The 251,765-nt window shown below is 41.6% G+C and overlaps 2 protein-coding genes and 1 long non-coding RNA gene across 6 annotated transcripts; 2 read left to right on the forward strand and 1 right to left on the reverse strand.

The window, feature by feature from the left end:
- Positions 1-41,678: 41,678 nt before the first annotated feature.
- LOC119652877 lies at positions 41,679-42,557 on the forward strand. The gene is made up of 3 exons (XR_005249608.1): positions 41,679-41,802; positions 41,905-42,007; positions 42,067-42,557. It is a non-coding gene; the product is annotated as an uncharacterized LOC119652877 (long non-coding RNA).
- Positions 42,558-90,174: 47,617 nt separating this feature from the next.
- Positions 90,175-236,505, forward strand: LOC119652876 (lethal(2) giant larvae protein). 4 transcript variants are annotated; one of them, XM_038057237.1, is made up of 12 exons: positions 90,175-90,322; positions 159,662-159,790; positions 178,165-178,260; positions 178,320-179,002; positions 179,054-179,581; positions 179,649-180,154; positions 180,211-180,335; positions 213,025-213,130; positions 213,182-213,734; positions 213,782-214,173; positions 235,853-235,961; positions 236,221-236,505. In XM_038057237.1, the coding sequence occupies exons 2-12, from the start codon at positions 159,707-159,709 to the stop codon at positions 236,336-236,338; spliced, it is 3,300 nt and encodes a 1,099-aa protein (XP_037913165.1). In that variant the 5' UTR covers positions 90,175-90,322; positions 159,662-159,706; the 3' UTR covers positions 236,339-236,505. The 4 variants fall into 4 exon arrangements, with proteins under 4 accessions (XP_037913165.1, XP_037913168.1, XP_037913164.1 ...); XM_038057236.1 differs by lacking the exon at positions 90,175-90,322 and adding an exon at positions 110,656-110,872; XM_038057240.1 differs by lacking the exon at positions 159,662-159,790 and having other exon boundaries at positions 90,290-90,322.
- Positions 155,705-156,286, reverse strand: LOC119652099. The gene is made up of 2 exons (XM_038056037.1): positions 156,035-156,286; positions 155,705-155,948 (listed from the first exon to the last, which is right to left on the reverse strand). The coding sequence occupies exons 1-2, from the start codon at positions 156,284-156,286 to the stop codon at positions 155,730-155,732; spliced, it is 471 nt and encodes a 156-aa protein (XP_037911965.1). The 3' UTR covers positions 155,705-155,729.
- Positions 236,506-251,765: the final 15,260 nt, after the last annotated feature.

The following is a 251,765-nucleotide window of genomic DNA, read 5'->3' on the forward strand; positions in this document are numbered from 1 at the left end:
TTTGTTGCTATCCTTATCTGCCGTAAGGCTGGTGTAGCAATCTTTAATGCGTATCTGGTTTTACATATTACTACCAGATGTTGATCGAACGCCGCCACCTCTCAGCCTTGATGAATGTCAGAACATATAGGGGGGCCAATATAGACTCGGATCACTATCTCGTTGGCATGGTGCTCCGAGCTCGAATAACAATACCACCTAGAATCCCCTCTGACAATCAGGTGAGAGTGAACACTGAAGCCATCCACAACACAACCCTCCGCGACACCTATAAGAGGGATCTTGCAGATGAAGCATCAACAAATGATCTTCATAATCGCCTGAAGAACGTTATCATAAATACGGCCACAAACATACTTGGCCCTAGCTGCAAAAAGAGTCGGGACGGCTGGTTTGACGATGAATGTAAGCTAGCAACGGGACAGAAGAATGCCGCATACCGAGTAATGTTGCATTCTCAAAGAACGCGGGCACGCGCAGAGACTTATCACGAACTCCGTCGAGCGGAGAAGCCACTTCACAGACGGAAAAAGGAAGCCTGGGAGAACCAACAAGTCTGTGAACTAGAAAAGTACAGGGAGCAACCGCACCAGGCGCGGAAGTTTTACCAACAAGTTAGCAGGATGAAACCTTATACACCTCGATGCTCATCCCGCCGAGACAAAGAGGGAAGTCTGATTTCCGACAGAATGGGCATATTAGAGCGATGGGTTGAGTACTTTGATGAGCTACTGAACAACCAGAACATCGTCGAGTTGGAGGTCCCGCCAACTGAAGACGACGGACAAATACTGCCACCACCAAGTTTAGGAGAAACAGTCCGTGCAATTCATCGGCTAAAAAATCATAAGCCGCCAGGAGCCGATGGAATTACAGCCGAATTGGTTTAATATGGAGGCGACCAGTTACACCAAGTGGTTCATTAACTTGTATGGGACAGCGAATCAATGCCTGACGATTGGCAACGAGGCATTATCTGTCTCATACATAAAAAGGGAGATATCACACAGTGCAGCAATTAGAGAGGTATCACGTTGCTGAGTACCATCTATAAGATATTCTCCACTATCTTGCTAGGCCGGATAGCCCCATACGCCCAGAACATCATTGGCCCATACCAAAAAAGCTTCACTCCAGGCAAATCAGCAACAGATCAGATTTTCTCTCTGCGGCAAGCGATGGAAAAACTGTTGGAATATGGACAACAGTTACACCATTTGTTCATCGACTTTAAAGCCGCCTATGATAGCATAGCCAGGGTAAAACTGTACACGGCCATGGGAGAATTCGGTATCCCGACGAAATTAATAAGACTGACTAGGCTGACCCTGACCAATGTGCGAGGCCAGATAACCATTCGACATCAACAACGGTCTACGACAAGGGGATGCCCTATCATGCGTCCTCTTTAACCTGGCCCTCGAGAAAGTGATCCGTGATGCTGAGATAAATGCAAGAGGTACGATCCTCTTCAAGTCCACCCAACTACTGGCCTATACTGACGATATCGATATCATGGGAAGAACCACCCGTGTGAAGGCCATTTTATTCGCCTTCTTTTGAAATTTTTTATGAAGAACTGGATAAAGGTACAAAGACGAATTTTTCACCGTATATTTATTAATATCTTGAGCATGCGTAATAATTTTTCCAGCACGATAGCATAGTTTATTATTGAAATACAGAACAACTTGTACACCCTTTTCCAAAGAAGGTGTTTTTCTGCTGACACGCTAGAGGGCGCTGTGATCATCCTAAAGAAAAAATGTAAACGGCATTTTAACGTGTAGACTTAAGTACAGTCCGCAAACTAGGATTATTAAAAACTATTGAAAGAAAAATTTTTGGTGCCGTGTTAAACTTTCTTTTGAGAATTTTGGTGTTTTTTCAAGGCTTCTTTAATGAATAAAAAAAATCATCATCAATCCCAATTATCCTAGTTTGCGGACCGTAGGAATACATTCTGAATAAGTCTTAACTGACCATTAATCTGCTATAACTAGTCCATAAACCTTAGGTTTCTTGAAGAAACACATGTAAAGCCTTGGCTTCAATTCTTATGATTTTAGGGAAGTCATTCGAACGTCATTTGGGCCGATAAATACGGGCTTTATTATGGCGATCGATAAAAGCTTAGCATGTGACATTTTATCTGTTTAACACTGTAATTTCCGAACGATTCCGAATATGAAAAAAATCACTTTGCCCACATATTCTACACTATATCTAGATACAATTGATGCCAAAAAATTGAGAACTCGGATCCGACACTTAAATTTCAAGTGCATTAACCTCGGCAATAACACTTACATTCAATTCACATTGTATGTAGAATTGCTTTATATACAATTTCAAACAAACATTTATTTGTGTAAAATAATGAACTGGTCAAAATAAAATCACTCTCTCCAGTTTTGCTACGAAACTGAGAAGTCATGTGGCAATTTTTCGCGGAACAGATAACGGTTCTAGGGACGTCTACCTCTATCATTTATCACACTAAGTCGAAGTATCCCGGTTCCAAATGGCGTTGATACTTATATCAGTTCTTAACATCTTCAAAGTGTGCCGGTTACAAGTGTGTCGATGCACCGCATACCGCAAATTTGTCAAAAGAGCCTAACTTTAATCAGGTAATGCACGCAAACTTTCTGGTGTCATTTTATCTAAGCAGCTACTTCAGACATAATTGGAAATATAGCTTCGTTTATGACATCTGCATCACTACAGAGCACCTCATACAGTGCGATTATTTGAGATTTAATATAATCACCATATAATTAATCAACATTTTCATTATTGATATCAATTGTTGTCCCGGCAATTGATTGAAGTGGAGCTACTGAGCTTCAAAATACATTGGCGTTAGAATCCATCTATCTTATGCTAACTCCCAAAGCCGCGTCTATACACTTGCCAAGCCTTAACTAAAAGGACAAGGTGTGTGAGGTAGTTGGTAGCGATCCGGCGCGACCAGACACTTGCCAATCCTCAACAAACAGTCGAAGATTTGCAGGTAACATCTCTATCTATGAATAGAATCCATAGCTATAAAAATCGGTAGAAAAGTCTGAGAGATATTCCATATTGAAATTCCAATTTTGTATGATGATTACAGATTTGTTAATGCTACGACTAAAAATGAAGTCAAAACTAAAATGTTGCAATCAATTACGAACAGCAGAACACCTCAATTTCAGAAATTCAAAGAAAAATTTTGCAAAATTCATTAATAATAAAATCAATTAATCACGTTTATATTCAATAAAGAGCGAAAACGTAATATGAATAGATAAAGTTAATAAATAGTCTTAATAATGTTTCCTTTTTTAGTGGCGCGTTGTGGAACCAAATAATTTAGGTTTCAGTCGTTGGTCTTATCATACTCAGAAGTACTTCTGATCTTCATCTCGTCAAAAGATAAAACACCTAATCGTTCTTTAATGTCGTACTTTGATTTTGATAGTAGTTCCAGTACAGAATGCACATTTTCAGGATTTAGTTTTATCTTTGCAATCCATTTTTTAGTGTGCCTGTATGTTCGTGATCCAGCAGAATAACGAGAAATGGCAGAAGAAATTCTCACTACACCAATGCATCTTTTTATTCGAATTTCCCATTTTGGGAATTTGCCTTGACTAAGTGTCCGGATACCTGAGTGGTTAGAGTACGAGACTATCGTGCGGAAGGTCGTGGTTCAAATCCCACTGGTAGCAGTGGAATTTGTGCCGTGATTTAACGTCGGATACCAGTCGACTCAGCCGCGAATGAGTACCTGAGTCAAATCAAGGTAACAATCTCGTGCGAGCACAATGCTGACCACATTGCCTCCTGTAGAGTACTGTAATCCTGTAGTATACCGTTACGATCTCGAATGAAGTGCTCTAATACACTTCAAGGCCCTGATCCAATTAGATTGTTACGCCAACGATTATCATTATTTGAGTTGCCTGTTTTCCCCTTGTAGCTCCAGTATTTCCAATTCTTTGCTACAATCGTGATAAACCCTGTTTTAAACATTTTCTTTTCCTTTTAATGTTATTTTACTCTGTTTGAGTTTCAGCGCCTTTTTGAGTCGAGTCGGCGAAATACTTCACATTGACAACTTGCATCTCTTCTTGCCTTTAATACAATCATCGGAAATTTAATTTGGATTTATTTACTGATTTATTTGAGTAGCCCACCATCAACTTAATGGTGGACTGCAATAAATGCAGAGCAATTTGCTGTACCACTTTTTATGCGTGGACCCCCCGTTCCCCCCGTTCCGAATAAATAAAAGCAGAAAACAATACCTAGCTACTGCTTTTCACTCATGCTGCTCACAAGATGAAGACGAGGTAGTGTCTGATAAATTATGTCTCCATCTTGCATAACATCGAATAACATCTTACGTCCCAAAAATTATACAGCATCTTGTATCACCTTTTTAAGGTTTTGTGTAAACACAAAACCTTATTAAAATCGGTTTACTGTCTGTCTGTCTGTCCGTCTGTCTTTTTTTTTTTTTTTTTTTTTTTGAGGTGGTGGAAATCTTCAAAAGACACTGGCCTGAACACGCCAGCGTGTGGGATGCTTACCCACTAAAACCACCTTCGACTCCCTCCAAGTCCCGTGGAACCACCGTACGGTATTACATCACACGGCGGAGTCAGCTCATTTAAGCCGCGTCCCCTTTCGACTCTACGCGGCGTACGTAACCGCGCTTTTCTGATCTCCTCTGCCTTTCGCAGTTTGCTCTGGATAGATACAATCATGGAGTTGATCGCATCCCAGTCTTCCTGACATGTTAGCATTCTTCGCACCAGATTCTCTGGTACAAGCACCTCTCCTAGAGTCTTCTCTAGGTTCTTCCTTTCCTCCACAAACCTTGGACAGTGGAAGAATACATGCTTTGGGTACTCTGGGACTCCATCGCAGTTTGGACAGTCGGGTGAGGTTTCCAGTTTAAACCTGAACAGGTACTGGCGATATCCTCCATGCCCCGTTAGAAACTGAGTAAGATTATAATTAATCTCACCGTGCCGTCTCTCCAACCACTCATTGATGGCAGGGATGAGCCTGTGTGTCCACCGACCCTTTCCCGAGCGTTCCCAACACTCTTGCCATCTATTTAGCGATCTCCCCCTTTCGGCGTTCTTCGTCTGCGATAAAGGAGAGATAGACTTCGCATTACATATATTCGTCATCTCATCTGCCAAGATGTCAATGGACATCATTCCAGAAATGACGAATGCTGCATCATCTGAGACAGTCCTGAATGCCAAGCGCACTCTTAGGGCTGTTCTTCTGTAGACTGAACTCAGTTTGTTACTGTTAAATGTAACCCGCAATGCCTTTCCCCAAACTGGAGCTGCATAGAGCAGGATCGAACCCACTACCCTAGCTATAAGCAACCAGGAAGCATGACGTGGCCCTCCCACATTCGGCATCATTCTTGCCAGGGCCACACTCGGAGTGGATACTTTGTCATAGACATACTGCACGTGTGCCTTATAGCTAAGCTTCCCATCTATCATCACTCCCAAGTATTTGATCGCAGGCTTAGAAGTGATGATATGATTCCCAATTTGAATACGGGCAAAATTTCTTTTTCGACGCTTGGTGATAAGGACCGCTTCCGTTTTTTCTTCCGCAAATGTCAGACCAGAACTCTCAAGCCAACCCGTAACAGCACTGATCGCTTCGCATGAGTATAACTCAGCATCTTCGAGATGCTTTGCGACAACAACCAGCGCTATATTATCGGCGTAGCCCACCAGCGTGGCTTCCTCCGGAAGGGGAAGATTAAGAACAGATGTACATGATGTTCCACAGCAGTGGCCCCAGTACGGAGCCCTGTGGGACACCCGCGGAGACAACGTACTCTTGGGGTTCGTCATCGGTGTCATACCAAAGCCTCCGCTCTTATGAATAGCTGTTAATAATAGCTGCAAGATAAGCGGGAACACCAATCTTCGCCCGTATTAGGTTCCAATTGGCCGAATTGAATGCATTTCTCACATCCAGGGTCACCACTATGCAATATTTGCTAGTACTGCCCCTTCCGTGGATTGCATCTTCGGCCAAGCCAGTAACCATTTTGATGGCATCAATGGTTGATCTGGCTTTACGGAACCCATACTGCCGATCTGAGAGACCTCCCTGGCTCTCAACAACCGGGAGTAATCTGTTATAGATTACTCGCTCTAGCATTTTGCCCACAGTGTCCAAAAGACAAATAGGTCTGTAGGAGGTTGGCTCACCTGGAGGTTTGCCAGCCTTAGGCAGTAGCACCAACTTCAGTCGTTTTCATGATGCAGGAAATATCCCCTCGGACATGCACGCTTCGAACAACTCAGCGAACATGTCCGGTCTGGATTTCACGGCAAGCTTAAGGGCCTTATTCGGCACGCCATCCAGACCCGGAGCTTTATTATCTCCTATCCTAGTGCACATCTCCAGCAGCTCGTCACTGGTGACTGGCGGTATTGCCCTGTCGTTCAGAGGTCGCTGGAAGCTGTCTATGCCCTCCTTTTGCTGAGGGAATAACCCCTGGATAATTTTTAACAAGAGTGTGGGACACGTGATCTGCGGAGATGATCGGCCTCTGAATCGCCCCATCACGATTCTATACGCGCTCCCCCACGGGATTACGTCCGCTTCTAAACAGAGCTCCTTAAAGCATTCCTTCTTGCTCCGTTGGATGGCGAGCTTGAGGGTTTTGCGGGCTTCCTTATAGGCGCGCTCTTTTTGCCCTTGGTCGATTCTGCCTACCACTCTTTGAGCCGCTCTTCTGGTTCGGTGACAAGTTGATCGAAGGCTGGCCAGTTCAGCATTCCACCAGTAGTTAGGTCTTCTACTAGGGAATGGGCACCTCCTCGGCATGGACGCGTCACACGCTTCGGCGATGCATTGGACCACATGGGCATCTCTTTCCATAGAGGCGCCTGCTTTATTAGGTTGGTCTAACCACACCTCCATGAAGGTCTGCTCATCCAGAGCTTTAGCGGACCAGCCTGACATCTTTCTCGGTTTCGAGCATGATGATCTTATGCCTGTTGACTCCACCCATAGCCCAAAGAAGTTTGCCCGGTGATCGCTGTGGGTGTAGTGGTTGCTGACGCACCAAGACATACTACGTGCTAGTGCAGGGCTGACAAAAGTTAGGTCTACGATTAAGGTAGACCCCCTTTCTGAAAGGTGTTTACACATCCTTCGTTGGCCAGAACGACATCCAACTGTGCGAAAGTGTCTAATAGACTGCGGCCCCTTGCATTTGTCTCTCTGGTACCCCACTCACGGGCCCAAGCATTGAAGTCACCAGCAATCACCCTTGGACTACGACCCCTTGCGTCGAGAATAAGGCTGTCAAGCATTTCTTCGAATTCGGGGAGTGTCAGGCATGGTGGGGCGTAACAGCTGTACACATATACCCCGTTTATTTTCGCCCACACAAAGTCGCTGTATGTCTGATTCCCAGTGATTGGGTGGATGGCACACGCTACCGTGACGGTTTCTATAGGGTTCGCTAATGATGGCAATTTCCACCTCGGATTCGTAGATGGTCTGCTCTAGTAAATCTTGAGCGACCCTAAAATGATTGAGGTTTATTTGAATAAACCTCATTTTTTCATTGAAGTCAGCGCCTTCCTAAATTCCGGGCATTTAGCACTTCTGGCAATATGCCGGTAATCCCGTCCCTCCGGCACCCTCTTGGGGGTTCTTGCCCAAGGCCGAGGGGACGGCTTTGTCTGGATTCGGTGTTCAGGGATAACGTTTTTTAGTGTCTATCTTACGCCGAATGAGACGATGGCGGACTTTCATCGGAAGCTTGAGGCTTTGGAGGACGCTATCTTAAGCACCGATGGGCGGATCTTGGTCGGGGGTGACTTCAATGCTAGGGCACTTGAATGGGGCATGCCTCACACAGATTCCAGAGGGAAACGAATTCTGGAAATGGCGGCGAGAACAGAACTGGTAGTTCTTAACACCGGATCCATCCCAACGTTCCGGCGCCCAGGCTGCGAAGGAAGCATTCCAGACGTAACCTTCGCATCGAAATCACTGGTGTCGCTGGTGGACGGGTGGCGAGTTCTGGAAGACTTTTCGGCAAGTGACCACCAATACATTGCTTTCGAAGTGGTGGACACAAACTCTCGGTGTGCGCCACCCCAGCGATCTTTCTGTGTATCGAACGTCGTGAAAGTGAACGCCGGGAAGTTTGTCGAAACTCTGGGAACAGGTGGGGCCACGCTGAAGGGTACTCCTGGGGGCGGTGGCGCCGCTGCTGACACTGTCGTAAATTCAGTTATGAATCTGATAACGACGGTCCGCGGAGCCTCCATGCCCAGGAAGACATCGAGGCGCGGCAAACCTTCCATGTATTGGTGGACAGTGAAAATCGCAGAGCTCCGGAAGGCGTGTCACAGGCTCCGCCGCTTAACACAACGTCTAGGCGACCGGGAGGAGGCATGCATCATAATGATGGAGTACAAATCAGCCAAAAGGAGACTCCGCAGTGCAATAAACAAGAGCAAAGCTCGCTGCTGTCAAGATCTGATCGACGAGGTGAATGGGGATCCGTGGGGACTCGGTTACAAACTTGTAACCCGAAAAATCGCGGCTCTGCGGAAACCCTGTTCACTTAAGGCCGAACAGATGGACCGCATTGTGAGGGCACTCTTCCCTGCACACCCCGTATGGGATGGTGACGTCGGCGCGAAGAGCGCAGAGGACTGCCCACTTTTCTCTGTAAAAGAGTTGGAACAGGCAGTCCTCTCTATGAAAAATAAGAAGGCGCCAGGACCCGATGGTATTCCAGCAGAGGTGTACAAACTGGTATTCCAACACTGGCCAGACCTACTGCTCGGCGCATTCAACGCTTGCCTGAAAGAGGGCATTTTCCCTGCGCGTTGGAAAGTTGCGAGGCTTGCGCTGATCCCTAAAGAGAAAGGCAATCCCGAACTGCCGTCTTCATACCGCCCACTATGTATGCTTGATACTGGTGGAAAAGTGCTCGAAAAGATTTATCTCCCCGGCAGTTTGGTTTTAGGGCAGGGAGATCGACAATTGATACTGTCATGCAGGTCGTGGATGCCGTTCGACGAGCAGAGGCACATAGCCGCCGAACTCGACGGGTGGTGCTCCTCGTAACGCTTGACGTCAGAAACGCCTTCAATTCCGTAAGATGGAAAGACATTCTAGGCATACTAGACAATACTTTCAACGTGCCGAACTATCTCTTACGGATTTTGAGGGACTATCTGAGGAACCGCTCCCTGCTCTATGAAACACTAGAGGGTCAAAGGTGGATGGAGGTCACGTCGGGGGTAGCACAGGGATCCATCCTAGGGCCGGACCTCTGGAACGCTACCTATGACAGTCTACTTAAACTCGACATGCCAGAAGAGTCGCGCCTGGTCGGCTACGCAGATGATGTCGCAGCGCTTGTTGCTGGACGCACTGTCGAACAGGCGCAAAGCAGACTCGGCATATTGATGCGACGGGTAAGCGGATGGATGACTACTCATGGTTTCAACCTTGCACTGGAAAAAACCGAAGTAGTCATCCTGACTAAAAAGAGAATTCCGGCCCTGCGTCCCATATCGTTCGGCGAGTCGACAATCGAGTCAAAATCAGCGGTAAAGTACCTCGGGTTGACTCTTGACTCAAAGATGAGCTTTTCTGAGCAAATCCAAGCAGCAGCGAACAAGGCTGCGGCTGGAGTTTCGGCGTTAAGTAGGCTAATGCAAACATTGAGGGTCCTACGTCTAGTAGGCGACGTCTCCTGATGAGCTCAGCGCAGTATGCCCTGCTCTACGGCGCAGAGGTATGGGCTGGCGCTCTTAACAAGGAGGTATATCGTAGACGCCTCGCGCAAGTACAGAGACGGGGAGCTTTACGGGTGGCGTCTGCATACCGCACAGTCTCTGAACCGGCCGTGATGGTGATCGCGGGAGTTATCCCCGTTACCCTTCTTGCTAGGGAGCGTCAGGCCATATACAAGCGCAAGGGAGATGAGCCAAGGGAGGTGGTTGCTCGCGAAGAACGGCAACACACTCTAGACGAGTGGCAGCTCTCTTGGCAAAATGAAACTAGAGGCAGATGGACTGCGCGGCTCATCGGCAACTTAGGTGCGTGGCTGAATAGGAAGCATGGTGAGACTGACTATTTCCTTACCCAATTTTTAAGTGGGCATGGAAGTTTTCAGTCTTACCTGCACAAGATTGGAAAGGCGCGTTCTCCGGATTGTGTGTTTTGCAATGGGGTTGTGGACGATGCCCACCACACTTTTTTTTCTTGTGGAAGGTGGGATGGGGTTCGTCAGCAGCTCTATTTAAACACAGGGGATCTCTCTTCAGACAACATTGTGGAAGAGATGCTGAGGACTGCTGACAGCTGGAACCGTGTTGCCGCGTTGCCGTGTTCGGGCCCTTCTCGTTGCTAAGAAGATAGAACTCGACCGGTGGAGGAGCCGGATGGCAGGGGGCTCCTTGAACTGACAGTTCCCTTCCTCCTCTCCCCTCCCGTTGGTGAAAGGAATTTCCTGATTTGAAGGCTCCGCAAGGCGGGAGAGTTCGGAGGCTGGCCCGAAGTAATGTGACAAACGGTTCCAGGCTAGCTCTCTGACGATGGGGAGGTATTTAGTTGGTAGTCCGACGATGTACCGAATCGGGAGTCCAACACTGTGTGCGTAAATGCATTTATCTACCCTACCCCAAAAAAAAAAGAAAAATCTCGTCCCTCACTTCTTGAACTTTTCCATCAAGGCAGTGCAAATTTCTCCTTTGGATGTCACTTCATCGAGATCCTTGCACTGTATATAGACCTCATGTTTTTGGGTCTGTACTGTGACATTCTCCCCAAGTGAGCTCTTAACCATCAGCCATCAGTTTTCCCCAAGCTGGTTTTTTTCAGCTCAAACATGGTTCCTTCGAATCTTGCTGACATTTCCACCTAGATCTTTTAGATCGGGGTCAGCTTTGACCTTTTTCAGTATCTCCGCGTAAGACAAACTTCCATTGCTGGAGATTACAATCGCTTTTGGGCGAATTCGCACTTTTGCCTTTTTCTTCGCCTTTTTCCTAACTACCTTGGTCCAATCACCTTTTTCATTCCCCTTGGATTTTGTCGAGTCGATTGCCGGAGCTCGCACTTGGAGGACCTGCCTTTTCTCTTCGGTGCCTTTAGTTCCGTTTTTCGGAACTAGGTCCCGTTTAGTACTTTTCGAAGCCGGTCTTAATTTTGACATTTATTGAAAATGTAGGGAGTGTGGCGGGTCGAAAGTGATCATTTCCTTCACGGACCTATTATCGGAAACTACTCAACCGAAACATCTGAAAAAAAAATCAAGAGGCTGCCCCTATGGTATGCCTAGGCTCCGAAATAGCTTTCGTACTGATATCTGTTCAAATAAAGTTAATAATAGTATTTTACTATAATTTTTGGTAATTGACTCCAAAACCCCCATTAAATTCATCCTAGAATCCCGAAATTTTGCAGCAAGATAGGTTACAACATACAGCATGATTTTATCAAGTGAAAATTGCACTATTACTAGCAAAGTTATAGTAGGTCAAATCTCCCGCGTTCAAATTCAAGCCTGAATGTCAGTTTCGCGTGAAAATGGATATTCTCACATAACACATGCATATATTAGGCGTTAGAGTAATAATGGGACAAATGTCCACTCGAATGTTTTTATAAAAGAAATATACAAAACCTTTCATATCTGAAGCGTCCAACTTCCGATTTCCTGACTTGTTTTCTACTTGTAAAGTATAATATATCCACTTACCCAATGAAGTCTATATTTATAACACTGCACTTTGGCGCTTAAAACTTTTATTCGTTTCACTGCCCTTGAATAAGTGGATTAGATCAACTAAAAATTTTCCAAAAAGTTCATGTTCGAAAACGGAAACAAAAGAGTAAAAATGCGCGTGTACTTCCACCAAGCTTCCTAGAGATAAATTTAAAAGCATCCTTCGCAAAGATCGAATGCCTTTAAGGAAGCTCTGTCTTTGGTTCCTCCTGGGTTGCGGTAAGAAGCAAACGTATTGAATCGGCTTAATACTAGCCACATACGTGCAAGCAAGTTGTTCAGTAGGTTGTTGGTTGCAGCGAAATTGTGCGTTTATCGGGAAGTTGCGGTTGCTGCGAGATTGCATGTCTGTGGAAAAGATGCAGTTGGCCGACCAGGTTGCAGCAGCCACAACTTCTCTATACAAGTGCAATCTCGCGCCAATCAACATCTTGCTTAAAAACTGGTTGCTCGTATATGGCAACGCACTTGCACATAATGACGAGGTTCATACGGAAAATCAATGTTGAAGTTTTGGATTTGGCGGTAAATAGCAAGTATCTGGACGTGGCACAACATAGCATGTTGGTTCCAAGCCCAAATGTACTTTCCTCAGTAAAAGAAAAATCCACCAAGAAAATCCATTCAACGTCATTAAAAACAAGTCAGGAAACGAAAGCTTAACGTTTCGGATATGAAGTACGTTGTGTTTCTCTATGTGAGGAACTTTGAGTGAATTTAAAATTCAACCGCTTCAGCAGCTATTTAAACAAATAATTGGTTCCGCAAAGAGCTCTTCGATTATAGCTAATTTCATACTCTTCACACTAGGAGTTCAACATTATTAACAAACCTGAATAGTATTCCGTACTGGAAAACGGGAAAAAAGGAGTTTTTAGGCACCGGTGGACAGGATTGATCGACGGAATTGGAGTGAAGCGCAGTCCTTTCCCAATGGTGGTAGCATTCTGAGAAAGGGCTACCTTTTACTCGATTTGGACCTGTGCAAGGAAACTGACTCAAGGCGTGATAGATGAAGAGGACTGTGGGATTGCGGGGCATGTATTGTGGAGCCTAATTGGTATAAGGAGGGACCTTAATTTAGTGAAGACGTTAATGCTTGGAGGTATTACATATTGTACAGGCTAATTAGGGTCTATTGTCTTAATCTGGACTAAGTAAAGAAAAATAATAAAAGGTGATCTATACCTGCGCGGGGATTGACTGCCAGAACATTGGACTTACGCGTTTTGCCTCTGTGAAAATCCGGGGAGGAGCTTTGATAAAAGGAGGGGATGAAGGAAGGAGGGGAGACGTGATGGTTGAGAGGAGAGTTACTGTCCGAGAGGAGAGCCACCCCTGACACGTAGTACCTCTGCTCGCGTAACAATGCATTGCGTTTAGCGAGATTTTTTATCAGCGGCTTAGGGTGAGACAGCCACTTTTTCAGTCTGACGAGCGACAACTTGATCATGTGCGGAATTATCGGGCAAACCCCGGAAAGGTCGTACAGGGGAGAGTTTTTTTGAAATTTTAGGTTTGGCCTTCTGTATTTGGCCGTGCATTTCCTGAATATCGTCCTTTCAAAGCGTTGGAGGGGTTTTGCTACGTTCGGTGACATGGTAGCCCATGCTGGGAAACCGTAGGTCAGGATTGGGCGAATAAGAGTTTTGTATAAAAGGATTTCGGTGGCAGGGAACAGGGCCCGGGATGAGAGGAGGTCTCTTAAGGCAGCTGAGGCCTTAAAAGCATTGGCAATAACGGGTCTGCTTTCTGGCACTGTACACCAGTGGCACTTCCCACTGGGGTTTCTGAGGCAAATAACCTCAGACTTAAAGGAATTAACGGTAAGAGCCCACCGGTTGAAATACGCGAAGACCCTAATGGTTAGGATATTGAGAGAGAGGGAAGCTATTGAGGCCCTGAGACCACTCGCTTACAGGATGGTGTCATCGGCGAAGAGGATCCCTCCTGACGCGGGAGGACCATTGTCGTTGGGGGAAGAGGGCGGGAGAAGGGCTGCCTGAGTTGCCGTTGTCGTGGGGGAAAAGTTTACGGGAGGGAGGAGAATATCGTGGAGGAAGATGTTAAAAAGTTTGGGGCCTAGAATAGATCCCTGAGGGATTCCTGAGTTTACTGGCAAGTCGATGGAGCGTAGTTCATCGAAGCGCACGTGGCAAGTTCTGTTGGAGATGAAGTCTGCGGGGATTCTGAATAAGGGGAGGGGGCAATTGAACTGAATTAATTTGCAGAGCAATCCAAGCTGAATCAAAAGCCTTTTCGAGGTCTAAGGTGCAGGCTACGCTGCAATGCCTGTTTTCCAGTTGGTTGAGGATATGATCTCGCAGGTATAGGATTGCCTGCTCGGTGGATCTGAGGTTTTCGAAGCCGAATTGATTAAGTGGAATGATGGTGGAGTAGTGTCTATTGAGGTGACTTAGAAGGATACGTTCGAATATTTTTCCAATTTTGGAAAGAAGGGAGATAGGAGAGCCCGAGTACCCCTGTTTAAGCGTCAACAACGTCAGCAATCACCGACATTAATTGCTGCAAGGTCAATTTCAAAACAAACATTAGCAACCTTGTCCATGTGCTAATGTCCCACTTTGCAAGCGATTCCATGTTCCGGCTTGCTTTTCAAGCTATGTCCTCACCAGCACCATAGTACCGGTGATGGACACACATGAGCATATTCTGACGACATCGCCCGTCGGCTGACTGTTGCAGTATTAAGAAGCAACATACCTTAACCTGAAAAATTATTTAAGTTTCGGATTGCTGCAAGTGGTCTTCGCGACTGAGACTACTTAAATTGCAGCGAGGCGGAAATTAGCGGAGTCTATTATTGTTCGGCTGGGTACTGTAGGGTAAACCTTTTTGGAGGGAGTTTTGTGATCAGAAGAGTGACCAGTAGTGGAGTTTTGGAGTGCCTAGTGTAAGACCGAGTAGAAAGGAAAATTCTTATCTTGTGAGTGAGTAGTAGAAGAGTAGACTAAGGTAATTATATATAAGTGGAAGAAATTAATAAAAAATTGTTAAATGTGTACAAGAGTGTTGTTTGCTACTTTCAGAACGAAGCACTCCCCGGTGCTAGAATTAAGGATTTTTTTCACAGAAGGATAGTCAGCAGCGAGGGACAGGAGATCGTCACTCCCAAATAAATAAGCGCGCCTAGTAGAATACTAGGTTAGACTTGGGATGACCTGTGCCATAGTTTTTAATACTTCCAAACATTTGGTCCGTCGAACCGGATAGGATCCCAGACATTTGGTCCGTCGAGCCGGATAGGATGCCAAACTAGGATTCTTTACGTAAGTGTCTACAGATAACTTGTAATTTATTATTGAAATAAAGTGAATTTCATTAAATTTTGTGTGCTCGTGTTGTTGGGGAAATTAAAGTGCATCGTGAAAAGAAAACTTGTTAGTGTTCCGCCGCGACAATACTGAACGGCAAAATTATCGATGCTTTGTTTGTGCTGGAGCAACATAGGAACGTTCAGACCAAAGGGAAGATCTTTGAGTTGTTGCGTCTCCTACGTTTCCAGTGCACCAGTTTGTTGTTACGTGGGCGCGCTCAGACCAAAGGATAGGTCCTTACAGTGTTGCACTTCCCACGTATTCAGTGCCCCGTTCAGCGGCGCTCGAATTAAGGACGCAAAATTATTATTGTTGAGGCGCTCAAATTAAGGGCGCAAAGTTATTATTGTTGCGGCGCTCGAATTTAGGGCGCAAAGTATAATAATTGTTGTTGCGACGCTTGAATTAAGGGCGCAAAATTATTATTGTTGCGGCGCTCAAATTAAGAGCGCAAAGTTATTGTTGTTGCGTCGCTTGAATTTAGCGCGCAAAGTAATTGTTGTTGCGGCGCTCGAATTAAGGGCGCAAAATTATTATTGCTGCGGCGCTCAAATTAAGAGCGCAAAGTTGTTATTGTTGCGGCGCTCAAATTAAGGACGCAAAGTAATTGTTGTTGAAGCGCTCAAATTAAGAACGCAAAATTATTTTTGTTGAGGCGCTCAAATTAAGAGCGCAAAGTTATTATTGTTGCGGTGTTCAAATCAAATTAAGGGTGCAAAGCTATTATTGTTACGGCGCTCAAATTAGGAGCGCAAAATTGTTATTGTTACGGCGCTCAAATTAAGAGCGCAAAGTTATAATCGTTACGGCGCTCAAATTAAGGTCGCAAAGTTATATTATCGTCGCAGAGCTCGGCATTATCGCGACCTTCAAATTTAGCCAGAATGGAGATTCAGGCAATTATTGATGCCCAGCAGGAAAGGGTCACAAAACTTGAAAGTGTGAGGGAGTCCCTAGTCAAATTCCGGCAAGAAAAAAGGACGCGGGAGCGTTTTGCTGCAGCATGGGCGAGCAGAAAGGCTAATGATGCTGCAGAGCAAATTAAAAGGTGATGCGAGGAGAGTCGTAGAGCACTTAGGAGTGCATGGGGAAAACTACGAGAAAGCCTGGGAACTTCTGGAACGACGCTACAGTAATCCTCGGGCGCTGGTAGAAAAGGAGATCCAGGCCCTAATAGATCTTCCCTAGATAGTGTTACAAGACCCCACTACCATTGGGAAGGCACTTGACACAATGCGCTCAGTGGTTCAAAACATGAGGAAAGCTGGGTTCAATTGTGATAAACGTGGACCTTTCATACCTTTTATCCTTACCCGTAAAATGGATATCTCCACCCGAAGGGAATTTGACTCATTGCTTAAGCAGCCAAAACTTCCCGTAACAATTGATACATAGTTATGTCTCCCAGTTGGGAGGGGTTGGGCGGACTCGCGAAGGTTCAAGCCGAAGAACATCCCGTTGCTAAGAAGGCAGAGACCTTAGGTGGTCGGAAAAAACCGCATAAGGAAATTTACCCTGCCACAAAGGCACAAGGGGGAAAAATAAAGCGTTTTCCATGCTACATTTGTATGGTAGATCATCTGGTGTTAAAATGTCCACGATTAGTAAACAGCAAGGACAGAGGGGATCTGCTCCGGCATTATGGTATATGTGTCTTCTGTGCCTCCCACAAGTGCAAAAAAGGTACGGAATGACAAAGGCGTAAGTTTTTGAAATGCGAGCTTTGTCATGGGCAGCATGAAACAGTATTGCATCCCGGCAAAGACCAATCTCATGTGGGTCATGCATGCAAGGGAGTATTTCTCATCACGCGGAAAACTCTACAAAACTTGCCCATTCCGAAACTATCTTGCCCATAGCTGTAATAAAGATAAAGGCAAGGGATGGAAGTATAATTTCAGTTCGGTGCTTGGTGGACCAAGGTAGCCAGAGCGGCTATATCACTGAGGAGTTAATTCAAAGGCTGCGACTAACTAAGCAGAAAATCAATGTGGAAGTATCCGGGATGGGAGGAGTATCCGCAGGAAGAGTGTCCTCAATTGTCGGGTTGACTCTTAGTTTAGAGGATGGTTCAAACGTGGAAACGAAGGCGCTGGTAGTCAGGCGAGTTACCAAAGGGCGTCTTCCTCGTCCACCTAAGGAAATTAGTTCATTGTTCCCAGGGAAGAGGCTGGCAGATCCGGTTACAGACCACGCTTCACATGTTCCGGTTCTTCTAGGTTCTAATGTCCTTCCTCAATTGTTTTTGGAAGGAGTGGAAGTTGTAGAAGGATTTTTAGCTCAAAATACTCGACTTGGATTGGTAGTGTCTGGTTCTGCTGCACTGCCTGCTTCTAAAGTTACGGCCTCATATGTCTCCTTAGAGGAACTTGAATAAAACCTAAGGTCTTTTTGGGACATGCCCATTGACAAAAATGAGCGGGTTGAATTGGATGAGGAGCGATGTGAACATCTATTCCAATCACAGCATTATCGAGCTGAGGACGATCGGTATGTTGTACCAACCCCGTGGTGTCAGGAGGATATTCAGTTGGGAAACTCATTTAGCAAGGCAGTTCAGTATTTTCTCGGCCAGGAGAAACGGTGGTTAAAGAACGCTGAACACAAAACGAAATTGGACGAATTCATGTCAGAATATCGGGACTTGGCCATATGGAAGAGGTCCCTACTGAACTCCGAGGTGATACTAGTGGGGACGTTTATTACATACCATACCTGAGTGTGATTCGCAAGGATGCCACCACATCGAAGCTCAGGAATGTGTTAACGCCTCCAGTCCGACGTCTAAGGGGCGTTAGTCTCAATCAAACAATTCTTCCTGGGCCAAAGTTGCAAACCCACATCTTTGACATTGTTACCCGTAGTCGGAAATTTGAGTTTGTTTTCTCCAGTGATATTACTAAAATGTGTGGCCAGATTTTGCTAAGACCAGAGGACCAGTTAAAACTGAGAATCCTATGGAGATCTAACCCGAAGGAACCTATTCAGGAGTATTTTCTGAAAACAGTGACCTATGGGATTGATTGCGCTCCGTGGCAGGCGATTTGGACACTTCATCAGGTTGCCGAGGACAACGCGCCCGATGAGGAGACGAAATGGGTAGTAAAAAACGCCTTCTATATGGATGTCTTGTTGTATGGGGCAACAAGAATTGGTGCTGCCAAAGATATGATTAAAAAAATTGGAGAAAGGGAAGATGTCCCTAACGAAGTGGGCCAGTAACCATAGGGAAGTGTTGGAAAACATAGATAGATCGCGGCAAATTGATTCCTTTGAAGAGTTGCAAAAGGCCGAGAGTGATTTAAAGATCCTGGGGTTGCACTACAATCCTCAAAAGGATTGCTTTTAGTATAGTATCAAGGCGAGAAAAATTACTATGTTCACTAAAAGAAAAATCCTGAGTGTGAGTGCATCTCTGTTTGATCCCATTGGCTGGCTATTGCCCGTTATTATGAAGCCACGAATCGAAATTCAGAAGTTGTGGCAAGAAGGGTATGCTGCTGTTATTTATAGCAGAGTCAAGATACATCGTGGGTATATTGCATCAAGGGGGCAATTTACCCCTCTGAAGGCCCGGGTTGGCCACGCCGAAGGACTTTGTACCATTCCCAAGCTCGAACTGGAAAGCATGGTAATTATTAAGGGATGTCAAAAAAAGCTTAGGGGCAATTCCACTAAAGTGCTCAGCCTACACTGATTCTGAGGTAGCCCTGGCTTGGATCCGGAGTCAGAAGGAAATTGAAAATAAGGCTGTGAAGCATAGAGTCGCATCAATTCTAAAGGTTCTCGCTCCTTCCGAAATTCATCATATACAGTCAAAGTTGAACCCGGTTTTGTTTGTTTCTTGTGTGAGTATATTTGAGTGTAGAACTATCCCATTTGTACGTAGCCCGTTAAGAACATGCATTTAGCATATCAGATTTAGTACTTCGGGTCGTAAATTTACACGGTAAGGCAACTTTGAGCTACTGTAACTTTGTTACTAATAGTATGATAATGATATTGATCAAACTTGGCGATAATATGTTTCATATTATATTTTATACTACTACCAACTTTTATAACTCTGACATAAACTTAAGGGGGATTTTACTCAATTTTCCCAAAAATACGGTAATATACTATTATTAACTTAATTTGAACAGATATCCATATGGAGAGTATTTTGAGGCCTGGGTACCGTACAGAGGCAGCTTCACGATTTTTTTCAGATTTTTCGGTTGGGTGGTTTCTGAGAATAGCTCCGTTAAAGAAATCATCACTTTGAACCTCTCCCACTCCCCGCCTTTTTAACAAATCTCAAAACTCAGACCGGCTAAGTACTAATCGAGACACTTCATTTGATACCCCACATGACTATATTTGGTGAAAAAAAATTTTACGCTCCCTTTTACATGTATGGGGACTCAACATAGGAGGATCTTACTCACTGCATGTCTGGAGGTCCACAGTTCCCACCTTCTCACCAAATTTCGTGTCAATCGGTGTAGCCGTTTCTGAGAAAAGTGCCTGTGACAGACAGACAGACAGACAGACGGACGGACGGAGTTTTGTTCTACAAACAAAACCTTAAAAAGATCATTCATAACCGTAATTGATAAGCATCATGAAAAGATTTTTGTAAGCTTGTTAAAACTATTGTGTAAAATTCCATAAGAAATAATTTTGTAATATTAGGAAATAAGTGCAAAGTCCACACGTCCTGTAATCCGTCATGTAATCCATGAGAAAAAATTTTTGTAATGTTAGGAAATAAGTTCGAAGAGAACACGACTTACTCATCTGGCACAAGCAGATTCTTGCCAAGGGGTAGCTGTTCAACAGTAGTTTCTATAACCAGCATCGAAATCCTACGACTCAGCACGAAGTCTTCTCGGATGGGAGAATGTTTGAGTGATTTCCCACAAGCCATCGACCGGCTAAGTCCGCGTCAAGAACGTCAGCAATCACCGACAGTAATTGCTGCAAGGTCAATTTCAAAACAAACATTAGCAACCTTGTCCATGTGCTTATGTCCCACTTTGCAAGCGATTCCATGTTCCGGCTTGCTTTTCAAGCTATGTCCTCACCAGCTCCATAGTACCGGTGATGGACACACATGAGCATATTCTGACGACATCGCCCGTCGGCTGGCTGTTGCAGTATTAAGAAGCAACATACCTTGACCTGGAAAATCATTTAAGTTCCGGATTGCTGCAAGTGGTCTTCGCGACTGAGACTACTTAAGTTGCAGCGAATTAGCGGAGTCTATTATTGTTCGGCTGGGTCACAGTTAGATACTAGACAGCTACCTCACTCCCCCTTGCCCCTCAAGGGGGGAAATCAGTGCGAGTACACCCGATTTCAAATTGTTTTGCCCTTGAGCATGAGCGAGATGTACCAAAAACCCGATCAGGTGTGTTTGACATACCGCCCGGACTTGCCAATGTATTGGTGAGATTGGCAAGTTTTTGCTTATGTATAAGTGAATACGTGAAACAACTTTTTACTATATGGGTGAGCACGCCGTAGTACCAGAATAGCAAAAGCTCACCGATCTCTCTCTTACCAATACGATTTGACGAAGATTATGCTTTTTCCTTGTTTACCGTCTCTGATGTGTACAGATAAGCTTCTGCAAGCACATTTGCAAGTGGGGTCAGTTTTGTAAGGGTACTGCCTATAGTATATCTACTGTGGGCTGGGTACTGTAGGGTAAACCTTTTTGGAGGGAGTTTTGTGATCAGAAGAGTGACCAGTAGTGGAGTTTTGGAGTGTCTAGCGTAAAGCCGAGTAGAAGTGAAAATTCTTATCTTGTGAGTGAGTAGTAGAAGAGTAGACTAAGGTAATTATACATAAGTAGAAGAAATTAATAAAAAATTGTTAAATGTGTAAAAGAGTGTTTTTTGTTACTTTGAGAACGAAGCACTCCCCGGTGCTAGGATTAAGAATTTTTTTCCACAGAAGATACTCAGCAGCGAGGGACAGGAGATCGTCACTCCCAAATGAATAAGCGCGCCTAGTAGAATACTAGGCTGGACTTGGGATGACCTGTGCCATAGTTTTTAATACTCCCAAACAACCCCTCCTTAGGGATAGGTATGAGGAGGGCTGATTTCCAAGATACCGGGAAGTGGCCGTTGTTTTGGCAATTGTTGAAGAGGATGGCGAGACGTTCACATTTCCGCAGAACAAAGTTAGGGATGTGATCGGGGCCCGAAGATTTTTTATGGTTGCACCGGGACATTGCAAGTTCGACTTCTTCTAGGGAGGTAAAGAAGGAGGCGAAACGGCCTGTTCTGACTGTATCAGCTGGGCATCTGGGAGAAAAGGGGCAAAGGTAAGACCCTTCCAAGCTCAACCTCAGCATTGACGACCACCGAGTTCCAGATGGGGTCCGCTAGCGATTTGACTCTGAATAAGTGGCTGAAATAATCTACGCAGGCGGATATTTTTTCCTCAGGGGAGTGACACTGGAGGTTACCTATTTTTATTGGGATTTGGTTGAAGGTAGTATATTTTTTCCTGCCAGCCAATCGATTAATTATTGAGAAAACTTGTGGGCCAGGTTTGAGGGATTTGAGGAATTTCTTGTAAGATGCATTCAGTTCGAACCGAATAGCTCCGTTGATTTTGCTGGACAGGTCTTTGATGATCTCGGAAAGGAGACGGTAGTCAAAGTTGCATCTGTTCCGTGATCGGTGAGATACACGTTTCCTGCGTTGCAGTAGTCTGTTTCTATCGCGGACTAAGAGGACGGTTGAGGGGGAAAGGCACCCGTATTTGTAGTAACCAGTTTCTTTAACTGGAGCGTGCTTGTCAACTGTAGTTTCGAAGGCAGAGTTCACTTTCCGGATGTATGTATCTAGCTCAACATTAGAGTGGATGCGCGATTTTTCCAGGGGAGGGCCCAGCACACTGTCTAAGTCGCGTTGGAAATTGTCCCAGTTTGTCAGATTGAAAGATCTGCATTTGTGCGGATGGTGGAGTTAGGGAAGAATTTGCTATAGTTGTAGAGAGAGGCTGAGGGCATGATGGTCCGAGTGGACTGCTAAAGAGAAGCAGCTAGTGACACATGTTGAATCCTCTAAGAACTTGTGGAAGGCGAAACGTTTGTCGTTAGAAATGAACGAATTAGTGTTGAGTGTGAGCAAGAAAAAATATATGGTGGCAACGTCAGCACCGAAGACGAACCAACCAACAACATCAAACCGCACTGGTGAAACACGAAGAAGAATAAGAATACAACTTTGAGACCGTTGATAATTTCTCCTATCTAGGGTCGAAAATCACAACCGATAACAGCTACGATGATGAAATCCGCGCACGGTTGTTGTCAGCCAACAGAGCCTATTTCAGCTTACAAAGACTGTTCCGCTCGAAACGTCTCACCATAGGGTCAAAGGTCTTACTGTACAAGACTATGATCTTGCCAGTCCTCATGTATTCCTCGGAAACTTGGGTTCTTGGCAAGAAAAATTGCGAACTCTTGGCCGCGTTCGAGAGAAGAATCCTCCGAAGAATTTTTGACCCCCTACATGAGAATGGACGATTCCGTAGCCTACATAATGACGAAATCTATGAGCGATACCATGACCGATGAGGATGATCCCACCCGGTAGTATGGTAGAAAAAGAAGACGAGGCAGACCCTGCCTAAGATGGAGCGATGGCGTAGGTCAGGACGCCAGACAACTTTTAGGGATATCGAATTGGTGGATTTCGGCGCAAAACCGGGATGTCTGGAGTTCCTTATTAAGACAGGCCTAGACCGGATACCGGTTGTTGCACCGTTGATGATGATGATGATGTGAGCACCTTCATTTTGGTTGTCTAGCAATTTGAAGAGGAATTGTAGGTACGCTTCGGGTTTGTCTTCAAGGGGGAGACGGAGATAGTTGTGATAGAAGTCGGAAATTGTGCTCCACAGCGAGGAGAAAGACATATTGAATAGAGACCTAGCTTCCATGAAGAAGCCTCTTGGAATGGAAGAATGTGCAGGCGATAAAGGGCTAAGGGTTTCGGGTCTTGCTCGACCTCTGACCACTGCCGCAAAAGACGGGGTCAATGAGGGAGGGGCGGTCTAGTTGGCATGAGGCAGAGTGTTAGGCTGCGAGACGCGAACAGGCGAGGGTCTGTCAAGCTGGGGGAAGAACGAAGCAGATCGAGAGTGCGGGATGCTTTTTGCTCTTTCTTTGCGCTGGATAGATTCCAGCCTACAGGGGCACTTAGAGAAATTGGCAGGATAACCCAGTTGGCCACAGTTCACACATTTGAGGGGTTCCGCCGACTTCTTTTCAGCGTTGTCTCCTACATTTGAACGGGGGCATTCCCGGGAGGCGTGTGGGCCCGCGCGCTTCACACATCTGCGGACACGTGGCTAAATTGTTGGCAATTGAAACATTGAGTGACTTCCCCTTTTCGGGGCTTCTCCCAGCTAATCCGTTGATACAGTAGGGTATTTTTTTTTGTGGCTATATTGGCGTCTGCGTTAGAGTTGAAAGTCACACTGAAGAGGCTCAGATTGGTGTCATGGGCTCATGACCACGGGGTGGAAAACCTTGTTACTCGGACAGGTGTGATCTGCATTAACTCCTTGATTTCCGAAGCCACAGCTCAGAGATTCCTCTGAGGATGAGGGTTGGCTTCCTCTCCTCTTTCAGCGTGAAGGAATGCCCTTCCAATTTGGTGATCTTAATTAAATGTATTAGTTTCCTATGTGTATTGGGACAAGTGAGCCGGACGTTGAACCTGTTGGCCGGTAGGTTGGTAATTTCAAATGTGTTCTTGGTTACAAGGCCCAGTGCCCTGGCAGTCAATCCATACAGGAAAATCGGGGGGAGAAAGCTAATTCTATTCTTATCTTTAACTAACGGTGGAATGGCCGTGTCAGCGGATTTCGAGGTTCCGGGACTTGCGTGCGTCGCTTCGGGGCGATGCTCGTTGTCAGAGAGGAGATAAAATCGGTTTTTTTTCGCTGGGGCCTCCTTGTTCGAGATGCCCGAGTCTGTTTGTTTTCATTTGAAGACAGACTTACCTGAAGCAAGTTTGAATTCATCTTGCAAGCCTTGGATGTAGTTAACGCAGTAATTTGATTCACCACTCCGAGCGTCGGGCTGGTCCCCAGGAGGGAACCTCTAGTCGTCGTCGACAGTTATGACGGGACAGTCGTCACTTATCATTTCTTCGGCCGTAATGGTCTTGTCGGCCGAATGAAGGAGTTGTGTGGAGATATTAGAATCGCCCAATCCATGGGCGGCGGCAGTGTAAGCTGGTTCCGCGTCTTTTACATGCTGTAGTTTCGTGTCCCTCGAGTAAGGATGAGTTCCGCACTCGCGGCGCGAGGCTTGTACCGGCTTCACTTTGTTAACGCCAAGTCACGGTTATTACAACTCTAATTGTCACTGTTTTACCGTTAATTAAACCGTTAATCAAACACGGCTAAACAATTGAGTAACGATGATCGTAAACTTGGCAACAGCGCACAAGCCCTATCTGAACACAGTCGAGAGCAATCGTCAGAACGAACCATTCGCTTCGGCGGACACAAGCGAACTTCAAATTTAACATTTTGGCTGCGAGTTTACACTTTAAATGACGGCTTTTATATTAATCCAGGGGTTGTTGTCGGATGTAAAACCAAGCCACTTGACAAGAACTCGATCCCCTACTTTTTAAGATCTTTTCTACGAGATATACATCTGGTTGCTTAGTTTGTAGTAATTCCAGTTCGTAGAACACTCCTTTTAATAAATTTCCTTGATAATCTTTAAGAATATTAGTATACGGTTCTGTATTGTTTATCTGATCTACCCTGAATATTTCTGTTGACCAATTTGGGGAGAGTTCAAAGACATATTTGTGCTTGCTAATTCTTACATAATCGACTTGTTAAGGTTTTGTGTAAAACAAAACCTAGTAGTAATTCATCGATTCGATGTCTGTCTATCTGTCACACCCGATTTATTCGAAAACAGCTAGACCGATTGTCACGAAAATTGGTGAGAGCATCTGGTCTGGTCTTCCCTTTACATACAGCAAGTGGCTTTTGTAGTGAATTTAAGAGGGCGCTCCCCATACATGCAAAAGTGGGGGGGCAAAATTTTTTCGCAGAATATGGTGGTGTGGGGTATAAAATAAAAGGGCTCAGTTAGTACTTCCAATTATATGATCTTTAGTAAAACGTAGGGTGGAGTGAGGGCTCAAAATATGACCCGCAAAAAGTGTAACAGGTCTCGTTCACAGAACTTATTCAACCGAAAAATCTGAAAAAAATCGCATTGGTGTATCTAAGCGAAATCTAGGCCCCAAAATAAATTCCGTTCCGATACCTACACAAATAAATTAAATAAGCATATTTTGGAAATTTAGCCGGAAACCCATCTTAAGTTCATGCTAGAACTTCAAAATTTGGCACTCGCATAAGGGATAATATCAGGAATGGGAAGTCTGAAGCAAATCCAACTTTTGTTCGCAAAGTTAGAGAAGGTGAAACTTTTACATTTTGTATGAATTTCGTGCATTCTAAAATGTGGATGACGTCATCATAACATAATAATTCGTCAATACTACAACAAAGTGAGCTCACGTGAATCCTTCTACTTTGTTAATCATTTATTTATCAATATCAATTACTCGAGAATGCATAGGTATGGGTTTACATGTTTATGTAAATTAAGCTTTGGGGTAGTGCCTAATTCAAATAAACATATTTGTACATTGGACACACGGTATTCAATATACGTACTTTGTTTGTACATATGTATACTACAGAAATATGTATACGATCAATTTATATACGTGCATGTATTAGTATAGTATAAATTTTGTGTCGAAAATCTCTCACATAAGATGAACACAAAGCCGAAGTGCCAGCATCCGGTATTCCGACTTGTTTTAATTTCGGTTTTGAGGTTACGTTAATCTTTTTATTCACAGGTGATAATAACTTGATTTCATTTGATGGGCGTTGGCGTTGGCCTTCTTCATTTTATGGTACGATATTCGGTCATATTGTATTTCTTTATTAATCTGTCGAGCAAATTGACCAAACGGCCCAGCAAAATCGAAAATGTGTCGATGATTTTAATGGGAAATCTGAATCCTTGGTTATCAGTGAAAAATGAATTCATATCAGTCAAATCTGTCTTCCATAAGCCATCTATACCTTCAATAACGACACCCAAGCATCTAAAATTTCTGCGAGCCGGTTTATGTAACTCGTTGATAACCTGTCTCCTACTCATTTCTATAATAATATGTACAAAATATCGGCTTGGATTTTTATATTGACTGTACCAGTGTTTTTGTACGTGTAATAAGAACTATGTTAAAGTTTATTCATCCGTTTACAATGATGCCTGCCGGTCCTTCATGATGCGTGAAGACACAGGGGTCAAGCAGTGCACTGCAGGATAGACTGACGCGGAACATAGCTCCCTGAGGCCAACCTGTCAATCTCTGAGGACGAGCTGTCTCTCCTCTGAGGCGGCGCGTGGTTTTTCAAAGGTCTCGTCTACCGTTACTGAGTGGTGATAGCCACGCCCTGTACGAAGTGACCCTACTATTAACAAAACGCCACGGATCTAGACTGGAGAGTCGAAAACCACCTCCCCCAATCCAGGGTGTTATGCGAACCGTGCCCATTGGATAGTTTGCAGTCGGGGGTAACTGACTGTATCCGAATGGAGCCTCACTTATACCTGGTCGCCTTAGTGAGTAAGTTAGAACTTACCGTGCTACTGGGGGCTATGGCACAGTGGTCCTCTTAACCCCCATACTCGTGGGAATCAAATGAGTACAAACAACAAAGAAAAGAAAACAAAAACTAACAAAGCGGGGCCCCGTATCGCACAAAAACTGGTTAAGCACATCTCCGAAATACTAAGAGCCAGGTGATTGCACCCAAGAAGAGAGAAGTTGGGACGCCAAGCAGTGGATCCAAGTTTAAGATTTGTATACTGCATGGACAACAACCAACAAACGCCACGGCTCAAAGAGCAGGGACCAGCAAAAGCACGTCTGAGATAAATATAACCGTGCCGGTGTTAAATGATGCATACGCTATCTGAAGGAAGGCTTGAAACCAGAAGAGGTCCCTAACAAGGCTCAGGACAGACCCAAGCCATCTCTACCGCAGCCGAGAAAGCGGGCAGCAGCAGAGATCAACCCACATGAAGCTAATGCTCCCAAAAATCCAAACCTGAACCCAAAGGGGAGAAAAACCGGGCAGATCAGGAGTGAAGGCAGGACTCACGAAGCCCGCCATTAACTGTGCTAGTGCGGTCAAGGGCATTCCACTGAACATACTGCCAAAAATGTTTCCCGAGCAAATACTCATTCGTGAGGAGCAGGAAACCATTGAGGACCTTGTCGTCAGGCAGATGTGCAAGGGATGGACTTCGCAGCTTGTATTCACCGGGATACGCTTTCGACCAGGCCTTATACTGGTAAACTGCGCGACGGAGGACACTGCAGAATGGATTAGAACCATAGTTCCTAAATTGCCAGTCTAGGAAGTGGTGGAACTGTCAACATGTGCTAGGGATGATATACCAGGGATAGTGACAGTTTTTCAGCAAAAGGCCGCGGCAATAGAAACGGAAGACCTTATGGGCCTCCTAATCGCCCTGAATGAAGATCTCCATACTCGACTATAGAGAGTCTTCAGAAGCAAGGTGGAGGGCAAGGGTAAACTCCTCACGATCGGGGTAGACCAATCAAACGTCGGAGTTGCCATATCAACTACCGATTTGGCAACATACCCGTGCATGTGCACAGGGAAAAGCCGAGGAAAGATACCTCGGAGGAGACACCGGGTGAAAAACATACCGAGGTCCCCGAAGAAGTCTCGAAAGCCATAGAGGTGGAAAGGAGTGGATCAACCAGAGAAGCAGACCTACTACCCAGTAAAGAGCACAAGCTGGACGACCTAAACCTAGGACTCCTAGGGCTTACGGTGGACAGCGATGCGTAGGAAAGCGCCATATCGGAAGAGGAGGGCGATACTCCGACAGTGGAGAAGAGCACAGCAATAACGGAGCCAATGGCCAACACTAAGGTAGCCCAGATAAACCTCCACCATGGGAGAGCTGCATTTGCGGTAATTGCAAGGGCAAGTTCCAAGGAGAGCATTGGGATATTGTTGGCTCAGGAGCCCTGGGTGTACCAGGGCCAGATTCGCGGTCTGCAATGAGGAAGCATGCAGGTAATTTAGGACTCCTCTCGTGAAAAACCAAGAGCTTGCATAATTCTTAAACGTAATTTCAAATACATATGTCTTTCAGAGTTCTTAGCCGGGGACTTTGTGGCTATCCAATTTTCATTCGAAGCCGGAAGGACCACTCGAGAGGCAGTCGTGACAACGAGATACTTCCCAGGGGATGAAATCCGGGCTCCACCGGAAAAAGTCGTAAAACTGATGAATTATTGTGAGAAGAGGGCGTTACCACTTCTCCTCGACTGCGATGCCAACGCCCACACGAAGTCTGGGGAAGCAGGGACACCAATCGAAGGGTACTTTCTTGAATTTATTCTAAGCAATAAGTTAGACGGCTGGTTTGATGATGAATGTAAACTAGCAACGGAACGGAAGAATGCCGCATACCGAGTAATGTTGCATTCTCAAAGAATGCAGGCACGCCCAGAGACTTATCACGAGCTGCGTCAAGCGGAGAAGCCACTTCACAGGCGGAAAAAGGAAGCCTGAGGGAACCAACAAGTCTGTGAACTTGAAAAGTACAGGGGGCAACCGCACCAGGCGCGGAAGTTTTACCACCAAGTCAGCGGGATGAAGCCTTATACACCTCTATGCTCATCCCGCCGAGACAAAGAAGGAAATTTGATTTCGGACAGAATGGGCATATTGGAGCGATAGGTTGAGTACTTTGATGAGCTACTGAACAACCACAACATCGGCGAGTTGGAGCTCCCGCCAACTGAAGACGACGGACAAATACTGCCACCACCAAGTTTAGGAGAAACAGTCCGTGCAATTCATCGGCTAAAAAATCATAAGTCGCCGGGAGCCGATGGAATCACAGCCGAATTGGTTAAATATGGAAGCGACCAATTACACCAAGTGGTTAATCAACTTATGCTCAAGGTATGGGACAGCGAATCAATACCTGACGATTGGCAACGAAGCATTATCTGTCTCATACATAAAAAGGGAGATATCACACAGTGCAGCAATTAGAGAGGTATCACGTTGCTGAGTACCATCTATAAGATATTCTCCGCTATCTTGCTAGGCCGGATAGCCCCATACGCCCACAACATCATTGACCCATACCAAAGAGGCTTCACTCCAAGCAAATCAGCAACAGATCAGATTTTCTCTCTGCGGCAAGCGATGGAAAAACTGTTGGAATATGGACACCAGTTGTACCATCTACTCATCGTCTTTAAAGCCGCCTATGATAGCATAGCCAGGGCAAAACTGTACACGGTCATGAGAGAATTCGGTATCCCGAAGAAATTAATAAGACTGACTAGGCTGACCTTGACCAATGTGCGAGGCCAGATAAAAGCAGCAGAATCATTCTCAAGACCATTCGACATCAACAACGCTCTACGACAAGGGGATGCCCTATCATGCGTCCTCTTTAACCTGGCCCTCGAGAAAGTGATCTGTGATGCTGATGTAAATGCAAGAGGCACCATCCCCTTTAAGTCCACCCAACTACTAGCCTACGCTGACCATATCGACATCATAGAAAGAACGGCCCGAGACGTACAAACTGCTTTCATCCAGATCCAACAGGCAGCGCAAGATCTTGGGCTGCACATCAACGAAGGCAAGACAAAATATAAGGTGGCAACATCAGCACCAAAAATCAACCAACCAACATCAAACCGCACTGGTCAAACGGGAAGAATGAAGATAGGAGAATACAACTTTGAGACCGTTGATAATTTCTCCTATCTAGGATCGAAAATCACAACCGATAACAGTTACGATGATGAAATCCACGCACGGTTGTTGTCAGCCAACAGAGCCTATTTCAGTTTACAAAAACTGTTCCGCTCGAAACGTTTCACCATAGGGTCAAAGCTCTTACTGTACAAGACAAGCAGGAAAAATTGCGAACTCTTGGCCGCGTTCGAGAGAAGAATCCTCCGAAGAATTTTAGGCCCGCTGCATGGGGATGGACGATTCCGTAGTCTACATAACGACGAAATATATGAGCGATACCATGACCGTCAAGTTGTGGATAAAATCCGGCTCAACAGGTTACGGTGGACGGGTCACTTAATCCCTATGGATGAGGATGATCTAGCCCGGAAAGTCTATAAGGGCAATATCTATGGTAGAAAAAGAAGACGAGGCAGACCCCGCCTAAAATGGAGCGATGGTGTAGGCCAGGACGCCAGACACCTTTTAGGGATATCGAATTGGTGGAACTCGGCACAAAACCGGGATGTCTGGAGTTCCTTATTAAGGCAGGCCTAGACCGAATACCGGTTGTTGCGAACTCATTCCCCGGGGTCCTATCCCTCGGTTACAGGCGACAGCATTCTGCCTGATACCCTAACAACAAATAAAAGGGGAAGAAAGGAGACCTGGAAACTAGCAAAAGAGGTATGCTCAGCAGCTAAGCAAAGGTGGGCAGTGGGAACTTTTAAACCACTGAAATCTCCCGGAGTAGATGGCATTTTCCCAGCACTAATCCAGAGAGGCCTAGGAATTATCTTAGAGTCTCTTCTGAGGGTGGTAAAGGCTAGCATAGCACTGGGATACATACCAAGGGCATGGAGACGGTCAAAAGTGGTCTTTATTCCGAAAGCGGATAAAAAGGATCCTTTTCACCCTACATCTTTCAGACCAACTTGCCTAACATGCCTAGTACAGGAAGGTGGGACTGCGGATCAACCCAACCATAACATTACATAATATGGAGGTGAAACGAGAAACAGAGGTCAAATATTTGGGAATTACGCTAGACCAAAAATTGCTCTGCAAGACACATGTCGGAAACGCTTGGCGGAAAGCCAGGAGGGCTCTGATGACTTGTAGATCCATAGCAAGAAAAAATGGGGTTGCAGCCCGAAGATACTACTTTGGATATATATTGCAATAGTAAGGCCAATGATTACCTATGGAGCGGTAGTCTGGGCAGAAAGAACCGAACTCAGCACACAAGCCAGGAAATTACATAAGCTCCAAAGGCTGGCTTGCGTGTGTATCAGTGGGGCAATGAGTATATGACCAACGGCATCCCTGGAGGTCTTTCTGGGATCAACCCCTCTCCATCTGCACATACAGATGCAGGCAATGAAGGCAATATTCAGGATGGCCGGTAGTATCAGTGAGGCGGGGAGGAGATAAGAAGTTTGAAACACGTTGGAGTAACAAGGCAAACTCGGAGAGCGTGGCTGCGGCATACGGCTTAAACCAGCAACTGATTGCCTAGTACACTGACAGATCCCTTCCAGCAGAAGGAGCGGGTGTCGGTGTCATTGGTCCAAGGAAAACGTAATTTGAGTCAATGGGCAGGTACACTAGCATATTCCAGGCGGAAACATACGCCATTGACAAATGTGCCTCCTTTAATCTGGAAAGGAACTTCAGGGGGCAGAACACAGCTATTCTTACCGATAGCCAAGCAGCGATCAAGGCACTTCGGTTCAACCAGGTGAACTCTAAACTGGTGTGGGAGTGCCTTGAGAGATTGAATACACTCGGCTCGTCCAACAAGGTCTGGATACTTTGGGTTCCAGGCCATGCTGGATTGGAAGGCATCGAGGCAGCGGACGAACTATCCAAGAAGGGAACGGGGACGCCTTTACACGAGCCAGAACCCTTCTGTTGAATCGGAAACGGTTTCATGGCTATGAATCTAAGAAATGAAGAGGAACGGTTGAGGGAATTGAAATAACGTGACAACTGCAATTATGCCCCTATCGTTGCAGCCTCGGAACTGTCATGGGCTAAAATCAGTGATGGAAGTGATTTTGCAGTGAAAAAACAAAGTCTCGCCTCACAAAATCATCGAAAATTTTACTGTGAAGATTGACGCGTAAAAGGTGTCTTCCGTATCTATGGTAGATATTTTTCGTGGCCGAGGAACACGTAGCCTTGCTGCGAAGTTGTGCAGAGCTATAAAATTAGTTGCGTCTCGGAATCGTGTTTGTTTCAGTTTACTGTGAGTGTTATCTGCGAGCCGTTAGTCCGTCAATTTTCATGAATCCCATTGAAGTTAAAAGATGAGTCTCGTCTGGAACTTGATCGCGACCTTCCTTTATGTCGAAATCGGCGTAGTTTTGTTGTTGACCACTTCGTCGACTATACACTTCCTGAAATAATTTGGTTTTCCGAGTTTTCCAAATTGGCATCGTCCGTCCTCCCACGGTATTTCGGGATCCCGTTTCCTTGTTATTTCGTTATCTCCTGGCAGCAGCGTAGTATTTAAACGCACAAATATTAAAACACAAAAAAGTAGTATAAGTGATGTTCAACAAAGTAAATGTTTAATGTTGTTCAAGTAATCGAGACTTTGCTATTTTAAAGCTCATGGAGAGTCTGCCCAAGCGCTTCACAATATTCGTTGACCACAAAGAGCCAGTTTGATTTGGAGAAGAGTCACCAACTCAACAGCTAAGATTAGAACAAAGATTGCCGGCAAATAATGAATTGAATATACGTTATTTAGAATGAATAATGAAATATTTAAATTTAAAACGGATGCGATTAGCATCGCATCAAAATTATATTACTGAATATCTTTTGCCACATCATGGAGTATCGCGCCCTTCAGCAGCAATTAAACCGAAGAGTGGTTTTAATGCATCCTGCATTTAAACTAGTAGTCATTGAATAATTATTTGCCATTAGGCCCAAAATTTTTGAATTAATGACAGTTACCTTTGATAGCGTGGGCGATGCCATGTTTACAATCGCTTGCTATTCAAATAAAAAGAAATGCCCCCAAGAACGGAAAATTATAATTTCTGGTCTTTATATAGACGATTTAGCAGCAGAAGCATATTCTTGGAGCAATTAACGAAAACAAAAAATAAAATAAAAAGTATTCCAAAGAAACTTGAACTACGCAAGTGATTTTTGAACTCTTATAAAATAGTAAAGAACATTTCACTTATGGGATTTGAAATCAAAAAGTCATCCAAAAGTACTAGGCGCCATCATGGAATGTCTTGCATGAGTATTTTGGCTTTCCTAATTATTATTACCATGATCAACAGAAAGGTGTTAAGTAAGATCTCGATGATATCTGATCCAATGGGATTATTGGCACCAACATCTTTAATGATAAATATTCAATGCACCAAATATGGAAATATGAAACAAATAGGGATAATAGAGTCCCAGCTGAATTACTAAAAACTTGAAACATTCTTAAGTGTTAATTTATAATTTTGTAAAATGTAAAGATTAATAGATCATTTGGGTTGAATGAGTTCGAAATTGTTGATTTAATTTGCATTGATTTGATTTTCGGATGCATCAACAATGTACTATGGTGTTTGTGTGCATATAAACAGATATCAGGATTAATAGAGAGGAAAATTATGAGTTGAAGTTGGTATCTATGATCATTCTCTCTACTTAAATAAGAGTTAAATAAAACTGGGTTGATATCTAAATAAGTAGAATCCTATTGTTATTTAATTCCGTATTTGTATGGCTGGTTACCATCCAGTCGAAAACGATATTTTGAAGCAATTACTCCTGTTAACCTATCCGCTTCTAAAAATTCACAAAATCATACGACGTCGAACAAAAAAAATTACCGGGAGTCAACATACATCAACAATACATACATAAAGGAGAGAACGACCTGAACCCAGAACTCTTGAATATTTTAACTCGTTGCCGCTGCAAGGATGCAACATAGCGGAAGGAACATCACTACAAATATAATCTGCGAGAAAATTGTCACCAAAAAAATCTCCCACGATTCAGTCTAGTTTATGAGACAGCACGATTCAACGATTCTTGACAATTTCACAAACAATATATAGCTCGGTTGTAGCTCCTCCTCTTCTGCTAAAGTGAGTTGACGCACACACGCAAGCAAATAATAGTTGCCTATCTGGAAATATAATGTAATCATTGAAACATTCCAACTCAAAAGTAAGTTAAACTTAAATTGTTGTTGACCACTTCGTCGACTATACACTTCCTGAAATAATTTTGTTTTCCGAGTTTTCCAAATTGGCATCGTCCGTCCTCCTACGGTACTTCGGTATCCCGTTTCCTTGTTATTCGTTATTCCGCTGAGGTTCCGGACGAATTCCAAAGAGCGTGTATAGAATTCTCGGATATGGATCCTTCGCATAGACCAGGTATTCCCAGGCTCTATGCATCTCCAGCAACTCCGGGAATTCTATCTCAAACCAATGATGAGATTGCATCTCGACTGTGTGCTGATATGTCGCTGCCGCAACTACAATCACTTGTGTATTGTGGTGCAGTTGCGGTTGTCAGATTGCACGGTCAGAAGATTCGATTTCGTGTTATTAGTTTGAGTGACCAAAGAGATCCACCATGGAAAATTCGTCTGGAACGTCGGCGGGACTCACTAAGGCAGGACATTGCTAGACTGATTCAGATCAGCACTGGCAATGCCAGCAGACATTAAAACAGAAACTTTCTGTCATATCCAGTCGGTTACGACTGTATGCCGAAAGCCATTCCAGGCGTGTCCAGAATGCAACATACGCCAGGAACCAGCCTAGCTTTTTCAGATCTCTCAACGAATCCCAACAGAGCGCTCACACAGCACAGTTTTTGGTGACGGAAGCGAAAGAGTATTGGGGTGGACTTCGGGGGTTACCCGCCCAGCATGCTGAGTGGATCACCACCGAAGGCCCCCGCCATGCCAATACGCCTGGCATGAATTTTGCGAATGTTACCGAAGAGGAAGTTCGACGGGCCATAAACACCTCGATCGGGTACAGAATTACTGGTATAAGAAATTTACCTGCATACACAGTCGGTTGGCACGCAGTATAAATTAGGTCATGAGTCGGCCGGAGGAATTTCCACCCTTTCTCACTGCGGGGATTATCCCTAAGAAGGACACGGTGCAGGACCCCGCAGACACAGGACCGATTACTTGCTTACCAAACCTCTACAAATTCATCACGTCCATTATCAGTGGAAGGGTCAATGCGCACCTCGAGACCAACAACATTCTGTCCGAGGAGCAGAAGGGCTGCCGAGTTGAGTCAAGGGGTTGCAAAGAGCAACTCATTATCGACTCGGTAATTGTAGGGCAAGCAACTAGAGGCCAATGAAACCTCTTTAGTTGCTATATCGATTATGCCAAGGCTTTTGATAGCGTTCCGTATACCTGGCTAATCGATATCCTACATCTGTATCGCATTGATCCGAAACTAATAAAGTTTTTGGCGACAGTAATTAAAGGGTGGCATACCACCTTATCATTGCGTATATCTGAGGGTGCTAATACCTCAGAGCCCATCTGTATACGTAGGAGCATTTTCCAAGGGGATTCGTTAAGTCCCCTTTGGTTTTGTATGGCGCTGAACCCCCTTTCATGGCTACTGAACGATGCTAGAGAGCATGGTTTTGCAATAAAGTATGGCCAACGTGCTAAGTGCGAACCGACACAGTTGATGTATTTAGATGACATCAAGCTGTATGCTGGTACTGACGACCATCTTAAAAGTCTGTTGCGAATAATAGACATGTTCAGCTGTGATATTCCGATGGAGTTTGGATTACGAGCCGCATGTCGGACATAACATTGGTAACCTCCACATCGAAGCTATGACCGAGACAGACTTCTACAAGTACCTAGGAATTCTGCAAGGAACCCATGCTCGAGTTAGTGATCTGAAGGATGCTCTGCTGTCCGAATTCCTGCGACGTATAAAGCTGATGCTGAAATCGCACCTCTCGGGGAAGAACAAAATAAGCGCGTTGAATGTATTCGCTATCCCTTCACTGACTTATGCATTCGAAATATTGCCGTGGACGAAGAGCGATCTGGAAAACGTCTAGCAGCGGATACGGACTACCATGTCCAAATTCCGAATGCATCATCCAAAGTCTATCGTGGAGCGGATGAACCTGCCTCGTGACATCGGAGGTAGAGGCATGGTTGACGTGGCGGCACAACATCATCGCCAAGTCGACTCTCTGCGCGCTTATTTTTACAGCACATTCGGCGGTCTATAAGGCAGACTGTAGGCTCCACTTAATTTGAAGGATCGGTCTTTCAACCCTCTGAGTGGGGTGAAGTCGGACCAAGAGCGGATCGATGAATGGAAGTCGAAGACAATGCACGGTAAACACGGGAATTGTCTTTGGCAGCCATTTGTCGATTTGCATTAGTCGAACAGATGGCTGTGTGCTGGGAGCTCTTTACTGGAACGGAGGACTTCAGGCCATTCAAAATGGCATGGTCGCCACCAAAGCTCATGAAAAGCTCATCATGAAAGAACGGGTGGAGAACGGCCAGTGCAGAATGTGTGGTTCGGCGTTAGAGACGTTGGACCATCTCATTTCTGGCTGTACTGTTATGCACCGATGCAATACATCACCAGGCATAATGTTGTATGTAAGGTTATCCATCAAAACCTTGCATACAAGCATGGGCTGATCACTTGAACATGTCCGGTTAGCAAATATGAGCCGCAAGCGGTACTTGACAGTTCTGCTTGCAGCATGTATTGGGACCAGCAAGTTCTCACTGATCCCGATACTCTACACAACAAGCCTGGCCTACTATTAGTTGACAAGACAGGTCGCTCCGCGTATATAATTGATGTTGCTATCCCCCATAATAGCAACATCGAACGGAAATACGTGGAGAAGAAGGTGAACTCGACGGATTCTCCCATTGACTTACCACCCCTTTAGTTTTTAGGTAGGTAAAATCGTCCGAGCCTAAATGCTTGGCACTTAGTGCTAGTATTAGGTAAAATCCGGCATCTGCCGAGATTATGATAGCTGGGAAATAATATCAGTAAAAAATGCACTCATATCAGCCAAATCTGCCTGCCATAAGCCATCTATACCTTTAATAACGATACCCAGGCATCTAAAATTTCTGCGAGCCGATTTATGTAACTCGTTGATAACCTGTCTCCTACTCATTTCTATAATAATATGTACAAAATATCGGCTTGGATTTTTATATTGACTGTACCAGTGTTTTTGTACGTGTAATAAGAACTAAGTTAAAGTTTATTCATTCGTTTACAATGATACCTGCCGGCCCTTCAGGAAGCGAAGAGAACATTTCTAGAAAATTTCCTAAACAACATATCTCTAATACAAACTTAAATTAAGAAAATTATTTCTTGTAATGCGGAAAAACTTGGTCTACCTTCAAACTTATTGCTTACAAACATTGAATATTTGGATTTTATTCCAGATGAGTTTACCAACATACAAAATGAGCCGACATTAATAGTATTAGACGACATGATGTTGAATGCTTTTCCAAGGACAGGTGTGCGAGCTTTTCTCATCATCGTAACTCTTTAGTTGTTGTAGTCACATATAGTGACATATCGCTTAGCAGTTTTTAAAAACCCCCCGTCAATTTCTCCATCTTGCTAAACAGACTTATCCAGAGAATAGTAGAGAGCTAGTGGAAATATATAAAGATATCACACATAGGCCGTATAGTTTTTTGCTAAAGGACCCAAGTTTCCTTACGTGCTATTGTTCGCCAGACAATATAAGAAATAATCATGGTGTCGAAAGTGAGACGATAAAAGCACAACAAGCATATATTGTGCGTTCTCAAGAATGCTAAATCCTGTTTAAGAAATGCAACAATCAAAACTGCTGATCCAGAGGTGATAAAAACGATATGTGAGATAACACTAAACAGTCTCAATGGTAACCACCTTCCATGGAGAAAGTATTTACCTAATTCTGCAAGTATAAAAAGAATATGCGAAAGTTGGCCTAATCAAAACGCTCTGTTCGAAAACAATGGACAGTTCTTATACAGCGGGGTGGCTTTATTCCCATATTATTAGAAAGTCTATTTTCAAATCCTATAGGAGCAGTAATTTAAAAATAAATATGTAGAAAAACAATGTGCTTAACGAACTTCTTCTATTATCACCCAAGGTATAGAAAAACCTCAAAGACGTTATTGAAGAATCAAACAATCAGACTTTGTTTGATAAGACGATGAGTAAAATACTGAAGAGTAAAAACCTTTCTGATATAAATAAGTGGTATAGCTATAGACATGAGCTAATCAAAATCACCAAGCGACGAGGTACACATTTTCCAGAACTAAAAGTCGATTTTCGAGCAGCTAGTAGAGGTTTGAGCAAAAAGGAAGGTCTTCGAGGCAATCAGACCCAGACAAGATTGATTTTTAAAGAAGATTTATCGACCCAGACATCGCCAGATAGGGAACTGTTCTTGGCGGAAGAGAAATATTTTGAGACATAGGCTGAAGAAATAACGCCACCCAGAAAATCTCTTTCATCTGCACCTATACGACGTTTATCAGCAAGTAGTATTGCAAAAGAAACCTTCAGCAACCGAAAATGCAGAAAACTATTATAGTATAAATAGATCGGGCACGGATGATTATAGGATAATAACAGCTGATGATGATATAACTCAATGCACAGTCTCTATGGACATGAGTCCCGGCGAAGTTGCGACAGCTATGGAGAAATTAGAGGGGAGAGAAGAGGAAGAATATAAAAGGAAGCAAAAAGGAGCTGTCAAAAAGACTACATTAAAACCTTCACGTCTAGATCCTGGTCAATATGAAATATCATTTCCAGTGAAAAAAACTGCAAGACAAAGTGAACGTTTGAAAGATATTATAGAAGGGAGCGAGCCGTTAGTATAAAGGATATAATAAAGATGCCCGTCGATGTAGAAAGCAATGACTTTTATATTTCCCTTCTAAGCAATAGTTCATTATTCTTTCACCCTGATAGCACACACGCACATTTTCAAAATATATTATCAAGATTGTGTAAACTAAACGATACTTGGTGTGTCGGAATTACAGAAGTAGCATTATCAGTGCAAAAAATGAGCACGAAAAGATTTGCCGGCGAGTCAATTGTGGAAAGTGGTAAGAAGAGAACAAAATGTGACTTACCAGACATAACTGAAGCTGATCCCATAGTTTTGAGAATTGTACTGGACTTTGATGACTTTCATGGTTCACTTAAATGGACGCAAAAGCAGCTCAAAGAGATCAAAGAGATAAGTATCTTTATGATGGTTCAATTGATTTCACGGCATTGCTTTATTCTTTTCTAACCAGAATAGATCCTTCTGATCCAAGTAATCGGGAGGTCACCAAAGCAAAAGAGAAGGTATGGAAACGTGAAGAGGCTGGTGATAAAGTCATAGCTACAGTTTCTTACGAGGCTTGTCCGACTGAATTTACAATAAATATCAAACAATTCGACATAGGTGTAGACAAAGTTATTTTGAAAAATTATACATATCCTCCTATTGAACACTTCATTGATGTGATTACAGGTCAAATCGCAAGGAAACGAAGAATGTATGACAGTTTAGAATCCATTATTTTTTCTAGATGCAACTTTGCGGCCACCATCCACTGAATCTCTAAGCAAGATTCCAACTACTTATAGTGCAATATTATTAGAGAAGGTTAAAATAATGGAAAGGGATATTCATCGTATAATGAAAAGGCTCTCGGATGAAAAAACCGCATCATCTGAAAAGATTCATGAAGAATACACCTCAATAATGAATGAATTAATTGGTGAAGTTAGTGGAAAACTTGGTAAGAGAACCTCTGATTCTGGTAGAGGCTTTACTTATACTAGATGAAACTCGATATTTGGATAAGAAATTAACGGATATTCGAAGAGTACTTCAGTGTATCTAGCAACTAAGGCAATGGAGGAATGACTTTCATCTCCAGGGACATTGAACGACCGACTATGTTAGGTGATATATTCGTACGATGCCTACGTGTAACACCACGGAAAGACTGTGGGAAGCTGTTAAGATTTGAGCGTATAGAAGATCATCCCCCATCCAAAGTATTTCTGTGGTAGTAACCAAACAGCAAGGGGAATTGATTGAATTCAGTGCAAACGAGGCTTCATCCTACCTCATGCTGCATTTCAAATGCCAATAAAATATAAATATACTGTCTGGATGTAAACCAGCTATATTCTGATTGGAAGCCTTAAGGAGTTTGAATTGTCACAGACATGGATTCCTATTTCACACGTTATTACCTAATCCAAAGCGGCGCATTCAGAATTTTCATCGACTACCGCGAGATATAAGTCAGCATGGTGGAGATGTCGGAAGTTTCGTTAGAGGTTTAGTGCGACATGCAAGCCCCCTGGGCTCGGCAGGAGCTACAACCTTAAAACAACAAGCAGTAAAAAGGCAATACTATTAGAAGTAAGAAGTAAGCCGATTAAGACCATTCTAAAAAGGCAGGCTAAAACTATTGCCCGGCAGCTAACCCCGAATAATTAAACTCTTCAAAAGTTTAGACAATATTGTTGTGAATAATCTTTCATCTTGAAGTAGACCCTATTCCTTTGAGGCGAAAAAAATCAAGATTGATTTCGGAGTTTAAATGAAGGAGGCATTGTATATATCTTCAACTAAAAGTACAACTTATTAGAGCAAAATATGGGAAAAAGAAATTGTACATTAAACCAAACGGACTACAATTATCAATACGAAAAATTTGCTAAATTATGGCAAGGATACCGCAGAAACCCATTTGGAGTCTGCCGGGTGGTATAATTGAAAATAGAAATAATTGAAAATAGACATAATTGAAAATAGAAAGCCATCTGATTCAAACCAAGGATATGGTAAAAGATACAAATTTCTTGCCCACAAAAATGCGGGGGAGTTTATGGGAAAAGTTCATGGAGACATCTTAAATCAAGATAAGTTGCTAATCAACGGGGTAGATTTGCGCTAAAAAACCCGAATTTTACTTGTATTCCAAAGACAACGTTAGCAATCACTAATCAAAATTATAGAGGCGAAAATGCACGTGAACCATGTAACTGCCAATCCGAACATCTTACTTGCACATGAAAGTGTTCTCCAAAGATCTAATGCAATATATCCATCCAAACGTGTAGAAGTGAAGACATATACTCCACCCACAAACACACGGTGATTGGACAATTACCTAACTTGCTGGTGTTCGGTATGGTTGACAATGAGGCCTATACAGGAAAACAGTTAAACACAATAATCTGACAAGGTTCAATTTATCAGTTAATGGAGTACAAGTACCAAACCAACCTCTAGAGTTTTACTTTTCGAATGAAACTCCAATTAGTACGGGAAATATCTAAGAGATCTAAGATCTAAGCTACCGAAATACATTATTCCGACAATGGTTATCAAATATCAAAAAAATTCTTCGATAATAAAGCGTTCTTGTTGGCGTTTGATCTCACTCCGGACAATACCTAGAATTCAACATATGGACGTCTGCTGAACCAAGGCACGATTAAGATCGCGAGATTCACGAGCTATTAAAATCTATTTATAGTGCTGGCTCTCCGACATTCTTTCACATTTAATCAAAAGTCGAAATGAGCTGTTTGGTGAATGTTGACTATCTCCCTGAAGGTGATTTAGCCTTCTTTTAAAAGGTGTCGTTCGCTAGTATCACTGCGGATGATAAGTTGTTCACCAGAGACATCACCTTTAGATATCCTACTGTAACAAGTAATTTAGCAAATATGGAGCATTTTCAAAAGTTTCTCCTAATTCGACCATATTTATAAATAATAAGAAACGATTACAAAGTATGTTTTCATTCACCTATAGGTATTACCGTTGTACGTATCTTTACTGGCGTTGTGAGGGACGAACTTTTAGACACTTTCTAAACCAATTTGCATCATATGATTTCATTTGGAATGGCTCTAAGGTTGTTATTACTTTATGCAGAAAAATGTATGCAAAGAATGTATGTGTATCAATCAACAGGAGGAAATTTAAGTACTCGTTGAGATGAAAACTAAGTATAAAAACCCGAAACGGAATGTTTTACATCCAGTTTCGCAACTACATTTGTCCATGATGGGGCCTGACAGCAAGAAGTTACAAAGTGAGAAAAACAACGACCAAATTGGCGAAAGGAAGAAAATCTGCAATTCCGGGAAAACAAGTGCTGTTAAATTGCGTCTATAACTTGGACGGATGCCAGAACCGAAAAGTTGTGCTCAGTTTTGATCCTTCATCATTTTTCATCTTCATGGCCGGTTTCCAGTATCGACAAATTATTTAGGATGGTGTGAAATTTTCAGCTATGTAAACAAGCTTAAAGAGGAAACTGAAGCCTTTTTACCGAAAAATCAGCTTGAGCTTTCGAAAAACACAAAATTTTAGTGGGTGAGGGCATCTTACGTTCATATTAATTATTCCAGACTCTTTTATGAAATTCTAATATTTTTTTTAGCGCTAAGGTACTGTTTAGAACTTGATGTTAATAAAGAAATAAAACAGCCAATTAAATAAAAGATTTTTTCTGTTTTATTCAATGATTTTATTTTTCAGCAAATACATATATATATTCACAGTATTTTCCAAAGCACATCTAACATTTGCCGATTCCCCATGTATCATACAATTTGTTTTATACAGGGTGCAGCAGCATAACTTCCTTTTTTAAAATGCGCGCCACTCAGTTAGTTGATGTCATAGCGGAACACTAGTGGTCTCGTTCAAGAGGGGATACTGTAAAGTTTTGTCCCGACACGGTTCAGTCGCCATCATGCGTTGGAATAGTGAGGAACGTGCCTTTGCCGTTGAGGTTTCCTTTTCAAGCGGATGTTCGGTTATTGCAACACAGCGTGCATTTCGGAATCGCTTTAATTTAGCCCCGTTGGCTCCCGTCCCAGACCACAAATCAATTGTTACATGGGTCACTACATTCAGACAAACTGCAAGTGCGACAAAAGGAAGAACTGGAGTCCCTCGGCCCGTTAGATCACCTGAGAACATTGAAGCAGTGAGAGCGTCAATGTTGCGATCGCCACGGCGTTCTGCGCGCAAACACGCATTTGCCCTTGGACTCTCCGATCGTTCTCTGAGAAGAATTCTTCGTGGTGATCTTCATTTTCATCCCTATAAGATGGCGATAGTGCAGGAACTTTCAGAACGTGACTTCATTTCTCGGATGAACGCGTGTGAGCTTCTTCTTGATGTCGTTCCCGAGGGTGCTATTGTTGGGTCGGTTAACAAACAAAACATGCGCTACTGGGCTGACACAAACCCTCGAGAATTGCATCAAAAGCCTTTGCATTTACCCAAAGTAACAGTGTGGTCCCTGGTTTTTTTAGGAAAATGAGGTTACAGTGACAGTGAATTCGGACCGGTATGTAAACATGCTACAGAATTTTTTTTTCCCCACGGCTAGAAAATTTAGATTTGGGGGACACTTGGTTCCAACAAGACGGTGCAACAGCACACACTTCAAGAGCATCGATGGCTGTTTTGAGGGAACACTTTCCAGAGCACCTTATCTCAATTAGAGGCGATTTGGAATGGCCGGCACACTCTCCCGATCTGTCTCCTTGTGATTTTTTTCTATGGGGTTTTTTTAACTCCCGTGTTTATGTGAACCGTCCAAGAAGCCTACAAGATTTGAAGACCAACATCCAAGAAGAAATTGCCAACATAACACCTGCTATGCTAACAAGAGTCATGACAAACGTCAGAAATCGGTTTACGCAATGTATGGAGAATGGGGCAATGTAAATAAAAACTTTAGACATGTACCTACATTATAAAAAATAAATAAATATTTTCCGATGCATACAATAGTTTTTATTGAGTTTTGAAAAAAGGAAGTTATGCTGCCGCACCCTGTACTTTTTTAAAATACCAAGTTTGGAGATGTCTGTCTGAATAATTTCAACGTCCTTAAGGTATTTTTTCAAAACTTTCGCTTTCTCTTCTGCTGTTACATAGATTACTGAACCTTCTAGGGTTGATAAAATTTCAGGTAAATGATTATAGTCAATGACGCCATCCGACCACGTTAATCCATTTATCAAGTTATAATTATAATCCGTTTGCCAGGCACTTTTGGAGTTAAGTTCTTCTTCCGAGAACGGAGGTTTGAAATGATATAAAACTGGGTTAATGTAACTAGCTCTTTTACAAACATTTGCTTGTTGATACCAGCTATAAACTGGACATCAACAACAACCGACTTTTTGTTAAATTCCATAACGTATCGTACTATATTTTCCGAATCTGCGATCAGAATTCTGGAAAATAAAAGAAGCATCCCAATTTATATGGTATTTATTTCCGAGTTATCACAATCTCGGCAGATGCCGGATTTTACCTAATACTAGCACTAGGTGCCAAGCATTTAGGCTCGGATGATCCTACCTATACTTAAAAACTAAAGGGGCACTGGTGGTGGTGGCCGGTGGTAGGTCAGTGGGAGAATCCGACGAGTATTCCCCGCAACATCAAGCACGTATGCAAAATGGTGTACTTCTGCATGGTTTGAATCATACTGTGCGAAAGTCTCAAGACATCAAGAGAAGCCGTGAGGGATTTAGGAACAATACCTGTAGCTGACAATATTATGGGAATTACGACCACCCGCTCGAGACGCCAAATTTCGTTGATTTCCCGAGTCAATGGCTCATAGTTCACCTTCTTCTCCACATATTTCCATGCAATGTTCCTATTATGGGGGTAGCAACATCAATAATATACGCGGAGCGACCTGTCTTGTCAACTAACAGTACGTCCGGCTTATTGTGTGCAGTATGGCGATCAGTCAGAACTTGCGGTTCCCAATGCTTGCTGTAAGTAGAACTATCAAGTACTGCTTGCGGCTCATATCGGTAAACCGAACATGTTCCCGTGATCAGTCCATGCTTGTATGCAAGGTTTTGATGGAAAACTTTACATACAGCATTATGCCTGGTGATGTATTGCACCGGTGCCATAACAGTAAAGCCAGAAATGAGATGGTCCAATGTCTCTAACGCCGAACCACACATTCTGCACTGGCCGTTCTCCACCCGTTCTTTCATGATGGGCCGTGCATTGTCTTCGACTTCCATTCATCGATCCGCTCTTGGTCCGACTTCACCCCACTCAGAGGGTTGAAAGACCGATCCTTCAAGTTAAGTGGAGTCAGACCACAGACTGCCTTACAGACAGCCGCATCCAAGGGACTTGCCTGCTCTTTGCTGTAAAAATAAGCGCGCAGCGAGTGGACTTGGCGATGATGTTGTGCCGCCACGTCAACCACGCCTCTACCTCCGATGTCACGAGGCAGGTTCATCCGCTCCACGACAGACTTTGGATGATACATTAGGAATTTTGATATGGTAGTCTGTATCTGCCGCTGGACGTTTTCCAGATCGATCTTCGTTCATCGATCCGCTCTTGGTCCGACTTCACCCCACTCAGAGGGTTGAAAGACCGATCCTTCAAGTTAAGTGGAGTCAGACCACAGACTGCCTTACAGACAGCCGCATCCAAGGGACTTGCCTGCTCTTTGCTGTAAAAATAAGCGCACAGCGAGTGGACTTGGCGATGATGTTGTGCCGCCACGTCAACCACGCCTCTACCTCCGATGTCACGAGGCAGGTTCATCCGCTCCACGACAGACTTTGGATGATACATTAGGAATTTTGATATGGTAGTCTGTATCTGCCGCTGGACGTTTTCCAGATCGATCTTCGTCCACGGCAATATTCCAAATGCATAAGCCAGAGAAGGGATAGCGAATACATTCAAAGCGCTTATTTTGTCTAATGTAAACTCCATCCGAATATCATGGCTGAAGATGTCTATTATTCGCAACAGACTTTTAAGACGGTTGTCAGTACCAGTATACAACTTGATGTCATCTAAGTACATCAAGTGTGTCCCCTGGAAAATGCCCCTACGTATACAGATGGGCTCTGAGGTATTAGCACCCTCAGGTATACGCAATGATAAGGTAGTATGCCACCCTTTCATGACTGTCGCCAAAAACTTTATTAGTATCGGATCAATGCGATACAGATGTAGGATATCGATTAGCCAGGTATGCGGAACGCTATCAAAAGCCTTGGCATATCGATATAGCAACTAAAGAGGTTTCTTTGGCCTCTAGTGGCTTGTCCTACAACTACCGAGTCGATAATGAGTTGCTCTTTGCAACCCCTTGACCCAACTCGGCAGCCCTTCTGCTCCTCGGACAGAATGTTGTTGGTCTCGAGGTGCGCACTGATCCTTTCACTAATAATGGACATGATGAATTTGTAGAGGTTTGGTAAGCAAGTGATCGGTCTTGTGTCTGCGGGGTCCTGCACCGTGTCCTTCTTAGGGATAAGGTAGGTAATCCCCGCAGTGAGGAAAGGTGGAAATTCCTCCGGCCGACTCATGACCTCATTTATACTGCATGTCAACCGACTGTGTATGCAGGTAAGTTTCTTATACCAGTAATTCTGCACCCGATCCAAACCTGGGCCCCCCCTGTTCTTCGAGCTGTTTATGACTCGTCAATTCATGCCAGGCGTATTGGCATGGCGGGTGCCTTCGGCGGTGATCCACTCAGCATGCTGGGCGGGTAACCTCCAAAGCCCACCCAAATACTCTTTCGCTTCCGTCACCGAGAACTGTATTGTCTGGACGCTCTGTTGAGATTCGTTGAGAAATCTGAAAAAACTCACCGACACGTCTGGAATGACTTTCGGCATACTGTCGTAACCGACTGCATATGACAGAAAGTTTCTGTTCGTTTTGAGAATGAGGGAGTCCTAAGTCCGCATCAACTTAATGCTGGACCGGACCAAATGGGAAGCAACTTACTCCCTCTTTCCTGGTCCACGGACCCCTCGCTTAGGGCTTTTCAAAAAAAGTGAAGCGATGGCGGCTTTACGGTTTCTTACCAGGGCAGAGGCAAATCGTCAGACGCTGCCTCACCTCTGCCCTATTTCAGCTCTGGCCAAGCTCTGGTCAATAAGGCGGATTTGCGCTCAATATAATTCGTAGAAAGTTTCTGTTTTACTGTGTCCAGAATTTCAACTATGGGTGTCTCACTGGTGATGGCATAGTTCCGGTAAACCCTCCGCACTTTATTTCTCACCCGTCGGCTGGCATTGCCAGTGCTGATCTGAATCAGTCTAGCAATGTCCTGCCTTAGTGAGTCCCGTCGTCGTTCCAGACGAATTTTCCATGGTGGATCTCTTTTGTCACTCAAACCAATACCACGAAAGCGAATCTTCTGACCGTGCAATCTGATAGCCGCAACTGCACCACAATACACAAGTGATTGTAGTTGCAGCAGCGACATATCAGCACACAGTCAAGATGCAATCTCATCATTGATTTGAGATAGAATTCCCGGAGTTGCTGGAGATGCATAGAGCCTGGGAATACCTGGTCTATGCAGGGGATCCATATCCGAGAATTCTATACATGCTCTTTGGAATTCGTCCCAAACCTCAGCGGAAAGTTCAGCTGGACGGTGGAGAAGAGTGCTTCGACGAGTACTGAAACTGTTGCCTGCAGTGCGGTGTGGTGTTGTTGATGCTGCCACCTCTGCCCCCATCGACTCTCGGTCACCAGTTTCCCCGATGACCTCAAGTTGAACACTTTCCCTGATGGTGGCCGGGATTGAGTCGCTGCGAGTAATAAAGCGGTACTGGTCTGCGACTCGCAACACAGTCACGTGCGCGAATTGCGGGAAACGCTCGACGAATCTCTGTTGCAACAGGGAGCGGTAAGATGTTGTACCCGCCCCCGCCATTATTTCGTAGTAGGAGCGGATGATGAAGAGGTTCATTTCTTCAGTCCATTTCATCCGCTGTCTACACGGACCTGCTGAAGTAGTCGCCACAGATTGCGGCGAAACAGCTGCAGCAGGCGGAGCTATGCTCCTAGTCGTCGTGGCGGTTATCCGTACCGGACATCAAATTTCTTCTTTTTCTCATTTTTAGTGGTGCATTTTATCCCTAGCTGCCAGGTGTTGGGATTATTTTTCTCTTTTAATTTTTGTAATTTAAATCTCATATGGATAGGATAAATGATTCTTTTATTCTTCTTCTTTTATTAAAAGTAAATGGCAGAGTTCTGGGCATCATCAGAAATTTGAACATTAATACTATATGTTTTAGGACCAGTGAATACAAATTCCGAAATAAATGCATTAGGACCGGAAGATATCACTTAATCTGTTAAATCGCCTAAATAATCTGATATTTTAATAAGTCGAGAAACCGGAAGCTAGACGCTTCAGGTATAAAAGGTTTTGTGTTTCCCTATGTGAAAAACAATGAGTGCATGACAGTTCACCGTGTAATAGTTAAATATTCAACTGTACGTTATCTTCTAAAGATACATTTACACAAAACAAATTATCTAAAAAGCATTGTATTGATAATATCCAACCTTATAGGCTTCACATTAGGAGTTCAATATTGTTCACAAATGTGATGAAGTTAACCTACAACAGATACAAACAAGTCGGGAATCCCGGCGCTTCAGGTATGAAAGGTTTTGTTTGTTTCTTCTGTATGCAGAACTATCCCATTTGTACGTAGCCCGTTATGTATATGCATTTAGCATGTCAGAATACTCACTTTAGTGTGATATTGATATTTAGTTGCAGTAAATTTACACGGTAAAGTCAAATTTCAGCTAATATAACTTTATTAGTAATAGTATGATTTTGATCAAACTTGGGGATAACATGCTTCATATTATATTCTATACTATTACAAACTCTAGGATAAACTTAAGGGGGGTTTTTACTCAATTTCCTATGGGAACTCCCCCTCCCACCACTTAATCTCAACGTAAAATGACATTACTCACTGCATGTCTGGGCATTCACAGTTCCCACCTTCTCAACAAATTTCGTGTCAATCGGCCGTTTTTGAGAAAAGTGCATGTGACTGACACACAGACAGACATTGAACCGATTTTAATAAGGTGCAAAGAAAACCTTAAAAACAATTGAAACTAATGGTCCAAAAACGAGTTTTTGCTGTTCGGGCGTAAAGTGTATCCTCAAGTTTTCTAAGAAAAGATCGCAACTTAATAATCTGAACGACCGAAGTCCATGAAACGAACTAATTTGAAATTAACACATATTTCACAAAGAATTCGATATGCAAAATAAAATGGGAAATGGTCCATCTAAAATGGCTAAATATTTTATAAATGGACGAAAGTAAAATCGTTTTTTTTTTGTCTCAAAAGTTGTCCGTGGAATTGTGAATACGGTTCTCGCTTGACAACGAAAACTATTAAGCTCGGATATAGGCTAGCTTAGAGTGCTGGACTGTCGTAACGGAAGATCGCGGCTCAAATCTCTCAGGGGTGCCAGGAATTTCATATCACAACTGGATGTTGGATACCAGTCGACTCAGCTGTGAATGAGTACCTGAGTCAAAACAGGGTAATAATCTCGTGCGTGCGCAATGCTGACCCCATTGCTTCCTACAGTCTACTGTAGTATCCCGTTACGGTCTTCAATGAAGTGCAATACATACATACTTTAAGGCCCTGATCCAATATGGATAGTTGCGCCAACGATTATTAATATTATTCTCCTACTATGGTGTTGGTCCAATATCAAGAGTACTATGGATAAAAATGTCTATGTAGATATTTTTTTAGGGTGTTTTTCTCTCATATGCTAAGTACGGAATGCCTCTTAAATGGGTCGTCCAGTAGGACAGTGCCCCAAAAATACACCGGATGAAAATCTAATGAATTGCTTTTGGACAAGAAAAAAGCAGTTTAAAATGAAAAACTAAAAAATAACAGTAAGCTATAAGTTGTAAGAAAACATTTCTGAAAGGCGATCCCTATTGAATCGTGATAAAAGCTTTGGGACTGCATGGAACATCCTTGCGAGGTACTTATTAAGATCAAAGGAACGACAAATATTGAACCTTTCTTTGATAATATATAATACCTATTATATTCTATACTGCTGCAAACTTGTATAACTCTGTGACAAACATAAGGGGGTTTTTACCCAATTTCCCCAAAAATATGGAAATATACTATTATTAACTTAATTTGAGCAGATATCGATATGGAGGGTATTTTGGAGCCTGGACACCATATAGAGGCAACTTTTTTTTTCAGATTTTTCGGTTGGGTAGTTTTTGAGAAAAGGTCCGTTAAAGAAATTATCACTTTCCACCCCTCCTACTCCCCGCCTTTCTAGCAAATCTCAAAAACTGAGACCGGCTTTGAAAAGTACCAATCGAGACTTTTCATATGATACCCCACATGGATATACCTGATACCCACAAGGGTATACCCCTTTTACATGTATGAGCCCCCCCCCCCCCCCCCCCATAAATATCAACGTGCATGTCTGAGACAGTTCCCACCTTCTCACCAAATTTCGTATCTATCGGTATAGCCATTTCTGAGAAAAGTGCGTGTGGCAGGCAGACAGACGGGCAGAGAGACGGACAACGCCAAAAGTGAAGGAGCGTATAAAAGGAGTAACCCTGCCGGGGCTTATAGGGAGCAGGGTCCCGATCCGGACGAATTACACTTCACCCAGCTTGGAGCAAAAATAGTTAAACTCTCCGAGTTTATTAAAGACAAGCACAACGTCCACCACACCATAAAGAATATGGTTAGGGCTTTTCGAGTCCTCTAAAATAGATCGCAGATGGAGAAAACGAATAATAAGGATACGCCGAACCCCGCTCTGCCAACAATCTTACAAGCGACCCAAGTGCGAAATAGGCGAAATAAAAGAGTACGTGAAAAACAGGGGGATCCTCTAAATAATCAGCCGGCGCCTAAGAGAAAACAAGTCGGAATACCGGAAGTTCGCGCTTTGGGTATAAAGGTTTTGTGTTCATCTTATCTAAGAAATTTCAACGCACATTTTTCTATCCGTATATAGCTACAAATCCAACATACTTCTTCATATTTTTCCAAACTACGAGACATACGTCCATATTACAGCCGTAGATATTACGCTCACCCTAAACAAACAAACTGCCTATTTCCGAATACTGTACACATATAAGCACGTATATAAATTGATCGTACCCATATTTCCGATTTACTTCTTATATCTATTTGAATTAGGCACTACCCGCAAAGTTCATTAGCACGCATATATTATATACCTTCATACACACGTCTAGTTGACAGATAACTAGAAAACTAAAACAAAATAATTCTCTGCGACGCAATTCATAAGAACTCATTTCGTTGTGGTATTGACGAATTGATATTTGATGATGACGTGATGAAATGGTAAAATTTTAACCGCTATAACATTGTTAATAATAGTTGGATTTTCTTCAAACTTGACCAAATTGTGCATTATTTTCTTCGTTACACGCATGCTAAATTTTGTACTTCTGGGATGAATATAAGGGGGGTGCCGGGTAAATTTCTAAAATGTGGAAATTTACTATTATTAACTTTATTTGTGCAGAACGGAACGGGATATATTTTGAGGCCTAGATTTCGTAGAGATGCACCACTGTGATTTTTTTCAGATTTTTCGGTTGGATAGGTTCGGAGAACGAGACCTGTTACACTTTTTGATGGTCATATTTTGAGCTCTCACTCCCTTATGTTTCACCCAATTTCAAATATTGAACCAGTTTCGAAAAGTACTAATTAAGACCTTGCATTTAATACTCCACATGGCTACATTCCAACGATTTTGAGCTCTCACTCCCTTATGTTTCACCCAATTTCAAATATTGAACCAGTTTCGAAAAGTACTAATTAAGACCTTGCATTTAATACTCGACATGGCTACATTCTGTAAAAAAAATTTTGCAGCCTCCTTTCACATGTATGGGGAGCCCCCCCTTAAACTTAACACCAAATGGCGCCAGTCGCTGCATGTAAAGGGAACGGCAGATCACATACTCCTACCAATTTTCGTGACAATCGGTCCAGCCATTTCCGAATAAATCGACTGTGACAGACAGACAGACCGACAGACAGACAGACAGACAGACAGACAGACGGACAGACAGACATCGAATCGATTCTAATAAGGTTTTGTTTCACACAAAACCTTAAAAAGGCGGACAGGACATTCGGAAAACCAGCATCAATAGCTCAGAAGGAGGAAAACGTACAGCGAATGTAGGAAACTTGACCAGCGTTGCGAAACCCAAGACAAACGAAAACGATGGATGGACTAGAATTACCAACAAACAACTTCCTCACTCCAGACAGTATCAATAAGACGCTGAACGAAGTTTCAACAAAACTGGGTTTTCATTTCTCGATTTTATGTAAACCTCGATAAGTCGGGAAACTGGAAGCTGGACCCTTCAGGTACGAAAGGTTTTGTGTATTTCTTAGTATGTAACACGTAATATGTGCATATATTATGTGAGAATATGCACTTTCGGATGATATTGACATTCATAGTCTTGAATTTGCAAAGAAGTGACAACTTTGACATATTATAACTTTGTTATTAATGGTGCGATTTACACCAAACTTGGTGAGATCATGCTCTATATTATACCCTATTGTTAAGTTGTTGGGTGGTGGTGCTAGCATGAACATAAGGGGGGTTTTGCCAATTACTATAAATTATAGTGGTATACTATTATTAACGATATTTGTATAGATATCAGTATGGAAGGTATTTCGGAGCCCGGGCACCATATAGTGGCAGCCCTCTGATTTTTCTCAGATTTTCCGGTTGGGTAGTTTTTGAGAATGGCCCCCTTAAAGGAATGATCAATTTCAACCCCTCGCACTCCCTACCTTTCTAACAAATGTCAAAACTAAGAGCGTCTCCGAAAAGTACTAACCGAGACCTTTAATTTGATACCCCACATTACTATATTTGATGAAAAACAAATTTACACCCCCCTTTTGCATGTATGGGGACTCCCCTTTAAATTCGTCGTAAAAGGATATAACTCACCGCGTGAGCGTTCACAGTTCCCAGCTTTCTACCAAATTTGGTGTCAATCGCTGTAACCGTCTCCGCGAAAAAATGCGTGCGACGGACAGACAGACAGACGAACAGCCAGATAGACAGACACTAAACCCATTTTAATAAGGTTTCATGTTTTTATGTTTTCGTCCAGATGCGATTATTATCTCCAGTAAGGGCAATTTGTCCTACGCAGAGATACTCAAAATAGTCAAAGCTGATCCCTACCTAAAAGATATGAGCGAAAATGTGAACAGAATCCGAAGAACCCAGAAAGGGGATCTCATGTTAGAGCTGAAAAGATCCAGCGTACGCAAAGCTGATGGCTTTCGCAGTCAAGTGAAAAACTCACTTGGGGAGAATGCCTCAATCCGTGCCCAAAAACATGAGATCTATATACAATGTAAGGATCTCGATGAAGTGACATCGAAAGGAGGAATTTGTACTACTCTGAAGGAGCAATTCAAGTTGAAAGAACTTACCGCACCAGCAGCATTGATCCATCCGATCGATGCAGAAGGTGTGGGGAGAAAGGCCATATTGCCAGAGAGTGCAATAGGGACCCCAAATGCCTATTGTGCGAAGTAAAAGAGGGACAGGATAACCGGCATATTGCCGGAAGTGGTAAATGCCCGGAATTTAGGAAGGCGCTCACTGCAATGAGAAAATGAGGTTTATTCAAATAAACCTGAACCATTGCAGGGTCGCTCAGGATTTACTTGAGCAGACCACGTTCGAATCTGAGATGGAAATTGCCGTATAGACACCGTCACGGTGGCGTACGAGTTACAGATTCGACTGGTGAAGTGGCGATATGGGCTTGTGGTCGACAGGCCATACTGCAAGTCAGGCAGCCAGTGGCTTTGTGTGGGCGAAAATAAGTGGTGTATATATATACAACTGCTACACCTCACCCAGTTTGACACTGTCTGAATTTGAGCAAATGCTCGATAATCTTGTTCTCGACGCGAGGGTACGAAGTCCAAAGGTGATTGCTGGGTGATGTTTGGGCCCTAGAGTGGGGTAGTAGAAAATCAAATACTATGGGGCGCATTTTATTATTATAGAAGCTTTTGTGCAGATGAACATAGTTTTGGCTAACGAAGGTGCTGTAAACACCTTTCAGAAAAGGGGGGTCAGGCTCGGTTGTAGACCTGACCTCTGTCAGTCCTGCGCTGGCGCGTGGTATGTCCTGGTGCGTCAGCGAACGCTACACCCACAGCGATCACCATGCAATCTTCTTTGAGACATGTGTCGAGCCACAGAGGAAAGACTCTATCATGCCCGAAACCGAAAAAGTTTTCAGGCTGATCAGCAAAATCTTTGGATGAGCAGACCTTTATAGAGGTGTGGTTAGATCAACCTGATAAAGCAGGCGCCTCTGCGGAAAGAGCCGTCCATCTGGCTCAATGCATCGCCAAAGCATGTAACGCGTCCATGCCTAGGAGGCGCTCATTCCCTAGTAGAAGACCAGACTAATGGTGGAATGATGAACTGACCAGCCTTCGATCAGTCTGCCACCGAGCCAGACGAGCGGCTCAAAGGGCGGTAGGTAGAGTCGATCAGGGACAGAAAGAGTGCACCTATAAGACAGCCCGGAAGACCCGCAAGCTCGCCATCCAGCGAAGCATGAGGAAATGCTTTGCTCTGCTCAGAAGCGGACATAAACCCGTGGGGGAGTGCTTATAGAATAGTGATGGGACGATTCAGAGGCCGTTCCTCTCCGCAGATCACGTGTCCCACCCTCTTGCTGAAAATCATCCAGGGGTTATTCCCCCAGCAAGAGGAGGGCACCAACACATTCCACCAGAGACGAGCTGCTGGAGATCTGCGGTAGAATCTGAGACAATAAAACGCCGAGCCTGGACGGAGTACCGAATAAGGCCCTTGAGTTTGTCGTGAAATCCAGGCCGGACATGTTTGTTGAGTTATTCGAAGTGTGCATGTCCGAGGGAATCCTGGTAAACCCCCAGGTGAATCATCCTCATACCGACCCATATGTCTTTTGGACACTGTAGGGAAAATGTTAGAACGGGTAATCTATAATAGGTTACTCCCGGTTGTTGAAAGCCAAGGCGGCCTTTTAGATCGGCAGTATGAGTTCCGTAAAGTCAGATCAACCATTGATGCCATCAAATTGGTTGCTGGCTTGGCCGAAGATGCAATCCACGGAAAGGGTAGTACCAGCAAATGCTGCGTGGTAGTAACATTGGACGTGAAAAATGCATTCAATTCGCCCAATTGGAATCTAATACGGAAATCCCTAGCGAAGGTTGGAGGAAGCTACAGTGGTGGGTTACTAGCTAACTAGCTTGATTTGATTAGTAGTAGATTATTTGAATAAAAAACAAGTCGCGAAACCGGATGCTAGACGCTTCAGGTATGAATGGTTTTGTGCATTTCCTTTATAAAAAGACTTAGGTGTGCATTTGCCCCATTAGCATGTAGTACATAAAATATGCATATATTATGTGAAAATAGCCACTTTCTAGTGATATTGGCGTTCATAGTCTTGAATTTGCAGAGAAGCGATAGTTTTGACCTAGTAAAACTTTGTTAGTAATAGTGCGATTTTCACCAAATTTGGCGGGATCATGCTCTATGCTATAGCCTACATTGCTGCGAAATTTTGTGATTCTAGGATGAACTTAAGGGGGGTTTTCCTGTCAATTACTAAACATTATAGTAATATACTATTATTAACTTTGTTCGAACAGGTATCGGTATGGAGGGTATTTCGGAGCCTAGGCACCATATAGTGGCAGCCCCCTGATTTTTTTCAGATTTTTCGAGTTGGTAGTTCCTCAGAATGGGTTCGTTAAAGAAATGACCAATTTCAACTCCCTGCACTCCCCACCTTTTCAACAAAAGTCAAAATTAAGACCGGCTTCGAAAAGTACTAACCGAGACCTTTAATTTGATATCCCACATGACTATATTTGATGAAAAAAAATGTATACCCCACTTTTGCATGTATGGAGACCCCCCTTAAAATCGTCGTAAAAGGATGTAACTCACTATATGCGCGAGCGTTCACAGTTCCCACCTTTCTACCAAATTTGGTGTCAATCACGATAACCCTCTCCGAGAAAAATGCGTGTGACGGACAGACAGACAGACAGACAGACGGACAGACAGGCAGACAGTAAATCGATTTTAATAAGGTTTTGTGTTTACACAAAACCTTAAAAATGGAAGGTGAATATAATCAACCCGGAGAAGAGACATCCGCCCGCACGTTGGATGGTAGCACAACATCCAGCCTGATTCCCACTAGCAAGAGTGTCGGCGAGAAGACGCCACTGGTAAATATTGGAAGCGACCCATTTAAGAGGAGCAGTAGAGTAATGCGATCCCCGACAGCAAAGCCTGATAATGCTCACAAAATTGACCAACGTGCCTGGATGAAAGATGCGATGCGAGTGAGCCTGAGGGAATAACTAAGCTAGGGGTGCTGATAAAAAAACATTATGGAGTATGTCAACGCTTGACATAATGCCCAACACGCGATTAAAGACCAAGTGCGTGCTATTAGAGCTACGTATCTTGAAGTACGAAAGGGACTAAAAGAAAGTAGTGAAGATAAGAAACAGGGAGAAACTACAGCACTGCAGTCAACGCCTAGAGTGCTCCCATCTAGGGCTAGCCCCTTCACTATTAAGGATCCACAACGTATACTGGACACAAAGGAAACTCCGGAGCCCCGTAAAACACTGAGAGAGTCTAATGGGGGAGCGGAATCTCCTAAACGCAGCCTAAAACGCAAAATGGAGAAAACGTCTCCATGGCAAATTCGCAAAAGACTACCAGACCCTATGGCGAAAGAGGGTAACTGCAATCACGGTTCCACTTGGACTAAGCTGGAAAACAAGAAAATGCTGCAGAATAGAAGCCGGCCCGATGTGCTAATAATAACAAAAAAGTGAACTAACGTACGCTGATATTCTGCGCAAGGTCAAAATAGACACCTCGCTAATAGAGCTAGGTAAAAGTGTGAACCGAATAAGGCGAACACAGAAGGGCGACATATTGCAGGAGTTTAAACCAGGTGAAAACAAGTCAGAAGACTTGCAGAAAAGAATCGGGTATTGTGTGCTTATTGATTGTAAAGAGTTGGACGAGATTACAACGAAGGAAGAAATTTGCCAAGCCCTACGATCCCAGCTGGGAATACACTCGATCCAGGAGCGAAATATTCTACGGCTAAGGAAGGCATATGACGGCACACAAACTGCGTCCATAAGTCTAATACTTAAAGCGGCCAAAAGGGCTATCACGGCCAGTAAAGTTCAGATCGGCTGGGTCGTATGCCAACTGCGAGAGCAGATAACTCTGAAAAGATGTTTCAGGTGTTTAGAATTTGGGCACGTGGCGAAAAAAGGTACTAGCATTCACGATAGGTCTGACCTGTGTCGTAAATGCGGAAAAAAAGGCCACATTGCAAGTCTGCGAAGAAAATCCCAATTGTCTGTTCTGCAGGCAAATAAATGACATTGACAGCGCCCATGAGCGCAAATGAGGTTCCTGCAGCTAAACCTGAACCATTGCCAAGCGGCCCAGGACCTGCTCTTGCAGATGCTATTTGAAAACAAAATCGACGTTGCTATTATCTGCGAGCAGTACAAAAATCTAGACAAACGGTCGCGGATAAGAGCGGAAAAGCAGCGATATGGACATGCGGAAATCAGGTCATAGAAGGTACCACGAAGATTCTCGAGAGCGGCTTCACTAGAGCAAAAATAGGCGGAATATCTATTTATAGCTGTTATGCGGCTCCAAGCCTAACGAGAGAGGAGTTCCATTCTTTGATGGAGAAGCTAGCAATAGATGTAAACAACCATAGCCCTAAGATACATAGTGGCTGGCGGTTTCAACGCATGGGCTGAAGAATGGGGCAGAAGAGAAACGAACGCAAGAGGACGTATATTACTCGCCTGAATCTTGTAGTTGCTAACACTGGATGCGTGAACACTTTCCGTAAGAGAGAAATGGGGTCCGTGATAGATGTCATTTTTGTTAGCGATGTTTTAGCTAAGGATCTGCAGTGGTATGTCAGTGAAGAATATACACATAGCAGCCACTAGGCCATCATTTTTCAAAATCAGGCATGCTAAACGAATGGAATGGAATGGAATTTGACGAGGAGATTTTCGAAGAAGTTCTGCAGCAAAATACAGCAGCAGCGCAGAAAAGAAAGCTTTATGGATTGGCGAAAAGTTGCGACGAGCATGTGACGCATCCATACCAAGGTATGTTGTATCCCAGAAGCCAGTTTCAAACTTTTGGTGGAATTCTGAAATCTGAAAACGCCGCAAGGCCTGCCTCAAGGCCAGAACGCGCAGCGAGCGAAATAGAAACCGATCTGGATACGAGCAATTACATGAAGAATATAAAAACGCTCGGAAGAAATTACATGTGGCCATAATTAACAGCAAATGTGAACACTTTAAGCGACTGTATAATGAAGCTGACATAAACCCCTGGGGTGCCTATAAAACAATAATATCAAAAGTTAAAGGCAAACGCTCCCCGCCGATTTCTTGCCCTACTGTGCTTAATGAAATAGTAACGACAACGCCGCAGTTTCCATGGTAAGTGAAAAAAAAGGCCTCGAAGCTGCGGATAAAATTATTGGAAATAAAGCACCTGGCTTGGATAGGATCCCCAGGATCCCCAGTAAAGCTCTCAAAGCAGCAGTCAAAATAGCTCGAAATATATTTGCCGAGGCGTTCACCACATGCCCTAAAGAAGGAGCATTTCCTACACAATAGAAGAAGCAGAAATGAATACTAGTCCCCAACCCAAACAAACCTTTGGGTGAAGCTTAGTCCTACAGGCCGATATGCCTTCTAAATAATACTGGCAAACTATTCGAACGAGTAATCTATAACAGATTAATTCGAATTGCCGAAAAGGATGGCGGTCTCTCCGAAAATCAGTTCGGTTTTCGAAAGAGGAGGTCTACAACGGATGCACTTGCCCTAGTAGCTAGCACAGCTAAGACCGCACTTGACGAGGGCAAATGTTGTGCAGTGATTACACTTGATGTGAAGAATGCCTTCAACTCCGTTAGATGGAGCAAGATACTTGAGTCCCTAATCATTTTAAGCGTAGCGAAGTACCTGGTGCGCATCGTTGCCGACTTCCTAATCGATAGGATTCTGTGCTGCGAATCAGATGAGGGAATGAAATCATTCCAAACGATATGCAAAGTTCCACAAGGGTCTGTCCCAGGGCCACTCTTGTGGATTATTATGTATAACGGAGTACTGACCCTAGATCTTCCTACTGGTGTGGCCTCTATTGGTTTCGCGGACGATATTGGTGTGACGGTTGTTGCACGCCTTCTCACAGAAGTGGAGCTTTATGTAAATGAAGCGGTCTATGAGATTAAATCCTGGTTAGAGAACGCTGGTCTGCAGCTCGCAGAGCATAAGACGGACGTAATACTTATTACCAAGTGGAGAAAGTGCACTTCCAAGAAGATCAAAGTTGGAACGCAAACAATTCATTCCAAGCCTGCACTTAAGTACTTAGGAGTAATGATGGACCAGAGGTTAAATTTCAGATTGCATGTGAAGGGTGCAGCAACCAAGGCATATAACATCGGAGCACTGGTTGCGAGAATGCTACCAAATATAGGTGGCCCAAGTCCGAGCCGTCGACTCCTTGTTTCGAAGATGGTCAGTTCGATCCTACTGTATGGGCAGATGCACTGAAAAATATAGCAAACAAGAGAAAGATTGGAGCTGCGTATCGCATAAGTGTACTCCAAACATGTTGCGCTTACTTTCTTGTGGAAGGTGGGATGGGGTTCGTCAGCAGCTCTATTTAAACACAGGGGATCTCTCTCCAGACAACATTGTGGAAGAGATGTTGAGGACTGCTGACAGGTGGAACCGTGTTGGCCATTATGTTCGTGCCCTTCTCGTTGCTAAGAAGATAGAACTCGACCAGTGGAGGAGCCGGATGGCAGGGGGCTCCTTGAACTGACAGTTCCCTTCCTCCTTTCCCCTCCCGTTGGTGAAAGGAATTCCCTGATTTGAAGGCTACGCAAGGCGGGAGAGTTCGGGGACTAGCCCGAAGTAATGTGACAAACGGTTCCAGGCTACCTCTCTGACGATGGGGAGGCGTTTAGTTGGTAGTTCGACGACGTACCGAATCGGGAGTCCAACACTGTGTGCGTAAATGCATTCACCTACCCTACCCAAAAAAACAAAAAGTTGCGCTTACAGAACAATATCCAATGAAGCAGCTTGCGTGATAGCAGGAATGGTCTCGATTGAGATTCTGGTGAAAGAAATACAACGACTTTACGATCGAACGTCTCTCACCGGAGAATCTCCTGCCCGTCGCGACAGTTCGCACGAACTGAAACTGTCGCGGAATGACAAGAGAAGTGGGACGAGTACGAAAAAGGCCGCTGGACTTACAAAATCATATGGGATATCCGTAAATGGATCGAGCGACCCCACGGCGAAGTAGTTTTCGACCTAACTCAATTCTTGAGCGGACACGGAGGCTATCGAGCATATCTGTATCGATTTGGGGGTGATGATTCGTCATATTGCCCAAAGTGCCCAGATATTGAAGAGGACGCAGAACACGTCTTTTTTTATTGCCCCAGATTCCAAGCCCAAAGGGCTAGATTAGAAGCTACAACCGGGGAGCACTTTACACCCGAAAATATAACGGAACTTATGGTGAAAGCAAAGGGGATATGGACCAAAATCGAAAAAGTGGTTGCAGCCATCGGAAAGAAGCTTAGGCAGGAAGAAGTCATTCGAAAGAATGGACGCGAGAGAAACACGAATATTATCATGAGCGCAGAATAAATTCTGATCCAGCCCAGCGACGTAACACCAAATGGGAGTCCCGTGGGGAGAGTGGAAGGAGAAGGAGGTGGTTTTAGTAGGTAAGAGTCCCACATAACCGTGTGACAGGAGCCTGCGGTAGCTTTGGAAGTTTTCTACCTTCAAATGGCAAGAAAAAACGAATCGGGAAACCGGAAGCTTGACGCCTCAGGTATAAAAGGTTTTGTGTTCCATAATGTGTGAAGTATAATGTAGTTCTCCATTGGCTCATAGCATTAACCAGAGATATTTAAATCGCTCAGTTCTGGACAGGTTACTGCCATTGCCAGAAATGAGCGATTTAAATTTCTGGAAGGGCAGGTTACTGCCATTGCCAGAACTCAGCGCTTTAAATATCTCGAGTCAATGCTATCAGCCAATGGAGAACTGCGTAATGAAATTTCTCCACGCATTAACGCAACCTGGATGAAGTGGCATTCCACAACTGGTGTTCTTTGTGGTCGACGTATCAGCGCAAGTCCCAAATCTAAAATTTACTGCAATGTCGTCCGTCTGCCGCTCTGTATAGTTCTGAGTGTTGGCCGACTATAAAAGACAATGAACGACATCTCGCAGTATTGAAAACAAAGATGTTGCATTGTACTTGTTATGTAACACGCTTTGATCACGTCTGAAATGAGAATATCCCCGATCGATATGGGGTTGCACCGATCATGGAAAAACTAGAAGAGAGGCGTTTTCGATGGCCGGGTCACGTAATTCACGCTAACGAGGATCCACTTACCAATATTGGTCTGAATATCGAAGTCAATGGTAAGCAACCAAAAAGCCGGCCGAAACAAAGCTGGATGGGGATTTAAAGGCCTCGCGATTACGTCCTGATTAAGCATTTGATAAAATGAACCGATCACGACGAGCCCACCCCGCTTGTGAACGGGACAAAGGCTGAAGGAAAGCAACAGCTCCGTGTCACACAGCTAAAAATTCTATTGCCCTCTATTTTTTAGAAAGCGATTTAAATAAATCATTTGATGGCAACCCCTGTATTGATGATAGTCAACCTCACACGCTTCACACTCTGAGTTTAATATTATTAGCAAATGCCAAGAATGTAACCTACATCAAATAATAATCAAATAATAATAATAAGTTCTTACGTAAGAAACTTCAACGCACATTTTTCTTCCCGTATATAGCTATTATACAAATTCAACCAATTCCTTCATATTTTTCCAAACTACAAGCAATACGTACATATTACAGACATAGATATTATCCTCACCCTAAACAAAAAAATGGCCTATTTCTGAACACTCTACATATATATGCACGTAGATAAATTGATAAACTCCGCCGAAGCCGGTCCCAAGCCCGGTTGTGAAAGGAGGAGGGATAGATAGTTTCAGTCTGAATGGCTGTACACCACCGCAGCGTCTCAGGGGGTAGGTGAGGAAAGTGCAGGAACTTTGCCGTCTTGCAGATTACTCACTAAGGAAGCTATCTCAACACCTGGCAGCTAGGGATAAAATGCACCACCAACAATGAGAAGAAGGAGAAGTTTGAGGTCCGGTACGGATAACCGGCGGGAGTCGTCTGACTTGGTGACTGGGTCGGGCTCTCGTAATGGACAGCACGGCGTCGAAACCGCTAGTCGTGGGGCGGTTCGACGTCTAGGCGCCACGACGACCAGGAGCACAGCTCCGCCTGCTGCAGCTGTTTCGCCACAATCTGTGGCGACCACTTCAGCAGGTTCGCGTAGGAAGCGGATGAAATGGACTGAAGAAATGAACCTCTTCATCATCCGCTCCTACTACGAAATAACGGCGGGGGCGAGTATAACATCTTACCGCCCCTTGTTGCACCAGAGATTCGTCGAGCGTTTCCCGCAATTCGCGCACGTGACTGTGCAGCGAATCGCAGACCAGTACCGCTTTATTACTCGCAGCGACACAATCCCAGCCACCATCAGGGAGCGTGTTCGACTTGAAGTCATCGGGGAAACTGGTGACCGAGAGTCGATGGGGGCAGAGGCGGCGGCATCAACAACACCACGCCGCACTGCAGGCAACAGGTTCAGTACTCGCCGAAGCACTCTTCTCCACCGTCCAGCTGAGGTTTCCGCTGAGGTTCGGGACGAATTCCAAAGAGCGTGTATGGAATTCTCGGATATGGATCCTTTGCATAGACCAGGTATTCCCAGGCTCTATGCATCTCCAGCAACTCCGGGAATTCTATCTCAAATCAATGATGAGATTGCATCTCGACTGTGTGCTGATATGTCGCTGCTGCAACTACAATCACTTGTGTATTGTGGTGCAGTTGCGGCTATTAGATTGCACGGTCAGAAGATTCGCTTTCGCGTTATTGGTTTGAGTGACAAAAGAGATCCACCATGGAAAATTCGTCTGGAACGTCGGCGGGACTCTCTAAGGCAGGACATTGCTAGACTGATTCAGATCAGCACTGGCAGTGCCAGCCGACGGGTGAGAAATAAAGTGCAGAGGGTTTACCGGAACTATGCCATCCCCTGTGAGACACCCGTTGTTGAAATTCTGGACACACTAAAACAGAAACTTTCTGTCATATGCAGTCGGTTACGACGGTATGGCGAAAGTTATTCCAGACGTGTCCAGAATGCAACATACGCGAGGAACCAGCGGAGCTTTTTCAGATCTCTCAACGAATCCCAACAGAGCGCCCAGACAATACAGTTCTCGGTGACGGAAGCGAAAGAGTATTGGGGTGGACTTTGGGGGTTACCTGCCCAGCATGCTGAGCATGCTGAGTGGATCACCGCCGAAGGCACCCGCCATGCCAATACACCTGGCATGAATTTCGCGGATGTTACCGAAGAGGAAGTTCGACGAGCCATAAACAGCTCGAAGAACTGGAGGGGCCCAGGTCTGGATCGGGTGCAGAATTTCTGGTATAAGAAATTTACCAGCGTACACAGTTGGTTGGCACGCAGTATAAATGAGGTCATGAGTCGGCCGGAGGAATTTCCACCTTTCCTCACTGCGGGGATTACCTACCTTATCCCTAAGAAGGACACGGTGCAGGACCCCGCAGACACAAGACCGATCACTTGCTTACCAACCCTCTACAAATTCATCACGTCCATTATTAGTGGAAGGATCAATGCGCACCTCGAGACCAACAACATTCTGTCCGAGGAGCAGAAGGGCTGCCGAGTTGGGTCAAGGGGTTGCAAAGAGCAACTCATTATCGACTCGGTAGCTGTAGGACAAGCAACTAGAGGCCAGAGAAACCTCTTCAGTTGCTATATCGATTATGCCAAGGCTTTTGATAGCGTTCCGCACACCTGGCTAATCGACATCCTACATCTGTATCGCATTGATCCGAAACTAATAAAGTTTTTGGCGACAGTCATGGAAGGGTGGCATACCACCTTATCAGTCCGTACATCTGAGGGTGCTAATACCTCAGAGCCCATCCGTATACGGCGGGGCATCTTCCAGGGGGATTCATTGAGTCCCCTTTGGTTTTGTATGGCACTGAACCCCCTTTCATGGCTACTGAATGATGCTAGAGGGCATGGTTTTGCAATAAAGTATGGCCTACGTGCTAAGTGCGAACTGACACACTTGATGTACCTAGATGACATCAAGCTGAATGCTGGTACTGACGACCATCTTAGAAGTCTGTTGCGAATAATAGACATGTTCAGCCTTGATATTCGGATAGAGTTTGGATTAGACAAATGTCGAATCCAAGCCATCCGCAAAGGTCATCACGAGCCACATGCCGGACATAGCATTGGTGACCTCCACATCGAAGCTATGACCGAGACAGACTTCTACAAGTACCTAGGAATTCTGCAAGGAACCCATGCTCGAGTTGGTGATCTGAAAGAAGCTCTGCTGTCCGAATTCCTGCGACGTGTAAAGCTGGTGCTGAAATCGCATCTCTCGGGGAAGAATAAAATAAGCGCGTTGAATGTATTCGCCATCCCTTCACTGGCTTATGCATTCGGAATATTGCCGTGGACGAAGACCGATCTGGAAAACGTCCAGCGGCGGATACGGACAACTATGTCCAAATTCCGAATGCATCACCCAAAGTCTGCCGTGGAGCGGATGAACCTGCCTCGTGACATCGGAGGTAGAGGCGTGGTTGACGTGGCGGCACAACATCATCGCCAAGTCGACTCTCTGCGCGCTTATTTTTACAGCAAAGAGCAGGCGAGTCCCTTGCATGCGGCTGTCTGTAAGGCAGACTGTGGACTGACTCCACTTAACTTGAAGGATCGATCTTTCAATCCTCTGAGTGGGGTGAAGTCGGACCAAGAGCGGATCGATGAATGGAAGTCGAAGGCAATGCACGGTAAACATGTGAATTGTCTTTGGCAGCCATTTGTCGATTTGCATCTGTCGAACAGATGGCTGTGTGCTGGGGAGCTCTTTGCTGAGACGGAGGGGTTTATGTGTGCCATTCAGGATGGCGTGGTTGCCACCCGAGCTTATAAAAAGCTCATCATGAAAGAACGGGTGGAGAACGACCAGTGCAGAATGTGTGGTTCGACGTTAGAGACGTTGGACCATCTCATTTCTGGCTGTACTGTTATGGCACCGGTGCAATACATCACCAGGCATAATGCTGTATGTAAGGTTATCCATCAAAACCTTGCATATAAGCATGGGCTGATCACGGGAACATGTCCGGTTTACCGATATGAGCCGCAAGCAGTACTTGATAGTTCTGCTTGCAGCATGTATTGGGACCGGCAAGTTCTGACTGATCGCCATACCGCACACAACAAGCCTGACGTACTGCTAGTTGACAAGACGGGTCGCTCCGCGTATATTATTGATGTTGCTATCCCCCATAATAGCAACATTGAACGGAAATACGTGGAGAAGAAGGTGAACTATGAGCCATTGGCTCGTGAAATCAAAGAAATTTGGCGTCTCGAGCGGGTGGTCGTAGTTCCCATAATATTGTCAGCTACAGGTATTGTACCTAAATCCCTGACGGCTTCCCTTGATGTCCTGGGACTTTCGCACAGTCTGGTTCAAACCATGCAGAAGTACACCATTCTGCATACGTGCTCGATGTTGCGGGGAGTACTCGACGGATTCTCCCACTGACCTACCACCGGCCACCACCACCAGTGCCCCTTTAGTTTTTAAGTAGGTAGGATCGTCCGAGCCTAAATGCTTGGCACTTAGTGCTAGTATTAGGTAAAATCCGGCATCTGCCGAGATTGTGATAACTCGGAAATAATAAGTTCTTACGTAAGAAACTTCAACGCACATTTTTCTTCCCGTATATAGCTATTATACAAATTCAACCAATTCCTTCATATTTTTCCAAACTACAAGCAATACGTACATATTACAGACATAGATATTATCCTCACCCTAAACAAAAAAATGGCCTATTTCTGAACACTCTACATATATATGCACGTAGATAAATTGATCGTATCCATTTTTCCGATGTACTTCGTGAACAAAAGCATACATATGTACACATATAGTACGTATATTAGATACGGCCGGTTTAATGTCCAGATATATCTATCTGAATTGCCACTACCCGTAAATTTCATTAGCACGCATATACTATATACCTACATATACATACGCCAGTTTGAAGTAATTGATATTCATTTACAAATGACTAAAAAACTGCAACAAAATAATTCTTTCCGATTCTATTCATAAGAACTCATTTCGTTATAGTATTGATGAATTGAAATGGAATGATGACGTCGTACAGGTTGTAAAATGTTCGAAATTCACAAAAAATGGCAAAGTTTTACCCCCTATAACTTTGTTAATCATAGTTGGATGTTCTTCAAACTTGACCAACTTGTGCAGTATGTTTTCATTACAGCTATGCCAAATTTTATACTTCTGTGATAAACACAAGGGGGTTGTCGTGTAAATTTCTAAAATGTGGAAATATACTATTGTTAACTTTATTTGTGCAGATATCGGAACCGGACGTATTTTGAGGCCTAGATTTAGTAGAGATAAACCACTGTGATTTTTTTCTGATTTGTCGGTGGGATAGGTTCTGAGAACGAGACCTGTTACACTTTTTGGGGGTCATATTTCGAGCCAATATCAAATTTGGAAGCAGATTCGAAAAGTACTAATTGAGCCCTTTAATTTGATACCCCACATGGCCACATTTTATGAAAAAAAAATGTGTACCCTCCATTCACATCTTTGGAGAGCCCTACACATATAGTACTGTGGCGCGGCAGGATTCGCAGCAGTCGAAATTTATTTCGAATGTTGCGAATGCGAACAAATATGGCGCCGAACTAGGACTAGCGGAGATGATGTGCCATGAGTTGGGGGCAGAAAGAAACGCACGAAGGCAACTCGTTCTCTTCTGTCTCCAGCCTGGAACAACGACGGATCTCTCGCGCTGTTAAAAGTGTCTCTATTATTCCTGTCGTAAATTAAGTTTGATTGTTTAAATAAAGGTTCAATTCATAACGACGTCATTTGAAATTTATGATCAAACCGTGTTTTGGTCTCATCGTGTTTTTCTTTTCAAATAGATTGGAATTACACTTGGAAATCGTTAAGCAGTCTAGTGCAAATAGCACAAAGTGTCCCCCGAAGAGCACCGCAGCGCCAGACATCAGCACCGCAACGCCAGACACCAGCACCGTAGCGCCAGACGTCAACACCGCAGCGCCAGACACCAGCACCGCAGCGCCAGTCATCAGCACCGCAGCGCCAGACACCAGCACCGCAGCGCCAGACGTCAGCACCGCTGCATCAACCAACATCGTTGCCGCAGCCACTATCGCTGCCGCCGCAACCGCAACCACCATCGTTGCCGCAACCACCATCGTTGCCGCAGCCACTATCGCTGCCGCCGCAGCCGCCACGCCAGCCCGAGCCGGAACTCAACCGAGCGCAGCAACAGCGAATTTAAGGATATTTTTTTTTCTTTTTATATGTAAATTAGTAAAAAAAATAGCTAAAGTAGCAATAAATATTATACCCGCTGCAGGAGACGGCGCGGAGGTGTTTAAAGTGCTCGACATCGTTGGTTGTCCGCTCTCTGGGCGAAGTTCTGGAAAGTGGTTTCGGTCTGCGCTTAAAAGCGTCCGCTTCGGTGGTGATTTCTTTGTGCGTGCGTGCATTTGTGGGTTCGGCCTGCCGTGATGTAGTGAAGTCGACATCATACACGCAGCTCAAGAGCGAGTTGATCTGGCGCCTGTCGGCAAGCGAGTCGGCAAAATTAGACCACTTGCTGACGGGTTTAACGTTGAGTAATCGAACTCCCAGCCAATTGCTTCGCGAAATGAGGCAATTGGGTGGGAGCAAGATCGGCGAAGACCTGATCAAGTCGCTCTGGCTGCGACGACTCCCGAAGGGCACCCAGGCAATTCTCGCTTGCGCCTCCTGTTCCTCGGAGGAACTGGCAGCGACGGCCGACCAGGTGCAGGAGGTGTACGTACGCCCAACCATGGCGGCCGTTCAACCACTTGAGGCGCGAGATAGCCGCTTTAATAGCCAGTGTGGCCGACATGCGGGCGACGTTGGACGCTCAGCGTTCGGGCGCCAGATCGCGAACTCGCTCGCGGTCTGCCACTCAAAAAGGGCGTTCGGGTAGCAGGTCGTCGGGACAGTCCGCGGACCGAGGGATTTGCTAGTACCACCGCACATGCGGCGATAAAGCCATCAAGTGTACAATACCGTGTAAATTCGCGCCTACCGCAAGAAAAATAGGTCCGCGGGGGGTCTTGGCAACGGCCACCCAGAGCGCAGCGCCACGTCGCCTAACAATTTTCAACCCTCTTAGCAGGCGCAACTACCTCATACTGGTGCGGAGGTTTCGGTTCTTCCCGTACCTCGGCAACGTTTTCGTGGCGTTTCATCCTGGCGGATGTCAGCTTCCTCATATTAGGCGCAGACTTCTTGAGTCACTATGGATTGCTGGTAGACTTGCAGAACAAGTCCCTTATAGATCCCACGGCCACTCTTAATTAGTCGGGTCAATTCGCATCTCACCCAAATAACAATCTTTCCGTACTTTTGGAGGACATTACCGACTCTCGTGTTCGGGCACTTCTCCAAAAGTTCAGCCAGATTACTACCGAGTGTAGTCTCTCCAAACCAGTCAAGCACAATGTGCAGCACCACATTAACACTACTGGTTCCCCGATGATCTCGAAGGTGCGTCCTCTACCATCCCGGAAACTGGCTATTGCAAGGAAAGAGTTTGAACAACTCGTTCAACAGGGTATCTGCAGGCTCTCAAACAGCTGTTGGTCTTCCCTACTGCATATGGTCCCGAAGCCAAATGGCGAATGGCGCCCATGTGGGGATCACAGAAGGCTAAATGCACAGACTGTTCCTGACCGATATTCAATTCCACTCATCCGCGACTTTGCGCATCACCTCGCGAATTGCCGCATCTTTTCGACCTTGGACTTAACCAAGTATCACCAAATCCCAGTAGCTCCTGAAGACATTCCAAAGACGGCAATATGTACACCCTTTGGACTCTTCGAGTTCACCCGAATGACTTTCGGATTGTGCAATGCGACGCAAAGGTTCATCCACTCGGTCCTGCGAAATCTCGACTTCTGTTTCGTATACTTGGATGATGTTTTGGTCGCTTCTTCCACTGAGTCTGAGCACTTAGCCCATCTTGAGTGCATTTTTCAACGTCTCCTTGAGGCCGAACGTTGAGAAATGCAAATTTCTTCAAAAACAGGTGAGATTCCTCGGCCACTTCATTTCCCCTGAAGGAATATAGCCCGACCCAGACAAGGTGAAAGCGATAACAAGCTTCCCACGTCCAAAGACAGTGAGGGAGTTGAGGAGGTTCTTGGGCATGCTAAACTTCTACCGTCGTTTCCTGCCCAATGCCGCCCATCACGTCCGTTTTGAACGCGTACTTGTCTGGACCCAAAACTAAGGACACACGAGAGATCGTGTGGTCTGAAGACGCTATCCGCGCTTTTGACATATCCCGTCAACAACTGGCCGACGCTACACTCTTGGCATTCCCTCTGCAAGATGCACCCCTAGCCGTTTTTGTTGATGCATCTGACATCGCAGTAGGTGCTGCCCTTCACCAAAAGGTGGATCAAGTTTAGCAGCCGTTGAGCTTCTTCTCGAAGCACAACGCACAACGGAACTACAGTACCTACGATCGCGAACTGCTCGCCGCGTACTTGAGCATCCAATACATCCGTTTCTCCCTAGAAGGCAGGCCGTTCACAGTGTTCACGGACCATAAACCTCTCACGTATGCTTTGAAACAGAAGCCCGACAAAGCGTCCCCTCGTCTGCTTCGACACCTGAGCTTTATAAGCCACTTTACGTCAGACATCCAGCACGTGTCCGGGAAGGACAACATTGTTGCTGACGCTTTGTCTCGTATCTCCGAGGTTAACATCCCCGCCTCAATCGATTTCTCGGCTATTGCCAAGGCGCAGGAGGATGACGCAGCACTTCAGAGCCTCAAATCCAACCCCAAATACAAATTTCGGGAGTTGCCCATCTTCGGCTCAAACCTCTCTCTCTTTTGCGAAGACTCGGAAAAGGGACCTCGGCCATACATTCCGGCCACCTTTCGCAAGGAAGTGTTCCACGCAGTTCACGACTTAGCGCATCCAGGCATGAGGACAACAAATCGGTTAGTCACCGATAAATACTTCTGGCCCTCCATGAACAAGGATGTCAATTCCTGGGCCAGAGAGTGCATCGCATGCCAAAAGTGTAAAGTCACCAGGCATGTAATGAAAGAAGTGGGCTCATTCCCCCGCACTACCAAGCGGTTCCACACAATACACCTCGACATAGTAGGGCCTTTGCGAGACTCGCACGGTTATAGGTATTGTCTCACAATCATCGACAGGTTCACGCGGTGGCCTGAGGCAATACCTCTGAAAGACATTACGGCGCAATCTTGTGCCGAAGCCCTCTGCCGAGAGTGGATACCTCGCTTTGGCGTCCCTGCAGTGGTCATCACTGACCAGGGAATGCAATTTGAGTCCACTCTTTTCTCGGAGTTAGGCAAATTCCTGGGTTTTGAACGCCAGCGGACTACTGCATACCACCCGCAATCCAATGGGATGCTGGAACGTTGGCACCGGACGCTGAAAGCCGCCATTATGGCACGCGACGACCCGTCCTGGACTCAAGTCTTGCCTCTCGTCCTACTCGGCCTTCGTACAACCCGCCGAGAGGAATTTGCTGCCAGCCCCGCGGAGCTGGTATACGGGGAGAACCCAAGACTGCCAAGCGATCCGGTCTTCGACAAGAGATCGGGTCTCGCAGAGTCGGGGTTGGTGCGTCTGCTGAGGGACAATCTCCGACGCATCAAAGCGCCACCACTCACTCGACACTCGCCCATACCTGCCTGTTCGCCCAAGGAACTGGACACATGCACGCACGTTCTGGTCAGGACGGATGCCGTCCGGAAGCCGCTGCAGCCTCCATATGAGGGCCCGTACCGCGTTCTCGAGCGGTGAGAACATTTCTTCCAGCTCGAGATCGGTAGACACAAAAAGGCGGTCTCTCTGTCCAGGCTGAAACCCGTGTGCGCCCCAGGCAGCGTCGTGTCGCTTTGTGGATTGGCGGTGAACGAAGTTCCGGGATCAGTCGCCGAAACTCCTAGGTTTCATCTGGGGGCGGAATGATGTGGCGCGGCAGGATTCGCAGCAATGTTGCGAATGCGGACAAATAGATGGCGCCGAACTTTCCACTTTGTAGAGCTCGCCACGGGAGTGGAGGGCTAGCGGAAATAGTGTGCCATGAGTTGGGGGCAGAAAGAAACACACGAAGGCAACTCGTTCTCTTCTGCCTCCAGCCTGGAACAACGACGGATCTCTCGCGCTGTTAAAAGTGTCTCTATCATTCCTTTCGTAAATTAAGTTTGATTGTTTAAATAAAAAATGTCATTATTCTTTCTTTCCTGTCGTAAATTAAGTTTGATTGTTTAAATAAAAGTTCAATTCATAACGACGTCATTTAAAATTTATGATTAATCCGTGTTCTAGTCTCATCGTGTTTTTCCTTTCAAATAGATTGGAATTACACTTGGAAATCGTTAAGCAGTCTAGTGCGAATAGCACAGTACGTATAATAGATACATACATACATACACACACGTCTGTTTGGAGTAATTGATATTCATATAAAAATAACTAAAAAACTGCAACAAAATAATTCTTTGCGACTCCATTCATAAGAACTCATTTCGTTATGCTTTTGATGAATTGAAATGTGATGATGACGTCATCCAGGTTTTAGAATGTACGAAATTCACAAAAAATGGTAAAGTTTTACCCCCTATAACTTTCTTAATTATAGTCGGATGTTCTTCAAACCAACTTGTGCATTATATTCTTCGTTACACCTGTGCCAAATTTTATACTTCTGGGATGGGTTGCCGGGTAAATTTCTAAAATGTGAAAATATGCTATTATTAACTTTATTTGTGCAGATAAAGGAACGGGATGTATTTTGAGGCCTAGATTTAGTAGAGATGGACCACTGTGATTTTTTTCTGATTTGTTGGTGGGATAGGTTCTGAGAACGAGACCTGTTACACTTTTTGGGGGTCATATTTCGAGACCTCACTCCCCTACGTTTTATCCAATATCAAATTTGGAAGCAGATTCGAAAAGTACTAATTGAGCCCTTTAATTTGATACCCCACATGGCCACATTTTATGAAAAAAAAATGTGCACCCTCCTTTCACGTGTAACACAAAATGGCGCCAGTTGCAGCATGTAAAGGGAACAACAGATCACATACTCTTACCAATTTTCGTGATAATGGGTCTAGCCGTTTCCGAATAAATCGGCTGTGACAGAATGACAGACGGACGGACAGACAGACAGACAGACATCGACTCGATTCTAATAAGGTTTAGTTTCACACAAAACCTTAAAAAGGCTGGTGAGAACAAGATTCTTTTTGAATCGAATTTTAATATTTCATTCGAATGTCAATTATTCTCGTTAATTATGACGTCAGCATCTTTTTTATATGGCTCAATTCGCACGAAATTGATAAGTTTGAACTGCTATAACTTTGACACTAATAGTTGGATTTTCATGAAACTTGGCACGTCTACACACGAGATTTGTGTGGAAGTGCTTTACATAAAACTTTAAAAAGAGCTGCAGGTAAGTAGAAGCTTCATAAATGCGACTTTAATATTTCACGCGAATGTCAATTATTCCCTTTAACTATGACGTCAACATCTTATTTGACTGGCTTTGAAAGGAGTTAATTCGCGCGGAATTGCTAAGTTTGAACTGCTATACCTTTGGTGTTAAAAGCTAGACTTCCATGAAATTTAGCACGGATATACGAAATATTATCCTCTATGCGGGTACAAAATTCAGAAGTCCTAGGATGCATTTAAGGGGGGTTTTCCAGTAAATTTCTAAAAGTTAGTAATATACTATTAGGAAGTTTATTTGAGCAGATATCAGAATGGGACATATTTTGAGGACTAGATTTCGTCTAACCGCACCACCCTGATTTTTTTCGAATTTTTAGGTTGGGTATTTTCCGAAAATGAGTCCTGTCTCACTTTGCGTACATGTTGACTCCTTACTCACGCCAAAACTAATGCCAGTTTCGGAAAGTACAAATCGAGACCTTTCATTTGATACCATACGCGACTATATTTTGAAATTGTTTGAATCCCCTCTTTGCATGTATGGGGAGCCCCCCTTTAAACTTCATTTAAATTTATGCCACTTGCTGTATGCGTGGGATTTCATAGTTCCCATCTGTCCACTAAATCTCCCTCAATAATGTCATCCCAGTTGTAACCTTCCTGCCATAGTCGTTGAATTTCTATTCTTAGCTTCATTACAACCGGAAGCAGCCAACCAATAGGATCGAAAATAGAAGCGGCTATACTAAGCACTTTTCGTTTCGCATACCCCACATTTAAATTTGGCTTGATACTGTACAGGAAACAGTCATTCCTGGGACTATAGTGCAGGCCAAGGATCTTAAGATCCCTATCTGCCTCATCAACCTCCACACAGGAACTAATTCGGTGACTTTCGTCAATATATTTTAGAACCTCTGGCCAATTCGTCGCCAACTTCGTTAGCGGGGGGTTCCCCTTTCCTAGAGTTTCTGAGATTTTGCGGATGACCTCCATCATCCATATAAAACGCGTTCTTGATGATCCAGTTGACCTCCTCATCAGGAGCATTGTCGTCTGCCACCTGGTGAAGCGTTCGAATTGCTTGCCAGGGTGCACAGTCTAACCCGCAACGCAAACCTGCTTATTCTAGTGAGAATGTCGAAAATATGGTTTTGCAACTTTGGACCAGGATGGATCATCTCGTTAAGGCTCACGCCATTTGATGTCGGACTGGAAGCATTGAAGAGATTTTGCAATTTCATCGAAGTGGCCTCTTGGCGAACCACGCTTAAATACGGGATATAATATACCTCGCCGCTAGTGTCAGCCTGACGACCCTTTGGAACTTCAGCCACGTGGTCCAAATTAAAATATTCTCTCATAAACTCATCCGATTTGAGCTTGTGGTCTTTGTTTTTTAACCACCTTTTCTCCTGACCGAGATAGTGCTGCACAGCCTTGCGGTAGGAGTTTCCTAGCTTAATATTATCTTGTCGCCATGAGGTCGGTACCATATACCGACCATCATTCCTTCGGTAATGACCGTTTACAAATAGGTCCTCACAAATCCTGTTCCCAATCCTTGACAGTGCCATGCTTTGAGGTGAACTTCGATACCGAAGATTCCGCCGGGCCAGACACTATCCATCCCAACTTCATGTTCTGCAGCAGAAAACTATCTACGGTTTCTACTGCATTCACGAAAAGTTGTGGAAGGACACTGGACCCCAATAAAACTAGAACATGAGATACATGTTCCGTTACGGGGTCCGCCAACTTCTTCCCTTGCAACTTTACTTGCTGGGTTACCTGTGAAAGGAAACCTTTAGTTACCCGTCTGACTACCAGCGCTTTAGTGCTGACCTCCGAACCATCGTCCAATTTAAGGGTGAGACACACAACCACTGATACTTTCCCTGCTGACACACCACCTACCCCTGAAATTTCGATGTTGACCTTTTTCTTTTTTAACCGAAGTTTCTGTACTAGATCTTCGGTTATATAACTGCTCTGACTGCCTTGATAGACCAAACACCGAACTGGAACGGCATGTCCTTCTCTTGCCTCTAGCTTAACGACAGCTGTTGAAAGAACGGTTCCGGACCATGACAGTGCTGTCAAATTTTCGGCATGATGAACAGCAGAAGACGGATTATCCCCTTTGCACGGATGTATGGCAGTAAGATGTTGCCCTTTGCATATTTCGCATTGGAGATTCTTGCGTTTATTACACCCTTCCCCCCTGATATATTTGTAGGAGACACAGTAAATGCAAACATGATAGCGGCGAAGTAGTTTCTCCTTGTCGGTACTATCAATGAATTGAGGACATTGGGCTGTGAAGTGCTTCCCCATACATAAGAATCATTTAGTCTAATTCGTCTTTTCACCATCCGACTTCGAGAGCAAGGTTATCTCCCTCCTGTTTTTCTCTTATTCCTAAGATCCTCCGCCGTGGATATTCCACTTAGACCATCCCAACCGGAGGACATGACCACATATCTGTTTTCTAGAAACTAGTCGTTGTCATTAATCGTAAAGGGCATTCTTGCATCTCGCAACGTAAAGTCGAACTCCTTCCGAGTTGTCATATCTTCCTCATCAGGACGAATGGAATGAATGGAATACCTTCATCTACATTGAATGCTGCTTTCCGTAGGTTCTGAACTGCGGAACGCATGGTATCCAATGCTCTTTCCAGCGATCTAGCCTCCCTTTGGTTTATTTGAAGTAAGTCAACTAACGCCTGAACTTCCTTTTCTATTAAGGCCCGTCGATTACTGTATATTCGGTCGAGAAGAATCCATGATTGATCGATTACACGTTTTGCATCGCCTCTCAACTTGTTCTGAAGCATCATTAAGCGCTCCGCAAAACCGGCTCGTATTCACTGATATTCCCCTTGAATATTGGAATATCTGGGATTGGTGGGGTGGGTCTAAAACGATATCCTGAGTTCCAGGGGGAAAAATGGTTTGGCCGGGTCTGGTTGAGATCCAAGAAGGATTCTGAGCGGTTTGGTCCAAAAGTCCACAAATATTCTGGGCGGAGCTGACTAGAATCTAGTAAATAGTCCGGTCGTATTTGGGTGCTGAAGGGCCCAAGATAAGATGTACGCGATTCGTCTCTCCACGTTGGGTAATTTCGTCTATCTGTATCACAGGCCCCCATGCCCCTCCGAACGCAACTTCACACTTGCTTGAACTCCTAGGAAGGTCCCTATCTGCCGCTTCCCCTTGGAGTCTGCCGTTGACGTCTAGGCCCAAGTCTCATTCTAATGACTCTGTTTCAACCTGTCTTGGGACGACCCCCCTATTCGAACTTCCCTCATCATCGTCATCAACGGCGCACCAACCGGTATCCGGTCTAGGTCTGCCTTAATAAGGAACTCCAGACATTCCGGTTGTCTGGCGACCTGACCTACGCCATCGCTCCATCTTAGGCAGGGTCTGCCTCGTCTTCTTTTTCTACCATAGATATTGTCCTTATAGACTTTCCGGGCTGAAGCCGGATTTTATCCACACCCGGACTGTCATGGTATCGCTTATAGATTTCGTCGTTATGTAGACTATGGAATCGGCCATCCTTATGTAAGGGGCCAAAAATTCTTCGGAAGATTCTTCTCTCGGACGCGACCAAGAGTTCGCAATTCTTCTTGCTAAGAACCCAAGTCTCAAAGGAATACATGAGGGCTGGCAGGATCATTGTGTTGTACAGTAAGAGCTTTGACCCTATGGTGAGACGTTTGGAGCGGAATAGTTTTTGTAAGCTGGAATAGGCTCTGTTGGCTGACAACAACCGTGCGCGGATTCCCTCATCGCAGTTTTTATCATATCCCTCACCGGGATCTAGATAATTTTGAGTTGTTTGCGTGAGTTCAGGGACTTGTTCCCTAGCTGGCCCCAAAGGTAACAGGTCCGCCTCTGTTTGCCTCTCCACAGGAATAGGAGAGGGATGAACTCTCTCAACGAGCTCCTTTGTTTTCAAATAAACTGATTGCATGAGTCCCAGTTTATTCTCTCGGAAGTATATTAAGTCTGTCGATGGATTCAGTAATAGGGGCCGTTTATGTTCTGCAATAAACTATGAATAGATCTGCCGGACCTCACTCCACGCGGTTTCAAAGCGTTCCTTAGTTCGCTTCTCCTGCCGCAGTTTGCACAGTGTCTCCCGAACCTCTTCAACTTTTAATACCCGTCTCTGCGGGTATCTCTTTCAACTGGCGATCAATTAATGAATTTCAATATTTCCGTTTCGCACAGACAGTGTATATGAACGACACACAGAGAACGTGGGAGGCGCAACACTAAGAGGACCTTTCCTTTGGTCTGAACGCGCGCACGTAACAACAATAATTTTTAAAATTTCAATATATACGAACGACACACAGAAAACGTGGGAGGCGCAACACTGTAAGGATCTTACCTGGGGTCTGAACGTGCCCACGTATCAACAACACCACAGAAATTCACACCAACGATATTAGAATCTCGTTAGAGAAAACGTGGGAGTCGCAACACTATAAGCACTTTGTCTTGGGTCTCAACGCCCCCATGTATCAACAACACCACAAAAGTGAACACCAACGATGTAGAGTGTCGTTACAGAAACGTGGGAGGCGCAACACTATAAGGACTTTGTCTTGGGTCTGAAGGCGCCCGCGTATCAACAACACCACAAAAAATTCACACCAACGATGTTAGAGTGTCATTAGAGAAACGTGGGAGACGCAACACTAGAAGGACTTTGCCTTGGGTCTGAACGCGCCCACGAATCAACAACACAGAATTACACCACCGATATTAGAGGATTTTTATACGTGCCGTTCAAGCGTCGTTTATTATTGTGTAGGCAGAACACAATCAATACTTTTAATTTGATCACTATATGTTTCCGCACTTTATTTTTCTTTTAAACAAGAGAAATAATTTTATAGGATTAATTTGTGTAAAAACTTACCTGATGGATCGTAGGATCCGGCTCGAAGGACCAGGTGTTTCGGCGATATCCTAGACAGCCTCGGCCTGGGGCTATTCTGCTTGGGCGTTGGCCAAGCTCGCGCACTAGCTCCTGGATTTAACTTTGATGGCCGTGGTTGCTCTCGTTCCGGGCTGCTGAAACTTGGATGGGGAACGATAGGGATATATACTCTTGAGCCCTTGAATTTTTATGAACACTCGCGTTTCCACTTTCAAAAACTTACTTTATTTCCAAAAAACAATATTTTACTTTGACTGTTCTATTTTTAAATTTATTATATATTCTAAAGGCGAATTAAAGAACAACCGCGCGTGTAACGTGCTCTCAATTGGCACTTTAGCTCTTCCCGGAGACTTCTCGAAAACCAAAAATCAAAGGTAATGTCATTCTTTAATTCACCTATCTTTGACCCTTCCGTGTTTACACATTAGTTCGAAAGTGTTCTTGAACACAACACAAGAACACTTGTTTATTATTATTTATTTTCTTGTTTGTGGCAAATCGACACCTGTTGCTGTTTACACAAATACGAAGTGATGACACGAAAGAGAGCCATGACGACGCCAAATACACCATTTGGTAGATAATATGCTGATGCAACAACGGAAAAGAATCTCGCTATGTCAAAATAGGCCATTTGCATAGCATGTGATGTAACGACGGAAGAGGTTAAATGCGCAAACAGATTTGTTTTCATTGAGCTGGCTCTAAAGATGCGGCTGCTGGAGAAAACTTGGCCAAATCGCTTAAACATAGTTGATAATGTAATGGAATGATTTGTGGTGTAGGGTGCTAGTATGTGTGTCTCCAATTGGCAATGAGTGAATAGTGAAAAGTACTAATTTGATGTACAATAATTTTGTTGATTCCAATGCGATTTCCGTGAAATATGCCAGTATCATATGAAATATAATTAGCTGTTACCACTAATTGTGTATAACTACAATAAGCTAAGAAAGGTTCTCAAGTTAAGGGGGTCATCCCGTATGAAGACCGTTTTTTGCCTTTTTTTGAAAAAATATTTTGGAGGACTGGATGAAGATAGAAACGTGATTGTTTGTGTTTGTGAATGTTTACTGATATCTCTAGTATATGTGATAGATTTTTCAGCTTGATATCGTAGCTAGTTTTCAGAATATGTGTCAATTTATGCACCCACCTTCAAAAAAAGGTGTGTTTCTGCTGCCACGCTTGAGGACTCTGTGTTCATCTGAGGAAAAAAAACTAAACGGCATTTTAATGTGGACAATATTCCACGGTCCGCAAACTAGGATAATTAGAAAATATTGAAAGGTAAATTTTTGGTGGGCTTACTTAACTTAATTTTTTGGATTTTGGTGTTTTTTACGGCTTTTTTTATGAATAAAAAAAGCAACCAGTCCGATTGCAATTATCCTAGTTTGCGGACCGTAGAAATATGTATTAAAGAAGTTGTGAAAATTTTAAAGAATTTGGTTGGATAGATGCAGTTTCGAGAAAAACGCATTTGAAAATTTAAATGTGATTATCAACAGTAACATTTTAACTCGCCATTAATCTGCTATACCTGGTCCCTCCGTTTCTTCAAAAAAGATTGTTGCTGTCTGGTTTCAATTGTGGCTCTTTTAGCGAGGTCAGTGGATCGTCGTTCGGACCGCCAAATTCGCGCTTCGTTACGACGGTCGGCATAAACCTGTCATATGTGACCAACTGGACATCCCATTGTCACTAGGATTTTGAGAATGCCATTGAATCCTGCATTGAAAATAATTATAGCCAGAAAAGTGGCTATTTCTACGACCTTGGCCCCAGAATGCAGGTGTTTAGGAGCGAAAGTCCAGACCAATGCATTTAACGACTCATTGTTATTCTGGGTCTCTGCTCCTAAACATCTATTCAAGAGATCATCTCGTGACAAATCTTCGTAGATTGGTTTGATGACTGTTTGAGCTTCTTCAATCAAAGGTGCCTTCTCGTGGTGGAAACTATCCAGTTCTCCTTTAGCTTCCGCTTTGCGCCATTTGCACCAACTGGCCTCAATTTTGATGCTGAGGATTTTCGTCTGTAGAACATTTATGGAAGAAAGTTGCCCAAATTTCTTGCTTCATTCCTTCTATAGAATTTGCGTGTCGACGAATAGTTAACCCAAAATATGTAGTGAGGTCGTTAAAAACCTTATCAGTAAGTTTTCCAGCCCCTTTTCCAATAATGCCTTTGTGATTCTTCTTTGCATTTCTAAGCCGCGTTCCCGTTCTTTTCTCGACATGTCCTACACATTCCTTTTTTACTACTACGTATATTTTCTTATTTGCAGAAATTTCCAGAAATACCGGAGAAAACTCCAGCAAAATCTAATATACAAAACTTGTCGTAATTGGAACATCCATGTTCATGCTTGCTAAACGTTTCTTTGCTGATGTTGATGCGAAGTCCTTTTTCTTCTCTGATAAGTATCGATTCTCATAAAATACTCGTTTTTTAGTGTGAGCATGACGTTTAACGTTAAAGCGATCTCCCTTCGTACAATCCATTTAAAAAATCACTGAACACACAAACAGCACAATACTTACAACAAAATATAAATGAGTATAGCTTGAAAGCCTTTCAGTGCTCACTCTAGACTGGATTATCCTTTTTGTTCCGAACAGCAAATAAGTTTAGACAGTTGATTGGTTTTCCATCTTTTTATATTTATACCTGGGTTGGAATTTATAAGGCTCAGGTAAAAAACTAACAGGTAAAAAAATATTCGATGCTTTTTCTCATCAAGTACTCTAGCCGCGGCTGCTCCTTACCTGTTTAACACTGTAATTTCTGAACGACTCGGAATATCGGAAAATCCCTTTGCCCACATATGCTCCACTATATATAGATAGATACAAATCATACAAAAAAATCGATTTTTCCAACCCGACACACGGGATGACCCCCTTAATTTCTAATATACTACTATTATCTTTATTTGAACAGATATCGGAATGGAAGGTATTTTGGGGCCTAAATTTTTTATAGGTTCATCACTCTGACATTTTTTTCGGTTGAATAGGATCTACGAACGAGACCTGTTTCCCTTTTTTTACACAAAACCTTAAAAAAATTGAGACTCGCTTAAACCAACTCAAGCGAAATAGTTTAATCACCACTACGGTAGTACCTTCAAATACTCCGCGTCTTAGAAACGAGCGGGATCTAGAGAAAATACGCAAACTTCCAGACTTTGTGAGGGATTTGTAAACTTTTTATCAAAATGCGGTACAATACGTATCTTGGATACACAATGTAGAAACAACCCTTTATAATTACGTAATTGTGCGCGATGAACCAATATTGACCGCAATTTGAGATATATTCGTCAAAAAGTGAAATGAGCAGCGGATGCCGTTCCCGTATCGCACAATATTTTTGATAGTGATTGAGCGAGTATAAGAAAATGTCTGCGGACAAACGCGATGTTCGAACAATTATGGACACCTCTCTAGGGTTCCATACATAGAATAAGTTCCTGATTGACACAGGAGCTAATAAAACCTTTATTTTGGACCAAAATTTGAACCCAATCAAATCCCTTATATCCAAATCACGAAGAAGATCAATTCTTCGTTTTTCAAAAGTTTTGAATTGACTACATTTTAAATTTGTTTGTCTTGCCCGGATTATAATCGTTCGACGGTATCATCAGAGAGATGATACACTGCGTACCTAGAGGCAATTATCGATAGAAAGGATAACTTTCTCATAATCAAAACCCAAATAAAAATCCCTCTAAAACCCAAACTATCGAAACAGGTAAACAACCTAGGGACTAAATGGGACGACTTGGATAACAAACTTCAAAACAAAGTACAGAGAATTTCAAATAAATATGATATATTCAGAGCTGAGATTTGAACATCTACGTCTGATCCGGTTTATACCAAGACGTACCCTTATCCAATTAATTTGAGGTCAAAAGTTGAAAAATAAATAGCAGAAATGCTAAGGGATGGAATTATAAGGGTCCCAAAAAGCCCGTATAATTCGACCCTATGTCTTGTTCACAAAAATAGCAGTCCCATGGGTGAAAAACAATTCAGAGTCGACTATAAAACATTGAACGGTTTTAAGAACGCCCCTGCCATTTTCCAAAGGATGATTGATGACATTCTAAAAGCGTTTATCGGAAAGATATGTTAATCATTTTATGGGCAACTGAGGGAGCACATCTGAAGTGTATCAAGACTATATTCAACCTGAAGGTAAATGCCGCAAAGTGAACCTTATTAGCAACTCAAGTCGTGTTTCCCCTACCCCAGGAAAATTGATGCAATCAACAGAATCAAAGATTTAAAATCCTTTCCTGGATTAGCATCCTATAATCGGAAGTTTGCTAAAGATTTGTTAAGATCGCAGAACCTTTAACGCAACTAACGAAAGATAATAATGCGCAAATAAGTCAAAGAGAAAAGAAATCAAACCAAGGAAAACAGAACTTAAAGCTTTTAATTCACTAAAAGAACTACCTGTTTCTTCCTAAATCCTTACATTTCCAGACCTTTTATTTTGACAACGGACGCGTCCAATCACCTAATTACAGCTGTCCTGTCAGAGGGAGATATCGGCAAGGATCGACCTATCCTATATATATCAAGGTTCTTAAATAAAACAGAAGAAAACAACGCTACCGGTGAAAAGGAAATGCTTGCTGTGGTTTGAGCTCTTGATAAACTCCGAATCTATTTGTACGGGGCCAAAAAAATCAAGATCCTCACCGATCATCAACCCTTAACCTTTGCACTAAATAATCATAAGCATAAGAGATGGAAAGCACAAATAGAGGAATGCAACTATGAACTAGTTTATAAACCAGGAAAAGCAAACATTGTGGCTAACGCTTTATCTAGAATCCCACTGGAAATTAACATCTTAGCTGATAGCTCCTGGGATGCATTAAAAAGTTTAGTAAGTTTGCTAAACTATTCCACGTAAAGAACAAATGTCCGGATAGCTAAGTGGTTAGAGCACAAGGCTGTCGTATAGAAAGTCGCGGTTCAAATCCCACTGGTGACAGTGGAATTTGTATCGTGATTTGACATCGGATACCAGTCGACTTAGCTGTGAATTAGTACCTGTGTCAAATCTGGGTAATAATCTCGGGCGAGCGCAATGTTGTCCAGATTGCCTCCTACAGGGTTCTGTAATCCTGTAGTGCACCGTTACGGTCTTGAATGAAGTGCTCTAACGCACTTCAAGGCCCTGATCCAAAATGGATTGTTGCGCCAACGATTATTGTTATTGAAGAAAAAATCTGTTCTACATCTTCGTGAAAAAAAATTATCAAGGTTGTTCATTATTTCAACTTCCCAAAAATATTGATCTCGGGCGAGGGGGAAGCATTATCAGCCCAATTATCCTTAATTTTCTAGAAGGCTTGGGAATAAGCGTATATCTAACATCGCCACAGAAAGGCGAAGTGAATGGTGGCCCTGAAAGGTTTCACTCAATCATCCTGGAAACTGTCTCCAGCATGAATGTCCGGAACTGTCTCCCGCTGTTGTTATACCTACTTTCATTCGGTGACCACCAAAAAACAGTGGATCTATTTTTTAATGATTTCATAACAAAACTCAATGTGCAAATGAAATATGGAGTTTTTCGTAAACAGAAGAATCAAAAATAAAATTATAACCTTAAGAAATCGAAACCCAGAGTTTACAAATCAGACGACGTAGTTTTTAAGAGAAATAAGCAAATTAAGTCAAAGAGTAAACCCTTGTATTAAAAGGAGGTCGTTGCCAGGTATAATCGTATAACAATCATAACAACCAAGGGCAAAAAAATCATAAATCGCACTTCAAAAATATCCCGTTTCAGAGTAACACTGTGGAAGGCATAGGCGGCACATGAAATTTATTACCATACCAGCCCTCTCATGAAGGCCTCGGAGGAATTATCACCGGGAATTTTAAAATTATTCATACTATCGATCTCGACAACTATGGAAAAGTTTTTAGCATCGATTCAATCCTAATACCTCAACTCCACGACGTAGCAGACGAAGTGAGAGATCTGTTAGTGCAGCTTCAGCCAAGCAGGAAAAGGCGGTCCATAAATTGAATTGGCTCCGCTTAGAAATGAATAGCGGGAAATACGGATGAAACTAGTTGGAGTGCTATCCTGAAGAGTCAAAACAAGTTGGTTGATACTAATAACCAACAATTCAAGATTAACCCGCAGCTGACAGGCATGACAACACACCTCGTTGACAACTATAATTAGATCGTTTTTGACATAAATGTCCATAGCAATGCCAAATATGAGGAGATGATCTTCAACAAACTGGGAATCTTAAAAAATGAAATCAGGGAAAATGTTAGATATCGCCTTCTGTTTGTAGTTAAGTCTAAAATTGATAGACCAGTAGCTTACTCCAAACTACAATTTTGTTTTATTATGTATATATATATTTCGGGAGCAACTTACTCCCTTCATCAGTACAAAGCTAATCAGCTAACTAACTTACTCCCTTCATCAGTACAAAGCTAATTAGCTAATTAGCTTTCTACTGATGAAGGGAGTAAGTTGCTCCCGAAATATATATATACATAATAATAATAATAATCGTTGGCGCAACAATCCATGTTGGATCAGGGCCTTGAAGTGTGTTAGAGCACTTCATTCAAGACCGTAACGGTACACTAGGAGGCAATGTGGTCAGCATTGCGCTCGCCCGAGATTATTACCCTGATTTGACTCAGGTACTCATTCACAGCTGAGTCCGACGTCAAATTCCACTGCCACCAGTGAGATTTGAACCGCGACCTTCCGTACGACAGCCTTGCGCTCTAACCACTCAGCTATCCGGACATACATAATAAAACAAAATTGTAGTTTGGAGTAAGCTACTGGTCTATCGAAATCAGGGAAATTATTCGTGCCGCTCAACTTCCAATACGCGGAATTGTCAATACCAATTTATTCGACAGTGTGGAGATAATTGAAATCCTTTCGAAAATCAGGAACTTACCGTATAAGAACGACTTCCAGGCAATTGAGTATGCCGAACCAATGATGCTGATTAAGAATTCATTAGTTCTTTACGTGATTAGTCTACCCAAAGCTGAGGACAACTTCGACCATGTCCTGATCTGACCCGCAATAAACAACAACAAAATGATACTCGTACAATATTCCAGCTTTCTTATCAACCAACTGTGTCCAAGGAGCATGTACAATGATGCGGAGCGTAACAATTTGCAGTAGAAACCAACTTCAGAAATTAATTCCGGATGACTATATCTTTCGAATCCTCAATGAATCCAGCGCAATCACGAATATCACAGCAAACCGATAGTAGAAATTATCAATGGATTAAAAACACTAATTTTTTAAAACACTGTATTTTTAACTAATTTTTTTGACAAAATTTTCCATCTGAATAAAACGCAAACCCTTAACGGAACATATATTACTCATATTAAAAACGATACAATAAAAATTAACAATATTGATTGTCAGGGAAATTAAAACCTTTCAGCTCACTAACAGCTTGAAACTACTTCCATGCATCGCAAAAATTCAATTTTCGGACTTTTTTGGGAGCCGCATTGCACATAGGAGTTGCTGTATATTGCCTAATACAAGTCCGTGCAATGAAGCAGGCCAAAGACGCTTCGAACACGAGTTCTCAATGTGATCGTAGTGTGTTTCTATTACCCTTTAGAACCATAGAGGGCGACTCACAGGCCAACATTCTGGTAATTTTTGCATTTGACACGTTTCTGGACGCACACAGGTCTCTCACTCCGCACGCACGCAGTCACTCCGCTGTTGTGTTTGGGCTTTTAGGTTGACAGCCTACACAACAGATTCAGATTTATTTATTGAGCAAAGAAAAGAAATACATGTGGGGTACAATAAGAATAATAGCTTAAAAGGTCAAGCGTGACTAATCAAATATGTAACCCTAACCTACGGAAATATCCAGCCTAGTCGGTTACATGTTATAAAGTGAAAAGGTGGTGCATGTCAATGCTCATTTGACATAACATGTGCTTAAACCTACGAATAATTTATAACTTGCAACTAAACAAACATAACACAAAATAGTATTCCGTACTAGAAGACGGGAAAAAGGAAGTTTTTAGGCACCGGTGGACAGGATTGATCGACGGATTTGAAGCGCAGGCGTTTCTCTATGATGGTAGCAAACTGAGAAAGAAAGAGTTGCCTTTTATTCAATTTGGACCTGTGCAAGGACAGTGACCCAAGGCGGGATGAAGGGATGATGAAGAGGACTGTGGGATTGCGGGATATATATTATGAATCCTAATTGGTAGAAGGAGTAACCTTAATTTACGCAAGAAGTTAATGCTTGCAGATATCGCATATTGTGCAGACTAATTAATGTCTATTGTCTTAATCTAAACTAAGTGAAGAAAATAATGAAAGGTGATCTACCTAGACGGGGATTGACTGCGGAACATTGGACTTATGCGGTTAGCCTCTGTGAAAGTCCGAGGAGGAGCTTTGATAAAAGGAGGGGATGAAGGAGGGAGGCGTGATGGTTGAGAGGAGAATTACTGTCTGAGAGGAGAGCCAACCCTGACACGTAGTACTCCTGCTCGCGTAACAATGCATTGTGTTTAGCGACATTTTTTAACAGCGAGTTAGGGTGGACAGGACTTTTTCAATCTGATGCGCGACAACTTGATCATGTGCAGAATTATGGGGCACCCCGGAAAGGTCGTACAGAAAAGAGTTTTGGTGAAATTTTAGGTTTGGCCTTTTGTATTTAGCCGTGCATTCCATGAGTATTGTCCTTTCAAAACTTTGGAGGGCTTCTGCTACGTTCGGTAACATGGTAGCCCATGCTGGGAAACTGTAGGTCAGAATTAAACGAATAAGAGTTTTATATAAAAGTGGTTTGGTGGCAGGGAACAGGGCCCGGGATGAAAGGAGGTTTTTTAAGGCAGCTGCGGCCTTAGAGGCACTGACAATAGCAGATCTGACGTAAGGGTTGTATTTAAGGTTATTGAGGGAGATTCCTAGGTATTTAATGTTTCGTTTTGGATTGAGTGTGTACTTGACAATGCGTAAATGTAGGTTTTTGCTTTCTGGCACTGTGCGCCAGTGGCACTTCCCACTAGGGTTTCTGAAACAAACAACCGCAGACTTAAGGGAATTAACGGTAAGGGCCAACCGGTTGAAATAAGCGATGACCCTATTGGTTAGGAGATTGAGGGAGAGGGAGGCTAGTGAGGGCCTGAGACCACTCGCATATGGGATGGTGTCATCAGCGAAGAGGATCCCTACTGACGCGGGAGGACCATTGTCGTTGGGCGAAAAGGGCTGTCTGAGTTATCGTTAGCGTGGGGAATAAGTTTATGGGAGGGAGGGGAATATCGTGGAGGAAGATATTAAAAAGTTTGAGCCTAGAATCCCTGAGGGACTCCTGAGCTTACCTATTCCATCGAAGCGCACGTTTCAAGTTCTGTTGGCGATGAATTCTGCGAGGATTTTGAATAAGTGGAGGGGGCAATTGGACTGAATTAGCTTGTAGAGCAATCCCTCTTCCCAAACTGAATCAAATGCCTTTTCGAGATCTAAGGCGCAGGTTACGGTGCAATACCTGTTTTCCAATTGATTGAGGTAATGGTCTTGTAGGTACAGGATTGCCTGCTCGGTGGATCTGAGGTTTTCGAAGCCGAATTAATTAAGTGGAATGATGGTGGAGTAGTGTCTATTGAGGTGACTTAGTAGGATACGTTCGAAAATTTCTCCAATATTAGAAAGAAGAGAGATAGGCCTCATATCTTTTAGATCGCGCAAGCACCCCTTCTTAGGGATAAGTATGAGGAGGGCTGATTTCCAAGATACCGGGAAGTGGACAGCACATATAACACAGGCAAGGTACTCCATGTCCGCTATATTTGAATTTAGTGGCGTTAGTTAGGCCGTGATTATCAAGTAGTCCGTTTCGGTTTAAAATTCGTGGCGAATATTTTATTGAGAAGTGTTAAAATTGCAGATGAGCAAGGGGTAAATAAATACATTTTTTCCCGATAATTGTATTAAAGGCAACAAGAGATTGTAAGTTGTCAAAGCGAAGTAGAAAATAGAAAAAAATAGAAAATAAAAATAAAATTATTAAGACTATTTATTAATTTTATGTGACCATATTGCGTTTATGTTCTTTATGTTCAACATAAACGTGAGGTGTTCTCTTATTCGTAATTGAATCCAACACTCGATTTACCAATAATACAGTTTAGTGACAACTTCATTTTTGGTCGCATTATTAACAAATCTTTGATCATCTTATCAAATTGGAATTTAGAAATCGAATATCTCTCAGACTTTTCTACCGATTTTCATAGATATGGACTTTATTCATAGATAGAAATGTCACCTAAAAATCTTAGTTCTTAACTTTCCTCCTTTAGCTGTAATAGTTTTAGAGATATGAGATGTTCATTAAATTTCACTACACATTATAACTGCCCAGTTGACGTCATCAGTAATTTGACGTTTCGTATTGATATTACTTTAGCTGCGTGTAGATATCACCGCCGAGCTTCGTGGTGTGCATGCAAGGCCTACCGTTGGAGATTTGCGTCTAACCGCGAACCAGTGTACACAGACTAGACAAGGTAATATCACCCAAACATCACGTCTGCCATATATGAATTTGGTGACGCCACTTGGGTCGTGATTATCGAGTAGTCCGTTGTGGTTTTAATTTTTCTGTCAAAGATAAATTTTTGTGGAAAATTGAAAATGATAAGGTGCGCGATAAATGGTTGTGATAGTTATCAATGCAAAAAAGATATATGACACTTCGAGATTCTCTCGTTTTTGAAAAATGGGTCAATTTGCGGAAAGTAAAGAAAACTCTGTGAAAAGTGTTGGAAGATCGATTTCAAAACAGGAGTTAGTTAAATTAAAGGCCGTTTCGAGTCAGTACTTACGGCAACAGGGTAATGAAAATGGCAGATCCAAAAGAGTAAAGTTCAGGAAACAAAAAAAGAGGTACAATAAGTTGTATCATCTTTTGTTATTCAATTTGAAGATGAAGTTTAAAAAATATAAAAAAGGTAGACGACATCCAAAATGGAGACATTCGGAAAATGGGAAATTCATATAAAAAAAACAACGAAATGAAGATCAGAAGTAATTTGAGAATGATAGCACCACTGAAAAAAGAAAAATTATTAATTTTATCTGCTCATGTAACGTTTATGTTATTTATTGAATATGAACGTGATTGATTGGTTTTATTATCAATGAACTTTGCTAACTTTCCTTTAAATTTCTAAACGTGAGGTGTTCCATTATTTGAATGCAGCATTCGATTTACTAACAATAAATTTTAGACATGACTTGATTTTTATCGCAGTATTAACACATCTGTGATCATTTCACCTAAATCAAATTTTGAAATCGAATATCTCTGAGGCTTTTCTACCGATTTTCATAGATATTGACTTTATTCATAAATAGAGGTATAAGATGTTTATTAAATTTCACTCCACATTGTATCAGTCCAAGTGACGTCATCGGGAATTTGACGACGTTCATTTTGATATTACCTCATCTAGTCTGTATACAATGATCGCGAGCGTTATGTCAGTTTTTGATCACCTTCGCATTGTGATTTAAAAACATGGCGCCAAAATGTCAAATCAGCTGTGGAACAAACAGAATATTCCATTAAATCACATTGCATACAATACACACACTTCCTCAAAATTCCCTTTTGACAGGTAACGCTTTCAAATCAAAGGGCACGTCCACAGTAGATCTACTATAAGCAGTATCAACACTAAATGACCCGACTTGCGAATGAGCTGCAGAAACTTATCCGTACGCATCAGAGACGCTTAACAAGGAAAAGGCATAATATTCGTTAAATCGCATTGGTAAGAGAGAGATCGGTGAGCTTTTGCTATTCTGGTATTACTGCCGTGCTCATCCATATAGCAAACAGTTGTTTCTCGTATTCACTTTATACATAACGAAAAACTTGCCGATCTCACTAATACATTGGCAAGTCCGGGCGTTATATCAAACACAGCTGATCGGATTTTCGTTACATCTCTCTCATGCTCAAAGGTAAAACAACTTGAAATCAGCGTACTCACGCTGATTTTTTCCGCCCTTGAGGGGCATGGAGGAGTGTGGTAGCTGTCTAGTATCTAACTGTGGGCACGACTTTCAACGCGCTCGTCGCGACCCCTCGAGGCTCGCGAGTGAACGCAGCTCTTGTTTAGACTGTGTATACAAGGTTGACGGTAGACACACCTAATATTGGTGAATTGTAGTTCCTCATGTTTTTGCCTCTACGCTGCTGTCACTCAAAACAAATATTTTGTTTGGGATTTGGTTCGGTAGGATTGTGTCGGCGGCCGTTTTCTTGGAATATTATCAGTTACAGTTTATAGAGTAAGTATGGAGCAAATTTTGATTTCATATGTTTATGTACAATAACAAGATAATAATTATTGAATGTTAAAAATGTGGCCCATCGCGTAAAAGTTGAAAGATTCGACTCTGCACCTGTTGAGTGCGTTAAATTCTTGATGGGAAATACCTGCACAATAGATGATTAAAAAGTGTACATTTATGTGGCCAGAGGAGTATTTCATTTGCTAATTGGCGCTCTCTTGGTACTTCAAGAGTGGACGAAATTACAAAAGGGTGTCTGTTAAAACATTTGCTAATAAAACGCTAGTCAAGTTACTTTAATTCAGTAGCAAGGGTCCGAACTTTTTCCCGTCACATCAAGTAGGGTTAAAGGGGGCAAATACTCCCGAATTCTAAAGATTTGATATCGTCAGAAAACAATGATTCAGTGAACTCACGGCTTGTCATTGCCTGCCCAAGTGTGGGGCGTACTGTGTAAAACGGACACCAGTACGTGACGAAGATAGGTGATAGGGTAGGGAAACATGGTGAATGTAAGCATCTAAGTGCAGATCTACTGAAGTGTGGTGTTGAACGCTTGCATACTTCTGTGGGCAATACGGTCCTTTTGAGCATTTTAGTTCATCTCATCTTATGTACAAAATCGGATGTCTTGTACATGGTGCTTTAGAATCGCACCAAGATCGATACACTATGCCCCTTTAAAAAAAATGGTCACGATTACGGTTTCTGTCGCCCCCCAATTTGATGATGGATTCTGGTACAATGGCCCAAAATAAGACGAAAGTAAAAAGGAAACAATTTCGAAATCCCTTTTCGTTTTCGGAATATCAAAGGTTGAAACTCTCGAATTGACCCATATTCGAAACTTGTAATTCGTTACGCTTTTGATGTGCCCGCGATTTGATGACGAATTCGGGCAAAATGGAATATTGAAAACTTTGAAATATATTAGTTTCTCGTCATATTGAATGTCAGTTCGTTCACTGCCATTGTATGTAACAACTTAATAAATTCTTTTGTTAAAAATATAGCCTAAAAGACTGGAAGGTAGCTATGATTTTGTTGAAAATCCAACTCATTCCTATTTATTTTCATGGAAATTTACTGTACTCTCACGACATCATGCTATGTAAGTATCACTTTGTAATAACTAGCTTCACAACACAAGAAAATCACAAAACTTTTTATACCGCTAGCACCCAGCTTCTGGATTCCTCATAAATTTTAGACAAATTTGGCTATAAAAGAACATTTATACTCGAAATGCACCAGGGGAAGGTATTTTCTAACGCATTTCATCCCCACCGTAGGGGGGACCCCTTGGTTCGTTACTCTCGAAATATTTAATGACTCCAAATCCCTCCCCGGTAGAATCCGACTCGGAAATATCTTCAGCAATTGCATTCATTGAGGTGAGGACGCTTCGCGTCCGCGTACCGTTTTTCCGAATCTATCTCAGTCAATTTGAGGCAATCCTGCAACTTTTCGTCTACCATCACCAAGGATATCAAGCAGGAACTGCATGATCTAAGAACCAAAATCATCTCTATACTTATCTAGGTACAACTTTCTGTGAAAGAACAGAGCCATATATTGGTGTAATAAGCGAGATGACCAGCGACATTTGAATGATTTTTTCAAAATTTCGGTTTTGGTTCTCTAAATCATTGATAGTATTGATTGGACTGGATTCTTCACCTTTGCTGTGATTTGTTCGCAAATGAAGAGTACGGTGCATATCCTCGATGTTGAAGAATCCACATACTTTTGAATGTATGGCCACAGTTCCCACTTGCTTTTCGAGTTTACTCTCAAAAATAAACCAAAATAAGTTTATCTTCTTTACAATATAAAACCAGTACGGTTATGCTCTTTTGCTCGGTAATACAGCCCCTATTATCTGGATCGTTTTACCTTCGCCACCTAGTACCATGCTACTGTGCGAAGCGATTATTTCAGCTATTTCTCGACAATAGTTGTAGTAATCAACTATTGAAATTTAAACGGGTATGGAGATGTTCATCGAAAGGATCGAAGAAAAAGGGTTTTGTTTGCTGCCGCAAGATACTAAACCCAACAGCCGGCACGTTTTTCGAAGGTATTTCTTGCCGCATTGAAGTACGTGACGTGGTGGCAATAAATTGTTTCGTCACCAAAATGCAGGTTACTGATGCCTATAGACATCTGCTATCTTTGCGTCATCATCGGAGCTTAGCCGAAATACAATAGTTGATTAATACAGCGGTTGTTGCTTGATATAAAGTAGTTTATCGAGCGGTGGTAGACGGAAATTTGCAGGATGACCTCAAATTGAATGAGATAGATCCGACCTCATTCTCTCTGGAAGAAGAAAAACAGTATTTGCCCTCGCGAAGTGACCTCGCCTCAATGAATGTGGGGATGACAGAGAAGACGACATTGACAGGGCAATTGCTGAAGATACTTCCGAGTCGGATTTTACCGGCGAGGAAGTATTTTAAAACTCTTCTGGGACACTACACACCAGGAGGGGTTTGGGGTCATTAAATACTTCGGGAGTGACGAACCACGTCTTTGGTGGGGATGAAATGCGTTAGATAATACCTTCCCCTGGTGCATTTCGAGTATAAAAGAGCAATAAATGTTCTTTTATAGTCAAATTTGCCTAAAAGTTCTGAGGAAACCAGAAGCTGGGTGCCGCCGGTATAAAAAGTTTTCTGATTTTCTTGTGTTGTGAAGCTAGTTATTACAAAGTGATACTTATGTACTATGTTGTCGTGGGAGTATAGTAAATTTCCACGAAAATGAATAGGAATGAGTAGGATTTTCAACAAAATCATAGCTACCTTCGTTTTTTAAGCTATATTTTTAACAAAAGAATTTATTAAATTTTCTGTTTAATTAAAATTGAATAACAAAATACAATGCAATGGTAGCGAACGAACTGGAATTTAATTTTACGAGAAATTAAACGAAATATTTAAAAGTTTTCAATATTCCGAAAGCTAACCGAGATGCCGAAACATTTTATCTTTGTTTCATTTTGTTTTATTTTACGAAAATCCATCATCAAAACTCGTGACTATCGGAACCGTGGCAAAGTGCATGTTTTAGCTAGAGGCCAATTCGAAAATTTGAAAATTTTTACTTTTTATTTTAGTCCTATTTTAGACCATTGTGCCCGAATCTACCACCAAATCGAGAGCACACGGAAAACATAACGAAATAGCTGTTTCGAATATGGGCCAGTTCTCAAACTTGAACATTCAATATTTCGAAAAGGGTGGGGGATATCAAAAATTTTTACCTTTTATTTTAGTCTTATTTTGGGCCATTGTGCCCGAATTCGTCATCAAATCGCGGGCACATAACAAACGTAACGAATTACAAATTTCGAATATGTCGAAAACTTCAAACTTCGATATTTCGAAAACGAAAATAGATTTCGAATTTTTTCCTTCTTATTTTCATCTTATTTTGAGCCATTGTACCAGAATTCATCATCAAATCGGGGGACACGGAAACCGTAATCCCCCAAAAAATGAATCGTACAGGAAGTTAGAAGCAAGGGGGAGCGTCCTCTAATTAAAGAAAATAATTATTATATCAATCTTTATTTAGAAAATTTTTAGGGATTTACAAAGAACCAGTTCCATCTACTTAAGTTTTATCACGAACATAAGTTATAATTTAATATAATCAAAAAATCATACTCAGTATTGAATTAAAGCTATTTAGTATGTTATGTGCCTCCCCTTTGTCTTGTGTCATTGTAGTATTTTTCGTAATAGGTTCGATTTTTCAGTTTTCATTTTGGCGATTTTATCCAAGCCTTAACTAAAAAAAATTCATTCTAGTTGCTTTTTCTACGTAATATGATTTTTTAATGGTATTTTCACCTGGGACACACTTGTGCCCTTCTTCAGGACACTATAAATTTAACTCGACTGAACAAACGATTAAAGAATTATATCCCGAATAATTCCAATTCAAAAAGCGATGAGATACTTGTAATACAAGCTATCTGTTACGGCATATGAATCAGTCGGCGCAATTGAAGCTCTAAAGGAATGCGGACTATGCTGTAACTTCCACTTCCATTTATGTCTAGCCAAAAAAGCAGCATAGGATCATTTGACATCATTGCATACTTATACATCAATTCTGATACTCATCAGTTTCAACGCATTCACTCGGGCTCCTTTCAGTTTACAACTCCAGTATCACTAGGGATACAGCACTACACTTTTTCAAATATTCCTCCATCGTAACTGTCCACTTAGTATCGTCAATACCTTTCATAGAATTACATCTGCAAACAGCAGTTCCACCTCGAGGGACCAGTACCCTTTCTCAAAAGTGTCTCCATCTTGACTGCTCACTTGACTAAGTCGATTCCAAAGTCAACAATTTTGTACAGCCAAGAAAAAAACGACTTTATTTTTGCAATCATCCGACCGATGAAAGCTCAAGTTCAAAAACCACTGTTTTTTTTTATACAATTTACAGTGTCTGCTAAATCCCAAGCAGTACTACATACATACCTATATATTGTTCAATGCTGGACTGGTGAGGAAAAACAACGGATTTTTCCATTCCAATTAAAAAAAAATTGTATCACAAATTTTCGCTGAATTGCGTTATCGCGGAAAATTAAGTGAAAACGAAAAATTAAATTAACAAATGCAAAATCGATAAAAACCGTACTTCTTATCAGTCAAATCAAAATTCACTATATTTTAGACTACTATTTATCAGACTTAGTGATGGCTCCAAAGTCTATGCACTATTTGCTGTAAATCCGATGTAGCTTAATGCAAAAGTAAAGTTTGGTTAACAAATTTTATTCACTTCTCTGCATCGCGATAAGGCTTCATTAAAAAGTCTAATCTCGGATGTTTATCTCCCTGAAATATATCAATCTGAAACCAGATATCAATCTATACAAAATGTAGACCTCAAAATGCATCACAATATTATATCTGCTTATATAAAGTTAATAATAGCATACTTCTATATTTTATAAATTTACCCAGAAATACCCTAGGTTCATTCTAGAAGTACGAAATTCGATATGTGATAATGTTAGATTTACTCTAAATTCAAAAACGTACAAAGAAAGTTTTCCACACGAGATGAACACAAAATATAGGCTTCAATATTCATCCCATTATCATATCTCCTTAAATAAAATCACCCCGAAACTTAAGGGGGTTTCATTCTAGAAGTACGAAATTTGGTATCAGTAGGTTTGCTCTAAATTCAAAAACGTGCATAGAAAATCTATCACACAAGATGAACGCCAAACCCGAAGCGTTCTTCAAACTTAAATTGAACTCCTAGTGTGAGGCGTATGAAGCTGACTATTATCAATATAGTACTTTCCAGATCAATTTATTTGCGAAAATGGCTCTTTAAAAAACAGTAGGCACGCGGAACAGTCATGCATTCACAAAAGGGAAACACAAAACCTTTCATACCTCGGTTTCCCGACTTGTTTGCATAATGTATTATATAACATTGTTGAGGAATACCTCTGAACCTGAGCTCTAAGATTTGAAAACTTATTGTTATTTTCCATTCTATAAACATCTAATAACACAAATATGGCGAAACAATTTTTTTTTCGAAATACATATTACATTGACTTTATTTTCAAATTTCTTCCAAAAATATTTAATCCTATAATTATCAACCCTAAATATCGTACATATAATACAAGTATGTTCAATAAGATTACTACCCTGATTTGATTCAAGTACTCATTGACAACTTCGTCGGCTGGTATCCGACATCAAGTCACGGTAACAAATCCCTCTGCCACCAGTGAGATTTGAATCGCGACTTTTCGCTACGACAGCTCAGTGCTAACCACTTGAGCCATCCGGACAATTTACTTTACGCTTCACACTATTTATCTTATTAGCATCGGTTTACTGTCTGTCCGTCACAGGCACTTTTCTCAGAAATGGTCACGGTTATTGACTCGAAATTTGGTAGAAAGGTTAAAATTCTGAACCCCCACATATGCGGTGAATTCCATTACTGCACATTGAACTAAAGTCACACTTAAAATACCAAATGGGGTATCAGTTAGATTTGACATGATTGCATATAAGAGGTTCGAAGGTCCAAAAGGGGCCAACAACCTGTTCTCAGAAATTACCCATCCGAAAAATCCAAATTGACAACCGTTGCTACTTACGTAAATACGAAGTTTTGTGATTGATGCAAAAACGGAAGACAAGCGCGGCGAGGACAAATGATCCATTTCGCACCAGGCTTGATGCAATGATGAATACAAGCCTGGTGAGTCGAAATAAGCTATTTCGCAATAGACTTGATGCAACGACAAAAAAGGCTAAATGCGCAAATCGAGTAGAAAAGATTGTGTTTATCCGAGATTCGTAATCAAATTATCGATTCTCGGGCTTTTGCCCAATTTATAAAAAATTAAAAAGCATCTCAAATGTTGAGATGTTTTTCTCGTTCCTTTCAACAGTTTTATTTAAATTGCTGAATCTTCCTGCTCGCCACACATGACCCACAAAAAAAATTGTTTTTATCGTCGTAGTCGAAATGACAAATGCAAGACTTCTTTCTGTTTTAATATTTAATATCGGCATTAATCATCAATTTCTTCCTTACTAGCAAACGAACGCGATCCCAAAGATATCGATAACAGATCATCAATCGTACAAGAATGAATACCTTCAGCTTCCATTGATTCTATAAAGACATCACCGCCAACACTACTTTTAACTTTAAATCACATACGCCTGCAAACCTAAAACGTGTAAAAAATTCTACTATTCAATATTACTCTACTATTCGCATTTAGCCCCAGGCAAATACAACGGCAAATCAGTTTGGAAACTTAAGCATTCATTTATTGTTCACTTCAATCGGAATGAAATTGGAAACTTAGCATTCATATTTCGTTTAAAGATTGGTCCTAACTCCGGTCGAACCATACCAAATGGGGAGCAATTTACTCCCTCCTTTTTTGGTCCACTGACCCCTTGTTTAGGGCTGAGCATCCATATGTTAATTGCTCCTTTATATAGTTCACAGATCACGAATTGGCTACAAATTATATTGAGCGTAAATTCGTACTTTAGGTCAAAGCTTTGCCAGAGCTGAAAATATTTTTTTTAAGGATTAAGGTGAGGGGTCAGGACCCTCAGGCGGCGTCTGACGATTTGCCTCTGCCCTGTTAAGAAACCGTAAAGTCATCTTCGTCTAATATTTTTTTAATTTTGGATGCTGGGGTGTTGCGCTTTAATGAAATCTAGGCCTCAAAATATATCCCATTCTGATATCTGCCCAAATAGACTTACTAATAGTATATTACCAACTTTTAGAAATTGCCTGAAAAACCTGCCTCAGATTCATCCTAGCACTACTAAATTGCACGGGCATAGAGTACCAATGTCGCGCATACTCATGCCCTTTCATGGAAATTCAGCTATTACAGTTCAAACTTATCAATTTCGTGCGAATTTACTGCATCCTAACCTATGCAAATAAGATGCTGATGTTCATAATTAACGGGAAAAATTGACATTCGAAATATTATAATTCTATTCACGAAGAATCCACTTCTCCCCAGCCCTTTCTAAAGTTTTGTATTATTAAAATCGATTTACTTTGTCTTTTTTTTTGTTAAGGAGGTGAAAATCTTCAAAATACGGTCTTGGGGGATTTTGTCGGATTTTTAGCTACTAAAGCCACCCCCAACTCTCTCTCTCTGCCCCGCGGAACCACCATAAAGTAGTACATTACGGGGCGGAGTCAGCTCACTCCAGCTCCGCATAGGTGACCGAGCTTTTCTCCTCTCCTTTGCATTTCGCAGTTTGTTTTGGATAGATGCGATCAAGGAGCTGACCGCATCCCAATTCTTTTGATGTGCTACCATTTTCAGCACCAGATTTTCTGCTACCAGCACCTCTCCTAGAGTCTCCTCTAGATTCTTCCACAAATCTCGGACAGTTTAAAAATACATGCTCTGGGTTTCCATCGCAATTTGGACAGTCGGGCGAGGACTCCAATTTAAACTTGTGCAGGTATTGGGAAACCGGGTGAGTTTATAATTAGTACCCTCAGGGCTGTCCTCCTGTAGACTGCACTCAGTTTGTTGACGGCGGTCATCCGCAACGCCTCCATCCAAACTGGGGTCGCATACATGGTATATCGTGGCCCTCCCACGTTCAGCATCATCCTTGCCAGGACCATACTTGCAGTGGATTTGTCTCAAACATACGTGTTGTCTACAACTGAGCTTCTTGTCTATCACCACCCTCAAGTATTTCATGGTGAGGTCCGTTATCAGTGCCATACCAGAGCCTCCTTTCAACTAGATAACTCGATGATAGAGGCGAGATAGGCGCGAATGCCAAGCTTGGCTAGGGATTTGCGTATTAGATTCCAATTGGCTTAATTAAATGCATTTTTCACGTCCAGGTTTGCTGGTACTACCCTTACCGTGAATGGCATCTTCGGCTCGTTTCGTAGAGGCGCCTCCTCTATCAGGTGGATCTAACCACTGGCTGCCTGACTTGCAATACATTGTATGGCCTGTCGACCGCAAGCCTATATCACCGTATGTCTGTCTGTCTATCCGTCACACGCATTTTTCCCGGAGACGATTATAGCGATTGACACCAAATTGGGTGAAAATTTGGGAATTGTGAACGCTCACGCATACAGTGAGACATATCGATCTACGGGATCCCCATACATGCAAAAAGGGGATACAAATTTTTTTTTCACGAAATGTAGTCATGTGGGGTATCAAATGAATTGTCTCGATTAGTACTTTCCGAAGCCGACCTTAGTTTTACATGTGATGACAAGGTGGGGAGTGCGGGGGTTCGAAAGTGATCATTTTTTAATGCACCCATTCTCAGAAACTACGCAACCAAAAATGAAAAAAATCAAGAGGCTGCCACTATATGGTACCTAGGCTCAAAAATACCCTCCATACCGATATTTATTCAAATAAAGTGTATTACTATAATGTTTAGTAATTGGCTGCAAAACCCCTTTTAAATTCATCCGAGAGCCACGAAATATACAGTAGAGGCTATAACATAAAGGATGATCCTACCAAGTTTTATGGAAATCACACTATCAATAACAAAGCTATAATAGGTCAAAGTTGCCGCTTCTTTGTAAATTCAAGATTTTAAATGTCAATACCACGCGAAAGTAGATATTTTCACATAATATATACGAGTACATATATTAGGTGCTAGGTACTAATGGGACAAATGCACACTCACATGTCTTTATTAAAAAAATACACAAAGGTTTTCATACCTGAAGCGCCCAGCTTCCGGTTTTTCGACTTGTTTGTATCTGTTGTAAGTTCAGTTCTTCACATTTGCTAATAATATTAAACTCTGAGTGTGAAGCGTATGAAGTTGACAATTACTATATATAAATAATATAAAAATAAATAAAATAATATAAATAATATAATTATATAAATTGAGATTCATACATATGAAAGGGGGGTGTAAATTATGTTTCATAGAATGTGGTCATGTGGGGTATTTTTGATGCTGGGAGTGAGGGGTCAAAATGTGTACCCCGGTAGTGTAACAGGTCTCGTTCTCAGAACCTATCCAACCGAAAAATCTGACGAAAAAAACACAATGGTGCATCCATAGGAAATCTAGGCTTCAAGATAGATACCACTTCGAATTTGCAAAAACAATTATTAACAAAATTATAGAAAGTCAAAGTTGTGTATTTCACGTGAATTTATCGCATTTTAGACGTGTATGACGTCATCATATAAAGTGAATTATGCTGTGTAAAACAAAACCTTATTAAAATCGATTCACTGTCTGGCTGTCTGTCACATGCACTTTTCTCAAAAACGAACGAACGAAATTTGGTAGATAGATGGGAACTATGAAATCCCACGCATAAAACGAGTGGCATAAATTTAGGTGGAGTTTAAACGGGGGCTGGCCCCATACATGGAAAGGGGGGATTTAAAAAAAAATTAACCGGATGTGGTCGTGTAGGGTATCAAATGAAAAGTCTCGATTAGTACCTTCCGAAACTGACATTAGTTTTGGCGTGAATTGCAAAGCGCGCGAGTAAGGATTTAAAATGTACGCACTTAAAGTGAGACAGAATCAAGCCGGATTTGTCAAGAACTGCGGAACTACTGACGCAATACACGCTGCGCGTTTACTCATGGAGAAACGCCGTGAGAAGAATCGCCCTCTTTACATTGCCTTTCTGGATCTAGAGAAAGCGTTTGACCGTGTACCACACGAACTCATCTGGTATGCTTTACGATAACACTTCGTGCCAGAAGAACTCGTGCGCTAGGTTCAATTGCTCTACCACGATCCGAAAAGTAAAGTTCGAAGTATGGCGGGTGTATCAAAATCGCTTCGTGTCTCTGGTGGAGTTCATCAAGGAAGTGCCCTCTCACCACTCCTCTTTGTCCTTGTTATGGACACCGTCACACGGGATATCCAACGTCCAGCGCCCTACACACTGCTTTATGCAGATGATGTTTTCCTAGCATCTGATAGCAAAAATGATCTCGAGCAACTTGTTCAAAAATGGAATGATCGCCTCATGCAACACGGTCTCAGATTGAATTTAAACAAAACTGAATTTTTGACGAACGATCCCCATGAAACAGGCACAATCACTGTCAGCGGCAGTGATCTGCCCAGAACTGAGCGATTTAAATACCTCGGGTCAACGCTATCAGCCAATGGAGAGCTGCGTTATGAAATTGCTTCACGCATTAACGCAACCTGGATGAAGTGGCGTTCCACAACTGGTGTCCTTTGTGATCGACGTATCAACGAACGTCTCAAATCTAAAATTTACCGCAATGTCGTCCGTCCAGTCGCTCTCTATGGTTCTGAGTGTTGGCCGACCATAAAAGCCAATGAACGGCGTCTTGCGGTAATGGAGACGAAGATGCTACGTTTGACTAGTGGCGTCACACGTTTAGATCACATCCGAAATGAGGATATCCGCGATCTTCATGGGGTTGCACCGATCGTGGAAAAGTTGCGAGAGAGGCGTCTTCGATGGTATGGTCACGCAATTCGTGCAAACGAGAATTCACTTGCAAAGATTGGTCTGAACATCCAAGTCGATGGTAAACGAGCAAAAGGCAGACCTAAGCAACGGTGGCTTGATACGCTGAATGGGGATTTGAAAGCCTCGAGATTGCACCCAGATCAGGCATTCGTAGAGCCAAATGGCGAAGCGGGTCACGACGAGCCGACCCCGCTTGTGAACGAGATAAAGGCTGAAGAAAAAGAAGAAGACTTAAAGTGAGACAGAACCCATTTTCGGAAACTATCCAACCTAAAAATCCGAAAAACATCAGGATGGGGCGCTTAGATGAAATCCAGGCCTCAAAATATGTCCCAATCCGATATCTGCTCAAATAAACTTACTAATACTAGCTACCAACTTTTAGAAATTGACTAAAAAACCCTTAAATTCATCCTTGGACTACCAGTAGAGGACCATATTTCGCATACACATACACCAAATTTCATGAAAATCTGGCCATTAATGCCTAAGTTATAGCAGTTCAAACTTAGCAATTTCGTGCGAATTTACTGGCGTCCAGCTTTCGGTTTCCTGACTTGTATAATGCATATAAGCAAATATATACATTTCTATGCATAGTGCCTGTGTGTTCACTTATATTATTGAGCATGTATATAGGTACTACATGGGGAAAAAAATCTGCGGGCTAGAAATGAACATTTTATTCACTGTCCAGCGTAGTTCCCTTGAATACACTTGCTGAGCTCCTTCAACATTTCTACGTAAGGCGAGGGGATAACAGCTTCTTCATATGTGCGTATTTAGTATTTAACTTTTATGTCAAATAATCTCGTTAATTACAATATCAAATTGAGGAAAAAAAATGTTTTGGCTAATTCTAATTTCCAAATGTCATAAAAATAAAGGTCCGTGATTACATTTCAGCAGAATTTCATATAGAATTAATTATGCGTATGTATTTAATCAAAGAATTTAGAATGTATTAAATTCATTGGGGAAGTAAATCACAAAGATTAGGAGTCAAGAAATCATTTATTTGCCAGCTTTTGCAGATAACCTTACGGCTTTGTCTCTAGCACTTTGTACGGCAATATGCAATGCGTAGTCGAGCTAAGCAAACCATTAACAATTGCCTCTGCGTAGGGGATGCGTATTTTCAATTCCGCGTCCTTGGAATCGCTGCTACTCAATGAGTTTAACTTTTGGTCATTCCGTTTTTCGACCTGATGCTGAAGTTGGAACAGTTCTATGCTTCCAGCACAGAGACCAAAAAGTTTCTTCGAACTCCATTACAGTACAGTTAGGGAAATTGGATCCCAAGCGGACTTTAAAAATCGAATAGCTTTACCCTTTGCAACTTTCTTCAATACACTGGCCACGCAAGGTTTAATGTATTTCACAGCTTGTAATTGTTTTCATTAAATTTACCGACCTACTTTCCAGATACCGCTGAAATTGGAGTTCGGGACGATCAAGGCCGGGGGATGGCTTTATCTAGATTTAGTGTTTAGAAATAAAGTTTTTCAGCGTCTATGTAATACCAAATAAGGCGATGCCGCATTTTCGCGGTAGGCTTGATGCTCTTGCTGCCTTGGACACGCAGGGGTGGATTTTCGTTGGGACGCCTTTAATGTCAGGCTACTTAAATGGGCGAAGAAGGCAAAAAGATCCTGGTAATGGCTGAGAATTAGTTTCAAACAGTGGATCTATGCCAACGTTCCGCCACGGAATTCGGAAGACTTCCCAATGAGCGACCATCGACACATGCCATTCCAAATGGTGGTAGCGCTTTCGTTAACGAACCTAGTAACGACCTAGAGAGCACCCGGCCGTGACAAGTCTTCTATGTGTTGGTGGACGGTGCAAATTGCCAACCTGCGGAGAGAGTGCCATAAGCTCCGCAGTTTGATACCATGTTTAAACGACCGCGAAGAGACAGTACAGATCAGGTAAAAGGAAACTCCGCAGCGCAATAAGCAAAAGCAAGGCTCTCTGTTGTCAGAAGTGGATGGCACCAGCCACATACATGCGAAAGGAGAGTGTAAATTTTCTTTCACTGAATGTGGTCATGTAGGGTATCAAATGAAATAGTAGTTTGGGGGGGGGGGGGGATATTGGGATGAAACATAGGGGAGTGAGGGCTAAAAATATGTGAAATTGGATGGGATTCGTTATTCTTTCGTTCTTTCATTCATCAATTGGGTTATTGAGGAAGGTAGAACACCGACTCTCAAGAAAGTTCCACCGTTCCAATATGCAAAAAGAAAGCAGAATGTTAAAATTACCGTCCGATCTGGTTACTTTCCAATACTATAGATATTTTTGAATCCTTTCTTCACAACCGTATTCGCAATACACGCATGGTTACTCTTGGAGAAACATCGTGAGTAGTATCGCAATTTTTACATTGCATTTCTGGATCTAGGGGAAGCATTTAGCCAGTTCTTAGCGTAAAGTTCGAAGTGTGGCGGATATATTAAAACTGCTTCGTGTTTCTGTTGGTCTCTCTATGGTCCTGAGAGTTGGCCGACTATAAAAGACAATGAACGGCGTCTTGGGGTAATGGAGACAAAGATGTTGCGTTGGACTAATGGCGTGACACGTTCTGATCACATCCGAAATGAAGATCTCCACGATCGTTATGGGATTGCACCGATCGTGGAAAAACTGCGAGAGAGGCATCTTCGATGGTATGGTCATGTAATTCGCGCTAACGAATAAAGAGGTTTTATTACTCATATACCGGTATTTCGAGGACCAGCTATCCTCTTCATTCGGCATTTAAAAAACGAAATTTAGTCTTTTTTCCCACTATAAAATAAGCCGAGAAAACGACATATAATACATACGATGACAGAAAAAAATCGGCTTATTACTACAAATGTGAAAAAATTAATTATAAGAAAAACGCGATAATAGCTTGGTTCTACACTTATAAAATCTAAAGGAACACATATTACGTTTTGAAAATTTTCAACGTTTTCTACATATTATTACATATTACAGACGTAGATGTTATACTCACCCTAAACAAACATTGTCTTTTTAATGTTTGGTGTCCAACAAACTCTTATTAAATTCGATTCATTATCTGTCTGTTTATCTATGGTTCATCAACCGATCGTCACGAAATGTGGTGAGAATATGTGGTCTCTGTGCTCTGTGCACTTCCCATACATGCGAAAGAGGGTGTAATTTTTTTCACAGAATGTGCTCATGTGTGATATCGAATGAAAGGACTCGGATAGTACTCTCTCATACTGCTCTTATTTCTGATATTACATATACATATAGGGGAGATAGGACTCAAAATATTTGCCCCACAACGTAAAATAGGTCCCGTTTTCAGAACCTATGCAACCGAAAAATCTGAAAGAAATCATAATGATGGAACTATACGAAATCAAGGCCTCAAAATACATCCCAGAAGTACAGTCAATGGCATCAGCATAGGCGATAATATAAAACATAATTCTGAAAAGTTTGAAGGCAATCCAACTATTATTAACAAAGTTATCGAAGGTCAAAATTTCGCATTTCAGGTAAATTTATTGCACTCTAATACGTGTATGACGTCATCATCATATAAAGTTGACTTAGTTTAGTTTTCCTTTTTAAGGTTTTGTTTGCAAAACAAAACCTTATTAAAACCGGTTGTCGGTTGTCTGTCTGTCTGTCTGCCACAGGCACTTTTCTCAGAAACGGCTATACCGATTGGCACGAAATTTGGTGAGCATAATATGTACGCATAATATCTACGCATGTAATATGTACGTATTTCTAGCAGTTTAAAAAAAGTATGAAATATTAATATTTTGGCCATATACGAATGGAAACATGTGCGTCCAAAGCTTCTGACATAAGATGAACACAAAACCTTTATACTCGAAGTGCCAGCATCCCCTATGCGAGTTCCGGTGTAGTTTTAGCATAAACTTAAAGGGGTTTTCGGCGAAATTTCTAAAATATGCTAATATACTATTATTAACTTTATTTGTGCAGCCTTTGGGAACGGGATATATTTTGAAGCTTGTTTCACTTTTGAAAGGTCATATTTTTCACCCTCACTCCCCTACGTTTCACCCGAGATCAAATATGGGACCAGTTTGAAAAGGACTAATTGAGTCCTTTCATTTGATACCCTACATGGCCACATTCTGCAAAAAAGTTTGCGCCCTCTTTTCACATGTATGGAACACCCCCCTTAAAAACAAAATGGTGCCATTTGCGGTGTGTAAAGGGATCCACAGCCCACATACTCCAACCAATTTTCGTGACAGTCGGTCTAGCCGTTTCCGGATAAAGCGGATGTGACAGACAGACATCGACTCGATTCTAATAATTTTGTGTGAAACAAATTGGAAAAACAGAAACTTAATGTTTCAGGTGTGAAAGGTTTGTGCTTTGCTTATGTAACCATATTTTAATGGGCATTTGTGCTTGTAGAATAGCGATTTGCGCATTTTCTCATGGAAGGTGCGCTCCCTCTACAGACCGAAGGCTGCTGAGCAGCTAGCCGATACTCTGCCCCAATATAAGGCTCATGTAACGGCGTTACAAGAGATGCGCTGGACAGAGACTGGTTTCCTGGAGAAGAGCCGCAACACCATATATTATAGCGGCCATCCAGTAAACCATGTGCTCAGAGTAGGTTTCTTAGTCAGGCAAAAAATAAAACCTGCTTTTATCAGCTTTGAAAATATAAGCGAACGGCTGCACTCTGCGTTCGAAATGCAAATTTAGAAATATAAGCCTCATAAACGTTCACGCCCCTACAGAGGAGACTGCAGACTCGGAGAAGGATACCTTCTACGAGGCAGTAGAACGAACCGTCGAAGCCTGTCCCTAGTATGGTATCAAAATTATACTTGGAGATTTCAATAGTCAAGTAGGAACAGAGCCCGACTTATCACGAAATCCGTCAAGCGAAGAAGCGACTTCACAGACGGAAGAAGGAAGCCTGGGAGAACCAACCAGTCTGTGAACTAGAAAAGTACAGGGAGCAACCGCACCAGGCGCGGAAGTTTTACCAACAAGTCAGAAGGATGTATGCCGAGACAAAGAGGGAAATCTGATTTCCGACAGAATGGGAATATTGGAGCGATGGGTTGAATTCAGTTCGTGCAATTTCATCTGTTAAAAATCATAAGTCGCCAAGAGTCGATGGAATTACAGCCGAATTAGTTAAATATGGTGGCGACCAATTACACCAAACAGTTCAATAACTTATGCTCAATGAAGACTGGCAACGGAGCATTATCTATCTCATACATAAAAGGGGGATATGACGGAGTGCAGCAATTATAGAGGTATCACGTGTTTGAGTGCCATCTATAAGATATTCTCCTCTAGCTAGTCCGAATAGCCCTATACGCCCAGAGCATCATTGGCTCATACCGAAGAGGCTTCACTCCAGGCAAATCAGCAACAGATCAGATTTTCTTTGTGCGGGAAGCTATGGAAAAACTGTTGGAATATGGATATCAGTTGTACCATCTTTTCATCGACTTTAAAACCGCCTATGACAGCATAGCCAGGTTAAAACTGTACACGGCCATGAGAGAAATCGGTATCCCAACGAAATTGATAAGACTGACTAGGCTAACCCTGACCAATGTGCGAGGCTAGATAAAAGCAGCAGGATCACTCTCGAGACCATATGACATCAATAACAGTCTAAGACAAGGGAATGCCTTATCTTGCGTTCTCTTAAACCTGGCCCTGGAGAGAGTGTAGCGGTTCACAGACCATAATTTCTTGCCAAAGACTGTGATGATAGCTCCATCCATTTCGGAGCAAATTGAGTGTGCAGGCAGATAGAAGGACAAACAGACATTGAACCGATTTTAACAAAGTTTGTTTCGCACAAAAGCTTAAAAAATTTCTCGAAAAGAGCAGAATCTATCAACTTACTGGGGGCAACATACAGTGCCGGAACGTTAGAAACCAAATGTATTTGTGATCTTTATGTCATATGCTACATATGATTTTGCGGCATATCTTATGTAGAATTAGATGTGTAATCTCAATTTTTGAAAAAAATTGTCACTTTTATTATTGCCATTTTCGTCAATTTTCTGAGCTGAAAAAAAAATGTTCAAAGTAGGTTTGGTTGGTTTATTGAAAATAAAACGACTTCAAAGTAATTTTCTTAGATTATTGTTTGCTATTTGCTGTGTTGTTAGAAAACAATTGCCCAAGAAGCTGAAACATTTTATCTTCAAAGTGGTACAAAAATGCCCTAGTAAGAGAGTAGCATCTTACAATCCGATTCCGTAACACGAACCCTGTTGCAAGAAATAAAGGTAGCGGACGTCCGAGGAAACCAACTGTGGCCCAGGATCGTATGCTTGTCCGTATTGTGTGAAAAGATCCTTTTAAAATGGTGCCCCAACTCGTGAAAGTTTCAGAAAGTAGTAATCGAGTTCTTTCATTTGATACCCCACATGATTATATCTGGTGAACAAAATTTACATACATTGGCAGCCCCCCTTTCAACCCCACTTAAATTTATGACACTCACTGTTTGCCTGGGATTTCATAGTTCCCATATGTCCACAAAATTTTATTCAGACCGGTTTAGCCATTTTGGAGAAAAGTAGAGGTGACAGACTGACAGACAGTGAATCGGTTGGTTTTGTTTTAGACGAAACTTTAAAAAGGGCTCATCTAGTAGCAGCAAAGGGCTGGGGAGAAGAAACTTCTTCATATATGGGACTTTAATATTTCACTCGAATGACAATTATTCTCGTTAACATTACGTCAGCATCTTATTTCCATGGCTTCAGATGCAGTAAATTCATGTGAAAGTGTTAAGTTTGAACTGTGGCACTAATGGCCAGATTTCCATGAAACTTCCCGCGTATGCGAAACATGGTCCTCTATACTGGTGCAATTTAGTACTCTTAGGATGAACTTAAGGGGGGAAGGGTTTCAGTCAATTTCTAAAAGCTGGTAATTTTCTATTGTGTCCGGATGGCTGAGTGGTTAGAGCACAAAGCTGTGGTACGGAAGGTTGTGGTTTAAATCTCATTGGTGGCAGTGGGATTTGCACCGTGATTTGACGTTATATACCAGTCGACTCAGCAGTCAATGAGTACCTGGGTCAAATCAAGGTAATAATCTCGGGCGAGCGTAATGCTGACCACATTGCCTCCTACAGGGTACTGTGATCCTGTAGTGTGCCATTACGGTCTTGAATGAAGTGCTCTAACACACTTGAAAGTCCTGATCCAATTGAAGTGTTGTGCCATCGATTAATTTATAATATAATATACTATTAGTAGGTATATTTAAGCAGGAATGGGACATATTTTGAGGCCTCGATTTCATACAAGCGCACCACCCTGATTTTTTTTCAGATTTTTGGGTTGGGTTGTTTCCGCAAATAAGTCTTGTCTCAATTCATTTGATATCCCACACGATGAGAAAGTATTTAAATACCCCCCTTTGCATATATGGGGGGCCCCATTTAAACTCCACATAAATTAACCATTCACTGTATGCGTGGGTTTTTAAGGTTTTGTTTGCTGCTAAAACCGAACGAAACGGTCACGGGCAAACTCTACCGACGTCAAATGATGCGTTTGAGCCGCGAACTCAAGAAAAAACGGCCGCAATACCAGCAAAGGCATGACAAAGTTATTTTGCAACATGACAATGCTCGTCCACATGTTGCACAGCCCGTTAAAACATATCTAGAAACGTTGAAATGGGAAGTCCTACCTCACCCGCTGTACTCTCCAGACATTGCTCCTTCTGATTACCATTTGTTCCGGTCGATGCAGCATGGCTTGGCTGACCAGCACTTCTCCAATTACGACGAACTCAAAAAATGGCTCGATGAGTGGATAGCGGCCAAGCAGGCCAATTTTTGGCGCGATGGTATCTATGAATTGTCTGAAAGATGGAAGAAAGTTGTGGCTAGCGATGGGCAATACTTTGAACAATGAATGTATAACCGATTTTTCACAATAAAGCTTCAAATTTAAAGAAAAAACCGACAGAGCTTATTTGTAGGCCCTATATATTACAAAATTTTTGGGAAAATTGAGTAAAACCCCCCTTTGGTTTATCCCAGAGTTATGGAACTTGGTAGTAGTATGAAATATAATATGAAACATATTATCCCCAAGTTTGATCAAAATAATACTATTAGTAACAAACTTACAGTTGCTCAAAGTTGTCTTTACCGTGTAAATTTACAACCCGGAGTACTAATTCTGACATGTTAAATGCATATACATAACGGGCTACGTACAAATGGGATAGCTCTACACTCAATTATACTTACAGAAGAAGCAAACAAAACCTTTCCCGATTTGTTATAGTTGCCATATGTCCACAAAATTTCTTTCGGATCGGTTCACCCGTTTTGAAGAAAAGCACGTGTGACAGACAGACAGCGAATCGTTTTTAATAACGCTTTGTTTTACATAGAACCTTGGAAATTTTTATATGTAAAAACCTAAGAACTCTCGCTAGAGATTTAGTAGCTAAGCATTGATGAAGGAAGTAAGTAATTCCCGAAATAAGTACTTATATGCTAAATATTTTTCTAACTTCAATGAGAGAAGTCAGTATTGGAATATGTTTCAGTTAATTTTTTTATCGACACGTTTCATCTCAGTTTTTGTTTATTTGAAAATACTTCAGGTTTTGCATTTCATTGAACTATGCTAAAAAAATTTTTGTAACTATTGCACTATATATACATCCATGCACTTTATTTTACTCATGAATGTCATCAAATCGTGTGTAGATATCGAAAACAATATTCACATGATAAAAATCTAAGGCGAGGCTCAACAAACACTAATTTTTGCAATATTTGTGTTTAAAAAATATCGTCAGGAAAAAAGTGTTTTATCCAAGAATTGTGGTTCATGAGATTTATAATTCTTTTTTACAATCAATTCAGTCGTTGGTTGCACTGCTTTCGCATAACTTGGAGAAAGCATATGTTCAAATATAACCATGAAATCATATATCAGTTTTCAATTCAATTCTATTTTTCTAAATTGTAATGTGTTAGTCATACATTTCAGGTTTGCTCTTTAGCCGCTTAAGGTATAAACGGTATTTATATATACAGAAAACTTTATATTTCAAAGTTATTTTCTATACATTTTTTCAAATGGGAAAATTCAAACTGATTAGAAGCAATCAGTCTTAGTTTGGAAACATTCCGTATTTTCATTATGACTAATATGAATTGAGTAAGACTCCATACTATCCGCATATCAGTTTGATAAGATATGGAACTGCACTGTGTTAATTCATGTTTTTGTCAGCATTGGGCAGTCGTGTTTTTTTGATAAATACTATCACCTGTGAACTGCGTACTAGTTCGTAGTTTGAACAGAGCCGAATAAGTGTTATACATATGTGCTACAAGTGAGCGTTGATGATTGTGAAATTTGTATAAATATTCATAAAAAGGTGTGGCAAAAAAATACTATACAAGCCACAAAAAGTTTTGTTTCTTTTTACTTCGGTTTTCACGAACGATTTTCAAAGGTAAGTGAAAGTTAAGGGAGAATCTACTTTATGGGTGTGGCGTCAGCATAAATCAATATTTGATTTCATAGCTTCACTATAAAAGCATTAGAGTCGCTACGAACCAAAACAAGTCACAGTCCATTTTCCACTTTTTAAAAATTGTTTGTTAAATAATACAATTGATTAAAAAATTGGCATCGTAATCTTCTGATAGGACGTAGAGCTATAAAACTGAACTCATATATTTAACGCGAAGGCGATTATTAAATTTCCTGTGTAGCATCTAATATTAATTATTGATTGTCCGTAATAAATATATTTAAAATTCACATTAAATATATATTAAGAATTTTGATCCCTCTTGGTGTTCAATTTTCGGGAAGAGTCAGTTAAAATGTATTGACTTTACAATTCGATACAGCGCGTCAAATTATGGATGTGGAAAAGGTGTGGATATGGACACCCTGAACTTCAATGCACCAATTATGTTAATAACTTAGTAATTCTGTGCTGAGTAGGGTGATTAAGAACACAGCGTTTTATGCTTACCGGCAATTTGTACGCTAGCAGCCTGTAAATAAGATAGTTTACGTTGATGAAACACCATACACGTACATTCGACAACTAAACATCTGTTTGAAAACTTTTTCTTTCTTCATTTTTTTTTTATTCGCTTAAAATCCGTTGAAACATCTTTAGATTCATAATTAATAAATATAAAAACAACTTAGACATATTCTTATAATTAATTCTCCTGGAACAATTCCTGAGAGGAAAACCCCAAGCAAGTCACTAAGAAATTCCAGAGAGCTGGAAGAGCAACATACGGCTGCGGAAGGGTAATTTATTGTCAGCCGAAACAGTAGTCTGAGGTAATCGACTAGAGAATATTCCTTGATAGAAAACATTATGCACAGAATGCACTTGATTGCAGTTTGGTTTTCAAATGATGCATCCCCTTTCCCTAGTAACGTTGAATATTACTCCTTTTCGTACTTAGTACTTTCGTACTAACTTTTCGGCAGACAACAACTTGTTGCACTGATGAAGGAGGGAGCAAGTGGTTCCCGAAATATCCGTATTTGCAAGACCATAAAAAATAACACTAGCGAATAGAAAAAGCAAGTTTTTATTATTTCAAAAAACAACAACTACTTTTAATTGTCTGTTAACAAACTCTAAATCCATATCACACTGAAACTGTATAGAAGGACAACGATGGCGAAGATATTGATTGACTTATTTTTCTAAAACAGCTCAGTTTTCAGAATAATATCCAGGCGGGGCACAATTTCCGCCAGCAATTTAATTTTTTTTACAGGACAAAGATGGCGAAGATATTGATTGACTTATTTTTCCAAAACGGCTTCGTTTTCAGAATAATATCCAGACGGTACTCAAATTCCTCCAGCAATTTAATTTTTTTTACATTCTCATTTAGATTTCCTTTTGACTGCTTATCAGAGGGAAAAACGGGGTAGAGGAAATAAAACAAGGGGAGGCATTCTGCTATTTATTTTCCGGATTAACTTGTCATATTAGTGGCTGATTCGATCGTCATGTCCTTATCCGGAACTCAAGAGCTGCGTCTGACACGCTTGATGATGAATTTTCTAGGTGTGTTTGTGTGCAATTAATCAATTTACCCAAATTTTCGAGTCGTTTAGTGAATCGACACACTTTTTGCGGGTATCAAGGCAAGCCTTTCCAAGATGTTGATTATAAAAAGAATAACCATGACAGTCGTAATGCAAATGAGGCTATGAACTTCCTATGCAATATTCAGGCCGACCTGATACCGAGAAAGATGCCTTCTGGCAACTTCTCGATGAAAAGACTTGTCACGTGCCTGCTGACGATTACATAATCATTGCCGGTGACCTTAATGGTCATGTGGGTGAAAAGGCAGACGGTAACAGGTGCCATGGAGGAAAGGGGTTCGGAGCGCGCAATGAATGTGGCGAGCGTATAATCGATTTTGCGGACACCCATGACCTTGTACTTATGAATACATGGTTCATCAAACGATTGTCTCATCTTCCCACATTTTATAGTGGGAACAATAACACGCAAATCGACTATATTCTCATAAGACGCCAACATTTTACCACTGTCACTGATTGCAAAGTCTTTCCCTATGAGACCATCGCACCTCAACATCGGCCGTTAATTGCTGTCCTGCGAATTAAGCCACCGATAAAACAGCGTGACGACCGCACTGGCCCGCCGCGCATTAAATGGTGGCGATTTGGTGAGGAGAAAGAAGAAACGATCTCACTCATACGATTGCCAACCATTACGAATGTGGAAGAATCATGGAACCAAATGAAAGACACGATCCACAAACCGGCCTCTGCAACCCTCAGGGTCACCAAGCCGGGTAAGCGGTACATCAACCGAGATACTTCGCTTTGGAATGACGATGTTGAAATGAAGGTCCGTGAAAAGAAACGCCTCTACCACAAATTTCTCGACGATAAAACGCCTGCTAATTGGCAAATTTATAAGAATGCCAACCGGGAAGCAAAGAAAGCGGTCGCCGTCACCCGAGCGAACCATTTCAAAAATCTTTACGATAAACTGGACACTCGGGATGGCGAGAGAGATCTGTATCGACTTGCCAAACGCCGTGATGAACGCACACAGGATATCGAACACTTCTGTTGTGTTAATGACAAGAACGGTACTTTGCTTACCAACCGTCGAGCCGCAACGGATAGATGGCGAGAATACTTCGAGCAGATTTCAACTGAAGAATTTGCTCATCCTCCACTTCCAAAATGACATCGGGGAAAGCAACAGGACCTGACGACATCGCATCTGAGCTCTGGAAAGCGAAGAGCTGGGACCCAACACTGTGGCTCAGTGAATTCTTTAACCGGGTTATTCAGGAAGGAAGAACTCCATCTGACTGGCAAGAAAGTACCACTGTACCAATATGGAAAAAGAAAGGTAGTCCAGCAGAATGTTCAAATTACCGTCCGATCCGGTTACTTTCCCATACCATGAAGATTTTTGAACGCATTCTTGACAACCGTATTCGCGAAATCGTTGAAATAACCGTGAATCAAGCCGGATTTATCAAGAACTGCGGAACTACTGACGCAATACACGCTGCGCGGTTACTCATGGAGAAACACCGTGAGAAGCATCGCCCTCTTTACATTGCCTTTCTGGATCTAGAGAAAGCGTTTGACCGTGTACCACACGAACTCATCTGGTATGCTTTACGACAACACTTCGTGCCAGAAGAACTCGTGCGCTGGGTTCAATTGCTCTACCACGATCCGAAAAGTAAAGTTCGACGTATGGCGGGTGTATCAAAACCGCTTCGTGTCTCTGTTGGAGTTCATCAAGGAAGTGCCCTCTCACCACTCCTCTTTGTCCTTGTTATGGACACCGTCACACGGGATATCCAACGTCCAGCGCCCTACACACTGCTTTATGCAGATGATGTTTTCCTAGCATCTGATAGCAAAAATGATCTCGAGCAACTTGTTCAAAAATGGAATGATCGCCTCATGCAACACGGTCTCAGATTGAATTTAAACAAAACTGAATTTTTGACGAACGATCCCCATGAAACAGGCAAAATCACTGTCAGCGGCAGTGATCTGCCCAGAACTGAGCGATTTATATACCTCGGGTCAACGCTATCAGCCAATGGAGAGCTGCGTTATGAAATTGCTTCACGCATTAACGCAACCTGGATGAAGTGGCGTTCCACAACTGGTGTCCTTTGTGATCGACGTATCAACGAACGTCTCAAATCTAAAATTTACCGCAATGTCGTTCGTCCAGTCGCTCTCTATTGTTTGTTGGGCGACTATAAAAGACAATGAACGGCGTCTTGCGGTAATGGAGACGAAGATGCTACGTTTGACTAGTGGCGTCACACGTTTAGATCACATCCGAAATGAGGATATCCGCGATCGTTATGGGGTTGCACCGATCGTGGAAAAGTTGCAAGAGAGGCGTTTTCGATGGTATGGTCACGCAATTCGTGCAAACGAGAATTCACTTGCAAAGATTGGTCTGAGCATCGAAGTCAATGGTAAACGACCAAAAGGCAGACCTAAGCAACGGTGGCTTGATACGCTGGATGGGTATTTGAAAGCCTCGAGATTGCACCCAGATCAGGCATTCGAAAGAGCCAAATGGCGAAGCCGATTACGACGAGCCGACCCCGCTTGGGAACGGGACAAACGCTGAAGAAAAAGAAAAAGAAGATTCTTGCAAGCTAAACGACTACCAAGAATAATAAAGAGTAGTAATAGTGTTTTTGATAACAAACTATAATTTTGTCCTAGCGTCTGTAAAGGTGACGTGAAATGCGATCAAAGCCCCACTACAAATTGGGACAGCAGGTGTTTTCTGTGAATCATTTTACATATATCGACATTTTCTGTTGAGTTGCGAAAGAGGAGTGAAACATTTTCGGAATCCCGTTCAATCGCAATTTTTATCTCTGACACGTCTGTATATGCCTCGTAGTTTTGCTTCAGTAACGTAAGGGATCGAGACTGCACTGAACTGAACCGGTGGTTGAGTTCCGCTCTTATCTTGCGAGAAAAGGATTGTATTTTTAATAAAAGCCGGACATACGTCACTTAGGTTGATTTTTGCCCATGTATCTTGCTCATTATATCCCTGCAGCAGTGTCACACTTGTTTGTATTAGCATGGAGACAACTACTTGTAACAATCCCGCTTATTTTCTGCGCGGCCTACGGTTGCTTCGGAAATCACGGCATCTCCTCTAGCTCATGGTGTGGCGGCTTCCCTTTTGTTCTTTGGCAAAGTCCCCTCGCGCGGAGACACAGTAATCCCTTTCGTCGAAATTTCATGGTTCCACCAATTTCGATGATGATTTGGCCCCTGGTCACTTAGAAATAATTATTATTTGGACAACTTAATCATCATTATCATAGTCTGGCTGTTTTAATGAATATTAAACTATGACGACAAAATCCACGCACGTTGTTGGCAGCCAACATCTTATAAAAATTGTTCCGCTCGAAACGTGTGACCATAGGACCAAAGCTCTTACTGTACAAAATAATGATCTTGTCAATACTGTGTAAAACAAAACCTTATTAAAATCGGTTTACTGTCTGTCTGCCTGTCCGTCATACGCATTATTCTCAGAGATGGTTGTAGCGATTGACACCAAATTTGGTGGAAATGTGGGAACTGTGAACGCTCACGCATACAGTAAGTTACATCCTGTTACGCCGAATTTAAGGGGAGATCCCCATACATGCAAAAGGGGGGATTCAACATTTTTTTTCAATCAAATATGTGGGGTGTCAACTGAAAGCCGGTATTAGTTGACATTTGTTGGCAAGATGGGGAGTGCAGGGGATCGAAAACGATCATTTCTTTAATGGTAACATTCTCAGAAACTACTCAACCGAAAAATGTGAAAAAAAAATTAAGAGGTTGCCTTTCTATGGTGCCTAGGCCCGATATCTGTTCAAATAAAGTTAATAATAGTTCGGGGACAAACGCACGCTCAAATGTCTATATAAAAAAATACACAAAGCATTTCATACCTGAAGCGTCCAGCTTCCAGTTTCTCGGCTTGTTTTTAAGGTGTAAACACAAAACCTTATTAAAATCGGTTTACTGTCTGTCTGTCCGTCACACGCATATTTCTCGGAGACGGTTATAGCGATTGACACCAAATTTGGTACAAAGGTGGGAACTGTGAACGCTCACGCGTACAGTGAGTTACATCCTGTTACGTCGAATTTAATGGGGGGTCCTCATACATGCAAAAGGGGGATGTAAAATTTTTTTTCGTCAATTATAGTCATGTGGGGTATCAAATTAAAGGTACTTTCAAAGCCGGTCTTAGTTTTGACATTTGTTAGAGAGGTGGGGAGTGCGAGGTGTTGAAAGTGATCATTTCTTTAAGGGGGCCATTCTTAGAAACTACCAAACCGAAAAATCTGAAAAAAATCAGGCTGCCACCATATGGTGCCTGGGCTCCGAAATATCTTTCATACCGATATCTGTTTAAATAAAGTTAATAATAGTATATTACTATATTTTTTAGTAAGCACCACGAAATTTACTCGGAAACGGCTGAACCGATTGTCACGATTGGTGAAAACATGTAGTTTCTGTGTCCCTTTAGATGCAGCGAGTGACACCATTTTGTGTTGATTTTCAAGAGGGACTCTCCATACATGCGAAAAGAGGTTGTAATTTTTGTTTTTTTCAGAATATAGCCATGTGGGGTATCAAATGGGCTCCATTAATACTTTCCGAAACCGATCTTATTTTCATTGGCTGGAAAATAAGGGAGGTAGAGCTTAAAAGGTGTGCCCCATAATGTGAAACAGCTCCCGTTCTCAGAACGTACCCAACCGAAAAAAACTTTATGAAATCTCAAAATACATTCCATTCCGATATCTGCACAAATAAAGTTAATAATAATAATATATTACCATGTTTTAGAAATTTACCGGAAAACCCCGCTTAAGTTAATTCCAGAAGTATAAAATTTGGCATGAGGACGGGTGACAATAATAAAAATATTAGACGAAGACCGCTTTACAGTTTCTTACCAGTGCAGAGGCAAATCATTAGACGCTGCCTCACCTCCCCCTGGGAGCAGTGTGAGCGAAGCGGCTCGCAGATGTTACGTTCAATATAATTGAAAATCATGGCGGGCTCTGCTAATTATATAAAGGAGCATTTAACATCTGCGAGCCGCTTCAGTCACGCTGCTCTCAGGCCAGAGGTGAGGCAGCGTCTGACGATTTGCCTCTTTCCTGATAAGAAACAGTAAAGCCGTTCGACTAATACGTTTGAAGTTTAGACGTTAAGCTCTAAACGAGGGGTTCGTGGACCAAAAAAAGAGGGAGTAAGTTGCTCCGTCCGACCCGACATCAAGTGGATGTGGACCACTCAAACCTTAAAAAAAATGGGACATAATTCTGAAAAATTTAAAGGCAATCCAACTATAATAAATAAAGTTGTAGAAAGTAAAACTTTTGCATTTCAAGTAAATTTATTGCACCCTAGGACGTGCGGTCATCATCATATAAACTAACTACGTTTAGTTTTAGTTTTCCCTTTTCGGGATTTTTTAGTAATTTGCATTAAGTGTCAATTACTCGAGGTAGACATGGCTGTGTATATGCATGTGCTAATAAAGTTTGCGGGTAGTAACCAATATAATAGTCATGTGTACCTGATTACCAGCGGCTTTTAATTTACGTACATAACATATATGTCTGCTTTTTTGCACGGAGTAAAATGGAAATGCGTCAAGATGCATTAGATCAATTAAGATGTGCACATATACATGTATGCATCGTCATGCGGTAATAGGCAATGCGTGTTTTTTTAGGATGAACACAGTATTAATGTCGTTAATATGTGCAGTGCTAGGCAAAAAAAATCCTATCAGTCAGAAAATCTGATTTTTGAGAAAAAATGTCGAGCTGATAAAAAAAGTAAAAATGAGGGTTTTTGGAGAAAAAAAAAACTATGCAAAATTTTTCAGGAGGGAATTTTATTCAAAATTAGTCTACGAAAAATAGGTAAATTTGGTTTATGTTCCATATACATCACAAGACTCGTATCATTTTTTCTTTTGTTTACTTAATAACTAAACAATAAACTCATAAATGTTTAATTAGTATTTCCTTGCATCTTCTTTTTCCTTAATTACGGGTCTAACCCTTGCTGGTATTGATGAGCTGCTTTACTGAGCAAAAAAGGGTTAAATAATTGGAAAACTCTCAATATTTCTTATAAAACAGCTGGGGAAAATAAAAAAAAATATTAGATGACCCCACGTGTGATACTGCTCTTCAATACAAGGTATCAGATGCTCCTTCAAGATTCGTTCATATGCTGCACCATTGACTGTTCCATCAATGAATGAAAGTCCTTTCACACCATAAAACGAAAAGCAATCGCAGATCAACCTGCTCAACGGCTGGTGTACTGTGGTCTGAATGCTCTTCCCACTGAATCACTCACCTGATTTTCTCCATACGTGGTGGATCCCATCCGACCCAAATATATTAAATTGGAATTCGTCGGAGAATATTACAGGTATAACCGATCCCGCAGGCAGAATTTCCTCATCAGTCTGTTTTCGGCTGATGTAGTCTTTCTCGGCCTTCCAGAACCCTGTTTCCGGGCAGTGCATCCAGTGGCCCGGAATTTTTTTAAAAAATCAGCTACAGAGGACTGACTAAAGTCCACAACGACCGGTATTTATCGTGTGCTATATTTTTTATGAAATAAGGTTATTATTATTATTTCTCCTTGGTCAATATCACTCATTTTGCGTGTTTATTGCCATTTTTTCAATTAACGCACTTCAAAAACTTACCACTGCGAGAAACTGTAATCTAACGGTACAAATACTTTCTTCACATTTGTGTTTATACAACAAAAATAAGTGCTTGTCAATTCAAATTAAAATAATGGACTTACGCTAGATTAAGTAGGGCGCACTTATAATAACTGATTGGATTTCTTTGCCAAATACTGTATGTACATATGTCTATCTTGGAGTTTGGCAAAATATGATGAAATATTTTGTATTTTAGAAAATAGACATTTTTCCCACATAAGATGAACACAAATCCATTATACCCAAAGCGCCCAGCTTCCGATACCCCGACTTGTTTGTAGTACAGTTTTTGTCTTTCGCATCGAGTTCTGGCTCAAATGGTAGGTCAAAGCAGTGCGATTCGCTGGAGTGAACAGGATTACCGTTTGGTTATCTACCGAAGTGGATTCCTCCTGACTTAGATGGTATGAAGTATTATCAATGAGAAATGGTAAGTGACTCTTGGAGCGAGAGTTGGCACTTCAGATCGAAAGACTCACTTAACCACTCTTTTCCTTTCTATTTTCTATGAACAGGGATATGATTTCAGGTGCCGTCGGGTTTCTTATGAAAATTAATCGCATGGGCAGTGCGGGCGGCAGAAAGTGGTCATTTCTTTAACGGATCCATTCTCAGAAACCACCCAACCGAAAAATCTGAAAAAATCAATAGCCTACTCTATGTTGCCCAGGCTTCGAAATGCTCTCCATACCGATGTCTATTAAAATAAAGTTAATAATAGTATATTACGTTCATTTTTAGTAAACGGCTGCAAACCCCCCTTAAATTCATCCTACTACTACGAAATTGCAGCAATGTAGGTCATAACGTAGAGCATGCTCCTACCTAAGTTTGGTGGAAATTGCACTATTACTAACGAAAATATAGGTCAAAGTTGTCACTTCTTTGCAAATTCAAGACTTTGAATATCAATATCAATAGTATATTCATATATAGTATTCAAACAATTCGTGCTAACGAGAATTCACTTACCAAAATTGGTTTGGACATCGAAGTCGATGGTAAACGACCAAAAGGCAGGCCGAAACAACGGCGGCTTGATACGCTTCATCATCAACGGCGCAACAACCGGTATCCGGTCTAGGCCTGCCTTAATAAGGAACTCCAGACATCCCGGTTTTGCGCCGAGGTCCACCAATTCGATATCCCTAAAAGCTGTCTGGCGTCCTGGCCTACGCCATTGCTCCATCTCAGACAGGGTCTGCCTCGTCTTCTTTTTCTACCATAGATATTGCCCTTATAGACTTTCCGGGTGGGATCATCCTCATCCATACGGATTAAGTAACCCGCCCACCGCAACCTATTGAGCCGGATTTTATCCACAACCGGACGGTCATGGTATCGCTCATAGATTTCGTCATTGTGTAGGCTACGGAATTGTCCATCCTCATGTAGGGGGCCAAAAATTCTTCGGAGGATTCTTCTCTCGAACGCCGCCAAGAGTTCGCAATTTTTCTTGCTAAGAACCCAAGTTTCCGAGGAATACATGAGGACTGGCAAGATCATAGTGTAGAGTAAGTGCTTTGACCCTATGGTGAGACGTTTCGAGCGGAACAGTCTTTGTAAGCTGAAATAGGCTCTGTTGGCTGACAACAACCGTGCGCGGATTTCATCATCGTAGTTGTTATCGGTTGTGATTTTTGACCCTAGATAGGAAAAATTGTCAACGGTCTCAAAGTTGTATTCTCCTATCCATATTCTTGTTCGTGTTTGTGTTTGACCAGTGCGGTTTGATGTTGTTGGTTGATTCGTCTTCGGTGCTGACGTTGCCACCATATATTTTGTCTTGCCTTCATTGATGTGCAGCCGAAGATCTCGCGCCGCCTGCTCGATCTGGATGAAGGCAGTTTGTACATTTCGGGTGGTTCTTCCCATGATGTCGATATCGTCAGCATAGGCCAATAGTTGGGTGGACTTGAAGAGGATCGTACCTCTTGCATTTACCTCGGCATCACGGATCACTTTCTCGAGGGACAGGTTAAAGAGGGCGCATGATAGCGCATCCCCTTGTCGTAGACCGTTGTTGATGTCGAATGGTCTTGAGAGTGATCCTGCTGCTCTTATCTGGCCTCGCACATTGGTCAAGGTCAGCCTAGTCAGTCTTATTAATTTCGTCGGGATACCGAATTCTCCCATGGTCGTGTACAGTTTTACCCTGGCTATGCTATCATAGGCGGCTTTAAAGTCGATGAACAGATGGTGTAACTGTTGTCCATATTCCAACAGTTTTTCCATCGCTTGCCGCAGAGAGAAAATCTGATCTGTTGCTGATTTGCCTAAAGTGAAGCCTCTTTGGTATGGGCCAATGATGTTCTGGGCGTATGGGGCTATCCGGCCTAGCAAGATAGTGGAGAATATCTTATATATGGTACTCAGCAACGTGATACCTCTATAATTGCTGCGCTGTGTGATATCTCCCTTTTTATGTATGAGACAGATAATGCCTCGCTGCCAATCGTCAGGCATTGATTCGCTGTCCCATACCTTGAGCACAAGTTGATGAACCACTTGGTGTAACTGGTCGCCTCCATATTTAACCAATTCGGCTGTAATTCCATCGGCTCCTGGCGACTTATGATGATGTGCGATGAATTGCACGGACTGTTTCTCCTAAACTTGGTGGTGGGAGTATTTTTCCGTCGTCTTCAGTTGGCGGGACCTCCAACTCGCCGATGTTCTGGTTGTCCAGTAGCTCATCAAAGTACTCAACCCATCGCTCTAATATGCCCATTCTGTCGGAAATCAGATTTCCCTCTTTGTCTCGGCGGGATGAGCATCGAGGTGTATAAGGTTTCATCCTGGTGACTTGATGGTAAAACTTCCGCGCCTGGTGCGGTTGCTCCCTGTACTTTTCTAGTTCACAGACTTGTTGGTTCTCCCAGGCTTCCTTTTTCCGTCTGTGAAGTGGCTTCTTCGCTCGACGGAGTTCGTGATAAGTCTCTGCGCGTGCCCGCGTTCTTTGAGAATGCAACATTACTCGGTATGCGGCATTCTTCCGTTCCGTTGCTAGCTTACATTCATCGTCAAACCAGCCGTTCCGACTCCTTTTGCGGCTGGCGCCAAGTATGTTTGTGGCCGTATCCATGATAACGTTCTTCAGGTGGTTGTGAAGATCATTTGTTGATGCTTCATCTCCAGGTCCTCTGTTGACTGCGGTTATTGCGGCATCCATTTCCCTCTTATAGGTGTCGCGGAAGGTTGTGTTGTGGATGGCTTCAGTGTTCATTCTCACCTGATTGTCAGAGGGGATTCTAGGTGGTATTATTCGAGCTCGGAGCACCATGCCAACGAGATAGTGATCCGAGTCTATATTGGCCCCCCTATATGTTCTGACATTCATCAAGGCTGAGAGGTGGCGGCGTTCGATCAACACGTGGTCAATTTGGTTGAAAGTGGTCCCGTCTGGAGAGGCCCACGTATGTTTGTGGACCGCTTTCCGCGCAAACCAGGTACTTCCAACAACCATTTCGTGTGACCCTGCTAACTGAATAGTCCGCAGTCCGTTATCATTTGTTTTTTCGTGTAAGCTATGGGAGCCAACGTATCGCCTGAATACGAGCTCCTTCCCTACTTGGCTGTTAAAATCCCCAAGTATGATTTTGATATCATATCTGGGACAGGCTTCGAGGATTCGTTCTACTGCCTCGTAGAAGGTATCCTTCTCCGACTCTGCAGTCTCCTCTGTAGGGGCGTGAACGTTTATGAGGCTTATATTTCTAAACTTGCCTCGCAAGCGCAGAGTGCATAGCCGTTCGCTTATGTTTTCAAAGCCGATAACAGCAGGTTTCATTTTTTGGCTGACTAAGAAACCTACTCCGAGCACATGGTTTACTGGATGACCGCTATAATATATGGTGTAGTGGCTCTTCTCCAGGAAACCGGGCCCTGTCCATCGCATCTCTTGCAACGCTGTTATATCAGCCTTATATTGGGACAGGGTATCGGCTAGCTGCTCGTCAGCTTCATCTCTGTACAGGGAGCGCACCTTCCATGAGAAAATGCGCAAATCGTTATTCCGTGTTCTTTGCCGGGTCCGTCGTTTTAAGATCCGTCCTGTCCGAGGCTCCTGTTGTGGCTTCGTAACAAGTTGTTTTCCGTGTAGGGTTGTCAGCCCTACCCAACCCCCAACCTGGAGGACCAGTTGGTGCAAATTGTCCCGTTTTTAGGCGCGGAAGACTCGCCTTCATCCTTCTCCGTCTGCAGCTTTTCGTTAAGAAAGAGCACCCAGCGGTCACCACGTGGAGGTGGAGATAGGGTTTGGTAGTAGAGCTGTTGGTGTTGGTTCAGCAGGCATTTCCCAGGTTTTATGCTCCATCGTGGGCACCAATCCGCGTTTAGCCCTGGGACCTATACTACCCTTGATACGCTTGATGGAGATTTAAGAGCCTCGAGATTGCACCCAGATCAGGCATTCGACAGAGCCAAATGGGGAAACGATCGGTGCAACCCCATAACGATCGCGGATATCCTCATTTCGGATGTGATCGAAATGTACTACGCCATTAGTCCAACGCAATATCTTCGTCTCCATTACAAGACATTACCTTTTATATTCGGCCAACACTCAGAACCATCGAAAGCAGCAGGACGGACGACATTCCGGTAAATTTTGGATTTGAGACGTTCGTTCGTCGATCACAAAGAACATCAGTTTTGGAACGCCACTTCATTCAGGTTGCCTTAATGCGTGAAGCAATTTCATAATGCAGTTGTCCATTGGCTGATAGCATTGACCCGAGATATTTAAATCGCTCAGTTCTGGGCAGATCATTGCCGCTCACAGTGATTGCGCCTGTTTCATAGGGATCGGTCGTCAAAAATTCAGTTTTATTCAGAGTCGCTCGAGATCATTGTTACTATTAGATGCTAGAAAAACATCATCTGCATAAAGCAGTGTATAGGGCACTGGACGTTGGATATCCCGTGTGACGGTGTCCATAACAAGCACAAAGAGGAATGATGAAGGGGCGCTTCCTGTGCCAAGAATCGATACAGTTATCGTCAGATTGATTCGGAATCATATAGTGCGATCTGCTTCGCATGGTGAGAACCCTTGGGTTTCGCAGCCGTTCTACCCAAATGATGGGTATTTCGAGAAAACTCTCACGACAGGCTTCATTCCTCCCGAAGCGTTCGTGTATCTTGTCTAATTCTTGATTCTGCCGGTGATCCGGTTATGTATCATATACATAGGCGGGCCACGGACAAAAGGATAGAATACCCCCCGAATTTGACAGTGGGGGCTCCGGGATTCGACTGGAGATACTCCAGAGCGAGAGCAATTGACATTAAGCGGGATGAAAAAGAGAAATCTTGGTACTGGTGGCTGCGGGATGCCGGTTAGCGGTGGCCGTGCTCAGTCCTGCCATTTGTTTCTTGGTGGGGCTTTGTAAATATGTATACATTGAACGGGTGCTGATTTTGTCTCCAGTTGTAACTTATAAATACATACGTTATTATTCTTTGTTTTTTTGTATGGATGTTATTTTAAAAAAAAAAAGAAAAAATGTGTAATATAAAATCTATAATTATGATTAAGAACAATAATTTAAGTTAAAAGTGTCTTTTGAAGCGATCAAATATTTATTATTACTTTTTATATTTCTTTATTTGCCACTAAGGCCAAGTGAATTCTGTCGGGTTTTTGACCATTTCCCGACAACTTATTGTAAAATTAGATTTTCATTTCTTACTGTTTCTCTTCTCTGTCTGTAAATCGTTATTCAAAAATTTTGAGAGCCCACAGTGGCCATTAGATTTAAGTTATTTTTGTTATTTCAAAAGATTGTTTTTTTATTGTTCATTTTTCCAATCTATACTATTGTTACCTATTTCTTAAAAATAAAAATGATTTTAAAAACAAAAACAAAAACAGGGGCGCTTCCTTGATGAACACCAACAGGGACCCGAAGCGAGTAAAATATAGTTGAACCTCTCTAATTCGAACTTTTCGGCCCATCATTGGCGTTCCAATGAATTCATTCTCTAATTCGTAATAGTTTTTCTTAATTTTTGTGGAAATATTTCATATATTACGATTTAAGTCGAAGGTCGATTTGGCGGTGCAAATCACAAGTCTTTCCATATTCATGTATGTAATTGTATATTCACAAACTAACGTGTGACAGAAATTTCAATGAAAAAGTTGTGTTCTCCGCATAAGTCTCACCACGAGCCCAGTTTCTGTGCATGATTTTTACCACTGGGTCAGACTTCAGTGTACGATGTATGAAATTTATGCATAAAGTGTCTATTTAGAGTGATTTTGCGCAGAATATCGATATACACGGCCTCCATTTAAATTTTTCAGCATTTAAAAACTTTGGCTCTTGCTACGAAAATACACCTGGCTGAGAAGGCAACGGACTGAAATAATCTATTGTTAAATTGCAAATTCCCCTTAGTATGTTATCTTCCATTTGTGTAGATGCAAAATGTTTAGAGAAGCTAGTTCTAGTAAACGTGTTAAAAGGAAAAGAGCAGCAAATACCAAACATCACCCAATATTGAAGCTTGAATTGTCCTGCTTTCAGAACCCGCAACGGTTGACTACAGCAATTCAAAAAGAGGCATAGGATTTATCAAAAAACAAGTTGGGGAACTGGAAGCTCGGCGCTTCAGATGTGAAAGGTTTTGTTTGTTTCTTCTGTGAGTATATTTTAGTGCAGAACTATCCTATTTGTACGTAGCGCGTTATATATATGCATTTAGCATGTTAGACTACACACTCTAGTGTAATATTGATATTTAGTTGCATTTTGAACTACTGTAACTTTGTTAGTAATAGTATGATTTTGATCAAACGGGATAACTTGCTTTATATTGCATTCTATACTATTACAAACTTTTATAACTCTAGGATAAACTTAAGGGGGGGGGGGTTGATTCATTTCCCAAAAAATATGGTAATATATTATTATCAACTTAATTTGAGCAGATATCTATATGGAGAATATTTTGAGGCTTGGATACCAAATAGAAGCCGCTTCATAATTTTTTTCAAATTTTTTGGTTGGGTAGTTTCTGAGCATGAGTCCGTTAAAGAAGTCATCACTTTCCGCCTCTCCCACTCGCCTTTCTAACAAATGTCAAAACTAAGACCGGCATGGAAATATACTAATTGAGAATTTTAAGTTGATACCCAACATGACTATCCGGAGAAAAAAAATTTACATCCATGTATGCATGTGCATGTAGTACCAAAAGGAGATGACAAAAAGCATAGCAAAGAAAGCTGATGAGAGCCTTGGTTAAGCAAGTTGAAGTCTTCAATAATAGGGAAAAGTAACAAATAATCTCATTGTTTTCAACGAACAAATTACCTACCTGTTGATTATATGGGAAAGAAGCGGTCATGGATGCGGATCGAGTAACAAGCCTCGGAAAAATGTAACAAGCCGCGGCAGGACGGGCCCGGGATCTGTGACGAAAAGGACAAGGGTTATTGACGCATGGACGCATTAATATCTGCGGTCTGCAAGGAACCCGATGATCTGGTGCCAAACTCAAAACGTCTCTATTTTGGTAGCCCACACACGAAATACGGTGTTGGCATTGCCATCTCAGAGGCTTTCCGTGATGCCATTAAAGAAGTCGAACGATTTGATGATCGGCTGATGAAGTTCACCGTTATATCAGCTGATCGCACTATTCACTTCTTCACCGCGTACGCACTACAGACAGGTCGACCTGATGCCGAGAAAGATGCTTTCTGTGCAACTTTTCGATCAAAAGACTTGTCACAAGCCAGCGGACGACTATATCAGCATCGCCGGTGACCTTAATGGTCATGTGGGTGAAACGGCAGACGGTAGCAGCTGCGTCGGAGGACAGGGGTTTGGAGTGCGCAATGAGGATGACGAGCGTATAATCGATTTTGCGGACACCCATACCTTATATAGGGTTCATCAAACGATTGTCTCATCTTTCTACATTTTATAGAGGGAACAGTCAAACGTAAATTGACTATATTCTCATAAGATGCCGATATTTTATCAAAGTCACTGATTGCAAAGCCGTTCCCTATGAGACCATTGCACCTGAACATCGGTCAGTGATTGTCGTCCTGCGAATTAAGCACACAAGATATCGACCACTTCTGTTGCGTTAATGACAAGAACGGTAATTTGCTTACCAACCGTCGACCCGCGACGGATAGATGGCGAGAAGCGAGCGAATTTCAACTCACGAATTTGCTCATTCTCCACTTCCACATTCATTGCCGACATTTGGAGCAACTCCACCTGTCAGCGCAACTTAAGTTGAGAAGGCAATAAAACGAATGAAATTTCGGAAAGCCACAGGACGACATCGCATCTGAGCTGTGGAAAGCGAATAGCTGGGACCCAACACTGGCTCAGTGAATTCTTCAATCGGGTTATTCAGGAAAGCAGAACACAATCTGACTGGCAAGAAACAACCACAGTTACACACTGGTTACTTTCCCATACCATAAAGATTTTTGAACGCATTCTTGACAACCGAATTCGCGACATCGTTGAAATAACCGTAAATTAAGCCGGATTTATCAACAACTGCGGAACTACTGACGCAATACACGCTGTGCGGTTACCCATGAAGAAACGCCGTGAAAAGCATCGCCCTCTTTATATTACATTTCTGGATCTAGAGAAAGCCTTTAACCGTGTGCCACACGAACTCATCTCACATAGTACCAGAAGAACTCGTGCGCTGGGTTCAATTGCTGTACCACGATTTGAAAAGTAAAGTTCGAAGTGTGGCGGGTGTATCAAAACTGCTTCGTGTCTTTGTTGGTGTTCATCAAGGAAGTGCCCTCTCACCACTCCTCTTTGTTCTTGATATGGACACCGTCACACGGGACATTCAACGTCCAGTGCCTTTTACACCGCTTTATGCAGATGTTTTCCTAGCTTCAAATAGCAGAAATGATATCGAGAAAATTATCCAACAAGTCGAGAAACCGGAAGCTGGACGCTTCAGACACGAAAGGTTTTGTGTATTTCTTGGTACGTAGCACGTAATATATCCATATATTATGTGAGAGTATTCACTTTCGGGTGATATTGACATCCATAGTTTTTAATTTTCAAAGAAGCAACAATTTCGACGTATTATAACTTTTTTAGTAATACTTTCAACCCCCCGCATTCCCCAGCTTTCCAACAAATGTCAAAACTTCGAAAAGTACTAACCGAGGCCTTTAATTTGATACCTCACATGACTAGATTTGATGAAAAAAATTTTTACAGAAGTTGGGTAAGAAAGTAATCAATTTCACCGTTCGCTCGGTTCAGCCACGGGTCTAATTTGTCGATGAGCCTCGCAGTCCATCTGCCCTTTGGCTCATTTTGCCAAGAAAGTTGTCACTCGGTAAGGAGCCATTGACGTTCTTTACGGGCAAACACCTCTCTTAAGTTCTCGCCTTTACGGCGGTAGATAGCTTTGCGCTCCCTGGCAAGGAGGTCAACGGGGATCACTTCCGCGATCACCATCGCAGCCGGTTCGGAGACGGTGCGATAAAAAGACGCTCCCCATCTCTGCAATTGAGCAAGGCGTTTACGATGCACCTCCTTGTCAAGGGCGTCAGCCCATACCTCCGCGCCATAGAGCAAAACCAACTGCGTTGCTCCCCTAAGGAGACGTCTCCTTGTAGATATAGGAGGGCCCCCGATATTCGCCATTAGCCGACTCAAGGCCGCGACTCCAGCTGCAGCGCTGTCCGCTGCTGCTTTGATTTGCTCGAAGAAGCTCATCTTCGAGTCGAGCATTAAACCAAGGTATTTAACCGCTGGTTTTGACTGTATAGTCATATAGCCGCCCATAGATATGGGACGCTGGGTCGGGATTCTCCTTCTGGTCAAGATGACTACTTCGATCCAGCGCAAGGCTGAAACCGTGAACAGTCACCCATCCGCTTATCCGTCGCATCAATATGCCAAGTCTGCTTTGCGGCTGTCCAACAGTGCGTCCGGCAACAAGTGCCGCAACGTCGTCTGCATAACCGGCAAGGCGCGACCCTTCGGGCATATCGTGTCTTAGCAGACTATCATAAGAAGCATTCCAGAGATCTGGCCCTAGAATGGATGCCTGTGCTACTTCCATTTCCATCCTCCTTTGGCCCTCTAGCGTCTCATAGAGCAGGGAGCGGTCCTTCAGATAATCCCTCAATATGCGCAAGAGATCGCTTGCCATGTAAATTGAGTTTTCTAGTGGTCCTAGCATATCTGTCCATTTTACGGAATTGAAGGCATCTTTGACAACAAGCGTTGTGAGGAGCACTATCCGTCGAGATCGGCAGCTGTGTGCCTCGGCTCGATGAGACCATCTACGACCTCCATAACAGCATCCGCTGTGGATCTCCCTGTTCTAAACCTGAACTGCCTTGCGGATAAGTCTCCGGCAACGCGGATCGCTTCGCTTCGCCGTCGTTATCAGGTTCATCACTGAACTTACCCTGCGCTGCCTGCTCGGAGAGCTTCGACGAACTTCCGGATGTTCACACTCGCAACATTCCACAGGCAGAGGGAGCGTTGCGTTGGTGCTCTTCGGCAAGTAGCGTCAACCACTTGGAACGCAATGTACTGGTGATTACTTGCCGAAAAGTCTTCTAGGACTCGGCGCCCGTCCACCGATGATGCCAGAGATTCCGACGCAAAAGTGATGTCAGGAATGCTTCCTTCAGAGCCTGGGCGCCGAAACGTTGGCGTGAATCCGGTGTTTAAAACTACGAGTCCGGTTCTCGCCGCCGTTTCTAAAATCCGTTTCTCTCTGGAGTTTGACTGATGCATGCCCCATTCAAGAGTCCTGGAAGGATTCGACCCTCCGTGCTCGAAACGGCCTCCTCCAGAGCATCAAGCCGGCGCCGAAAGTCCGACATCGTCTCGTTCGGCGTCAGGTCGCTAAAAAACGTTATCTTAGGGATCCAGATAAACCCGTTCCCCCGGCCTTCGTTAAGAACACGAAGTCGAACGCCGTCCCGAACCCAGATGGCAGCGGTGCCCGATAAGTCGAGATGCCATGAGGACGTGTTCTTGTTTCGGTATTGCTCACTAATCAGCACTAGATCAGCATTTACTTCCGCAGCGAACTGTGCTAGCAACTGGTGAGCGGTTGCACTCCGGTGGATGTTAATTTGGACTAGTAACGTGACACGTTTTGAACGAAATGAGAATATCCACGATCGACATGGGGTTGTACTGATCGTGGAAAAACTGCGAGAGAAACGTCTTCGATGGTATGGCCACGTAATTCGTGCTAACGAGGGTTCACATGCCCAGATTGGTCTCAACATCGAAGTCGATGGATGGATACGATGGGTGGAGATTTAAAAGCCTCGCGATTGCATTCAGACCAGGCATTTGATAGAATAAAATGGCGAAACCGATCATGTCGAGCCAACCCCGCTTGTGAACGGGACAAAGGCTGAAGAAAAACAAGAAACGGTCATGGATGACAGGGGGTATTTTTACAAGTTAGTTGACCGCTATTTAGTTGGTTAGCTTACTTAGTTGGTTTTTTTTTCACTACCAATATCAGTAAAGAAGCTGTCTGTATAATTTGATGTCACTCGGAATTAAATTAGGTATTTCAATTATGAAGGTTTTTATGAATTTTCTATGGAAAACATTTGGGTGGACGACCCCACAGTTTCATTTGTACGTTTACAGTGTATATGCATTGAGTATGTCAGAGTACTCATTTTAATGTAATACTGCCGCTCTTTCTATGGTGTCATAAGTACAGTAAATTTATGCGAAGGAGAAAACTTTGATCTACTATAGCTTTGTTATATCACTTGAACAGGTATCGGAATGAATGGTATTTTGAGGCATTGAAGTCATGCTTTGTTTGGGTAATTTTTGAGAATGGCCCTTGGTTAAACTGTGTAATTGCCATCGCTTCAATTTTCTGTGTTTGCAGCCAATTCCATAACTGACATCACGTATGACTGTATTCAGTAAAAGAAGCCCCCAATCCTTTGCATATATAAGGATGTCTCCTTAATTTCGACTTAAGATGATATTATTCACTATATGCACAACAATTCATAGTTTCAACATCTCTGCCAAATGTCATATTAATAAGTGAAACGGTTCCCGAATAAGTCCCGTATGACAGACATACGGTGAACCGATTTTCACAAGTTTTTATTTAAAAAAAATCATTAAATTGGCGTTGGGAAGTGTTCTGAAGACTATAACGCTCCATCACATGCGTGAAATTTTCTATTTTTTAACGGTCAATTTGCCTGGATCGGATTCGACTTCTCTCTGTCGTTGTGGAGATAAGAGGTGCTCAAATCACCTTCTAGCGCATCGAACGATTTTTATTTCGATTCCCTCTGTCAATTTATAAAAATTCATAAATACTTCAACTAAGAAAATATTTGACAGGAAAATCGTATTTGAATGATCTTTTTATTATTAAAATAGTTTAACACCACGACTGTATAGACAGTACTGTAATTGAATAGTAAATTTGTTTGTGATATAAAATTAAATACGTCACTACTTTTCTGCAAATCATGTTCAAAGTTATTTTAATAGTTTAGGGAAGGTTTCTGACGCAATTGTTTACTTAAAAGAAATTTCAAAATAATGACCAGGACTAAATTTATCATCAATATGCTTAAATGCTGAACTTTTCAATGAATTAGTATCAGCATGTTTTTCCCACATTTTGGAAAAAATTTTACTTGTAGCATATTAAAAATTAAGTTTTTCTCAATTAAGATATTTTCACTTTATACTCTCTTGCTAGCACGTTCCTCTTACCTGCCTTTCTGTTTATGCACACCTTGTGGTATATATATACGCATAAAAAATAGCTAAAAAAGTCAGATTCCGTCATTCTTTCAAACACAACCGTAAACATTTATAAGTGCTACGTATTTTTTAATAGTTTTATATAAGTAGTGAATAGAGAAAAACTGTCAAGGCATTACTATCGAAAGAAGAAAGAGCAGTTTTAGCTGCTCTATAAAAGACGCACAAAATGTTTCCTTTCGATACATCGTAAACGAACAGAATAATTATCGAAACAGGATGAAAATGGAGAAAACGATTAAAGTAAATTAGGGGCAAGCCATTATTAGACGAAGGAGTTGCCATGATAACAAGGAGACCACGCGTTGAATAGAACATCAGCTTATTCAATCCAAAACGCCTGCCAGAACCGTTCCTCAACTTTAAGAAGTTCGCACCAAGCTATGAAATAAAAACACCCCTAATGACCCTCACTAGGGGGAATATGCAGTCAGCTCTAAACCGAGGCGATCAATGACAAAGCTTAATCTGATCCTAAATGTTGTTCATATTTAAATGTCGCGATGCTGGGCCATTATATGGAACACAACGCAAAGATTTGAAGTAGAACCCAAAGTATGCGAAAACTGCTAGTCATGTAGCCAGACAACTTTTGTTTTGAAGATTATACATAAATGTGCATGTGTCTCTTACGAAAGTAACAAGAATATAATGCTTTGACACTAGCATTTAACGATCTGTTCTTTTGTTATATTCGAAGCTGCAAATCATTTGGATGTTGATTTATCTATAAAAATTATTGATCATGTAGTCACTCCAAAGTGTAACAGATTTCGTTCTAAAAACCTATCTAACGAAAACAAGTCGGGGAATAGGAAAATGAACGCTTCAGGTATGAAAGGTTTCGTGTATATCTTATATAAAAATATTCGTGTGGATATTTGTTCCATTTGCATCTAGCACGTAATGAATATAGATGATAAGGATATCCACTTTAGGGTGATATTGACATTTCAAGTCTTACAATTAGCATTGGAGTGACAATTTTGACGTATTACAACTTTGTTAGTAATAGTGCGATTTCTATCAAACTTGATATAATCACCCTTTATATATATATTATAATATATATTACTGCATGAATAATAATAATATATGATGATTCTAAGATGAACGCAAGAGGTAAAAATTTAAAAAAAAAATCATGATGTCCATATCAGTGTCTGTTTAAATTATGTTTATAATAGTATATTGCTATATTTGTGCTAAATTGACTAAAAAAAACCATTAAGCTCAACCAAGAGTCATAAAAATTTGCAGTAATATAGAAAGTAGTATGGAGCATGACATCTCCATACTTGAGCAGTAACTCAAAGTTGTCCTTTCCGTGTAAATCTATTCCAGCCCGTACGTGCTAAATATCAACATGCATATACGTACAAATGAGATAAGAAATAGACATAACCTTTCATACCTGAAGCGTCGACTTGTTAAGTTTAATTAGGCTTGGAATTTAAACAAAACGGAATTTATTTCGGAGATTAATGAAATATGAAAACAAACTGACCAGGCTGACCCTGACCAATGTGCGAGGCTAGATAAAAGCAGCAGGATCACTCTCAGGACCATTCGACATCAACAACGGTCTAAGACAAGGGGACACCCTATCATGCGCCCTCTTTAACCTGGCCTTCGAGAAAGTGATCCGTGATGCTGAGGTAAATGCAAGAGGTACGATCCTTTTTAAGTCCACCCAACTACTGGCCTATGCTGACGATATCGACATCATGGGAAGAACCACCCGAGACGTACAAACTGCCTTCATCCAGATCGAGCAGGCAGCCATTGGGGCGAGATCTTGGGCTGCACATCAATGAAGACAAGATCAAATATATGGTGGCAACGTCAGCACCGAAGACGAATCAACCAACAACATGAAACCGCACTGGTCAAACAGGAAGAATAAGGATAGGAGAATACAATTTTGAGACCGTTTATAATTTATCCTATCTAGGGTCGAAAATCACAACCGATAACAGCTATGATGATGAAATCCGCGCACGGTTATTGTCAGCCAACAGAGCCAATTTCAGCTTTTCAAAAACTGTTCCGCTCGAAACATCTCACCATAGGGTCAAAGCTCTTACTTTACAAGACAATGATCTTGCCAGTCCTCATGTATTCCTCGGAGACTTGGGTTTTTAGCAAGAAGAATTGCGAACTCTTGGCCGCGCTCGAGAGAAGAATCCTCCGAAGAATATCTATATATATCTATGGTAGAAAAAGAAGAAAACGCAGACCCTGCCTAAGATGGAGCGATGGCGTAGGTCAGGACGCCAGACAGCTTTTAGGGATATCGATTTGTTGGACCTCGGCGCAAAACCGGGATGTCTGGAGTTCCTTATTAAGGCAGGTCTAGACCGGATACTGGTTGTTGCGCCGTTGATGATGATGATGAAAACAAGTCGGAATATCGGAAGCTCAGCTCTTCATGCATAAAGGTTTTGTGTTCATCCTATGTGAGCAACTCTCAATGCCTTATTTTTCATTTTGCTAAACAAAATGTGTGTAAATACATACAAATTAAAGTTAAAAATATCGTGCACAGAATTGATCTAACGCATATTCACGCATTTCCACTTTACTCTGTGCACATGTGCTTATTGACAATTTTTCAAATTTCAAATTTCGTTAGCATACGTACATATACTGATATTGAAATAAGTAAAAAGAAGCCAAAAAAGACACGCGAAAGTCTGTCCAGGGACTCCGCCGTTCATATATGTTCACTTCATACATATGACGATGACGTCATACACGTCCTAGAATGCAATAAATTTACATGAAATGCATTACTTTGACTTCCAATACCTTTGTTAATAATAGTGGGATTGCGTTCAAACTATTCCAAAATTAGGTCCTATACTAAGCGTCAGTATGCCAACTAAATTTTCCACTTTTAGGATAAACTCAAGGGCGGGTTTCGGATAACTTTATAAAATATGGTAATATACTATCATTTACTTTATTTGTGGAGATATCGTAACGGGACGTATTTTGAGGCTTAAGTTTTTTTTCAGATTATTTGGTTGGGTAAGTTCTGAGAACGAGACCTGTTTCAATTTTTTGGACACACATTTTGAGCCCTCACTCCACTATGTTTCACCTAATGTCAGAAATAAGATCATTTTTAAACTTCTAATCGAGCCCTTTAATTTAATACTTAAACTTGCTAATAGTATATTACTAACTTTTAGAAATTGACTGTAAAACCCCTCTTAAATTCATCCTAGGACTTCCGAATTTTGTACCAGCATAGAGGACAATATTTCCTATATACGTGCTAAATTTCGTGGAAATCTGGCCATGAACGCCAAATTTGTAGCAGTTCAAACTTAGCACTTTCGCGCGAATTTACCGCTTCCAAAGCCATGCAAATCAGATGCTGACGTCATAATTACCTGGAATAATTGACATTCGCGTAAAATATTAAAGTCACATTTATGAAGAATCTTCTTATCTTCAGCCCTTTTTAAGGTTTTGTGTAAAACACTTATGTGAAATCTAATCTTCGAGAGATGTCCCATTCCGGTATCTGCTCAAATAAATTTACTAATAGTATATTATCAACTTTTTGAAATTGACTAAAAAATTCCCCTTAGGTTCATCCTGTCCGTCCTAAGCCATACAAATAAGATGCTGACGTCATAATTAACGAGAATAATTGACATTCGAATGTAATATTAAAATTCCATTCAAGAAGAATCTAATTCTCCCCAGCCTTTTTAAGGTTTTGTGTGAAACAAAACCTTATTAGAATCGAGACGGTGTCTGTCTGTCCGTGTGTCTGTCTGTCTGTCGCACCCGATTTATTCGGAAACCGCTAGACTGATTGTCATGAAAATTGGTGAGAGTATGTAGTCTGGTGTTCTCTTTACATGCAGTAAGTGGCGTCATTTTGTGTTAAGTATAAGGGGGGCTCCCCATACATGTGAATAGAAGGTGCAAATTTTTTTTTTTCACAGAATGTAGCCATGTGGCATATCAAATGAAAGGTCTCAATTATCTATTACTTTCCGAAACTGGTTCAATATCTGATATTGAGTGAAAAATAGAGGAGTGAGGGCTCAAAATATGACCCCCAAAAAGTGTAACAGGTCTCGTTCTCAGAATCTATCCAACCGAAAAATCTGAAAAAAATCACTGTGATGTATCTCTACGAAATCTAGGCCTCAAAATATATCCGGTTCTGATATCTGCCCAATAAAGTTAATAATAATAAATTTTCCCGGCACCCCTCTTATGTTCACCCCGGAAGTACAAAATTCGGCATGCGTGTAATGAAGAACATAATGGACATTTGGTCAAGTTTGAAGAAAATCCAACTATTATTAACAAAATTATAGGGGGTAAAACTTTACCATTTTTTGTGAATTTCGTGCACTGTACCACAACGAAATGAGCTTTTTGATTGCTTGTCTTTTATAGTCGGCTAACACTTAGAACTATAGAGAGCGGCAGACGGACAACATTACAGTAACTTTTAGATTTGGGACGTGCGCTGATACATCGATCACAGAGAACACCAGTTGTGAAATGCCACTTCATCCAGATAGCCTTAATACGTGAAGCAATTTCATTACGTAGTTCTCCATTGGCTGATAGCATTGACTCGAGATATTTAAATCGCTGAGTTTTGACAAACGCAGTAACCTGCCTCTCCAGATATTTAAATCGCTCAGTTCTGGCAATGGCAATAACCTACCCAGAACTGAGCGATTTCAATATTTCGGGTCAATGCTATCAGCCAATGGAGAACTACGTTATGCTCCTCACATAGAGAAACACAAAACCTTTTATACCTGAAGCATCAAGCTTCCGGTTTCCCGACTTGTTTAGTTTAGTTTTAGTTTTGACATCTGTTGGAAAGGGGTCGAATTTGATCATTTCTTTCACGGACCCATTCTTAGAAACAACCAAACCAAAAATTCTTAAAGAAATCAGGAGGCTGCCATTATATGGTGCCTAGGCTCCGAAATACGCTCCATACCAATATCTGTTCAAATAAAGTTAATAATAATATATTACTCCATGCTAAAATCACCAAATTTTACAGCAATATATGCTATAAGGTGGTGGTGGAAATCGCACCATTACTAATAAACTTATAATAGGTCAATGTTGTAAGACTTTGAATGTCAGTATCATGCGAAAGTGGATATTATATGCATATATTACGTGTTAGGTTCTAATGGGAAAAATATCCACTCAAATATATTTATATAAGAAATGCACAAAATCTTTTATACCTGAAGCGACAAGCTTCTTCTTTCCAAGCTTGTTAGCATAAGTTTATAATTTATTCACATTTGTAAGTAATTATATATATTTTTTTGCTTTTATATCAAAACCATAGTTTTAGTTGGTCTCGGCTTTTTTTTGAGCGCGGATATAATATGTTTATACGAATTGGTCACGATTGATATGAAATTTGGGGTCGGAGTGGAAGGTGGACATTTTTTTGTCGAAATAACGGTAGAAATCGATTAAGCGATCAATAGGCTCCCCGAGTTAAAAAAATAACTGTTTTTTTCACGCCAAAATAATAGTTTCACCTGCCCAATTACCATATCCGTTGGAAAAAACCAATTCGGAAATCTCAGACAATATGGTAGGGGGAGTGGAGATAATGTGCAGGGACAATATGTACACGGCTTTGGCGAAAATAATGCCCGAATACAAGTGAACAAGAAACTCCACTCACATATTTACCTGGGTGGCGATAAAACGTACGTTTCTGAAAGATCCACAGGCCGCAAAAAAATGAATTTGCACTGAGCGGGATTCGAACTTCGGGCCCGTTGCATGTTCTGTGGTGTTTCTTTCCACAAATGGCCCACACACATTCTTGGGCCTCTCCAGACAGCACCACTTTTAACCAAATTGACCACGTGTTGATCGAACACCGCCACCTCTCATCCTTGATGAATGTCAGAACACATAGGAGGGGCCAATATAGACTCGGATCACTATCTCGTTGGCATGGTACTCCGAGCTCGAATAACAACACCACCTAGAATCCTCTCTAACAATCAGGTCTGAGTTAACACTGAAGCCATCCATAACACAGCCCTCCGCGACACCTATAAGAGGGAAATGGATGCCACAATAACCGCAGTCAACAGAGGACCTGGAGATGAAGCATCAACAAATGATCTTCACAACCACCTGAAGAACGTTATCATAAATACGTCCACAAACATACTTGGCCCCAGCCGCAAAAAAGAGTCGGGACGGCTGGTTTAACGATGAATCTAAGCTAGCAACGGAACAGAACAATGCTGCATACCGAGTAATGTTGCATTTTGAAAGGACTCCGTCGAGCATAGAAACGACTTCACAGACGGAAAAAGGAAGCCTGGGAGAACCAACGGGTCTGTGAACTCGAAAAGTACAGGGGGCAACCGGACCAGGCGCGGAAGTTTTACCAACAAGTCAGTAAGATGGAGCCCTGTATGCCGAGACAAAGAGGGAAATCTAATTTCCGACAGAATGGGCATATTGGATCGATGGGTTGAGTATTATGATAAACTACTGGGATCGGTGGGTTGAGTATTATGATAAACTACTGAACAACCAGAACATCGGTGAGTTGGAGGACCCGCCAACTGAAGACGACGGGCAAATACTGCCACCATTAAGTATCGAAAAAACAATCCCTGCAATTTATCGGCTTAAAAATCATAAGTCGCCAGGAACCGATGGAATTACAGCCGAATTGGTTAAATACGGAGGCGACTAATTACATCAAGCGGTTCATCAACTTGTGCTCAAGGTGTGGGCTAGCGAATCAATATCTGACGACTGGCAAAGAGGCATTATCTTAACTGTCTCATACATAAAAAGCTAGATTGCGTGATATCTAGTGGTATTACGTTGCTGAGTACCATCTATAAGGTATTCTCCGCTGTCTTGCTAGGCCGGATAGCCTCATACGCCCAGAACATCATTGGCCCATACCAAAGAGGCTTCACTTTAGGCAAATCAGCAACAGATCAGATTTTCTCTCTGTGGCTAGCGATGGAAAAATTGTTGGAATATGGACACCAGTTGCACCATCTATTCATCGAATTTGAAGCCGCCTATGATAGCATAGCCAGGGTAAAACTGTACATGGCTATGAGAGAATTCGGTATCCCGACGAAATTGATAAGACTGACTAGGCTGACCCTGACCAATGTGTGAGGCCAGATAAAAGCAGCAGGATCACTCTCAAGACCATTCGACATCAACAACGGTTTACGACAAGGGGATGCCCTTTGATGCGTCCTCCTTAACCTAGCCCTCGGGAAAGTGATGCTGAGGTAAATGTAATACTGGCCTATGCTGACGATATCGACATCATGGGAAGAACCACCCGAGACGTACAAACTGCCTTCATCCAGATCAAGCAGGCGGCGTGAGATCTTGGGCTGGACATCAATGAAGGCCAGACAAAGTATATGGTGGCAACGTCAGCACCAAAAACCAACCAACCAACAACATCAAACCGCACTGGTTAAACAGGAAGAATAAAGACAGGAGACTATAACTTTGAGACCGTTTATAATTTCTCCTATCTAGGGTCGAAAATCACAACCGATAACAGCTACGATGATGAAATCCGCGCACGGTTGTTGTCAGTCAACAGAGCCTATTTCAGCTTACAAAAACTGTTCCGCTCGAAACGTCTCACCATAGGGCCAAAGCTCTTACTGTACAAGACAATGATCTTGCCAGTTCTCATTTATTCCTCGGAAACTTGGGTTCTTAGCAAGAAAAATTGCGAACTCTTGGCCGCGATACCATGACCGGGAAGTTGTGGATAAAATCCGACTCAATGGATTATGGTGGGCGGGTCAGCATTAGTCAATCATCCGTATGGATGAGGATGATCTAGCCCGGAAAGTCTATAAGGGCATTATCTATGGCAGAAAAAGAAGACGACGCAGACCCTGCCTCAGATGGAGCGATGGCGTAGGTCAGGATGCCAGACAGCTTTTAGTGATATCGAATTGGTGGACCTTGGCCCAAAACCGGGATGTCCGGAGTTCCTTATTAAGACAGGCCTAGACCGGATACTGGTTGTTGCGCCGTTGATGATGATGATTTCTTTCCTTGTGACTTGACTTGAATTTGAAAAATAGTGACGCAAAATTCGAAAGCATTATCACATTAAAATCATCCACGAAATTTAGACCTGCCTCCAAAGAAACTGGACTTCATAGCTCGATGGCAATGCACTTTCGAAAATTTCCTTTCGAGACAGCTAAAAAATATTTCACCAGGGTTTTACGGAAATCTATGTGCAGCAAAGCAGCAGTTTCACCGTCCTTCTTGACAATTCACACGCGGAATTAAGTGTAACACTTTGATATTTTCATAAGCAACTTCTAGTTGCCGATCTACAAAAGTTTCTTGACGTAATTTATGACGTCATATACAATGGCGCGGACTTTTCAGTGCATTTGAATTTGGTTGAAATTTAAAATGCTGTTTTTAATTTAAAAAGTACAGTTTTTTTTCAAAAGCGGCTTTCATTACCTTATGAACAAGTACTAGTTTTCGAGTTATGCATGTACAAACACGTCTCATCCCGATATCTGGTCAAATAAAGTTAATAGAAGAGTTATTTGCTATTATTATTATATATTTCAGAAATTCAATTGAAAACCCTTCTCAAGTATATTGTAGATACACAGAATTTTGCAGTAAGATTATATATCGAATGATATTGGCAGATATCACGATAATCGTATTGAAATCGTCAAAGTTGTAGTACACCAAATTATTACTTTTCATGAGAGAACTACACTCGCCACCAATTGGAGACACACCCTAGACCACAAATCGTTTCATTACATTACCAACTGCTGAAACAGTTTTGCCATGTGTGAAATGGAAAAGTGAAGAAGATACGCAATCGGCTTAACTATTTTTTGGGAGTTTTAGTATTTTGATGGGGGCCATATGGAATTTTGTTGGGAACCATATAAGATTTTTATTTGCATATTTTTTATCTTTTATTGATTGATATGACATGATATGATGATATTTTTATTGATTTCATAAGAAAAAATCAAGTTTGATATGAATTCGATTACTATCTGTATCGTCAAATTTGAATTTACTGCATTCTAAAGCATCAGAAAATATCAACACCATCTCATACATACATGTGACAGGTGGGTGCAAATTTTCACAGAATATGGTCGTGTGAGGTAAATAATTCGGGAAACCGGAAGCTGGACGCTTCAGGCACGAAAGGTTTTGTGTATTTCTTAGTACGTAGCGCGTAATATATCCATATATTATGTGAGTGTATACACTTTCAGATGATATTGACATTCATAGTCTTCAATTTTCAAAGAACAACAACTTTGACGTATTATAACTTTGTTAGCAATAGTGCGATTTCCACCAAACTTGGTAAGATCATGCTCTACATTATAGCCTACATCTAGGATGAACTTAACGGGTAATTTCCAGCCAATTATAAAAAAAATATCGTAATATATTATTATTAACTTTATTTGAACAGATATTGGTTTGGAATGTATTTCGGAGCCCAGACACCATATAGTGGCAGCCTCCTGTTTTTTTCAGATTTTTCGGCTTGGTAGTTTCTGAGAATGGCCCCCTTAAAGAAATGATCACTTTCAACCCCCCGCACACCCCACGTTTTCAACAAATGTCAAAACTAAGACCGGCTTCGAAAAGTACTAACCGAGGCTTCAATTTAATACCCCACATGACTATATTTGATGATCATCATATAATAATAATAATTGAAATTACATACTCGTATGTCATTGTCAAACTGTCAAAGTTGTGGCGCAGCAGGGTTAGCAACGTTCGAAATAAATTTCCAATGTTGTTAATGCGACGGACAGATGCCACCGCCGGCGCATATTCGAACTTGCCACGATAAGGGAAAGTCAACGGGAATAATCCGTTTGTCGAGGCAACGGGTCGTTGAAAAAAATCTCTCTCTTGCACCTCGGCCAGCAACACACGGGTACGTCTACCTTGGAATAGTAAAATTTAAATGTGAAATCTAAGTCAGAAAAAAATGAAAGTTTTCAAGTTAAATCGCTCGGCAGTCATAATTCGTTTAATGTGAAGGGAAGTGTTCGCACACTGTGTACAGAGCGAACAAAATACATAAAAATTTCAGGAAAGTAATTTTCCTGGTGATATATAATTTCTTGGATTCTTATTTTACTTTGTACATGGAAGGAGTTCTCTTTTACTGGAATAATATATCTACTAACGAACAAAATAAAGAAAAGTGGTGACCCCGAAAAACTCGCCCAACAGAAGAAAAGCCCGACGTGAAAAGGTACATAAATTCGCAATTGCGACGATTGCGCCTAGGTAGGGCGAGGCGACAGCCGACATTCTCGCAGGGCCAGTTTCGGGTTGTTTTTTTATTGTGTGCCACTAGTTGCGAAGACGACGAAAGGTGGCTAAACCGCGCGCCAGAAGGAGCCAGACGCAGTACCGCGTACGCGGCTTCGAAAGACCGATCGCAAGGAATTCTGCCGAGGACGCCCCGTATGAGCGCCGACTGGAAGGTTCACGCCGTTTTTTCGCCAGTTTTTATGTGCCCCGATGTCTAGTGCTGAAATCATTGTTCAATCCATTGAGCCGCCTTCGAAGATCAATGGCACGTTAAGAAGCCCCAATGCGACCGAGTTTTCCGCAACCGAGCGAAGACGGTTTTTGAAGTGAACTCGCAACTTTGCCTGCAAATCCGCGTTGGCAGAACACCGATGGAGAGACAGAAGTTGACCAGGCAGAGCCTTGCAGCCGAATTTGCGTTCGAATCCCAGCCCAGCAGATAGCACCAGCCTCTAAGAAGCGGAGCCGCCGTCAAGGATCAATCAATCGATCTAGCACTTTGGCAATAAAACTCAACTTTGATTTTATTGAATTGAATTCTTTCTAATGTATATTGATGCGTAAAAGTGACTGTTTAATACTTTGAGTTCTTTCTGATGTATATTGATGCGTAAAAGTGAATGTTTAACACTTTGAATTCTTTCTGATAATTATAGAATTAATAATAATTATTGAAACGCCGCAGTAGACGGCATCGATATTTTTTTGGAAATTCATCGTTGGAGTTACGCTCATTTGGCGAGTTTTTATTTTGGTCTGCGTCCGCTCTGGGGTGCGTCGGTGGTTTCTCTTTTTTCTGTTGTAGGGGGGGTTGCCGTCGTCATAGTTGGATCTTTTGAAATTCGTTACAGCCGCGTCCCCGACTCAACTCAGAGCGTGAAACTTAGCTGCACGCGTCCCTCCCTTTTTGCGGAGGAATTCGGAGCTGTGGTTCGTCCATCTGGAGGCGCAATTCCAGATGTCCGGGATCACAGCGGACGCGACAAAATTTAAACGCCATTATGGGCCTGGATGAGAAGTCAATCCTCCTGGTGGCGGACATTGTAAAATCGTCCTCTTACACCTTATTGAAAACGAAGCTGATCAAGCGCCTGTCAGTAAGTGTGTCAACTAAGCTGAATCACTTGTTGGCAGGTTTGACGTTGGGCGATCGAACTCCCACTCAATTGCTTCGCGAAATGAGGCTATTGGGTAGGAGCAAGATCGACGACGATCTGATGAAGTCGCTCTGGCTGCGACGACTTCCGGGGGGCACCCAGGTGGTACTCGCGTGCGTCTCCGATTCTTTGGAGGCGCTGGCAGCTGCGGCCGATAAGGTGCATGCGCGTCCTACGATAGCGGCCGTTCAGCAGGCTTCAGATGAAGTTAGCGAGCTGAAGGGCGAGATGGCCGCTCTTTTGGCCAGCTTGGCGAAGTTGAGGCTGGACGCTCAGCGTTCGGGCGGCAGGTCACGAACTCGCTCGCGGTCTACTGCTCGAAAAGGGCGATCGGGTAGCAGGTCGTCAGGACAACCTACGGACCGAAGCATTTGTTGGTATTATCGTAGATTCGGCGAAAAAGCTACCAGATGTACGCTCCCGTGTAAATACACGCCTACCACAAAAAACTAGGTCCGCGGGAGGTTTCAGTTCTTCCCGTACCCCGGCACCATCGGCTATTCCCGCAGCCCTTAAAACTCGCAGTTACAAATTCCCCTCGAATTAACACCTACGAGTACAGGCAAGTGGACGTGAGTCTTGGCTTACGTAAGACATTTCGTGCCGATTCATCCTGGCGGATATCAACTTACCCATTTTAGGCGCAGATTTCTTGTGTCACTATGAGTTGCTAGTGGACTTGCAGAACAAGTCCCTTATAGATCCCACGACCACTCTTAATTAGCCGAGTCAATTCGCATCTCACCCAAATAACAATCTTTCCGTGCTTTTGGAGGACATTACCGACTCTCCTGTTCGGCACTCCTTCAAAATTTCAGCCAGATTACTACCGAATGTAGTCTCTCAAAACCAGTGAAGCACCTTGTGCAGCACCATATTAACACCACTAGTTCCCAGATCTTCCCAAAGGTGCTCCTCCAACACCCCAGAAGCTGGCAACTTGCTCAACAGGCTATCTATAGAGCTTCAAACAGCTGTTGATCTTCCCCACTACATATGATCCCTAAGCCAAACGGCGAATGGCGCCCCTGTGGGGATTATATAATAGACAGTTATACACAGACTGTTCCAGACCAATATCCAATTCCTCTCATCCACGACTTTGCGCATAATCTCGCAAATTGCCGCATCTTTTCGACCTTGGATTTAACAAAGGCATATCACCAAATCCCTGTAGCTTCAGAAAACATTCCAAAGACGGCAATATGTACACCCTTTGGACTCTTCGAGTTCATACGCATGACTTTCGGGATGGGCAATGCGGCGCAAACCTTCATTCACTCGGTCCTGCAAAACCTCGATTTCTGTTTCGTGTATATAGATGATGTTTTGGTCGCTTCTTCCACTGAGTCTAAGCGCTTAGTCCATCTCGAGTGCATTTTTCAACGTTTCCTTGAGGCCGGCTTAGTCCTAAACGTTGAGAAATGCAAGTTCCTCCAGACACAGCTAAGATTCCTCGGCCATTTCATTTCCCTTGACGGAATACAGCCCGACCCAGACAAGGTGCAAGCGATCTCAAGCTTCCCGCGTCCGAAAACCGTGAAGGATTTGAGGAGGTTCTTGGGCATGCTAAACTTCTATCTTCCTTTCCTGTCCAAGGCCGCCCAACACCAGTCCGTTTTGAACGCGTACTTGTCTGGCCCCAAAACAAAAGACACACGAGAGATTGTGTGGTCTGAAGAGGTTGTCCGCGCGTTTGATAAATCCCGTCAATAACTGACTGACGCTACACTCTTGGCATTTCCTCTACAAGATGCACCCCTAGCCGTTTTTGTTGATGCCTCTGACATCGCAGTAAGTTCTGCTCTTCACCAAAAGGTGAATCAAATGTGGCAGTCGTTGAGCTTCTTCTCCAGACAGCTCAACGGAACTACAGCACCTACGATCGAAAACGGCTCGCCGCGTACTTGAGCATTAAATACTTCCGCTTCTCCCTAGAAGGCAGGCCATTCACAGTGTTCACGGACTATACGCCTCTCACATATGCTTTGCCCGACAAAGCATCCCCTCGTCAGCTTCGACATCTGAGCTTTATAAGCCAGTGCACGTCCGCCATACAGCACTTGTCCGGCTTTGTCATGTGTCTCCGAGGTAAACATCCCCGCCTCACTCGACGTCTTGGCTATCGCAGTACTTCAGAGCCTCAAATGCAACTCCAAATACAAATTTCGGGAGTTGCCCATCTTCGGCTCGAACCTCTTTCTCTGTTGCGAAGACTCGGAAAAGGAACTCCGGCCACGTGGAGCTGGTATACGGGGAGAACCCACGACTCCCAAGTGATCCGGTTTTTGCTAGGAGATCGGGTCTCACAGATTCGGTATTGCTGTGCCCGCTGAGAGACAATCTCCACTCCCTGAAAACTACACCTCCCACCCGACACAAACTCGCCTGCGCTCCCAAGGAGCTGAACACGTCCTGGTCCGGACGGATGCCGCCCGGAAACCGCTGCAGCGAATGTTTCGAATGTTAATTTGATGGACAGATGCCACCGCCGGTGCCAACGGGAATAATCCGTTTGTCGAGGCAACAGGCCGTTGAAAAAATCTCTCTCTTGCACCTCGACCAGCAACGCACGCGGACGTCTACCTTGGAATAGTAAAATTTAAGTGTGAAATTCAAGCCAGAAAAAAATAAAAGTTTTCAAGTTAAATTGCTCGGCAGTCATAATTCATTTAATGTGAAGAGAAATGTTCGCAACACTGTGTACAGAGCGAACAAAATACATAAAAAATTCTTTTATATTACTTTCCTGGTGATATATAATTTCGTGGATTGTTATTTTACTTTGAACATGGAAGGAGTTCTGTACTGTACTATATTGGAATAATATATTTACTAACGAACAAAATACACAAAAAAGTTTGTAAATATCAAGGAATATTTTCTATTGGAGTTATATTCGAATGGAGAATCGTGAATTGGAAAATTCCTCACACTAGATGAATACAAAATGCTTTATACACGAGGCGTCCCGCTTCCAGTATTCCGACTTTTTTACTTTATTGATTTTTTGTGGGAAACAAAACAGAATGGAAAGTTTGAAGGAAATCCAACTACTATTAACAAAGTTATTTTCTATTTTATATGAATTGATTGCACTCTTAAGATGAGTATGACGTCATGTTCATATAAAGTTGGCTCATCTGAAGAGCAGGGAGCATATGAATATCTTATTTTTACCTTTTTTAATTTTTTTTAGTTATTTGTATCTTCTTCTTTTTCTTCAGCCTTTGCCCCGTTCCCAAGCGGGGTCGGTTCGTCGTAATCGGCTTCGCCATTTGGCTCTATCGAATGCCTGATCTGGGTGCAATCTCGAGGCATTCATATCCCCATCTAGCGTATTAAGCCACCGTTGTTTAGGTCTGCCTTTTGGTCGTTTACCATCGACTTCGATGTTCAGACCAATCTTGGCAAGTGAATTCTCGTTTGCACGAATTGCGTGACCATACCATCGAAGACGCCTCTCTCGCAACTTTTCCACGATCGGTGCAACCCCATAACGATGGCGGATATCCTCATTTCGGATGTGATCTAAACGTGTGACGCCACTAGTCCAACGTAGCATCTTCGTCTCCATTACCGCAAGACGCCGTTCATTGTCTTTTATGGTCGGCCAACACTCAGAACCATAGAGAGCGACAGGACGGACGACATTGCGGTAAATTATAGATTTGAGACGTTCGTTGATACGTCGATCCCAAAGAACACCAGTTGGGGAACGTCACTTCAGGTAGCAGTAATGCGTGAAGCAATTTCATAACGCAGTTCTCCATTGGCTACTAGCGTTGACCCGAGGTATTTAAATCGCTCAATTCTGGGCAGGTCACTGCCGCTGACAGTGATTGTGCCTGTTTCATGGCGATCGGTCGTCAAAAATTCAGTTTTGTTTAAATTCAATCTGAGACCGTGTTGCATGAGGCGATCATTCCATTTTTGAACAAGTTGCTCGAGATCATTTTTGCTATCAGATGCTAGGAAAACATCATCTGCATAAAGCAGAGTGTAGGGCGCTGGACGTTGGATATCCCGTGTGACGGTGTCCATAACAAGAACAAAAAGGAGTGGCGAGAGGGCACTTCCTTGATGAACACCAACAGAACACGAAGCGATTTTGATACACCCGCCATACTTCGAACTTTACTTTTCGGATCGTGGTAGAGCAATTGAACCCAGCGCACCAGTTCTTCTGGGACGAAGTGTCGTAAAGCATACCAGATGAGTTCGTGTGGTACACGGTCAAACGCTTTCTCTCACGGTGTTTTTCCATGAGTAACCGCGCGGCGTGTATTGCGTCAGTAGTTCCGCAGTTGTTGACAAATCCGGCTTGATTCACGGGTTATTTCAACGATTTCGCGAATACGGTTGTCAAGAATGCGTTCAAAAATCTTCATGGTATGGGAAAGTAACCGGATCGGACGGTAATTTGAACATTCTGCTGGACTACCTTTCTTTTTCCATATTGGAACAGTGGTACTTTCTTGCCAGTCAGATGGAGTTCTTCCTTCCTGAATAATCCGATTAAAGAATTCACTGAGCCACAGTGTTGGGTCCCAGCTCTTCGCTTTCCAGAGTTCAGATGCGATGTCGTCAGGTCCTATTGCTTTCCCAGATTTTATTTGTTTTATTGCCTATTCGACTTCAGTTGCGCTGACTGGTGGAACTGCTCCAAATGTCGGCAATGATTGTGGAAGTGGAGGATGAGCAAATTCTTCAGTTGAAATCTGCTCGAAGTATTCTCGCCATCTATCCGTCGCGGCTCGACGATCAGTAAGCAAAGTACCGTTCTTGTCATTAACACAACAGAAGTGTTCGATATCCTGTGTGCGTTCATCACGACTTTTAGCAAGTCGGTACAGATCTCTCTCGCCATCCCGAGTGTCCAGTTTATCGTAAAGATTTTTGAAATGGTTCGCTCGGGTGACAGCGACCGCTTTCTTTGCTTCCCGGTTCGCATTCTTATAAATTTGCCAATTAGCAGGCGTTTTATCGTCGAGAAATTTGTGGTAGAGGCGTTTCTTTTCACGGACCTTCATTTCAACATCATCATTCCAAAGCCAAGTATCTCGGTTGATGTAGCGCTTACCCGGCTTGGTGACCCCGAGGGTTGCAGAGGCCGCTTTGTGGATCGTGTCTTTCATTTGGTTCCATGATTCTTCCACATTCGTAATGGTTGGCAATCGTATGAGTGAGATCGTTTCATTCATTCATTCATTTTTAAGGTTTTGTGTAAAACAAAACCTCATTAAAATCGATTTAATGTCTGTCTGTCACACGCATTTTTATCCAAAACGGCTAAACCGATCCGATCGAAATTTGGTGGACAGATGGGAGCTATGAAATCCCACGCATACAGTGAGTAGCATAAATTTAGGTGGAGTTTAAAGGGGGGCTCCCCATACATGCAAAGGGGGGATTCAAAAAATTTTTTCACAGAATATAGTTGTGTAGGGTGTCAAATGAAAGGACTGGATCTTTCGTACTTTCCGAAACTGGTATTAGTTTTGGCATAAACTGCAAAGTGCGTGAGTAAGGAGTCAAAATGTACGCACTTGAAGTGAGACAGGACTCATTTTCGGAAACTACCCAACCTTAAAATCCGAAAAAAATCAGGTGGTGCGCCTAGATGAAATCTAGGCCTCACAATATGTTCCATCCCGGTATCTGCTCAAATAAACTTACTAATATTATATTACTACTTTTTAGAAATTTACTGACAAACCCCCCTTAGATTCATCCTAAGACTTCCGAATTATGTACCAGCATAGAGGACAATATTTCGTATATACGCACTAAATTTCGTAGAAATCTGGCAATTAACGCCAAAGTTATAGCAGCTCAAACTTAGCACTTTCGCGCGAATTTACCGCTTCCAAAGCCATGGAAATCAGATGCTGACGTCATAATTACCCGGAATAATTGACATTCGCGTGGAATATTAAAGTCGCATTTATGAAGAATCTATTTATCTGCAGCCCTTTTTAAGGTTTTGTGTAAAACACTTATGTGAAATCTAATCTTCGAGAGATGTCCTATTCCGGTATCTGCTCAAATAAATTTACTAATAGTATATTATCAACTTTTAGAAGTAGACTAAAAAACTCTCCTTAAGCTCATCCTAGGTGTACCAAATTTTGCACGGCACATGCCAAGTTCCATGAAAATCCAACTATTAGTGTCAAAGTTATAGAAGTTCAAACTTATCAATTTCGTGCTAATTAACACCATCCTAAGCCATACAAATAAGATGCTGACGTCATAATTAACGAGAATAATTGAAATTCCAGTGAAATATTAAAATTCCATTCAAGAAGAATCTAATTCTCCCTAGCCCTTTTTTATATTTGATGCTGGTTAAATTGTTTTCATTCGCTAATAATATTAAACTCAGAGCGTGAAGCGTATGAGGGTGACCATTATCAACACAGGACTTTCCATCAAATGATTTATTTAAATCGCTTTCTAGAAAATAGAGGGCAATGGAATTTTTAGCTATATTACACGGAGCTGTTGTGCACTCGTCGCTCCTCGCATCTGTTTCTTTTTCTTCAGCCTTCAGTTTACAAGTGGGGTCGGCTCGTGGTGATCGGTTTCATCATTTTATTTTATCAAATGCCTGATCAGGATGTAATCTCAAGACCTTTAAATCCCCATCCAGCGTATCAAGCCCCTATTGTTTTGGCCCGCTTTTTGGTTGCTTACTATTGCTTTCGATGTTCTGACCAATACTGGTTGTTGAATTCTCGTTAGCGTGAATTACGTGACCACACCATCGAAAACGCCTCTCTTGCGATTTTTCCACGATCGGTGCAAACCCATATCGATCACGGATATTCTCATTTCAGACGTAATCAAAACGTGTTACGCCACTAGTGCAATGCAACATCTTAGTCCTCATTATCACAAGACGCCGTTCATTGTCCTTTATAGTCGGCCAACACTCAGAACTATAGAGAGCGGCAGACGGACGACATTGCAGTAAATTTTAGATTTGGAACATGCGCTGATACGTCGATCACAAAGAACACTAGTTGGGGAATGCCACTTCATCCAGGTTGCATTAATGCGTGAAGCAATTTCATTACGCAGTTCTCCATTGGCTGATAGCATTGACTCGAGATATTTAAATCACTGAGTTCTGGCAATGGCAGTAACCTGCCCTTCGAGATATTTAAATCGCTCTGTTCTGGCAATGGCAGTAACCTGCCCAGAACTGAGCGATTTCAATACCTCGGGTCAATGCTATAAGCCAATGGAGAACTACGTTATGCTACTCACATAGGGAAACACAAAACCTTTTATACCTGAAGCGTCAAGCTTCGGGTTTCCTGACTTGTTTAGTTATTTGTATATCATCATCAATTAGTCGAGGCAGGTGTATATACGCTAATGGAGTTCCGGGGAGTGCCTAAATCAAATAGATATACATATATTATACCTCTGTTCATTTCAATTTGCGCGCGAAGTTGTAGAATATGTTTGTTTGCTTAGGATGAGCTATATTTATGGCTTTAATATGCACATGTGTATATTTTGCAGTTTGGAAATATATGAGGACTATTTTGAATTTTTAGCCATGTACGAATGGAAAATCGTGCGTTCTCATCTCAAGATGAACACAAAACCTTTATATCCGAAGCGTCAAGCTCCCAGTGTTCTGATTTGTTTCATCAAAAATTGCATATTTTTAAACGGTTTTACGTAAAGAACTCGAAAACCAAGCGTTTTATGTAGAAATGATGCGAATCAGAAACAAAGCATATTTAATAACAAAAAGAATAAATGTTTTTATTTTTCTATAGGGGCAATATGCACTGAGTTATAGCTGCTACTATTTTGAAGGTCAAATAACGCAAAACCATGTCTTTAGTTGAAATTTGACACTTTTTTTAAGTGCTTAAGAAGACCTTTAAAGTGAGGTATGACAGAAGTCAGTGGGATAAAGAATAACAGAGCTATGATCAAAATAATGTAGCTATCTGAATTTTTGATATAAAAATCGGATTTCTTACATAAATTGGAAATAAGCTGAATCCCTTAAGAATCTACTGTATTTAAGTACTCGCAATAAATTCTGAAAAATACATAGTTGAAAAAAATGTGTGTTTTAACCCATAAACTTTTTATTTTTCCAAAAATTTGTTAAATATTTCAAAAGGTAGAGGTAAGAGAAAAAAGCTGCTTACTTAGTCATGTAGCAAGGTCACATTTTTAAGGCTTTGTGTAAAACAAAACCTTATTAAAATCGATTCACTGTCTGTCTGTCTGTCACACGCACTTTTATCCAAAACGGCTAAACCAATCCGAACGAAATTTGGTGGACAGATAGGAACTATGAAATCCCACGGATGCAGCGAGTGGCATGTAAAGGGGGATTAAAAAATTTCTTTCACCGGATATAGTCGTGTAGGGTATTAAATGAAAGGTCTCGATTAGTACTTTCCTGCAACTGATATTAGTTTGGTCGTGAATTGCAAAGTGCGCGAGTGAAGAGTCAAAATGTACTCACTTAAAGTGAGACAGGACTCATTTTCGGAAACTACCCAACCTAAATCAAGGTGGTGTGCTTGGAGGAGGTCTCAAGATATGTCTCATTCCGATATCTGCTCAAATAAGCTTACTAAGAGTATATTGCCAACAATTTACTAAAAAACCCCCCTTAAATTCGTCCTAGGACTTCCGGATTTTGCTTCATCATAGAGGTTATAGTTATAGCAGTTCAAACTTATCAATTTCGTGCGAATTAACAACGTTCTAAGCCATACAAATAAGATGCTGACGTCATAATTAACGAGAATAATTGACATTCGCGGGAAATATTAAAATTCCATTCCAGGAGAATCTAATTCTCCCCAGCCCTTTTTAAGGTTTTGTTTACAAAACAAAACCTTATTAAAATCGGTTCAATGTCTGTCTGTCTGTCACAGGCACTTTTCTCAGAAACGGCTATACCAATTGACACGAAATTTGGTGAGAAGATAGGAACTGTCAACGCCCAGACATGCAGTGAGTGATATCCTTCTACGTTGAGATTTAGGGGGTACATGTAAAAGGGCGGTGTAAATTTTTTTTTCATCCAATATAGTCATGTCGAGTATCAAACGAAAGGTCTCCATTAATACTTTCCGAAGCATGTCTTAGTTTTGAGATTTGTTAAAAAGGCGGGGAGTGGGAGGGGTGAAAAATGATGATTTCTTTCTTCTCAGAAACTACCCAAAAAAATTCATGAAGCTGCCTCTATATGGTGCCCACACCGCAAAATACTCTCCGTTTCGATATCTGTTCAAATTAAATTAATAATTGTATATTGCCATATTTTTGGAGAAATTGAGAAAACCCCCCTTATGTTTATTCCAGAGTTATAAAAGGTGGTAGTAGTATAAAATATAATATGAAGCACATAACCCCCTAGTTTGACCAAAATCGTACTATTAGTAACAAAGTTACAGTAGCTCAAAATTGACTTTACCCTGTAAATTTCATCATCATCAACGGCGCAACAACCGGTATCGGGTCTAGGCCTACCTTAATAAAGAACTCCAGACATCCCGGTTTTGCGCCGAGGTCCATCAATTCAATATCCCTAAAAGCTATCTGGCGTCCTGGCCTACGCCATCGCTCTATTTTAGGCAGGGTCTGCCTCGTCTTCTTTTTCTACCATAGATATTGCCCTTATAGACTTTCCAGGTTAGATCATCCTCATCAATACGGATTAAGTGACCCACCGTAACCTATTGAGCCGGATTTTATCCACAACTTCACGGTCATGATATCACTCATAGATTTCGTCGTTATGTAGGCTACGGAATCGTCCATCCTAATGTAGGGGGCCAAAAATTCTTCGGAGAATTCGCAATTTTTCTTTATAAGAACCGAGGAATACATGAGGACTGGCTGCTATAGGAGAAATTATCAAAGTTGTAGTCTCCTATCTTTGTTCTTCCCGTTTGACCAGTGCGGTTTGATGTTGTTGGTTGGTTGGTTTTTTCTCTTGTAAATTTACTCCAACTAAATATCAATATCACACTAAAGTGGGTAGTCAGACATGCTAAATGCATATACATAACGGGCTACGTACAAATGGGATAATTACCCCCAAATATACTCATAGAAGAAGCAAGCAAAGCCCAGCTTCCGGTTTCCCGAGTTGTTTATATCTGATGTAGGTTAAATTCTTGGCATTTGCTAATAATATTAAACTCAGAGTGTGAAGCATATTCAGGGCTTTCCATTAAATTATTTATTGAAATCGCTTTCTAAAAAATAGGGGCAATGAAATTTGTAGCTATGTGACACGGAGCTGTTGTGCACTCGTCTCTCCTCCATCTTCTTTTTCTTCAGCCTTTGTCCCGTTCACAAGCGGGGTCGCCTTTGATAGTCGCCCAACACTCAGATCTATAGAGAACCGCAGACGGACGACATTGCAGTAAATTTTAGATTTGAGACGTTCGCTGATACGTCGATCACAAAGAACACCAGTTGTGGAACGCCACTTCATCCAGGTTGCGTTAAGGCGTGGAGCATTTCATTACGCAGTTCGCCATTAGCTGATACCATTGACCCGGGATATTTAAATCGCTCAGTTCTGGGCAGGTTGCTGCCATTGGCAGCACTGAGCGATTTAAATATCTCGAGTCGATGTTATCAGGCAATAGAGAACTGCGTTATGCTCCTCACGTAGAGAAACACAAAACCTTGTATATCTGAAGCGTCAAGCCTCCAGTTTCCCCGATTTGTTGTACTTTAGATATTTTTACTTTTGAGATATTTGATTTTTTTTTTTTTTTTGTGAATAAATTAAAGAAAATAGAAATAAGGAAAAATAAAAACATTTATTCTTTTTGTTATCAAATATGCTTAGTTTCTGCTTCCCATCATTTATACATAAAACGCAAGTGAAATGGTGACATACGTGAAAACAATCACATCAATTCAATATTTTTACCGAGTGTATGCTGTATACCCTTATAATAGACTGTAATAATACGAAATTTATGTAAAAGGCGTGATTTTACAAATATATTGGTGTTATGTGGGGCTATTGTGCGTACAAAAAGAGATTGCATATATGGTTTTCGTTAAATACATCCATGAGTGATTTCAAATTAAAGGCCTCGATTAGCACCGAAGTACACCTTAGTTTTAGCATAGATTGCATGATGGCAAGAGGGATGCTCTTGAAGTGCATACTTAAACCAAGGACTCATTTTCAGAAACCGTCTATCCCAAAATATTAAAAAAATCATGATGTTGCCTACATGATGTTTAGGCCTCAAAATATTCTCCATCCCGATATCTATCCATGTGAAGTTAATAATAGTATATTATTAAACCTTCCTTAAGTTCACTGTGGAATAACAAAATAAATGCAATGTTACGCTAAAAAGAAGGATAGAATCCTATTATTGTCAATGCTTCACGCATTAACGCAATCTGGATGAAGTGGCGTTCCACAACTGGTGTTCTTTGTGATCGATGTATCAATGGACGTCTCAAATCCAAACTTTACCGCAATGCCGTCCATCCTGTCGCTTTCGATTTACCTGAGTGTTGGCCGACTAAAAAAGACAATGAACAGCGTCTTGAAATGAGAATATGAGTTTGCACCGATCGTGGAAACACTGCGAAAAAGGCGTCTTCCATGGTATGGTCATGTAATTCACGCCAACGAGTGTTCAAATGCCAAGATTGGTCTGAACATTGAAGTCGATGGTAAATGACCAAAAGGCCGGCCGAAATAACGGTGGCTTGATACACTTATTGGGGATTTAAAACCCTCGCGATTGCATCCAGAAAAGGGATTTGATAAAATCAAATGGTGAAACCGATCATGACGAGCCGACCCTGCTGGTGAACGGGATAAAGACTGAAGAAAAAGAAGAAGATTGCAACTCAAGCTTTATTGGCGAACACTGCAATCAAATTCATTATTCCAGGATAGAGGAGAATTTTTGGCTTGTCAGGCTATACTAGAGGAAACAAGCAAATTTCTGGAAATCAACAGCGACGGTGCGTCGCTATGGTTGATGCGCTGCTCCTTATTAAAAAATATAAAACCCTCCTTTATATAATTTTGATAAATCGAAAAGTTTCTATTAAAAATTTCAAGCTTGACCCGGCAGACTTCGAACTGCCTCAATATTATGGCTATCAGATGGCATCCGATCCAATGATATTTTGAAAATGTTTATTCTGATGCAGAATCATTTGTAATTCATGGACAATAGTTCTCTTCACTGTTGGATTGTGAGCACAACGATTATCAACTTCCGCATCTGAATTGCCCATAAAATAAATTTGTAAAAATTGATAATCTGCATCAGGTACTGGTAACAGTGGCCCCAATAACTGATAAATTCGTCCTTGTATCTGTAATTTTTAAAAAATTGTCGATTAATTATTTCCGATACATACACTTTAGTACATATTGAATATTATAAAAAAATATTATATACCAGAACCTTGGGCATGAAATTGTCCTGTATAATATGTGTAGCGCCAAATGATATCATCTGGAAACAGCTGTTATATTTCTGAATGTTGGCGAAGAAGTGCTTAGAATCATTTCCAATCCCAGAAACTAAAGATCGTAAAGGACCTGGTGGTGGGAGCAATTGTGGCAGTTTAACTTTGCCTCCAGCACAACATAATCCAGTAGATTCGTGAGTGTATTTTAACGCCTTACAATATTTATAAATTATTTTCATTTCCCCAATTGTTACAGATTTGTCAGCACTATAATTAATTGCCGGATCATAATCCAATGCAGCTCGTTCAAAAATCACAAGAGCATTCCGTCTGCGGATTCGATCAATTTCATTATGTCGTGATTGCTGTTGTTATGTTTGATGTGCACGAACTCGTTGTATTCTAAGCCTATCTACTTCATTATCACTCACTAAATAACACAATTCTGACATAGCAATACGACTATTTTATTGATCTGTCTCTCTCTGGTCATCAGTGCGGTTAGCACGTGAGGCAGCTCTTCGCACATTTGATTGACTGCGACGATCTAAGTCAGGTCGTCTTCTCCTCAGCATCGTAAATTGTAAATAATGAAAGTCACTTAGCAGTAAAGTGTCACAATCGCAAAATATCAAAAAAAAAAGAGCACATTTACTGGAATGTCACTATCACAAAGGATCGCCAAAGTAAAGAAAGTTATACTTCTTTCCGTGTTCTAAAGTGCAAGAGGATGGATTGACATATTAGTTGGTTGTCAAATCTAATGTCAAATATTATCGTTGCACTCAGAAATTTAATTTGTAACAAAACTTAATATCTAGTCTAGGTCTAGGTAGTCTAGTTTGGTCTTGAAATATTTATGGAAATTCAGAGAACGTTTAAACGGTGAGAAACAAAAATACTAAAAACAGAAATTCTATTTTCCAATACAACATGTTCTGAGCTGTGAAACATTTAATGTCTTTTGTCTTTTTAGAAATAAAAGATTGTCACTTGGTTGTAATATGACGTCTGATGAACATAGTGAGTGATTGCACTTTATTGAATATCAATAAAGTTCAAATTGACTCTAAATTTTATTTAGAAAAAAACGTTTATATGGGAAGAAGAAAAGTGCTGTTTTTAAGGGTTTTACCGGCAATTATTCGAATTTTTCTCACCTTTTAAACCTTCCCTAGACCTCCACGGACATTTCAAAACCAAAATAACATAAATCCGTTCAGCCGTTCTCGAGTTTTAGCGAGACTAACGAATAGCAATTGATTTTTATATATAAGATTAAGAGCACAATGGATCAAACAAGTCCGAATACCGAAACTTGGCGCTTCTGGTATATAGGTTATTTGTTCATCTTATTTGAGAAAGTTCGTACACACACAAACCTTATTAGAATCGATTCGATGTCTGTCTGTCACAGCCGATTTATTCGGAAACGGCTGGACCGATTGTCACAAAAATTGGTAGGAGTATGTGATCTGCCGTTCCCTTTACATGCAGCAACTGGCGCCACTTTGTGTTAAGTTTAAGGGGGGCTCCCCATACATGTGAAAGGAGGCTGCAAAATTTTTTTTCACAGAATATAGCCATATGGGATATCAAATGAAAGGTATCAATTAGTACTTTTCGAAACTGGTTCAATATTTGATATTGGGTGAAACATAGGGGAGTGAGGGCTCAAAATATGACCCCCAAAAATTGTAACAGGTCTCGTTCTCAGAACCTATCCAACCGCAAAATCTGAAAAAAATCACAGTAGTGCATCTCTACGAAATCTAGGCCTCAAAAGATATCCGGTTCCGATATCTGCACAAATAAAGTTAATAATAGTATATTTCCACATTTTAGAAATTTACCCGGCACCCTCCCTTATGTTCATCCCAGAAGTACAAAATTTGGCATGCGTGTAATGAAGAAGATAATGCACAGTTTGGTCAAGTTTGAAGAAAATCCAACAATTATTAACAAAGTTATAGGGGATGAAACTTTACAATTTTTTGTGAATTTCGTGCACTCTACAACCTGCATGACGTCATCATCACATATCAACTCGTCAATACCACAACGAAATGAGTTCTTATGAATTGGGTCGCAGAGAATTATTTTGTTTTAGTTTTTTAATCATTTGTATATGAATATCAATTATTCCAACGAGACATGTGTGTATGTAGGTATATAGTATATACGTGCTAATATACTTTGTGGGTAGAGCCTAATTCAGATAGATATAAGAAGTAATCGGAAATATGGGTACGATCAATTTATATACGTGCCTATATGTGTACAGTATTCGAAAATAGGCAGTTTATTTGTTTAGGGTGAGCGTAACATCTACGGCTGTAATATGTACGTATGTCTCGTAGTTTTGTAGCTGTATACAGATAGAAAAATGTGCGTTGAAATTTCTTAGATAAGATGAACACAAAACCTTTATACCCGAAGCGCGACCTTCCGGTATTCCGACTTGTTTTTCGTATATGGCTAAAAACCCAAAATATTAATTCATATTTTTTTCAAACTACAAGAAATACGTACATATTACAGATGTAGATATTATGCTCCCCCTAAACAAATAAACATTCTATTACCAAATACTATGCTTATATATGCGCTTCTATAAATTGATCGTACACATATTGCCGATTTACTTCGTGCTCAAAAGCATGCATATGTACGAATGAAGTACGTATATTTAATATCTCTATTTTAAAGTACAAATATATCTATCTGAATTAGGCACTACCCCAAAGCTTCATTGACATATACTCGTACATACCATATAAATACATATATCATACATAAGCGCAATTTATTGTGGTATTGACGAATTGATATGTTATGATGACGTCATGGACGTTTTAGAATGCGCAAGTTTCACCTTCTATAACTTTGTTAATAATAGTTGGATTTTCTTCTTCCCAAAGTTATGCCTTATATTACCCCTTCTGCAAGTATCAAATTTTATAGTTCCAGCATGAATTTAAGGGGGTCCCCGGCTACATTTCTAGAATATGCGAATATACTATTATTAACTTTATTTGTGCAGATATCGGAACGGAATGTATTTTGACGCCTAGATATCGGTTAGATACGTAACTGTGATTTTTTGCAGATTTTCGGCTGAATGGGTTCTGAGAACGAGACCTGTTACATTTTCTGGGGGTCATATTTTGAGCCATCACCACACTCTTCTACGGTTCACCCGATATCAAATATGGGACCAGTTTCAAATAGTAATTGAACTCTTTCATTTGATACCCCACATGGCCACATTTTGTAAAAAAAAAATGTTGCACGCTCCATTCACATATACCCTTTACACTGGAAACAAAATGGCGCCATTTACTGTATGTAAAGGGAACAACAGACCACGTGCTCTCATCAATTTTCGTGACAATTAGTGTAGCCGTTTCCGAATAAATCGAGGGTGACAGACATCGAATCGATTCCAATAAGGTTTTGATTCACACAAAATTAATTAATTATTAAGTCTATGTTTCATGTTATTTGATGAACTTTGTAGCAGCTCCCTTTTTTCTTCATTCTTTTATATTGCTTCGAAAAATCCATGCAATTTCAAAAGTGTATTTTATCATGTTTTCTAAATTTGTTTTCAGATTACAAAGGAATTAAACTACAGAATTTTAAAACCGTCGGCCAATATGTTGAAGTTTATTCGTGGGAAAACTCAGCAACCTTCAGTGGAACGGCAAAGAATACAAAATGAATTGTTTGCATATACTAAGGTAACTAGAATATGCTTTGATAGGTTCGTGTGAAACAAAAAATTATTAATCCGATAAATCTGGCCGTCATACACAATAGACTCGAAAAAGGATGAAACTTTCATCCCGGAATTCAGTGAAAATTTGTGATCTGTGAAACGCTTTGCTGTGCAACGAATGGCATGCTTTTGAATGAGGTTAAAAGAGGGGCTCTCATATATGTTAAAGGGGGGTTCAATTTTTTTTCCAGAATGGGGTCGATATGGGATATTAAAGGAAAAGGCTCAATTGCAGTTGCTGATCACAAGGTAGGTGATTGAGTCTTACGTCATTTAAAAAAAGAGGTATTGAGCGTTGGAAACCATGTAAAAATCATTGTTTCAAAGATAACAGAAAAAGTTAAAAGAAGAAGAATAGTTGTATGTACATCATGGGAAAGAAATTAAGAAAGACCATGTTTTTTTTTTTTAAATGCGTTTATCTATTTAGAAGAAATTTGGCAATAAAATTGGAACTGTGAATCTCCAACCATGTAATCAATCACATCGTTCAAAGTTGAATTTAAGGGGGTAGACTGTTATATTTTTTGGGTATTTGCGGAAAACAAAATCTTATCGAAATTGGTTCACGGTCTGTTCATCTGTTACATGCGCTTTGCTCGGAAATGATTATACCTATTGACAGGAAATGTGGTAGACTGTTTGAAACTGTGACCTTAGGAGGGGGCATACGTATACAAAAGAAGAGTACCGTTTTTTTCATCATGCGGGGTATCAAATGGAAAGTCTCGTCCTTTTCGAAACATATAAATTTTGACATTAGTTGTAGAGGGGAGAAGTGTGGGTGTCCCATATTCCCAGAAAGTACTCAATCAATATAGTGTTCCATGCATATGGTATCTAGGGCTTAAAATATTCTCCATTACGATATATGTTAACATCAAGCTAATGATAGTATATTCCAATATTATATGCTTCCCCATTCTAATATGAGCAGTGGTTGCCTTACGCCGCTTCGTGATAAGCACCGCCTCTGTTTTATCCTTCGCGAGTGTAAGACGTGCATCTTTCAGATAGTTCTTTATAACAGTGATTACTTCGGATGAATATAATTTCACATCCGCCAGGTCTTTTATAACAATCGTCGCTGCGTCATCGGCTTAACCCGCTATTATGACCTCGCTAGCAACCGAGACGTTGAGGATATCATTATACATGATGTTCCACAATAGCATTCCCAGCACAGAGCCCTGTGGAATACCCGCGGAAACAATGTATTCTTCTTCGTTATTTTGAAAAAAATATGAAGGAATATTTTGGGTTTTTAGCCATATACGAATGGAAAAAATGTGCATAAGATGAACACAAAACCTTTATACTCGAAGGGCCAGCTTACGGTATTCCACCTTTTTTTTGTTGGGGAAAATCCATCTTGGCTAGACATTTATAATCGAGGACGCGCATGTCGGACTTTTATCGCCTTAAACCTCCCGTATTTTCTCCGCAATCTCCTCGTTGGGCTGTTCAGTTTATTAACTGTTCATTGGATAGCTGCTTTTGCTTTATGTGTTAGTTGCCTCCGTTCAGCTTCTGGTTCTTTTAGTCGTAAGCTAAAAGCTAACGAGATTTTCCACCGTTAACGGGGACTCCAGCTCATTCTTGAAGCTTCTTCTCGGCCGTTCGAATCTTGGGCAGACGAAAAAAACGCGTTCTTATCTTTTACTGTACCTTCACATGTAGGGCAATCTGGCGACTGGCACCATAAGAATTGAGTTAAGTCTTAACTCGTCTCGCCATGGTTTCGAGAAGTCCACATCCTTATGGTTGGTCCCATGCTGTTTGCCATGCAGCCAATGGCCTTTTAAGAGCTTGTAATCTTTTATAATTCGAAATAGGTTTCTGACATGTTTTTCGCATTTAACAAAGTTCTCGTATTTAATCAAGTTCAATACACAATTTCAAAAAAGTACTCCTATTATAACTCCGAGATATTAGAAATTATACTGATTTCCGTCCGTAACTATTTTCTTTCTGCACAAAACTCGTTCTTCTCACAATGACTGCCAACTCTCTTTTTAAGGTTTTGTGTCAAACAAAACCTTATTAGAATCGAGACGGTGTCTGTCCGTCTGTCTGTCTGTCACACCCGATTTATTCGGAAACGACTTGACCGATTGTCACGAAAATTGGTGAGAGTATGTAATCTGGTGATTCCTTTACATGCAGTAAGTGGCACCATCTTGTGTTAAGTTTAAGGGGGGGCTCCCCATACATGGGAATGGAGGGTGCAAATTTTTTTTTCACAGAATGTAGCCATGTAGGGTATCAAATGAAAGGTCTCAATTAGTACTTTTCGAATCTGGTTCAATATTTGATATTGGATGAAACATAGGGGAGTGAGGGTTCAAAATATGACCCACAAAAAGTGTAACAGGCCTCATTCTCAGAACCTATCCAACCGAAAATCTAAAAAAATCACAGTGATGCATCTCTATGAAATCTAGGCCTCAAAATATATCCGGTTCCGATATCTGCACAAATAAAGTTAATAATAGTATATTTCCACATTTTAGAAATTTACCCGGCACCCTCCCTTATGTTCATCCCAGAAGTACAAAATTTGGCATGCGTGTAATGAAGAAGATAATGCACAGTTTGGTCAAGTTTGAAGAAAATCCAACAATTATTAACAAAGTTATAGGGGATGAAACTTTACAATTTTTTGTGAATTTCGTGCACTCTACAACCTGCATGACGTCATCATCACATATCAATTCGTCAATACCACAACGAAATGAGTTCTTATGAATTGGGTCGCAGAGAATTATTTTGTTTTAGTTTTTTAGTTATTTGTCAGCCAGACATGTGTGTATGTAGGTATATAATATATGCGTGCTAATGAACTTTGCGGGTAGTGCCTAATTCAAATAGATATAAGAAGTAAGTCGGAAATATGGGTACGATCAATTTATATACGTGCATATATGTGTACAGTATTCGGTAAATAAGCAGTTTAGTTTGTTTAGGGTGAGCGCGATATCTACTGGCTGTAATATGTACGTATGTCTCGTAGTTTGGCAAAATATGAAGGATTATGTTGGCTTTGTAGCTACATACGGACAGAAAAATGTGCGTTGAAGTTTCTCACATAAGATGAACACAAAACCTTTATACCCGAAGCGCGAGCTTCCGGTATTCCGACTTATTTCTTATTATTATCATTTTTTTCATCTGACGTTTCTTGTCATCTACTCTGTTCTTCACTCTTGTAGCGTGATCTGAGCTGAGTGCAGAGCGCCGGTGACGTCATCTGTCCGCTGGTATTCGCTACATTCGAAATAAATTTCGAATGCCGCGAATCCTGCCGCGCCACAACCTCATACGCTGAGTTTGCTTCCTAAGGCTCGCTTCCTGCTTCTTGCTCCATCGGCTAAATCATCGACTGGAATCATCCCCGTAATTATGCATGCTGGCTCATACGATGTTTTCCGGTAGGCGGAGCATGTGCGGAGAGCACTTAACCGATATACATCTTGAAACTGTTTGCGATTTTCTACAATTTTTATCGCAGATACCCACACTGGTACCGCGTATAAAAGAACAGAGCTGGCGACTCACGTTTCGAGCCACCTATATTTGGAACCAACCTTGCTATTTCTGCCTTTTGTCCAATAAGCTCCAAATGAGGTTTGAAACTAAACTTTGAGTCCAAGTTACTCCAAGGTATTTTAGCGATAACTGATAGCGAACGGTATGTGAGCCGATGCAGATCAGAACGGTATTTCGTTTTGGTCGCTTCGTAAAAAGTACCAGCTCCGTTTTCTGTTCGGCAAGCTTTAGTTTTAAGTCAAGCCAAGACTTGATCGTACAGATAGTCTCACTCGCATAAATTTCTACTTGGTCAGGGTGATTGATATTATGGACACCCCAACGTCATCTGCGAATCCCACGGCAACCGCCTGCTTAGATATTGGGAGCCGTGGAAGGCCATCATACATTATGTTCCATAACAGTGTGGAGCACCTGCCGCTATATTATATGTCTTCGACCCTTCATCCAGATCGTAAAGTAACTTCCGCTGCCGGAAGTAATCGAAGATTATACTTAATATGTAATTTGGCGTTTGAGCCTCGATGATACGGTTCCATCTGGCAGAATTCAATGCTTTTTTGATGTCGCAAGTCACTAATGCGCAGGAACACTTCGAGTAGAATTCTTCCCTCTCATTTCTTTCGCGACTTCCCCACTCCTCTGCCCAGGCGTTGAAGTCACCGGGAATAATTTTGGGGTTGTGCTCTTTGGCGTCTCTCACTAGTCTGTCTAGCATATTGTAATATTCTGATGGTGTCATACTTCGTGCGGCATAGCAGCTGTAAATTAGAGGTCATCGTACTTTCTGTCTGTCCGTCTCTTTTAAGATATTATGTGAAGAAAACTTATTAAAATCAATTCAATGCCTGTCTGTCTGTCACACTCGATTAACTCAGAAACGGCTAAATCAATTGTCATGAAATTTGCCGAGAAGGTGTGGTATGTGAACTTCTTTACATATGGCGGGTGACACCATTTTGAATTCAGTTTGAAAGGGGCTTCCCAAATATTCCAAAGGGGGGTGTAAATTTTTTCCACAAAATATGGTAATTTGGGATATCAAATGAAAGGGCTCGATTAGTGCTTTTCGAAATTGATCTTATTTCTGATATTGGGTGAAATATAGAGAAGTAAGGACTTAAAATGTGTGCACGAAAAAGTGAAACAGGTCTTGTTCTCAGAACCTATCCAGCCGGAAAATCTGAACAAGTCGAAATACCGGAAGTTAGTGTTTCGGGTATAAACGTTATGGGGCATTTTAATTCTCCTTTTCCGTTCTGGTATTGCATCGCAGGGCTATTCAGTTCTGTGCTGTTCATTTTGAAAGAACTGTTACCGCTTTGCTTGGCGTTAATTGCAGTAACTTCATTTCTATGTATCCGCTGCTTTTAGCTTCTGGTTGATCTGTTTCACCATTGGAACTACCACGCTGTATTTGATTGCACCATGTACCTTATCAATTTTCGCCGTTAAACGGGTATTTAGCTCTGTTTCAAGCTCCTTAAGCTTTTAAATCTTGGACAGGCGAAGAAAACGTCTTCTGCATCTTCACACTTAGGATAATCGGGCGATTCATAGAGACCAAACCTATAGAGGTACTTCCTCTGTCCACCGTGTCCGGTTAAGAACTGAGTCAGATCGTAACTCGTTTCACCATGGTTCCGCATAGTCCATATACTTTGTCTGGGATAAGCCTGTTTGCCCACCGGCCATTCTCCGCCTGGTCTCATGCTGTTTGCCATGAAGCCAATGACCTCATACGCTCACTTTGCTTGTTTAGGCTCGTTTTCTGATTCTTATATAGCTCCTTTTTGTTAGGCAAAATCCAGCCCGTGGTCATTAAGCCAAGACGTGATCGTCCGTATAGTCTCGTTCACCTATATCTCTACTTCTTCGGGGCGATTGGATGTTATGGCCACTCCAATGTCATCTGCGAAACCGACGACAACGGCTTGCTTAGCTACTGGGAGCCGTAAAACCCCATCGTACATTAAGTACCATCGCAGAGGACCCAGAACAGACCCCATGCAGAGCTCCTGTCGTTATTACATACATCTTCGGCCCTTCGTCCGGATCATAAGGTAGCTTCCGTTATCGGAAGTAGTCGAAAATTATATTTAATATATATTTTGGCGCTTGTGTCGCGATGAGCACTTCGATGATATGGTTCCATCTGGCAGAATTGAACGCGTTCTTGATATCAAAGAGTCAGCAGCGCGCAGTATTTCCATTCATCATAGGCTTTTCTGGCTAGCTCAAAAACTAGTTTGGTAGTATCAACCACTAACCGAGCCTTCTGGAACCCAAACTAAATACCTATTTGATAAATAGGCGCCACTATCGATCCCTATGTCCGCTTCCTGTCCTAAAGTGTTTCCGATTTGGCTCAAAAATTTGTCCGCGGTTACATCCTTGGATTACTTAAGCTCAAACATAAGATCCCCCTTCTGGGACCATCTAATGCGTTTGGAAATGATAATCACTTCCGGTCTTATCATCCTCCGATCATTTCTTTCCCGCGGTTCTACTTTCTTCCAAGCTTCCGCATCTGCCTTTGAAGGTCCGATCCCTTTTCTCGAAGTCGCCGCTGCAATAGTTTCACTGCCAGCTTCAGTCGTAATTTTCATAAACTCCGCCTTTTTGGAAGTTGAGTCCTTTTTTCTTTTCGGGGTTTGCTGGCCTATTGAGTCATTCAGCTTTTCGCGCAGCCTCTTCCCCGGCTTCTCCCCTTTCGTGTTTTGAACCAGGCGTTACTTGAGTTGCCTGGTTCACTTTTCCAATCGACGACTTCCCTACTCGTTCGTCCTGGGCCTTGCCGTACGCCAAACGGATGCCTCTTATCATGGCCCTTATATTTTGGTGAATATTCCTGCGCTCTTTTATAAACTCACACAGCTCCATGATCTTTTTACCGAGGGCAATAAAGGCAGCTCCCGACTGATCATTGCCTAAAACATCGCTCGGGTGGTTCGGCGTCAACGATTCTCCGTCAATGGAGCTAGCTCCAGTCCCTCCTGTACGCTTGTAAAATTAGATGCCACAGTAGCCAAGGTTCCCACTACTGAGGCATTGCGATCGTTGGATATCGACGGCCGGGAGCCCGCTTGCTCACTCCCAAAAACCGCCGGTACTGGGTTTCCGAAGCACTGCATCCTAACTTCATTCTCCTTCTGCTCCTCCATTTTTATCCACGATTCGGCGTTTACTTCCCACCTACTCGGCTTGCGCATGAGCATGCACATCTCCGGATGCGTGCATGTAGATGCCCATGCATTCGCCGAGTATTCCCTTATCCGCACGAAGGGAAGCGCCTGATGGGAGATTTGGCAATTCCACAGAGGATATATATATATACATATATACCTGGCGTACGAGGTTAATCCTGACCTGAGTTGCAAACGCAGAGCTGCATGCGACCAGGTGCGTGTCATGGGTTGCGGATAATGATACAACCCAGCTGGTCAGTTACGAATATCGCAAGTTAATCTTGTAAATAAGTAGCCGCGGATAAGCAGAATGTTTGTGTTCGTCGTCCCTAACCTACTCTTCCTTTTCTGGGGGAGTAAACCTCCTTAATAATAATAATAATAATCGTTGGCGCAACAATCCATATTGGATCAGGGCCTTGGAAGTGTGTTAGAGCACTTCATTTAAGACCGTAACGGTACACTAGGAGGCAATGTGGTCAGCATTGCGCTCGCCCGAGATTATTACCCTGATTTGACTCAGGTACTCATTCACAGCTGAGTCGACTGGTGTCCGACGTCAAATTCCACTGTCACCAGGGAGATTGGAACCGCGACCTTCCGTACGACAGCCTTGTGCTCTAACCACTCAGCTATCCGAACAGCACCACCTCCTTAACAAATCCTTAATCTGAGGTGAAGGAATCGACGCGCCTATCGGATGAATTGCAGTGACATTACACTGTATTTTAGCGGCTCCACTCCAAATACTTTCCTTGCCTTTGGAGGTAACCATGGGGCATTGCAACATTGGGGCTCTGTTGCAGGAAGTTAGGAATGATTCGGTCGCATAGAACAGTACACCATTAGTCAACCATTTCTTAGAGGCTTCGATGTCAATGCCTGGCAACAACAAATTTTTTATATGTCGATTTTTTTTTCTTTCCACATGATGATCTTCTGTTGGACATTCATTCATAACATTCGACATGGGATCCCATTCCCTGTTTCTCAAGTTCAAAGGTGATAATTTATTATCTGCCATGACAGTAGCCTGGTGTAATTGACTACAGGATTGTTTCTAAAAAAAAAAACTCTTGATTATAGTGTAACGTTTTCTAATCAAGTACCCCCCTTCCTTCCTGGTGACGTGGTATGGTGATCCTCAATTTTTCGGCAGCTCTATTGTGCATGTTGTTGTATAAAGAAGGACGGGAATGGCGAAGGTGTTGATCGCCATGATTTTATTTCTCCCGAACAGCTCAGTTTTCAGGACAAGATCCTGACGCTGTTCAAATTCCCCCAGCAACTTTGATTTTATTATTGCCACAGCAGGTGTTGTTGCTTGCAATATGCCGGGTCGCTCGCATGAACGCATAAGGTGTGGGAGCCACGCCGCTTCTGAGTTACAACGACTGGATTCGTTCGAGACACTTCTATAGAAGCCTTCTGCCTGAACCAGATCGAGGTTACTTTCACGACTTGAGTTCATAAAACTTTTGTAAAATCCCCGTTGGTTTTGAACACAAGAACAAGGTGTTGTCTTTCCTTCGCTGATAGTTTTTGTGATTGGAGCATACCGCAAGTTTCTGCTTCAGCACCTCGAGGATTTCTTCAATTGACATATCATTGGACAGATGGTACTTTCCCATGATGTTCGCTACACATCTTGGTGATGGATTTCCAAGAAGTGCTTGCGTGACGCGACCAATCTCCTTTCTCAACTTTTCGACTCTTTTGTTGAGTCGAAATACTCAGAAGGGTAAAGTCCTCCTGCTCTAAGATATTGATTTTGAAGACGAATAACCGTGGCAGCTGCAACGTAGATCAGGCTGTGAACCTCTGTAGCAGTAATCTCGCTAGTCAAACTATCAGCAAAAATTCTAGCAACGGCAGCAATGATATTAGTAGTTGCCGAAGTAAACTTCAGTTTTGGGATCTTTGGCCTAGCGTCTGGGAGAATCTCAGCATATTCTGTGAATGCGACCTGGAATGCGGTCAAAGCCTCATTATAAATTGGGTCGACATCCCCAGTCACTAAGCTTCTCCTGATTACTGGGTTCATGGAGTGCCTTATAGGTGGAGTATTCGTGTTGCTCCTTTGTTCAGTCCGGTAAGTTGGTGACTCCATGACATTTGATTTGTTCTTTTTAAGGTTTTGTTTGCAAAACCCATTCTCAGAAACTACCCAACCGAAAAAATTGAAAAAAAATGAAGCTACCTCTCTATGGTGCCTTAAAATACTCCCCATATCGATATCCGTTCAAATTAAGGGTTAAAATGCCGTTTACTTTTTTCCTTAAGACGATCGCAGCGCCCACTAGCGTGGCAGCAGAAAAACACTTTTTTGGAGATGGGTGTATAAATTGCTCTGTATTTCAATAACGAACTATGCGATCTGGCTGGAAAAATTACTATGCACGCTCAAGATATTAGTAAATCGATGGTGAATAATTCATATTTGTATCTTCATCCAGTTCTTCACAAAAAATTTCTAAGAAAACTAAAAAAAAACTGCCTTCACACGAGACGACCCCCTTAAGTTAATAATAGTATATTTCCATATTTTTGGGGAAATTGAGTGAAACCCCCGTTAAGTGTATCCCAGAGTTATAAAAGTTGGTAGTACTATAAAATATAATATGAAGCATATTATACCCAAGTTTGATCAAAATCATACTATTAGTAACAAAGTTACAGTAGCTCAAAGTTGACTTTACTGTGTAAATTGACTGCACTGAATATCAATATCACACTAAAGTGGGTAGTCAGACATGCTAAATGCATATACATAACGGGCTACGTACAAATGGGATAGTTCTACATTCAAATATACTCACACAAGAAGCAAACAAAACATTTCATACCTGAAGCGCCCAGCTCTATTGCGATATGCATGTGTGTGCGAACTATAAAACTCAAATTCTTATTAAATTGCCGATAATTTAACTGACTGTGGGTCAATATCCTCATTGCTTTCATTTTTTAGGGGAAGTTCAGCTTGGTTGCGTATGCGCCATTTACTTATATGTCTGATATCGCTAGGCGTAGATTCCCTTCGAATTCAGATCCGCTGTTTAGTCGGTTTCCCAATCTCTTTAAGAGCACAGCCGGTGCCATTTTCCTTACTGCTTTGCTTGAAAGAGCTAAAAATAGCAGAAATAGCGAACAAAATCGTCTTAAAAAGAAACACTGTAACCGATTCTCCATCTTCGATCCAAGATTTTTTCGACTTGGCGACAAATTTTGTTTTCAGCGAGCGAATCCCCAATAATTCACCGTCGATTTTCCTCCTAGAAAAATCTAGTCGCTGTCGTCGTTCTGTCCCCGGTGCTTAATCTTTTGACTTGTGTCGGCCACGCCTGGACAGGTTTGTCTATGCGAAAATCCCGAGCTCGAGCCAAAAGAAGAAGAAACTTAAAATTTCCAATCTTTTTTTCTTCTACCTGGCTCGCGGTGAGGTCTGACGAGTCAGGCCAACTGTTCGTGTGAAATATACAGTTCCACAACAGTCACGACCAGGAGATTTTACGTCACGTATCTCTATGTAAGGTCTTTAAGCAAGCTAACCCAACTACGGACCGATGCTTACATCGTTTAACGTCGAATTTTTTTCTTTTTATATGGTGCCTCGGCTCCGAAATACCTCTCATACCGTTATCTATTCAAATAAAGTTAATAATAGTATAGTATAATTATTAGTAATTGGCTGCAAAACACCCCTTAAGTTCATCCAGAACCATGAAAATGGCACTATTACTAACAAAATTATAATGGGCCAAAATTGTAAGTTCTTTGCAAATTCAAGACTGTAAATGTCAATATCACCCGAAAGTGGATACTTTCACATAATATATGCATATATTACGTGCTACGTACTAATGAGACAAATGCACACTCAAATGTCTTTATATAAGAAATACACAAAATCTTTCGTACCTGAAGCGTAAGGCTTCGGGTTTCCCGACTTGTTTTCTTTTTCACTGCACCAGCCGGGTGAGTTTTGAGTTGCTCAGTTCCAATGAGTTGTGCTGTGCTGCTGTGGTATGGAGTTCGGGTGAATCTCCACTAAGCAGCTCACACATTGCAGTGCCCCCAACACAGCTCCCTGACTCACCAACACTCGCTTGATGAGAAGTCCGTCGGCGACGAGCCCAATCGACTCCTCGTCCAGGCTGACAAGTGCATGATTAAATCCCCTGGCGTCTGTAGTGATACCCGACAGCGCGAGCTACGTCCCCAACTAGCAGAACCAGGCCTTCGGGTGGGAACGCCAATGCAGCCACGGGGGGTGTGGAGGTGTGCAGGTGTCTGCCGCATAGTTGTCGTCTTGGTATGACGTTGAGCGAACTTAATTTGAATTTCCAATAATGTAGCACGCTTTGAAGCGTGTACGGGGAGCCCAGCGAGCAATCCTGCGAGCACCACGACCGAAGTGAAACTCACCCCTGAAACGAAATCACTCGAGCGCCAATGTCAACACCAAGAAGAGAAACCATGGGAACCAGCGAGGCGCCAGAGGTCACAGCCAGCACAGCTAGTTTATGTTTGTTTTTAAACACGGAAACAATAATTTAAAATAATTCCAAATTAAACTTATTTAATTAACAAGTTTAACCACAAATTCTTGATTCATTAGTAAGTGGATCGTCACCAGGATGCGACATTCGCTTCTTCAGTGACGATAGGGTGATGTCAATAACGGATTGCTTCTTGAGCGATTTTAGCAGGCTTGGCGTAAAAAGTTGTTTCTTTATCTTGGACGTGAACACGTGAAAAACTTCCTGAAAGATTAAAAGGAGTCCTTCCGAACTGCATGTCGCTCGCTTATTGCCTCTAAAAACGGTTCTTTCGCCTACTGATGGTCGACTGCTCGGTTCTGCGGTTCTGATTTCCTTTCTCGCGGGATTATGCACATCTATTCTATTATCAGCACGAAAACTGATCGAAAGTCGACGCCAAATCGGCTTCAAGCCAAATGCAGGTTGGAAAACGGTAAACCAAAGAAATGCGGAAGTGAGCAACTCGTCGCAACTTTTGTTTTATTAAAAAAAGTGAGAATAATATGAAGTATTCGTGTATTTTTATTACAAATTTTTATCGGGGTTTTTAGTTAATTTAATTTTTACTGCATTCCATTCTTAATTCACTGAAAAACTTCCCTTACGTTCATCTTAGGAGTACTAAATTTTGCAACAATATGGAGACAATGTTTCGTATATCTGTCATTAGTGCCACAGTTATAGCAATTCAAACTTATCAATTTCGCACGAATTTACTGCCTCTGAAACCATAGAAATAAGATACAGACGTCATAATTAACGAGAATAATTAACACTGGAGTCGAATATTAAAGTCCCATATATGAAGAAGTTGCTTCTCCCCAGCCCTATTAACCTTTGCTGCTATTGGGTGAGCTCTTTTTATATATATACAGTCGAAAGAGGTGTGGACATTTTTTTTTCAAAGAAGATGGTTATCTTGGATATCAAATGAAACGGCTTGATTAGTGTTTTCAGAAACTGATCTCATTTCTAATATTGGGTAAAACAGGGGAGATAGGGCTCAAAATGTGTGCCTAAAAAAGTGAAACACGTCTCGTTCTCAGAACCTATCCAACCGAAAAATCTGAAAAAATCACAGTGATGCGTCTAAATGAAATTTAGGCCTCCAAATATTTCCTCCCGATATTTGCACAAATAAAATTAATAATAGTATATTATCATGTTTTTAAAAAATTTATCATGTTTAAAAAAAAAAAAAAGAAAAGCTCATCCGTTATTATTGCATGAATTGCCGCCACACTCAGAGATCTCTGAAAAATGTCGGAGCCCCCTCTTACTAGGGGAATAACCCCCAGATGATTTTCAACAAGAGTGAAGTCCACGTGATCTGTGGGGATCACTGACCTTTCAACCGTCCCATCAAAATTCTATAGGCGAATCACATCCGCTTCCGAACAGAGCTCCTTAAAGTATTCCATCTTGCCCCGCTGAATGATAAGCTTGAAGTCTTTGCGAGCTACCTTGTAAGCATGCTACTTTTGTCCCTGATCACTCTATCTGTTTGTCTATCTGTCGCACGCATTTTCCTGAAAAAAGAATCGAGAGGATATCGATACCGATATCTGTTCAAATAAAATTAATAATAATATGTTACTACAACTTCTAATAATTGGCTACAAATCCCCCTTAAGTTCATCCTAGCACCACTAAATTTTGCAGCAACGTATGCTATAAGATGATCCCATCAAGTTTGATGGAAATCGCACCATACCTAACAAAGTTATACCCGGCCAAGTTTGTCGCTGCTGTACAAATTCAAGGCTTTGAATGTCTATATCACCCGAAAGTGGATATCCTCACTTAATATATGCATATATTGCGTGCTAGGTACAAAGGGAACAAATGCACACCCAAATGTCTTTAGCAAAGAAATACACAAAACCTTCCATACCTGAAGTGTTCACCCTCCGGTTTCCCGGCTTGTATTAATGCAGAGAAAAACCCTGTTAGTAAAAGGAGGGAAAAATATTTGAAATAATAAAAACTTGTTTTTCCTAGTGTTGATATGATATTTTACAAATACCAATATGTCGAGAACCACTTGTTCCTTTCATCAGTGCTAACAAGTTATTATTTCAAATAATTTAATCGCTAGAAATACCGCGTAATTACACCCAGAGAGAAAAATGTTTTTAAACGCTATCGCAATTTGCTCATTCCTGGATTATTGAAGGAAACTGAACAGGATATTGTCAGTGGAGGAAAACGGCTAGGGAGAAGACCAGGGCTTTTTTTGAAAAGAGGTCTATTGAACTACTACACTGTGTTACTAATAATATACTATACTTACACGTATATTGTGAGATACTTACATTGTTTGCCTCTTGCTACCGATGCACATTGTGCGGTCCAACTCGTTGAGCCATTTCACATTGGATTCATAAAGAGAGGTTTTCCCGGTGCCCAATTTTTTTGAATCTGCGATTATATTTTTTTCTTGGTTGTAGGTTGATCGTAAACTTTTTATTTACGGCATCTAGTCTGTGCTTGTCCCTATAAGCAGCCGATTTGAAATTCCACAAATACTCGGATGTTTGCATCCTTTAATGAACTTCAGAGTTATTTGACTTGACCACTTGCGTATTTTGAAATTCAGAAACAAAACAAATCGAACAAAGGAAGCAACTGAATTGGATAAAAAAAAACGCGAGTGATAGGCGCACACTCTCATCATTTCATTAGCTTGATTGATTACATTAGTCAAGTGGACCACTAAGTAGTGGGGGATCCCAACTCGGCCGAGAAAATGGAACATGGTTCTATTTACTGACTCGCACAAAATCAGTCGCCCGTCTGTGTCTACGCTGATTATACGGGGATTTACTCACGCGAATACACTGTCTCGGCTAAGCACTCTGTAGCGGATTAACTAATAAATGTCGAATTCCTAGTGTGAAGCATATGAAATTGACTAAAGCAAATTATTCAATTTAGTGCACAATTGAATTTTGAACTATATACAAGTGGAACTGCCTTGCACCCGAGGTTCCTCACATAAGGAAACACAAAACCCTTCATTCCGAAAGCCTCCAGCTTCCAGTTTCCCGAATTATTTTTATTAATTTTTATTTTTTCAGTGCTTGCTTGGCAAAATTCTGGTATCTTTTTCTTCAGCCTTTGCCCCGTTCACAAGCGAGGTCGGCTCGTCGTGGTCGCTTTCGCCATTTTATTCTATCAAATGCCTGATCTAGATGCAATCGCGAGGCTTTTAAATCCCCATCCAGCGTATCAAGCCATCGTTTATTCGGCCGGCCTTTTCGTCGTTTGCCATCGACTTCGATGTTCAGACCAATCTTGGCAAGTGAATTTTTGTTCGCGCGAATTACGTGACCATACCATTGAAGACGCCTTTCTCGGTTCAGTTTTTCCACGATCGGTGCAACCACATACCGATCGCGCATATCCTCATTTCGGATGTAATCAAAATGTATCACACCACTAGTCCAACGCAACATCTTCGTCGACATTACCACAAGGCCAACACTCAGAACCATAAGAGTAACAGGACGGACGACATTGCGGTAAATTTTAGATTTGAGACGTTCGTTAATACGTCGATCGCAAAGAACACCAGTTGTAGAACGCCTTTTCATTCAGGTTGCGATAATGCGTGACGAAATTTCCTAACGCAATTCTCCATTGGCTGATAATGTTGATCCGAGATGTTTAAATCGTTCAGTTCTGGACAGGTCACTGCCGCTCGCAGTGATTGTACCTGCTTCATGGGAATCGGTCGTCAAAAATTCATTTTTATTCGGATTTATTCTGAGACCCTATTGCATGAGTTTTTGGATAAGTTGCTCGAGATTATTTTTGTTATTAGATGCTAGGAAAACATCATCTGCATAAAGCAGTGTATAGAGCGCTAGCCATTGCATGTGTCCATAACAATGTTCTTCTGGCACTAAGTGTTGTCGTAGAGCATACCAGATCAGTTCGTGTGGCAGACGGTCAAACGGTTTCTCTAGATCAAGAAATGTAATGTAAAGAGGGCGATGCTTCTCACGCTGTTTCCCCATGAGTAACTGCGCAGCATGTATTGCGTCAGTAGTTGCGCAGTTGCTAACAAATCCAGTTTGATTCACGGTTATTTCAACGATTTCGCGAATACGGTTGTCAAGAATGCATTCAAAAATCTTCATTGTATGGCAAAATAACGGGATCGGACGATAATTTGAACATCTGCTGGACAACCTTTCTTTTTCCAGAAATGCAATGTAAAGAGGGCATGCTTCTCACGATGTTTCTCCATGAGTAACTGCGCAGCATGTATTACGTCAGTAGTTCCGCAGTTGTTAACAAATCCAGTTTGATTCACCGTTATTTCAACGATTTCGCGAATATGGTTGTCAAGAATGCATTCAAAAATCTTCATTGTATGGCAAAATAACGGGATCGGACGATAATTTGAACATCTGCTGGACAACTTTTCTTTTTCCAGAAATGCAATGTAAAGCGGGCGATTGCTTCTCACGATGTTTCTCCTTGAGTAACTGCGCAGCATGTATTGCGTCAGTAGTTCCGCAGTTGTTAACAAATCCAGTTTAATAATAATAATAATCGTTGGCGCAACAATCCATGTTGGTTCAGGGCCTTGAAGTGTGTTAGAGCACTTCATTCAAGACCGTAACAGTACACTAGAAGGCAATGTGGTCAGCATTGCGCTCCAGTTTGGTTCACGGTTATTTCAACGATTTAGCGAATACGGTTGTTAAGAATGCATTCAAAAATCTTCATTGTATGGCAAAATAACGGGATCGGACGATAATTTGAACATCTGATGGACAACGTTTCTTTTTCCATATTAGAACTGTGGTACTTTCTTGACAGTCAGATGGTGTTCCTTCCTAAATAACCCGATTAAATAATTCACTAAATCACAGTGTTGGATCCCACCTGTTCGCCTTCCACAGGTCAAATGCGGCATCATCTGGTCCTATTGGTTTTCCCGATTTCATTCGTTTTATTGCTTCATCGACTTCAGTTGCGCTGACAAGTGTGAAAGTGGAGGATGAACAATTCTTCATTTGAAATCTGCTCGAAATATTCTCGCCATCTATCCGTCGCGGCTCGAACAAAGTATCGTTATTGTCATTAACGCAACAGAAGTGTTGAATAACCAGTGTGTGTTCGTGTCGGCTTTAGCGAGTCGATGGAGACCTCTCTCTCGCCATCCCGAATGTCCAGTTTATCGTAGAGTTTTTTTGTAATGGTCTGCTCGAGTGGCAGCGATTGCGCTTCCTTTGCTTCCCGGTTAGCATTCTTATAAATTTGCCAAATGGCGAACGTTTTATCGTGGAGAAACTTGTGGCGGAGGCGTTTCTTTTCACGGACCGTCATTTTAACATCGTCATTCCAAAGCCAAATATGTCGGTTGATGTACCGCTTACCTGGCTTGGTGGCCCCGAGGGTTACAGAGGCTGCTATGTGGTCATGTTACAGACATGACCACATTTGGTTCCACTATTCTTTGACATTCGTAATGGTTGGTAATCGCGTAAGTGAGATCATTTCTTCTTTCTTCTCACGGAATCGCCACCATTTAATGCACGACGGGCCAATTCCTCACGCTGTTTTATCAATGGAATAATTCGCATTCGTTCCTCACGCTGTTTTATCAATGGAATAATTCGCAGGATGGCAATCAACGGCCGATATTGAAGTGCGGTGGTCTCATAGGGAACAGCTTTGCAATCAGTGACAGTAGTAAAATGTCGGCATCTTATTAGAATACAGTCAATTTGCTTTTTACTATTTCGATTATAAAATGTAGAAAGATGAGACAATCATTTGAGTACAAGGTCATGGCTTTCCGCAAAATCGGTGCCAAAATTTAGCGTGCAAACACATATTTATTTTGCTTGGACTAACTTACTTACTCCTACCTAGGGTCGAAAATCACAACCGATAACAGCTACGATGATGAAATCCGCGCACGGGTGTTTATCAGCCAACAGAGCCTATTTCAGCTTACAAAAACTGTTCCGCGCGAAACGTCTCACCATAGGGTCTAAGCTCTTACTGTTCAAGGCAATGATCTTGCCAGTCCTCAAGTATTCCTCGGAGACTTGGGTTCTTAGCAAGAAGAATTGCGAACTCTTGGCCGCGCTCGAGAGAAGAATCCTCCGAAGAATTTTTGGTCCCCTACATGAGGATGGATGATTCCATAGCCTACATAACGACGAGATCTATGAGCGATACCATGACCGTCCGGTTGTGGATAAAATCCGGCTCAATATGTTACGGTGGGCAGGTCATTTAATCCGTATGGATGAGGATGATCCAGCCGGAAAGTCTATAAGGGCAATATCTATGATAGAAAAAGAAGCCGAGCAGACCCTGCCTAAGATGGAGCGATAGCGTAGTTCAGCTTTTATGGATATCGAATTGGTGGACCTCGGCGCAAAACCGGGATGTCTGGAGTTCCTTATTAAGGCAGGCCTAGATCGTATACCAGTTGTTGCGCCGTTGATGATAACTTACTTATATCCTGACACCGTCCAAGCGTTAAGAACCCTTGCCCATTTCTCGACAGGACCGGGACGCGTCTGCTGAGATGGACGCCCTAGCATTTTTCCGAGGCTTGATACTCGATCCGATCAAATTGTCTCTAACGACATTGGATGCATTTTTTTGGTCGACCTGTCGCGGGACTTGTCACCAAGAGATATCAAGTAGGATTTAACATAGTTGAATAACTCCAACTATTTTATCTCTTTCACTGATTTCATCATTTTATTTTTGTTTTACTGAGGCTAGTACAAAGTACGTTGCCTCAAACCCTCCTCCTTTACCTGAACTTGGGACCAGCATGCTATGTTAATAGCATGGCGAAGTTAAAATTATGATATAATGCCATATAAGAAATCACGCTGAATATAACAACTCTAACCACCGATTATTGAGAAAATTAAAATCAGTATGCATGGACTAATTTGTTTCTGAGTTTTCCTGAGCTGCGGCAAAAATATGTACAAATTGAAAGAGTTATTATAATATGTTTGCATATATTATTTTCCTAACATTGCTTAATAAAATTATTATTTTATCCTCAGACTGTTCAACATGGTTTCCCACACAAGCCGACTGCTTTGGCGTATGATCCTAAAATGAAGTTATTGGCCATTGGAACTCAATCTGGTGCTTTGAAGGTGAATAGTTATAATCGATTTTTGTTTATTTCACACATTGTCGAATTGGTTTCTTTTAGATCTTCGGCCGACCCGGCGTCGAATTTTATGGACAACATATGTCTGATAATGGATCCTCAACAGATTGCTCAGTTCAACTATTGGAATGGGTCGCTGGTACGGGCCGTATATTATCGCTAACTATCGCCAATCAATTAATTTTGTGGGAACCACACGGCACAATACTTGATCGCATTCAGACGTTATCATTTGAAGGAAAATTAAAAAAAGTGTCAACATTATGCTGCTCCTTATCAAAGGATGTAGTTTGGATTGGCACCGAAGGAGGAAATATTTATCAATTCGATTTAGGATCATTTACCATTAAAGAACCTGTTATTTATCATGATGTTGTGTTAGAACAAGTTCCAGATACTTACAGATTGAATCCAGGCGCAATAGAAGCAATAAAACAATTACCGAATGCCTGGAACAATTTGCTTATAGCTTACAATAGAGGGCTTTGCGTCCTTTGGGATTTAGAAAGTAGTTCGGTATTAAAAACATACATATCTCCGGGGCATGGTCAGAGCATTGGTTTATTTCTGAATCCCAGCGGCTTGGAGTTTACGTGGTATCATGCCGATGGATCATATGCCGTATGGAAAGTAGCTGAATCGAATCCACCGGAAAACCAAGATTATGTACCATACGGACCAGATCCTTGTAAAAGTATCAATTGCCTGGTGAAGGGACTTAGAAAGTACGTCTACATTAGCAACTTTTTTGTTTTTAACCAGTTTTCTCTGTTTAGGGATAAGGAAATCGTAATATTTTCTGGAGGCATGCCACGTTCCACATATGGTGACCATCATTGCGTTTCTGTACATTGTGGGGGTTCGAAAATTTGCCTTGATTTTACATCAAGGGTTATCGACTTCATTGTTATATTCAGTGATCCGGATCCCCAAGAGGTAGACGTTCTTCTCGTTCTGTTGGAAGAAGAATTGTGCGCCTTCGATTTAACTGATTTATCTCTACCTCCTGTTAAAATGCCATATCTGCATTCAATTCATGCTTCCGCAGTAACATGCAATTCACTTATTTCTGGCGTTACAACTGAAGTTTATGCTAAAATTGTGAAATCCGGTGATGCGCAAAGCACAGGTTTTAGTAGAAAAGAATGGCCCGTTACAGGTGGATATTTAGTCGGGCAACAAGAAGAGCCAAGTACATACTTGATCTTAATGACTGGACACGAAGATGGCTCAGTGAAATTTTGGGATTGTACTGGTGTCGTAATGAAACCAATATTCCATTTCAAAACAGCTAATTTATTTGGGTTGGTATTATGTCTTTCTTCAAATATATATTTTTATGTACTGTTATTTTTATGTACTGTTTCACAGCCATGACGAAATAATACCGCCAAATGACAATATCGATTCCACAGATGAATCTGAACCACCTTTCCGAAAAGCTGGGCAATTTGATCCTTATTCTGATGATCCACGCTTGGCTATAAAAAAAGTTGCACTATGTCCTAATAGCGGACAACTTGCTGTTGCTGGTACTGCAGGTCACATAATTCTCGCAAGTTTTGAACACTTTTTACAAGAAGGACCCCTAAAAGTCACAACGATGAACCTAGTTAGTGATCGCGATGGTTTTATTTGGAAAGGTCATGATGAATTGAAAATCCGACAAAATTATTTAGAAGAGAACGCTGGACCGGTAGAAGAATCGGGAATTCAAATCAACGGCGTACTTCAGATCTTGCCGCCAGCGACGGTAACATGTTTAGCACTGCAGTCGGATTGGAACCTTATCGCTGCTGGGACCGCGCATGGGTTAGTTCTTTATGACTATAGCAATCATCAACCTATACTTTCACGTTGCACTCTAAATCCCAACGGTATATATTTTGTGCCGTCCAGTATATGGATTTATATAATGTTTTTTTTTCTGCAGACTTAACTGGAGCAGGTGAGCAATTGTCGAGGCGAAAATCATTCAAAAAGACCCTGCGCGAGTCTTTCCGGCGCTTGAGAAAGGGACGTTCTACCCGTTCCGCTCGGAACGGTACACAAAAAATTGTAAGTAGAGATTGAGATATATTTTGAAAAAGCATACATATGGTGAATTTAGCAAAATATTCAATATGGAAAAAGAAATCCCTGTGAATGACCTACTAATCGTTCGAAAAATTCAATTGAGTTTATCCTAGCAAGTGAAGTTGTGCATGTTAAATTTGGATTTTGTAAGAATGGCGGCAATCTTCGAGCTGTAACTTAAAATTTGTATTTAGAAGATTTCACAATATTCCCTGGAACGGGATAGAAATTTGTGAGCTCACAACCTGGAAATGTCGATCTCTCTTGCTACCGAACCGTCATCTGTGCAATTATGCAGTTTTACGCTTGACGGCGTTTTCGCTTTTTCGACGACAAAAATTTTCTTCATCAATTGCTTAACTCGTGTGTACTTCACTAGATAATCAAATGAAGAAGTTACAATTAAATTTTCACGTCGATCGAATGAAAACTTTTCGAGTTCTACTGCTTGCCAATTTCGAAAACGTAGTTTCGAGTCCAACGCGTTTGAAGTTTAACGAATGGGGATACCGGTAGCTGGGCGCTTCGAATGTAAAAGTGTTGTATTCATCTTATGTGAGAAACTCTTCCATTCGTACATAGCTAAAAATGCAAAATATTCCTTCATTAATTGGCAACCTCCATATCAAAGACATAAAGCTTGTGTTCATCTTTAATAAACATACGTTACCCATTACGGCATACTGATGCATACATATATATGTACACAACCAAATTGATCTGAAGCATTTTCACTTCACTCCGTGCACAAAAGCAAACATGTATATGTCCTGAGAGTAAATACGACTGGTTCTAATGTCTAATATCTATCCTGTCGGACATTATACATAATCATAAACATGTCTGTCTCGAGTAATTCATACTGATATACAAATAACTAAACAACAAATTGGGAAACCGGAAGCTGAACTCTTTAGGGGTGAATGGTTTTGTGTATTTCTTTTATAAAAACATGACTGGGTATTGGTCTCATTGGTATTTAGCACGTAATATATGCATATATTACGTGAGAATATCCACTTTCACTTGATGATTCAAAGTCTTGAACTTGAAAAGAAACGACAACTTTCACCTATAATAATTTTGTTAGTAATAATGCGGTTTCTACCAAGAAGCAGAATCATGCTCTATGTTCTGACATATATTGCTGCAAATTTTGCAATCAATTACTAAACATTATAGTTATATATTATTATTATCTTGATTTGAACAGAAATCGGTATGGAGGGCATTTCGGAGCCATTTGGTGGCAGTATCATAATTTTTTTTAGTATTATCGGCTGAGTAGTTTCTGAAAATGAGTCCGTAAAAGAAATGATCACCTTTCATACAAATGTCAAAAATTAGACCGGCTTCGAAAACTTCTAATCGAGACCTTGTATTTGATACCCCAATGATTACAATTGTTAACTTTATTTGAACAAATATCGGAATGTGATGTATTTTGAAGCCTAGATTTCGTATAGATACACTACTGTGAATTTCACATTTTTCGGGTGAATAGGTTCAGAGAACGAGACCTGTTTCACTTTTAGGGGCATAAAGTTTGAGCCCTCATTCTAATATCATCTAATAAAATAAATCAATCTGAGTGAAATTATGCGGCTCGATTAGTGCTTTTCAAACTTGATTTATTTGAAATAATAAAAACTTGTTGTTTCTTTTTCGTTGGTGTGGATATTTATTCATGCAAATACCGATATTTCGGGAACCACTTGTTCCCCTGATGAAGGGAAATATCGGTATTTGCATGAATAAATATCCACACCAACGAAAAAGAAACAACAAGTTTTTATTATTTCAAATAAATCAAGTTTGAAAAGCACTAATCGAGCCCTTTCATTTGATACCACACTTGATCATATTCTGTAAAAAAAATAACATTTGCCTTTCGCATGTGTGGGGAGCCCTCCTCCCTCCGCAGACAACACAAAATGGCGTGTTATATGTAAAGGGTTCACCAACCACACCATCTCACGAAATTTCGTGAAAATTAGTTGTGCCGTTTCCGAGTAGATCGAGTGTGGCAGACAGACATTGGATCGATTTTAATAAGGTTTAACCTTAAAAACGCTGTAAATTTTCGAAATCATAATAACATAAATTCATATTTTTTTTAATTACACTCTGTAGAATGCTTCTCACTGCTTCTCCTTCACTTCATCCATAAAAATGCCGTATCATCTTGGCCATTGATTTGAACTTGTTTGTCGAGTCCACACATTTACACATTACACATTTTTTCATCTGAGTCATAATTTTATTTATGGACTCCAATTCTTTCCGTCACTTTGATCCTTGTCAGGATAGGCCAATATGATGCAACGAAGTTTACTTGCCCCATCTCCTTGAAGAGTGTGCCAGTTAATTCTATCTAGCTTATTCGTGAACCCGCCGATAAGATCACACCCACCACACACGATACACCTAATACAGCTAGGAATTAATTTATTTTTAATTGTAACAACCAAATGAAACTATCTTTAATTTGAGAGCGAAATTAACCTAGTTATTTAAATTACTTTTTACTTTGACAATAAAATTAATATTAAATAATAATAAATTAAAATGTCCGGATAGCTCAAGTGGTTAGAGCGCGTCGTAGCGGAAGGTCGCGGTTCAAATCTCACTGGTGGCTGAGGGATTTGTTACCGTGACTGGATGACACTGTGAATGAGTACCTAAGTCAAATCGGGGTAATACCCTCGGGCGAGCTACTAGCTGCTAATCACATTCCCTCCTACAGTGTACTGTAGTGTACCGTTATGGTCTTGAATGAAGTGCTCTAACACTCTTCAAGGCCCTGATCCAATATGGATTGTTGCGCCAACGATTATTTCCGAGTTATCACAATCTCGGCAGATGCCGGATTTTACCTAATACTAGCACTAAGTGCCAAGCATTTAGGCTCGGACGATCCTACCTACTTACTTAAAAACTAAAGGGGCACTGGTGGTGGTGGCCGGTGGTAGGTCAGTGGGAGAATCCGTCGAGTACTCCCCGCAACATCGAGCACGTATGCAGAATGGTGTACTTCTGCATGGTTTGAACCAGACTGTGCGAAAGTCCCAGGACATCAAGGAAAGCCGTCAGAGATTTAGGTACAATACCTGTAGCTGACAATATTATGGGAACTACAACCACCCGCTCGAGACGCCAAATTTCTTTGATTTCCCGAGCCAATGGCTCATAGTTCACCTTCTTCTCCACGTATTTCCTTTCAATGTTGCTATTATGGGGGATAGCAACATCAATAATATACGCGGAGCGACCCGTCTTGTCAACGAACAGTACGTCAGGCTTGTTGTGTGCGGTATGGCGATCAGTCAGAACTTGCCGCTCCCAATACATGCTGTAAGCAGAACTATCAAATACTGCTTGCGGCTCATATCGGTAAACCGGACATGTTCCCGTGATCAGCCCATGCTTATATGCAAGGTTTTGATGGATAACCTTACATACAGCATTATGCCTGGTGATGTATTGCACCGGTACCATAACAGTACAGCCAGAAATGAGATGGTCCAACGTCTCTAACGCCGAACCACACATCCTGCACTGGTCGTTCTCCACCCGTTCTTTCATGATGAGCTTTTTATAAGCTCGGGTGGCGACCACGCCATCCTGAATGGCACACATGAACCCCTCCGTCTCAGCAAAGAGCTCCCCAGCACACAGCCATCTGTTCGACAGATGCAAATCGACAAATGGCTGCCAAAGACAATTCACGTGTTTACCGTGCATTGCCTTCGACTTCCATTCATCGATCCGCTCTTGGTCCGACTTCACCCTACTCAGAGGATTGAAAGATCTATCCTTCAAGTTAAGTGGAGTCAGTCCACAGTCTGCCTTACAGACAGCCGCATGCAAGGGACTCGCCTGTTCTTTGCTGTAAAAATAAGAGCGCAGCGAGTCGACTTGGCGATGATGTTGTGCCGCCACTTCAACCACGCCCCTACCTCCGATGTCACGAGGCAGGTTCATCCGCTCCACGGCAGACTTTGGGTGATGCATTCGGAATTTGGACATAGTTGTTCGTATCCGCTGCTGGACGTTTTCCAGGTCGGTCTTCGTCCACGGCAATATTCCGAATGCATAAACCAGTGAAGGAATAGCGAATGCATTCAACGCGCCTATTTTATTCTTCCCCGAGAGATGTGATTTCAGTACCAGCTTTACACGTCGCAGGAATTCGGACAGCAGAGCTTCTTTTAGATCACCAACTCGAGCATGGGTTCCTTGCAGAATTCCTAGGTACTTGTAGAAGTCTGTCTCGGTCATAGCTTCGATGTGGAGGTCACCAATGCTATGTCCGGCATGCGGCTCGTGATGACCTTTGCGGATGGCTTGGATTCGACACTTGTCTAATCCAAACTCCATCCGAATATCACGGCTGAACATGTCTATTATTCGCAACAGACTTCTAAGATGGTTGTCAGTACCAGCATACAGCTTGATATCATCTAGGTACATCAAGTGTGTCAGTTCGCACTTAGCACATAGACCATACTTTATTGCAAAACCATGCCCTCTAGTCTCATTCAGTGGCCATGAAAGGGGGCTCAGTGCCATACAAAACCAAAGGCGACTCAACGAATCCCCCTGGAAGATGCCCCTCCGTATACGAATGGTCTCTGAGGTATTATCACCCTTAGATGTACGCACCGATAAGGTGGTATGCCACCCTTCCATGACTGTCGCCAAAAACTTTATTAGTTTTGGATCAATGCGATACATATGTAGGATATCGATTAGCCAGGTATGCGGAACGCTATCAAAAACCTTGGCATAATCGATATAGCAACTGAAGAGGTTTCTTTGGCCTCTAGTTGCTTGTCCTACAACTACCGAGTCGATAGTGAGTTGCTCTTTGCAACCCCTTGACCCAACTCAGCAGCCCTTCTGCTCCTCGGAGAGAATGTTGTTGGTCTCGATCCGCATTGATCCTTCCACTAATAATGGACGTGATGAATTTGTAGAGGGTTGGTAAGCAAGTGATCGGTCTTGTGTCTGCGGGGTCCTGCACCGTGTCCTTCTAAGGGATAAGGTAGGTAATCCCCGCAGTGAGGAAAGGTGGAAATTCCTCCGGTCGACTCATGACCTCATTTATACTGCGTGCCAACCGACTGTGTACGCTGGTAAATTTCTTATACCAGAAATTCTGCACCCGATCCAGACCTGGGCCCCTCCAGTTCTTCGAGCTGTTTATGGCTCGTCGAACTTCCTCTTCAGTAACATCCGCAACATTTATATCAGGTGTATTGGCATGGCGGGTGCCTTCGGCAGTGATCCACTCAGAATGCTCAGCATGCTGGGCGGGTAACCCCCAAAGTCCACCCCAATAATCTTTCGCTTCCGTCACCGAGAACTGTATTGTCTGGGCGCTCTGTTGGAATTCGTTGAGAGATCTGAAAAAGCTCCGCTGGTTCCTTGCGTATGTTGCATTCTGGACACGTCTGGAATAACTTTCGCCATACCGTCTTAACCGACTGCATATGACAGAAAGTTTCTGTTTTAGTGTGTCCAGAATTTCAACTACGGGTGTCTCACAGGGGATGGCTTAGTTCCGGTAAACCCTCTGCACTTTATTTCTCACCTGTCGACTGGCATTGCCAGTGCTGATCTGAATCAGTCTAGCAATGTCCTGCCTTAGAGAGTCCCGCCGACGTTCCAGACGAATTTTCCATGGTGGATCCCTTTTGTCACTCAAACCAATAACACGAAAGCGAATCTTCTGACCGTACAATCTGATAGCCGCAACTGCACCACAATACACAAGTGATTATAGTTGCAGCAGCGACATATCAGCACACAGTCGAGATGCAATCTCATCATTGATTTGAGATAGAATTCCCTGAGTTGCTGGAGATGCATAGAGCCTGGGAATAGTTGGTCTATGCAAAGGATCCATATCCGAGAATTCTATACATGTTCTTTGGAATTCGTCCCGAACCTCAGCGGAAACCTCAGCTGGACGGTGGAGAAGAGTGCTTCGGCGAGTACTGAAACTGTTACCTGCAGTGCGGCGTGGTGTTGTTGCCGCTGCCGCCTCTGCCCCCATCGACTCACGGTCACCAGTTTCCCCGATGATTTCAAGTCGAATACGCTCCCTGATGGTGGCCGGGATTGTGCCACTGCGAGTAATAAAGCGGTACTGGTCTGCGACTCGCTGCACAGTCACGTGCGCGAATTGCGGGAAACGCTCGATGAATCTCTGTTGCAACAAGGAGCGGTAAGATGTTGTACCCTCCCCCGCCGTTATTTCATAGTAGGAGCGGATGATGAAGAGTTTCATTTCTTCAGTCCATTTCATCCGCTTCCTACGCGAACCTGCTGAAGTGGTCGCCACAGATTGTGGCGAAACAGCTGCAGCAGGCGGAGCTGTGCTCCTGGTCGTCGTGGTGCCTATACGTCGAACCGCCCCACGACTAGCGGTTTCGACGCCGTGCTGTCCATTACTAGAGCCCGACCCAGTCACCAAGTCAGACGACTCCCGCCGGATATCCGTACCGGACCTCAAATTTCTCCTTCTTCTCATTGTTGGTGGTGCATTTTATCCCTAGCTGCCAGGTATTGAGATAGCTTCCTTAGTGAGTAATCTGCAAGACTGCAAAGTTCCTGTACTTTCCTCACCTACCCCCTGAGACGCTGCGGTGGCGTACAGCAATTCAGACTGAAGCTATCCATCCCTCCTCCTTTCACAACCGGGCTTGGGACCGGCTTCGGCGGAGTTTTTATTAAGAAAATTAATCGAAGTGTTTTTTACTTTAGCGAGCGAATTTTTTAGCTTTATTTTAATAACAATAAGAGGATTGATCTTTAGGGAAACACCTGGTCGTCGGAATTTCTGAAACGAAGCCAGGGAGGGCTTCCATTGGGCAGAGTTGGGAGCCTGGATGCGGTGTATTTTTATATGCGAAGGCAACCATCTTCAGATACTCTTCCCAATCCTGCCGCTTACCGTCCACGAAACAGCACAAATAATTTCATTGGGTGGAATGCTGCCTTTCCACAGCGTTAGCCTGTGGATGGTATGCGGTGGTTTATATTTTTTTTTTATATTTAGCAACTTGCATAGTAATATAAACACTTTTCCTGCAAAATTAACGTAATCCGTCACAGTTGACTTGGGCGATGACGACCAAGGCAATGGTCCCAGCAGATCTGCAAATATTTTGTCGAAAAATTTGTTAGCAACAGTGGCACTTTGGTTTGCCGATGGCTCTTATTCCGTTGGCAATTCCTTCAAATCTTCTGATCCTAATATAAGTCTTGCTTGTTCGCAGCTGGCCCTTGAACCTGGAATCATCATAGTCCCGTAGAACTAACCGAACATCATTGTAGTTTTCTATCTCCCACACCCCCTCAACCGAGAGCATGACAAGCAGGGCCAATCAACTGGACAACTGCGCCGCCTTGCTTGGTGAGCGAGTACCCATCAAACAAGGGCCCGACCCAGCCTCGTCGCGGTCATCACCCAATGATCTACTTAATGTATCTGCTTTGCCTGCTGAAGATCCCAGCTTATAAATTCCCTTGGAATCATACTTCAACAATTTTTGTTGCAACTTGCTGATGATGTCCTTCGCGTTTAACAGTCCGCTAGGCAGCTTATCATCCGTTACAACCTTGAAAAATTTTCCCAGCATGTAGCATCGGTAGCTAGTAACCCTCCATTGCATAGCCAGAAGTTCAGCAGTATTAAGTGCGCTACTAGTATACGCACTTCACAGACTTCCCTATCTATCGTTCCACCATATTTTAAACTCCCTTCATTTGTCAGTACTTGGAAATTGCACCTATGGAGCGCCGTATTGAACATCAGGAGAATACTACAAGAACCCAAATACCTTCTTTTCTCCCCATATAACCCATTAAAACTAACCTATCTAATATGTCCTCATTTAACACTGATTCCTTAATTAAATTACATGCCGCCCCTGTGCCTTTAAGATGTAATCCCAAACAATGAGAATTTCGATGACGCACCTAGAACGCTACGTTATATCTTCTCATTTTCGGTTATTCATTTTTTCTCGCTAGATACTTACGAAGCCAATTGGACCAGTCGTGGTCCAAGGCAATACAGAAATCACATTAAAACCCACTATCATTCAATGTGGTTCGGAAAACTGAAAAAACGTCTTGTCTACTGAAGTGACCCCGAATTCTGCTGCTGAGTACAGCACGCCACCGTGCAATTTAAATATGCGTAAGTGGTAATTGTTCATATGTACGTACTGTGTGAGTCAGTCGTCCAACAATCTAAAGACACAGACATCTGCTTGCCTATTGTCTGATACAGACTGTGAGATCCGAGACAAAAACAAACTTTGTCCGAAACAAACTTTTGTCTGTCTGATGTCTGATACAGATACAGAGATTTACCTGACACAAGCACATAATAGAAAGAATATGGCTTTGCTTTCAAGTACTTCCTCTTCGCAAAACAATTCTTCAGACTTGGAAATATCTTTCCAGTTTATATGTACATATTTTTTTGTCTACACCTGAGTCGCACCCAATATATTGACCTCGAATTTGTCAAATCCATTAACATTCCTAATAACGTTAATTAGAGCATACAGCAAAGATATTGAATAATCAGTTTAGAACATAATTCATTAAAATTATAAAATATTAGAATCACATTGAAACATAATGCTGTAACGAAAATCACTTTGTGTGACATCAATATAAATCGTAATAATGGCAATTAGGCAGAACACCCAAATTGTATAAGAGTAGGGCGAATATTTAGTTAGGATAATTGTTAACAGATGACTCTAATGCCGGTAAGAAGATCTTGTCAAAGGCGCAAAGTAGTTTTCTGGTAAAGTATTATACGCCTCGAATTGTACCAGTTGACAATTTGTTCTATAATTAATTGTGCAGTACGGTTGTATAAGTTAATGTAAAATAAACACTTATATTAAAGTTATAGAATGGGCTTTTGTTTAGTGCTACGCAATCCAGTGATACGATTCTACGTAAAGGAAGTAATGTAACTACTGACGAGTCTATGGAAAGTAGGAACGTAATAATTGGTGGCAGCGGTGGGATAACGTAAGCCAGGATGGTTAAATTCGAGGACTTGAAAGTGGAGCAGCTGAAAAGGCAGCGGTTAGAGCTCCCTACGACGGAAACTAAAGCAGAACTACAAAAGAGACGCGAAGCTTTGGAGGCGCGAGGTATTAATCTCGAGAGGTGTGAATTGCAGTGTGAGCCTGCATCGTCTACTGGGAATCGCGGGGATGAAGCTGGAACGACCGCGATAAACAACAACGACAAAACAGCTCTAATGCGAGCTATATATAGAATGTAAGAAGAATCTAGAAAACATCTAGAAGAATTTACAAGACGAAAAACCAATAAAGTTTATGGAAGAGATGACGAGAGAAGGGCAAGGGAGGAGAAGGAAGCACGACAAGACGAAAAACAAATAAAGTTTTTGGAAGAACCGATAACACGACAAGACAAAAGACAGGCAAAATTGATGCAGAGATCTAAGTAACGGTAAGAAGAAATATTTAATAAAAAGGTGGTGAACGAAGAACAAAGAACAAAAGGAAGGTGCTCAGGAAGTAGCTTGCCGAGAGAATGGAAAATCGCAGTATGAAGGTACTCCAGAAGTAGCAGAAACTACAAAGCGGAAAGAAAAGGGAGAACTGCAGTGTATCAGGATGAAAAGCCAGTGACAAGAAGAACTTGAGACCGTTCAGGACAAAGCAACAGGCATACGCGGAATTTAACAACAGCAATCAGCTCGCTTAGTAAGTTGAAAGCAATGGTTCGCCAAGTTATAAAATCAATAAGCGCAACACTTACGAGGATTGAGAAGCGACTGCCATGATGGGAGTAGAAGTCACACGAAGAGTACGTAGTAGAAGAGTACGTCACACAGAATTATAAGAAGCGTCGCAGGAAGTGGAAAGAATCAGAAGGGATGGATAAATGGACACGGAAATGACAAGAGTTTTGGGATAATTAGTGTGAAGAAAGCGATATGATAAATAGAAGAAAATTGAAAAGTAAGGAGGATACACGAGTGAGTATCGTGGATCGATCCAGTAGTGTTTATCCTTTGATTGCTACGGCAGAGAAAGAGATTACTTTCGAGCCAGTATGGCAAGACTAGAAAAGTGGTAAAAGTAAAAGGAACAATTAATCTGGAGGAGCAGAACCAAAGAGGAAAATGGGATGATTTAACGGTCAAAATTTGGATAGCTAAGATTTATACGGCACAACGATAGAATCTTCTGCAAGTGGGTAAATACTTGTTGAACGTTTCGGATAATGAAAACCGTAGAGTCGTAGAAATGTTGAAGAACGAAAGTCGCAATAGAATTGGGAAGGACTTGGTTGGGAAATTAATGAATTTAATGACGGTGTTAACTAAATTAGACAAAGTGGACAAAGCCGGATGAAAACGAAATTGAAGTACCTGGAAAAATAGCCACGATTCGGAACAGCGATGATTCTTGGACGAACAAGTTTAGGCGGTGGGCAGTGGACGAAAATCACGCCCTCGAAGTTAGTCTAGTTCTAGAGTTAGAAAAAATCGCGTCAGGTACGAATACGCCTTAAATTGTACCAGTTGAAAGATTTGCTCTATAATTAATTATGCAGTACGGTTGTATAATTTAATGTTAAATAAACTTTTATATTAAAGTTATGGAACGGGTTTTTGTTTAGTGCTACGAAATGTAGTGATACGAGTCTACGTAAACCTAACAATAACAAAAACTCCATAGTCCCATAGTCCAACTAGAAAGCTAAGTACATAGAATAACTCATCAACTTATCTCAAACTTAGTATGAATCATCAATCAGAACAATAAACAAAACTGCATAGTCAACAGAATTAAACATAGATATCAAATGGCCCAATATGCAAAATGCATTATCAGCATTTTACATCCTTTGTCTTAGAATATATAAATATAGAGTAATAGTTCGAGAACTCGTCTTTCCTCCGGGACAGTTTTAAAATACAAACGAAGTCTTTTTACGGAAATCTTCAGACGCAGTTAGTCTTTTTATCTAGAAGTCTTTCTTACGGAGTTAGTCTTACTTAAAATCGGTTGAAGTCATTCTTTTATTGGAGTCATTCGTTAAAGAGTTATTAAATGAGTTTTATACAAGTGTAGTAATAATAGTAAATATAAATAAAGTGTTGATATAAAATAACTGAAGTGTTTGCGAGCGCAATGCTGACCACATTACCTCTTAGTGTACCGTTACGGTCTTGAATGAAGTGCTCTAACACACTTCAAGGCCCTGCTCCAACATGGATTGTTGCGCCAACGATTATTATTATTATTAATATATAACACCAACTAATATAACTTGCGCAGCCATTCGAAAAAAGGACGACAATAGTGAATCTAAATAATATATTCAGAAAAAAATTCGAATAACAATAATAATAATAAAAAGTTCAACAAAATTGAACTTACATAAATAATAAAACCACTTGAAGAGAAATTCGACTAACAAATTAAAACTCCATAAGTAGCCTGAAGAAAATTCATACGAAGGGAGCATAGTAGTAACAAACTATTTATAATACAAATTGAAAAACATTGTAATAAATATTTTTAATTATCAGTCGTTTAAGGAAGTGAGCAATCAAGACCCTAAATCACACTTAAAACTGCATGGTGAGACTACCAAGTAACCTTAAACATAATATAACAAAATAAAATAAAACCAATAACACAATGGCAGAACAACAAATACCACTCAATTTTGCGGAAATCCTTAAAGAAGTAAAGGAACCACCAATATACAATGGAGACAACAAAGAATACGCCCTAACCACTTGGTTAGAGGAAGCATCAGCGCTATTTCAGTTAGTTCAACCTGGAGCACAGCAATCGTACGTCCTGCGACTAATCCTTTACAAACTACAAGGCGAAGCTGGAAGTGTAGCACAGAAAATACCAAAACCCACATGGAACACCACTAGTCATATCCTCGTAACAATCATTGGAGTCCACGAAATATATGGAACATCAGTGAATAGAATAGTAAGTTCTAGAAATATAAGAGATGCCTATCATAATTTAAACAAATTACTCAATAAATTCAATACAAAATTTGTGCAAGATCCTCAATGGGAATTACATTTGGTATTCAATTCAATTAGAAATGTGAACTTAGCCTTGAATAAATGTAAACCTCTTTTGCCCGAATATAAGACATAACTTATTGAAGTGAGGAATTGTTAGACACTGAGCAAGCATACAATTTATTATGTGAAATGGAGCAAAATCTAGAGAACAGTAATGAGCAACATAGATATAATCGTGAAAACCGCTATAAAAATCATAATTATAATAATCCCCGCAATCAATATCGTAATAATAATTATCAAAATAACATTAACTACCGAAAAACAGCCATAATAACAACAGATACAATAATAATAGACAAAACAACAATAGATTCACCAATCATAGTAATCATTTCTACAATCGAAATAATAATAACCCAAATTACAATCAAAATTATAATCCTAATCGCAATAGAATGCAAGTAGATAATTCCAACGTATACAGACAAAATAGACCCAATATAGATCCACTTGAACCAATGGACACAAATTTTCAAGTAGTCGCCTCGGAAACTACTTTCAATAATTAACCTTAACGTCGACAATCAAATAATCTCTACACTAATATACACCGGCGCATCAATGTTCAAGTGAGTAAATTGTCTTCCATTTAACCCCAAAATTCCAGTAGAAACCCGAATTTCCGTAAATGGACTAGGAATCTCATGTAATGTAGTACAAAAAATAAAATCTCACATGCCAATCGAATTTAAACTACCTGCATCTCACGAAGTAAAATTTAATATTAGAATTGATCATCAATACCTTTTGTCCGGATGGCGCAAGTGGTTAGAGCGGAAAACCGCGGTTCAAATCTCACTGGTGGCGACTCAGCTAAAGTTGCTGACTTTCTTAGCAGAATAAATACTCAAGAAATAAATGTAAACGGAGTAGATAATCAACAAATAAATATAAACGGGGAAACCGAAAATTATGGTGATATGGGCATTGAAATTAACAACGTTATCGTTCACTCAGGGAAGGAAGAACAAAACGACTTCGTATCCATTGGCGAGAGAATCGTCAATACGCATAAAACACAAATAATAATTGTGGAGAGAAAACAAAAAGAAAGTCAAATGGTCAATAAAAAGAGACGAATATTCATCGATCAGAGCGAAATTCAGAAAATGCGATAATAGATATACTTCGACGTTATATCTCAGAAAAAGGAGCAATTGGTATACATATATACAGTGAATTAAATGATCATCAATGGAACAAAGTCCAGCTTAAAATCGTCAGTCTATATTCAAATAATAAAAGTTTATAAAATGTTCTAAACGAGCAATAGATCTAACAAATCAAGGGCAATGTTATAACAAAATTAAAGAACAAACATAAATCACAGAGGAATAATGGAAAACTATGCCGAAATCAAAGATAAGTTCTACTACAACGGAATCCTTAAGTTGATAACTAAATACATAAATAATTATGACATTTGTAACAAAGTCAAGTACGACCGAAAACCGATAAAACCTCAATTCTTAATCTCCGAAACACTGAAAGATATCAATGGAATCATACATATAGATGTATTTACAATTAAAGGTAGACAATTCTTTACTACCATAGACAAATTTTCCAAACACTTATAGGTTAAAGAAACCACCGATAAAAATGCTATAAGTTTTATTCAATTAATAAGCGAAAGGAATGCAAATTTAGGTAAACCACAGAAAATAATAGCAGATAACGAATTTAATATCTTCTTTTTCTTCAGCCTTTTTCCCGTTCACAAACGGGGTCGGCTCGTCGCGATCGGTTTCGCCATTTGGTTCTATCGAATGCCTGATCTGGGTGCAATCTTCAGGATTGTAAATCCTCATCCAGCGTATCAAGCCACCGTTGTTTCGGTCTGCCTTTTGGTCGTTTGCCATCGACTTCGATGTTCAGACCAATCTTGGCAAGTGAATTCTCGTTAGTACGAATTACGTGACCATACCATCGAAGACGCCTCTCTCGAAATTTTTCCATGATCGGTGCAACCCCATATCGACTGGGATATCCTCATTTCGGATGTGATCAAAGTACACCGTAACATCTTCGTCTCCATTACCGCAAGACACCGTTCATTGTCTTTTAGAGTCGGCCAATACTCAGAACCATAGAGAGCGGCACGACGGACGACATTCTGGTAAATGTTAGGTTTGAGATGTGCGTTGATACGTCAATCACAAAGAACACCGGTTGTGGAACGTCACTTCATCTAGGTTGCGTTAATGCACGAAGCAATTTCATAACGCAGTTCTCCATTGGCTACTAGCGTTGATCCGAGGTATTTAAATCGCTCAATTCTGGGCAGGTCACTGCCGCTGACAGTGATTGTGCCTGTTTCATGGGGATCGGTCGTCAAAAATTCAGTTTTGTTTAGATTCAATCTGAGGCCATGTTGCATGAGGCGATGATTCCATTTTTTGGACAAGTTGCTCGAGATCGTTTTTGCTATCAGATGCTAGGAAAACATCATCTGCATAAAGCAGTGTATAGGGAGCTGAACGTTGGATATCCCGTGTCACAGTGTCCATAACAAGAACAAAGAGGCGTGGAGAGAGGGCGCTTCCTTGATGAACACCAACAGAGACACGAAGCGGTTTTGATACACCCGCAACATTTCGAACTTTACTTGTCGGATCATGGTAGAGCAATTGTACCCATCGCACGAGTTCTTCTGGCACTAAGTGTTGTCGTAAAGCATACCAGATGAGTTCGTTTGGCACACGGTCAAACGCTTTCTCTAGATCCAGAAATGCAATGTAAAGAGGCTGATGCTTCTCACGGTGTTTCTCCATGAGTAACCGTGCAGCGTGTATTGCGTCAGTAGTTCTGTAGTTTTTGACAAATACGGCTTGATTCACGGTTATTTCAACGAGAAGTTGCAGAGGCCGCTTTGTGTATCGTGTCTTTTATTTGGTTCCACGATTCTTCCACATTGTTAATGGTCGTGAGATCGTTTCGTCTCACCAAGTCGCCACCATTAGATGCGTCGCGAGCCAGTGGGTTCCTCGCGCTGTTTTATCGGTGGCTTAATTCGCAGGACGGTAATCAACGGTCGATGCTGAGGTGCGATGGTCTCATAGGGAACGACTTTGCAATCAGTGACGATGGTAAAATGACCATTAAGGTCGCCGGCAATGATGATATAGTCATCAACAGGCACTTTACAAGGCTTTGTATCGAGAAGTTACCTGAAGGCATCTTTCTTGGCATCAGGTGGATCTATCTGTGGTGCGTATGCGGTGAAGAAGTGAATAGCACGATCAGCTGATATAATGGTGAGCTTCATCTGCCGATCATCAAATCGTTCGACTTCTTTAATGACGTGACGGGAACCCTCTCAGATGGCAATGCCAATACCGTATTGGGTATGTGGGCTACCAAAATAGAAAAGTTTATAGCAATTTTTACCGCGTTCGCGTTCTATGTCGAAGGTTTCGGCATCAAAACGTCGGATGTCTGGCAGAGCACAGATATCAATACGCCTTTTCCGAGGGGCTTTTGCAAGTTGCTCGGTCTTTCTAGTTAAGGGGCTAAAATTTAGCACGCAGACACGTTTTTGTTTTGCTCGGACTAACTTGCTAACGTCCTGACGCCGTCCATGCGTTAAAAACCATTGCCCATTTCTCGATAGGACCAGGGTCCGTCCTGCCGCATCGACTGAGCATTTTTCAATTCTAAATTTAACTACTTCGACTAAATCCTTTTTGTTTAATCAATATTTATTCGCTGGGAAATAAGGAATGTTACCTTTTCGTTAAATATAACCAAATCATTTATTGGAGGCTTCGTTGAAAATACCTGGCAACAATAAAATTTGTTTGTGCTCTGTGTGAATGGATCCCTTTTCACGGTTCTGTACTCGACTGAAGTTAGATTCGACAAGTTCAAAGCAGGATTTATTATCTGCATTGACGGTAGCTTTATATAATTTGCAAGAGGATTATTTCTTTCGGCGAAGGAGATGTTCTTGGCCATAGTAAATTGAGCATCTCCTTTGTTACCCCAATATTGATTGGCGCAATCTTATTTTGAAGGTCTGTCTGTCGTACACACTTCTCTCGGAAACGGTTACATCTTTTGTAATAAAAATTGTGGACATGTGCAGACTACGAAATTCTACGCATACAGCGAAAAGAATGATTTTGTGTGGAATTTAAAGAGTGAGTGGGGGAGCAACATTTTTTCTCTGAATATAGAGGCATGGGGTATCACATGAAAGGTTTTGATTAGTAACAAAAAATGATAATAATCGATGGCACAATTCAATTTAGTTCTAGGCTTTAGGGCACTTTGTTCAAGATCGCAACGGATACTAGGAGGCAATGTGGTCATTACTGCGCTCGCCCAGGAATATTACCCTGATATGACTTACAGCTGCGTTGAATGGCATCCGTCAATGAAATTTCAACCAAAACCTTCCGTTGCAACAGTCTAGCTAAGCAAACCGAACGTGTTACTATTTTACGAAAAAGTACAAATTTGAAGGGAGGTGGAACTAATTCTCAGAAAATCTTTATTGTTGGTGTGTTTTCCCTGAATAATCATATTGATATAACATTTTTCGTAAACCAACTGGATGATGATGTCCAGTAAAGGATTCCAACCCGCAGTAACGGGATCGCGAGGCTCATACTCAACCATTTCAATTATCGCACAGCTATATTTGAAAAAAAATTTGCATTTTCTCCTTATACAATATATTGTATATGTATATATGCGCACCTGGTACAGTGCATTGATCTCTTGTCAGGTGAGGCGGTAATGAGTTGTATTTTCGTGATTTGACCTATATAACATTTTCAACTGTTTCACACCGCTCCACCTAAATATATGAGTTATATATTTTTTATTCTTCTTTGTTTGTAATAAATTTGAATTCAAATAAGTCGGTCGTATTTTTTCCTCGCTCAGGTCCGTCTCTCATCTGTATCCTTTTACTCGGCTTTCATCCTAATAGACCAAGGCACCAAGTTAAAATAAGCAAATATAATTCCGTGCTAAGAAATCAGTGAATTGAAAATAAGTCCGTGCAAACATGAAGGGGTAATACTACCTTGTGTCGATTCCCGGGGCTAACGGAATATCCCGGATTAGTTTATGTATTATCAGATTACCGAACTGAGCGATTTAAATATCTCGAGTTAATGCTATCGATGGAGAAATGCGTTATGCAATTGCTTTACGCATTAAAGGAGGAGGTCGCGTTCCACAACTGGTGTTCTTTGTGATCCACCAATAAACGAAAGTCTCACATCCAAAGTTTACCGCAATGTCGTCCGTTCTGTCGCACTCTATGGTTCTGAGTGCTGGCCGACTATAAAAGACAATGAATGAGACGAAGATGTTGCATTGGACTAGTGGCGTGACATGTTTTGAACACATCCGAAATGGGAATACCCGCGATCGATATGGGGTTGCACCAATCGTGAAAAAAAACTGCGAGAAAGACGTCTTCGTGCTAGCGTGAATTTGCTTCCCAAGATTGGTCTGAACGTCGAAATCGATAGTTAGTGACCAAAAGACGAGCCGAAACAACGGTGGCTTGTATCATTGTGTATTGGATGGGGATTTAAAAGCCTCGCGATTGCATCCAGATTAGGCATTTGATAGAACCAAATGGCGAAACCGATCACGGCGAGCCGACCACCTCTTATGAATGGGACAAAGGCTGAAAAAAAGAAGAAGAAGACAACATTGGCCAAGGCACCCAGAGTACTTCCAGTAGTTTAGAATTAGAGTTCAGTTCGTTTCTACATTCTTGAACGACTTTTGAAGTGATTAAAGGCTCAACGCCCTTAATGCAGCTGACTATCGTTATAGATTATGATGCGCCTGCTCTTCAGGTTGCCGCCGTTAAGATCGCATACACTTTACCCTGAAAGACCGTTGCAAATTGTCCACGTCCCGTTTTTATTCAAAAGGTAGACTCCTGCTGTTTTTTTTTTAGTTCACGTAAACCCACCAGACTGCAATGATAACATATATCCACATTACTTCCTGAAGCCTAAAACAAATTTCCGCCTGCACTGTTGTTTCATCTTTATCTCTACATTTTTATTCCTAAAAATGTCTTATCCAGAACAACTCCTAGATATTTTTCATCTTCAGAGCGTTGAAATGTTGCACCTCTCATCTCCGGAAGGCAAGAATTATTCAGTTTCCTGCTTTTTAAGGTTTTGTGTAAAACAAAACCAGTTAGTACTTTCATGGACCCGTTCTCAGAAACTATCCAACAGAAAAATCTGAAAAAAATCAAAATCACCTCGATGTCAGTTCAAATAAAGTTAATAATAGTATTTTAATATAATTTTTAGTTATTGACTGCAAAACCCCCTTAAGATCATCCTAGAATCACGCAATGTAGGCTATAATATAGAGCATGATTCCATCATTGATGGAAATCGTACCATTACTAACAAACTTATAATAGGTCAAAGTTGCCGCTTCTGTGCAAATTCAAGACCTTGAATGCCACTATCACGCGAAAGTGGATATTTTGATATAATATACGCATATACATTACGTTCTAGGTACTAATGGAACAAATGTCCACTCAAATATTTTTATAAAAGAAATGCACAAAACCTGAAGCGTTCAGCTTCCGGTTTCCCGACTTGTAAATAATATCATTGTGGTGTTATTTGGATTTACTAAAAGGCCATGCCTGAGACACCAACTGTCAATCAAATCAACGGGGTGCGGTATATATCTACACTCCGTTCCAAAATCCCAATCAACAGCTAGAATAGCCACGTTATCCGCATAGCCTTGGGCGTTTATTGGCAGATTTTGCAGTTGAGAGAGTAATGAGCTGAGAAGTGGCGGTAGCACACCTACCTGGAAAGCGAAGACGACATTCACCGTTTCGTTCCAGGGCAGATACAACCCACTAGACGCTGCCTCACCTCTGCCCTGAGAGCAAAGTGATCGAAGCGGATGCAAAATGCTACAGATGTAAAATGCTCTATTATATAATTCGAAGAAAATGACATGACTACGAATTATATTGAGCGTAATTCCGTCAATACTTTGGGCCGAACCTGAAATATTTTGTTTGGGGATTAAGCCATCCTAACTCTTTCCCGCTCAATCCTCAAACAAAATATTTACATTATTTTAGAACAAAATGGCGGTACAATAGCTGATACCAGAAAACTCCTCTTTTTAATGACTTCCATGGGCGAAATTCTGAGCAAAAACTAAAAAGCTCCCTCAAATCATAAAAGTCTAACTGATTTTTTGAAAATAATGGATTTTGTTAAAATGGCGTCAATTTGAAGCAAAAAGTTTTTTTTACAAAAAAATTGGTTTAAAATTGGTCATAATATTGTTAAACTTTAGTACGTACTACGTGGTTCACTAGAAAATATTGCTATGAAGCTACAATTAAAATTAAAAGCTGATCGGTTAAAAATTAAATAAGCCATATTATTTGAAACTCTAAAAATGAAGTTTCAAGAAAGATGCATTTAAAGTTTTGAGTGTTCAGTGAAAAACGTTCTGCGATTCTGCGTTATACGCTATGCGTGACGCATAGCAATGAATTCCCATTATTATACCAAGTTGATCCAAGAGGCATCATACAAATAAGTTACTGTAAGTCTCGAGGCATTATCGATGACACCAGGACATTAAGGTAGTAGTACTGTGTGACGTTCGAAAATTCAACGTTATTTCATTATTTTTTTTACCAAGGAAATAATACACATTTGATTTGAAATTTTAATATGATTTTGATGGAAACTTAAAATATACCAATGTTTTTAAGGTTTTGTGTAAAACAAAACCTTATTAAAATCGATTCAATGTCTGTCTGTCTGTCTGCCTATCACACGCACTTTTCTCCAAAACGGCTAAACCGATCCGAATGAAATTTGGTGGACAGATGGGAGCTATGAAATCTCACGCGTATAGCGAGTGGCATAAATTTAGGTGGAGTTTAAAGGGGGGCTCCCTATACATGCAAAGGGGGGATTCAACAATTTTTTTCACCGGAAACTACCCAACCTAAAAATCCGAAAAAAATCAGGGTGGTGCGTCTAGATGAAATCTAGGCCTAAAAATATGTCCCATTCCGATATCTGCTCAAATAAACTTACTAATAGTATATTACTACTTTTTAGAAATTTACTGAAAAACCCCCCTTAAATTCATCCTAGGGCTTCCGAATTTTGTACCAGCATAGGGGACAATATTTCGTATATATGTGCTAATTTTATGGAAATCAGGCAATTAACGCCAAAGTTATAGCAGTTCAAACTTAGCAATTTCGCGCGAATTTACTGCTTCCAAAGCCATACAAATCAGATGCTGACGTCATAATTAACGAGAATAATTGAAATTCCAGTGAAATCTTAAAATTCCATTCAAGAAGAATCTAATTCTCCCTAGCCCTTTTTTATATTTGATGTTGGTTAAATTGTTGGCATTTGCTAATAATATTAAACTCAGAGTGTGAAGGGTATGAGGTTGACCATTACCAACACAGGGCTTTCCATCAAACGATTTATTTAAATCACTTTCTAGAAAATAGAGGGGAATGGAATTTTTAGCTATATTACACGGAGCTGTCGTGCACTCGTCGCTCCTCACATCTTTTTCTTTTTGTTCAGCCCACAGTTCACAAGTGGGGTCGGCCTGTGGTGATCGGTTTCGTCATTTTATTTTATCAAATGCCTGATCAGGATGTAATCTCGAGACCTTTAAATTCCCATCCAGCATATCAAGCCACCATTGTTTTGGCCGGCTTTTTGGTTGCTTACTATTGCTTTCGATGTTCTGACCAATACTGGTTGTTGAATTCTCGTTAGCGTGAATTACGTGACCACACCATCGAAAACGCCTCTCTTGCAGTTTTTCCACGATCGGTGCAAACCCGTTCGACCGGATATTCTCATTTCAGACGTAATCAAAACGTGTCACGCCACCAGTGCAATGCAACATCTTTGTCCCCATTACCGCAAGACGCCGTTCATTGACCTTTATAGTCGGCCAATACTCAGAACTATAGAGAGCGGCAGACGGACGATATTGCAGTAAATTTTAGATTTGGGACGTGCGCTGATACGTCGATCCCAAAGAACACCAGTTGGGGAACGTCACTTCAGGTAGCAGTAATGCGTGAAGCAATTTCATAACGCAGTTCTCCATTGACTACTAGCGTTGACCCGAGGTATTTGAATCGCTCAATTCTGGGCAGGTCACTGCCGCTGACAGTGATTGCGCCTGTTTCATGGGGATCGGTCGTCAAAAATTCAGTTTTGTTTAGATTCAATCTGAGACCATGTTGCATGAGGCGATGATTCCCTTTTTTGGACAAGTTGCTCGAGATCGTTTTTGCTATCAGATGCTAGGAAAACATCATCTGCATAAAGCAGTGTATAGGGAGCTGAACGTTGGATATCCCGTGTCACAGTGTCCATAACAAGAACAAAGAGGCGTGGAGAGAGGGCGCTTCCTTGATGAACACCAACAGAGACACGAAGCGGTTTTGATACACCCGCCACTTCATCCAGGTTGCATTAATGTGTGAAATAATTTCATTACGCAGTTCTCCATTGGCAGATAGCATTGACTCGAGATATTTAAATCGCTGAGTTCTGGCAATGGCAGTAACCTGCCCCTCGAGATATTTAAATCGTTGAGTTTTGGCAATGTCGGTAACCTGCCCTTCGAGATATTTAAATCGCTCAGTTCTGGCAATGGCAGTAACCTGCCCAGAACTGAACGATTTCAATATCTCGGGTCAATGCTATAAGCCAACGGAGAGCAACGTTATGCTCCTCACATAGGGAAACACAAAACCTTTTATACCTGAAGTGTCAAGCTTCCGGTTTCCCGACTTGTTTAAGGTTTTGTGTGAAACAAAAACTTATGAGAATCGAGACGGTGTCTGTCTGTAACACCCGATTTATTCGGAAACGGCTAGACCGATTGTCATGAAAATTGGTGAGAGTATGCAATCTGGTGTTCCCTTTACATGCAGTAAGTAGCGCCATTTTGTGTTAAGTTTAATTACGTGACCACATGTAATTACGTGTACATGTGAATGGAGGGTGCGAATTTTTTTTTTCAACGAATGTAGCCATTTGATACACATGGCTACATCGTTGAAAAAAAATGAGAGGTCTTAATTAGTACTTTCCGAAACTGGTTCAATATTTGAAATCGGGTGAAAAATAGGGAGTTAGGACACAAAATATGACCTCCAAAAAGTGTAACAGGTCTCGTTCTCAGAACCTTTCCAGCCGAAAAATCTGAAAAAAATCACAGTGGTGCATCTCTACGAAATCTAGGCCTCAAAATATATCCCGTTCCGTTCTGCACAAATAAAGTTAATAATAGTACATTTCCACATTTTAGAAATTTACCCGGCACCCCCCTTATATTCATCCCAGAAGTACAAAATTTAGCATGCGTGTAACGAAGAAAATAATGCACAATTTGATCAAGTTTGAAGAAAATCCAACTATTATTAACAAAGTTATAGTGGTTAAAATTTTACCATTTCATCACGTCATCATCAGATCAATTCAATATCATAACGAAGTGAGTTTTTATGAATGGGGTCTCAAAGAATTATTTTGTTTTAGTTTTTTGGTCATTTATATATGAATATCAATTAACATACTCCAAACAGACATGTGTGTATGTAGGTATATAGTATAATATATGCGTGCTAATGAACTTTGCGGGTAGTGCGTAATTCAGATAGATATAAGAAGTAAATCGGAAATATGGGTACGATCAATTTATATACGTGCATGTATGTGTACAGTATTCGGAAATAGGCAGTTTTTTTGCTTAGGGTGAGCGTAATATGTACGTATGTCTCGTAGTTTGGGAAATATGAAGAAAAAAGTTGGATTTGTAGCTAGATACGGATAGAAAAATGTGCGTTGAAATTTCTTACTTATGTATCATTCATCTTATGATGAACACAAAACCTTTATACCCGATGCGCCTGCTTCCAGTATTCCGACTTGTTTTTTACTTAATTTTGCATTAATCAATGTATGTGTTTTAATCAAAGTAATCTCCTTGAAAAAATATGGTCTCATTCGAGGAATCACACAGCCTTCTGTGGTGGTTCGAATTAAAATGACTAATTTTTTTTCTATTCTGGTACATATCGAAATATGCGGAACCTCAAATATATGCAAATGTTTTCTTAATAATAATAATCATCAATAATCAAAAAATCAAAATTTCGTACAGGTAACTAACAAGGAAACATAAAAGAGCATATTTTCCAAATGAATTGAAATAGCACTTTTTTTGACACCATGTTTTTACAAATATTTTTTTGAGATTGCTCGGCCATTTATTATTGGATTGCTTGATTATTTTTTGGTTTTATTCTCTGAACTTGTCTTTAAACATCTAAAGAATCGATTTTTTGGTTTTAGTATTTTGAAAGCAGAATATGTTGAGGGTATAATGCCGAAATTTGACACTGAAAATTCAAAATATTTACCAAATTACAGCAAATGCAATAGCAGGCGCCATGTTGACGTACATACTCAACGAAAATGATTTCTTATTTTTATTCAGGATTTTCAATGAAAAATAGGCGAGATTTTTGAAAGTTTTACAATTATAATCAACGATAACAACTATACAAAATAAGAAAACGTTTGAAATATTGGCTCCAGAATACTACAAGTGGAAATGTGCTTCCCGCCAACAACACATCTTTTTCTAGAGAAGCTCAGTTTAATCTCAAAAGCAAACACAAACAGGCGTCACATAGGAGAAACCTAGTTGTATACAGACGTCGGCTGTACGTAGGCCAAACAAAAGGCATCATGAGACCATAAGAGTCATCGTGTACCATTATAGCCGCCTTCAGTGTCCTATGCCAGCGTTCCAGCATCCCATTGCATTGTGGGTGGTATGCAGTTGTCCGAGGGCGTTTGAAGCCTAGAACAGGACAGACACGAACTGAATTCTCTGGTTAATAATGACTTCGGCTGGAACTCCAAAGCTTGGGATCCATTCCCGACAAAGGGGCTCGACGCACGATTGTGCGGAAATGTCCGTCAGAGAAATTGCTTCAGGCCATCACGTGAACCTATCGATGATTGTGAGGCAATACTTGAAGCCATGCGAATCTCGCAAGGGGCCAATTATGTCGATAGGGATCGTGTGAAAACACTTTGTAGACCCAGGGAATGAGTCTTCTTTCTGTACGTGCTTGGTAACTTTAACTTCTGGCAAGCGACCCACGTCTGGCCCACCAGTTAACATTCTTATTCATTTCTAGTGAGTAGCCGATTCGTTATCCGAATGCCTGGGTGTGTTAGGTCGTGTCCTGCATGGAATACTTCCTTGCGAAAAATAATCGGAATATATGGCCTGCGTCCCTTTCCAGAGGCCTCGCATAGTATTTTGGAGGTTGAGCCGAAAAGGGGAAATTCGAGAAATTTGTATTTGGGGTTGCCTCTGAGGTATTGAAGCACAGTTTCATCCACCTGTGCGTCGGCGATTGTCGAAAAATTGGCCATGGCAGGAATTTCGACCTCTGAAATCCGTAACAAAGCGTCTGCAACTACATTGTCCTTGTCGGACACGTGCTGAATGTCCGAAGTAAAAAGTTCAGGTGCCGAATTTGGTGAGGAGACGCTTTGTCGGACTTCTGCTTAGAAGCGAAGGTAAGAAGCTTGTGGTGCGTGAAGACTATGAAGGCAGGCCTTCTGGGAAATTTCGGAAGTATTTGATTGTTGTGTACGCGGCCACTGTATTCTTTCTGATTGTTAAGTGTTAATAAATCATGGTGACGGCTAACAGAATATCATTCCTGATCCAATAGCTCCTAAAAAAATCAGCTAATACGGATAGCACACCGATCACAAACCACCGAAATCAGTTGCTGTTGGGAATTATCGATTCAATTCATGGAACATTGAATTTTCACGATGTTCTCGTTTAGCAACATCCTCAATTCGTCAAGTAAGAGGAGGGTTGTTTTGCAATTCGTACACATATATGTACAAACGTGGTGGCTGCAGGCCGAAATTACAAATTGAGATGCGCACAAATGTATGTGCCTACTACGAGCTGGACTACCCTCCATTTAGAAACTTACATATTTAGATATCCGTAATTCGTAAGTGGCAATTATTTATATGCACGTACTGTGTGAGTCAATTGCCCATTCATCTATTTGCTTCTGGCTCTCACAAGACCATCGAAGACGCCTCTCTCCCAGTTTTTCCATGATCGATGCAGCCCCATACCTATCGCGGATATCATTTCGAATGTGATCAAAATATGTCACGCCACTAGTCCAACGCAACATCTTCATCTCCATTACCGCAACACACCGTTCATTGTCTTTTATAGTCGGCCAACACATTGCGGTAAATGTTTGGATTTGAGACATTCATTGATACATCGATGACAAACAACACCAGTTGTGGAACGCCACCTCCTCCAGAATGCGTGGAGCAGTTTCATAACGTAGTTCTCCATTGGCTGATAGCATTGACCTGAGATGTTTAAATCGCTCAGTTCTGGGCAAGTCATTGCCGCTGAGAGGGCATCTGCATAAAGCAGCGTACAGGGCGCTGGACGTTGGATGTCCCGTGTGGCGGTGTCGATAACAAGAACAAAGAGGAGTGGTGAGAGGGCACTTCCTTAATGAACACCAACAGAGACACGAAGCGGTTTTGATACACCCGCTGCACTTCGAACTTTACTCTTCAAATCGTGGTAGAGCAATTGAACCCAGCGCACAAGTTTTTCTGGTACTGTTGTCGTAAAGTATACCAGATGAGTTCGTGTCGCACACGGTCAAACGCTTTCTCTCAATCCAGTAATGCAATGTAAGGCGCGGTGTATTGCGTCAGTAGTTCCGCAGTTGTTGACAAATCCGGGTTGATTCACGGTTATTCAACGATTTCGCGAATACGGTTGTCAAGAATGCGTTCAAAAATCTTTATGGTATGGGAAAGTAACCGGATCGGACAGTAACTTGAACATTCCGGTGGACTACCTTTCTTTTTCCAAATTGGAACTGTAGTACTTTCTTGCAAGTCAGATGGTGTTCTACCTTCCTGAATAACCCGATTAAAGAATCCACAGAGCCACATTGTTAGGTCTCTTCGCATTCCAGAGCCCGATATTATCAGATCCTGTGGCTTCCCCCCATTTCATTCGTTTCGTTGCTTCCTTGACTTCAGTTGCGTGACACGTGGAACTACTTCAAGCGTCGGCAATGATTGTAGAAGACAATGTAGACAATGAATAAATTCTTCAGTTGAAATCTGTCTGTCGGTAAGCAAAATCCCGTTCTTGTCATTAACGCAACAGAAGTGTGGGATATCCTGTGTGTTCGTGTCGGGTTTTGCCAAATCGATACAGATCTCTCTCATCATGCTGAGTATTCAATTTATCGCAAAGATTTTTGTAATGGTCTGCTCGGGTGACAGCGATCGCTTTTGCTTCCCGGTTGGCATTCTTATAAATTTACAAATTAACGAGCGTTTTATCGTCGAGAAACTTGTGGCAGAGGCGTTTCTTTTCACGGAAATTCATTTCAACATCATCATTCTAAAGCCAAGTATGTCGGTTGATGAACCGCTTACCTATCTTAATGTTTCGAGGGTTGCAGACGCCGCTGTGTGGATCGTGTCTTTACTTTGGTTCCACGATTCTTCCACATTCGTAATGGTTGGTAATCGCGTAAGTGAGATCATTTCTTCTTTCTTCTCACGAAATCGCCACCATTTAATGCGCGACGGGCCAATGCATTCCTCACGCGATTTTATCGGGGGCTCGAATCGCAGGACGACAATCGACGACCGATGTTGAGGTGCGATGATCTCAGGAACGGCTTTGCAATCAATGATGGTGGTAAAATGTCAGCGTCTTATGAGAATATATTCGATTTGCGTTTTACTGTTCCCACTATAAAATGTAGAAAAACTAGACAATCCTTTGATGAACTATGTATTCATAAGCATGAAAGTGTCTAGAAAACCGATTATACGCTCGCCATCCTCATTGCGCGTTCCAAACCCCTTTCCCCCATGGCACCTGTTATCATCTACCTTTTCACCCACATGACCATTAAGGTCGCCGGAAATGATGATGTAGTCATCAACAGGCATATTACAGGTCTTTGCATCAAGAAGTTGGCAGAAGGTATCTTTCTCGGCATCAGGTCGACTTGTCTGTGGCGCGTACGCGGTGAAGAAATGAATATAATGGTGAGCTTCATCAGTCGGTCATCAAATCGTTCGACTTCTTTAATGTCATAACGAAAACCCTTTGAGATGGCAATGCCAACCGCAAATTGAGTATGTGGGCCGCAAAAATAGGAAAGTTTGTGGCCATTTTTATCGCGTTCGTGTCCGAATGTTTTTGTCACCAAACAAACGGGTTTCTTGCAGGGCGCAGATATCAATGCGCCTTTCCCGAAGGGCTGTTGCGAACATCTCGGTCTTTCCAATTAGGATGCCAATATTAAGCGCGCAGACACGTATTTCTTTTGCTTGGACTAACTTACTTACGTCCATGCGTTAAGAACCCTTGCCCATTTCTCGACACGACGGGGCCCGTCCTACCTCGTCGACTGAGATGAACGGGCTAGCATTTTTCCGTTGCTTGTTACTCGATTTGATCATGTTGTTTCTAACGACATTGGATGCATTTTCCTGGATGACCTTTCGCGAGACCTGTCACCAAGAGAGATGAGTAGGATTTAGCATAGTGGAATAACTCCAACTATACTTTATCTCTTTCCCTGATCTCATCATTTTATTTCCTGTTTTATTGAGGCTAGTACAAAGTACGTTGCCTCAAACCCTCCTCCTTTACCTGTGTTTGGGACCAGCATGATATGTTAATCGCGTGGCGGAGTTTTAAATTACAATTATTTTATCATATCGTAATTATTGAATTATAATCTGTCTTCTTTTTCCTCAGCCTTTGTCCCGTTCACATGCGGTCAGCGCCATTTGGCTCTATCAAATGCCGTATCTATATAATAATATATATAATTATAAAATATATATAAAATCCTTTTTTTCGGTTGACGGACGACTTCTTTCTCCCCGGTTGCTCCGCTGGCCCTATGGCTGTCAACCCGCTACAAACAGGTAGGCGAGCTACCTTGGCGAGTGAGTTTCAAATTGTGGTGAGTTACGCTATTTTGGCGTGGGGCTCTGATGAATATGCGCTAAGCGGCTCCAACCTGCTACCAGGAGGTAGGCGAGCCACCCAGGCGAGTGAGCTTCGAGTCGTGGTGAGTTGCGCTATTTTGGTGTAGAAGTCGGATGAATCTCCGCTATGGGGCTCCAATCTGCTGCGCCTCCAAAGTAGCACGTGCGCAACAATGAGATCTCCCTGTAGTTTTCGCAGACGATTACCCTTTTTGTATACTGGACAAATTACACTTTTCCACCATTGTCAGGTATTTGTTCGGTTGTCCAGATTCTATTGATTGGTTTGCAGATTGGACTTGTAAGTAAACACTTCTCTCGGCTGGGATACCATCGATTCTGGGAGGTTTATGTGATTTTAATTTAAATAAAGCTGCCTCTACTTCGCACAAAGTCGGGATGTGTGCACTTGTTCTCCGTTTGTGTCATCCGGAATGACGAAGGGGTGGAAATGTGTCGCCGTTGGGTTCAAGAGGTCTTGAAAAGGTTGAACTCATCTTACTTTTATATGAATCGCGTCGCTGATGATATTGCCATTCTGATCTCGATCTTGGTTTAAAACCTATCCTCATCTGTTTCACTGTGCTTTTTACTCAAGCTGTTGTCTCTTAATTTTTCGTCACATTTCGTTATTACTTTCCTTAGGACCAGGACCAGCATGAGGTAGTGCGTCCAAATGTGATTATGGACAAGCCCTTTTAATCGTATCATCTTTCGACTTTTCCGCATTGATTTTAGGAGTCCAGCTCATATGGATGTGGGTTTCGTCATTACTTTCCTCAGCAACAGGATCGGCATCAGGTAGTGCTTTTAAATGTGCCGTGATTGTTGATATGTAAGCCACTTTGACCGTGTCGTCTTTCAACTTTTCCACATTGATTTTAGGAGTCCAGTTTCTGTGACTGTTTTTGGCTATTTGACAACAGAATTTCCCTCTAACCAGAAAATGGTCCGAGTCATAGTTAGCACCTCGTAGCGTCCTCACGTCCAATAGGTTTGATGTAGCTCTTCCTTCGACGAGGACGTGGTCGACTTGCTTGAATGTCCGCCCATCTGGTGATGTCCTTGTCGTTTTATGTATGTTCTTATGGGGGAAGAAATGGAGCTTACGATTAAATTGTTGCTGCTGGTGAAGGCGATAAGTCTTTAGCCATTATCGTTTGTTTCATTATGGTGACTGCCCTCCTGATATGCCTCAATGGAACAGTTCATTGTCAATTTTAGCGTCCCCCAATAATATTCTGTCCGGTCGAGTGTAGAATTTACCTTTAATGACATCATCTTCGTCCTTCTTTGGAGCATGACAAGCCTTTTGAAATCTCGGCTTCGCTCCCACAAATCCCAATCCATGTATATAAATTCCGACAAGCGGAAAAAGTGTTAATTTTTCTACGTTGAAGACATTATCATTGATTTAAAATGTGTAATGACATGAAAATATTACAAACTTTCATGTCATTAGAGACCAACTACAAAAAAAGTACAATTATAGAATCTTGGGGAGGTGAAAAATTGTATCGATATCAAAATCAACCACCAAAAGCACGCAACACATCTGACTACATTCGAAATTTACAACTGTATGAGAATTGAGGGAGTCATGAGTGCACATCAACTGATGACGGACCGGACCACTTGCGAAGTAATTTACTTCCCCTCTTGTAGTTCACGGCTCCCTCTTTTTGGGTTAACTTATTCAAAAAATTGACTGACAGTTGCGTCTTCGGCAGAACTCCTCAGATATTGCCTCACTTTTGCTCTGGGAGCAGCGTGACTGAAAGCGGCGCCGGGTGGTAATCGCTCCATTTATATATAATCGCAAACACGACATGAGTGCGAATTATATTCAAGTGAAATCCGCTGTATGACATAAACTAGGCCTCAATTGCTTTTGAATTGACTTATTGCAAATGAATGAAAGTTGCTTGCAACCAAAAACAAATTCCTTTTTGTGAACTTATCGATTCTCTCACATACTAAGCCCTGAGGATTTTTCCAGACATTTCATATGCTATAAACAATCTTAGCCAATATACAAACAGTCATAGGAAAATTCATTGATACCTTCTAATGTTTGGAGGATATTGATAGCTAGGAGAAGCAGTACATTCGGGTTGACTTTGTACTGGCGTAACGTTTGAAAAACTTACGAATTCGTTATGCAATTAAATGCCAATTTATAATCAGTGCAGACTCGAGATATTTTTTTTAATGGATAGCTTTTTCACCGAATATAGCCATGTGGGGTAATAAATAAAAGGTATCGATTAGTATTTTTCAAAGCTGGTCTCAGTTCTGACATTTAATGCATAAGAGGAGGGGGAAGGCGGGGCTGAAAATTGGTCATTTCTTTCACGGATTTGTTCCCAGAGTCCACCTGAACGAAATGCCACTACCCTCCATACCAATTTTTTTCAAAATAAAGCTAATAATAGTATGTTACTATAATTTTTAGTAATTGACTGCAAAAACCCCCCTAAGTTCATCATAGAATCATGAAATTGCAGCAGGCGAAAGTTGTCGTTTCTGTGCAAATTCTAAGACTTTGAATGTCAGTACCATGCGAAAGTGAATTTTCTGACAGAATATATGCATACACATTACGTGCTAGGTACTAATGAAATAAATGTCCACTTAAATGCTTTTATATAAGAAATACACAAAACCTTTCACACTTGAACCGCCGAGTTTTTCGTTTCTCGACTTGTTTGAATCTGTTTAAATGAAAATTTTTGTACTTACTAACAATGTTGAACTCCTAGTGTGAAACGTATGAGGTTAGCTATATATATTACTTTCTAGAGCAAATTATTTGTGCAAATGGCTCTAGAAAAAATTCGAAGAGTCCTTCTGGTTTCCAGGCTATTGTAGGTAAAAACACTGTAAAATCAGTGAACTCCATACCCAGGAGTGATTTGCTCCTTTGGTCAGCTGTAAAAATCGATGAAATAATGCAAATGGTTAAGCTAAACCGGCGTTCAATATCAGGAGATAGCGTAGGTATTAAACGTCAACCACGTGACAGTTTGGAATCATCTAAAAAAAGCATTCTACTCAAAGAAGCTCGATGTTCGGGTGCCACATGAGTTAATGGAAAGAAATTTGATGGGCAGAATTAGTATCAACAAGCGATCCTGCTCAAAGACAAATGACCTTCCACAGACGACTTCAAAGCCTGGATTGACGGCAAACAAGATTATGTTGAGTAATTGATGCATTTGGAAGGCAATTAATTATCCATTATGAACTGCTACAACGTACTGTGTACAACTCGACCGTTTAACCGAACCAACCTAGAAAGAGCGAATAGAATTGACTAACGGAAAACGTCTTATCTTAAATCATGGCAATGCGAAGCCCTACAAAAAAATGAACAAATTGATAACATTGGTTGGGAAGCTTTAATGTAACCACCGTATAATCCGTACATTGCACCGTCTGACTTCCATTTGCTTCGGTCTCTGCGAATCTCTCTTAATGGTAGAAAATTGACCGACCAAAGAGCCGATTGAAATAAATCATCAATACATCACAGAAGTTCTACACCGATGGAATTATAAAGCTACCCGACTGGTGGCAAAATGTTGAAAGATAGTAATAACCAATATCTACTGGATTGCTTGCATAGCCGCAAAACACGTTCCGTGGGGGCGATAGCAATAATTTTTTTTATTTCTTTGTTTCAAATTAGGAGATTTTTACAACGCAAGTAGGCTACCTTTGTTTTAAAGTACCGACCGATAGTAGGATGTAAGAAGCATTGGATATTTACCTTTCTTCAGGATCATCGTTATTTACAATACGACAATTTCCAGGATTTGAGAAAGTAGTCAAGGCGTAAGACGCCATCAAATAAATGTGTGAGCTGGATGATGGCCGAGACTATTGACTGTTGCACTATTGAATTATTATCGACACAGTAGGGTCCAGAACAAATTAGTTATGTAAATGGTTCCCGAAAAATAATGCACAGTTGAATTTTCAACTATGTGCAATCGGAACTATCGTGCACTCAAGGTTTCCCCATTGGGACACATAAAACCTTTCATACCTGAAGGTGCCCAGTTTGGTAAATAAATTCCGCAATATGACGCTTCATTTCTGAGATGATATTTCCCTTTAACAATCGTTCGTGTTCGGCATATGTTCGTGGGTTTGCACAGTTTTGCTTCTGCTAATTACTATGTGCAAACGTAGTATAGATTGTAAATATACTCAATTGAAAATAGTCTGAACATCCTATTGGAAAAAAAAAGAATAACGTCTTTATCTGAATGGTGATTAGGTTTGGTAAATAGATGTTTATTTTGAATAAATTCATTTTTCAAAACATTACTTCCATTTGAATGTAGTGCTTTATTAACTTATTTATATTTGTGAATAGACCGAAGCACGCCCTGTTGAAAGGCAAGTAGAGGCGCGACCTATAGATGATGCAATGAGCTCCATGGTGAGATGTCTTGTTTTTGCGAAGACATTTATAACGAATGGTAACTTAAAATTATAAATATATATCATCTTGTAATTTTTGAATATTACAGTCCACACGGCTACGCCAACTTTATGGGTTGCCACTAATTCGAGTTGTGTGTCTATTTTTATTCTTCATATGCCTAAAAATCAAAACAATACCGAATCTAGAGAAATGATTACCGCACAATTAGCTAAAGAAATTCAAATGAAACATCGTGCTCCGGTAGTAAGTATTTTAATATTCGACCAAGCCGGGTCGCCCGTTGAGTCGCAGACAACGGCATCAGGGCTGCATCGTGTTCTTATTGCTTCAGAAGAACAATTTAAGGTGTTTTCTCTACCTCACCTGAAGCCAATAACAAAGTACAAACTAACAGCACATGAAGGCGCACGCGTTCGACGGGTAGCATTTGCGGAGTTTTCTTGTCATTTATCACCAGAAATGCAGCAACTTGGTCTAAGCAAAGTAGCCAACGCCAGCACGGATATGCAATCTAATGTAGAAAATCATAAGGAAGTTGGACTCTTATGCTTAACTAATCTTGGTGACTGCTTGGTCCTGTCGATTCCAGAGTTAAAGAGACAATTAAATATTGCAGCAGTGCGTCGGGAAGATATTAAGTAAGTTTGCTTGTTAAGATATAAACATATTCACAATTTGGTTTTAGTGGCATATCGTCGTTCTGCTTTACGAATTCTGGAGAAGCTTTATTCATGATATCTTCCTCGGAGTTACAACGTATCAGCTTATCAAAAACAAACGTTACCACACCGACGGGAGTAGTTGATTTAGAGCCACTTCCTGAAAGAATCGTTGGGAATAATTCGTCTCTTCATGAAAACGATTCGGTATCATCTAAGCAAGAAGAGGGTGATGTGCATGAGGATTTCAAAACACAACAGGAAAAAAATATTGAGAATGTAACTAATGGAGATGCATCACATGGTATGGCTAACGACACAATTACTAGTTCAGTTGGGGACATAACTGTGGATTCTGTAAAAGACCACTTAAATACAACTACCACCCTTTGCTCTACAACCACTGAAGAAACTGTTGGTGAGTACAAATATTTTTTATTGGCTTTTCATTATAGGATTTTTGATAAAGCAAAACCTTATTAAAGTCGGGTTATTGTCTGTCTGTCTGGGGGGGGGGGGGGGGGTCAAATCTGATGTTGCAAAATTGGTTTGTTCGTAGACGAAAACAACCCCCTAGGGGGTCCGAAAAGCCTAATAATAAATTGCCGACTGCAGATAATAGTTAGATGTGGCAAGGAATTTTGATTATAATAAACTTATCTAACAAATAGCAAATCGGAATACCAGCTGGATGCTTCAGATCTATGGGTTTTGTGTTCATCTTATATTAGAAATTCTATGCCCTTTTTTGCCATTCGTATATACACAAATGGTATTCGATATTGTACTATTCCCGCAAAAAAATCCATAATATTTTTTCATATATTTCGAAACCCTAAATCATATGTAATTACACATTAGAGACATAATTATTATGCTCATCAAACAAACACACATAACCTATTACCGCTTAATGGAACGTATAGTACATACATACATAATTCTTCTTTTTCTTCAGCCTTTTTCCCGTTCACAAGCAGGGTCGGGTCGTCGCGATCGATTTCGCCATTTCATTTTATCAAATGCCTGACCTGGATGCAGTCGCGAAGCTTTTAAATCCACTTCCAGCGTATCAAGCTACAGTTGTTTCGGCCGACCTTTTGGCAGTTCGCCATCGACTTCGATGTTGAGACTATTCTTGGCAAGTGAATTCTCGTTGGCACGAATTATGTGACCGTAACTTCGAAGACGCCTCTCTCGCAATTTTTCCACGATCGGTGCAACCCCATATTGACCGCGGATATCCTCAATACGGATGTGATCAAAACGTATCACGCCACGAGTACAACGCAGCATCTTCGTCTGCATTACCGCAAGACACCGTTCATTGTCCTTTATAGTTGGTCAACACTCAGAAGAGGGTGACAGGACGGACGACATTGCAGTAAATTTTAGATTTGAGACGTTCGTTGATATGTCGATCACAAAGAACACCAGTTGTGGAACGCCACTTCATCCAGATTGCGTTAATCGTGAAGCAATTTCATAACGCAGTTCTCCATTGGCTGATAGCATTGACCCGAGATATTTAAATCTCTCAGTTCTAGGCAGATCACTGCCGTTGACAATGATTGTGCCTGTTTCATGGGGATCGGTCGTCAAAAATTCAGTTTTGTTTAGATTCAATCTGAGACCGTGTTGCATGAGGCCATCATTCTATTTTTAGACCAGTTTCTCGAGATCATTTTTGCTATTAAACGCTAAGAAAACATCATCTGCATAAAGCAGTGTATATTGCGCGTTGGATGCCCGGTGTGACGGTGTCCATAGCAAGAACAAAGAGATGTGGTGAGAGGGCGCTTCTTTGATGAACGCGAACTGAGACACGAAGCGGTTTTGATACACCCGCCACATTTCGAACTTTACTTTTCGGATCATGGTAGAGCAACTAAACCCAGCGCATAAGTTCTTCTGGCATGAAGTGTTGTCGTAGAGCATACCAGATGAGTTCGTTTGGCACACGGTCAAACGCTTCCTCTAGATCCAGAAATGCAATGTAAAAAGGGCAATGCTTTTCACTGTGATTCACAATGAGTAACCGCACAGCGTGTATTGCGTCAGTAGTTCTGCAGTTGTTGACAAATCCGGCTTCATTCACCGTTATTTCAACGATTTCGCGAATACGGTTGTGAAGAATGCGTTCAAAAATGTTCATGGTATGCGAAAGTAATCGGACCAGACGGTAACTTGAACATTCTGCTTGATTATCTTTCTTTTTCCATATTGGAAATGTGGTTCTTTCTTGCCAGTCAGATTGTTTTCTACCTTCCTGAATACCCCGATTAAATAATTCAGTGAATCGCAGCGTTGGGTCCCAGTTCTTCGCTTTCCAGAGCTCAGATGCGATGTCGTCAGGTCCTGTTGTTTTTCGCGATTTCATTTATTGCCTCCTCGACTTCAGTTGCTGAGACAGTTAAGTCCTTGAGGGTTTTACGTGAGCACTGTGTGGAAGACATAATCCCACGGTCTTCTTAGGACAGAGATTGATTTTGTAACCACAATTAGAGCCCTGCTGTGACAAGCAACAACGGTACCAGTCTATACCAAGTTCATGGCTTAGCATACATACTGGTGGATGCAAGCAACCGAGCTATACTCACATACAACGGGAGTTCACTCAAAGTATGAGATGGTACCAGTATACCCCTGGTAAGGTTTCGTGACCAAATTGCCACTTCAGATGAATACTCGTGCAGACTCGGGTCTGATCGCCCTGATTAGGCCTTTGGAGCATTCGCCTACTGAATCACGGCCGGCAAGCCAAAGTAAATACAGCGTCTCCCGGTGCCACCACTATGGAGGTTCTCCTCGGCCACTTGGTTTTGGTTTGGCCGACAAGGTTGCCGTCCCGTCTTCCTCACCGCCACCTCTGAGCACCAAGTAGCCAGGTGGAACTGCTCCAAATGTCGGCAATGATTTTGGAAGTGGAGGATGAACAAGTTCTTCTGTTGAAATCAGCGCGAAATGTGCTCGCCATTTATCATCTTGTCTTTCTTATCATTAACGCAACAGAAGTGTTCGATATCCTGTGTGCGTTCGTTTCGATTTTTGGCGGGTCGATACGGATCTCTCTCGCCATCCCGGGTGTCCAGTTTATCGTAAAAATTTTTGTAATGGGCCGCTCGGGTACAACGATCGCTTTCTATGCTTCCCAGTTCGCGTTCTTGTAATTTTGCCTATTGGCCAGCGTTTTATCGTCGAGAAACTTGTAGTAAAGACGTTTCTTGTCGCAGACCTTCATTTCAACATCGTCATTACAAAGCCAAATATCTCGGTTGATGTATCGCTTACCTGGCTTGGTGACCCCGAGGGTTGCCGACGCCGCTTTGTGGATCGTATCTTGCATTAGGTTCCATAATTTTTCCACATTCGTAATGATTGGTAATCGTGTAAGTTAGATTTTCTTCCTTTTTCGCAAGAAATCGCCACCATTTAATGCACGACGGGCCAATGCATTCCTCACACTGTTTTATCGGTGGCTCGAATCGCAGGACGGCAATCGACGGCCGATGTTGTGGTGCGATGGTCTCATAAGGAACACCTTTGCAATCAGTGACGGTAATAAAATGTCAGCTTCTTATGAGAATATACCCGATTTGCGTTTTACTGTTCCCACCATAAAATGTAGGAAGACGCGACCATCGTTTGATGAACCATGTATTCATAAGCATGAGGTCTTAAGTGTACGGAAAATCGATTGTTCGCTCGTTATCCTCATTGCGCGCTCCAAGCCCTTTTCCCCCATGGCACCTGTTACCGTCTGCCTTTTCATATAGTCATCAACAGGCCCCGTAGAAGTCTCTTCATCGAAAGGATCATTTCTGGGAATCAGGTTGACCTATCTGTGGTGCGTATGCGGTGAAGAAGTGAATAGTACGATCAGATTATATAATATTGAGCTTCATTAGCCGATCATCAAATCGTTTGACTTTTTTAGTGGCGTCACGGAAACCCTCTGAGATGACAATGCCAGCACTGTTTTGAGTATGTAGGCTAGCAAAAGAGAGAAGCTCATAGCCATTTTTACCCAGTTCGCCTTCTATGTCGCAACTTTTGGCATCAGCACATCGGGTTTCTTGCAGAGCGCAGTTATAAATGCGCCTTGCGAGTTTCTCGGTCTTTCCAGTTAAGTTGGCAACATTTAGCGTGCATGCACGTATTTGTTTTGCTCGAACTAACTTACGTCCTGACGCCGTCCATGCGTCATGCCCATTTCTCGACAGGACCGGGGCCTGTCTTGCCGCGTCGACTGAGATGGACGCTCTAGCATTGTTCCGATGCTTGTTACTCAACCCGATCATCTTCTTTCTAAGGACATTGTATGCATTTTCTTGGTCAACTTGTCGTTTAGCATAGTGGAATAACTCCAACTATACTTTATTTATCTCTTTCTCTGATCTCATCATTTTATTTTTGTTTTACTGAAGATAGAACAAAGTACGTTGCCTCAAACCCTCCTCCTTCACTTGGGATTGAGACCAGCATACTATGCTAATGCTTAGTAGGACGTACATATTGATTGTATATATCTAAAAATCTCCACTTTACTCCGCCCAAAAGCATCTAGGCAAATTGAATACGGCTGGTAAAAACGTACATACATATATACCCAAGTGAATTGTACACTACCCGCAAATTTAATCAGCATATACACACATACACACTATAATACGAGTATGTCTGTCAAGAATAATTTTGACTTATATACAAATAACTAAAAGCAAGATAAACAAGTCGGGAAACCGGAAGCTAGACGCTTCAAGTATGAAAGGTTTTGTGCATTTCTTTTATCAAGAGATTTGGGTGTGCATTTGTCTCATTAGTACGTAGCACGTGATATATTCATATATTATGTGAAAATATCCACTTTTAAGGAATATTGGCATTCAAAGTCTCGAATTTGCAAAGAAGCGATAATTTTAAACTATTACAACTTTGTTATTAATAATGCGATTCTGAACAAACTTGGTAGGATCATACTCTATATTATAGCCTACATCGCTGCATTTCGTGGCACTAGGATGAATTTAAGGGAGGTTTCCCAGCGAATTACTGAACATTATGGTGTTGTACTATTATTAACTTTATTTGAACAGATATCGGTATGTAGAGTATTTCGGAATCTAGGCACCATATAGCAGCCTCTTGTTTTCTTTAGATTTTCCGGTTGGATAGTTTCTAAGAATGGGTCCGTTAAAGAAATGATCACTGTTAACCCCCAGCACTCCCCACATTTCCAACAAATATCAAAACTTAAACCGCTTCAAAAAGAGACCCTTCATTTGAAAATCCAAGCTCTCACTCCCTGCCCAATATAAAAAATAGGACTAGTTTCGAAAATTACTAACTGAGCTCCTTCATTTGATAACCCACGTGACCATATGCTGTGAAAGAAAATTTTCTATCTCGTTTTCGCATGTATGGGGAGCGCCCCCTGAATTCAACAGAGAATGGCGTCATGTTAAGAAATTCATAGTCCACACGTTCTTAGCAAATTTCATGACCGACATGACATTGAAGCCGTTTCCGAATAATCAAATGTGAAAGACAGATAGACGGACGGAGAGACATTGAATCGATTTTTACAAGGTAACTTTAAAAATGGATATTAGTATATACATATATCAATTTGCCAGCACCGACTGAACTGAACATTAGCCTAACGATAGCAATATACATCCATATTGCGACACGAGGCCTAGGTCCCCATGCTGAGACAAAAGTCTGCTGCACAGCCCATAAGATGTGAGGGTACATTTCATCTTTGCCTCTACATGTTTCTTTCAAAGAAGCTTCTTAGTTAGAATATTTCCTATATTTTTCTTTTCTTCGGAAGATAAAGACTTTTTCTTTGTAAAAAATACTCTGGCAGAGCTAGCAACTTGCGTGACGAATGTATGTATGTATGGGACAGATAATGCCTCGTTGCCAGTTGTCAGGCATTGATTCGTTGTCGCACACCTTCAGCATAAGTTGATGAACCGCCTTCATATTTAACCAATTCGGGTGTAATTCCATCGACTCCTGACGACTTATGATTTTTAAGCCGATGAATTGTATGGACTGTTTCTTCTATACTTGGTGGTGGCAATATTTGTCCGTCGTTTTCAGTTTGCGGGGGTTGTTCAGCAGTTCATCAAAATACCCAACCCATCGCTCGAATATGCCCATTCTGTCGGAAATCAGTTTTTCCTCTTTGTCTCGACAGGATGCGCATCGACGTTTGTAAGGCCTCCTGCTGATTTGTTGGTAAAACTTGCGCGCCTGGTGCGCTCCCTGTAATTTTCGAGTTCACAGACCTGTTGCTTTTCCGAGGCTCCCTTGTGAAGTCGCTTTTTCGCCCGCCAGAGTTCGTGATAAATCGCCGCGCGTGCCCGCGTTCTTTGAGAATACAACATTACTCGGTATGCGGCATACTTCCGTTCCGTTGCTAACTTACATTCATCGTAGAACCAGCCGTTCCGGCCCTTTTTGCGGCTGCGGCCAAGTATGTTTGTGGCCCTATTAATGATAAAGTTCTGCAGGTGATTGTGAAGATCATTTGTTGATGCTTCATCTCCAAGAGCTCTGTTGGCTGCGGTTATTGCCATATCCATTTCCCGCTTAAAGGCGTTGCGAAGGGTTTCAGTGTTAACTCTCACCTGATTGTCAGAAGGGATTCATCAAGGCTGAAAGGTGGCGACGTTCGATCAACATGTCAATTTGGTTGAAAGTGGTTCAGTCTAGAGAGGCCCACGTTTGTTTGTGGACCACTTTCCGTGCAAACCAGGTACTTCCAACAAACATTTTGTGACACTGCTAATTGAATAATCCGCAGTCCGTTATCATTTGTATTTTAATGTGAGCTATGGGAGCCAACGTATCGTCTGAATACGGGCTCGTTCCCTACTTGGCTGTTAAAATCCCCAAGTAATATTTTGATATCATACCTGGAACAAGCTTCGAAGGTTCGTTCTACTACCTCCTAGAGGTTATCCTTCTCCGACTCTGTAGGGCCGTGAACGTTAATGATGCTTATTTTTCTAAATTTGCCTCGAAAGCGCAGAGTGCATAGCCATTTGCTAATGTTTTCAAAGCCGATAACAGCAGGCTTCATATGCTGGCTGACTAACAAATCTACTCCGAGCACACGGTTTACTGGATAGCCACTATAATACATGGTGTAATGGCTTTTCTCCAGGAAATCGGTCCCTCTCCAACGCATTTCCTGTAACGCTGTTAAATCAGCCCTATAATGGGACAGAGTATCGGCTAGCTACTTAGCAGCTCCATCTTTGTACAGAGAGCTCAGGTTCCATGAGAAAATGTGCATATCATTATTTCGTTTACGTTGTTGGATTCGTCGTTGTGTTGTCAGTCCAGTCCGAGGTTCCTTTTGTTGCTTTGTAACAGGTTGTTTTCGGTGTGGGTATTTGTCAGCTCTACCCAAACCCCAACCTGGAGAACCAGTTGATACAATTTATTTGGTTTTTAGGCGCGGAAGACCCGCCTTCATCCTTCTCCGTCTGCAAATTTTTGTTAAGAAAGAGCTACCATCGGTCATCACTTGAAGATGGAGATAGTGTTTGGTAGTAGAGATGTTGGTGTTGGGCAAGCAGGCGTTTTCCAGGTTTTATGCTCCATCGTGGAACCGTCCACCCTGGAACCTATACTACCCTTTGACCGCCATTGAGTATTATGTATATTCTCCATTACTACATATTATATATATTTTTATAACTGTACAATGGTGGGGAAACCAGAAAGACTGGAGGTATTACTGAAGAAAGCGGAGAAGCGATCGTGAAGCGACCTAATGGACGAGAAAAAGGCAGGAATGTGAAACGGTCCTAAAAAGATATGATGATTCAGGTGCGAGCCTCTAATAGTATTTGTGCGATCTTTACAAAGGTTAGTCCATTGGTAACATCAGGAATTACGAAAGTTAGCAGCATCAAGCATGGTAATAGGCAATAGCTGCACACGACAAAAACTAGAGGCCTTCAATTGCAATGGCATTTAGAATGTATTGGATCATTTGTAGCAGATTTCGAAGCATGTAAAATTCTCCAAAATTCAAAGGACTGGGAATTGTTCCTTGCACAGGTCAAGTAACGGTCATCTGCAATCCCGTTCACCGTCAATCGAATGATTCATCTTCATAGCAACCCTGAGGTTCGTGATTTAAGAATAAACTTGGAAGTATTCCCTGCTTGTCGTGAAAGGTGACCAAAAGAGATAGAAATTTGGGAGCTAGCAATTCTGAAACTTAATTGCTACCGAAACGTTTCCGATAAGAATTGGCCTTGCGACTATGATCTTTGGCTATCGATTATAATTGGTTTCTGAAATGTGCACACATTCCTGGATAACGGCATTGAGGCCCCCCAGAATGCTCGTTTTCCCCAACTTCAGCCAGAATTCCAACGATGTAAACTCAGATGGTGAGACTCTGAAGAGTTTCTCTCTTCTTCGCACTGCGCTTCTGTACTCCGGAAAGTTTAGCCATTTTTGAAAAGTACGCTCTCATAACCTTTGAGCCAGTTTCTGATAGGATCTTGGCTGGGATATACCATTATTATGCATCAAAGAAAATTACCGATAATAGTGGGAAAATATGCCTTCTATGAGCAATTATACGAAATTGAGGAGAACCTTCCTAAAAGAGACATCATGATGGTGATGGATATCCAAATGCCAAGGTGTGTCAGAACTCACTTTGATCGAGCCTGTGATGCGGTGGCTTTTTATTTGTGACCATAACAACAACAGTGAAAGGTTTTTAGACTTCTACAACTTTAATCGCTTCGTTTGACGGTACACAGTTCAAGCTCAGTGGCACAGAGTCACTTGTGTTTTGCCTATTTGAAAACAAACTTCTAAGCCACCGAAACATCCGAATATGGACAGGTTCTCAGAACAGCACAAAATTATCTTTGTCATCAACACGCTCAAAAAAGTAAAACCGTCGACCTTGATGGTTTCCCAACTGACGGTAGCACTGAATTAGATGTCGCACAACGCATTAATAATAATAATCGTTGGCGCAACAATCCATATTGGATCAGGGCCTTGAAGTGTGTTAGAACACTTCATTCAAGATCGTAACTGTACACTACAGTATACTGTAGGAGGCAATGCGCTCGCCCGAGATTATTACTCTGATTTGACTCCGTTACTCATTCACAGTTGAGTCGACTGGTATCCGACGTCAAATCACGACACAAATCTCATTGCCACCAGCTTTGCTATAAGGCGCTTGACGTTGAATATCCTTTGTGACATTGTCTATAACAAGAAACAAATCGAGATACCGAAACCTAGGCGCTCCGGGTAAAAGGTTTTGTGTTCATATTAGATGAGGAACTCTCTGTACATGGTTTTCTATTCGTACATAGCTAAAAATGCAACATATTCCTTCATTAATTGCCAAATTTCAGATATACATATGTACATCAATATTTTGCTAATGCTAAATAAACAAAACGTTGCCTATCCAAATTGATCTGACGCATCTTCACATATTTACACTTTTCCCCGTGCACAAAAGAATATAAATATGTACTTAAAATAAATACTACTGGTGATAACGTACCCACAGCCATACATATACGTACATATGTCTGTCTCGAGTAATTAATACTGATATACAAATAACTAAAAATAGCTAAAAAAGAGAACGAAAATGTCCTTATGGTCCCCGCCGTTCATATAACTTCACTTTATATGATGATGATGTCATACACCTCTTAGAGTGCAATAAATTTTCGTGAAATGCAAAAATATGCCAATAACTTGTAAATAATAACTGGATTTCACTCAAACTTCCCAAAGTTATGTCTTATATTATCCCTTATACCAGTGCCAAATCTTTTACTTCTATTGGGAGCTTTCGGGAAAATTTCCAAAATACAGTAGTATGCTATTATTCACTTTATTTGAAGAGATGTCGGAGTGGGATGTATTTTGTGGCCTAGATTTGGTATAGATGCACCATCGTGATTTTTTTTCACATTTTTCGACTGGAGAGTTTCTGAGAACGAAACCTGTTTTTAGGGCACACATTTTAAATCCTCACTCTCATATGTTTCACTAAATATCAGAAATAAGATCAATTTCGAAAAATGCTAATCGAATTCTTTTATTTGATATCCCACATGATCATATTCGGAAAAAAAATGTATACCCCCCTTTCGTAAGCAGCCCTGCTTTAAACTGAGCACAAAATGGCACATATGTAAAGGGATTTACATACCACACTTTCTCACCCAATTTGGTGACAATTGGTTCAGCCATTTCCGAGTAAATCGGGTGTGACCGATATTGAATTAATTTTAAGTTTTGTGTGAAACAAGTCGAAATACCTGAAGTTCCCGCTTCGGGTATAAGGGTTTTGTGTTCATCTTATGTGAGAAGCTTCTACGCACATTTTTCCATCCAACATGTTCCTTCATATTTTTCCAAACAGACATATAGATTATCCTCACCCTAAACAAACAAACTGCCTGTTACCGAATACTGTACATATACATGCACGTATATCATTTGATCATATTTACATATATCCAATTTACTTCGTGTATTGGTATACAAATTACTAAAAAACTAAAACAAAATATTTCTTTGCGACCCCTCATTCATGTGAGCTCACTTTGTTGTGGTATTTACGGATTGATGTGTTATGATCACATACACGTTATAGAATCGACGAAATTCACAAAAAATGCCAAAGTTTGAACTTCTATAACTTTGTTAATAATAGTTGCATTTTCTTCAAACTTGACCAAATTATGCCTTATGTCTAATGTCAATGTCAAATTTTGTACTTCTAGAATGAACCTAAGGGGGGTAGCCGGGTAAATTTTTAAAATATGGAAATACACTATTATTAACTTTATGTGTGCAGATATCAAACCCGATGTATTTTGAGGAGTAGATTTCGTAGAGATATTCCACTGTGATGTTTTTCAGGACCTGCTTCACTTTTTGGGGCACACATTTTGAACCCTCACTCCTCTATGTTCCATCAGAAAGTACTAATCGAGCCCTTTCATTTAATATCCCACATGACCATCTTTTGTGAAAAAAAATTTACAGCCCCCCTTCACATGTATCGGGAGTGTTTGAACTACTTTAAAATAATATTGTGATTAAATGTGTGGTTTGTTCCAGAGCAAGGCTGTCGTACGGAAGGTCGCGGTTCAAATCTCACTGGTGGTAGTGGAATTTGTATCTTGATTTGACGTCGGATACCAGTCGACTCAGCTGTGAATGAGTACCGGAGTCAAATCAGGGTAATAATCTCGGGCGAGCGCAATGCTGACCACATTGCCTCCTAATGTACCGTTACGGTCTTGAATGAAGTGCTCTAACACACTTCAAAGCCCTGATCCAACATGGATTGTTGCGCCAACGATTATTATTATTATTTCGTCCAGAGTAGAGTCAACTCATCAGATGCTGCTTCACCTCTGACCTGGGGACAGCGTGACTGAAGTGGCTACAAGGTGTTATTTGCTCCCTTATATAAAATAAAAATCGCGGCATGTGTATGAATTATATTCAAGACAAAGCCGCTGTATATAATAATTCAGGTCTCAAGTCGGCGAAGCAGGCCTTGATTTTGTTTTCGAATTAGAGAGACCTAAGTCCGTCTGATTAAATATAAAGATAATATCATGGTAATAATGCATCTAAGCAAAAAGCTTGTGTGTGTGAGCGGTATTTACAACTTAAATTTTTTATTAATGCTAATAGTAATGAGCTTTCAAAACTTGTTTAGTTTCAATTCAAAAATTAAATACAGAAATATGCTTGTTTTGTAAGCCCATTACCATTAGCATCAAGTTTACTGAATCATAACTATATAACAATATAATTTCTTTGCAAAATATTCAAAGTTCAAACTTTCCTCAATATTGAACCGAATTTCTTTATAGAATTTTGGGCCAATGTTTCATGTATGCCTAGATTTTCTAGGTTTTTTGTATACCATGAAGTATGGTACAATGGGTTTATTTGCTATCCGCGCGGGAGGTAGTTAGACCTACGGATTTGGAAATTAGTTGGATGTGTGTAAGCATACTTAAGAATAGTGTACATGAAAATCTGACGAACATTAAGGACTGCAAATTCCTTGAAAGCGGATGTAGTTGAATAAATTTTTTATTTCCGCGAAAAAATTTTAAAAATATTACTTTACAAACTTTGTATAGGCCAGAGACACGTGGAAAACGCAAAGCCCCAAACCAAAATCCCGTATTGAATTAGTGATTCTATAATTGCATAGTATAGCATTTTAATTTGTGTCTGTGCAAGACCTTGCACGTGTGTATCCCATTTAAGGCAATTATCAATAATTAGTTCTTTGAAAGCTGGTGTAGTTGAATAAAATTTTGACTTCCGCAAACAAATTTTAAAAATCTTACTTTGTAAACTGAGACACGTGGAAAACGCGGAGCTCCAAACCAAAATCTCGTATTCAATTAGTGATTCTACAATTGCATAGTGTAGCATTTTAATTTATGAGTGAGCGAGAACTTTACCCTGTAGACCCACGTTTTCAATACCTTTAAAAATATGGTTTATTGTGTGAGAAAACCTCCGATACTGTTTCATTTTTACGACGGCATTACTAATCAACTGCGTAGTGTCATATAATGCATCAGATGTACTCTTCCCCGATCTGAAACCATTCTGATTGATAACCAAGTATTTTTCATTTTTAAGATTTTGTATCTTTTGTATCTTCCCTAAATTCAAAAGTTAGGAGATCGGTCTGTAGTTGTTTGGGATCCAACGAGTGTGGTTTAATCGCATATTGTATAATGCGCGCAAGTGTATTCTGGTGTAATGTATAAGTTCCAATTAAAGTATCATTAAAAGGTAAGTGCCTTACAGGCCTCGCTAATATTTCCCAATCCCTTATAGATTCAATAATACCAGGCGATGCTCATATTTTTATAGGTGCAAATTTAGAACGATGGACCTTTTTAATGCTTTGGCAATCATGTTTTTGTATAATCGTATGAAAAATTACCAATGCAGCATCAGCGTCATTTCATGTACAAACTTCTGACCAGTGCCATTAACCTTATTATGATCTAGTAATGTAACTTCCTCATTTCTGCATTTCTTTTGCAAAATACTTAAATTATTGAAGGCCAAGGTCGCCATTATACTGAAATGGCCCATTACATGGGTTTCAAGAATTGCTGGTTTGAAGTCGACATTTCCCGAATGAAGAAAATAATATAGGCGAGAACTTAACTCCTAGTATGCTAATATTAATATCAGATATTTGTGTGAAACACACCTTATTAAAATCGGTTTAATATCTGTCACACCCGATTGACTTGGAAACCGCTAAACCAATTGAAATTTCGTTCGAAGATATGGTCTATGAATCACTTTATATATAATAAGTGGCGCCATTTTGTGTTGAGTTTGAAGGGCTCTCCATACATGCGAAAGGGGAGTGTATATTTTTTTCTCACCGAATATGGTTATGTGGGATATTTAAAGAAAGGGTTCAACGGCGGGGTCCATGGGGACATTTTTAGCTTTTTTTTAGTTATTTGTATATCAGTATGAATTACTCGAGACAGACATGTGTATGTATATCGTTAATTAAGATTGCAAATAGGATAGACGACATATGTGTACGTTAGTAGCAGTGGTATTTACTTTAAGTACATATATGCTTTTGTGCACGGGTTAAATTACGAACGAGGAAAACAAAGTGTAATAAATCGATTGTTAACTGTGCTATATTGTAAGCTGCGCTAATTTTTGGAAACAAAATTTCGTTTATTGATGTAGCCAGAAAGAGCTTCATCACTAAACAAAATTCTTCGATAAAAATGCTCATCTTCGACCAGTTTCAAATGAGCTCAATGAGCAAAAACGCCTTGCAAACGGATGTCATTTCGCTTCATTTCTTTTCTTCTCGCAATTTTTCTTGCTAAAAACCCAAGTCTCCCTGGAATACATGAGGATTGGCAAAATCATTGTCTGTACAGTAAGAGCTTTGACCATATGGTCATTCGAGTGAAATAGTTTTTGTAAGCTAAAGTAGGCTCTGTTGGCAGCCAAAAACCGTGCGATTTTCGACCCTAGGTAAGAGAAATTATCAACGGTTTCAAAGTTCTCTCTCTCTTTCCTATCTTTATTTGTCTCGTTTGAACAGTGCGATTCGATGTCTTTGTTTTTTGGTGCTAACGTTGCCTCCATTTAGACTTAAGGGGATGACGTCTCTTGCATTGATATCTACATCTCAGATCGCTTTTTCCAGGTCCAAGTTAAAACGGACACCTAGCAGGGTATCTCCTTATCCTAGACACTTGTTGATGTCGAATGTTCGCCACAGTGATCCTGCTACTTTTATCTCCCACATCGGCCAGGGTCAGCCTGTAATACTAAATTTTAGAAGAATCGCAAAAAAAAAGATAAAATAATAGAAGGATAAAAAATATATATAAATATATAAAATTATCAAAAAAAGAAGGAAAGGGAAACTAAAGGAGAATAAAATCAAAATTCATGCATAAAATTCTTAACTAAAAGAATAATAAATAAATATTATCATTTACTATTTTTGCTACATAATACCAAAGAGTACATCATGCCAAAATACTGGGCCCTCTCCCCTCTAGAGCTCTAAGGGTTAAGTTCCCAAGAATTATTTAGTTACAGAAGTTTTTCTTGACTCATATTCTTACAGACTAGGAGTAACTAAACAACTATTTGCCTACCGGTTACAAGTCAAGCATTTACAGATTTTTTTCTGTGGACAATATCCTACTAACAGCAAATATTCAAAATCAGAATAAGTTCACATAAAACTTATTTGTGGTATTGGTCAAAATTAGGAGTATGTTCAATTATCTTCCTAACTTGCACCACAAGCTAACCTAAATAGCTAAATAATCCAACCATATATACGTTTCCGGATGGATCAAGTGGTTAGAGCGCTTTCCAGTCATAGTGCCAATATTTAGCGTACAGAGATGTATTTGTTTTGTTCGGACTAAATTATTTACGTCCTGACACCGTCAAGAACACTTACTTATTTCTCGACAGGACCGGGGCCGTGCGTCAAGAACACTTACTTATTTCTCGACAGGACCGGGGCCCGTCCAGCCGCGTCGACTGCCCTATAATTTCTCCGAGGTTTGTGACTCAATCCCATTATTTTGTTTCTAACGACATTGGATGCATTTTCTTGGTCGGTCTTTCGCGGGACTTGTCACCAAGAGAAATCAGGTAGGATTTAGCATAGTTTTGTTGGGTAAATGGGTTTACGCACAGGGTGTTGGACCCGCGCAACAGTACACCGTCGGACTACCAAATAAACATCTCCCTGAAATCCTTTCAAGCATTACTTCGGGCAAGCCCGGGACGGGGAGGAAGGGAGCTGTAAGTTCAAGAATCAAGAACCTTTCGCAAGAGAAAAAGGTGTGTTCAGCGTCGTCCGCCACTCCATTGCAGAACAACAATCAAGAGATCGCACCGTCCCCATATTGTGCAGGTAAGACTGAAAACCTCTATGCCCACTTAGAAGTTGGGAAAGGAAGTAATCAATCTCACCGTGCGTTCGGTTCAGCCATGGATCCAAATTGTCAATGAGCCGCGTAGTCCATGTGCCTCTTGGGTAATTTTGCTAAGGGAGTTGCCACTTGGTAAGGGTGCATTGACGTTCTTCATGGCAACCAACTCTCTTAAGTTTTCGCCTTTACGACTGTAGATAACTTTACGCTCCATAGCAAGGAGGGCAACGGGGATCACTCCCGCGATCACCATCATGGCCGGTTCTGAGACAGTGCGATAAAAAGACGCCACTCGCAAATCTCCGCGCCTCTGCACTTGAGTATGATGCTTACATTACATATCCTGGTCAAAGGCGTTAATCCAGACTTCCGCTCCATAGAGCAGAATGGAGTGTGTTGTTTCATAAAAAGACATCTCCTAGTAGATATAAGAGCCCCAACATTCTGTGCGCTGCTGCTTTGATTTGCTCGAAGAAGCTCATCTTCGAATCGAACATTAAAACAAGGTACTTAACCGCTGATTTTGACTCTATAGTCAACTCGCCGATCAATCGTAGGGTTGGGATTCTCTTTCTTGTCAAGATGACTACTTCTGCTTTTTTTCAGATAATCCGCAATGTCCGCAAAAGATAACTTGGTACGTGGAATGAGTTTTCTAATGTGCCTACCATATGCGCCCATCTTACAGAATTGAAGGCATTTCTGACATCAAGCGTTATAAGGAGCACTATTCGTTGAGATCGACGGCTGTGTGCCTCGTCTCGATGAACCGTATCCACGTCCTCCATAACAGCTTCTACCGTGGATCTCCCGGTTCTGAACCCGAACTGCCTTGTGGATAAGTCCCCGGCAGCGCGGATCGCTTCATCGAGTATATTCCTGATGAGATTTTGAAGCATTTCCCGACTGTGTCAAGCGTGCACAACGGTCGGTATGCACACGGCCGCTCCGAGTTTTCTTTTCCCTTGCCGATCAGCGCGTGTCTGGCTACCTGTCGTCTGTCGTCACACCTTCTTCAAGCAAGCATCGAAATAAGTATGGCATTGGCGGAACACCAGTTTGTAAACTTTTACCTCGCATAAGGCCTTACTATGCACTTTAAATTCACCAAATTTTCAAAATGTACAGGGTGCGGCAGCATAACTTCCTTTTTTCAAAACTCAATAAAAACTATCGTATGCATCGGAAAATATTTATTTATTTTTTATAATGTAGGTACATGTCTAAAGTTTTTATTTACATTGTTTTGAAGATCAAATCTGTTAGGTGACGTCCCCCATTCTCCATACATTGCGAATCTTGAATCTTGTTAGCATAGCAGGTGTTATGTTGGCAATTTCTTCTTGGATGTTGGTCTTCAAATCTTGTAGGCTTCTTGGACGGTTCACATAAACACGGGATTTCAAAAAACCCCATAGAAAAAAATCACAAGGGGACAGATCGGGTGAGCGTGCGGCCATTCCAAATAGCCTCTAATTGAGATAAGGCGCTCTGGAAAGTGTTCCCTCAAAACAGCCATCGATGCTCTTGAAGTGTGTGCTGTTGCACCGTCTTGTTGGAACCAAGTGCCCCCCAAATCTAAATTTTCTAGCCGTGGGAAAAAAAATTCTGTAGCGTGTTTACATACCGGTCCGAATTCACTGTCACTGTAACCTCATTTTCCTCAAAAAACCAGGGACCAATAATTCCAGCTGAGGAAATTGAACACCACACTGTGACTTTGGGTGAATGCAAAGGCTTTTGATGCAATTCTCAAGGGTTGGTGTCAGCCCAGTAGCGCATGTTTTGTTTGTTAACCAACCCACACAAATGAAAATGGGCTTCATCGCTAAAAAAAACAATAGCACCCTCGGGAACGACATCAAGAAGAAGCTCACACGCGTTCATCCGAGAATTGAAGTCACGTTATGAAAGTTCCTGCACTATCGCCATCTTATAGGGATGAAAATGAAGATCACCACGAAGAATTCTTCTCACAGAACGATCGGATAGTCCAAGGGCAGATGCGTGTTTGCGCGCAGAACGCCGTGGCCATCGCAACATTGACGCTCTCACTGCTTCAATGTTCTGAGGTGATCTAACGGGCCGAGGGACTCCAGTTCTTCCTTTTGTCGCACTTGCAGTTTGTTTGAATGTATTGACCCATGTAACAATTGATTTGCGGTCTGGGACGGGAGCCAACGGGGCTAAATTAAAGGGATTCCGAAATGCACGCTGTGTTGCAATAACCGAACATCCGCTTGAAAAGTAAACCTTAACGGCAAAGGCACGCTCCTCACTATTCCAACGCATGATGGCGACTGAATCGTGTCGGAACAAAACTTTACAGTATCCCCTCTTGAACGAGACCACTAGCGCTCCGTTATGACATCAACTAACTGAGTGGCGTGCATTTTAAAAAAGGAAGTTATGCTGCCGCACCCTGTATTACAATGACTTAAATACCGTAGTTTGTTAGGGGATTCGGCTTACTTTCAATTTATATAAGAAAACCAGTTTCTTTTTATCACAAATCCAGGATATTACATTATTTTTATCAAAGCTCCTTTCTTATTTATCCCAACGACTTGGGTCATACCTCATTTTGACTTTCTTCTCAAACACTTTAAATAAGCTTTTTGTTTTAAGCCAATACGAGTTTACGTTTGACGAGCAATAAAGTCCATATTGCCTCTATAAAAAAAGTAAAGAAGTTCATTTTTGGCCATTAAATAGACTTTATTTCTGCTCATTATCCTTTCTGCATAAAATGCATAATTTTCGAGTTGATTGATCAAAAAAATTTTAAAACATGCATTTTTCGTTGAAAAAACAACATATTTGAACATGAATAACTCGAAAATTAGTACTTGTACGAAACATTTTCGTGAAACAGTTTCGAATTGACCATTCAATCGATTTCCGTTGTTATTTCGAAAAAAATTTTCCACCCCCGAGTAGGGTTACCACTCTCCACCGGAAGGAAGCGCTCTTCGGCACTATGTAACTTTTGTTTCTTAGATCCCGCTCTACTCCCACCTCAAATTTCAAATCAATCGGTCTTGTCCGAAAGTAGTCGGAGAATTGAAAGCTTGAGTGACTAGACTATACAGAGTTACCTAAAGTAATCCCTATATTTTGTTTCATTATGTAGTTAACTTCCTTGCATGTACGCTCTTTGATCTCCTGGTTAGTGCCCTTTGCCTGTCGTTCGATGACATGTTTATCAAAAGTTGGATTCATCAGCGATTGTGTACCGGCTCCATTCTGTCATATGAAGAGCTCTTTCCTAGAGTGTTCTTGGCTTCTTCCTCAGGTCGAAAATGTCGCATAATGAACAACGTGGGAGCAGTTTTCATTGACATCTTGAGACATATCCTGAGCTAAGGGAACACCGACACCTGTTAAGTATATAACCAAACCTGGTCTACTTTTCCCATAGGTACTCATTTTACCTTCTTTAGATAATGTTATGTTGCGCAATAACTTCCAGAAAATATTTTACCCACACCAACTGTGAATCTGTTGCCCTCAAAGGTTTGTAGTTATTGTAATTTGCGCTTCCGTCTTGTAGGTCTGCAAAAACAAATTCTGAGCGATCCTATAGTGAGATTGATATGATCCAATCATCAATTTTGGAAATTCCAATGCTATTTCATACATTTTTTGAATAAGAAAATAATACATGATCGCTTTATAATTTTAATGGAATCCTAAAATACACAAAAAAAAAAAATACGTAATTTTACATTAACTTACTTGCGCTTTTTATGGCCAAAGTGAACTCCTTTAAAAAATGTTATTTGGGAAAGTTCACAGCCTTCTCTGGCGGTCTGAATTTGGAAAAAAATAATTTCCTTTTTTTTAGGGTTGTCGCAATACGTAGAACCTAGAATATGCAAATGGTTTTCAAATATAACAAAATGGGGAATTTCTGAATTTTATTTTCAACATCGTTGTTTTTTTATTTTAAATAATTAAAAAAAAACAAGTCGGATCACCGGACGCTCGGCGCTTGGAGCTTCGAGGTTTTGTGTTTAACTTATGCGAGCAACTCTCTATGTATAATATATTGTTCCATTTCTCCATAGCTATTTCTTCATATATTGTCAATACGTACATTAAATAATGCTGCTAATGCCAACCATTTTACTGTACAGTATCCGCAAACTTCATTAGCACATATGTACATATACATATACATGTCTGCCTCCAGTAATTGATATTGATATACAAATAACTAAAAAAAAAGCTAAGAAAATAAAAGTAAAATGGCTTCATGGAATCCGCCGTTCATATAAGTTCATTTTATGTGGTTGTAACGTCATACATGCGAAACTTTGACTTACTATAACTTTGTTAATAATAGTTAAATCGGGTTGTGTCTTATATTATCGCCTATAACGCTACCAAATTTTGTACTTCCAGGATGAACTTAGGGAGGTTTTCGGGTAAATTTCTAAAATATTGTAATATACTATTATTAAGTTTATTTCCAAATCGAAACGGAATGCATTTTGAGGTCTCGATTTCATATAAATGCACTATTGTGAGTTCTTTCAGATTTCTCGGTTGGATACGTTCTGAGAATGACCTATTTCCCTTTTTAGGGCACAGATTTTGAGTCTTCATTTTCTTATCTTTCACCCAATATAAAAGATCAGTTTTGAAAAGTACTAATCGAGCTCTTTCATTTGATAGCTCACATGACTACATTTAGTGAAAAAAATGACACCCTCTTTGGTATATATGGGGAGTCCCCCTTAATGCCAACGCAAAATGATGCAACTCATTGCATGTAAAGTGACACACAGGCCAAATGTTCTCAACAAATTTGATAACAATCGATTTAGTCGTTTCCGAGTAAATCGAGTGTGACTCAATGTCTATCTGTCTAGACGTTGAATCGATTTTAATAAGGTTTTATTTCACACGAAACCTTGAAAATCTATTATTATAAAATTAGATATTTTTGTGGTATGTTGAATGACGTTTTCAAATATAAACCAAATCGGTTGCGTAGTGCTTCCCCGATACTCGGAAAATGTGGTTTCGAGTGAAATGCATTTAAAGTTTTGATAATAAATCTTTCATAACAACGCTTACAAATGAGACGTTCAAAAATTCTTTCTCATATCAAATTCTTATTTTCTAATATCATATTTTTACATTATGTCTAGATCTAGGTCAGCTGACTATAAAAATGGAGGATATTATGTGGAATTGACAATTGCAGCAGCTACTGCGGCTAGTTGGCCGTTTGTATACCTACTGAAGGGCGCTCTATTCTTTATGCTATTTCAATTTCAGTCTGAGATTTTGACAGTACATATTCAAAATATTATATTTTCGAAATGTGTAAAGGAGAAAAAAATATTTTTTCAACTCATCACGCTGTACTATAACCTTAAAAGATAATGTAGGCTACTATACTGGGCAATTTTTAGTGAATTTTGCCGTTATTAACAAACTTATAATCGATCAAAGATGTGTCTTCGCTCTGGATTTAATATATACTTTAATGCCAAGAAAAAGGGCATTTGACCGTGTGCCAACAATCTTCTCTGGTATGTGGCAGCTCCATATCTCCATTGTTGTTTGCCCAGGAAGCGCCCTATCCTCACTCTTTGTTCCTGTCATGGACACAATCACGCCCAGCGCCCTACTCTATGCAGATGTTTTCCTATCGTCTCACAGCAAAGCTGATCTTGACCAACTTGTCCAAACGTGTCTCATTCAGTAGGGGCTACGACTCAACCTGAAGAAAACAGAATTTTTGATGACTGAGCTTTTTTACAATGTTTCAAAATCAAATTCAAAGATGATTTCACAGATAGTAACGTGTTCAGGAGAACAATTCAGAAGTAAAAAAATTGCGTGGCATACGAGTTGGAGCAGAGAAGTGCTAAAGGACTTGTTTGCTTATAAACGTATGAAACAAAAACGGGAGGGATTTCTCTATTGTATTGCAACTAGGTTGAATCATTAAAGTATAAATAGTTTTTTTTTACAATAATTCCTCGAATTGTGTACCTTATATATTAGTACCGCTGTGGAGGATATATAGTGGGGGAGATCGGTAAGTGAATTTCCCAGTTGAAAAGAAAGGGTGATTTCATTCTATTCGATGTTTTACAAGTATAAAATGGAAAAAAATAGATATTTTGAAAAATTCGGTATCTGTGCGATCGGAAAATGAACTAGGATTCTAAAATACTTCTGTACATTTAAGTCACTACATCGCTTCCGATTAGAGAACAGAGTGGGTTGATCTCGAATAGAAACTCATACTTATTACGAGTTCTAGGGATATCCTTGTTTCCTACAACTTTATTTTCTAGATTGTAATAGTTACAAAATATCCCCTTAGTATGAAATCATTTTTTCAATAGTGCATATGCATCTAAAAAACACTTTGCGCGCACCTGTATAATGCAACAAATCCGTATTAGCTGGCATTTTGTAATCGTTTCGCAAGGTCCTTGAATTTGAATGTTAATTAAAGTTGTGTACAATTTATTTTATTTTATATTGGATCAATTAATCATAAAGATTGTTATTAAATGAATGCTTAATTGTTTCAAATTGCAGGCCGGTTGTCAATTCTGAATACGCAGACTAACAACACATTAATATCAGCGAATATGAAAGATGTGTCCGACTTCAATTCAACACACTTGTCAGATTTGTCACCAGTAGGGTAAGATTTTATTTGCAACTACGTGAATAATTGTGCAAGTTGAATTTTGAACAAAACTTACTTGGGCAATCGTTGTCTAAACAAGTTATTAGACAACGACAAATTAATTTTGCAAAGGAAATTTTGGAAAACCGTTTGAACTTCTAAGTTGTACTGTAAAATCGTGGAAATTGACTTGTATATTATTCACAGTTCTTCAAGAAAATAAGACACTAATTGTTACTGTTGCTTTCTTTTTTGCAACCATTTCAATTTTCAGGAAAAAAACAGAAACCAATTCCAGCTCAGTTGTCATTCAATCTGTCATAACGACCATTTCACAAGCACCAGGATGTGATACGATAGCAAAGCCCGTAAAGCATGAGAGTCAATTGTAAATCATTTTCCATATATATACATATATAGCAAATATCTTAAGTATGTAAAAAATGGGAAAGGCAAAGGACACTCCCATATGTTTTAAGATTATATTGCGTTGTTTAAAAAAATTTTTTACATTTCTAAAAAAATCATTGTCGAATAAAAGGCGTTAATTTCGGATGAAGTATTTTGTCTGGAATTGAAACTCCACCAGAATCAAATTGAAGCAGCATTACGTAAGCAACGCAAAAGAAAACTATATAAGAGCTCATAAGCACTCGCGACCGACTGCCGCGACTTACCGCTGGATGTGGTTGCGTGCTGTGACTAGCCACGAGACGCGGTTGATATGGCTGGCCACTTAAATAGAGCGGTTGGATTGTTGAAATCATCGCTATTTCAAAGATGCTTACTGTTAAAGAAAAGGTTTTTTAACCTGTACTATATTGATTAGTAATATGAATGAAGTAAGGGGTACAGAAGCACTTGAACCGCTATATTTTACGCGAAATATGAAATGAAATCAATAGAGTTTCGGTAACTAAATGGATCCAAAATTGTATTAATGTTCCTTTTATTTTTTCAAAAAAATTCATTCTTTTGTAAATATTATGGCGGAAGGAGCAACTTGCGTGTCGCAATCGTGGCGGCCATAGCATCGAAAAACAATTTTTGAAAGTATGACTCATGGCGGCCGTGACAATATCTTCTCCACAAATAAACAAGTCGGGATACCGGAAGCAAGGCGCTTCGGATATGCCAGTTTCGAAAATGACCTTTCATTTCACTATATTATGGGGCGGAAATGTACCCCCTTCCCCCTTCCTTTCGCATTATTGGGGAGCCCCCCCCCCCCCCCCCCTCAAACTCAACACAAAATGGCGCCACTAGCTTCATGTACACAGCCAAGATTTCAGATTTATTTATTGAGCAAATATGCATGTGCGGTACAGAAAAAAATAACTTAAAAGCTTAGGCGTGACTAATTGTATGTAACGCTAACTTACGGAAATATCCGGCCTATGAAATGAAAAGGTGGTGAATGTCAATGCTCATTTGACATACATGTGCTTAAATCTAAAAATAATTTATAACTTACAACTAAACAATCATAACACAAAACAACACAAAATAGTACTCCGTACTGGAGAACGAGAAAATGGGAGTTCTTAGGCACCGGTTGACAGGATTGAGCGACGGATTTGGAGTAAAGCACAGTCCTTTCTCGATGGTGAACTGAGAAAGGGCTACCTTTTACTCAATTTGGACCTGTTCAAGGACAGTGACCAAATTCGGGAGTGATGGAAAGGACTGTCGGATTGCGGGGCATGTATTATGGAGCCTAATTGGTAGAAGGAGTGATCTTAATTTAGGGAAGAAGTTAATGTTCAGATATCGCATATTGTTCAGGCTAATTAATGTTCATTGACTTAATCTAGACTAGGTAAAGAAAAATAATGAAAAGTGATCTACATCTGCGCGGTCATTGACTCCCACAACATTGGCTCTACGCGGTTAGCCTCTGTGAAAGTCCGGGGAAGAGCTTTGATAAAAGGAGGGGATGAATTACTGTTCGAGAGGAGAGCCAGCCCTGAAACGTAGTATCTTTGCTCGCGTAACGAGGCATTGCGCTTAGCGAGATTCAGTAGGTTAGGGCGGGACAGCCACTTCTTCAGTCTAAAGCGCGACAGTTTGATCATATGCGGAATTATGGGGCAAACCCCGGAGAGGTCGTGAAGGAGAGAATTTTTGTGAAATTTTAGGTTTGGCCATGCATTTCCTGAGGATCGTCCTTTCAAAGCATTAGAGGACTTCTGCTACGTCAGGTGACATGATAGCCCATGCTGGGAAACCATAGGTCAGGATTACACGAATAAGAGTTTTTTATAAAGGGTTTTGGTGGGAGGGAAGAGGGCCCGAGGTGAGAGGAGGTTTTTTAAGGCAGCTGAGGCCTTAGAAGCATTGGTAATAGCAGATCTGACGTCAAGGTTAGATTTAAAGTTTGTTGTTGAGAGAGACTCCCAGGTATTTAATGTTTGGTTTCGGCTTGAGCGCGTGGTTAGCAATACGTAAATGGAGGATTTTATTGTCTGGCATTGTGCGCCAGGAATTTGAGAGAGAGAGAGACTAGTGAGGGCCTGAGTCCGCTCGCATATAGGATGGTGTCATCAACGAAGAGGCTCCCTCCTGATGCGGGAGGACCATTATCGTTGGGGGAAAAGGGCGGGTAAGGAGTTGCCTGAGTTGTCGTTGACGTGAGGGATAAGTTTACGGGTGGGAGGGGATTATCGTGGAGGAGGATACTAAAAAGTTTGGGGCCTAGGCTAGATCGCTGAGGGATTCCTGAGTTTACGGGGAAGTCGATGGAGCGAAGTCCATCGAAGCGCACGTGGTAATTTCTGTTCGTCTCCGAGGATTCTGAATAAACGGAGGGGACAATTGGACTGAATTAGTTTGTAGAGCAAGCCCTCTTTCCAAACTGAATGAAATGCCTTCTCAAGGTCTAAGGCGCAGGCTACGATGTAATTCCTATTTTCCAGGTGATTAAGGATATGGTCTTGCAGATACAGAATTGCCTGCTCGGTGAATCTGAGGTTTTTGAAGCCTAATTGATTGGAATGATAGGGGAGTAGTGTCTATTGGGGTGACTTAGTAGGATACGTTCGAAGATATTTCCAATATCGGAAAGAAGAGAGGTAGGCCTCATATCTTTGAGGTCGCCCCAGCACCCCTTCTTAGGGATAGATACAAGGAGGGCTGATTTTCATAATACCGGGAAGTGTCCGTTGTTCAGGTAGTTGTTGAAGAGGATGATGTCACTGATGGTAGGCGCACACTTCCGCAGGACAAAGTTCGAGATGCCGTCGACTTTTTCTAGGGAGGTAAAGAAGGAGGCGAACGGGCCTATTCTGCCGGGCAAATGGGGGAAAAGGGGCAAAGGTAAGACCCTTCTCTACCTTTTATCGTTGACAGTAGTGGTCACCACCGATTTCTAGATGCGATCCGCTTGCGATTTGGTTCTGAATAAGTGAAGTATTTTACGCAAGCAGATATTTTTTTCTCAGGGGAGTGAAGCTGCAGGTTACCTATTTTTATCGGGTAGTAGTTGACGTTAAGGGAAGATTTGGATAAGTCGGGTTGGAAATCGTCCCAATTTATCAGATTGAAAGATCTGCATTTATGCGAATGGTGAAATGAAAGGAGAATTTGCTGTAGATGCAGAGAGAGATTGAAGGCATGAGGAGCAGTTAAGAGATTAGACGAGATTATTAAGCCGTCTAGGAAAGAAGACCCACGAGATGGCACTCCAGCGTTAAGGAATGGTCCTGACTGAAACCAATCGATGAGCACTTTGCTGTTTTTGTTGATAACTGTCCGCGATTTCCCAGAGTTCGGACAGAATGGGAGTGAGGTGACGACCTGAGCCGCCCGGAAAGTAGAGAGCGCCGAGTAGAACTCTGAGAATGCCTCCAGCCCTAACAGGAATTCTGACTACTGGTAGCAGGCAGTTTGATGCCAGTGCAGCCGATGGGATTCTATTTGACCTTAGTCGCGCTTTGACCAGTATGGCTGTGCCTCTTCCCGCGTCGTTGCGGAAAGTAATGTAATGTAATGGCACATAGTAGTCTGGTCTCGTTTAGGAGAGCGAGGTTGGGATCGGAATCGTCGAGAAGCTTGTAAGGAGCGAAACGTTTGGCGTTAGAAATGAGCGAATCAGTGTTGAGTGTGAACACCTTCAGTTGGATTGTCTAGCAATTTTGAGAGGAATTGTAAGTACGCTTCGAGTTTCCACTGATAAAGTAGGATATTTTGTTTAGTGACTAAGTTGGCATCTGCGTCAGAGTTGAGAGTCACACAGAAGAGGCTCAGATTGGTGTCATTGGCCCATAACCACGGGGTGGAGCCTTGATAGGTGTAACGTGCGTTAACTAATCCGAAGCCACATCTTCGGGAGTGAATTCATGAGGGGAGATTCCTTTGAGGATGAGGGTTGGTCTCCTCTTCTCCTTCAGCGTGAAGGAATGACTTTACAGTTTGGTGATCTTGATTAAGTGGAGTAGTTTCTTATGGATGTTGGGGCAAATGAGCCGGTCGGCCGATAGGTTGGTAATTTCAAATTTGGCCTTTTTGTCAATGTTCTTGATAACGAGGCCGAGGCCCCTAATTCCAAATTGCTTTCGAGTTTTGAATATCATATCGGACTCCAATCGCCTAGTGCATATAGTTAAGTTGGCGAAGGTCGGGCTTCTGGTCTCCATTCAACCAGGACGATTAAAATTTTGTTAGAGTTGAGTCCGTGTAAGCATACGTTGCATATTAAAATCGAAAAGTGATTGAATGCGCGGCTAGAAGAGGAGAGTTGCGCCTATTTTGTGTTCAATTGAACATATAGTAACATGCTGCGGCTTGTTATCGTTAACTCGCCGCGTTAAATTACATTACTTCGGGGAAATTTGTTTCGTTTGCTTGAGTTCAAATTCAGTATGTCAAATGGAACCATAGAGGCCATGTATAGTACAGATGACATAACACAAACAAAATATCGTAACCATATGTGCACCATTACTTTGTCGTATGTATGACGCATATCACATTACATATTCCTAGTAATTGCATATACGTTTTCATATAAATCAATAGTGTCCTCATAATTCTTTAGTGAGGTTCGCTAATTACAATCCAAATATACTTTATTAATAATATCAGAGTTGCTGGTATTACCACTTGGATTATTTGATATCACAGCAACTTACCGAATTGATGTTTCTTTAGAAAAGTAGCGATTATTATTGAATATGCAACTCGCGTGACGAAAAAACTCCTTAGCGAACTCTCTGCCGCGTATTCCTCCGACTGGTGGGATCATGCTTTTTTACTGGCATTATGGCCGCCGGACCTCTTTGCGACCATTGGCGCAACTGAAAGACACCTAACATTGCTGTATAATAGTACTTCGCCCCAGCTGAAGTAGGGAAGTATCGACGAGAGAACCCGCGTCGAGGCTGCTCGGCTGTTGTCGATTGACGGACGTCAAAACGTATGCGGCGATCGTGTTCCTTCCAGTGCCATCTGCCTTCTGGAAAAAAGGCTTCAGCTTGCCACCGACTGGACATGCGCGTGCTCTCCACGCTCAAGGATCATTTTGCAACTCTTGGGCGGCATCAGTCCTCACGACTGTACAGGCGTCAGGCTCCCTGGTGGTGTGAATCACTGGCTGCGCGTGATGAAATGGCGGAGGCACTTCAATTTGGGAACGGCTTCCCGTAGCAGACGCAAAAATGCGATCTCTTCACATCCACATCCTTCACATCTCTCAAGTTGAAGACTAGGTCGCTGGGGTGTTGCAGGCTCTCTATAATGACCATAATGACTACCTTCAACGGCCGATGCCAACGGTCTAGCATGCCTTCTGACTGCGGATAGTATGCGGTTGTCCGCTGGCATTTGAATCCAAGAAGGTTTCAGAGCTCTGAGAAGAGAGTAGATTCGAATTGCATTCCCTGGTCTGTGACATTACACTTTTGGAATGCACTCTCTGACCCAAGAATTCACATCCTTCCGATCTCGCAGCAAATAGAGAAAGATGAGCCAAAGATGGGGAACTCCTTAAACTTATATTTGGAGTCCGACTGCAGACTCTGGACCATCGGAATTGTCGAAAAATTGACTACGGTTGTGATGTTGATCTCCGAGACAAAGTGTCGGTTGATTTACCTTATAAGTGATCCCGCTCCAGGCTCTTCAATAAGGCAAAAAGGATATTAATCCCAATGGTGTTAGGAATTAATATCTTGCTAATAATCATCACAACAGGCTTACGCAATATTTATATCGTACTTAAAATTAGTCCATGAGAAAAATTGATTATACTCCACTAAAATTATGCCATGAGAAACAATTTTTTACATAACTAACCCTACGAAAAATGTGCCAGTGATGAATATTTCCTACATCAACAATTACATGCGGGAAATATGTTTCATAAATTAGTCGGAGCACTCAACTGAAATTTGGTATGTATCGCTACTATATGGAAAATTACTTTCTTGGGTTGATCTAATTTGAGGCACACAATGAAATTTAATATGAATCGAGTATATATAAGCAACTACTTTCTTGAACTAGAATAATAAGCTAACATTATTAGGGCAAGGAAATTCCCATGGTTCGAATTTATTCCATTTTTCACAGACTTGGTCCAAAAACTTACGTTACTACACTTAAACTAGTTAAGATTAATGTTAAAAGCTTGGGGGGGAGGGGGGGGGGGTGGAATTGCTTCACCACCAGACGAGAATACACTGTCGGTGACGTGCTGCCAGGAGGATCAGGATGATCGTTGCTGGACTGAGTGCGAAACTCACGGTTATACTTGATTTGGATAGCTGAGTAGTTGGTGGTGACTGGTGGCAGTGGAATTTGTATCGTGATTTGCCAAGCATTTAAGCTCAGACGATCCCACCTAATTAAATTATATAGGGGCGCTGGTGGTAGTGGCCGATGGCAGGTCAATAAGAGAATCCGTAAAGAACTTCCCGCGACATCGAGCACGTATGCAAAATGATGTACTTCTGCAGGGTTTGAACCAGACTATGTGAGAACCCCAGGATATCAAAGGAAGCCGTGAGGGATTTAAGTGCAATGCCTGTAGCTGACAATATTATGGGACCTACAACCACTCGCTCGAGACGCCAATTTTTTTGTTGTAGGAATCGTGGGCTTCAAGGTTGCGGGATCGCTCACAGGATTGTTCGCAGGACCGTTCACAGGATAGTTTGCAGGACCGTTCGCAGGATCGCCATGAAATGTTACTACTTTACTCTTTGTTGTGCTCTGATGTGTCCTCGAGTTGCCATTATATAGTGATCCGCATAGATTCAACAATTTGCTAAATCTAGCGCCGAGTATATCTCGTTTATCTGGTGTAATAACCTCGATTATAAGGGAGTAGTAAAAGATACTGTAAGGTATGCAATGTTAGTATTTAGAAAACGAAGTTTTCTACCTGACAAACGACTGGCGCAGGGACGATGGCATCGTATTGTCCACAGTACTGTGCCGATGTTTCTAACGTTGATAATTGATCTTGCAAGTTATCCAGCACAATACAATCCGAACACCACTAATTGTGGAAATCAAAAAGGCGTTTATTCAATATTTCTCTTTCTTTTTATACAATTTCAACTTACCAACTAGACCATTAATCAATATTACTTACTGTTAATTACAGCAAGTACCCACACTTGCCCTGTCGTCATATTCCTGATGAGTCAATCACTTACCATCACATGGTAACTTCCTTCCCATGCAATTTTTTCGTGATTCATTTCAATTAGTCAACACTTGATAAAAACGTTTGCACTCATTAAATGGTAAATTTACGAAGTAGTGACGACATAAGGGAATTTCATCTAGGATTTCATGAATTAAAATGTTATGTGTTGAGTTGATATCTTGTTCGTGTTTTACTTTATGCTGTCTAGACATTTGAGATGATCACATCCTGTGAAATGTCTAGACAGCATACAAATCATTTGTATTGAAGTTAATATATCGGAAATGACTTGATGTATTTATTGAAATGGTTTGGATTACCATTCATTGCAATAATCTTGAATACATAGAGATGCCTATGATTAGATATGTATATATATATACATGATGTGTATATGTACTGCAGCTTGTCCTACAACTACCGAGTCGATAATGAGTTGCTCTTTGCAACCCCTTGACCCAACTCGGCAGCCCTTCTGCTCCTCGGACAGAATGTTTTTGGTCTCAAGGTGCGCATCGATTCTTCCACTAATAATGGACGCCGTAAATTTGTAAAGCATTGGTAAGCAAGTAATCGGTCTTGTGTCTGCGGGGTCCTGCATCGTGTCTTTAGGGATAAGGTCGATAATCCCCACAATGAGAAAGGGTGGAAATTCCTCCGTCCGACTCATGACCTGATTTATGCTGTACCAACCGATCATGTACCAGAAGTTTTGCACCCGATGCAGACCTGGGCCCCTCCAGTTCTTCGAGCTGTTTATGGCTTGTCGAACTTCCTCTTCGGTAACATCCGCAAAATTTATGCCCGGCGTAGTGGCATCGCAGGTGCCTTCGGCGGTGATCCACTCAACATGCTGGGCGGGTAACCCTCAAAGTCCACCCCAATATTCTTCCGCTTCCGTTACCAAAAACTCTACTGTCTGGACGCTCTGTTGGGATTCGTTGAGAGATCTGAAAAAGCTCTGCTGGTTCCTCACGTATGTTGCATTCTGCCCTCATCGGGTTTCCGTCACTAGTTTCCGCGATGACCTCAAGTTGAACACGCTCCCTGATGTTGGCCAGGATTGTGTCGCTGCGAGTAATAAAGCGGTACTGGTCTGCGACTTGCTGCACAGTCACGTGCGCGAATTGCGGGAAACGCTCGACGAATCTCTGGTGCAACAAGGGGCGGTAAGATGTTGCGCCCGCCCCTGCCCTTATTTGGTAGTAGGAACGGATGAAGGAGAGGTTCATTTCCTCAGTCCACTTCACCCGCTGCCTACGCGAACCTGATGAAGCGGTCGTCACAGATTGTGGCGAAACAGCTGCAGCAGGCGGGACACCAAGACGTCGAACCGCCCCCCACTAGCGGTTTCGACGCTGTTCATTACGGGAGCCCTTCACAGTCACGAAGTCAGACAACCCACGCCGGTTGTTCGCACCGGACCTCAAATTTCTCCGTCTCCTCATTTTCGATTGTACTTTTTATACCTAACTGCAAGCTGTAGTGATAGCTTTTTCAGTGAATAATCTGCAAAATTGCAAAGTGCCTGCACTTTCCCCACCTAACTCCTGAGACTGAAGCTATCCGTCTTTCCTCTTTTCACAACCGAGCTTGGGACCAGCTACGGCGGAGTTTAAGCTAATAATTTTTCTTATTATTAATTTAAATTATTAAAATTTATTATTGACTTACTTAAAGATATTTATTTTTCTTAATATTAGTCGGCAGAGTCAATCCCCCGCTTCCCTAATCGAACTCCGACTGACATCGAAAAAGAATTTTCGCTGTCAAAATTGTTTTTCGATGTGACTGTCACGATTGACACTTGTGTGCTTCTGACACGCAAGTTGCTCGATCCGCTACAATGCTCCACCCCCAGTTGAAACTAAGGGGTTTCAGCGAGAAACCAGACGCACAGCTCTGTCAACTCGGTTGCCCCAAGCAAAGCAGGCACGTCGCGCGCCTCTCGCCTCGGTTGCGTTTTCTAGCTGGACGAAGGGTTTAAGTGGAGCCAAGGAAACGCGTTTAGTCATGTCCCCGGTCATGCCACGGTTTTCGCGCGGTTGATGGGTGGTGACGGCTTCAGTTTTGGCATTGCGTCCTTGAGCAGACGCGACAGACCGGTAGCGTTGAGTCCCGACCTGACGTGGAGAACAGGGTTGCTGGGCAGTCTCACATTAACCCTGTATACTAACTCCGCGGGAAGTGCAGCAAATTCTTCTTGATTCTGCAATTCGGAGGCAAAGAAGAACAATTGGCAGGACTTGCGACCAAGAAGGGTTGTCTTGGGCCATTAGAGCGATCTTCAGAGTCCTGTACCATTTTTTGAGCATCCCATTGGACTGCGAATAGTAAGCGTTGTACGGTGCCGTTTAAAGTCGAAGAATTCGCCCAACTCTGAGAAAAGGAAGGACTCAAACTGCATTCCCTGGTCGGTGATTATAATTTCCGGCACACTGAAGCGTGGAATCTATTCTCGAGAGAGAGACTCTGCACAAGATTGTGCAGTAATGTTTTTTAGAGATATCGCCTCAGGCGACCGCGTAACTCTATCGACGAGGCATTACTTGAAACCGCGTGAGTCTCGCAAAGGGCCAATGATATCGAGATGGACTGAGTGGAAACGTTTGGTGGAGCGAGGGAACGCACCAACCTTTTTCTTCACATGCTTTGTAGTTGTGCCCTTCTGGCATGCGGTGCAAGAAATAATGCCCTTATTCATGGACGGCCAGAAATACTTTGCGGTGACTAACCGATTCGTTGGCCGAATGCCTGGGTGCGCCAAATCGTGAGCGCCGTGAAATACTTCCTTTCGGAAATCGGTCGGAATATATGGCCTTGGTCCCTTGTCTGACGTCTCGCAGTATATATTGTTTGTTGAGCCGGAGATAGGAAACTCCCTAAAGGTGTATTTGGAGTTAGTCCTCAAGCACTGAAGAACTGTATCGTCCATCTGCGCCTCGGCGAGTGCGGGAAAATCTACCGTGGCGGGTATCTTGACCTCTGCAACACGTGACAAAGCGTTAGTAACCACGGTACCTTTTCCAGGCATGTAGTCCGTACAGGGTCCTAATTCACCATTGCGTTTAAGCGCTATGTGAAGTGGTGAAGACCAAGTCTGTAAATACCCTGCTTAAAAAGTTCTTCGAAGTTTTTCCACGCAATTGCGATGAAAAGGGACGTACCTTAAAAAAATGGGGAGCCAATATTGTTGTTGTGTGCTGCACAGCAAGTTTAACAGGCTCAGAGAGACTTCACTCGGTAGTGATGTTGTGGTATTTTTGAAGAAGTGCACGAATACAGGTGTTGGCAGTGTCTTCGAAAACGATGGAAAGAGTGCGGGGAAGCAGAATGAGATTTTTCCTGATGACCTAAGGGAAATTGTGGAGTCAATGAGGGACCTGTTCTACTAGCAAACCATAGTCGCACAGGAAATTCGCACTTAAGATGGGTATACTGATATCCGCAATTATGAAGCGCCAAGAAAACGTTCGTCGAAGGCCTAAACTCAAGTCTACTTGCCTGTAGCCATACGTGCGGGTCGGGGAAGAGTTTGCACCCGCAAGTTTTAACGATTGCGGTATTAAATTGTGATGCCGGGATATGGGAAGAACCGAAACTTCAGCGCCTATATCGACCGGATAGTTGCGCCGGCTCAAGGGGTCGTAGATTGTGAGGCGATGTGGTACAACACTTCGGGTAGCAGTTGCCAAAACTCGCAGTAAATCTGATTTATTTGGTGAGAAATTGCAAAGGCATATTGTAGTCCTTTCAGCGAACCTCTGTCAGTAAGCGGTTAAACTTAGCCGTCTCACTTACAGGCAAGCGTTTTGCGAGCTGCCCTTTTGATTGTTTAGAAGAGCAGACATCGAGAACGTCGAAGACAAGCCCAACCCGACCAACGCGCATCGGCTGTGGCGCCGGCTGAAGTGAATTGGACCTCAAGTTGGAGGAGCCATGCTGCCGGGCTTTTACGCCAAAATAGCGGCACCCGTGCGGCCGCGGTAGCTATCGAAGACATTGTTTGCGGAAACGAATAACCCAAGAGGGAAAACGCGCAAGTGGAATTAGCAGAGTCTGGGAACCAAAGAAATGAAAGAGCAGAGGGGAGGAAAAATGGAAAACGATCCCACACCATTTGTTAAAGGGAAAGAAGTAGCGCCAACTCTTGCGGCCCGGCGAGTTTTAGTTTTAAAACAAGTCGGGAAAACGGAAGCTGGATGTTTCAGGTATGCTTCATACCTGTTTTGTGTATTTCTTTAATAAAAATATTTGAGTGGACATTTGTCTCATTACTACCCAGCACGTAATATATGCATATATTATGCGAGAATATCCACTCTGGAGTGATACTGACATTCAAAGTCATGAAGCGACAACTTCAACCTTTTGTAACTTTGTTAATAATAGTGCGATTTCCATAACTTGGCGGGATCATGTGCATACTATACATTACTGCAAAATTTTGTGATTCTAGGATGGAGTTAAAAATTATAGTTATATACTATTGTTAACTTCATTTGAACAGATTTCGGCATGAGGGGAATTTAGGGTGCTAGGCTCCATATAGTGGGAACCGGTTGGTTAGTTTCTGAGAATGGGTCCGCTAAAGAAATTATCAGTCTCGACCCTTCGCACTCCTCAGCTTTCCATCAAATGGCAAGACCAAAAGCGGCTTTGGTACTAACCGAGACTTATATATATACTTGGTGAAAAAAAATGTACACCCCCCTTTCGAATGTATGGGGACCCCCTTTCAATTCGACGCAGAATGAGGTAACTCACTGTATATGTGAGTGTTCACAGTTTTCACCTTTCCACCAAATTTCGTGTCAATGCGTGTGACAGACAGACGGACAGAAAGACAGTAAACCGATTTTAGCAAGGTTTTGTTTTACACAAGACCTTCAAAAAAACAAGTCGGGAAACCGCAAGCTTGACGCTTCAGGTGTAAAAGATTTTGTGTTACCCTATGTGAGGAGCATAACGTAGGTCTCCATTGGCTTATAGCATTGACCCGAGATATTGAAATCACTCAGTTCTGGGCAGGTTAATGCCATTGCGAGAACTGAGCGATTTAAATATCTCGAAGGGCAGGTTACTGCCATTGCCAGAACTCAGTGATTTAAATATCTCGAGTCAATGCTATCAGCCAATGGAAAACTGCGTAATGAAATTGTTTCACGCATTAATGCAACCTGGATGAAGTGGCATTCCCCAACTGGTGTTCTTTGTGATCGACGTATCAGCGCACGTCCCAAATCTAAAATTTACTGCAATGTCGTCCGTCTGCCGCTCTCTATAGTTCTGGGTGTTGGCCGACTATAAAGGACAATGAACGGCGTCTTGCGGTAATGGGGGCAAAGATGTTGCATTGCACTGGTGGCGTGACATGTTTTGATTACGTCTAAAATGAGAATATCCGCGGTCGATATGAGTTTGCACCGGTCGCGGAAAAAGTGCAAGAGAGACGTTTTCCATGGTGTGGTCACGTAATTCACGCTAACGAGAATTCAACAACCAGTATTGGTCAGAACATCAAAAGCAATAGTAAGCAACCAAAAAGCGGGCCAAAACAATGGTGGCTTGATATGCTGGATGGGGATTTAAAGGTCTCGAGATTACATCCTGATCAGGCATTTGATAAAATAAAATGACGAAACCGATCACCACAGGCCGACCCCGCTTGTGAACTGATGGCTGAAGAAAAAGAAAAAGATGTGAGGAGCGACGAGTGCACGAGAGCTCCGTGTAATGTAATAATATAGCTAAAAATTCCATTCCCCGCTATTTTCTAGAAAGTGATTTAAATAAATCATTTGATGGAAAGCCCTGTGTTGGTAATGGTCAACCTCATACCCTTCACACTCTGAATTTCATATTATTAGCAAATGCCAACAATTTAACCAATATCAAATATAAACAAGTCGGGAAACCGGAAGCTGGACGCATCAGGTACGAAAGGTTTTGTGTATTTCTTAGTACGTAGCACGTAATACATCCATATATTATGTGAGAGTATCCACTTTCGGGTTATATTGACATTCATAGTCTTCAATTTTCAAAGAAGCAACAAATTTGAGGTATTATAACTTTGTTAGTAATAGTGCGATTTCCACCAAACTTGGTAAGATCATGCTCTATATTATATGTGGTACGTAGAGTATAATTAGAGCGACGCTCATTAAGTATGGGGAACCCCTAGACAATTACATCTGGTCATTGCGGGGCAGCCCCGGGGGGAAAACCATGAGTAAATAGAATGCATTGTAATTAAAACGTCAGTAGCTATTCACACCGTCACCCTGTACGTACGTAATACTTTAAGCGCGTTAAATCAATAAAATACTTTTAGTTTAACCAAACTATCATTCTTTTAATACTATCTCCTGGACCCATAAACCCTATATATATATAGCCTATATCACTGCATCATGGTACTAGGATGAACTTAAGGGGGTTTCTAACCAATTACAAAAAATTGTAGTAATATACTATTATTAATTTTATTTAAACAGATATCGGCATGGAAGGTATTTCGGAGCCAAGGCACCATATAGTGGCAGCCTCCTGATTTTTTTCAGATTTTTCGGTTTGGTAGTTTCTGAGAATGGCCCCCTTAAAGAAGTGATCAATTTCAGCCCCCTGCGCTCCCCACTCTTCCAAGGAATGACAAAACTAAGATCGGCTTTGAAAAGTACTAATCGAGACCTTTAATTTGATACCCCACATGACTATATTTGATGAAAAAAAATTTTACACCCCCCTTTTGCATGTATGGGGACCCCCCCTTAAATTCGAAGTAAAAGGATGTAATTCACTGTATGCGTGAGCGTTCACAGTTTCCACCTTTCCACCAAATTTGGTATCAATCGCTATAACCGTCTCCGAGAAAAATGCGTGTGACGGACAGACAGACAGACAGGCAGACAGACAGACACACAGACGGACAGACAGACAGTAAACCGATTTTAATAAGGTTTTGTGTTTACACAAAACCTTAGAAAGGGCTAGGGAGAATTGGATTCTTCTTGAATGGAATTTTAATATTTCACTGGAATTTCAATTATTCTCGTTAATTATGACGTCAGCATCTTATTGGTATGGCTTAGGATGCTGTCAATTAGCACGAAATTGATAAGTTTGAACTTCTATAACTTTGACACTAATAGTTGGATTGTGATGGAACTTGGCATGTGTATACACGAGACTGTCCTCTATGACGGTACACCTACGATAAAGCTAAGGGGAGTTTTTTAGTCAATATCTAAAAGTTGATAATATACTATTAGTAAATTTATTTGAGCAGATACCGGAATGGGACATCTCTCGAAGATTAGATTTCATAAGTGTTTTACACAAAACCTTAAAAAGGGCTGCAGATAAATAGATTCTTCATAAATGCGACTTTAATATTCCACGCGAATGTCAATTATTCCGGGTAATTATGACGTCAGCATCTGATTTGCATGGCTTTGGAAGCAGTAAATTCGCGCGAAATTACTAAGTTTGAATTGCTTTAACTTTGGCGTTAATTGCCAGATTTCCATGAAATTTAGCGCGTATATACGAAATATTATCCTCTATGCTGGTACAAAATTCGGAAGTCCTAGGATGAATTTAAGGGGGGTTTTTCAGTAAATTTCTAAAAAGTAGTAATACACTATTAGTAAGTTTGTTTGACCAGATATCGATGGGGCATATTTTGAGGCCTAGATTTCATCTAGGCGCACCACCCTTTTTGGATTTTTTGGTTGGGTAGTTTCCGAAAATGAGTCCTGTCTCACTTCAAGTGCGTACATTTTGACTCCTTACTCACGCACTTTGCAATTTATGCCAAAACTAATGTCAGTTTCGGTAAGTATCGAAACCTTTCATTTGATATCCTACACGACTATATCCGGTGGAAAAAATTATTGAATCCCCCCTTTGCATGTATGGGGAGCCTCCCTTTAAACTCCACCTCAATTTATGCCACTCGCTGTATGCGTGGGATTTCATAGCTCCCATCCGTCCACCAAATTTCGTTCGGATCGGTTTCGCCGTTTTGGAGAAAAATGCGTGTGACAGACAGACAGACAGTTTTACACAAAACTTTAATAACATACGATTCTTACAAACTTCGAATAACAATGAAATTTGATTGTAGCATTTATTTTCTTTGGCGGTTTGTTTCAGCTTATGCG

This window comes from Hermetia illucens, chromosome 3, assembly GCF_905115235.1.
Source record: "Hermetia illucens chromosome 3, iHerIll2.2.curated.20191125, whole genome shotgun sequence".
In the NCBI taxonomy this organism is placed as follows: domain Eukaryota; kingdom Metazoa; phylum Arthropoda; class Insecta; order Diptera; family Stratiomyidae; genus Hermetia; species Hermetia illucens.

What these genes read in the sequence shown, in the direction of transcription:
- LOC119652099 (XM_038056037.1), bottom strand. Translation starts at nt 156,286, where the DNA reads ATGAAAATAATTTATAAATATTGTAAGGCGTTAAAATACACTCACGAA. An exon ending in ATTTCATGCCCAAGGTTCTG is followed by an intron (nt 155,949 to 156,034) that starts GTATATAATATT and finishes TAAAAATTACAG; the next exon opens with ATACAAGGACGAATTTATCA.
- LOC119652876 (XM_038057237.1), top strand. Translation starts at nt 159,707, where the DNA reads ATGTTGAAGTTTATTCGTGGGAAAACTCAGCAACCTTCAGTGGAACGG. An exon ending in CTCAATCTGGTGCTTTGAAG is followed by an intron (nt 178,261 to 178,319) that starts GTGAATAGTTAT and finishes GGTTTCTTTTAG; the next exon opens with ATCTTCGGCCGACCCGGCGT. An exon ending in GTGCGTCGGGAAGATATTAA is followed by an intron (nt 213,735 to 213,781) that starts GTAAGTTTGCTT and finishes ATTTGGTTTTAG; the next exon opens with TGGCATATCGTCGTTCTGCT.